Source organism: Drosophila novamexicana, unplaced genomic scaffold, assembly GCF_003285875.2.
Source record: "Drosophila novamexicana strain 15010-1031.04,08,12 unplaced genomic scaffold, DnovRS2.1 tig00000387-arrow-pilon, whole genome shotgun sequence".
Taxonomy (NCBI): domain Eukaryota; kingdom Metazoa; phylum Arthropoda; class Insecta; order Diptera; family Drosophilidae; genus Drosophila; species Drosophila novamexicana.
The window spans coordinates 4,577,499-4,865,856 of NW_020824800.1; the positions used below are offsets into that span (position 1 = coordinate 4,577,499).

Consider the following 288,358-nt stretch of genomic DNA (forward strand, 5'->3'; position numbering starts at 1 on the left):
CGGTGCAGGTAAAGTTAAAAATTTAAATAACACCAAATACATAAATGAAAGTTGTGCTCCATGTTGTTGTTGTTGTTGTTGTTGTTGTTGTTGCTGCTGTTGCTGCTGTTGCTGTGCACTGGAACGTGCCACAAAGCAGCAGCCAACATGGCGGATATCCGTGGCGACAATGCACACGATGAAAGCAGGCAGCAGAGATGTAACGAGAAATTGCAAGGGGGTAGCTTATAAGGGGGTGTGTGTGGGATGGGGGAGGGGGGTTGGGTTGTGTTTGCCATTGTACTTTTGAAAAATGGCTGGCGCAAATAAAGATTTTCGACATCGGCTTTTATGCCGGCCTCAGCCAGAAATTGTTCCAAACCGAGTTGGCAACCACTTTACAACAATCCGCATTTATCATTTGATTTAGTTGAGTTTCTTGAAATAAGCAACAGAAATTGAAATCGGCCAGTTTCCGGCTTAAGGGCTGCCTGTTCAGAGACCGGGGACAATAAACAATAAACTCGATTTGGCAACAGCTGCTCAAAGGTTGCGAATTATGTTCACGAAAATCTAATTTTCTTATTTATTTCATTTTATATACAACACAAGTAAATCCCACAAAATGGGAACTTAACTTTCGACGTGGCAAATAAAGCGTACTGTGCTTAACTGCCTCAATAGTAAGATATATATATATATATATATATATATATATATATATATATATATATATATATATATATATATATATAGCTGCTCAATTAATTTAATTTTGAAATATTAAAATATTAACTGACAAATTAAATTCTCAAGCATAATCTAAAAAAAGTAAGAGGTTCTACTCAGGAGCTCCCGACTAGGGGATACCCTGAACCCCTTTTCTTCCAACATCAAATGCATATATATATTCTATTTTAGCAGCTATATGTTAAGTTTGGTGACTCTAGCTCTTATTGTTTACCATAATTGCCCAAAAAACAGGATATCGATATCGATTTTTATCGATTGCTTGGAAACGGAGTTGGTTATCGATTATCGGAACCAAACTCGATCTGCGCGGGAACTAGGAGCACCTACATCTAAAGTCTCTGGCTCTTATAGGTTCTGAGATCCCTGCGTTCATACATACGGACAGACGGACAGACAGACAGACGGACATGGTTAGATCGACTCGGCTATTGATGCTGATCAAGAATGTATATACTTTATGGGGTCGGAGATGCTTCCTTCTGCCTGTTACATACATTTGGATTTTGCACAAATACAATATACCCTTATACCCATTTTTAATGGGTCCAGGGTATAAAAATATAAACTTAACTCTGTACAGCCAACTTGGATTAACTCCTGCTGCTACCCTTATTCCTTTCACAATTTTAAATAGAGTTGTTTTATGCAGAGATCCCAACTGATTTATGAAGGTCTATTAGCTGCCGTTTTGCATTTTTTTTGTAAATTGCTGTCGCACGCGCAACTATCGTCAGTTGGCTGCCGTACAGTCTATACTCGCTTTGGCGTCAGACGACATCACATTACGAGAGCATTAAGATAAATTTCTAAAACGTAGAGCATAAATAAATTTTGCTTACGCTGCACGCGTAACACGTAACACACAACTTTCAGTTGTCAATTTTGCTAACAAATTCAATTTTTATGCGCATCAATTTGAAGGCACACAGATTCCAAGGACCAAGGACCACCCAGGCGAGCTCAAGATACTTAGAAGGAGAGTTGCGTTGTGTGTTACCCGCACAGACGACTGTCTCATATATAGAGAGAGCTCTGTAGATATATGTGTGTGTGTGCGTGTGTGTGTGTGTGTGTGCGTGTGTGTGTATACGGAAAGTAAAAAACTTGAAGCTGTGCCATCCACTTGAAGCTTGGCAGACGCATGTGAGGCAAGTGTTGCGGCAAGTGTGAGTTGTCGTCAGTGCAGCCACCCTAAACGACAGCACGGACACAGTCTGTGGAGGACTTTAGCATCGACTGCTCTGCATCATCTTATGCTTCAGCACTTTGCCACACTCAGAGGCAGCAGCAGCAGCAGCAGCAGCACAAGTTGAAGCAGAAAGAGTCCAGAGTCCGCAGTCGCTGGTTTCAGCTAAATCCATTGAAACAATAAGCAGCTTTGTGCTGCTCCCACTCACGAGCTTGTCGCCGTGGCTTTAGGCTTTCTTTTGTTTCGGCAACCGCGTGTAACCCAATGCGGAGATCGACAAAAAACAAGCTAGAATGCCTATGCGGCGAGTGCAAGACTGCCAGATACCTCGCAGCAATGTATGAAGTGCTCCCACAAACTTTACATAGTTGACATATGTATCAAGAATAAAATACAATTGGATATCGATTGTTATCTATGGAAATGGAAAAGGATATTATAAAGTATTTCATTTAAATAGTCTTGTTGTCCAATAAGAGCATCTGCATGATGCAGTATTTTATTAAAAGAACAATTAATATAAATCCATTGCGAAAAAGCGGTCACAATTGATATTTATCGATTAGATAAACACATGAATACTTTACGCCTTAAGCAGCAAAATATGCAATAGATTTTCGATGCTTATCGCTTTAAGCCACTTACGTCTTTGTATAACCTATTCCAAACATGTGATAGCTACAGGGTATGTCTTAAAAAAGAAAACACTAACAGCACCAAAGGCAAATTTCCGTTGTTTTCAACACTGGCAGGTTTTAGCCTCGTGCCACGACTCTTTCTGGCTCTATCAGGGCTTTCAGTGTTTTTTTTTTCTTCTTTTGGTTTTTTTCATTGTTGTCTCAAACGTCGCTGAAGTGCAAAGCAAATGCCAGACAATGACTGGCGCCTTTCCGGGTTGCATTTTGGTGACTGCCGCTGCCGCTGCCGCTGCCGTCGCCGCTGCAGGTTCGTGTTGCTAACCCCAAAGCAGCAGCCACTGCAGCAGCATCCCCTCCTAACCTTTTCGGCTTATGGCTTATGATGACAATGGCTGAATGGCTCTAAAAGCCATCCCCTAGCAGTGATAAGCAGAGCATTAAAATTGCTGCCACTGCCACCGGTTTTGACTTCTTGAGAGTCTCCAGCAGCGCCTCGCGTGCAATTCTCACTTAATGCATGTGGTAATTTTGATAAGAAATGAGCTCTAGTTATTGTGTGCAAGTGCTGTGACATCAGTTGAATGTGCCAATGACACTAGCTGAAACAATAAATGACAGCTCATAAGAGTGCGAGCGCATTGAGCGTGGAAAGTGCAGTGCAAAGTTGTGGGCAATTAACTGCAAATCAAATTCAAATTAATTTCCCTTAAAGTTCTTGTGTGCTCTAGAAGCTCTTTTACTATTGAGTCACATTGCGAGTGCTAGGTAAATGTGTGCTTGCTTTTGAAGCTTCTTATTAAGATTCTTAAGGTGTGGAGCTATTTTTTTGCTTGATAGTTATATGTCTTCATTTTATTAATTTAATATCGCCTTATGCTTTGCCAATTCCTTTTTGGATTCATTTTATTATCCAAAAAAAAATTATTAAACGGTTAGTCGTTTCTTTAGGCATTTTATCATTGCTTTACTTGGTGTGTTCTGAGCTTTAATATATTTTTATTATTATTCTCAAGCTCTGAGTTCAATAAACTTTGGACAGAGCTTTTGCACTTAGCAAGCGTATCCCAATGAAATATGCTTTTCTTAAAGCTCTTCTAAGAGTTCCATAAGAAAGCTTTCAGATATTTTTCAATGCAAGCTCCCTTACGAGGTTCTCAAGCATTAAGGAAAGCTTAAGTACAGCTTGTGGCCATTTACATTTCAATAATTGTAATCAGCCATATTTTACGCAACTTCCAATTCACTGCACCACATTTTCCGTAACGTCCTGCAACAAATTGCAGAGACATAAAAAGCTGCTCGAGCATTTTAGACAAAACTCACTTTTACGCAACTTAACTTTTGGCCAGGCTATGTGCGGGCTACAGGTGATGCTTTGTTGCTGCAACTCAATTCGAGTCCGACGCAACCGCACCCCGGGTACAATATGACTTCATCAAAAAGGTGGCAGGACATAATATGGCGGATAACATAAATGCGGTTCGTTTTTTGCTCTCAGCTTGATTAAAATGCAGTCAAGTTGAAATTTTCTTGACTTTGGCATTCCGATTGCGTTTTTGGTCAGAGCCACAAATGAATTTGTGCTTCATTTTCCTTTCTTTTTTCCCTTGCTTGCGGCTACGTTTTATGCCCTCGATAAATACGTGCAGGAAACTGGAGACCAGGAACCAGAAGAAGAGCAGGAAGAAGCAGATAATACTATATAGGTAGCTGGCTTTGGCTTTTATGACTCGCGTAATATTTGCGTTATGGGGTTGATGGGCATATTTCCCCTTTATGCTATACATATATATATGTATATATATTTTTTGTGGGCGTGCATTTAATGAAGCTGCCAACAAAAGGCATTGTGTATGCCAAGAAGTAGCCAAGGCGAAAGTCAAATATTGGACTCATTGATGAAGTAAGGGGCGGGTGGGAGTAATGGGGAGGAAATTGCTAAAGCTACTTTGTAAAAGCAATTTCTAGAGCAGCGGCTAAAGTAAAATATTAAGTAAGTGGTAAACCTAAGAAAAATACAGAAAGAAAAAGGAATATGACATTTGCGACTCTATAAATAAGTTTCTAAGAAAGGGAAGGCATGTATATTAAAAAGGGGGAAGTCCATATATACAAGGCAGTCTCACAGCTTAACATATCACTCTGGCGGCCAAAGCTCCAGGTCTTTATCAAATACGGAATAAAAGAGCTAGTCCATATTGAATTTATTCATCTAAAGCTAGTCTAAAACTTTATACTTATAATATTTTCAAATATTTGGATATTCATCTACACAACAGCAAACTCAATACTTATATAAAAAACGATAAGATGCCACAATGAAAGTTCTCAGTTTGATATTTGTCAAGATCTGCCCAATGCATAACTACATAGACACCAAACCAACCTTTGCTTGTCCATCTTTAATGCTTAGTTAAGTTATTGCCAAACTATTTTCAGTAGTCAACATAATAGCTCTATAATTTACAACTAATTTACGCCAATTTTATGTAAATACTTTTGGCTCGTAAGTTTTGCAACCAGTTAAATAGCATTTGTCTAGACACAACGCTTATTGGCTTAAACGCCGGCAAACTGGTTTGCTGTGCAGCTGTCGAGCTAATGAAAACATTGGATAGCATTAAAAATTTGTCATTGCAAATCAGCAGCTGCCCCTCACCGCACCCCTCATTCGGTCACATTCGCCACTCAAACCGAATACACATATCCGGGAATTTGCTGTAACCCAACTCAGGCTCACATATGAGATTAATACCCATGCACATTTATAGCTGGATATATGACATATCTGTATGTATATATGTTAGCTAGGAATGTTCATACACTGAGAGAAAATACGAATAGTACGAGTTTATGAGCTTGATAGTTCCTAAGAACTTCTTTTTTATTTACAAAATTGCCAGAAATTTCTCGTATTTGTAAGCGAAAATAAATTGAAGCAATTTCGTACTTACTTTAAAAATGCATTAAGTTTTATTTTTAGAATACTTTTAAGACAGAAAGTACTTAATCGAAGTGTACTTCTTTTATTGTAAACATTTAAATCAATTCAAATCTAGCCTATTTAGAGTTTGTTCAAGAATGAAATGCATTTAAAATCTAACTAGAATTTAGTACATTGTTTTTCGCTAAGTGTATTATGTTGGAGTATCTGTGCTAACTTGCACACAGCGTGCAGTCCTCAATTTGAGTTGCCGTTTATTGAGTCACTTAAGAGCTACGCAAATGAGTTAACACCTGGCAAAGGTAGCAACGTGTTTTGTTGGGCAGCGTTTGGAAGCGCAGGAGAGAGAAACGGTTGGGGAGTTGGTTGTCTGGCGCTGCTTTTGAATGCAAAATTATGCGACAGCCGAGGCGCAAAAACTGTGTGCATCTAGACACCAGACAACCGAGATTGTGGGCATAGAGTTGTCGTCGTTTTGGCCTGGTTTGTGAGCTGCCACGCCTCGCCGCCTGTGACGGCAGCAAATTGGCAGTTTCAGATAAAGATAATGTTATGGCTTCTGTGGCTGTTGCGGATGTTGCTGCTGCTGCTGCTGTTTTTGCTACTCTTAAGACTTTTACTTTAGTAGGTGTCACATTTCTCTCTCTGTCTCTCCTTCGATGCTTCTGACAAATAAAGCTCGCAATTTAAGACGCAGCAGCAGCATTCGTTCGCTTTGGCCAGCTTTGCAGCTCTTTTGGCCACATTGATGGGCAGCCATAAAGCATAAGCTGGCCATCATTTTGGCCCCCGACTCGTAGACTGACTGTTTTTGCCGGCTAACGATGGTCTATTTAATTGGCAATTTCAGCGGAGCAGCGCGAAAAAAAAAAAAAATAAAAACAAATAATAATAAAAAATAACCAACATTAATAAATTAATTAGTGCAGCGCGCGTAAAGAAGTTGGAAAAACTCTTAGCAGCCCAGCCGAGCGAAGAGTCAATTAAAATTTACGCAGACAGCTCGGAAGACACCCAAATGGGGTCGAGCTGGGCGCCCATTTACGCTGCCAAGCAAATGCAGGACAGCACGAAAGCAAATAATAATAATTGCAATAGACTCTAAAAAAAAAAGGTCGCAAAAAATGCGCTTGAAAAGTGAGCTATAAACAAATAGAGGCAACTATTTACTATTTGAGGTTGTAATCGAAATTTTGAAAGTAGAATCCTATTCGGGGAGGAGCACATAGTTTGCTCTCAAATATATTGGAGAGTATAGATAAATTTGGTTTTAATTTAGGCATACAAAAATCCACGATCAATAAAGGATCGTTACATAAACATTTAAAATATTTGTAGTTTTAATAGACATTTGAAAGAATGAAGAATCTTAGCTTCCGTTCTACTGAAGAAGCGCAATATGTTCTAGAATAAAGATCAAATACATATGTATAATAAACACAGCTTCGGATCTCGAGATAAAACTTAATGTATTGGAAAATGCAGATCAATTGTGCTTAAAGGATCTTAGTTTTGTAAATAGTTTTAAATATATGTTAAAATAATGAATCGAATAGAGCCAGAGCAAAAGCTAATTTATTTTTCCTATTGAAATCTGCTTAATATACTCTTCAATTGAACGTTTGGCTGTAGCTACACCTCAGGCTTAGTTTGCATGCAACGGCAATAGCTGTCGGGCCTGCCCCCCCGCCTGCCGCCACGTGAAGTGAAATTGCGCACATGGCAGGCATTAAGCGAAAATTAATGAAATTTTCTTTACGCTAGCGGAAAGGTGGCTTAGCCCTGACTCGCAGCTACAGTGCTTTATCTGGCTGGGGCTACGGCTGTTATCCTGCCATCAGGCACGAAGCCTGATTGAGTTTGATGGCGATTGTGTGCGCTCTGACTCTGACTTGATTGCAATTTTCAGAGGCAGCAGCAGCAGGTACAAGCAGCAGCAGACAGGCACAGCCGGCGGCCACCTGCATACCAATCAGACCAATGGCAGCAGCAGTAGCAGCCGGTGAGTCTCTGGCCTCGTCAGTCATTAAGGCCTCCGGCACGGCATATTGCCGTGCTCACATTAGTTTCTCTAACTTTATTTTTTCCTGTTCTCCTCGCCCAGATTGATGAGTGAGCTGAGCCCTCTGTTCAGCTAAAGCTAGCAAAAATTACGTTTTAAGAGGCTGTGCTTGAAAGTGCTTTAAGTTGAATTGCTGTTCATAACTTTCCAATTTGATTTGCCAAGACAAATGTCATAGAAAGTGCAGTCAGCTGTAAGAGTCTCTGATAGAGCAAAGAGATTTGCAACATTTGCTGCATTGCAAATGTTGTTGTGAATTATGATTTGGGCCAGGTCGAATTGCATTTAATTAATGGTCAACAGCTAGTCAAGCGTATTGAGCTGTTTGCCAACTGTGAGTTAAGTGTCACCGCTAACAAAATGATTCTTGCAACCATATTTATAATTTATTCTATAATAATTTATTAATATATTGCTAAATTCCTTTAAGAACACGGTTTGCTAAAATGTTCTGCAGAAATTCAACAATTTTTGTTTATCTCAGAATATTGCCCTCTTGCCACTAGAATTAACTTAGTTCTGAATCTGACTTACTCATCATCATTTACTGCTTCGTGCCTGTGTCTTGTCTACAGCTTAAGCATTATATGATATATGCATCAACTACAATTTCAAGTTGTCTGGTCGCACAAATCAATCTTTGCACTTTGTGAGCTGCCCCTTGAGCAACACCCCAGAAAATCCTGCCCCCAAGCGGCAGAAAACTTATTATGGTTTTAGTGCGCATTTAATAATGCATTTCAATGCCAAACAGCAGCTTATAATGAGATCCAATAATATCCTTAATAAGTGCTCATAAGCTATATGAGCCAAGCCAGAGCTCCGCATTTTCTTCACCCTCCCCAAAGCAAAAGAGCAAAAGCAAGGCGCAGCAAAGTATGCTATGAAAATTGTTGAACGTGTTGCCGCAAGTATTTCAAGTGGCTGCCAGTTGATGCGGATGCGGATGCCGTTGCTGATTTGTGTTTCGCATGTGCTGCATAATAAAGAGATGGCATTATCAGAGTGCCACGCCCATTTGGCTAAGAGCCTGCCATTAACTAAATGTTTAAATGAGTGTGGGAAAATTGCTCAAATTCAAAGTAAATATTCCAAATTTAAATGTTTTTATGCTGGACAACAACAGCCATGTTAAACGAGGCCTGTTGTTGCTGCTGCTGCTGTTTGGACCATCTGACACGCACTTTCCATTCAATAAAGCTGAAACCGCACAATGGCGCAGCAATTTACACGCAATGCCCAGTTGGTATGTTGTCATTAAAGAGACCAGTCCCTGCCCCCCAAACACTATCAGATTTTTGCCGCTGCTCCTTTTATTGCTGCTGTTGTTGCTGTTGTTGTTGTTGTTGTTGTTGTAACCACCAAATGCACAGCAGCCAGCAGCAGCAGCAGCACCCATCAGCCCCAACGGTGGCACAGCGCGCGCGAGCATTTTGCATTTTAATGAGTAAACGTTCAAGGGGGGGCGCTGCCTGTCTGCTTTTGGTAGCCACTGTGTGCCCTTAGTGTGAGCACTGCATGTGCCGAGTGCGCCTGTTGTTCATGGCGAGCTGCAGGGGCTGAGAGGCTTTGGGGGGGCTGCGCAGCACAATTTCAGGTTGGCAAAAACAAATTTTACCTCGAAGTGCGCAGCATGCAATCCGGTTTTTTTTTATTTTGAAGATTCCAACAATGTGAAAGTTTTTCACCCCAATTTTTTTTTTAGCTCGAAACCCCTCGAACAATTTGTATTTGCAATGTGAACACAAAATGGCAACCGGCGAGCCGCGCTGCTCAAAGTCCACCTGCTGTTTGATTTGTGTCCTGTGTGCTCAGTGTTCGAAAGTGCGCAAAAAAACGAAAAGTTAAAAAAAAAGTACAAAACGAATTGGAATTGTCCGTTCTGCATTCACGCTTCGACGATAAATATCAACGCCCAATAGACAAAGCCATTAAAAAAGTGTGCTAAATATTATCTTTTCCGTTTTTCAACACTCTTTCTTTTATTTTTTTAGCTAGTTCAATAATCAAGCAGAAAAAACTGTTGCTGCAAATATTTGCAAAACGCAAATTAAATTCAATATTAGCCATAATATAATATAATATATATATATAAGCGCAAATGAGAGCCATTATTTGTAGTTAAACTCAATATTTGCATAGTTCAAATACCACAGAGAGATTTAGCTCTATATACCTTATGTGATGAAGGTGCACGGGGTTTCGGGATAGTCCACCCTCGGATCGCTTTAAAACTCATTTTCAAAGATCTTTGAATATCTTGATATTCTATATAGACATAGGTCACCCCATTACTTGGTCAAAACTCAACCGATTTTTATAAAGTTTGCCTTTTTGTTTATGGCTTAGCGTCTTGATCAATTTGACAGCTGCATCTGCCAAGATCCTTGAGAGCATTTATTTTACACGTATCACTGGCTAGGCCTGGGTATACCCGCCAGTGTTATATAACAATATACAGACATTATGCCGTCGACCTTTAACTAGTTCGTGACAAGATTATAATACTCTAGGGCTATTGTAACATTAAGCTCGGGCATTCAAATAATTATATGCTCAATTTAAATGCGCTGTCATTAATAGAATTTAATATTGATTTTTTTTCCAACCCGTCTATAGACGGTTTAAGTATTTATTTACGGCCATTAATCGCACATGAAATGCTATTGACACATCATAAAACTTAATTATAGATTTAAATTGAATTCTTTGCAGGCTTTGCGCATGCATTTTGTGGCCAACGGGAAATCTATTTAAATGTGAGTTCAAAATATTTATATATATATATATCTATGATAAGTCAATAAATTGAAAAATCAAAAATGGACCCGAAATTAGGGGCAAGCGCATCCGCTAACGATTTGCATGCCACTAATTTTATTAGCGTGCGGCATGTGGCAAAATCAAAATCAAAATCATTGACATGTAACAATTTCATGGATCAAGTGGCGCAAATGTCACGCACAAATTTCATTGGGCGTTGTGGGCGTGGCATGTCGTTCGTTATGCTGTTCGTGATTTGTGTCTGCTGCAGCGCCAATCACGTGTAAAGACGCTGCTGTGCGTTCACTTTTGGCCAGCACTGTGCTGGACTGTGGTAATATAACTTCATCTGGCTCGTTGTGGCGTGCCCTGCTAATTAGACCCTGACGTGTTGTGTGTTGTTATGTGGCTTGTTCGCTGGTTGTTGTTCCTTTTGTTCCTTTTGTTGTTGTTGTTGTTGTTGTGGTTGCTGCTGCCGTTGGCCAAACAAACGACGCGTCGCCCACACAAATCACGGGCATCGCAATTTTCAGTCGCAGCTAACTGTGATAAATAACTGCCGCCATGGAAGAAAAGTCTAGCTGAAATGGCCGCGGCACAACTACATACGCGCCCGCCCCCCCTGCCAGTTACAACCCTTTTTGCATTGCAAATCAACATGCCACAGGGTGCACAGGGAAACTGAGCCGAGCCTCTGGGCTTTGCGCGTTGCGGCCTCCGGCTTGGCCAGTTCGCCCGCCCGTCCGTCTATCCGTCCGGCCGTCTGTTTCTGTTTGTTTCACTGGCCGTTACGTTATATTGTAATAAACGCAATTTGTGCCATGAATTATTACTGCGGCGTTTGCCAAAACGGATGTGCGAACGCAGGCAATACAAATGGAAACACGGCGCAATGCAAACGCTCAAGGATTTTGCTCTCACTCCTCGCGACTGCAGCAGGCGAAAAGGCGTGGCCAGGTTTTGTTTCTTTTCAATTTTATTCATCTAAGCAACAACAATTCGAGTTGTATTGGCCGCTCAGGAAAACTTACCAAATATTTTCCACACACAATAAATTCGTGCTTTTTACGTTTAATTCTTTTGATTATTATTTGTGGTATTGATCAAAATAGACATGTAAGTCCGAGGTTTGCGGTCATAAAAAATGCAATTTAACAAAAGGCAAAGCAATTGGAAATAGAACGGAAATAGAGATTGACTGATTGATTGATTGATTCAGTCTGATTGGCAATAACAATTTTCATTTTAGCCATCAGCTAAAATTTTGTAAAATAATATATTGCTTATGCTTCAGATGTTAATAAATGAATGTTTGATAATTAAACTTATAATAAATCAAATATTTAATTGCTTTGAATAAAAGCAATTTGTCGATAAGAAATTGATAGTTAATTGAAGCATGTAGAAAATGTTTACGATTTGTACAAATTAACATGCAAAACCTGGCAAACTATATTTGCGTTTGAGCTGCAGAAAGACAATTAAAAATGCATTTTGCAATCGATCAGTTAACACACGACACTTGCCACATTCATAATTTAAGAGCAAAAATTGCCGCAAATCAAAATTTAAAGCAACAAAATTGTGTAACAAACAAATTGCGGCAAATGTTGCACTCAACTATTGCAACAGAACAAAGAGCAACAATCAGTAGCAGAAAACCAGCTGAGGTTTTCCCTCAAAAAAGAAAGCTGTCAGCGGCAGTTTTGCTACTGAAATGCCGCAAAGCGTGGTAGCAGCCGCAAAATAATCGGAAGAGACAAGCGACAGGGAAACGAAATAAATGGCTAAAAGCCAAGCAGAGAGACAGAGTTGCAGACAAGCTAAATGCCTAAAGGGCAGGCTATACAAAAGGCACAAAAACACACACACACACACTCACTGCACACACTGCAAACACATACATAGCTAAAATGGCAACAAAATGGCGCCCTTTAGATTTGAGTAGCCACGTTTCGTTGCCATGGCAGCAGACGCTGCCGCTGCCGCCGCCGGATGAAGCAGCTGCGCTGCCTCGGCCACAGAAAAATCTCTGGGAATGCGATTCTTGTTTTGTTGCCGCTGCCAAAATGGCGGGCCGTGCGAATGCAATGGCTATATAGCATAAAACATAATGGCGTCCAATGATAAATAATGGCGCACATTTGTGCAGTCAAAACAGGAAACGCTCGTACAAAACTAAACGACAAATGGAATAATAACACGAAGTCAACAGACAGACAAATAGAGAGGCGAACACTCAGACAAGCTGCCAAAATACGACAAAAAGTAAACACAGAATTGTAGCTGTACGGCTACAAGCCAAGCAGCGCAACCCTTGGCCAAAAGGAAAACTCCAGCCGAGCCAAGCAAAATGTGAAATGCGAAAAAAGTTATGTATAGTATAAATACTTTATTGAGGCAAAAACTTTACTCAGATTTGCCGGCGCTATGACGTTATGCGACACAGCGTAAAATTTTAGCTGAGCTTTGACTTTTTGGCTGTCAATAAAGTTGTTGTCGTTGTTGTTGTTGCTATTTTTATAATACTCCTGTTCGTTGTTGTTGACACTGCTGTTGCCAAAAGCCGTGTATCAGCTTATTATAATTCATAAAAGCTGAGAGTCTCTTAAACTTTATAAAACTCGGCGAAACTAGGCGATTTAAAGTCGACGCGGTTAAACTTATATAAGTTATATATAATATCTCGTTAAACAAGAAAATGACCAACATGACCAAGACCTAGTACAAACATATTCTCAATCCAATATAAATAAATAAAAATTATTAGAATAAAAGAAAATAATAACATAAATGTCACCCTTTTCACTATTTCTTACCATTTTCATATCATATTTTGCTTCTAAATGTTACGCATAATTGTTTAATCCAAATAATTGAATTGTCTACTTATTTTGCGCAATTTTATCCTACAAAATTAATATACGTTCCGTTTTTATTCACTTTTAATCCTTTAATTGATTTTAATGCAAAAAAATTTGTTTAACTGAGCGTACAAGCTCTTGTTGCATGCTTAAATAGTTATTTAAACCCTCTCTTCATGCTTAACTAGTTCTTTAAACTATTTCAAATTCAATTGAATTGAATTTTATGCACAAAATAAAATCTGTACACATCAACAAACTCTCGGGAAAAAAACCCGCTGCAAGCACTTCGAAAACCCTCAGCAAATGTCAGCTAAATTTTAACTATTGCATATTTGCAGCTTTTGTCAGGGTCGGTTATTTTTTTATTTATTTCGTTTTTGATTCGATTTCTTTCTCTACCTTGTTCAACGCACTTGGACTGCAAATCGTGTAATGGTGGATTCTTTATCGAGTGCGCGAAATGAATGCGAAAAATGTTCACCCAAAGCAAATTGAATTTTGATGGCTGAGCACAAGGTTCTTTTTTATGTTCGACCATTTTTAACGCTCGTAAGAGTGAGTAAGTGAATGCATCCGACTGCTAGATGCTCTGCTCTTAATAGCTAGAAAAGTTACTGAATTTACGGATATCAAAACTAGTCTGAAGACAGAACCTAATCAAGATAAATAAATAAGAATAACGCAATCAGATGCGTTTATAAACCGTCATATACAACAATGGGTAATAGATTAACGTTGAGTAATTTGTAACTATAAAAGTGGCCACATTTCTAGAGCAAATGCTCAATATGCTCAGAAAAAGAGTATAACTAGCTGCAAAAGTTGTTTGTGGCAGATTTTTTAGAGGCACTACAAAATAATAAAAAAAAACCCAATCATAAACACAACCGAAGCAAACTTGCCGCGCCACGTTATGAAATGTAATTCTATGGCTTGACCCAAAAGAAATTTGAATTTTCCATGGCATACTTTGAGGAGCCTTTGCAGCATATGCGACAGCAAATTGAAAGCTATTATTTGCGCTCGAACAAAGAAAAACATCTAACAAATTTGTAGATGTAGATGATGTTTGTTTTGCCATCAAATAAAAATGTGAGCTTTGTTTCTGTTACGCCCCCATTTGCTACGCCTGTTGCACAGAATAATCATTGAGTGCAAAAACAAAAATATATTGTTGAACGCACTTTACAAGCTCTCGCTTTGTAACGCTCGTAAATCATGTTATTGGCTCTCGAGTGTTGTTTGCCTTGGAAAATCACAAAATTTGAATTACAGTCGAAATGCACGTTAAAATCCAAGTCCAAATCCAAATCGAAATCGAAGTCTAAACCCTTGTACGCGTGCATGTAAGTAATAATTCTTGTTAAACTGTTTTTCGATCATACTTGATGCACTTTTCATGTATTTGCCCATTATTTTGATTGGCTTTAAGCAAATTTGCCCGTTGCTTGATATTTGTTGCTGTATTTCTTGTTGTGCCTTTGTGAATTTGATTCATGTTTAATTTGACCAAACAATTTACCTAAATTGCAAAATAATCAAAGCATAATAATTGCAACAGAACCACTTGTCCCAGAGCTGAAAACATTTCGGTTCTCTCTACAAGCTGGAAGTTAGCAGATTGTATATCAAAGTTTTCTTTGAGGAATCTTTAAATTAAATGACAATAAGCTTTACAAATTTTGAAAGGCATTCGCAAGAGGCGATTGCTTAAAAAGAACTTTACCATTGTCGTTTATTTTAGATATTATAATTTTTAATTATTATAATTTAAGTAGAATATGTGCTCTTTGTTAGCTTTATGATATCCTTTTAGAAGGCCTTTGCTGTCAGTATTAATATATATAATATATAAATAAAATAAAAATAAAGCAAGGCATCAATTGAGGCTCTTAATTAAAGAGACATTATTATAATTATTATTATGTAACGATTTTCTATTATATTTTTTTATATCTTATTTAAAAACTGTTTTGGCAGCTAGTCACATTTATTAGTCCAATTTATTTAATGCATTGAAATGTCTTTATTATCATTATATTCATTTAAATACATGTGAATTTATCAGTTGCTTAAACAGGCCACAGACAACTCAAGGGCGTGCTGTTAGCCAAACCGCATGACAAATGCAATTTAAATGCAATTCCAATTAGATTTATGACAGCCGGCTCTCTAAAGCCAACAAGAACAACAACAACTGCTGTAAAAACCACAAGCTACAACAACAACAGCAACGAAATTGGTAGCCATCAAATTGACTGTCAAAACTGTTGGCCGAAATAAAAAAAAAATGCGATTTGCATTTTTAATTTGGGTTAAGATTGCGCGCATTACGCATGGAAGGCAGGTTGTGTGCTATGTGTGTGTGTGTGTGTGTGTGTGTGTGTGTGTGTGTGTGTGTGTGTGACACAGGTTAGCCTGAGACCCAGCACGAAGTCCCTAACCACCCGCTCAGCCCACCACACAACCACACACACATATACACCCAGCTATGTGACACACTTGTTGTTCTTGTGCATTGTGTATTGTTTTTGTTAGCATTTGGCTGCCTTCGAAGGTTGCACAGCAACAACAACAATGCACACACACTCCCTCGCCCCACCCACACACACACACACTCACACAAATTTATAAGCGCACAATATATTTTATGTAGCGTAAACTAAAACTTGCTAAATATTCACCATGCTCAACTGTCACATTGAAAAACTCGCAGATGTACGACTCCCGTCCTTCCCTTGCCCTAACGCCCTTTCTTTCTCTACCCCTACGCCTCTTACAACCCCCTCAGCATATAGAAAATTTATGCCGCGAAACTTTTGCTACGCGATTTCCACAGCGTTTTCTCGCGCGGGGCGAGCAGCTCTTCAAAATTTAGGCCAAAACACTTTGGAGCCAGAAGAGCATCACGATGCGGCGGCAGCAGCGAGGTCGGGTTGGACGAATGGACGACTGGATGGCTGGCTGGATGGCTGGATGGATGGCAACTGCTGCAGAGTCGAGCAAAACATCAAAATGAAATATGCCATAAACGATATTTACTGGATGTTTTTGTTGAGTCTGTGCTCTGGACAAACATGTGCTTCAAAATAGCAAAGGGCAACTTTAGAAATTCAACAGAATATTAAATGCAAAAACGGGCGGAAAATAAAACATAAGGCATATACGAAATGCTAGCTTTTAGGAGAAATAACATTTTGCTAAGGACAAATTTAATTTGCACATATATGGACGAAACTGACTTTGCTCTTTAATTAAATATGCCTGAATAAGTCATGAAGAAGAACTAAATTAAGCTATGCCAAATGCGAAAGAGCTTAGAAATATATATATATATATATATATATATATATATATATGTATATGTATATATGTATATATATATGTATATATATATAAGATTCTTGATCTGTATATACTATTCTAGAAGCGATCGATACTTATCGATTGCTTGGAAACGGGACAACTTATCGATTAATGGAAGGATATAAAAGGTAGAAACATATATATATACTTTGTGGACATTTGCACAAAACCTTTGTACGCCATTTACTCAAAAGGTGAAATATAATTATTAAATTTGCTTGGGAATTAATGTTAGAGCTCAAGCTATATCCCAAAGATTGTCTAGAAGTGCTTTCCGCACACAAATTTCAACTTCTTTTTTTAAATGTTGTATACGTAAACTTTGACCTGAAAAATGGTTTTCTTAAACGATTGATATTTGCCCTAAGTATTTAAATAAATATAATAAATATGGGCATAGGGTTAAGCTCCTGTAAGGAGCAAACGAATAGTTCCAAGAACTGAAGAAGAAGTTTGTCTTGTCTTGACGAAATTTGGAGAGCGTTCGTTCTTGCATATAAAACACGAAATTAATGCTTAATTAAGTGGGTTGCTTTGTCTGCAAAGCGACAGCGGATAATTTACCCAGCCCCCCTTTGCACATGTGTGCACGTGCATGTGTGTGTGTGCATGTTTATGTGTGTGTGTGTGTGTGCCTGTTATGTAATTAGAAGTTTGTCAGTTGAGAAACTGTGCGAACAGCAGGCAATGAACAAAGCTTGTTAAGTGACAACGTAAATTTGTGACTCGATTTCACGACTTTGCCTTAACACGAAACTTAAATTTGTATTTTCATAATTTATGATACTGTGCTGCTGCTTCTTCTTCTTCGACTTGGTGTATGCTCAAACCCAAGTTATGCTACATTCCGTGTGGCAGCAATAAAAATTAGCAATGCTCTTGCACAGTTGCATGTTCCACAGCTGCAGTTTATGACGTTTTATCTGGTAGATGTCCCGATTCCCTCGCACTCCCACTGGTTGGGTCCCTGAAGGCTTTTAGCTGAACTTTTACGAGTCCCGTGTCTCTGATATTAGCTCGCCATTAGTTTTGCCGAGCTTTTTGTGCTGGCTTGTATTGTGGGTGTTGCAAGTTGGTAAAGTTTTTTATCGCAATATCCCGAAATAAAAACCGCAGCTGTGTCCTGTAAGAGCCGAGCTCAATAATACGCAAGGACATGCCCTAAAAGTTTTTCGGATTTTCCAATCTTTAAGCTTTGTCTAGGTAAAACAGCAGCCGTCAGCTGCCACAAAGGGGCGGAGGGCGGATGGCGGAGGATGGGTGCGTCGAGCTACTGTGCACATAAAGCTGCATAACTTTGCATTATCAACAGTGTTGTCTCTCACACCCTTCCCCGCACCCAGCTAGAACTTATGCAACTGTGGGCCGTGTGTTGTGCTCCTGTTTGTGCTTTGCATGCGTGCAGGTTTTCATTTTTCATGCACTGCATAAATTGCATGCCTTTTCCCTTTTTACATGGCATGAAAACAAAGGAGCACAAGAAAGCAAAGCTGCCAGTGTTGAGCATCGCACATTTAATACTCTTGCGGGCATGTGAGAGATTTCTGATAGTTCTTAAAGGGAGTGTTTAATAAAATACTCATATAATGATAGTATTATACTAGTAATTTGAAATTTGGAGTTTAAAGCTTTTAATTGCCAGCTGTTAACATATCTCCTCTAAAAAATATTACGAGGTAAAAAACGTAGTAATATATAGTGTTCCGTTCAGATATATATACTTTCTCCGTACTTCTACTAAATTTCATGATGATGGAGTTTACAAGCAATTAGATTATTTTAAACTCTTATATTCTTTACAAAAATAAGTGTATGAGCATGAACTTATAATTATTACTATTTTGTAAGCATCTGGCAACCTCGTCCGATGGCCATATGCAGCGAATCGATAATTATACGAATAAGTATTGCCGGAAGAATCACTAGAGCGGGGAGCAAAGGAGCCAATGCATAAGTGAAGAAGTGGAGAAGTGAAGAAGTGGAGTGAAGAAGAAGATACTTAAAGAAACAACAGACAACATTAAATTTTGCATTGCCAATGTTTGTATAAGTTAAGATCATTTAACCTGGCTCTGATAATTTTAGTCTAATTAAATGATTTGACATATCCCGAAATTCGAAGCAAAGAGCAACAACGAATTCAACATTGAATTTTAAGCGATAGTTTTTCATCTTCTGTTATATTGATATATCACAAACTATTTTCTCATTGCAGGGTTGCATTTGATATACGCGTATATTGTCGAATTAAGCTCGCCTGTTTATTTGAACTGATGATAAATTCGCTCAATTCTGTTTTGATTACCAAATACTAAAAATATATATGCTTTATGGGCTATTGCACTCTCCATGTCCAAATTGGAATAGACTCTGAAGTGTATTAAAACCCGCTAGTAGCTGGCCCTTTTTTTTTTTAGCGCTTTTTCCTTTTCTTTCGTCATGTGCGCTATGTTTTAGCATTAGTGACGGAATGCCAGAGCATAAAAAAAAATACAAGCCACCCTTGGGGCAGGCGCTGTTTGAGTATGTGTGTGTGCGTGCGTGTGTGCATAAATTTTTGGGCAAAACAATGCGCTGGAAAATTTCTAAAACAAACACGCGCCATTCAAGTGGGCGACTCAATCAGTCAGCTAACTCCAGCCCCCGCACAGTCGAGTGTGCCTCCCCAAATTTGCAATACTGCATCCAATCAGGCATTCATACTTAACAAAACCCCATTTCATGTGCTTGCTTTTTTTTTGTGTTTTTTCTATGTATGAGAGATTGGTGCGGTGGTTCTTCTAATTGTTACGAGCATTTTCCTGTTGGACTTGGCACGCGTTCGCCGTCTGTCACCCAACCCCCAGCTTCTCTCTCTCTCTCTCCCTCTCGCTTGAAACTCTCTCCAATCTCATTTCACTCTGCGCATGCTCAGCAGCTGCTCAGCCTTTCATTTGGTTTCATGTTCATTTCGTTTCATTTACCGCCTTTCTTGTGCTCTCATATCTCGCTCTTTCTCTCTCCACCCTCACTCTGCCTTTTCTCTCTTCCTCCCTGTCTCTCTGGTGTGTACTGGCGTAGCATTTTAAATGAATGAAAAATATTGTCGTAAATTTCTTGTACTTGCCTTCCCAGAAAAAAAAACCTAACAAAAAAACAAACAGAAACTAACCTCAAACTATGCCGACGCCTAAGCCAAGTGAAACGCATTGTCAAGTGTTTTTAGTTGGGTTTCTCTCCTGCTAAATGAATTATGTTTATCTGGCATTTATGTCCTGGCGCACACAAGTGGCCTCACAGGCACTACCAACCTATACATATATGTTTGTATATCTTTTACTATTTTTTTTTTTTGCCTGTGCGTGACACACACGTACTCGCGTTGCAAGAGGCAGCAACCGTAACAATCAGTTCTATGTGCAACGCATACGAGATTGTGTGGCAACCCCTCTCTCTTTGAGAAACAAGATATACTTGTAGCTTAGGACTATTGATTGGGTTTAGTATGCAAGTGCTTGGGATAAGGATAATGATTTTCGGGCATGCTCTCAAGTGGCTTGCTGAGTTTTACAAAATTGAGCCACTTAAGAAGCGGGCAGTGTTGGTGAATGTTCACAAGGAAACCATGAAATAAGATGCTTCCCAGTTCTGAGAACTCAGTAGTGCTGGTAAATGATGGACATTGCAAGCAGTGTTAAAAAATGTATCATTTTGACTTAACTTAAGCCTAAAGTCGTAATTTGCTGGGCTTCAATAATTAATGAGGTTAGCTTAATTTGTAGTTAACCTCTTGTTCAATAAAATCTAGAACATTCCACTATACCTACCTTTTGAAAGTGTTCGTAAACGAAAGTTACATAATACTTTGATGAATGTAGTTGTGATTCATATTCTACCCGTAGCTCATCAACTTTCAACTTTTAACTGCCTGCACTTAAGAGTCGCATGCATAATTAATAAGTTCGTTCTTCTCTCGCATGCGTTGAGGAAATCAATAAAATTTTAATGAAAATCATCAACTGAAAAGCATATAATGCGAGCAAATGAAACAGATGAAGTGCGACAGTTGATGCAGTTGCAACATGAATGCATTTATGAAAAATTGTTAATCAACTGAACAGCAGGCTGAACAACGCAAAGCCCCAGCCTAACCCCAAAGGCGGCGCAATCCCAGAGGCAGGGCCAGACCCAGCTCTGCTGCCTGTCACAATTAGCGAGTGCAACGCGGAAAAAATGCAGCAAATGAAAAACAAAAACATGTCAATTTGGTTTAGTTGAGAGTGCTCAACTAGGATATACCCAGGCCTGGAGTGGCACACTTGGACACTTACGCGAAAGTTAGACAGAAAAATTAAAAACAAAAGTGCTCTTGTCGGAAATACTCTACTCGAATACTCGAATATTAGTCTTCTGCAGCCATAAAGTGACAGATATCGTATCTGTTAAGAGAGATGAGTAAAAATGAGATTTCGATATAGATTTTAATCGATTGATTGGATGAACTCATGCGTTTTAGTAGAAGTTACGTTCAAGTCTCTTGCTTTTAAGGACCCTGAAATCCCCGAGATTTATAGATTGACTAATTTCAAGTAGAGTAGCTACTTTTACATACTTTATTCCTCTATTCCAAGTGAGTACGCCTCTTTTTACTTTGTTTTACAGGGTATTTAAAAAAAAAAAGTAAAACAACAACAGACGTTGTTTTAAACTGTAACATTGTTGATTGTGCTGGACTGTGGAGCGAGCGTATATTTTTCAACAATTCATGAGCTTGTCTGTCAGTTAGTTGAACTTTTTTGCGAGTCATGTCAAAGTGGCATCGATTCGAGACATGAAGAATTGCAATGGACATGAAATGTGCTACTGTTTGGTCATTTTGTGCCATTAACGAATCAGAACGAGAGACAGTAAGGAGAGTTCAACTGACAGACAGCCAGTCAGTCAGTCAGGTAGGCAGACATTTGATTGGCTGCTCAGTTTGAATCCTTGGCCATGTTTGAAAGGCTTCAATATTTGCTTATTGAGCTACGCTTGAAACGACTGCCCAACAGCAACAATGGCCAAATGTGTTGACCAGGCAACTGCCCCACCAGTTGTCTGTGTCTTCTCCCTGCACTGATTTCCTTTGTACAGCTCGCTTCATGCGTAATTACTTGTCATGACAACCAAATATTTGTATATACCCATTTGCCACACAGGATCGCTTCGGCATTTGCCTTTTAACTGCGAGTTTTCATCAAGTGTTGCAAAATCTCTGGCCTCCCAAGGGCGCACACAAAACGCTTTGTCCCACAACGCACACAAACTGCTGTCGACAGTCAAATTTGTCGAGCATGGAAATTTTATATTTTATGTGTTCTATGCCATTTAATTGATGTGGTCAGGCGCAAGCTTCATGTGGAAAACCAATAAAAGTTGCTCAGCAAAACAAAAAAAAAAGTTTCTTACAATTCAGCGTTGAGCATTTTCCATTTAAATGCTCCATTATTTTTGGCATTTGAAAATGTTATTTAATAGTTTTTCCCGCACAACTTCATATGGTTTTAGACTATTTCCTGCGCCCATAACCCCTATTTCATTAGCTGCAAATGAGCTCCCATTTCATTGCCCAACTCATTAAGTTCCATTAATTGCCCAACCTAAGTTTAGCTTCGTCTGTTGCGTCTATTAATGGATGGCTGTTCGTTCAATTTTCATAATGTGTTCACATTGACACATTTAAATATGTCAGCTCCTAATTATGAGAGTAAAGTAAGAAACCAGCGACAAAAACTGGCAGCGCAATTTTAAAGGCACTTTAGAGAAGTAGACAGACATATTCCACACCAATTCTTTGATTCTTAAATTGAACTATCGATAGAATTTTCGATATTATATTGAGCTGCCGATTTTATCAATCAATTCTTTTTATTGGGAAATCTATCGAATATGCCTGATAATGACAGTTTTGTGGGACTAGTTTGAAAAGGTTTCATATATTTAGCGAATATTTTAAAGATCGATTATCGATTAAGCTGCCTATCGACTATCGTAACCAACGTTTATTGTGCAACACAGGCGCAACGAAATCTTTTTTTTTTTGTATTTGATGCTCTCCACTCACCATTGTGTCCCATGTTCGTGATGATGACCCAGAAATCGATAGTCTTATCCGGTCCAAGCTCTTCAAAGTCCCACTTCTTTTTCACGCGCACCGCTCCATTTGTTTCGACCGTCACCCAGGGATTATCGTCGCGTATTTTGAACGTTTCCTTATCCGTTTCCTTCTCCAGCTGAAACACGGACTTGCCCTCGGTATCGCCATCGGCCTCGGTGAACTCGATACGTTTGGTGGGTCGGACAGCGCGCGTAACGCGTCGCTTCTCCCGATGATGCGAATGCTCGTTGACCGCATCGTGCTCCAGGTGCTGCATTATAAAGGACACCGGCTCAGGTGCCAGAAACTCCAACAGCACCTTGGCCGGCTGGGCGCTCAACAGACTGGGATAGCGTAGATCATGGGCAATTACCTCGAGCAGCAGCTCATTGGTGGTCGGCTCGCCGGCGAGCATTAGCTCGCCCGTCTGTGGCACAATGATGACCACATTGCTGGGCGATTTCAGGCGATAGGCAATCTTGTCGCCATCGGCATCGGTGGCCTCGACGCGGCCCAATATGGCGAAGCGCTGCCAGCTGACGCTGTTGTTGCTGTCACTATTTAGCGACTTCTTGCCGGCAATGGCAAACTTGTAGTCCTGCGACTTAAATACGGGCCTGTTGTCATTCTCATCGAGCACTGTGATTTGTATCTTGGACACCGTCTTGTCCAGGCCATCCACATCGGAGGCCTCCACGGAGAGATCATAGTGCGAGCGCTCTTCGCGATCCAATGGACGATTCGTGACCAGCCACACGCCCGACTCATCGTCACCCTCGATGACCAACGATTTGGCATTTAACTGGACATTCTGATTGGCGCGACGTTCCTGGAGCGCAAATGCATCATCCACATTGCCATCGATGATGGTGTAGCGCACCTTCTTCGGCTGTGCCAGCTCCTCATCCAATATGGAACCGCTGAATGCCTGCATGAGGGGCACGCCACGCACACGTGTGCCCGCCGGATGATTCTCGCGCACCTCGCCGCTGGCATCCAGCAGTGAGCCAGAGAAGCGCAACATATCCTTGCGATGCATGACAAATAGCTGCAGATTATGCGTATTGGTCGCATTCGGTGTCTGCTCGACAACCACCAGCTGTACAGGACGATTCACCAGAGGCGATATGTCCGCTGTGGTCATCACAACGCCATCGTCCAGCACGGTGAAGTACTTGGAATAGTCGCTGTCCAGCATGTGATAGGCAGCAGCTCCAGCTCCTCCTGCTCCTCTATGATGAGCTGCTGTGCCGTTGGGCTGCTGCAGCGGACGCGTCTTGAATTTCTTGATGCTAAAGCCCGGATAGGTATCATGGGGCAGCACCAGCGACATCTCGCTGTGCCCGTTGCCACCATGTTGAGCATTGGCCTCCGCCTCACCGGGACTGCCCGCCAGCATTCTGGCTGCATTTTCGGCACTCAGTCCAGCATAGCTGGCCGCCTGCTGTTCGCCAGTTGCTGTCGCCAAGCCAATATTGCTCAGGTGCAACAGCAACATGGACAGCAGCAGCATGTGAGTTATGCACCTGGTGGCGGGTAACGGGATGCTGGTCATACGTTGCCTTTGCGGTTGGAGTCCTCGCATTGGGGGCGCCAACGGGCAACGTCGTGCCGCCATTTTGGTTGGGGGCACGCGTTGAGCTGTTGTTGTTGCTGCTGTTGTTGTTGTTGCTGCTGCTGCTATTTTTGTTGTTGTTTGTTTGGAGTTAATTATTAAATTGAACGCCGCGTGGCCTCTGTCGGTTTTTGTCGTTTTAATTGCTGGTTTTACACGTTGCACCTGAATTATTCATTGAGTTTGTTTTTTTTTCGCTCTCGCATTCGTTTTGGCTTTTTATATGGGAACACCCTTAATGTTTATCGTTCGGCTATTCAATACATTGTTGTTGCTGTAGCTGTGACAGGCTGCAATGAGAGAAACATAAGAAGGAGATAATGTTAAATTCTTGTGATTTTTTTTTATTCGAGTTTTAACAGAAAATTAATGTGGTTTTAAAAACAAATTTTAATGCAAGTTAATTAAATTGCTTGGATGGAGATGGAAGGCAACAAATTAAGCCATTTTCGCTTGTAATTCTCAAGTAGTTTAAGCGTCTACTCAATTAACCATTTTCTCTGATAACAATCAAGCCTGCTTTTTAAGTCAAATATTTGTCTGAAGTTGACTTAAATCAATTATAAGACAAAAGAAACCTACAAATTAAGGCCAAAAAGTAGCTATCCATCACTCGGCATTTGGAAAAGTGCCCTTGAATAAGACTAGGAGTTACCCTAGCAAAAAAAATTTTAAAAATGCAATATTGCGTTTTTCTTGTAGAGTGTTCGTCATAATAATTTTGGCAAGACAAAATGCATACATATTATTTTAAATAGTTCTTGTTGATAGTCAAATAAATATGTCGACAACTAGGTAGCCTTTATGCTGACAGGCATTTGTCTGTTAATACTTTGCACAATTCTGTCATACCCTTTTTAAGTTTTATATAATAACAGAGTATACAAATTGTGAACTTTTTACTTTTTAAATTGGTTGTCAGTGCAACACGAAGCACAAAATGCACAAAGCGAAAACTTTTTAATGACATTAGCAGCAAAATATTAAATATTCAAGATATTTGGCACACGTGCTCAGGGAAAGAGAGAGAGAGAGAGGGAGAGGAGGGAAAGAGAGAGATGGAGAGCTTGGGAATGAAAGAGTGAAGTCTGTGTTTTTGCCTTTTCCCTGACAAGATGTCGCAGTCGAGACTTTTGCGCTGAATTTGAAATTTTTGCTTTCGAGATGTCGGCTGTCCTTTGATGCAGCGCTCTGACGCGCTCTACATACATAGGTCTCGACTCATGGCTTTTGTATTACGAGTTTTGGTTTTTTTTTTATTATTATATTTCCACCCCGTGCATGTACAAATGTGTGCCACACATGGCCGCCCTTGAAAATTTGCTCTGTGTGTGAACATTATTTTAATTACCCAACCCGGGATCAGAGCCGGCACGCACCCTGTCATTTAAGCCCTAACAAAGGTACACGTTACCCGGCGCCGGGCAGGAAGGCACATACGGAATTTACAGCAGCTGCGCAGGCGCCGCCACAGACGTCAAAAATATTTTGTATTTTTTTTTTCGATATTGGCCGTTTCACGTTTCCAGTTTTATGAGCTGCAATGTGTTGACAATAGTTTTATTTGCTTTTTACGCGTAATTATCGGGCGGATTTCGGGTTCAGCAAATGCACTTTACGCAGCCAACGAAAAATTAAGGTCTAGAGTTCGAGAAAGAGATGCACAGAGGGTTGCCTATCAGAGAGAGAGAAGACAGCTGACTGCACATGCTTGTCATTAATCTAACGATCCTATAACAAGGCTATGTTAATTATTGACTTTGTCGGGAACTGAAACAATGACAAATTGTGCAGTTGATTGGGAGAGTTGTTCGTAATGGGATGATATATGCTATAGAAGAGAGGAAAACTCCCCGAGCATCAACTAAGGGAATATGCAACATTTTGTGTAGCGTCCATTAAAAATGCTGCCATGAAAATCAGCTCTAAAAATAAATTGCATTTTTAAAAGATGTAGAAAAGTGAAAACAAAAAGAATCATTTGTATTTTAGGTTATGAATAAACTAATTGAGCTCCAAATTCTTAGGAATTTTAAATTTATTATTATTTCAATTTATTAAGAATAAAATAAAAACCATTTGAATCTTGAGCTATGAAAAACTTAGTGGGTTTTAAATAATTAGAAATTTTGAATAAAAAACAATTTTTTAAATGTATTAAAACTATATAAAAATATTAAATATCAGCTACAACCTGAATTGGCTTACAATTTTTAGAAAATTAGAAATGAATTAAATCTTGAATATAATTAAAAATTTAATATAAAATTTCAACCATTTCAAACTCTTCTTCAGCAGAACTTGAGATATAAAATGGGTATATTAGCTATCGTATATATTATACGCAAATCTGATTTAGTTTATAATAGCATACATTTTTCCCCATACAAACAAATTTATAATTATTTTAAAAAATTTTATTATAATCCAATAATCGACATAGAAATTATTTAGACAGTCCTTTGCCATTTGCCATGGCATCACATCGGCGATAGGCATGCAAATATTTTTCGCAAATACTTTTCGGCTAAAAGTTACATGAATCTAGTTTTAATTAAAAACGGCAAACCCAACATTTCATAACTTTGTAGAGCTTTTAAAGCAGGCACAAAAAAAAGACGGGCACATATATTTTGATGTTGTTGCTGTAAATTTTTTATTTAATATTAGGGATTTGTTATTAGGGCTCATAAATTGGCTATTTGGCAATCAAAGTGGTCAAAGCATATTGGAAATATTTTTGTGTGCGTATATGTGAATGCTGTCGAGTGGCATGATATTAAATGGGCACAACGATTTGTTCGTGTTGTGCGGGTGAGACTGAAGAGCTGTATATAGTAAATAAAATGCCATGAATTTTAATTGCATGCCATTGGCCAACACGACACAGACAACAATACAACAATAAAAAAATCAATAAAACTTGACAAAAGAAATAAATATTGGTAATATTGTCTCTATCAAAACGCGACAATTAAAGCTTCATTAGGCAAGTTTTCTTTTCTGTTATTTTGTAATGGGTTTTCCCTTTCCTTTTTGGCATTAAGCGCTTGCAGTTAATAAACGAAATATTTGAGCACCTTTGTGCTAAGCATTTTTAAATATTTATGACAGAACACAAAAAAGTGCTGGCAGGCACAACACAACCTTTTTTAATACAGAAATGTGCTCTGCATTGGACTTTGCTGCGTTTGTTTTTGTGTTTAGCTACTGAAACTTGTTAAAATGCCGCCTAAATTTTAAATTCTAACAAACAATCTACGACCAACGCCTTGGGTTATCAATCGGACGAAGTTAAAAAGTAAAATTATTGCCATAAACATAAAAAGTGGAACACAAAAGGCGGCCAAATCCAGCTCCAAAACAGATGCACAGCAGGTGGTCCCAGGCGTCGATATTTAATCGATTTTAAATTGCGGCCAACGTGTGGGGCTCTAGATAGGGCGGGGTAGGGGGTCTGGCTGCCAAAATATCCGCAGGCAAATGCTCAGCGCTGCTGCCCTTCGGGGCGTGGCAAAATAAAACAAAATATAAACCTTGCCCCCGGGCAACAACAGAGCTTTGCCTTTGCCCTAAAGCTTGGATTAAAACATATTAAAATATATACGAAAAACTAAAATTTGATACTAACTAGAGCTGTTTATTATTCATCATTTTAATGGAAAAAGAAAACGTATAAAATGTATAATCTAGAGATGGCATGCTTAAATCATATTTATATAATTGTGTATAAATCATATAAATATTATATTTACAAATAACAAAAACTCGCTATTTATTTATGGCATATAAAATATAATTTCCCAATAAATCTTGCAGTGTATTTCAGCTTTTATGCAAAGCGTACGTCATTTTTGCTCGCTTTTGTAATTCTCTGTATGGCTTTTGGCTGGCATTACGCATCAATCATTTGAATGGATGCATAAATACATATATAAACCAAATCAAATTCCAATATATAAATTTATTTATATATAATTTATGCAGATATGCCAAAGTGAAGCGCTGTGCATATTGCTGTGTAAAAGCATTTGAGCGTGCCGCGTTTTTCGTAAGACTTTTTCGAAAAACGACTTGAAACTTGTTTTCTTATTCGCATTATCTTTGCCTTTAATTAGGTGCCACTAAAAATTTGCGTTTATCTGGTACAAAAAAAAAGTAAATAAATGGTGGTAAAATATGTTACAGCTAAAATTGTGACTGCCAGATACCCTGTAGCTAAGCTCTAAAGGACTCGCAAGAAAAAATTCAGGTACAAAGGAAAGGGACAATGGAGTAGAATAACTTTCGTTTCAAACCAAAAACTTAAAAAGTAATGATGCACAAAGTTATGCTAATAAATATTTAAGGAGAGCAAATGGAGTTCTCTGAATTTATAAATAAATTGGAAATATTATGCGACTTACGTTCAAAATCTATTATATCTAGCTCTGAACTAAGATAACCCAGCTCTTGACAGACTTAATTCGTCTCATACCAGTTACACAACTATGCATTACTTTTGTAGAACATTTACAGGGTCAAGAAAAACTAATCTAAATGATAATATCTACCTTTGACAGACTTAATCCGTCTCATACCAGTTACACACCTTAGCATAGCATTTATTTAACGCTTACAGGGTATAGAAAAACCATACGAAATGTACTCTCTTGCAGCTGAACTGCAATGACTCAGCTCTTGCCAGACTAAACCCGTCTCATACCACTCACACAACTTTGCATAACCCTCATTAAACGTTTGCAGGGTATAACAAAACCACTTTTTGATTAATCAGCAGCGCTGCAAATTTCAAATGAATTTTTGACGCCAATCAAATTAGTGAAAACAATGAAATTATTTAGGTTTTTCGGCAATTCAAACCGAAACTGAAACCAAAAGAGTTTAACACAGGGGCCAAACAAATCGTATATGATTTATAAACATTGATCGCGATAGCTTGTTACAAGAGCAACGGGTTTATTAGTGGTAAGCAGCAGCCAGTTATGCAAATGACAAACACTGGATAATTTGTAGTAGTAGCTGCCTAGTAAGTAGGCAACTGATTAGCAGATCGCATAGATAGACCCGTTACAGATTGGTTTGCCGAAGAGTCTGGTACCGTTTTATGGTTACATTTTCATAGCTAATTGCAATTAAGATGCGGACCCATAGATAAACAAAGGAGGTGACAAATAAATAGATGTTGACAATAGCCAAAGTCGTTAAGCCAAACTCAAGCTCAAAGGCGTCGAAAGTGAATGGCGTTTTTGTGTGGGCGTCGAAAGCACAGCTCGTAAATAATCTATAGGAATGCGGCATAGAGTTGGGCATTTTATGTGTTTCTTGGGTGTCAAATTTCCCGATGCCAAATCGCTACTGGGGAATATTTGCTGTCATAATATCAAGGCAAGCAGTCTAAGAAAAATGGGCTATTTTGCTTTAAATTTATAACATTTTAACTAGTTTATTTTCTAAATTTAAATCTAGACTTGATTTAAAAATAAAAGAGTTCTTCTTGCTTAAATTATGAAGCATATAAAGATAGCCTGCGTCTGTTAGTTCTGCCTGGCTTTGTCTCTCAATCCCTCAGCTAACTCTATCACATCAACTGATTCAATCATAGACCAAAAACTGTCTGTATTCTCAGCTTGAATAAATGAGTCACATGCTCTCTCCTTTTCATTTCAATTTTTATCTGCATACATGCTAATCCGAATCTAAAATCTTTAAATATATTTGTGGGAACATATTGTAAGAAATTCCAAATAAGCGACATAAATATAACTAAGCTGCTTCACATTTTTTAAAAACATATACCAAAAAAAACTAAATGGTGCTGCACAAAAAAAAGCACAAGGAAGAAATATTATAAAAGCAAACTAATATTTGAGTACGCATCATAAATTTGAGGCGCATTCGAGGCCCAACTCTTAAATAGTTAAAAAAAAAAGAAAAGAAAGACAACAAGACAAGAAAGACTTTGAGCTAGACAGAGTTCAACAAACTGCATGCCCCAACGTGCATATCCTTTTCCGTGAAAGCCATTAACAGAAAAGAAAAAAATAAATGATTATTAAATTATACAAAATTCAATCTATTTTTTTATGTTTTAGCAGAAACTGCGGGCGCAACCCCTGCGAGAATATATTATGTAAATTGAAACTAAGCATTTAGCAGGCAATTTAAAGCATACAATAGAGCACACACACACACACACAAACACACAGAGTGTCTGTTCTGGTTGCCATAAAATATTCAAGAGCACTTTATCAAAGGCGACGACGCGCATACGAGTTCCTGTCAAAAGGAAGGATTTCTATTTTGTTGTTTTCTGTAGCGCGTGGCACTCACAAGCAGACGCACAATACGTGAGTGTAAGCCCCTACAGGGGCGGGCAAAAACACGCGCAAATCTGCTCACAAATCCCAAAGCACAACACACACACACACAGACCAGACACACGCACACACGCACACACAGGTAGTCGACCACAGCGGACATTTGAAAATAAATAGAAAGCAGTCAGCGGCGGGGAATATTTAGATTGAGCCGAGGGCCTCTATTCGGGAGCGGCGCCTATTTGAGCTAGGGGTGACTAAAACTGGGCCTGCACGAGGGGAACTGCGACTGAGGGTCGCCTATTATTTCCGCCCCGAGGTGCTTCATCAAACATGAATTGGACACAGGAAAACAGGAACGTGCACACAGCTCCTCTCGCTGCCTGTATTCAACTTGCCCAATTGTGGTCTGTGCAGCGAAAATGTCAAGCGTCGCCCTTTTTTTGAGAAATTGAACAGACAATGATTAATTGAGCTGTTGCTTAACTATTTAAATTCCAAGATGATATACGAGCCGACATATTTTTAATCTGTAAAATTCAGAGAAAACTCGTTAATGCAGCGCTTATTTATTGGCTGCAAGGCCTGTCAACACTTGCAAAAACAAAAAAAATGTACATATATTAAATAAAAATGAGAAAATATACACTGGAGACTTAAACTTAAACTTTTTCCTATTTATTGTATTTTCTTTATTAATATAGCAAATTAAGATTATTTTAATGCTACTTGAAAACACTTTTTTCCTACTTACAACCTTCTGCTTAGATGTAGGCTCTAATAGCGTCACTGACAAAATTAGCTGTGAAAAGGGGCACAGCTGGCCGGACTGGCAAATAAAACACCTCCATCGGTCGGTGATGCTATTTAGAAAATTGTATCCTTTAACTAGGCTTTTAGCATAAAATTCTATTGTATATTCTATTGAATAATGAGGAAGACACTCGTTTTGTCGACCATTAATAAATAAATAAATAAATGTAAAAAAATAAAATAAATGTAAATAGGCCAAGAGGTCTGCCAGCGGGCCTCCTTTATGCTGTCATGCAAATATTGGCTGAATTACGCCTCGGGAGCTATTGTCTCTGGCCAGGAATCGTATTCATAAATAAAGTCATTACGCACTTTTCTGCCTCAGCCCGAAAAGGCCTGGCCGGACAATGTAGCCGCAAATATTTGCATATCATGTGCGAAGGGCCCCAGCTGAAAAAAAAAGGAAAGAAATTCCCGTCGAAAGGGTAAACACAGTAGCACAGACAGCCCAAGAGTCCGTCCTACTTGCTGCCTCATCTTGCGGCACGCACAGGTAACGCGATACTTTTGACTCGTTTGTCGGCTCCTCGAGTCGTCGGTGCCAGGTAGCCTACAAATGATGTGTTAACAACATTTGGTGACACGCCCACTGCCCGCATATGCAGCTCAGCTCAGTTCGGTTTGACTCGGCTCGAGGAGTGAATCCAACTAATTGGGAATTCAGCGATAATGATAACTGAGCCCGACGAGCCGTAAGCCGCTTAAGATTGGCCCTCAAGAGCCTCGCTTGACTGTTGATAATGACAGCCTAAGGTAAGCGCCTACCTGAACTACCTGTCTTGTTTGTGCTCGTTTACACCTCATAATGCTGATATAGTAGAGCCAGCCTATTCATAACTCAACGATTTAGCCGCAGATTTGAATATGAAGTGCTCGCAATGAAGAAATTGTTAACAGAAGTTCGACACAAAAATAAATTTGGTGCTAAGACGGATTTTAAGAAGTGGTTATTATTAAAAGCATAACCAAGTGTCATACTACAGCTGTCAGGTTAGTTTATTGGGTGTGAAGAGATTTATAAATAAGATGTGATAAACATTTAATACAAACATATGAAGAACTACTGTAAGCAGCGAGGGAGTTCTTCAATCAATTTTTAAAGAAAGCTTTTTTATTGGGCTTAAATTTGCAACAATATCGAATGAATTTAATGAAAGCAAAGTTTTCTAGTAGTACATTTTATCGTTAATGCAATAAACTAAGATTAGTTAGTTTTGTTAGGCAATCGAAAGGCAAATGCTTTTCATATGCTGATTATTATTTTTCAATAATATATTTATATGTTGCTTATTGCCCAATAAGTGAGCTATAACAAAGGGGGAATTTCTTTAACATTAAATAAATCTGCCTTTAGAATAGTAAATTAAATATTTATTGAAACGAGCTTGTATTATTTTCCAGTTAAGCAGTGTAATCTATTCAGCATTATATTTGTAATTACAACCAAAACAAAGCTTATTACTAATAAGATTATTTATAATTTGAGAATATATTTGCCTGCATACCAAGCCGATTTTCATTATAAGCTCATTAACTAACGCCCCTCGAGGCACTGAATGTGTTCTCTCTCCCAGTCTCAGTCTCAGTCTCTCTCTCACTATCTCACTTATTGCTCGCGTTCTTTTTGCGTGTGCTGTAATCACAATTTGTTTGATCAAAACGAGACTTCAGCTACCATATCCGAACAGAGCAATTAAATTGGAATGAAAACTAAGGAACAGCAGCTCGTGAGCTCCGCCTCCGTTTAGCTTGTGCCGCCTTTTTGGTCTTGTGCCGCCTCTTAACTGCCTTCCTGGAAGCTGTTTTCTGGAAATTAACTTTTTTTCATCTGTTACAGTGGCTGACGCGAACGCCTGCAAGGTGTTGACTAGAGGTAATAACACCTTAATTAAATTTGCAGACAGCTCGCAATGGGCAATGCAAAAGAAAACGGGCGAACATTTTGCGTGTGTCTGGCAAATTCCTTCGAGTGCCATTAGGGCCAAGAGAGCTTCAACAGAACTTGGCCAATTGCTGATTACATTGTTTCAGCAATCGAATTAAGTAATTTTTCGTGTGTTGTATTTGTGTTGCGTTTTACATGCAATGCTTAAGGAACCGCAAACTACATGCATCGATTTGAAGGGTTTCGGAAGAAGCTATAGAAATTACAAATTTTTGCCAATGAGAAATGTTTGTTGCTTTGTTTTGTTTTCGTAGTCTCTTTGTTGTTGAGTGTTGTTGAATCAAGCATGAAATGTGCCCAAAAATAAAAAACAAAACAAGCATGCATATGACAGCTCGACTAAAAGATTCCCTGTAAATATAGTGGGTTATAACAAATATACGATTAGCGGTCCAAGCGGTGTTATGAAAAACTGATGCCATTTTAAGCGAAAGCCCAAAATATTCCCCATTTTGATATATATAACTCTTATACAGAACACCGCATAGTATCATCGATAGATTTTTTTTTTACAAAAGGCGAAACGTAAATGTTGTCTGATATAATTTTCTTCTGACTAAAGTATACCAATAAGCACATACCAAATTTTCTAAACTAGTCTCTGAGATCATAAAGACTATCAAAGAGAAGTCTTTAGATGCTGATCTTTATCGGCTGTTGCCATCTCACTGTAACACACAAAATACCCTTTCTAGACATTATTCATGAGTGCAGGGTAAAAAGATAATAGAGAACTTGGGGCTATCCCAAGTGCAGCAACCAATTGGAAGAGCTGCTGGCAGTGTGCCCAAACAATAACAATAACAAAAACAAAAACAACAAGAGCAACAGCTATGACTGCAACTGTCTGCCTGTTTGTCTGTCTGTCTGTCTGCCTGTCTGTGGCGCCCTTTCACATTGCCCCCGTTGCACGTTGCCACCTTCCGCCGCTGGCAGGCCGCACTTCCGGCGTGGCAACCGTCGTTGACGTCGCGTCGCGTCTCGTCGCATCGCAAAAAGTGCAATGCACTAAAATTGAATTTAAACAAAAAGAAAATGCACAAAGCAAGCAAAAGTAGAACGTTCTATCGATGCGGCAGGGGTGAGAGATGGGAGGCGTTTGCGAATTGAAAAAGAGACTTGCCTCGCCTCGAATCAATACGAATGCGAATGCATTTGCCACGCAACGAAGGGGCGACTGTTTCCATGCACAAGTTAAAAAGGCCATTCAACTTGTGCAACAGCACATTCACGTGTGTGTGTGTGTGTATATGGCTGCGGCATGCGGCATGCGGCATGCGGGGGTTGCATTCGATTCGGGTCGCATTGTAACTAGCATCAAGGTTAAATATTTGCATTTTTATAGAGCATTTTGTTTGCATTCCATTTAGCAGGGTGTTTTTATTTATTTTTTTTCCTGCTGCACTGCTGCTGCACTCTCAACATGCCGCACTCTTAATGCCCCCAAAAGCCCCGAACACTAATTTAATTGAAAATCGAATCCTGTGGCAATACGGCAACAATTAATTGGCTGGCATTGCAGCAACATATAAAAATAAACGATGTCACATCAAGCAAAATGCACCAATGGGAATTAATATGTTACCTAAATAAATATATAAATGTTTTACAGCTGTTGGAAAATGTTAAATAAAGCTGCATTTATTTAATTCCAGGAAATTGCTGAGCTGTCATCAATTCGGATTGTTTTCGGGTAAGCCGCTTAATATATGGCTAATATTTATATGGTTAATATTTAAGAATTTTAATTATTTTTATGGGCATCGTGTAAATTATTTATTACAAGTGGTTTGGTGCACAAAAATACTTTAAGAACTGCAGCAGAGTCCAAACTATATTGGCAAGGAAATACTTATTATAATATATCTCATATTGACACATTTCTGGCTTGTTGTCCCCGTTACAAATGGGTAAAAAGAATAGAAGGGTATTGTGCAAGGGTATGTATGATACAGAAGAAAGCATCTTTGAGCCCGTAAGATATATACATATATTCTTGATCAGCATCAACAGCCGAGTCGAATTAGCCATGCCTATCTGTCTGTCTATCTGTCCGCATGAGCACTTCGATATCAGAACCTATAAGGCTTGAGATCGTATGTAGGTCCTTCATGTACTCGCGCAGTACTAGCTTGTTTCCGATAATCCATGACTTACCCGTTTCCAAGCAGTCGATAAAAATGAATATCGATATTCTGTTTTTTGATCGAATCTCTCAGTTAGTATTGGTATAAAAAGGTTCAGGGTAACCCCTTGTCGGGAACCCCCAACTGGCGCACTCCCACTTTTTGTTTAGGTCCCAAGCTTGTGTTAGCTGCATTTCTAGTAAAAGTTCTTATTCTTTCTAATGCTTCTTTCTCTTGTAAATCACAACTTGTTTTATGTAGTACATTTATCTCAGGCTTATCACACGCTAAGAACTAACATTTTTCCGCTGTCCTCTCTGGCAATTCCAATGATTATCTGCAGTGCTGCTGCTCTTCGGCAGCTTCTTCCGCACTCCTCTAGCTTTTTTTTCACTCTCTCTCCTTTTGGCTTTCTCTCGCTGGCTCCCTTTCTCTCACAGCTTTGTTATTTGGCCACGTATTTATGCGCAGTCACGCTGTTGCTGTCATTTCTTCTTTATTCTTCTCCCTTTGTTGTTGTTGCGGCTGTTCTGAATGAATTTTACATTTTTATAGCACCCGAGTTCAGTTTATTTTTTGCATTGTTTCATCTGAGGGGTGCCTGAGGGGGCGGGCACCTGAGTGGTGCCTGAATTTGAGTGTATGTGTCGCAACCACTCATATATATATTTTTTTAATTTCTTTGTACAGATTTATCACAAGTATTGTCGCACTCAGGTTGCCATTTGTCGTCACCAGCCGTACACCCCAGCCCCCTCTTTCTCTCTTCCTCTCTCGTACTCTACGTTATTGCCACCCTGCTGTAGAGTACAATAAAAAGGATGCGACGCGCGAGCGCACATAAATATCACATGTGAATTGTGCCTGCCTGGCAAAAGGATGCTGGGCTAGACGCACACACACACACACACACATACTAATATATGTATTTGTATGTGTATTTCTATATAGGCAGCATATCCTCTAATACAACCGCAGAGCCGGCAAAGAGGGCAATCACCCGGCACAGAGACTTTGCCTTTGCCTTTGCCTTTGGCTCTGGTCACACTATGATTTTTGCTTGGGGTTGCGATTTCTATTGATTTTCATTTGTTTGCTATGATTTTTGCAGTTTCTTTCGTTCATGTAGCGCAGTGTTAATTTTGTGCCCATCCACGCTCTTGTCTTTGCCTTTGTCTTTGGGGCAAAACTTTAGCGACCCGCAGCTTTCATTTGCCTCAGCTGCAACTGCAGCTGCTGGCAATTTGTTGCAAGTGCCACTTGGCGAATAAATAAACTCTGAGTCGGACTGCGGCTGCTGCTGCATATTTTCCATTTGACACAATATGCAGATTAGCTGCTAATGCCGGCTGCCATCTCAAGCTGCCGCTGCTGCAGCCACTTAAGTGTGATTGATTGTCGAGTGGATGCGCCCTGGCCAGCCCGGGCTCCACACTCCACACTCCCCACTGCGTACTCCTCCACTCGCCATTCGGGGCAAACAAAGAGCCGCAGAGAAATGCTACCAAAAATGTGCGAACTGAGCGTAGTTTGAAATGCACAAAGGAAACAATAATTAATTACAATATGAGTTTTAAGAGCAAAGCTTAAATATTTGCTAAGCCTAAGCTCTGAAGCATTGTTGAGCTCGTTCGGTGAACCAATTCTAAGCTTGTTCATTGAATAACAAATCAAGAGATTGTTTAGTATGAAGCTTGAGATACCTAACAAAGCACTTCGCTTAGTTCTAGTTAATAAACCTAATCCATCTATTTGCATGGCTTATATTTTTGCTTAAAGATTTGTAGCTATATTTCATGTAAATGCACACTAAGGAATAGTGTTTAGATAGTTTATCTAATTATATATTATTTATTTTCACTCCATTTTGAGGAAGTTCTTGAACTGGAGCCGTAGCCTTGTTTAGCTAAACAAAAACTATATCCATTCAATTTTAAGCGTGTTTGTAAACCTTCAAGCTAAGCTTTATAATGGTTTATTTTATAAATAAATTAATTTATTAAACATTTAACAAGGAACCGGTTAAAGAACTTGCTAACGAGCCATTTTTAAGTCGTTCTCAAAATGATAATTTCAGATTGGGTGCAATTCTTCACTATTTATAAATGTTTAAAGTATTTCAGTATTTCATATAAATAATTCTCAGGCATTTGGAGAGAGTGTTTTGTTCGGGAACCAGTTAAAGAATGTTACGATCCACTTTGAAATATTAAAAGTATTTCACATCTCAATTAATAAAGTTATAGTTAAATGCTTTAAACTCCGATTCTCTTCCAATCGAATTATGATCTGGTTGCCTGCTTTGGAAACTAACAATAATTTACCAAACTTTTTTTTTATCAATTTCCATTGGAGAGTATAAAAAGTTAGTCAATTTACAAACTTCAAGTTTTTTATGCATTTTTGTTTGGAAATTATAAAATCTTCTTTTGCTCGGAGCGTTGCAAATTGCGTGCGGGTCTTGCGTTTAATTGCTGTTGCCAGCTAATAAATTTTAATTGTCGTCAATTAGCAGCGGAATGCAGCGGAAAATGTATTTACAAAAAAAAAAAATAAAAGAATGGAAGGCAATGCGAATTGGGGGTGTTCGTCTCTGTGTGAGGCCTTCGTTAGCATTTAAAGCGCTTCCAGAGCGGAAGTTGCCAATGCAAATATTATGAAATTCCATTAGAAAACCAAACAAAACTCAATCAAAATAAATATATTGCATGCTTCAAACTGAGACACATTTTTTAAATGCCGATCTTAAGAGTAACCCAGTCAAAGTGAGAAATGGGAATCGAGAACCGGGCATTGAGAACATGCGGCTCACATGTGTGGACAACGCAGCGGCCGAGACGAATGCATTAAGCGGAATTTTCATTCATAAAGATTCAATTTTATTTCGCCAGCCTCAAAGGCGACCACAAGGCTCACAGAAGGCGTGCAGGCCAAAAAAAAAAAATAAGAAAACAGCAAGACCAAAAGACAGGCAAACAAAGATTTATTGGCATTAAATATGGCCAGCCCTTGGAATATCCAAGCGAAATACCGAAACGGCCGTCTGTCAAACAGCACATAAAATTGAAACTTCAGACAAATAAATAAATGAATATGTATGCATCTGGCATCATGGGCATGTAATGAATGCAAACTATGCTAAAGAAAATCTTACGATATGCAATTTTTAATTCTAATATATCATATATCACATTATATTGCCACGCCTTTGAACACGACGTAAAAAGGGGGCAATGAGAGTTGATTTTTACTGTATATATAATAAAATAGTTTATTCTTATTATAATGAACTTTAGTTTTTTACAGTATTATTCTTATTTATTTATAGATTTGTCAGTATTATTATATAATTATAATTATACACTTCCTATATATCCTTGTGCAAAATTGATCAGAGGTTGTCTTTATTTTAAACATGAATACATTTAAACGATTAAAAAATTGACGAAAAAGTCACACTTTTATTTAAAAAAATAAACAAGGCAATAAACTTATTCAACGTTTGTAATAAACTTGAAAATTTCATCAATTTTCCCATCAATTATGCCGCGCCAGATTTTATAACTTCTTAAAAAGTCTAGTAATAAAAATTGTTTAAATATTTTGCACACACGAACTCGTCGCATGCAAATTTTTAACGTGCATCTCGAAATTCGCTTGGCGGTCACACAAATAAATTATATATTTTGCAAAATGTAAACAATAATAAAAAGAAAATTGCATTTTCTATATAAAATTTCCAGCAGAACGAATGCCTGAGACGTGCGTAGAGCGAAGCAGAAGAAGAAGCAGCACCGCAGAGCTTAACTTTGGGTTAGGGTTCAAACAAATTGCATTTGCGGCTTGACTTGTCGCTGTGAGTGGAAAATTGCGTATCATATAACTGAATTTGGTATAGACAATTAGAGGCAGACTGAGGCGGACTGAAGAGCAGCAAAAAAAATGAAAGAATTAACTGCGGCATGAATGATAATTATTTTATGGCGGAGGCTGCGGCACCCAGAAGGAAGTCGGCAATCTATGCAGATGGGCGTATTTTGCATAAACATAATTTTTTATTTGCCGTTTTTTTTTTTTGCTTCTCTATATTTTGCTTTCAATTTGACCGCAAAGGCGCAGACAAACCCAATCAATAGTTATGACCCAATATTTCACGTGTTTCTCTTCTTTCTTCTCTTTTTTTTTCGACCCGATCAATGAAATTCTTTTTGTGTAACGTCCAGTTCCGACCGCAATAAGTCAAATACACGAGGCCAGCGAGCTTTATTATGCTAGGTTGCCAACCGCAGCGAAAAGACCTCTTCACGAAGAGCCCTCTTCAAAAGAGCAGCAACAACAACTGCGATCGGCGACGGCGACGGCAACTTGGCGTCTTTGGCTCAGACCGTAGCAATGCAGCAGATAAGTCAATTATATTGACTTGGCCGAGAACTACAGCAGCGAGAGGAAATATCAAAGCTCTGAGGTGGCAAGAAGTTTTAGGCTTGTTTTTGTTGCTCTTGTTGTTGCTTTTGCTGTCTGAAATATTCCCACACCGTTGAGAGCCCTCAGCGCATTGGCAGTTGGTTGGTGGATGTGGACCAAGGCGATAACATCTACACAACTGCCAATGGCTGTCAATGGTCCAAAGCGGTGCACAGTGGCGCAAGCATGGATGAAAAGGGTTGATAGAAATGTGTGGCCATAAGCTCTTAATGTTTTTTAAATTATTTAAAGCATAAACCTAAAAATTGTCCCATTACTTAAGTTATTATTAATGCCAAACGTTGCCTAAAATCGAAGACACCTTTCTTCTAGCTGGAAACCTAATTCGCATAAAATATACAAATGCCTAAAACTCTTCTATTTTATTATGTTTATTTCATTTACATTTTTTTAATTTATCAGAAAAATTCCCAATTCTTTTAAAATTTACTTTAGTATTAAAATTTTAATGAAAAAAAAAATAATATCCACCTATCAAACTTTTCCCAAGGCTAAAAATAGAAAATTTTATTAAAACAAATACAATTTCCTTTTATAACCAATTTTCTTTAAATTAAAAATCGAAGTTTTTGCTTAAAATAAGTATCATCACCTCTTCTAACTAGTTTCCCTAACAATAACTGCTCTTAAAATAAAAGCGTTTGAATTTGCAAATTCTTTAAAACTTGATAATATATAAATAAATAAATAAATATGCGTATATTTATATATTTCTTATCGATGTCAGTTGAAAATAACAACTAATAGCAAAAATATTACAAAAATATTGCAAAAGGCTCCGCCTGGTACTCGAGCCTGCGACCCACGAGTTGCTTGTCTGCAAAGATTTAGACACTCGTCTGGCACTTTATTCATTAATTTTTAAGTGAACAATATTTCCTTAGGCTTTACAACCAATCTCGCACCACTGTGCACCAGAGTCTTGTGCCACACTTTGCCCGTGCTCCACTGTCTGTTGCTCAGACGCGGCTTTATTATTTTCTGACTGGCACGTAGATTTATGTATATATTATTTTCGTGTTTTTTATTTTTTCGTAAAGCATCTTCGTAACGCTTTGAGGCTTTGTCTTTTCTTTTTTATGGTTTATTTATTTTCTTATTTTCGCCCCAAAGTGTAGACGCAATTTACTGATTACATTATTGCTGGCAAATTGCTAGATTAAAGTTGTTGTTGTTGCTGTTATTATTGACTCTTGAATTATAGTTATTAGTTTCTCTTTTCTTTTTTTTTTATAAGTTTTTCAATCAAACGAAATTTTTGACAAACAATTTGCGCAGCGATTTATGGGCTTTATTTAAGTTCAAGCAGTTTATAAAATAAAACGAGTTATAGGATTTTTAGCAAGGTTCGAAAATTCGAAAATTCGAAATTTCCAAAACATTCCAGACACAAAAATTCGTTTGATTTCAATAATTTCGCCATTTGTTCTGACAGTTGAGGAGCGCTTGCTCTCTTGCTCTCTCTCCCTCTCCCTCTCTCTCTCCCTCTCCCTCTCTTTCAAGCCACTTATAAAGACAGCGACAAAAGCAAACAAGAAAGCAAATAACAAAAAACCGGCAAGAAAAGCTAAGCAAAAGCAAAATGCCAAGAACAAGTGCAGAGCACATGGCAGCAGCCGAGGCAGCACGAGGAAGCAGCAGCAGGGGCAGCAGCAGAAGCAGGGCGAAAGCGCCAGAGAGTGAAGGTAGAGAGCGCAGGACGTCAACTCTGCAAAGCATTCGCAACTCTCTGGAATGAGAAATGCGCAAAAAGCACCCCAACAAAAAAAGTACACACTCACACACACAAACACAAATGTGCATGTGCGTAGTACTCGTAAAAATTTTGCAGACAGTGCTGCCAATTCCTTTGCATAGTACGAATACTACAAATGGAGTATTCCGACTTGCTGATAAGCGCCGCAGCCGGGTCGTGGGGAGGGTCCTGGCTGGTTGGGGAGGTTGCCCCCGCGGCCATCCGGCCGCACATAATTGTAGCGTCAGACGCGGTGGCACATTTGGGTGGCGCAGGAGAGCAGAATCGATCGATTTTTCATGCCTGCCGCCAAGGGGGGAGGCACACAAAAAACTGCTGCATACGCACAGGAGCAGAGCCCAGAGCTGTGTGGGGCTGCCAAATAGAGAGAGAGAGAGTGAGAAAGCGAGAAAGAGAAAAGCGAGTCGAGAGCCCCAACGCGCGCTCTCTGTCTGTGTGTGTGTGTGTGTGTGTGCGACGTGTGTGTATATGTCTAAGGTGTGTTAACCTCAACTACGCGCACACACACACACACACACACAAACAAACACACACGCACTACATAAAACAGAGCATTAACAAATTTGATATCATTTTTTGGCACGCTTGCTACAGGTAATAAAAATATTTAAAATTTGAATAAATAAATTTATTTTAAGCGCCAACTAAAAAAAGGCTTGTACTCTAAATTTAAGCTGCTGCTGAATAATTTTATATTATTTAAACAAATTATTGCATTTTGCAGCATTGCTTTGCAGTTGGAGATTTTTGTACTTCACTTTCACTATGTGGCACTATTGAACAAAAGAAAAAAAAAAACATATTTGTACTTTGTTTTTATTGCTTACTTTGTTTTGAATCCTTTTTGCCGAAATGCCAACAACAGCTACTAATCCAAAAATTATTGATTTTCATGTGGTGCTTGGGATTTCTTACTTTTTTTTTGTTTGCTGCCTTGCCTCTTCTCAACTCTGTGCAGCTTTCTACGCGGCGAGTTTTTCTGTCGCTTTTCCGATTGCTTTGTTTAGTTTGCAATCACTGGAAATCGCACTGGCTGGCACATTTTTTCACAATAAACGACACTTGCTACATATACAAATACAAACACACACACATGTATATATATATGAATATAATTATTTATAATTGGGATTTGATTTTGCATTTGCAGTTAAAATATTGAATTTGTATTATATTTGCGGCACATGCAGAAACATGAATTATTTTTGCATTTTGTTTAACAATTTTTCACTGTGCCCATTTGCTGGCACACACAAGCACACGCACACACAGGCACACACACTCGCGCACACGCGACGCGACATACGCACACACACACAGGCACACACATAAGTTTCGCTTTGCGCCTATGTACTATGCATGTGGGGCGACGGGGCGGGCAGAGAGCAGCGGAACGGCGTGTGTCTGTATATCCTTTGCATTCAGTCGGTGCGCGCTAATGCTGAGCTCTAGAAGCCAAACTTTTGACTATCCGACACCGTTGTCCTGTCACGAGCAACTCAATCGACACAATAAGCGGCCAGCAGTCTGGAAAAGTCCTCAGAGCCGATGAAAATTGTGAAAATCTTCAACTGCCTAGGCCAAACTGAAAATTTCCCACCACCAAAATGTGCAGCGAGAGCGTATTGGAATATATTCGAAATGAGTGAGCTAAGCAAAGAGCGAGAGACCGGGTTAGCTAGACGACGAGAGAGAGAGAGATAGAAAGGGAGCGAGAGAGAGAGAGAGAGTGGGAGAGAGAGCGCGCACAGCCCATCATCTGTTTGCTGGTCTTTGGACAGCCTTAGAGGCGCACATCCTGCTGTTATTCACAGTTGGGTCTCATGCCAACCGCAGATGAAACTTCCTGACTTCCTACATTTCGTTTATACCACTTAGACTTAGACTCAGCTCAGCTTTAGTGTTGTTGTCGTTTATCTGTATTTGTGTAATATCCTGCATTTTCATGAGTTTCCGCTAGAACGTGAGGTTCCAGATTTTATTTATTTTTTTAGTTACTTTTATTTAAATTTGTTGGCCAGCTGCATTTGATAACTTTGAAGGGTTGCCAGTTAAATGCTTTGGTGTGAAAATTCTCCAACTTCGCCAATTAGTAAGTGTTGCTTAGGTAGGGCAGTTCGAAAAGTAAACAAACTTGATAAAGTAAATTGAATGGTGTTAAAATATCAAAACTTTTCGACTTTCCTAACGAGTTGTGAGTTCAAAGTTATGACAAATAAAACGAATTGCTACTGAGCACATGTTTTGTTTAATAACAAGAATAACAAATTCTTTGATTACTTTTTCTGTACAAATAATCAGCTCAGAAAACTGGCAAGATTTTTTATGAAAATTATGTAAAATAGGCATAAAAATAAATGAGAAACTAATTGCATTATATATATATATATATATAAGCTTAAAAAAATAGCTCAAAATAAAATGAAAATAATAAAAACAATATGCAATACATTATTGTTAAAATTATTTTTTAAAATTTATTTTATTTATTGTTATAAAAATTAAACACAATTTTATTTAATCTATAAATATAATTACAAAAATAAAATTACAAGAATTAAATTACTTAACTTTTTTTATTTAATTATTTTTATGAACCATTTATATTAATTTTTTATATTTTTTATCACTAAAATTTATTTATATAGGTTCATATTAATTATGTTTTAATTTATATAATTATTTTTATTAAGTATTGTTATTTTTTATCCTTTTTGGATTTTTTAAATCATTAATAATTTAAAACATATCCTCATAATACCCCAATATATGAAATTCTAAAATTGTTGTTGAATATGAAGAAGCATATCTTCATAAAAAATATATCAAATTTAATATCAATTTTCGTCAGCTAACTTGAATATACGTAATTCTTATACGATTATCCTGTGCGTATCCTTTACTAACTAGAATTGCTAACTGCTTTGACAAGGCACACACACACACGCACACACACACACAGACAGGCGCACGCACACACATTAAACCACACCCTGTTTGGTGTTAGACAGCATCAGGCAAAAGCGCAGTCCAAGTAATGCTCGTAAATACTGATTTGCATGAATGCAAAAACATAAAATGAAATTTGCATTTGACTGCACACCGAGTCGCCTGGCGGTTGGAGACGTGTAGGTGCAGCGAGGCGCAGCGCAGCGCAGCTAAAAATTATAATTCGCCACAATATGATATCAAGCATATAGAAAGTTGCATGTGCAGCTGTTTAAAGGAGCGCCCAGAAGCGACAGTTATGCACACAATAAACGCTCGCATAAAGTTGCTAAATTTAGCATGAAATCAACGTGTTGGCAAGAAGAAAGAAAAAAAAAAAAAACAAATAAAAAATGAAAATAAATAAAATAATAAAAAGGACGCGTCAGGAAGTTGGCCCTGCTACAAGGCAATGGCAGAGGCAAAGAGAAAGGGAAGCGAAGCACGCAAAATGCGCGCCATATGATGAAGTAAACACACACAGACACACACACGCACGCACGCACTCACACACTCACACACTTGCAGCGCGGCTCAAAGTTAGCCAAAGAAACGACAAAAAAAGGGCGAAAAAAGTGCAGGCAGCGAAATGGGAACACGCCAAGTGGGAAATGCACACAAACACAAGCAAACACACTCTCACACACACACACACACGTAGGCAGAGTTGTGCACAGATGTCCCGGAGTCTGCAGCCGCTACACACACACACACGCACACACATAGGCACAGCCGAAGTACCGTTACCGTCAAAGAAAACCGTCGCCCGGTTTCCAATCAGAAAAAAACACGCAACGCACCGCACGCGACGCCAGCAAACGGAATTCTGAGTGGAACTTGGCGTTTGCGGATGGCAAGGAGCGCAAGCGGAACGTTTTGGCAAATGGAACACACACATTCAAGAGAGACACGCTCTGCAAACAGGCAGGCCGCAATAGCACAGGGTGTCTGTGCATGTGTGTGCGTGTGTGTGTGTGTGTGTGTGAGTGTGAGTACCCCACGAATGCCTGTAATTAAGCGCCAGCAATGCGTAAGTTTTTGGCAATACTTGTAGGCCCAGGGCAAGGGAAAGGCAAGTGCCAAAAAATTGGATGGGGTTTGGGCTTACGGGTTAGGGTTTTGGTGTTGGTTTAGACTACGAGTCTCGGGTTAAGGTTGTTTTAATTTCAAATTTAAAAGGAACGCAATTAATTAACCCAAAGCTGTGGAATTAAAATGTGCAGCTAAAGAGCCAAATGTGAAGAAGAGTGGAAATGGGGAATGTGTGTTGCTTGAGGGGGCAGAAGCAATAATTGTTGACAGTTCAGCTTGCAAAAGTTTTGTAGCAAACGGACAGGTACACGAAATGTGAGTTAAATTTAGCGAGCTTCACAGAATTGCAATTAGCTTAAATGCAAATAAGTGTTGCACGAAGCGACACTGGAAAAGGTCATTTTAATCAAATATTTAGCAATAAATTTGGCCAAAAGATTTTCTGTCAAGCATTTAGTAGAAGAGTTAAAGTTAAACTTGAGAACAGCCTCTTAAAAGCCTATAAGAGAAAGAATTTTTTATATATTAACAGAAAATTTAAGAATAACGTAGCTCTTTCAAATCTGAACACATATTTTTTAGTCGAAATTCATGTCCAAATCTTACCCCAAGATTCGTATATAGACATAGGTCGAAATTTCCCATCCCCATAATTCGGTCAAAACTCAACCGATTTTTATTATGTTTTGATTTTTATCCATGGTTTTCCCTCTAGATTAATCTGGCATTCAAATCTGAACACATATTTTTTAGTCGAAATTCATGTCCAAATCTTACCTCAAGATTCGTATATAGACATAGGTCGAAATTTCCCATCCCCATAACTCGGTCAAAACTCAACCGATTTCTATGAGGTTTTGATTTTTATCCATAGTTTTCCCTCTAGATTAATCTGGCATTCAAATCTGAACACATATTTTTTAGTCGAAATTCATGTCCAAATCTTACCTCAAGATTCGTATACAGACATAGGTCGAAATTTCCCATCCCCATAACTCGATCAAAACTCAACCGATTTTTACGAGGTTTGGATATTTATCCAGGGTTTTCCCTCTAGATTAATCTGGCATTCAAATCTGAGCATATTTTTTTAAGTCGAAATTCATGTCCAAATCTTACCTCAAGATTCGTATATAGACATAGGTCGAAATTTCCCATCCCCATAACTCGGTCAAAACTCAACCGATTTTTATGAGGTTTGGATTTTTATCCATGGTTTTCCCTCTAAATTAATCTGGCATTCAAATCTGAACACATATTTTTTAGTCGAAATTCATGTCCAAATCTTACCTCAAGATTCGTATATAGACATAGGTCGAAATTTCCCATCCCCATAACTCGGTCAAAACTCAACCGATTTCTATGAGGTTTTGATTTTTATCCATAGTTTTCCCTCTAGATTAATCTGGCATTCAAATCTGAACACATATTTTTTAGTCGAAATTCATGTCCAAATCTTACCTCAAGATTCGTATACAGACATAGGTCGAAATTTCCCATCCCCATAACTCGATCAAAACTCAACCGATTTTTATGAGGTTTGGATATTTATCCAGGGTTTTCCCTCTAGATTAATCTGGCATTCAAATCTGAGCATATTTTTTTAAGTCGAAATTCATGTCCAAATCTTACCTCAAGATTCGTATATAGACATAGGTCGAAATTTCCCATCCCCATAACTCGGTCAAAACTCAACCGATTTTTATGAGGTTTGGATTTTTATCCATGGTTTTCCCTCTAAATTAATCTGGCATTCAAATCTGAACACATATTTTTTAGTCGAAATTCATGTCCAAATCTTACCTCAAGATTCGTATATAGACATAGGTCGAAATTTCCCATCCCCATAACTCAGTCAAAACTCAGCCGATTTGTAAGAGGTTTGGATTTTTATTCATGGTTTTCCCTCTAAATTAATCTGGCATTCAAATCTGAACACATATTTTTTAGTCGAAATTCATGTCCAAATCTTACCTCAAGATTCGTATATAGACAAAGGTCAAAATTTCCCATCCCCATAACTCGGTCAAAACTCAACCGATTTTTATGAGGTTTAGATTTTTATCCATAGTTTTCCCTCTAGATTAATCTGGCATTCAAATCTGAACACATATTTTTTAGTCGAAATTCATGTCCAAATCTTACCTCAAGATTCGTATATAGACATAGGTCGAAATTTCCCATCCCCATAACTCGGTCAAAACTCAACCGATTTCTATGAGGTTTGGATTTTTATCCATGGTTTTCCCTCTAGATTAATCTGGCATTTAAATCTGAACACCTATTTTTTAGTCGAAATTCATGTCCAAATCTTACCTCAAGATTCGTATATAGACATAGGCCGACATTTCCCATCCCCATAACTCGGTCAAAACTCAACCGATTTCTATGAGGTTTGGATTTTGATCCATGGTTTTCCCTCTAGATTAATCTGGCATTCAAATCTGAACACATATTTTTTAGTCGAAATTCATGTCCAAATCTTACCTCAAGATTCGTGTATAGACATAGGTCGAAATTTCCCATCCCCATAACTCAGTCAAAAATCAGCCGATTTGTAAGAGGTCTGGATTGTTATTCATGGTTTTCCCTCTAAATTAATCTGGCATTCAAATCTGAACACATATTTTTTAGTCGAAATTCATGTCCAAATCTTACCTCAAGATTCGTATATAGACATAGGTCGAAATTTCCCATCCCCATAACTCGGTCAAAACTCAACCGATTTTTATGAGGTTTTGATTTTTATCCATAGTTTTCCCTCTATATTAATCTGGCATTCAAATCTGAACACATATTTTTTAGTCGAAATTCATGTCCAAATCTTACCTCAAGATTCGTATATAGATATAGGTCGAAATTTCCCATCCCCACAACTCGGTCAAAACTCAACCGATTTCTATGAGGTTTGGATTTTTATCCATGGTTTTCCCTCTAGATTAATCTGGCATTCAAATCTGAACACATATTTTTTAGTCGAAATTCATGTCCAAATCTTACCCCAAGATTCGTATATAGACATAGGTCGAAATTTCCCATCCCCATAACTCGGTCAAAACTCAACCGATTTCTATGAGGTTTGGATTTTTATCCATGGTTTTCCCTCTAGATTAATCTGGCATTTAAATCTGAACACCTATTTTTTAGTCGAAATTCATGTCCAAATCTTACCTCAATATTCGTATATAGACATAGGTCGAAATGTCCCATCCCCATAACTCGGTCAAAACTCAACCGATTTTTATGAAGTTTGGATTTTTATTCATGGTTTTCCCTCTAGATTAATCTGGCATTCAAATCTGAACACATATTTTTTAGTCGAAATTCATGTCCAAATCTTACCTCAAGATTCGTATATAGATATAGGTCGAAATTTCCCATCCCCACAACTCGGTCAAAACTCAACCGATTTCTATGAGGTTTGGATTTTTATCCATGGTTTTCCCTCTAGATTAATCTGGCATTCAAATCTGAACACATATATTTTAGTCGAAATTCATGTCCAAATCTTACCTCAAGATTCGTATATAGACATAGGTCGAAATTTCCCATCCCCATAACTCGGTCAAAACTCAACCGATTTTTATGAGGTTTTGATTTTTATCCATAGTTTTCCCTCTATATTAATCTGGCATTCAAATCTGAACACATATTTTTTAGTCGAAATTCATGTCCAAATCTTACCTCAGGATTCGTGTATAGATATAGGTCGAAATTTCCCATCCCCACAACTCGGTCAAAACTCAACCGATTTCTATGAGGTTTGGATTTTTATCCATGGTTTTCCCTCTAGATTAATCTAGCATTCAAATCTGAACACATATTTTTTAGTCGAAATTCATGTCCAAATCTTACCCCAAGATTCGTATATAGACATAGGTCGAAATTTCCCATCCCCATAACTCGGTCAAAACTCAACCGATTTCTATGAGGTTTGGATTTTTATCCATGGTTTTCCCTCTAGATTAATCTGGCATTTAAATCTGAACACCTATTTTTTAGTCGAAATTCATGTCCAAATCTTACCTCAATATTCGTATATAGACATAGGTCGAAATTTCCCATCCCCATAACTCGGTCAAAACTCAACCGATTTTTATGAGGTTTGGATTTTTATTCATGGTTTTCCCTCTAGATTAATCTGGCATTCAAATCTGAACACATATTTTTTAGTCGAAATTCATGTCCAAATCTTACCTCAAGATTCGTATATAGATATAGGTCGACATTTCCCATCCCCACAACTCGGTCAAAACTCAACCGATTTCTATGAGGTTTGGATTTTTATCCATGGTTTTCCCTCTAGATTAATCTGGCATTCAAATCTGAACACATATTTTTTAGTCGAAATTCATGTCCAAATCTTACCCCAAGATTCGTATATAGACATAGGTCGAAATTTCCCATCCCCATAACTCGGTTAAAACTCAACCGATTTCTATGAGGTTTGGATTTTTATCCATGGTTTTCCCTCTAGATTAATCTGGCATTTAAATCTGAACACCTATTTTTTAGTCGAAATTCATGTCCAAATCTTACCTCAAGATTCGTATATAGACATAGGCCGACATTTCCCATCCCCATAACTCGGTCAAAACTCAACCGATTTCTATGAGGTTTGGATTTTGATCCATGGTTTTCCCTCTAGATTAATCTGGCATTCAAATCTGAACACATAGTTTTTAGTCGAAATTCATGTCCAAATCTTACCCCAAGATTCGTATATAGACATAGGTCGAAATTTCCCATCCCCATAACTCGGTCAAAACTCAACCGATTTCTATGAGGTTTGGATTTTTATCCATGGTTTTCCCTCTAGATTAATCTGGCATTCAAATCTGAACACATAGTTTTTAGTCGAAATTCATGTCCAAATCTTACCCCAAGATTCGTATATAGACATAGGTCGAAATTTCCCATCCCCATAACTCGGTCAAAACTCAACCGATTTTTATGAGGTTTGGATTTTTATTCATGGTTTTCCCTCTAGATTAATCTGGCATTCAAATCTGAACACATATTTTTTAGTCGAAATTCATGTCCAAATCTTACCTCAAGATTCGTATATAGATATAGGTCGAAATTTCCCATCCCCACAACTCGGTCAAAACTCAACCGATTTCTATGAGGTTTGGATTTTTATCCATGGTTTTCCCTCTAGATTAATCTGGCATTCAAATCTGAACACATATTTTTTAGTCGAAATTCATGTCCAAATCTTACCTCAAGATTCGTATATAGACATAGGTCGAAATTTCCCATCCCCACAACTCGGTCAAAACTCAACCGATTTCTATGAGGTTTGGATTTTTATCCATGGTTTTCCCTCTAGATTAATCTGGCATTCAAATCTGAACACCTATTTTTTAGTCGAAATTCATGTCCAAATCTTACCTCAAGATTCGTATATAGACATAGGTCGAAATTTCCCATCCCCATAACTCGGTCAAAACTCAACCGATTTTTATGAGGTTTGGATTTTTATCCATGGTTTTCCCTCTAGATTAATCTGGCATTCAAATCTGAACACATATTTTTTAGTCGAAATTCATGTCCAAATCTTACCTCCAGATTCGTATATAGACATAGGTCGAAATTTCTCATCCCCATAACTCGGTCAAAACTCAACCTATTTTTACGAGATTTGGATTTTTAACCATGATGATGCTAACAACTTGTTAAGTCGCATAAATTAAATCATATTGAATCTAGTTGGGATAAAATGCAACCCAAAGCCCGCTCAAAAAATTAGATGCCTAATCCAACTAATAGACACTTTAATACCCTACAAACAATAGTCGTTTGTAGTAGAATATTCTACTTTTTTTAGGAAGTGCCTGGTATTATTTTTTTCTCTTAAGCACAAACCCACCCTCAAGCACTGCTCATATTTAGAAAACTTCTCAACATTTCGGCACTTTGAAGTGCCGATCCCACGCTTGGCACAATAATTTCCCATAGGTGACATAAGGTGTCAATATGTGCACATAAATTAATGTCAATTCACATGCCTTAGCTATCACATATCATCGGCTATAGAAGTATCGCGCACAGCTCGCAAGTCCTGTGACAAATTGAAGCGCATGCGTTGACTAATGAACTGCTGACAAATGAAAATGTCACAACAGAGCGACAAATGAAGCGTATTAAATGGAAATGTTGCGCTCAAATTATTGTGACATCGAAATGCACTAAAAAATCAAGCACTTAGACACAAGCAACAACTAACTTATGTGGGGACTAACAAATACCCTGTAACTACTACACTATATAATATTTAAAATTAGGTAGAATGCTCTTATTGAGCATGTTTCACTGGGTAATACCCTGTATTTAAGTGTGAAATACTTAACATTGTTAATATTCAGAAAATATTTTACCATACTTACAATACATAAAAAACATATTTGATGGAAGGATAATTTTTCAAAAGATATTTGTGTATTTCCTTCGTGTCAAATATATATAATATATACTATACCCATTGTTGTTGTACAATAAGTGCAGGGTATTATAAAATTAAAAAGACAAAGAAGCGACAAGAACAACAAAATGTGGCAGACAGCACGCCACCGGAGCAGCTACTTGCAGCAGATGTTGCACGAAGGCGAAAGTCGTGGCAGAGAGCTGGACAGAGAAAAAGAGGGAGGCAGAGTGAGAGGTACAACAGTTGAAATGAGGAAGCGTATGGCAAATACGGATACCTACTCATCGAAAACCGTTGAAGCCCCTCTATAATTATGCGATCAAGGGCGCAGTCCGCAGTCAGCAGCAGATCACACGCCAAAGGCAAAGGCAAAGCCAAAGGCAAAGTCAGAGGCAAAGCCGCAACCCACAACCGCAAATGATGCTGGTGCGAGGCGCTCGGCTCATCCAATAATGTCATCATAATCAGACGAATGACCGACCCAGGCATGTTCCCACATTGTGGACGCAGCCGAAGATCATTGTGACAGCAGCAAGGGGCATGCGTCAGTTGCAAGGGGGAGTCGCATTAAGTGAGGGATAAGCATTTCAGATAAAGTCAAAATAATAAAAAATAATGTGAGTGTGTGCGCGTGCATGAATGTCGACATAGAGAAAGAGACAGAGTCAACGCGAGAGAAAGAGAGAGTCATAAAGATCCAGTGAGGGGCAGACTTAGAATAGAGTGAGATAGAGTTAGCGAAAAGGTCAACTATTTAATAAATCCAACGAATTTGAACCTTTCATGAGGGCAGACGCCCATATGCCATGTGCATTGTTTTAAAATATTTTCAGGGTATAAACAAAACATGTGCGTGCAATGTGTGCACAAATGCTGAAGCGAGAGAAGCAGAACTTTCAAGAGAGATGCGTAAAGAAGCAACTGCCCAGCATCAGTCCGATAGGGGATCAGCAGGATGTCCCATAAACAGACAGGGCCTGACACAATTTGTAAACCCTTGTAGAGGGCATTGTAATTTTATCATTAAATGTGTAACGCATAAAAGGCAACATTTTCGAAACCATAAAGTATATATATTCTAGATCAGCATTAAAAGTCGAGTAGATATAGCCATATCCATGTCTGTCCATCCATCCGTTCGTCTGTTTCTATGCGAACTAATCCCTCAGTTATCTCTCAGCTATCATCTGGAAACTTCGCATAGTTCTGTCTCTCTGTTGCAGACAGTATATATTTCGGAACCGGCCTGATCGGACCACAATGTAATATAGCTGAAATAGGAACGATCTGTCGAAAAGTAGCTTCTTGTATGGAAAGCTTATTACTTCATCAATATACAAACCTGGCATGTACAAGTTAAACTATGCTGCTTATATGTGAGCCAAATCATATCCTGATCGCAATAGAGTATTAATCTTAATATCTCTATAGAATATATCGGTCGAAGAATAAGTTATTGGTTGGGCAAAATATTATGTTTTACAAAATATGCTTCAATATTCTCACATAAATAACAATGTTGTAATCCAAATGTGTGCAAGGGTATTACATCTTCGGCGTGCCGAAGATATCCTCACTTGCTCGTTTAATTATGAGAAGAGACAGCCAAGCTGAGGCGTTGCGAATCTGAAGTTCTGCGAGGTGTTGAGACAACGCAATCAATTCTTATCGACACAAACATCGCATCGAGTCGGGTTTGGTGCCAGAAAAAAGCAATGAAATGTTAACATTTTTTGTGCCTGCGGCATTTATGGAATTTTAATGAGCCAAATTATGCTGAAATAATTTACATCAAACAAGTGGCGCAAAAAATAACCCAAAAAAAAAAAATAAATAAAAATAAACGAAAACAGAAGTTAACGAAAAGAGGCAGAAGTCAAGTTGAGCAAAGAAAAGAAATTCCATTCGCGCCAATGTAAATAAACATTTTTTCTTACTTTGTTGTTGTTGTTGTTTCTATTTTGTTGCTGTTGTTGTTGCGGTTTGCTTGGTTGCATCTTCTAATAAAAAATAACAAAAACGCGCCATGAATACAAAATATGGAAAACACATTCTCCGGAATGCCATGAAACCGAAGCTAGTCGTGGCAATTGGGCATGAAAATTTAGTGCCGAAATATTGCGAAAAACATAACAAAACAATAAAAAAAAAACAGTTGCAGCTTAAACAAACATAAAATTTGAAAATTTTTTTATTATTTTAGTTCTTGTTGTTAGGAAATATTAAAATAAGAAGATTGTTTAAAAAAACTGTTAAAATATGGTTTAAATAATTTTAAGTTTAAGTTATTTTATCTATATACAAAGTTGGTTCCATAATTCAAACATAAATAGTTTTCCAACTTTGTATTTATAATTAATTAAAATAAATAAAAATGTCTCGCCTGCTTACCTTATGTTTGGAGTCTACGGTCGAGAATATATTAAATGTATATGCATACATATTTCAATTTGTTATAAAAAATACGGTATGTATATATAAATGTTATCTGCAAAAAAAGAACCAAAAAAATATTAAGTAAATAAATAGGGTAATATCAAATTTATATTCTTTGGGATTTTCGACTAAGCTTATTTATTATTAAAAAGCAAGAATTCGTGCTGCCAATAAATTTTCAAATATTTTTAAAGAACTTTATGTTTAAGTATCTATAAAACACGTACACTATGTCGTGGCATCTAAGGTACTGAATCTAAAGGTCAAAGTGTTTCTTAGCACACGTCTTGTTTAGTTGAATGCTTGGCCATTTTGGCTAATTTAACGAATGTGTTGAACGTGACAGTAAGCCGTGTAAAACCATTTGGTTACATTATGTATTATCCACGTACTTAGCCCAGGCTTATGATATGCATATCTGCACTAATATAATGCCATAATTCCATTACAAAAACTTTCGTAGACCAATTCAGGCACACGTCAGGCACTCGTCGTCCTGTATTGTTGCTGAGTGTGTGTGCTTCTGTTGTCTGCCTTTCAACTTTACATTAAAACATTTATCTTCATTTCACAAGTAACCCACAAACACACACACAACAGCAACAGCAACAACAACAACAACAACAACATAAACAATCGGCCAAGCAATGGTCATGTCTGGGACCTGGCTGTTACCAGCTCAGACACATGCTCCTGGCAGTCGAGCGGGTTTGACCCAACGGCAGCGTGTGTATCTCATTGCTAAGGACATGCTCAATGCTGACACTTGGGCTGTGGCTAATACTGGCAACTGGCAACTGGCAACAGCAACAGCAACTTCATCATCATCAACTTCATCATCTGCACAATCATCATCAGGCAGCTACAGCTTCTGCTCCAGCTCCAGCTACAGCTCCAGCTCCATCTCGAGCTCGAGCTGAACAAACAAACACGCTGGCCACATCAGAGGGCGTTGTTGAGTGTCCTGCCTGGCATCCTGCTGGCTGCCAGCTGCCGGCTGCCTGCTGCTCTCTCTTCATCTCCCACTCGCATTGTCTGACAGTTCCTGTGGTTTCACACTCGAGTCGCGTCACGTACATGTCGTACTGTTCCCAGCTCCGGAGACTTGCCGTGGCCGGCTTTGGCCTCTGCTCCATTATTTTTGTTCGCGCTCAAGTGGCGCATTTTGTTAATGCGTTTTTGTTATTTATTTATATATTATGTCAAGTGCTCTCTAAAGCTAGAACTCAATGCTCATTAGCTTTCAAGGTGTCCTAAAAATTATCTAAGCAAACATAAAAGAAGGAAGGTAGTCAGACTATCAGAATATCATCATCCATTCACAAGTTTGGGGTTCCAAGTTGGTCGATCTGTTTATAATTTCGTATTCTGTATTTATATTCTAAATTGTCTGACAATAATTTTTTGTTTCCTTCTAAGCTTGTTTTTAGTTCATGACAATAACAATTTATTCTTCTAAAAAATATTTGCAGCATATATTTTTATTGGTCTTTGAATTGTTTTAACCTCTTGTGAAGTGTCAGCCCAGTTCAATTTGTTTTGCAAATTTTTACGGAAAAACTCTTCTTTTCCTCTTTCATATGCCCCTTCTCCTATACACAAAACAAAAAATGATCTTGTGGCGGGAGCCTGTTAAAAGCTACTAGAATTTAGCTTTTACGAGAATCCGATTTTTTTGATTTCTCGCATCTAGCGCAGCAATTCATGTTATGAAATCATTTTGAAGAAGTGAAAGCTGTCGCTTTTAACTAGCCCGCAAATTGTCTGTTTAATTTTGCGAATGGCAAACTTTACACGCCTCAATGCGAAAACGTTTTGCTCAACTTCAGAAAAATGTGAAAAAAAAAATTGGAAAAACTTAAAAAAAATAATGCAATAATAAAAGTTTTTGCCAGCCATTTTTTTTTTTTTTGTGAAATACGCAGTTGAAGTAATTTAACGGAAGCTGTTTCAAGTTCGACAGTTAAGAAATATATATATAGAACATTTCCGCAGACTTTTGGGAGCCACAATGCGAGTGAGTAAGTGTGTGTGTGTGTGCGCGCGTGTGTGTATAGATGCGTGTGCGCGCCGGGAAATAATGGCAAAGCTAACAAATAATGACAATTGATATGTCGTCTGGCATTGATGTGGCTTGTGTGCCGAGCGGGTCTAAAATATTTAAGCCCTAGCTGCAAACTTGGCTAACTGGCAGCGAGTGAGTTGTTTGGTGTTGCGGCTTTTGTTCATGTGAGCATTGAAATTGAATTAGAACTGCAAATGCTTTTGCGTTCATAACTTTCTTAATTAAAACTCAATGGGTGAATGCCTCGCGGCTGAGGTCGACAACAATTCCTTGGCATTTTCCCCAGGCAAAGCTGCTGCTGCAGTTGACTCGACTTGCCTACAATATAATGTCAACGCACAATGTAAAAACAAATTTTTGGCAACTTGAAAACTGTAAAGTGAAATGCTGTTGCCGGCAAAAGGTAAAACACAAGTGCGTACATTCCTATTATTTGGCAAAGCTTTTTAGGGGGACGGGCAGGGCGGCTATTTGAGGCTTCGTTTCAATAGCCTATCGCTAACACTTATCTAGGCAGCTTGCCAGAAAGAGCAACAACAACAACAACAACAACAACATGAGACAACTGCAAACTCATAAAGCCAAACACGAAGCCAACTGCAACTTTTTGCAGCTTCTTCGACTTGTTCTAGCCAGAAGAAACAAAAACCCAACTAAAACTGCTGCGTTGTGGCAAAACTTTCTTAATAGATTTTTGCCCAGCGATAAAGTTTTTCTCTTTTTATTATTATTATTTTTTTTTTTCATTCTTTTTTTCTATGTGTTCAACTATTATTGCAACACACAAACGACTGCTACTCAAAATCATATTGTACATTTCCCATACTTTCTTGCCTCTGCCTCTGCGTCTGCATACTTGGCAAATTCAGTCCAAGTTACAAAAATTGATTTTAATTTGTGCAGCATCTTGACTCTGCGCTCTCTGTGTGAGGTTTAGTTGCTTAGACAAAGTTTACTTAACGCTGGTGTGTATGCTGTGAGGGTGTGTGTGAGTTGAGTGTTGTAAACGGACAATAGAAAGAGAGAACCTTAATTGGCATGGGGAATAAGCGTCAGTTATTGTTGGCATATCATATTAGAAACTATGGCCATGTCTAAAAGTTGAGAAATGCCTAGTCTTATGCCAAGTTTTTTTGACAGCCTTCCAACACTGGTATAGGTATAGAATAACCTAAAAACTGTTTGCATATTTATTCACTCACTCCTGTTGAGTGGACAGCATTAGCTGTTCGCTTAAGAGAGATTTGACTAAATATGAAAATAAATATATTTTTCAAGACGCAATTAACAGGTAAAATCTAAAATTTATTCATTACAGGGCCATGGTAACCATCCCAATGGAAAATTGCAGGAAATTGTGCTATGCCAAACTTGTTTAACAGCCAGTGTTGGTAAGTTATTAAATTGATAAACTGTTAAAACTATCCCCAAGTGTTATCAACTGCATACGCTTCTATGAGCATCTAATTCACAATCAAACTCAACGTGAGTGTTGGTGAATGTGCTGGATTAAAACAATAACAAAACCTAAGCTCTGCTCTGGTTCCGGCTAGTGTTAGTAACCGTGTGGTTGAAGTAGGATAACCTTTAACTTAGCTGTGTCCTTTCATTGTTAACCAATTGCTGAGTCCGTGTTCTTTTCCCATTTTCAAACACTCCATCAATTTTGTCGGCCACCTCAACATATCTAGCAGTAGCTTTTTCTTCATTTTCCTGGAGGTTTCCTATTAAAGTGCCATGCATCAAACCGAGAACAGAACAGCTGCAGTTTTTTCTATCTGTATTTTTATTTCTACTATTTTTTTTTTTGCTGCTGTCTGCCTTGGTGTCTGTCACAACTCGCACGAAACTCAATTAGAAGGAACGAGCTAGGGCAAAGAACTGACTACAACTGCTCCACATGCACCCACATCTATACAAACAGACACTCAGGCACATGTGCAAAAGGATCCGGCTAATCCAGGCCGAGTTAATCAACAACAGTGAGAGCGAAAAAGCAACTCTCATAATTAGAGCTATGGGAACCAAAAAGTGGAAGCTAGCAAAACGGAAACTATAAAAAATAAACAAACAAAAAAATGGGAGTCCGCCACAAGAATTGTTTCCGAGTGCAACTTTTGATTAGGCAGCAGCAAAAGTTGTAAATGCGAAACAAGCCAATGTTTCTGCAGGCTCAAGTGCAAATAAAGCGGCTTTTTCTTGTGCTTCATTTAATAATTTAATGACAGCGAAAAATTCACAGCAGCTTTCGAGGGTTGCAGCAACCAACACGCCTCATGCCTCACGGGAAATGAGTTCTTGATGGCCTGCCGAGGACCACCCGGCAAATAGTTGTCTCCTCGCCAGAGACAATTGACCAAAAAGTTGTCGCTGTTGCAAGTTGTCAAGTGCCTGCGGCTAATTAAGACTTGCTCTGTTGCAGTTGCAGTGGCGTCCGGTGCCAAAATAAATTAGAGTTGCGACACTTGAACACGTCGGCATCGGCATGGCCCGTTCACATGCCCAACGCACAATCCAGCCCTCCCTCGACTGCTGCCTCCCCGCTGCACTCGTACCACTTTCAGCTGTTTTCAATGTCAAACGCCGCCGCCGCTTGTTGTCTGTTGCAAATTTATGTGTCTGCATTTTATTTTGGCGCAACGAATTTTCCCCCGTTGTTTTTTAACAATTAGCAAAAAAAAAGGAGGAAAAACCATTTAATAAATTTGCATGGGACATAAACAAAATGTTGTTGTTGTTGTTGCCACTCAATCGCAGCTATCCGGAGTCATGTATTTTGGTGCTGTGCGAATTTTAACTGCAAATTGATTATAAATTGAATGCCTCGCATAGCAGATGGCACAACAATTGCAATTTATGGCGCAGATATGCACAAAACAAATAAAAAAGTGATTATTAAAATTCATAAACATTAAAGTGAAAGCCAATTAATGTTGGTGCATTTGCTATTGGAAATGCGTTAAGTTAAGAATTTCAGCCCGTAAAGACAAAAAAGCGTAAGGATTAAGTTGAATATTGGTAATTATTGCGATTACAAATCAATGTTAAGTGTGATAAACCATTTCGTTATCTTAGAAGAACAATTTTAAAGATAAAATTAACTTTCTGTAAGAATATTTTCTTGCCGCCTTATTATATTCTCATAAATTGACCAAACATATCCAAGCATCAATTTAATTTTAATGAAAGCTTTCACGTGCTTTCAAACATTTCTTTTTGTAGCTGCTTAGATAATATTCGTCACATACAGTATCTACAAAACCATTAAAACTTATTAAAGCTCGCATAAAGTTTTTAAAGCTCACTTAAAGCTTATTTTGAATGTTTTAAAGGTTACTTTAAAATCTATTGATTGCTTGAAGTCACATTTAAGCCCAATAAATGTTTAAATCACATTAAAGCTCCATAATAAAACTTATATCGCATTTTTGTTTTAAAAGTTTTCTTTCCGAAGTCTTAAAATAAGTTATAACATCACAAAATCATATTCAAATTTACTTCTATACAGTAAAAATATAAATATTATTCTAGTCTCCAAGTACTGTCGCACACTTTTTGACACATAACCTCATTCTTATTTAATTACACTAAAAAGCTTTCATGAGTTATATGTGCTTCAATTAATGATGTTGCATATTTGAAACGATATAAATGTCAGATTTAAGACATTTGCTCATTTGCTGCCAGCGGACAGCGTAGCCATTTCTAAAAACTATGCAAAATGTAAATGCCAAGGACATGGCTGGGCCACAGGAGCAGTGCATAGCAAAAAGGAAAAACAAAATATGGCCAAAGCCAAACCGGTAAAAATGTCAAAGTTTAAAAAAGTCAATTGGCCTTCTCACAGCCATTTTCCTTAGTTTTTGCCAATACACACACACAACTTGAAACAAAAACAAAAAAAATAACAAGAATAAAATACAAGAGCACGAGAAACAATAAAACACATAAACGCGAATTGACTGGAGCGTGCAACAACAACTACAACAATAACAAAAAACAACAACCGACAACAACAACAACAAAAACAATGGCAAGCAATAGATCTTATTGCCATAACCACACACTCGAGCCAAAGGCGAACCACAGGACCGGACCCAAAGAGCCTGGGCCAATGTGATGGAAAAGGGCGACCAGTACGTTCAACAGCGAAAGTTAAAGCATTGCGAAAGCTTTTATGCAGTCAGCCAGACACGAGATATATAAATAAAACTTAATTAATTATTAACAAGTTTTGTACGGTTACAGCTGGCGATCTGTCAGCATCGAAGTTCCAACCGAGCTGCCAAGCTGCCCAGCTGCCCAAGTCCTGCCAAACAATAGCCATGAACACTTAAGCGTTTATTACTTTGCAAGCCGTGACCTCTCCGTCTCCCTCTCACTCAGTCTCTCTCCCTGAATCTCTGTCTCACTCTCGCCCTCTTTGTGCCTCGCTACCTGTCTCGCTTTGCGTGCCACGTCAAAAAGTTGCTCATTATTCGACCAGAACGAGCTTTGGGCATTAGCCAAAAGTTGGTTTTTTCGTCCTAAAAGAGAGCTGAGCTCGTGTCTAAAAACCTGCCTCCAGAACTTGTAGGCATTGAGCATAACCCATCTATAAATAGTTAGTATAATATTGTTGAATTTTATCATAAGTCAAATGTATAAACGTTTATCAAATAGAGTTAAATATCTATGTAAGTTCTGAAATCGATAATCTTTTAGATTTGTACTTTTTATATTTTCAACAATACTCAATCGCTAAATATAGCAAATCGAATGTTTTTAGACTTAGTACGTGATCTTAAAATCAAAATCGATAAGTATCGATTTACAATTTGATTTGTAGACTAAGATTATAGAGACATTATTGTGGTCTTGTAGTTTCTCGTCTATTATGGCCTTACCTAGCTTATTTAAGATTTTAAAAGCTTTCTAAGCTAAAGCTGCAAATCGATTTATATCTAAATCGATGCGATTCTTTTGCATAAAGCCGCAAACGTCTTAGAAATTGTAAATTGTGAACATTTTAAGTTCCTGTGAATTTTGTAAACATTACTACAAACATAATATAATATTTTATATATATGTATATATATATATACATATATATTTACATGATGTTTTTAGGCTTCCAAAACTATCGAAAACTATCAACACGCGCTCAACTCTAACCTGAATTTAGTTTAATTCCTGGCCCTTTGGAACGATTTTATTTTATTTTTGTTTTTCTTTTTAAGCTTAATTCGAGTGGTTTTAAGCGCTCTGAAAATAAGTCGCCAGAGCTGCACTTTGTCGATTTTGTTTGGCTGCGCATCAATTCGATGGCTCGGCTCAATGGCTAATGCGACCGGCTAATTGCCGAGTGGTTGACTGAATAGGTGCCGGATCCAAAGTGTGGAAATGAAAAACTGAACCTAAGCTCAGAAATTAGGCTAATGTTGGGTTCGTGCGCGTAAAGAAAATAGAAGCTAAACATAAAAAATGAATTGTGCATAATTGAGGCGCCGCGGCAAAGCTCGAACGGATGTTGCTGATTGCAATTTGATGTTAACAGCAAATTTAATAATTGAGGAAGGTTTAATTGATTTGGAGAGGGAAAATAATAATAAACAAACAAACTATCCGGTTACCTAATGAGCTACAACATTGAGTAACGTTTTCTAACCAACCTATTAAATCAAGTCGGGGGCTAACATAATTATGAGTCACATATATAAGGGTGTGGTTCGGCAAAATGTGCTGGAAATTAAGCAAAGGAAAGAAAATTTAAGAAATAGTCAGAGAAATACTTAAATAATAAAATAAGAAATATATATAAATATATATAATATATATTTTGTTTTATATAATCTTTAGAATTTTTGTATGTTTAATCTTTGATTAAACGAATTTCTTCTAGTTTTCATCCTTGTTTGCTTATAACTTGTATTTTTCACATGCTTTGAACTATGTTCTACGATCTAAACACATTTAATTGAAATCCAATTTATAAACCAACGAGAATATATTATTTGAAAGGACTCCCGAATTATAAGAAACCAAAATGAAAGAGAACTCTGGCGCTTGAATGTGTAAAAATGTTGCCCTTATCGAGCGCTCAGCGCAAGTGTTAATGGTTAACTTTTAATGCAGCAGCAGAATGTGGGCGTGGCATTTTGGTTAATTTACTTAACATCAAAACTCATTTGATTATCTAAATTGTAGCAATTAAAATTAATTTCCATGCCCGGGTGCGAACGACTTTTTACAGCACATCAGCCATTAAATGCAGTGCAGAGGGCGAGAAAAACGCCTACAGATACACACGCACACACACACACACACTTACATTTTAGAAAAAAGAAGAAAAATGAAAAGCGGCCGCCGCTAAATTGAAAGTGAAATTAATTGCAGAAGCTTTGTGGGTGCTTCTTGAGTGTTGATTGCTGCTCTGCAACTGCTGCTTCTTCTTCTTATTTTGCTTAAGTTCAAGTTGAATAACGAAAGAAAAAACAAGCTGACACAGTTATCTTTTGAATGCCGAAGCTTAAATGACCTTGCCTATGCTATGTCATATATGTACAAGCCAAGTCTTATCAAGATAGTTTCAGAATATATTTATATATATATACTAATATTGTATCTAATCAAATTGCAGCTACTTCTTATGCCTTTTCCAGTGTGCGTTAAATTTTGAATACCCTTTGCAAGTGTAATCAAAGTTCCTGACTTTGCAATGCCAGCATAAGAAATAAACAAGCGACCAAGTTGAGTAAATTGCATTCGTTTGCCTGCAAAAACTTATTTAATGATTGCATTATTTATGGAACTATAGAGCGCTGGCAGGGGTTTCTCTGGCAGTCTCACGTATTCTCTATTCTCGTATCTCTTGAATAGAACTATGCCAACGCCGGGCCCTAGAAAACTTTTGCTTCATTTATCAAATTCATTTGCAATGCCCAGTATGCTGTTAAGCATCTGGCATCATATCATTTTTCTTGCCACATTTTACAAACTGAAAGCTGAAGTTGGTCAAGTCGCCGTCCATTGTTGTTGGTAGCGCACAGATTTCGCAGAGCCGTTCAAAAGTGCTCAGCGTCAGTTAGTCAGTCGGTTAGTCAGTTAGTCAGTCAGTCTTTCAGTTAGTCACTCAGTCAAGCTGCCTGCTTTTGGATTTCCGCGCCACTGACAACGACACTTGACACGACCCAAACTAACTGCGGCTACGTGAGAGCCAAGTCGCAAGTGCCTTTCCATTCTATACCCTGCGCAACGTTTCCCCCTATATCCTCTTACTGCCATTCCATTCATTCATTCATTCATTCGCACATTCTGCGCGAACAAAGGCGCCTCTGGTCAGCCAACTGTTGACATTGCTAAATGAATGAACCTTAGTTGAGTTACAAAATATCAAAAACAAAACACTCAATTCGAGATAAAGCAAAAAAAAAACTAAAGGAAATGCGGTTAACAATATAGATATGTACGTAAAGCTGAACTTTGAATACACTTACTGTGGATTTATAGGGAACATGCATTCATATAATCATATAAAGACTTATATCATTGTCAATGATATCAGCAATTTGTTATATAATCATGATTGAAATTATTTCATTGTATGACTCTATACATTTTGGGTTCCTTTTTAAATTACGACCACAATCAGACAAACTGCCTACAGATACGTTAAGGTACTAGTTTTAGTTTTACTAGTTTAGATAGCAATTTTTAAAATTTATAATATACTTATAAGGCGTTTGAGTTATTTGATTTGATTATTATAAATGTTAATAATTTTATGCAACATTAAAGCTGTGCCATCTAAATTTGATTAGAAGTTAAACTAAATGCCGGAAAAGCTCACTTTACTTATGCTAACTTACTAAAAAATAAATCAGAAATTTATATATATTTCGGATTAATTTAAATTGAACAAGTCCCTCTATGTTCTTCACCAAATAGTTCAAAATACATTCTTTGACCTTTATACTAAATTCATTATTAGCTTTTAAATGAAGAAATTTGTATATATACATAATAATCTTCATAATCTTCTTCATATACTTTAAAATATCATACCATAGCCTATAATTTTCTAATATTAATATCTAATGACTATTGATTAACAATAAAACCAATGCTAATTGGTTGGTTAGTTTAGGTTAGGTTTAGGTTAGGTTTCTCGAAGCAACATATAACTTATGGATAACTATGGGTTCCTGATGTCTTTTTCATGTCATAATATCCATAATACCCTCTCGCTAGCGACATCCTAGCGCAGAAATTAATTGTATTTATAGTCTGATAGCGCATAGGAAGAGAAAGATAAAGAAGCAGAGAGCTGATGACACAACGAGTGCAATCAAATGCATTAAGCGTAACGGTAACTGAGAACACCAGGATACACTTATCCACCTATTCCATACCCAACCCCCAATCCAACCCCAAGCCCAAGCCCATGCCCCAAACCATTTATCCATTTAACGGTGGCTGGCAAAACTTTTACTGCACTTTGCACGTAGCCGCAGTCGATTTTGTGTGCATGTGTGTGTGTGTGTGTGTTTGTGGAGTGGGTAAGGGCTTAGGATCGGTGGGGAAATAGTTGCAACAAAGCGTGGCGCAACGCAAATCCCATAAAAATGAAACTGGCTAAAGCAAGTTTGAAATTGCAATTTAATTTCGACCGCAAACACAGTCATGGACCAAAACCTGAACCCGAACCCGAAAACTAATGGCATCGACCCTAACAGTGAGAACGTGCAAGAAGTTTTCCCCGATACCGGAATGGGTTTACTAAAGTCTAGAATATGGGCCAGGACAGGGCGTGCGGCCGCCATATTGATGGCCCGGCATGCATTATGCGTGGGGCGCGTGACGGGCACAAATGACCCCATTGCTAACCTTGCCAAGAGTCTTGGGTGTGCCCTGGACTACCCCTCGGTTTGTTCTGTGTATTTCGTTTGTTTGTTTGCCCCAAACTTCCCGCCCTAGCCCCTTGTTCGTGGCATGTGTGTCGCATTTATCACTGAATCGCATTTTAACCACAGGATATTTGATCTGCTGCCATTTGACATAAGTCTTTAAGGGCTTTCAAAGAGGGGAATTCTGAATTGTGCGGCATGTGGATACATTTGGCAGATGGTGTGTGTGTAGCATGCTGCAATCAAGCAAATCCATGGGGCAAACATGTTTGTTTTCAATGCTGAAAATCAATATACTGATAAACATATTGCATTGCCACCCCACGCTCCTTACAAGGGAATTGAATTCTATATTCCGAATGGCGCTGGCTCAAGAAAATCCACATCAAATTTACTTTTTCAATTTATAGCCCAAGTTTTGTGCATGCGACGTGGCCAATATGCGGCAGGTGGGCAGCTAAATTGTGTCCTATTTGTGGGATTTTTTTCAATAGAAAATCAATGTCCGCCGCATATAAATTTATTTGCTATTTTTTATTTATTTATTTTTTTTATTATTGTAGTAATTCTTATTATAATTATCATTGTCATTGCCATTGCCATTGTCATTGTCATTCAACAAAGTCAATATTAAATATTATAAAAATTATTATTCGACATCAATCAATCTATCTAAAACGTTTTGACACACAAAAAATATTTGAGGATCAGTGACCTTTCCAATAATACTCGGAAATCAATATCTACATATATATAAAATATGAAGATAGTAATAGCGCTGGTAGTATTCAGTTATATAGGTCGCGTAGTTGGTCAAGACGGAAGCGATCATGATGAAGATGATTTGGACAATCCGTATTATTTCAATTTTGGTAGCGAGACGACAATTTGTCCGCAATCCGCCAGCTGCTTAGATGGCAAACCTAATTTCCTCTGCGCCAAGGATCCGATGAAAGCGTCACCAAATTGCAAACGCTTTGTGCTCGTGCCCATTACCCGAAAGTCCCGCTCGAATATGGTGCATGTGCACAACGGATTACGCAACAAAGTGGCCTACGACAAGAAGCTCGCTAATATGAATCTGGTCTATTGGAATATGCACTTGCAGCACATGGCCGAGCAGTATTTGCATCTGTGCCGGCCGTACCGGGACACCTGCTTGATTATCGGCCTTAACGGCTATCGTGTGGGTCAAAACACGGTGTTTGTGCCCCGCCAGCATTTCGCGCTGCTCAATGAATGGGAGGGAAGAACGGTACGACAATGGTTTTTGGAATTGGGCAGAATAAAAATCACATCGCATGATTTAGTCACGGAGCAGCTTAAAGGCAAAATGGGTAACTTAACCCAGTTAATCTGGCCGAGCTTAGAATTTATTGGCTGCAGTGCAGCGATCATGTTTAAGGGCCTCTTCATCGTCTGCTATTATTATCCGGCCGTCAATGAAAGCCTCAAAGCGCAGTTTACTTATTTGAAGGCAGACGAGAGCTGCGTCTGTCCCAAAAATCGATACGCGTGCTCCCTGCTTTTCACCAGCCTCTGCGGTATTGATATTGAGGTGGGTGGCGCCTTGATAACTGACTTCAATGCATGGAACATGTTCTTGTTATTGTTTATATTACTTATTTTGTATAATTTCCGCTTTTCTCGTGTATAACAAATTGAATCACTTTGACATAGAATGGGATTACTTTTGCTTCTGTCAAAGTTTGTTTAAGAGGTCCGCAGATCAAACAGAGGATCTCAATATCTTCCATATTCTCTAGAGATTTTGAAATGAAAGCTTGCCAATGTAGTTCTGTGTTTATTCTCAATAATCTTGCCATTGGCATATCTTTAAACTTTTCTAAATTACTTAATATTATAATTCTCAACCAGTTTGAACAAAAACTTACCCAATCTCCAATTGAAACTAACTGAGCATGGCTTCTGCTAACAATTCAAATACACAGAACACTCTAAAAATGTAATTAATTTAATAAAATTAAAACGTAAGAGGAAATGACCAAAAGAGCTTGTGCACAAGAAACCAATTGACAGTCAGTCAGACAGACAACTTGAAAGACACCGAACAGCACCCGGCAAGGGTGGAAGAGACGCATTCGATTTCAAAAGGAAACACAAAACCCGAACAAAAAAATAAAGAAGATGTATACGTATAAAGGGGGGCGCCCGTTTTGGCTTGTCTAAATGCCCGAGAAAACACACCCATGGAATTAGCAAATCAAGAAGCGACGGGTAACCAAAGCGAAAACACGCCGAAAGCGTCGACTTTTCCAAGCCCCTTACCGCCAGCTCTCTGCTACCCACACTCTCCACCTTTCACGCCTCCTCCCCCCTTGGGAGCCTCCTACTGTCTGGCCCTGGGCAAAATGCTGTTTTGTTATTGGAGCATTTTCGGTTGATAAAACAAACGACGATTGAGGCGTGCAACTTCTTGTTGTAACCCCCAACTTTTGGGGCAAATTCGGATGGTAGATGAAAATTTGCTAAAGTTGATTTCGTGTGGGGTTCGCTCTCGTGTTAATATATATAATAAAATATAATGATTATTATGTGGTCTCTGGGCTCAGATGTGTTGGCAAAATACGTTCTGCATAATCGAGATTGGGCCCGAACATCACCCTCGAAAACTCTCCACGGAGCAGCATAATCAAAGGCAATAGAAGCCGTCGCTTGTTTATCAATGATTCAATTCAAGTGTGTGCTTAACTCAGTATCGTTGCTGTTGTTGTTGTGGTTGTTTTTGTTGTTGCCAGTCTAATTTGTTGCTTGTTTTGACATCATCAGCTCACGCGCTCCCAACCATGGTCATCATCATTGAGTCTGCCGCTTGAATTTTTATGAGAAAAGTGGCCCCATAATCATTACATACGAGTGCCATTACCCACCCAAGTAAAAAGCCAAGGAACAACAAAATGTTTATCATTATCCGACAGTCATATATATACATATTTCCTCGCCTTAACCCTCACTCCCTCACGACTCGCACACATTATGAGCAAAAGCATGCGAAAAAAAAAAAGAAATATAAACTATTTTTATTGTTTTGGTCTGTTAGATGCTCGCTTTTTGATAGAGTAATTTGTCAATAAAAATAAACATCTATCTCTTTATATTATATATTAAGTAGAAGCAGTTTTTGTGCGCGCTTAGCAAAGTATCGCCATATTAATGTGAGAAGCAGAAGATTATGATATAGCTTAGAATACAGCTTGAGTAGTTAGACTGGATTAACTTATGTAAAGAGTCAGCTATAATCTAGATTTTTTAATAATAACAGAAATAAGCAAACGATTCAGGCTTAGAGAGTGTTAATGGGTTTTGTTTTCTATAGAACACAATTTATTTAACCCCAACATGTGTTATAAACTTTTTATGAACCAAACAAAACTATTCAATTATAAAGTAAAATATTAAGAATTTATTCAGAATATAAAATGTTAAAAATGTATAAATGCATTCAGTTATTCGAACGATTTAAATTAACTGAATCGGATAAAAAATTATTATTTAATATTTGCCAATAAAATGCTAGAGTGAACATATTTGTATTTATGTTCAACAAATCACATTCCTCACAAATATTTTGTTCTTATTATTATATTAAGCTGCAAATTTTGTTTGTTTCGTATCAAACACAACACACACGCATAGCGCGCGTGCGTGTGTATTTGTGTGTATTCGTGTGTGTGTAAATCAGTGGTAAATGCAAATATTTGTTTAACAAGCAGCCGAGTTATACCTCAGCGCGTGTTTGTTTTTATTTATGTGGCCATTAACAATTATTTACAAGGCAGCAAACATTCATTTGTTCGTTTGCTGATAGAGCGCATACGCCCCGTGTACCGTGCCCCGTGTACCGTGCCCCGTGCTGCACGCCCCAGGGCTGACGGCTAATAAAATTAAAATATTGATTTATTTGCATAGGGTTGCGTCTCAGTTTTATGTAAGCTCCTTGCGGGCAAGTTTATGGGCCTAGTTTGTGCCCGTACCGGCCATTCCAAATTGAGTCATTAGCGTGGATTTTAGCGTCCCATTAAAACAGTTAACGACTGCAACTGCAGGCAATATCTAACTCTGCTTTGAACTCAAGGCTTAAGCTTTGGCCAGATCAAAAGCTGGCCTAGTCGAGCATTTTGGCTGGGAAGTGCAGCCATCAATTACAAAGCTGCACTCATAAACAAATTTGCGTATAACATCATTTATCATCTGATATATATGAGAAGATATATATTTGTATGCTCGCATAAACTTCGACGCTTTGCAGCTATATGCTCCAGCTGTGACCACTGTGTGCTCCATTTAGGCAGAGAATACCATAAACAACATTGCGTAAAAGGAAACAAAACTTACGACCATGAAGATGCTCTGTTTGCCTATTGCATTTTTTATTATTTTTTTTATAAATGATTTTGATTAAATATATATTATTTTTATATGTTTATATATAAATATTCAAAACCTATTTTGTTGAATATTAATTGTATTAAACTACATTTCATATTGTATTTTTCAAGCCATGGTACTATATAATTCAGTCTGAGGCACAAATGCCTATACGGATTGTTGAGATATAAAAACTTCCCAAGAGTATTGTATAACGAATACAATATATCACAGTATATGCCCACTTTGACCCTTTCGCAGAGTATAGATAATAAACTGCAAACGTTTAGGCAACCGAAGTACGTTTTCCCAAGAATTGGAGCATTCTTAAAGTCCCGCTGCGCTTAGTGATAAGTGTTGCGGTTAATTCATGCGCTCCCATTGAGCCAACGCAGACTCATAACTTCCACAACAACAAAAAAAAGCCCTCTCACAGTTTCGACACACACACACACACACAGCATTTCCCAGAAACGAAATCATAAATTTGGTTTATTTCTTTTTTTTTTCTTTTCTTTTTTTGGCAAGCAAAAGTTTTGAGTTGGTTTAGTTATCCTTGTTTGGAGTGTGGCGACTTTTGCAACATGATTATTATAAAACCAAAGATGTTGATAATGATGATGATGATGATGATGTGCACTTTTGCAGTGTTTGAAGACGACTTCCGCTAACTAAAAGAATGAACTCAAATCGGGGCGTAAAAAATAGATGCCTGGACATGTGCATCATTTATCATGCCGTCGACTAAATGATGTTGATGAGTCTTAAAAGATTTGACATGAAAAGTTGAAAGTCGCTGCGCGCCACGTGAACGCGCCACTTGGGGCATCGATCTGGCAGCATTACGCGGCAATTTCATGACCTCTTTGACTGGCATCAATTCAATTTGGGCGTGGCTGTTAACACGGCCCCAACTGCTGTTCTCCCTGCTGTAGCAGCTCTGCCCTGCTCTCTGCCTCAACTGACAATTTTTTAATTTAATTGGTTTGCATTTTTTTGTTGTGGATTTCTGTGCTTGCAGGTGCTTACGTTTGATAAATGAATGCGAGTAAGCTAAACAGAATGTTATTGAGAAAGGCGTAAGTAAATAGTAAAGGTTTATTGGGTTATTAGGTTTATCTATTTTGAAACTGAATAACAATTTTGTATTTGAAATTTGCAATTTTATCTTTTTATATTTTAATATATATTTTTGTATACATTGTACATCTTCTTCTTTATCTTCTGCTTTTCATATATTTAATTACATATTTCTTTTATTTTATATAATATAATATAAATATATATATTTTTTTAATATTTTTAACTCTGTCAAACCTAAACAAATTTTTGTTCACCTCGACTTTTCAATCCCTTTATTATTCATGTATGTCATATATATTCATTTATGAACAATTTATTCATAATAATTTTGGATATGAAACGATATGTTCAAGTTGAATTTTCATAAGATTTAGTTATATTCACATAATATATATACATATATATATAAAATAATATTTCATATATATATATAATGTAAAAATCGCCTAAATGTTGGTTTAGTTAGGATTTCTTTTATTAACCTTTCGCAAACACAATCGAATTCCGTTTTAGTTTTCTTTTATATTCAATCCTCAATTAACTATAGTTTCTTTATAATAATAAATAATTATTTATAGATTTGTTTAATACATTTCCTTGCTTACGAAATATTTCAAAGCTATTATTAACTAAATATTTAGTATTTCATTTGCCATATTGAATAGTTGATGATTTTATCAATGATTAATTTGATTATTTTATTTCTAAATTTGCATTAAGTATAATTAATTCAGTTCGTATCAAGTGATGAATTAATCATTGTGCAAATGCTTAAGGCTTGGCAAATATCCAGGATTTGTGCAAACACATGATACGCACACACACACACACACACACACACACACATACAGGCACACACACAGTCACGCACAGCACATAATATTAATTAACTGCCACAAGTTTCGATTGCCAGTGTCATAAAACTGCGCAGACATGCGAGCAATTTGTGTTACACCCACACACGCACACCCAGCCGCACACACACACACGCATACACACACACACCCGCCCTGTTACCAGCTAAGAGCAAAGATGCCTCACCCAAATAATTTTATAGCCTGGACGCGACTTGTTTTTAACCCTTTTTCGAAAGTTCACTTTCGGCCGGAAGTCGTTCTGCTGGCCATGCCTGGGCTTGGCAAGCATTCTAATTTGATTCATTTTTAGTTGTTGGCGACGACACGAACCAGACGCGTTGCCCCATTCTAAGGCATAACCTACAAATTGCCACAGACACCCGCCTCAAACCTCCGCCAGCCAGTCAGCCACCCTTTTGGCTTGGCTTTCAGCTTGTTCTTCTTGTGCTTTTTGTGCGCCTAGGTGCTAAGGCGTTGGCTTGTGTTTGTTGTCCGCGATTTGGGCCAGAGATTAGAAGATTTATACGCAGATTTTGCACTTGTTAAATGGCGCGCGCGCTGCGAGCTGCTGCTGCTGCTTCTGAGCTCTCCAAAGCTGAAGGTGTGTTAGATACGAGCTGCTTGTTAAGCACTCACAACTGGCATTCTCTGTGTGTATGTAATTTGGACTTTTAATTGAATTTGTGTGTGGCTAAGCAATTGGTATGCGAGTGCTTAAAGTTGTTGGCTGGTCAGAAGAAGCACAGCTAATTAAATTGCTCGCTTGGTTTCTTTTTGGTTATAGATTTGGGGCTTTCTAGATATTCAGCTTTCTTAAAAATTGTTAACTTTTTTTCTTGGCTGATTTTATTTATTTTTTGTTTTGTTTTATGTGATTTGTCTTATAGATTTGTTGTCATTACAACTTGGTAGATTATATGGTATTTACAATGATGGGATTACAATGAATTGGACATACCAATGATAAAAGTACTGAGGACATAGCATGATGATTCATGTGATTCGCCTAGTAGATAAGTCGCAGGGGTGTGACCTTTGGGGGCATCCCCCTAACTCCCTGTGATGCCACGGCCCTGGCAGCCGTGTTCGGGTGCCGCAGCATTTTCCTGGCTGCTAAGAAAATTATTTGGTTTTCGATCTGTACTTTTCAATTTGAATTCACAAATATTTTAATATTCTCTTCAATTGTACAATTTTTTAAATTTATATTACTTTTACAAGCAACGCATTTTTAATAAAAGCCACCCGAAAGATGGCTCTTTTTTTTTAGATTTGTATTCAAGCTTTCAAGCATATGTTCATTTTTTGTAGATCTGTTACAATATATTACAAATTTATATATATTTATTCATAGACTCGGTATCAGTTTTTTCTGCTTCCATCAAATTGAAGCATTTTCTGCTTTCTCAAAAATCTTTTAATGATTTTCTTCATGCATACGGATAAAATTCATTAGATACTTTATCAAATTTTTGTTAAATGGATTTTTGTAAATATTCTTTTTGCCGCGCCTCAATTTCCTGCACACAACATCAGAGGCTGGTCGAAAATGTCCGAAACAAATTTCTCACACCAAAAAAAAATATATGTTTAACTTATCGAAAAACTATACATCATGGGCTTAACCGATATCGTGCACAACACAAATTGTAAAAAAAAACTAAATAGAAAAAAAACGTAAATCTTAAAAAAAAAAGCCAAAAAATAGATAAAATAAGAAATCGAAAATATTTATCATGCTGTATTAATCAATTTCATATGCTTCAGTTGTTGTTGTGGCTAGGGTTGTTGTTGTTGTTGTTGCTGTTGTTGTTGTTGTTGTTGTTGTTGTTGTTGCTGGGGCAAGCAAAGGAGTCAACGAATAAAAAAGCTAATAAAAAGCTGTCCCGCATTTGATATACGCGCTGATAACGACAACAACAACAACCACACGACAGACTCCAGACTGAAGTGGACTGTTTTTTTTTTGTTTCTTTTTTTGGGGTTGGGTATTTTGTTGGCTATGCGTTTGGAGCACGCATGCACCCGCACGAAGCTGCAGACGGCAGCTTGAAAGCGGCTGCTCTGCTTGGCTCCAAACAATTTTGTTTAGGCACGCCAACCGTGGCCAGAGACAAAGGCAAAGGCAAAGACAAAGAGCCAGAGCCAGAGCCAGAGCTGGCCCAGAGCCCTACTGTCCGCTTTGAAACGAGGCCAAACCCAAATCCAAAACTCATCATTAACCATTAGCGACGTCATCGATGAAGTAGCTGGCGTTGTTGCTGTTGTTGTTGTTGCTGTTTCGCTTAATTAATTGTTAATTAATTAACATAGATACAATGCGTGCGTGTGTGTATGTGCCTGGCCAAAAGGTCGCAACAGCAACATTTTCACGGCTGCCGTTTGTTCTTCTTCTTCTTGCTGTCGTTGTTATTAGTTTTGGTATCTTTTTGTTGCCGCCATAAATATTGTATCATAATTTTGTCCGTTTTGTTCGATTTGAAATTTTGGTTTTCAACCACAAACGGCTGCACGCACCGGCGCCAATTTTCAAGTTTTTCCATTTATTTGTATTTGCTTTTTTTGTTGTTGCGTTTTTCAAATACCGCAAAGCAAACAAAACACAACAACAACCATAATAACAACAAATTTAAAAATGCATTTGCGTGTCGCTCTTTGTTTTCGCAGGTGCCGGGGTCAACATCAAAATGCGAAGCCCTCAACAATGGGGCAACGTTGCGCGAACGGGGGCAACACGCAGACGTCGGCGCGCTCTGCACGCGACACACAAAGCAACACGAGTTAACACACTCACACACACACACACACAGCACACACGCTGCGCGGTCAAGAGTCAACAGACACAGGTAAGCGAGTCCCATAATAAAAATATATAAAAAAAAATTTGTATTTTGGCATTTTTTTGTTGTGGTCAAGTGACGAACAAATTAGCTGAAATCGAGCATAGAAATTAAAAAATATTTGACGAGGGGCAGACAGCTGGAATTCGAGCTAATAAGCTCATGTGCCAGTTCCTAAACATAATCATTAAGGTGCAAAAGAAATATGTAAAAAAGGCAGGTAGAGCTAGAAACACACAGAGAGTGACAATAAGCAAATATCAACTTAGATTAAATGCTTTTGTTTTTTGAATAAAAATAAATAAAAAGTTAATTTTTGACAGGAACTTACGTTCTATTAAACCCCCTGTTAGCTAATTGTTAACAAGCAACAAAACTCGGAAGAGTAAAAAGATAAATTTGACATAAACTAACGTTCTATTAAACCTCCTGTTAGGTAATTGTTAAGATGTGACAGGGCTCTGCCGATAAGTTGACAACACCTTATTAGTTACGTAAATAGTTATCTACAATTATGACAAGATGCTAAAGTTCCTTGTAACGTTAACAGCAGGAAAGATTGAAGAAGAGTTCCAGATGGGATAGAGTCTTCTTTACTCATTTAAATAAACTGAGCTTGTAAATAATGTAAAAGTTGCCTTACATACTCATGCAAAATGCTTTAGTGTGAGATACAGATATTGCCCAATCAAGCGATTACATTTAGAAGTACTATGGGGAATACAAGTCACAATTCACACACATATTCATTAAGCCAACATGAACTACACAGCGACTTAATCGGGCTTAATGAAAAGTAAAGAAACGAGACAGAAAAAACTGCAATGCGCACTAATTTTGAAAGCATTTACCGCACGCAAAATTCAAATCAGCATTTGGCTATGGTCGCTGTGGCCAAAAAACGAGTTATATTTCTACAACAACAACTACATTTGGCTCTAACTGTAACCAACATGCAACAGAAATGCGCCCAAAAGCTTGCGGCGCAGAGCAGCCATCAAGAGCAGCAAATAAAACCGCAGCCAGTCGCAGACAAGATGAGATACAAAATTGTATCTATGTATCTTTTGAATGCCTGCTGTGTGTGTGCCGGCCACATATCGAGTTATTATTGAAATTAAATTACCCCTAATTGAATCTGAAATGGTCAATAAAATCGCATGCCGACAACTATTTTGTATTTGGCTTTGATAGTGCCCCGTGCCGCCTTGTTCGCCCAGTTGTATTTGTTGTATCCACAATTTGTTGGGGCTCGCCATTTGCATATATAGATATAATAGATATATATATGTATAGTTTATATATGCATGGCAAAAATTTCGGCTTTTTCTTGTTGTATTTTTAACAAATGCAAATTGAATTAATTGTTGTTATTTCCCTTAGATCGGCTATCGCTTAATGCGGCAATTTGTCTTTGTCTGTCGATTGACTCTTCGGATAGCAGATCTTTTATGATATGTGGAAATTCGTGAATAATATAAAGGGTTTGTCTTACGCAGTTCGTTTTATGTGAAGCTAGCTGAATTTAACCGGCTTTGCCCAGCCCTGTCATATTTTCTTTTAGTTTTCCACAGAGGGATTTATATATAGTTAATAGCAAGGAAATGCATGGAAGGATACTCTTTTCTCTCCCTCTCTTTTCGTCATCAAGTATCTATAAAGATTCTTAAAAATGAGTTTAAAGCTGATCGTGTAAGAGATAAAAATGTTAGATCTTGACTCTTTCCACCTATTTTCTACCCTTGCAGAAGGAATTCCGCAATTCCAATTAAATGGTCAGTCAGTACAAAGCTAAAAAAAATATTTACAGCCAATAAAAGTGCTTTAAAAACTGATGCTTGAACGTTTCTCGATCAATTCTCAAAGTGATCGCTAAACGAATGATCGCTAATGTCTGTTGGTCTATAATTGTCCGCTTGTTAGACGGCTAATTCCACTTGAATTTCCATTTAAGCACTTAAGGAAAAAGCACGTTTTATTTCTCATGAACAATTGACGCGAAGATCGCTTGGACGTGTAGACAAAGCCAAAGAAGATCACTCAGATCGACAACATGAAATCAGAGACAGTGACAGCGACAGCGACAAGAAGTCAAAAAGCTAATTAGGTTTAAAGAACAGGCAACAGAGACACGATGAGAGCGAGAGAGAGCGCGAGAGATCAGCACAGATCACTGATCGACGGGCAAAAGTAAATTACATGCGAACATGAAAGATGCAGATAAACATGCCAAACAAAATAAAGCTCATGACGATCATTAGCCAGGCAGCAACAGCAGCAAGCAACAACAACAACAACAACAACAAGAACAACATTGTCAGACAGTCAGCGAATTGATGATCAGTCAGTGATCTATCGACTTGCCCCTTGTCGTTGTTATTATGTATGCCAAACAAAGTCACAACATGTGGACAACATGAATAAAAAATAAATAAAAAAAAAAAGGAAAGAAAGAGCAGAAGGCTACAAATAAATTGATGTAGCTATAGAACATGCAACTGATCAAACGATCATCGTCATGATCATGCTCATTATTATTGCACAAGTGCAACCTGATTTGGCATTGGGAACGCGATTCCTTCGACAATCTGTACATAGTTCGGTGTGCCTTCAATCACAGCGCATTCCATGAAGCTGTTTAGCTGCGTTTAAAGCGCCCGTGATCTGTGGCCAGCCCAGAGACAATACAGAAAATTGGCCAAGAATGGGCTAGGACATGCGGGGTCCTTGGGACACTTGTGCTGCGGCTGCCTTGGCGCAATTGTGGCCAAGATTTATTTGCACGCCCGCGCTTAAAGGGCAAAAATGTTGCCTTAGCTCTGACCATATTTTGTTGCCAACAACAGCGTTCGACAGTCGCAGCAATTGCAACAAATGCTGAAAACTGAAAACTGAAACTGAACCTGAACGTACGACCTGCGCTTCGGGGCCAAAAATCTTGAGCGTGACTTTGCATTTCTTTTGGCCTCGTCTTTATACCCTCTACGCATGAAAAGCCCGTGAGAATGGGTATAGTAGCTTAATGCGTGTGTTTGTAGCAGTTAGAAGAAGGCAACTTCTATTACATGAGGTAGATATATTCTGCTGTCAATGCTTCGATCCAAAAAACAATTAAAGCTACAGGCTTGAAGTCAGGTCTATGGTAAGGTTCAGTTATATCTTAGAGAAGTTGACTTTAATCGATTACTTTTCTTACTGCTGCACATCGATAAAAATCGATGTTTAATCCCAATTTCTTAAGCATTAAGAGAGTTATCTGAGCCGCATATGTGCCAAAGACAAGCATGTTACCTGTTCGTTAACTCCTCGTAGTTTCTCATCGATAAATATCGTTGTTTGCTCTTTATTATTTTGAGCATTGAGAGAACTTAAAACAGCAAGGCAAGCATATTTGCTTTTCGATGTTTCCTCTTAGTTTCTCAAATCGGTAAACATCGATTATTGGTCTTAATTTTTTTAAGTTCTCAAATCTCTTAGTTTCTCAAATCGGTAAATATCGATATTTAGTCTGCAGCTATTGACCATATCTTTTATATTATGCGAGCTATCAACAACAAATTTGCCAACATTATTTTAATGTACTTACGCAATGATTATTATTATAAGAATTCTTTCCTTTTTGATATATGCTGACAATTGAATACAATCGATAAGCAACAAACACAAAGGTCAGCTAGAAGCCGGGTAACTAGGGTAGCTCCTAGTCGAGCACTCTCAGCTGGATGACTCTTATTTGATATTTTATCCGTTCTTCGTTTTCATTTTGGCTGTTTCCTCTTTTGTGGCAAAAAGATTCTCACGCGACTTTGCCCAGAGGCCTTTCAAATTGGTTGACAAACTAGCAGCATCAGCACCTACTACCTCCCGCTGCACTTCCCGCCTCTCCGGCCCCCCTGCGTTCGCTGCTTGAGTTAAGTAATTGTATTTCGTAGTGCTTCTAATATGTTTATCGGAATTGCGATTTTGGGTCTGGGTCTGGGTCTGTCTGTGGCTGCTTCAAAGCGTGCAGCGCCTGCAGCTTTCGCTTCACTATTTGCAAATTAAGTGGTAGCCAAATGTGTTTTAGCCCGGATATGGGTGCTCATTGAGCGAGTGAGTCGACCGAGTCAATGAGTGAGTCGTGGCTTGGGCCAAGTGCAGTTCGTTAAATGAAACAATTAGTTGCGGCGCTTCCAGCATTGTTAATCGTGGGAGTATTTCAAGACTCACCATGCTCAGAGAAGAACGAAAGTTTCTCAGGTTCTATAAATTATTTATAGAAATGTGATGGAATTTCTGTCGAAGACTAGAGTTTAGCAGATGATTTTATAGTACAAATAGAACCCGAAGAACGTAAAACGGAAACTCCAATCTAACTTTCCCGTTTAGGCCTGCAGCTGGAATTTTCGTATGAAAGATTCGTTTTGTATTCCCCCTTTGTGGGGAACCTTTGCTGAAAACAATTTTGCGGCACATTCAAATGAAAGCTGCTTAATGAACTCGAAACTAGCATCACAGAGAGAAACACTGAATATGGCATAAATATGGTAAATGCAAACATCCTCTTTAAGGGCAGCTCCGCAGAACTCCAATCGTGCACATGTTTTAATGCGCTTCAAGTGGCCTCGGGATTAGCCTGAGGCGGCTGTCGGGACTTGAATTCTGCGCCATTCGGTGCGTCCGCTCCAACCCTTGGGCGAAACTTCATTAAACGCGGAACGTTTGCAGAAAAAAAAGTTATGACTCGCAGTTGATTTATAAGTACTTAGTGGGGGCCAGAGGCGTTCAGCTAGAGGGGACTCGGAAAGTTGCAACAACTGACAATCGGCGACAATTTCTCATTTTTGAGTGGCAAGAGAATCAGAGCGAGCAGCAGCGAGAGGTGGCCCAATGTGATGAGCAATTGTGCAAGACTTTACATGACAGCAGATGCGAGGCTGGGCAAAGGGCAGGGGCATGTAGGCAGGACGGGCGACGGGCAGCTAAGCCAGGGAACAGGCGACAGACGACAGACATTGACGTCGACTGGCAGCTAATCGACGGGGGCACCAAAAGCAACGTAAAGGCACTGCCAGCTGCAGGGCGTAGTGTTGTGGGAGGGGTTCGCTAACGTGGAACGTGTGGGTCAACTGCTTTTTGTGGCACACAGTGCCTGTTGTAAGTAGACTGACAAGGCGACCCATTTGCTGTTTTCACTTGTGCAACATTTTCACAGAAGACACTTCAGCGAGAAGATACACGGGCTTACTTTTTTGTATACCCTGTGCCCATTGCTCGAAGGGGTATATTGGTTATGTGCGCAGGTATGTTACAGGTGCGAGTGCAGCTGCAGCTGCGTGCTACGTTTTTCTATTGTATATGCATACGGAAAGGGAGTAATGGGTATCTTAGAGTCGGGCAAGCTCTACCCGTTTTTACGCTCGTCTTCTGCTTTTTGTGCGCCGCCTCTAAGAACATTAAACGTGCTTGTATGGCAGTAACTACTATTACTATTAGGATTGACGACGACGGCGACGACGACTTCTATATGTTGTTGTTGTTATTGCTGCAGTTGTTGTCTAGTTCAACTTTTTGCGGCAGCTTCCTGCAAGTTTTTTTTTTTCTTCTCCTCGCGCAGTTCAAGTAGAGCTGAAGCCGAAGCCGAAGCTGGAGCAGTACCAGTGCCCGAGACTAACGACGTATTTATGCCAAGCGACAAACTGTGGGAACAAATAAAAATTTAGCAAAATGCCAGCGCGACTGTGCGGTGGGGCAGCGAGGCAGCGAGGCAGCGAGGCAGCTTGGCAGCTTGAAAGCGGGGGCAGAGTGCCAGCGTGCCAGCGAGTGGGAGAGTTGCACACAAGACACAACAAATGTGTAGCTAGGCACTTTTAGTAGAGATGAGCGCGTGACACGATAAAACGGTAATCATTTTATGTATTCGTTTCCATCGTAGAGTATGAATTGAATATAGAAATTATTTTGGTTATTCAACTTGTTTTTAATATATAATAAAAGACGGTAGATATTAGTATTTTATGATTTCGTATCATTTTGACAGTGAAGCATAAAGTGCAGAGGGGCATTATATGAAATATTTAAATTAATTTCAAAATTTTCATTTCTTAAAAGAGAACTCTAAAGTTTAAACCTTTTGCAATATAACAAAGCCACAGAATCTTTAAAATTATAATAGACCTGCTCAATTAGAAATCTTATGACAAAATTATAAGAAATTGTTTGACAAAACTACACAAATCGTGTCACGCACCCATCGCCAGCTTGTAGGTCGCGGCGCTGAATGTTGTCAAAGTTTTCAAGGAATTTCTTTTGACGGGACTATCATTAATGTCAAAACTAGCGAACTGACAATATTGTAAACCCATCGATAATACAATATTTTCGCTGTCGCCCTCAATTTGCTGCAGTTTGACATTTCGGATTGCATTCCACTTGCAGGCAAGAGGCAGAGCCCCCAACAGTTGCTTTTATCGAAGGCAAATTTCTCACTGTCATTTGATGCAGTTGCAGTTGTTCTGTTTTGTATTCCTTTTTTTTTTTGAGTTTATGCGAAAACTGGGGAAACAATACAAAACAAAGCAACTGCAAATCGCAAAATGCCTTCAAACTGGCCCTGGGTACGTCACGTTTTTCGCGCGCATCTTCATCATCATCTTTCACCCAGACCCCCAAGGGGGGACGGGGTTGGGTTAGGTTTGGGATCAGCGGGCAAATCTTCCACTCTGCAGCGTGCCTCGCCTGACTCTTCGGCTGGGCTCTTGTTTTTGTATTTGCTTATTTTTTTTTTTTTGGCAATTTTTTCTCGTATTATTTTGCTGTCAATTTCAGCTAAGCCAGCGACAGGGCAACAACAAAAACAACAACAACAACAACAACAAAAACAAAGGCATCGCCAGTGCTGAGCACTGCAATTGAGAGTTGACTCGAATTGTGGGGATGCCCCCAATGCCAAATGGTCGATAACTGCGAGTTAAGATTGTTTAAAGCCACAATAATTCTGGGTTTCAAGCGCTTAAACAGATCATTTATTTAAGACGTAAGCATTTTCGGTATTTTATGCAATTTTTGTTCTTAAGGTGTAAAAATGCATGAATATTATGAACTTCAGCTTAATGCAGTGAAAACTCTTTTTAATGGACACACTCGCTGAGAGTTAAGATTTGCTAAAGCCACAATAGTTTTGGATTTCAAGAAGTAGTGAGAAAAATTGTCCGGCTTAAAGAACTGCTCGAACTGTTGCTTTTATTGTATAAATACTCTATTAATTTTGTTTTTTTTTTTTGGAGAAATAGTAGCTCGACTTGTCCGTTGTGCTTTTATTGTATTAATACGGTTGTCTTTATTTTCCTTAAATATATAGTTAGATTCTACAAGTCGCAAATATGCTAATATGCCAAATAGCCCAAGCCTAGGGCATTATGCTTTTTTTATAAACGCATTTCTTGGTATTATTATTTATTTTTAAAAAAGGATATTTTATTTCTCAATAAATGTCTCATATAATGTCTCATATTATAAATAATCGTATATATTTTTTATATAACATTTACATTATTATAATAATTTCTGAAGTCTGAAATCTTTTCCAACTTAGCAATTAAGTTGTTGTATACTCTCTAGCTTAGGGTATATGCAAATAAAACACGAATAAAACACGATTTTGTGAATTTGCAATCCTAAAACACACACACCCGCACACACGCTGATAAACACACACACACACATATATATATACACACTCAAGACAGTGTAAAATAGGTTTTTCATTTTACGAGCTCAGCTTGGCAACACCCCCAACTTGGCCGCCCCTCGCTCTGCCGCGCGTGGAGCATAGCATCATTTGGCCTTTTGCATTGCCAGACCCCCGGTCCCCTCTACAGTTTGCCCCCTTCCCTGGCATCATAATAGTAAAAACAAATTGCGGCAATTGCATTCATCATTAGGCGCTGCTTTTGGTGGCTGCTAAGGGAACTTCTTTGCATTTTCTCGTCGTGTTGTTTTTGTCTTGGGGCTCATAAATGATTTTTATGAACGAGTTTACATTCTTCAGTTAAGGTTACGTCGGCCGACAAGTGGCCCATTCGGTAGGTTGTGCGAGTGTGTGTGTGTGTGTGTGTGTGTGTGTTTGTGATTTGTTGCAGTTATCAGCATTTTTCATTTCGAAAGCCTTTTGACATTTGGCACACTCTCTCTCGCTCGCTCTCTCTTCCTATTCCAAGACAACACATCATCAACATGAAAAGCAGGAATCAGGAACCAGGAACCAGGCAACGCTGACCCTGCCCCCGGCGGCCTCTTGAGTGGGCGTCATAAGTCAGATTTATGCGTGCAAATAGTTTGTGAGCTCTGCATAGCTGGACGGGGGGTGGTGGGCGTGGTTGACGCCTCGTTTTGCTATGCTTGGAAGCTGTGGCATGTGATTTGTGAGTTGTTGTTTAAAAAGTTTTGCCTGAAGGCGGCTTTTGGCCCTGTTGCAACACCAACTGCCAAGAAGTTGACATTCCCTAATAACAAAAAGATAAATTACCAGAAAAATACACAAAATAGCTCACGCAGGTTATTTCAGGAAGGAAACAAATGAGTTCTCAGAGATATATCTACTTGTAAAGCTGTTAGGAAGCCTAAGACTGGGTATTTTAGGAAAGAAATCTGAATAAATACAAATTTTACTATTATTTATTGATAATAATACCTACTTTTCAAATATCATTATAATAATACAAAGTACCCGGAAAATTCGGGATATTCTCGCAACAAGAAGTTGTCTAATATAAGTCCCATTACAATTTCTATATATTCTGAATTCATATCATATATCTGTACCCATATCTTAATACCCTATATCTATATATACTCGAATGATATTCTCTAAATCAGCTTTAGTTTTTTTACTAAAGCTAAAAATATGAGTCTCAAATAGTAACAAGATGCTTAAGAAAATTCTTGGATTATTTCTGAATGGAAGAAGTCTAGAAAAATCCTTCAAGCTTTTTGAAACTTGAACAAATCTTTCCGTTTGATCTCATTTCCTGAATTCCAGTTTCAAGTTATACGAAAGACCAAAAACCTCTTGAATCCAGTTAGTATTTTGTAAATCGTGCGTTGAGGTTATGTAGGGAACGTGCTTAAAATAATTCGCCAAAATGAACTGTTAATTTAGCGGCATTAACAATAAAACATAAAACATGATTACTTAAACTGTGTAAAAGAAGGCGCAGAAGTCCGCAGCTGCGGACTGCTGGAAGCAGTCCCTATCTCAATGAGGCAATCGCACAAATTATAGTACATGTAGTTCTACAGCAGCCATTAAATTGCCCATTTTTCACACCAACACGCCCGCCCGCAAGAGAAATATGCGGCGAGTGTCCGAAAGGAAGCTCCGGAATAAGAGTGGAATATGTGCAGTATGCGAGTGCATAAATCACAATTGTGGGATACAGATAAAGTTCAATATTGGATAAGATATGTGCAGAAATTGTTTATGCAGATACAGTGAAAGTTCTCAAGCGCAGACATCCAAGCTAAGGAGTTTAAGCTAAAAGGAATTGTCGGGGAAGTGTGGGAAAAAGTAATAGGAAACTTACAATAAATTTAAAAACCAATACTCGAATTTATCTAAATAATATGAATTTAAACTAAATCTGAATACCAATTTTTAAATTTATCTATTTATATATTATTAAATTGTTTTATTCATGACAAATTTAAAAACAATTTGTAAGTCCTTTTACGTGATTATTTAAACATTATACAAATTCGACTTGGGAACAATTTTTTATTTTTGTTAAAATTAGTCGCAGTTTTTACCCTATTTAATATATAATTTTCTTATATTTTAATTTTAACACTATTATTATAGAATTTTTTGCGAGTGCATTAAAAAACAGCTCGTCTGCACAAAAGATATAGAATTCTTATTGGGACTACAAAATGGCTGGCCTAGCGGTTATTTAAGCGCAATAGCAGCTGTCCGTTAGTAGAGTTTCCACCGTTTCGAAATATGGCGTGCAGTTATGCTTACCCCAAAATGTGGCCACACGCATCCGCCAGCGCAAAGATAATCCGCTGTTGCACTTGGCGAATAAAATAAAATCGAGCATTTATTCTCGCAGGAAAAAACAATTCACTTGAGCGCCTAAAATAAACACTTCATTATTAGAAACACATGTTGGGGGGCGGGCGGCGGCGGGCATCGCGAAAGGGTTGCGGCCAAAAATAAATACGCATGCATATGCAAGTATATGCCTCTCTCTCTCGCTCTCTCTCTCTCTCTCTCTTTATCTGCCTCTCACTTATGCTAGTTGCGCATCATTGCTGCACTTACAGCGGAAATGGATGCAAAAAATATTGTAAATGCGCGCGCCTCATGGGCCAAGGGCGGGTTGCGGCAGCATCAAATGCAAATGTACCGTTAACGCTAACACTCCGGCACGGCGTACGAGAAAACGAGAACTCCAAAAATAACTTTAGCCAGCGACTAATGTAAGCAAAAGGGCGCGCGTATTCCATATAAATTGTAATTTATGCGTTATTCTTGCACACCTCCTCCCGCTTTGGCCAACGACTATTGCAATTGCTTCTTTTCACACACACACACACACACACACCTTTTCACTTTTGTGGCAAACGCGCAGAGCCGCATAAAATTCCATATGAAATGGTCGATAAAATCCGATTGAAAATCTTTCGCTCCGTGTGTCCCGCGCGCTTCGTGTGTTCAAATCGAACTGAAAGGCAAATGTGACGATCGCTTCTTCCAATTGGATGCTTTGCGCGGTGCAGAGATGAGATCGTGAGCACGAATCGGCACGAAGTGGAGTTATTGTTGCTATTTACACGCGCCGCATATTCGTGCTGCGACAATAGTCACGAGACGCGCTCATTTCTAGCTGCCTAGCTGTCTTCTTCAGCAGGCGAGAGAGCGAAAAGAGAGCGTGCACTCACTTTGACCCCCACACAGTTGTTGCTGTTTCTGTTGTTGAACGATTCCGTTGCACGTGCTGCTGGCTAAACATATGATCTGCCGACCGAAAGAGCGGAACAGAGAGAGAGAGAGAGAGAGAGAGCGAGAGACTGCGTTCATTTTGCGGCGTTGAAAAGCCGGTAAAATGAACAGCGTTTTGTTTATGTTTTCAGTGAACGCGCGCACGCGGCTAAAATGTTGTGCTCAAATTGTTGGTTAGAAAGAAAACAAACCGAGATGCACAGTTAATTAAAGTGATGCAATTTATTTGAGATTAAAATTTACGTATTACGCGAATAATCTACTGGCGGCAAAGTTCACTTTGTGAATTCTGCGCACTGGACTTCCCACAATCTCAGTTCTGACACCGTTATTCTAAGCAACCTTGAAGCATTCCAGTTGCGCTCATTAGCCGCATGATAAAGCAAATGCATGTATGCTGCGATTAGGAAAATAATTATAAATCAAAAGAGATGTCACTGCGATATGTGCAAGTGTGGAGCCAAACAAAAGGCGGCGAAAGAGTGAGAAAAGACGCGGCTGCACTAAAATGCGCTAATGATAGAAAAATCGTTGGTCACACAGAAACCGACCGACTTGACCCACTGAAAATGTGCTGCCACAGAACCAGTTTTTCAGTGAATCCCGCGAGGGTCGTTGGCAGAGGGGGGACGGGGCGGACGGGGGCTACATTGCATTATTGGAAATGTGTGACAATTATGAAAGGCGATCGGCGGCGCGATATTAATGCCTGGCGGGACAATAACAAAAGCCGCTACGAACTTGTGTAGCAGGGCGGGGCAAGGGGAAGGGTAGGGGGGAGGGGGAGCAGACAGTGGCACAAAGCGAGCGCTCTTAGAGATAGGCATCTCGGAAAGCTTTGAATAATACAAAAGCGTCGACAAAACAAATGAACGCAAAAAATTCTTTTCAAGCTTAACGGAAGTCGTTGAGCGCTAAATGGTCAACGGGCCAACCAAACGGATTGACGCATTGCGCGATTGACGAATGGTAGCTGGAATGGTAGCTACCCACCGGATGTAAAGCTGGTTGTTAACACTTCAAAAATAAAACCTTTGAAATGAAAAGATCTATTCCAAATGCCGTGTTAGGGCAGATGTTGGTAAGTTCATTGTAATTTAATCAAATCAGCTAACAACTGTATTAACTGTAGTCAAGCATATATTAGATTATATATTTTTATTGAGTGTGAAACAGACATATATATATATATTCTCGATCAGCATCAAAAGTCGAGTCGATTTAACCAAGACCTTCTCTCTTGGACGATAGCCGGCACTTAATACTTTTGATAAGCTCCTTAAATATGGTCAAAATGCAACGGTTGACTTTATGTTGTATCTCTATTAAATAAAAATCCCAACCTTGTAAAAATCGGTTGAGTTTTGACCGAGTTATGGAGATGGGAAATTTCAACCTATGTCTGTATACGAATCTTGGGGTAAGATTTGGACATGAATTTCGACTAAAAAATATGTGTCCAGATTTAAATGCCAGATTAATATAGAGGGAAAACCATGGAAAAAAATGCCAACCTCGTAAAAATCGGTTGAGTTTTGACCGAGTTATGGGAATGGGAAATTTCGACCTATGTCTATATACGAATCTTGAGGTAAGATTTGGACATAAATTTCGACTAAAAAATATGTGTCCAGATTTAAATGCCAGATTAATCTAGAGGGAAAACCATGGATAAAAATGCCAACCTCGTAAAAATCGGTTGAGTTTTGACCGAGTTATGGGGATGGGAAATTTCTACCTATGTCTGTATACGAATCTTGGGGTAAGATTTGGACATGAATTTCGACTAAAAAATATGTGTCCAGATTTAAATGCCAGATTAATATAGAGGGAAAACCATGGATAAAAATGCCAACCTCGTAAAAATCGGTTGAGTTTTGACCGAGTTATGGGGATGGGAAATTTCTACCTATGTCTGTATACGAATCTTGGGGTAAGATTTGGACATGAATTTCGACTAAAAAATATGTGTTCAGATTTAAATGCCAGATTAATCTAGAGGGAAAACCATGGATAAAAATGCCAACCTCGTAAAAATCGGTTGAGTTTTGACCGAGTTATGGGGATGGGAAATTTCTACCTATGTCTGTATACGAATCTTGGGGTAAGATTTGGACATGAATTTCGACTAAAAAATATGTGTTCTGATTTAAATGCAAGATTAATCTGGAGGGAAAACCATGGATAAAAATGCCAACCTCGTAAAAATCGGTTGAGTTTTGACCGAGTTATGGGGATGGGAAATTTCTACCTATGTCTGTTTACGAATCTTGGGGTAAGATTTGGACATGAATTTCGACTAAAAAATATGTGTTCAGATTTAAATGCAAGATTAATCTGGAGGGAAAACCATGGATAAAAATGCCAACCTCGTAAAAATCGGTTGAGTTTTGACCGAGTTATGGGGATGGGAAATTTCTACCTATGTCTGTATACGAATCTTGGGGTAAGATTTGGACATGAATTTCGACTAAAAAATATGTGTCCAGATTTAAATGCCAGATTAATATAGAGGGAAAACCATGGATAAAAATGCCAACCTCGTAAAAATCGGTTGAGTTTTGACCGAGTTATGGGGATGGGAAATTTCTACCTATGTCTGTATACGAATCTTGGGGTAAGATTTGGACATGAATTTCGACTAAAAAATATGTGTTCAGATTTAAATGCCAGATTAATCTAGAGGGAAAACCATGGATAAAAATGCCAACCTCGTAAAAATCGGTTGAGTTTTGACCGAGTTATGGGGATGGGAAATTTCTACCTATGTCTGTATACGAATCTTGGGGTAAGATTTGGACATGAATTTCGACTAAAAAATATGTGTTCTGATTTAAATGCAAGATTAATCTGGAGGGAAAACCATGGATAAAAATGCCAACCTCGTAAAAATCGGTTGAGTTTTGACCGAGTTATGGGGATGGGAAATTTCTACCTATGTCTGTTTACGAATCTTGGGGTAAGATTTGGACATGAATTTCGACTAAAAAATATGTGTTCAGATTTAAATGCAAGATTAATCTGGAGGGAAAACCATGGATAAAAATGCCAACCTCGTAAAAATCGGTTGAGTTTTGACCGAGTTATGGGGATGGGAAATTTCTACCTATGTCTGTGTACGAATCTTGGGGTAAGATTTGGACATGAATTTCGACTAAAAAATATGTGTTCAGATTTAAATGCCAGATTAATCTAGAGGGAAAACCATGGATAAAAATGCCAACCTCGTAAAAACCGGTTGAGTTTTGACCGAGTTATGGGGATGGGAAATTTCTACCTATGTCTGTATACGAATCTTGGGGTAAGATTTGGACATGAATTTCGACTAAAAAATATGTGTTCAGATTTAAATGCCAAATTAATCTAGAGGGAAAACCATGGATAAAAATGCCAACCTCGTAAAAATCGGTTGAGTTTTGACCGAGTTATGGGGATGGGAAATTTCTGCCTATGTCTGTATACGAATCTTGGGGTAAGATTTGGACATGAATTTCGACTAAAAAATATGTGTTCAGATTTAAATGTCAGATTAATATAGAGGGAAAACCATGGATAAAAATGCCAACCTCGTAAAAATCGGTTGAGTTTTGACCGAGTTATGGGGATGGGAAATTTCTACCTATGTCTGTGTACGAATCTTGGGGTAAGATTTGGACATGAATTTCGACTAAAAAATATGTGTTCAGATTTAAATGCCAGATTAATCTAGAGGGAAAACCATGGATAAAAATGCCAACCTCGTAAAAATCGGTTGAGTTTTGACCGAGTTATGGGGATGGGAAATTTCTACCTATGTCTGTGTACGAATCTTGGGGTAAGATTTGGACATGAATTTCGACTAAAAAATATGTGTTCAGATTTAAATGCAAGATTAATCTGGAGGGAAAACCATGGATAAAAATGCCAACCTCGTAAAAATCGGTTGAGTTTTGACCGAGTTATGGGGATGGGAAATTTCTACCTATGTCTGTGTACGAATCTTGGGGTAAGATTTGGACATGAATTTCGACTAAAAAATATGTGTTCAGATTTAAATGCCAGATTAATATAGAGGGAAAACCATGGATAAAAATGCCAACCTCGTAAAAATCGGTTGAGTTTTGACCGAGTTATGGGGATGGGAAATTTCTACCTATGTCTGTATACGAATCTTGGGGTAAGATTTGGACATGAATTTCGACTAAAAAATATGTGTTCATATTTAAATGCCAGATTAATATAGAGGGAAAACCATGGATAAAAATGCCAACCTCGTAAAAATCGGTTGAGTTTTGACCGAGTTATGGGGATGGGAAATTTCTACCTATGTCTGTATACGAATCTTGGGGTAAGATTTGGACATGAATTTCGACTAAAAAATATGTGTTCAGATTTAAATGCCAGATTAATCTAAAGGGAAAACCATGGATAAAAATGCCAACCTCGTAAAAATCGGTTGAGTTTTGACCGAGTTATGGGGATGGGAAATTTCTACCTATGTCTGTATACGAATCTTGGGGTAAGATTTGGACATGAATTTCGACTAAAAAATATGTGTTCAGATTTAAATGCAAGATTAATCTAGAGGGAAAACCATGGATAAAAATGCCAACCTCGTAAAAATCGGTTGAGTTTTGACCGAGTTATGGGGATGGGAAATTTCTACCTATGTCTGTATACGAATCTTGGGGTAAGATTTGGACATGAATTTCGACTAAAAAATATGTGTCCAGATTTAAATGCCAGATTAATCTAGAGGGAAAACCATGGATAAAAATCACAACCTCGTAAAAGTCGGTTGAGTTTTGACCGAGTTATGGGGATGGGAAATTTCTACCTATGTCTGTATACGAATCTTGGGGTAAGATTTGGACATGAATTTCGACTAAAAAATATGTGTTCAGATTTAAATGCCAGATTAATATAGAGGGAAAACCATGGATAAAAATGCCAACCTCGTAAAAATCGGTTGAGTTTTGACCGAGTTATGGGGATGGGAAATTTCTACCTATGTCTGTATACGAATCTTGGGGTAAGATTTGGACATGAATTTCGACTAAAAAATATGTGTTCTGATTTAAATGCAAGATTAATCTGGAGGGAAAACCATGGATAAAAATGCCAACCTCGTAAAAATCGGTTGAGTTTTGACCGAGTTATGGGGATGGGAAATTTCTACCTATGTCTGTTTACGAATCTTGGGGTAAGATTTGGACATGAATTTCGACTAAAAAATATGTGTTCAGATTTAAATGCAAGATTAATCTGGAGGGAAAACCATGGATAAAAATGCCAACCTCGTAAAAATCGGTTGAGTTTTGACCGAGTTATGGGGATGGGAAATTTCTACCTATGTCTGTGTACGAATCTTGGGGTAAGATTTGGACATGAATTTCGACTAAAAAATATGTGTTCAGATTTAAATGCCAGATTAATCTAGAGGGAAAACCATGGATAAAAATGCCAACCTCGTAAAAATCGGTTGAGTTTTGACCGAGTTATGGGGATGGGAAATTTCTACCTATGTCTGTTTACGAATCTTGGGGTAAGATTTGGACATGAATTTCGACTAAAAAATATGTGTTCAGATTTAAATGCAAGATTAATCTGGAGGGAAAACCATGGATAAAAATGCCAACCTCGTAAAAATCGGTTGAGTTTTGACCGAGTTATGGGGATGGGAAATTTCTACCTATGTCTGTGTACGAATCTTGGGGTAAGATTTGGACATGAATTTCGACTAAAAAATATGTGTTCAGATTTAAATGCCAGATTAATCTAGAGGGAAAACCATGGATAAAAATGCCAACCTCGTAAAAACCGGTTGAGTTTTGACCGAGTTATGGGGATGGGAAATTTCTACCTATGTCTGTATACGAATCTTGGGGTAAGATTTGGACATGAATTTCGACTAAAAAATATGTGTTCAGATTTAAATGCCAAATTAATCTAGAGGGAAAACCATGGATAAAAATGCCAACCTCGTAAAAATCGGTTGAGTTTTGACCGTGTTATGGGGATGGGAAATTTCTGCCTATGTCTGTATACGAATCTTGGGGTAAGATTTGGACATGAATTTCGACTAAAAAATATGTGTTCAGATTTAAATGTCAGATTAATATAGAGGGAAAACCATGGATAAAAATGCCAACCTCGTAAAAATCGGTTGAGTTTTGACCGAGTTATGGGGATGGGAAATTTCTACCTATGTCTGTGTACGAATCTTGGGGTAAGATTTGGACATGAATTTCGACTAAAAAATATGTGTTCAGATTTAAATGCCAGATTAATCTAGAGGGAAAACCATGGATAAAAATGCCAACCTCGTAAAAATCGGTTGAGTTTTGACCGAGTTATGGGGATGGGAAATTTCTACCTATGTCTGTGTACGAATCTTGGGGTAAGATTTGGACATGAATTTCGACTAAAAAATATGTGTTCAGATTTGAATGCAAGATTAATCTGGAGGGAAAACCATGGATAAAAATGCCAACCTCGTAAAAATCGGTTGAGTTTTGACCGAGTTATGGGGATGGGAAATTTCTACCTATGTCTGTGTACGAATCTTGGGGTAAGATTTGGACATGAATTTCGACTAAAAAATATGTGTTCAGATTTAAATGCCAGATTAATATAGAGGGAAAACCATGGATAAAAATGCCAACCTCGTAAAAATCGGTTGAGTTTTGACCGAGTTATGGGGATGGGAAATTTCTACCTATGTCTGTATACGAATCTTGGGGTAAGATTTGGACATGAATTTCGACTAAAAAATATGTGTTCATATTTAAATGCCAGATTAATATAGAGGGAAAACCATGGATAAAAATGCCAACCTCGTAAAAATCGGTTGAGTTTTGACCGAGTTATGGGGATGGGAAATTTCTACCTATGTCTGTATACGAATCTTGGGGTAAGATTTGGACATGAATTTCGACTAAAAAATATGTGTTCAGATTTAAATGCCAGATTAATCTAAAGGGAAAACCATGGATAAAAATGCCAACCTCGTAAAAATCGGTTGAGTTTTGACCGAGTTATGGGGATGGGAAATTTCTACCTATGTCTGTATACGAATCTTGGGGTAAGATTTGGACATGAATTTCGACTAAAAAATATGTGTTCAGATTTAAATGCAAGATTAATCTAGAGGGAAAACCATGGATAAAAATGCCAACCTCGTAAAAATCGGTTGAGTTTTGACCGAGTTATGGGGATGGGAAATTTCTACCTATGTCTGTATACGAATCTTGGGGTAAGATTTGGACATGAATTTCGACTAAAAAATATGTGTCCAGATTTAAATGCCAGATTAATCTAGAGGGAAAACCATGGATAAAAATCACAACCTCGTAAAAGTCGGTTGAGTTTTGACCGAGTTATGGGGATGGGAAATTTCTACCCATGTCTGTATACGAATCTTGGGGTAAGATTTGGACATGAATTTCGACTAAAAAATATGTGTTCAGATTTAAATGCCAGATTAATATAGAGGGAAAACCATGGATAAAAATGCCAACCTCGTAAAAATCGGTTGAGTTTTGACCGAGTTATGGGGATGGGAAATTTCTACCTATGTCTGTATACGAATCTTGGGGTAAGATTTGGACATGAATTTCGACTAAAAAATATGTGTTCTGATTTAAATGCAAGATTAATCTGGAGGGAAAACCATGGATAAAAATGCCAACCTCGTAAAAATCGGTTGAGTTTTGACCGAGTTATGGGGATGGGAAATTTCTACCTATGTCTGTTTACGAATCTTGGGGTAAGATTTGGACATGAATTTCGACTAAAAAATATGTGTTCAGATTTAAATGCAAGATTAATCTGGAGGGAAAACCATGGATAAAAATGCCAACCTCGTAAAAATCGGTTGAGTTTTGACCGAGTTATGGGGATGGGAAATTTCTACCTATGTCTGTGTACGAATCTTGGGGTAAGATTTGGACATGAATTTCGACTAAAAAATATGTGTTCAGATTTAAATGCCAGATTAATCTAGAGGGAAAACCATGGATAAAAATGCCAACCTCGTAAAAACCGGTTGAGTTTTGACCGAGTTATGGGGATGGGAAATTTCTACCTATGTCTGTATACGAATCTTGGGGTAAGATTTGGACATGAATTTCGACTAAAAAATATGTGTTCAGATTTAAATGCCAAATTAATCTAGAGGGAAAACCATGGATAAAAATGCCAACCTCGTAAAAATCGGTTGAGTTTTGACCGAGTTATGGGGATGGGAAATTTCTACCTATGTCTGTATACGAATCTTGGGGTAAGATTTGGACATGAATTTCGACTAAAAAATATGTGTTCAGATTTAAATGCCAGATTAATATAGAGGGAAAACCATGGATAAAAATGCCAACCTCGTATAAATCGGTTGAGTTTTGACCGAGTTATGGGGATGGGAAATTTCTACCTAAGTCTGTATACGAATCTTGGGGTAAGATTTGGACATGAATTTCGACTAAAAAATATGTGTTCTGATTTAAATGCAAGATTAATCTGGAGGGAAAACCATGGATAAAAATGCCAACCTCGTAAAAATCGGTTGAGTTTTGACCGAGTTATGGGGATGGGAAATTTCTACCTATGTCTGTTTACGAATCTTGGGGTAAGATTTGGACATGAATTTCGACTAAAAAATATGTGTTCAGATTTAAATGCAAGATTAATCTGGAGGGAAAACCATGGATAAAAATGCCAACCTCGTAAAAATCGGTTGAGTTTTGACCGAGTTATGGGGATGGGAAATTTCTACCTATGTCTGTGTACGAATCTTGGGGTAAGATTTGGACATTAATTTCGACTAAAAAATATGTGTTCAGATTTAAATGCCAGATTAATCTAGAGGGAAAACCATGGATAAAAATGCCAACCTCGTAAAAACCGGTTGAGTTTTGACCGAGTTATGGGGATGGGAAATTTCTACCTATGTCTGTATACGAATCTTGGGGTAAGATTTGGACATGAATTTCGACTAAAAAATATGTGTTCAGATTTAAATACCAAATTAATCTAGAGGGAAAACCATGGATAAAAATGCCAACCTCGTAAAAATCGGTTGAGTTTTGACCGAGTTATGGGGATGGGAAATTTCTGCCTATGTCTGTATACGAATCTTGGGGTAAGATTTGGACATGAATTTCGACTAAAAAATATGTGTTCAGATTTAAATGTCAGATTAATATAGAGGGAAAACCATGGATAAAAATGCCAACCTCGTAAAAATCGGTTGAGTTTTGACCGAGTTATGGGGATGGGAAATTTCTACCTATGTCTGTGTACGAATCTTGGGGTAAGATTTGGACATGAATTTCGACTAAAAAATATGTGTTCAGATTTAAATGCCAGATTAATCTAGAGGGAAAACCATGGATAAAAATGCCAACCTCGTAAAAATCGGTTGAGTTTTGACCGAGTTATGGGGATGGGAAATTTCTACCTATGTCTGTGTACGAATCTTGGGGTAAGATTTGGACATGAATTTCGACTAAAAAATATGTGTTCAGATTTAAATGCAAGATTAATCTGGAGGGAAAACCATGGATAAAAATGCCAACCTCGTAAAAATCGGTTGAGTTTTGACCGAGTTATGGGGATGGGAAATTTCTACCTATGTCTGTGTACGAATCTTGGGGTAAGATTTGGACATGAATTTCGACTAAAAAAGATGTGTTCAGATTTAAATGCCAGATTAATATAGAGGGAAAACCATGGATAAAAATGCCAACCTCGTAAAAATCGGTTGAGTTTTGACCGAGTTATGGGGATGGGAAATTTCTACCTATGTCTGTATACGAATCTTGGGGTAAGATTTGGACATGAATTTCGACTAAAAAATATGTGTTCAGATTTAAATGCCAGATTAATCTAAAGGGAAAACCATGGATAAAAATGCCAACCTCGTAAAAATCGGTTGAGTTTTGACCGAGTTATGGGGATGGGAAATTTCTGCCTATGTCTGTATACGAATCTTGGGGTAAGATTTGGACATGAATTTCGACTAAAAAATATGTGTTCAGATTTAAATGTCAGATTAATATAGAGGGAAAACCATGGATAAAAATGCCAACCTCGTAAAAATCGGTTGAGTTTTGACCGAGTTATGGGGATGGGAAATTTCTACCTATGTCTGTGTACGAATCTTGGGGTAAGATTTGGACATGAATTTCGACTAAAAAATATGTGTTCAGATTTAAATGCCAGATTAATCTAGAGGGAAAACCATGGATAAAAATGCCAACCTCGTAAAAACCGGTTGAGTTTTGACCGAGTTATGGGGATGGGAAATTTCTACCTATGTCTGTATACGAATCTTGGGGTAAGATTTGGACATGAATTTCGACTAAAAAATATGTGTTCAGATTTAAATGCCAGATTAATATAGAGGGAAAACCATGGATAAAAATGCCAACCTCGTAAAAATCGGTTGAGTTTTGACCGAGTTATGGGGATGGGAAATTTCTACCTATGTCTGTATACGAATCTTGGGGTAAGATTTGGACATGAATTTCGACTAAAAAATATGTGTTCATATTTAAATGCCAGATTAATATAGAGGGAAAACCATGGATAAAAATGCCAACCTCGTAAAAATCGGTTGAGTTTTGACCGAGTTATGGGGATGGGAAATTTCTACCTATGTCTGTATACGAATCTTGGGGTAAGATTTGGACATGAATTTCGACTAAAAAATATGTGTTCAGATTTAAATGCCAGATTAATCTAAAGGGAAAACCATGGATAAAAATGCCAACCTCGTAAAAATCGGTTGAGTTTTGACCGAGTTATGGGGATGGGAAATTTCTACCTATGTCTGTATACGAATCTTGGGGTAAGATTTGGACATGAATTTCGACTAAAAAATATGTGTTCAGATTTAAATGCAAGATTAATCTAGAGGGAAAACCATGGATAAAAATGCCAACCTCGTAAAAATCGGTTGAGTTTTGACCGAGTTATGGGGATGCGAAATTTCTACCTATGTCTGTATACGAATCTTGGGGTAAGATTTGGACATGAATTTCGACTAAAAAATATGTGTCCAGATTTAAATGCCAGATTAATATAGAGGGAAAACCATGGATAAAAATGCCAACCTCGTAAAAATCGGTTGAGTTTTGACCGAGTTATGGGGATGGGGAATTTCTGCCTATGTCTGTATACGAATCTTGGGGTAAGATTTGGACATGAATTTCGACTAAAAAATATGTGTTCAGATTTAAATGCTAGATTTATCTAGAGGGAAAACCATGGATAAAAATGCCAACCTCGTAAAAATCGGTTGAGTTTTGACCGAGTTATGGGGATGGGAAATTTCTACCTATGTCTGTATACGAATCTTGGGGTAAGATTTGGACATGAATTTCGACTAAAAAATATGTGTCCAGATTTAAATGCCAGATTAATCTAGAGGGAAAACCATGGATAAAAATCACAACCTCGTAAAAGTCGGTTGAGTTTTGACCGAGTTATGGGGATGGGAAATTTCTACCCATGTCTGTATACGAATCTTGGGGTAAGATTTGGACATGAATTTCGACTAAAAAATATGTGTTCAGATTTAAATGCCAGATAATATAGAGGGAAAACCATGGATAAAAATGCCAACCTCGTAAAAATCGGTTGAGTTTTGACCGAGTTATGGGGATGGGAAATTTCTGCCTATGTCTGTATACGAATCTTGGGGTAAGATTTGGACATGAATTTCGACTAAAAAATATGTGTTCTGATTTAAATGCAAGATTAATCTGGAGGGAAAACCATGGATAAAAATGCCAACCTCGTAAAAATCGGTTGAGTTTTGACCGAGTTATGGGGATGGGAAATTTCTACCTATGTCTGTTTACGAATCTTGGGGTAAGATTTGGACATGAATTTCGACTAAAAAATATGTGTTCAGATTTAAATGCAAGATTAATCTGGAGGGAAAGCCATGGATAAAAATGCCAACCTCGTAAAAATCGGTTGAGTTTTGACCGAGTTATGGGGATGGGAAATTTCTACCTATGTCTGTGTACGAATCTTGGGGTAAGATTTGGACATGAATTTCGACTAAAAAATATGTGTTCAGATTTAAATGCCAGATTAATCTAGAGGGAAAACCATGGATAAAAATGCCAACCTCGTAAAAACCGGTTGAGTTTTGACCGAGTTATGGGGATGGGAAATTTCTACCTATGTCTGTATACGAATCTTGCGGTAAGATTTGGACATGAATTTCGACTAAAAAATATGTGTTCAGATTTAAATGCCAAATTAATCTAGAGGGAAAACCATGGATAAAAATGCCAACCTCGTAAAAATCGGTTGAGTTTTGACCGAGTTATGGGGATGGGAAATTTCTGCCTATGTCTGTATACGAATCTTGGGGTAAGATTTGGACATGAATTTCGACTAAAAAATATGTGTTCAGATTTAAATGTCAGATTATTATAGAGGGAAAACCATGGATAAAAATGCCAACCTCGTAAAAATCGGTTGAGTTTTGACCGAGTTATGGGGATGGGAAATTTCTACCTATGTCTGTGTACGAATCTTGGGGTAAGATTTGGACATGAATTTCGACTAAAAAATATGTGTTCAGATTTAAATGCCAGATTAATCTAGAGGGAAAACCATGGATAAAAATGCCAACCTCGTAAAAATCGGTTGAGTTTTGACCGAGTTATGGGGATGGGAAATTTCTACCTATGTCTGTGTACGAATCTTGGGGTAAGATTTGGACATGAATTTCGACTAAAAAATATGTGTTCAGATTTAAATGCAAGATTAATCTGGAGGGAAAACCATGGATAAAAATGCCAACCTCGTAAAAATCGGTTGAGTTTTGACCGAGTTATGGGGATGGGAAATTTCTACCTATGTCTGTGTACGAATCTTGGGGTAAGATTTGGACATGAATTTCGACTAAAAAATATGTGTTCAGATTTAAATGCCAGATTAATATAGAGGGAAAACCATGGATAAAAATGCCAACCTCGTAATAATCGGTTGAGTTTTGGCCGAGTTATGGGGATGGGAAATTTCTACCTATGTCTGTATAAGAATCTTGGGGTAAGATTTGGACATGAATTTCGACTAAAAAATATGTGTTCATATTTAAATGCCAGATTAATATAGAGGGAAAACCATGGATAAAAATGCCAACCTCGTAAAAATCGGTTGAGTTTTGACCGAGTTATGGGGATGGGAAATTTCTACCTATGTCTGTATACGAATCTTGGGGTAAGATTTGGACATGAATTTCGACTAAAAAATATGTGTTCAGATTTAAATGCCAGATTAATCTAGAGGGAAAACCATGGATAAAAATGCCAACCTCGTAAAAATCGGTTGAGTTTTGACCGAGGTATGGGGATGGGAAATTTCTACCTATGTCTGTATACGAATCTTGGGGTAAGATTTGGACATGAATTTCGACTAAAAAATATGTGTCCAGATTTAAATGCCAGATTAATATAGAGGGAAAACCATGGATAAAAATGCCAACCTCGTAAAAATCGGTTGAGTTTTGACCGAGTTATGGGGATGGGAAATTTCTGCCTATGTCTGTATACGAATCTTGGGGTAAGATTTGGACATGAATTTCGACTAAAAAATATGTGTTCAGATTTAAATGCTAGATTTATCTAGAGGGAAAACCATGGATAAAAATGCCAACCTCGTAAAAATCGGTTGAGTTTTGACCGAGTTATGGGGATGGGAAATTTCTACCTATGTCTGTATACGAATCTTGGGGTAAGATTTGGACATGAATTTCGACTAAAAAATATGTGATGTGGATGTGATTTAGTTTGTCGTTTTTCTAAAGCACTTTAGCATGACTATTAAGTTAACATGTACATTATTTTGAAAACCTGAATTGAATTGAATTTATTACCCAAGGCACTTTAACATGCATGTTAATTGGGCATGCACGTTATTTTACACCCACAGCAAAATGGTACACCATATACTTGATTCAGTTGCAAACAAAGAAAGAAGTTTGACATTTGCCCTTTTCTTGAATCACTTTGAAGTGCATGTTAAATTGACATGCAGATTATATTGAAGACCCCAGCAAAATCCACACAAGTATTCCCTCTCAAACGCACTAAATTTTTAGTTTTTAGGATCGTCAGTTTTTATAGCACCAAGACAAGACGTTTTTCTGGTGTTCAATCAGTTGGTAATCTCACATAATAAAGTCATAAATTGTGGACTGGCTTAGCGCGGTTTGCAACAATGGGCGAATCCGAAAACGCGAATGATTAATGGCCGAATCTGAGTCGGAGTCTGAGCGGCTCGTCAGTGCGAAGAAATAGTTACCAATCCGCATAAATTTTACAATTGTTCAATAGACTTATTTTTGTTGTTGTTGTTGTTCACTTCTCTGCGCTCTGCTTCTTGAAATGGTCGATAAACATTTGCACATAATCCGTCATAAAGTGGAAAATCAAGTAACTAAGTGATTAAAGCAGAAAATACAAAAAAATAATCGAACAAAATAAAAACGATGTAGTTTGGATGCGGCACGCCGAAGATTTAATACCCTTTTAAATATATGTGAGAATAGTAGAGCTGGTAAATGCTGAAGTTTGATGAAGAACTCTTGGAAAATCGATTTCATTTCATTTTCGATCCATTCTTCCTATAGAGCTATATAGTATAGTAGTGTGATCTTGAGAAGATTTGCCTCAGGCTGGCTTTAGTTAAGATGCCTTGATGCAGAAAAGGTTTTCCATGCAAGATCCCATACGGGGTCCCATACGGCCTGGTAATGGGTTCGGAGATGTCTCCTGCTATGTGTCACACATTTCATGACAAAATTAAATTACCCTCTAGAAGGGTATACAAAAGGAAGGCAACGAAATCAAATCAAAGTTATTCAATAGGCTTTGGCTTTGGCTCCGGCTCTGGCACCGGCTCTGGCTCTGGCTCTGGCTCTGGCGTCTTGTCGAGTGGTCGATTGGATTTGGTTTAGCTTGATTTGGGATTGGGGCGGGCTTGGAGCGCACTTGGAGCCACAAATGCATTTTGGTTGTTTGTCAGCGTTCGTTGTGGACGCTTTCGAGATTTACATAAATAAGTGCGCACCAAAAATGGGGATAAGAAATCGTCATCAAGGTTTTATATATGCATACAGCTCTCGTTTTTTTTTCTACTTCTTTCTTCTTCTATTTGACTATTTGAATTTTTTTTTTTTTGTTTTTTATATTTTTTCAATTTGGTGGAATTTTCTTCGCTTTGATTACCTTTTCTGGGGCCGTTTAGACAAACCGCAACGAATTTCTCAGCCTTTATCGGGTTTTAATTAAAAGCTGCCGAAGTTTTGATTCGGTTTCAGCTTTGTTGCTTTGTTGTTGTTACGCCTAATGAGAAAAACACAAAAAAACACAAAACTCGACTCGCAATCATATCTTCCAAATTTATGAACACATAAATATGTCTAATTATTTAGATAGGCGCGGCCGTGCTCCGCAATAAAATTGTTAAATATATAATTCAATGAATTTATTTTTAAATTATTTCTATTTTAGAAACCGGTAATTGTTAATTCATACCAGAGCCTATAAATTAAACTCGTTATGCGAGTATAACTATTTTACACTTGGCCAACTTTTTGACTGCGAAATGGATTTATTAAAGAATTTAAACAAAATAAAATTATTATTTAAAACTGGGCATAGAGCATTATAGCTTGGTCATGAAGTGTGTGACGTGAAGTGAAGACATCTATATATATTCTAGATCAGCATCAACATCCGAGCTGATATACCCCAGCCCATCTGTCCATCCATTCGTCCGTCTGAGACGTCTCCCTCCAGGCGTTACACATTTTGAGACAAAATTATAAAACCCTCTGCCAGGCTATAAAGAGAGAGACGCATATACACTTCTTAGTTGAATAGTTTATCTGAACTGATATATTGTTTGAATATATTTCTAATTTAGGAGTCAGCATTTCATTTTATGTGCAACCCAGCTCTTCACTTAGTTCTGTTTCAATTGTGAAACATTTCTGGGAACATCTGTTATCAAATTCTCTGAGTATATAGTTCTATGATATATCTCATTCACGTATTTTTGTAATCTTTTCAGCACAAGATCAATTGCGGCGTTAATTTATGGCGCTCCGTGACAAGATTATGCCTTGGTGCGCATACTTTTTGCATGCACTGTGTATATACATATGAGAAGCATAAGGAAGCACAAGTCTTTTGTTTTTGAAATTTCCAATTGGGTAAGTCGATCTCATTTATGTTTTTAGATCTGCAATTTCATATAATTATGGTTCATTTTTGTGGCCCAAAAAAAACTGAAATTTTAATTAAAATACGTCACGTTTCTGATGGCATTCATCAAAAGTTATTGACTCTGACGCCTAAAAAGTGGGCATGCCCACTTGAAAAATAAGAAGAAGAAAAAGTGACAGAGAAAAGCTCATAAAAAAAAAAGAAAAGAAAAGAAGAAAACGAAACGAAATGCCGAAACAGCACGTGATAAACGCACTTAACAGGTAACACCCATTTAAGCGAATGATGAATTAACGCACAGACACACGCACGCACACACACACACACACAGATACACAGCACAGATACACACACACACAGTTAGCTCAGACTCCTAAAGAATCCAAACGAACCGCAGCTCTACATGAGAGACTTCTCTCGAAAAAGCTGCCACTGCTCCACAGTCTCGGCTCAGGTGCGCGCCTCTCGACCCCTGCACCTGCCCCTGCCCCTGCCCCTGCCCCTGCCGCCGCCCTCTCACCTGTCTATTGACGTGAATGAGTGCCGTTTAGAATTGACGCTCGCTTTCGGAGGCCTGCCCCCTTGCCGGGCACTTGGTAATAAACTTCTGGCAGCAGCCAAAACCAACTGTCTGTCTGTCTGTCTGTCAGTCTGTCTCCCCCCCCCCCCCCCCCCCCCCCCCTCTCTCCACCCTCTTTCACTCAACTTGAGCAGCGCAGAAATTAGCTAGAAAGACGTGCGTTTGGGTTTGTTTTGGACAGTTGCCCGCAGTGCGGCACCTCCAAAGACTGCGACTCGGCCTGGACTTCTCGCGGGGATGCGTTACGTTGGCCTTTCAGCTGCTCAGTTGGTCCGTTTGTCAGTCATTAAAAAACGCAGCTTAGCTTCAAAAAAGGGAGAGAAAAAATAAATATAAATAAAAAACAAAAGTTTTGAACAAATTTGCCTGCACGCCTGACCACAAGCGCGATAAAAGTGTCAGTTTGCAGAAAGTTTCACTTGCAACGAAACCACAAAAAAATAGAAAAAAAAACTGATAATGAGCATAGAATATAACTCGGGGCAGCAAGCCAACATTTGTTAACTGGGCTGCTTGCAAATCATTTTAAAGAGTGTTTCCAATTTTTAGTAAACTTTCGTTTTGCCTTATAGCGAGTGCTCCAGCCGGGAGAGTTCTAAGGGGTCTATTGTATATGTTATATATATTTTGAGTGAGTTGGTATTTAAAAGAGTTTTTGAAAAATAGAGCAAACATTTTCAATTGATCTATGAAAATGAATTAAATATATATATTAAAAAAAAAAAGTTGCTGAATGAAGCGAGTCTTTCAAAAATATTCAAGAAATATATCTATTCAAATAAAATATAACAGATTTCTTTTGATAAAAAACAAATAAAGTTTATGCAAATTGTCCAGTTGCTATTTTAAAGGATTTTCTTAAAAAACATTTCCCTTATTCTATTTATTCACTTTCTTTTGCAAATAAAAAGGTTCTTTACAAAATGTTGTTTTGCAAATATTTTCCATAAATAAAGCAAACATTTTGAAAAAAAAAACATAAATCCACTCAAACATAACATTTTCCACTTCATGAGCTCTGCAATTTATTTAATTTTCCTTGAATAAAATTGTGCAATGGTAATTTTAATGAAAATTGCTCAATTAAAGCAAATGTCAGATACATTGTTTCTATCTGCAATTCCTTTCTTTCCTTTGTATTAATTTTCAAATAATTTTTGATTAAAGAAAACTAAAAAATCCTATTTTCAAATACCTGTTGTATTTGAATGTATCTCTGTCCGTATACAGGTCTACAGTGAATACCCTCTGGGACGGCACGTCGGACACTTAACGTCCGCTCAGGTGGCGTGTCCGGCTAAGAGAGGTGCGCTGAGTATGGCCCGATTCAAATTGGGTTTCGAGAGCAAATGCTTGCCCAGGCGGCGTTCTGTTTGCCTAATAGGAGTGTTCGTTAGGAGAGTTTTCACTGTAGGTTTTTTGCTAACTGAAACTCGCTTTTGCTATCTTTTAACGACAATTAACTTTCGACTGTTGCCCCAGCAAAGTCATTAACGAGTTTTTGTTGTTTTGCCTGTTGCGAATCCACTTAAAATACTTCCAAAGGCAGCTTCAAACAAATGGAATAGCAACTGCGGTCAATTCGAAAGGTCAACGTGGATGCCACAAGGCAGCAGCAGCAGCAGCAGCAACAGCCTGCAATAATGAGCCTTATTGATTATTTCAGTTAACAAGTATTAACAAAATGCAAAAGAAAGAGGAAGAGCAACAAAAATAATTAGTTGAATTATTTCAACAGTTTGTTGTTCAACAAATTGCGTGTTGATTAAATGCATCATTAATTAATTATGTTTAATTATGTTTTATCTCGTATTTTGTTTATGTTTTTATTCATTTATCATTTACAAATGCATTAAAAAAAAAACAACAATTTTTTGCTGCGATTTCCTTTAGACATCAAATTAAAATTGATTTATTTAAATGCGTGCATGCAAAACAAAAAAGAAAAGAAAAGCAGAAATATTTGTAAAAGCTGGCTGTTAATTAAAATTAATATTCTATTGATTAAATGTATTTAATTTCATGTTAGCAACTTTTCTGGTAGCTCGGACAGTGCCTGAATATTCTATGCTCTTTCGGCTATTTTTCCTACCTCAGATGTTTGTTAATAATTAATAATTGAATGATTGATTGTTTCGCACAACGTGTGCTCCACTCATTGTCTCCCCTCTCCTTCTTCTTCTTCTGCTACGTCTTGGCCATGTTTTGCGGCAGCAGCGCTGCGGGATGCTAACAAGTCCAAGTCCGCAGCTGTGCGCGGCGTGAGAAATTTTGCGTAAACGCTTTTTGAATGATCTACGCTGATTAGTTGGCTCATTTCCAGCTGCCGTGGGTGTCAATACAATAATATTTCTATTTTTGAAGTCGAAATTCGAAGGTGTGAAGCGATTTGTAGCTTTTTTTCAGTTAACATGCATCAAATTAGGTTATTGTTCTTCATCTATTGGATTTGTTAAGCTAAAAACCCTTAAAAATAGTAAATCAATCTTAATATATTTTATCTCGGTTTATCTCACTGCGAGAGCTGCTTTTAAAGCCATTTGAATTTTAACTTTCACTAAAACAGTGCTGCATAATATTTCATTTTATAAACAATCCCGAACTGCTTAGCTCGCAACGAACTGCTTGGCTGACAAACCAAGCAGTTCGTTTATTCGTCAACCGCCTACTTGCTGTTATACTGGGGGCATGTCTTCACTAAAATGCACTGCTTTATTATATTATTGCTTAAGAAGGCTTAGCATGTGCAACAAACCGTGGGAGCTTCAATATTTCTAATTATATTGCTTTTATACTTGGGGCATGTCTTCACTAAAATGCATTGCTTAATTATTGGCTTTGATTTACCAAAGTAGCTCAACAGGGCTTAGCATGTACAACAACCCTAGGGAGCATCAATTTTTATTCAGATTAAATTAAAAAGTGGCTACCCAAAGTCATGGAAATAATTGATTATAAATGTATATATAAATAAATAAAAAGCAATGTATAGGTATATGTAAATATGCATATATCAACATATATATAAATATATATATATATATTAATAAATGATTATAATATTATACCTATATAAATATTGAGGCTCACGAGGGTTGTTGTACCCACTAAGAACTGCTAATATATATTAATATTAGTCATTAGTATTAGTTATATGTTTAAATACAACTTATCCTCCCAAATTTAGGTGCGAATCTTAAAGGTATTTAATAAGGTGCGCTAGAAAAATATTAGTTTTAACAAAAAAAGCAAATTATTTGTTCTACAAAAGAAAGGTAAATGACTTCTGTTATTCACTTATTTGAATACATTTCAAATAACATAAATATCCTGGTCAGCAGGCGCAAGGTGCAAGGTAAATCGAGAAACAATAACAAAATCAACATTAGCCTGAGGCACTTGAAGTAACCAATTCAATTTGATGCTAATGCGCGAATTTATATGCATTTAAATTTAATAATCCGAGCCGGCTAATGCTCGATATTAGACCCCGCCCCGCCCCGCCCCGCCCCTTCGCCAACAAATTGGCCCGTCGAGTCGGCCAAAAGGCAATTAGAAATAATAACAACGGCCAAATGTTGTATCCAATTTCAGCTAACTAATGTTCATCGCATTGAGCTGCAAATATAACTGCCGCTTAAATGGCAAATTAAGAGACCAGAGAGAGAGAGAGAGAGAGAAAGAGAGAGGGAAAGAGAGAGATAGACACAGTTTTCCATTTGTTCAAAATAATGCATAAATATTTGAGGCCAAATACTGCATGCAAAATAAAAAATACAAAAGAAGGCAACTTTTATAATTAAATAAAGTGCATGATATTCAATAATGCAATTGCAGTGGGGCACAAAATTGCAAGTCATGGTCCCAGCCAAATCAGCCGTAAATCTATATAATTTGCATGCATCTGCGCATCGGGGCGCATTTCCTTAATTAAGTCAATGATATTTCAAAATATGTTTAGCAATTTGTTTTACACAAAACCTAATAATTCATTGAGCGTGCTAAGGAATTTAATGTCTATTCAAATATATTAAACAAGAAAAATTCAAATATTTCAAACCCAGAAATATAGTATAACAAATAAATATATATATAAAAAAAGTAAGAGGTTCTAGTCGGGAGCTTCCGACTATGGGATACCGTGAACCCTCTTCCTTCAACATGAATTCGGGAGCTTCCGACTAGGGAATACCCTGAACCCTCTTCTTCCAACATCAAATGCATATATATATTCTATTTTAGAAGCTATATGTCAAGTTTGGTGACTAGCTCTTATTATTTACCAAAATTGCCCAAAAAAACAGGATATCGATATCGATTTTTATCGATTGCTTAGAAACAGAGTAAGTTATCGATTATCGGAAACAACTTCGATCTGCGCGGGCACTAGGAGCACCTACATCTAGTCTCTAGCTCTTATAGGTTCTGAGATCCTTGCGTTCATACATACGGACAGACGGACAGACAGACAGACGGACATGGTTAGATCGACTCGGCTATTGATGCTGATCAAGAATATATATACTTTATGGGGTTGGAGAAGCTTCCTTCTGCCTGTTACATACATTTAGATTTTGCACAAATACAATATACCCTTATACCCATTTTTAATGGGTTCAGGGTATGAAAAGTGTGCACACACTCATATGGATATGGACTAGCGATAACTTTTGTAACTGTGAATTGCAAGCACCAACTAGCTGTTGAAAACTATCGAAAATTTATCTGATAATAGTGCAGACACTTGACTTTGAAGACTGCAGCTAATTAATCGGTTACTTTGTAAAGTATATGCAGGGAAAGAGTTTACTACAACATCCAATGCAACAAAAGCAATAATATAAGTGTGTACACATTGTTTAAATGTGATAATTTAGGGACTGCCAGCCACTTGGCATGTGGCTTGGCTTGATTGTGGTTGCTCTTCCTATTGTCAATTGCTGTTGTTGCCTTTGTGGGCTCAGCTGCCGTTGGTAGCTCTGGTTGCAGGCGTACATCAATTAGCCGCTTTTCCAAGCAGAACCCTAGAATTATTCAACTTAAGTGTAATTTCCTGCTCGAGTCTTACAGTTGCTATCGCTACGAGTTCCAAGCAGCTATTGTTAAACATAAGCATACCCTGTACTTAAACAGGTGCACCAAAAGGGGTGTGCACACTTGAAGAAGCTGAATGAACATTTGGAAGTCTGCTTGATATCAGAAAATGCAGAAGTAAGAAATTGAGAAACTATATTATATTTATGTATTCGTTTCTAGTCTAGTTAGGAATTTTTCGCAATTCTTAATATCAAGTAAGTACTTTTGCAATCGCTCTTAAATTAGAACTGTCAGATAGAAGCAGCTAGTTCAAACTCGGGAGCGCGAATAGTCAGGGCCTGCTTTGAGAGAAAGTGAGAGATTGCCTTTGAGTTTTTGCCGTATTAAAAAACAGAATATTTCAAATCCTTGCCTGAATATTTCATTTGTAGGATAGGATATGCCAAATGCTGTTTGAGTATATCACAATCTTTTACAGGGTATATATGTTCGAGCACTTTTGAAGAATAGGTTTTGTTGTTATGATTTGTAGTTTATATAACATATGCATATTGAGTACAACTGCCAATATGCACAAGGTGTGTGTGTGTGTGCGTTTGAATCTGAGCGTGTGTGTGTGTGTTTAGTTGCCCCAAGCTGATGCTGGAGTCTGTGTTTAATATCATTAAAGGAAGCTACTCTAAGTCGACTATATTGAAATTTCAATTTATGCTAAAACAATAGAATTGTTCAATGCTTCATAAATTATTTGGATTATTTTAAGCAAACAGGTTAACGACGTCTAAGCGCTGAACTAAGCTCTCGAGGAGAGTGAAATTATATTTTTAAATATGTAAGGAAATCTGTATTGTAGCCGACTGCGCGATGCTCTGTTTAATGCATGTTAAACATTTGCCATATGCACATATGTGAGAAATTTTGAAAAATGATGAAAATTACTTGGAAAACAAATTATTTGTAACCATGCAAGAACCTAGTTTCGAACGATTCTTCTGCTGTTGATGCTGATCTAGAATATATGCTATATACTTTATGAATGAAGAGGTCTCCCTCTATATATGTATATAGTATGTATTATATATTTCAAGACAAAACTATAATATCTTCCATACCTAAGTAGAAACTATAGACATATATACGGATTAAGGTACAGATTTTCGGCCTGTTTCATACTCTAACTGCTGCGAGTATATGCAATAGCTTATGAGCATTGCACAAAAACCCATATAGTCTTCTTCAGCCTGTGAACAGAGTATTAATATTTGTCAATTTCATATATAAGCTTATAAAAGAAGCCTTTTCTTTTCACATATGCTTAAGCCGGGCCAACAAATTGTAAAATGATGTTTCCAGTAAAACCCACACACATCCCCCCACAGACACACACAGACACACACACAAGCACATGCATTTTATCTCGTTACCTAATTGTGGCTATCAATTTGATTAACAAATTTTCGTCCACTCAATTCACGTACTTCATATCGATAGCATAAAGCTGTCTCATTTATTATGCGCCAAAAAATGTTATCGAACCAAATCGGATTTGCGTGCCCCGTGGGTCGGGAGTAAAGACAAGGACACGGCCTGCAATATTGCCAGACGGCCGCAAAACCTTTAAGTTCAGGTTAGCCTTTTTTTATGGCTATAAGCTGTTGCCCCTTCCCTCCCTCCCGCTCATCCACTGTGGCCCCCTCGCTTTTGGTGATATTTCTGTGTGTGTGTTTGTGTGTGTGTGTGTGTGTGTGTGTGTGTGCTTCGGGTATAAAACGCATTGCATGTTGTCCTGTCGCCTGTCGCATGCTCCGTTGGGTTTTTCAAGCTTCGCAGACGCTGAAAGTTTTCTATTCTATTTTCCAATGCTCAGCTTCGGCAGTTTGATGGGGTAGATTGTTTGTAAAGTTTTTAAGCGAGTTTCCGCACGAATTGTGCGCTTTGAGTAAATGTTTGAAAATAAATGCTTACCTCGTTTTTGATTAATAATTCTAATGATGCACAATGCCGTCAAGCTATTAAAGCCAAAGCGGTTTCAACCAGAAAATCTTATTTCAGTTGCTCCAAAAAAAAAACCGAGAAAAACATTTGTTAACAATTGCATTGACTTTTTTTTTGACGAGATGTGAATCTTATATAATAATGTTATTAACCAAAGCAACGACAACTCTTGCAGACATAATGGAAATCACAGGCATTTGTAAGAATACCCATTAAAAATAGGTATAAGGGTATATTGTATTTGTGCAAAATCCAAATGTATGTAACAGGCAGAAGGAAGCATCTTCGACCCCATAAAGTATATATATTATTGATCAGCATCAATAGCCGAGTCGATCTAGCCATGTCCGTCTGTCTGTCGATCCGTCTGTCTCTCAGAACCTATAAGAGCTAGAGACTTAGATGTGGATGCTCCTAGTTCCCGCGCAGATCGAGTTTGTTTCCGATAATCGATAACTTACTCCGTTTCCAAGCAATCGATAAAAATCGATATCGATATCCTGTTTTTTGGGAAATTTTGGTAAATAATAAGAGCTAGAGTCACCAAACTTGACATATAGCTTCTGAAAATATATGCATTTGAAGTTGGAAGAAGAGGGTTCAGTGTATCCCCTAGTCGGGAGCTCCCGACTAGAACCTCTTACTTGTTTTAAATAAGTTAAGTCTGAGCTTCTTTAAGCTTAACCCATTTTCTGCATTGAATCGTATCAGATAGAAAGCGAAGTTATCTTCAGACAGTTTCATCGGAGTCCATTAAAACCAGTTGCCTATGAGCAATGATTGTTGTTCTTTTCCCCTTTTATACCCTTGTATAAGGCTTTATAAGTTTGTCATGAAATGTGTAACGCATAGAAGAAGACATCTCTTAGTCCGTCTATGCGTCCGTCCTTTTGTTCCTTCCTTTATATTCACCGAAATGCAGACAAACGCAAGAAACTGAAGAGGGAAACGAAATTCTTTCTTCAATTAAACTTACAGGGTATTTAAAGCTCAAACAATTTCTGACACTGCCCTTAAATGTAGCACACTTACAGGGTATTTGTAAGTCGTTCAGTTACCGGCATTATGTTCACCAAAATTCAAACCCTTTTGACACCTTTAAATTTACCGCCTTATTAAGGATGGGGCCGGAAATGTTAGCCAGATTCTCTTGCTTCAAGGATCGTTAGGCACGGACATGGGTCGAGGGTTCGACGAGGGGTCGGGGTCGAGAGGTCGAGGGGAAAAGTTTTGGAATAATAATAAAGCATGTTGAGCAATGAAAGTGAACGCTTTGCATATTCCGTTTTTTATTGTTTTCATTTTTTTAAGGGGTTTATTGATTTTTAAAAAAGTTGCTTAAATGCTAGCTACTAACAAATTGTCCATTAACTAATGTAAATTTAATTAACATTTTGTATACGCATTATTTGTGTGTGTTGTTTTTTTTTTTGTTTTTGCTATAATCGTAATTTAATTTAATGCATGTTACAATATTTTGTATCATAATATTTTCTTCGGTCTGTTGTTTGTTTGTTGTTTTTTTTATTAATATTTAATTTAATTTTATTTAATTTTTTATTTTTTTTATTTCGTTTTTTCCACGTGTATTTGCTAGTAAATGCAGAAATATGAAATTGTTTTTTGTTTGTCAATCAACTGGTTCGCGTTAATTAATATTAATATTAAATTTAAATTTAAATTTAAATCTACATTTAAATTTAATTGTAGTCAATTAGTCTAGTAGTTGTTTGTGTTATGCTTGCTTTTCCAATATTCGCTTATGTTTGGTTTAACTGCCATTTTATTTGGCCCATAGTTTAATATTAAAGTTACACAATATTTAATATTTACAAAATTATGTTACAGTACTTTTCAGTTGGTAGCTTTTGCTATTTCCTTTTCATTTTGTTCTATTATTATTTGCCTTTTTTAGTTAGTTTTAAATTTCACCAAAAGTTTCGCTGCCAACTTTTAACTTTTCTGGCCACGTGATCAGCCAACTGTGTGGGGGCCGTGTGTGGAGAGGGGGAATGCGAGGGGGGGGGGGGGGGGGGGGGTGGAGTACAGCAGCCAGCTTCAGGTGCGAAATCGGTTCGCAATTGGACACGTGCCGCTGTCCGGACTCGGAACTCCGCCGCAGCCAGAGTCCAAGAGTCGTTTTGTGTTCCATCCGAACGCTTGTTATGGGAGCAGGAAGCAGGGAGTGGGTAGCGGGGAGCGGGTAGCGGGGCTTGGGGGCAAGGGCTGCTGCTTACGTGCTAAATTTAATGCCGTCTATTATACAGGGTGTTTAACTAGCTGTGTCAAGTTTCATAAACTCTTTTACTTAGTATCATAGTTTGCTTAATTTAAGTTCCGATGCATTTTGGTTAAAGATTTTCTTTTTGATTTTTAGAGTTGGTTCACTTGAAAATGTTTGAGAAAACGGACAGAAATCTGTGAGACAAGATTTCGCAAATGTCTTCTCAAAAAATCAAAACAAATAGAAAGCAACATTTTCCGTTAAAAAGCAAACTCGCACAGAAAAGTCAATACGTACCAAAATTCGTGAGACACGAAAAACATAACAAAAATGGCAAATTTTCAATTTTTTAAATATTTATTGAAATAAAAGAACTCTGCTTTCTATTAAAAGTCTGGTCAATTGCCTGAGAAATGGGAAATGGGAAATGAGCAAAAGAATTTTGAAAAAATCTACAAAAAATTCTTTATTATTCTAGGAAATAGATTTAAAATGTGGAAATAGATTTTAAATTGTCAAAGTTTTATCAGTTTCTTAATTAATTTTATTTAAATATTTAACTAATTACAACAAACAATTTTACAAAGGGAAAAAATCGTTGCTCCAAAGACTTTCGAAAATTTAAAACAACTAAATAAAAGTGTATTAAAATGTTGAAATCCTTAAGGTCTTCAGAAAGCTTTAAGTTTTTTCTTCTGTTAGATATAGTATTTGGTATTTGTCAATATCTGTAGACAAGTAACAGTACACGTAAAGGCTCTGCTTTAGTTTAATCCGTATTTGTTGCTTACAAACTAACCCTCAGCTAACACATACACACACACACACGCACACACTCACATTCAGTCGTAGAACAGGCACACACACAGAGACATACACACACATATTGAATACTTAAGTTTTGTAGTCGAGCTGAAATTGCTGCACAATCCACATCCACATCCGTTTCCATATCCTGGCATTACGCTTACAGCTGAAACATCATTTTTAACTACAACTTAACTATTTATTTTTATAATACAACTTTGTCGGCTTCCGTCGTGGTGGGCGTGGCGCCCGCCCCGCCGCCTGGACCAGCACCGCTGCCGGTTGCAACCACGGCCAGCGCATTGTCCACGCCCACTTGAGGAGGCGGCTGCTGCTGCTGCTGCTGTTGGGACTGCTTGGTTTTCGCCTTATCATGCACGTACATCGCGGCCAGGGCATTGAAACGTGGACCCCAATTTTGTAAATAGTTAAAGTCTTGATTCTCATCGTCGGTGCCTGCAATTGTAGTGGATGAGCGGATGGCTTTTAGCGTTCTGCTGTCGCCTCACCTGATGCCAACGAGCTGAGCGATTCGGCAATGCTGCCGCTGCCCTCGAAGGTGAAATTGCGCAGGTCATCAAAGGGCGGCGCATTGGGATCCTTATCGATGCGCTGCTTGCGCTCCTCCATCAGATAGGCCACATTCAGCTCCTGGCCGGGCGGCAGCAGTGTCATCACAGGATCTAAAGAGACGAGCACACACACACACACACAAAACACAGAACACAGCGGGTCACTTCAGATTCTGGACAGGCACACACAGGCTGTGTTTACTCACATATAATGGGCATCTTGCAGGCGGCTATGTCCGGTGGCATTGTGCCGCTCTGTGCGCTGATTGGTATTTGCAGTGGGGTTATGTCGAATGCCGTCATATCGTCCTCGCCGCCGCCCTCGTCCTCATAGCTAATAACCGTTTCGCGCACATCCTTTTCCGCTCCGGAGCGTTTCTTCTTCTTGGTGGTCTTACGCTTGCGATTGTACAGCACGAATATCAATGCGAGAACTGCAATCAAAAGGAAGCGTATCAGAAATGTGCTCGAATTTATTTCTCAATATATCATGTGAGTACTTAAAGCTTTCCTTGAAATTTCATTAACTCTCTTTAATGTTCGATCGTGATACCAAAACGTTTGATTTTGAATTGATATACTATTTTAGACTCAAACGAATGACAATTATTGATTGGCATTCAAAAAATTACTTAAATGTTGTCTGATTTTGAAATGTTATACCCTTTTGTCCTTTGGCCAGACATAAAAATCTTCCTTATGGTTTGCGAGATATGGGTATTGTCTGTTTAAAGGACACTGAACTGACCACATCAAAATCGTCCTTGCCGTTACAGAGATATGGCCAATTTTCTAAAAGGGACATTTTTCAATGAGCCATAACTTGGCCAAATCCTTAATGATATACCTTGTTGAACTCGTGGGGAGCAGGACTATCGATTGGCATTCAAGGCTTTCCAAGATTCGATAACAAATTTCATTTTCGATTTGATCATTATAGAAGTCGGCGACCTATTTAAATAATTGCAAGAATTACACCCAAAAAGCAGTGCATACTTTTGTGCGACTCGCAAAAAATACTTCTAGAAAATCGCACAGCATACTTTTAGGCATGTGACATTTCTGCAACACTTGAGTTTTAATAATATTAAACTTTGAATAACTTCTGATGTCCTTTGGACAAAATGTAGCCCGTGTAGTCCTGCCAACTTAGAACATATAATAAAAGGGACGAAAATGCATCAAGGAGCTGAGGGAAAGTGATTTTTGTCGGTAGAGATAAAAGGGTGCAGCTCGGCCGTATCCTTGCCGATCATGATGTCCTTTGGCCAATCGTTAGTCCTCCCCCTCCCAATTCAGAATATATAATAAAAAGGACGATAGTCCTTTAGACAGCATATATATGAGTACAAATCTATCGTAAATTAACAAAGCCATAACTCGGTCGTATCCTTGCAGATCCTTGCGAGTCCTGTATCAAACGAACCATATCAACAAGGACATCAAACTGTCCAAAGGACATCAAAATCGTCCTTACCGTTTCAGAGATATGCCTTATTTACTAAAAAGGACATTTTTCAATTAGCCATAACTCGGCCAAATCCTTAAGGATATCGGAAGGATATACCTTTTTGAACTCGTGGAGAACAGGACTATCGATTGGCATTCAAGGATTTCCATGATTCGACAAAAAATTTCACCAAAATTTTTCATAGGGGGTAAGTCGCAAAAGTGGCAAAAATCGAAAAAATCAGGACTAACTTGGCCATTTGAAGGACTATCGGGATGTCCTTTGAACTGTAGATAGTGCTCGTCGTCCAGTTTAAGAAAATATAACAAAAAGGACGAAAGTCCTTCAAATGGCGAAGTTTTAAGGATAATTTTTGCAATAGAAAATAGGCCATAGCTCGGCTGTATCCTGGCGTATCCTTGCAAGTCCTGCGGCAAATAAATTGTATTAACCAGGACTACCAACTGGCCAAAATTCATTAAGATCGTCCTGCTAGTTTTGGAGATATTCAAGGATTTGTGTTTTCGGGCCATTTCCGGGCGCTCCGGGATGAAAATTTCACAAGTAAAAATACAAGTCCTGGGGTTCTTAGATGACCCCATATTTTTTTGATGCAGATCGATGCAGGGGGTCGATGCGATCCTAACGCACCATGTCCTTCGAAAATCTGCAAGGATATGACCGAGTTATGTCCTTTTTTCCCTGCAAAAAATGCCTTTATATATGTTTTGTCTTTCTTAATTTTAATGTGTTTTTATCTTTTCAGACTGAAAAATTAAGGACTACAAGGACCTCCAAGGACCTCCACGACTGTCAACCCAGATTTTTCCAGGATCGGACTTTAATTAAGCCAGATATCGTTATTTTAAGTTTAAATGAGCTAAAATTATAATTTATGGTCTTTTTTTATAATTTTGAGAGAAATATTTAAGAAAATTAGCATAAAAAACAACAAATTTATAAATTTGAACATAAATAAATCATTTATTTAAAATAAAAGAAGAAAATCCTTATTTTTTATTAAAAAATTCAAAAATCAACGGTCTTTAGAAAAATTTCATTGCATACCCAAAAGGGGCGTCTGTTGGCAACCTTTTTTTTTTGACCTTGTTCTCCAGCGCGGGGAGTTATGTCGTTTTGGAACGTCATATCTCCAGGAGAAGTTATGTCGTTTTGGAACGTCATATCTCCAGGCGGAGCTATGTCGTTTTGGCTGGCTGCCGAGATTTTTCTTAAAATCTGCCAAAATACCAGGCGAACAGAAATCCCAGAAGGTCGACAAAAAATATTTTTAGCTGCCGAAAAAATTTTATTGCATACCCAAAAGGTCGCACAAAACATTTTTGTCTGTAGAAATAAAAGGCTGTAGATCCGCCGTTTCCTCGCCGATCGTGATGTCCTTTGGCCAATCGTTAGTCCTCACCCTCCCAATTCAGAATATATAATAAAAAGGACGAAAGTCCTTTAGACAGCATAGATATGAGTGTGAATCTACCGTAAATTAACAAAGCCATAACTCGGTCGTATCCTTGCGGATCCTTACAAGTCCTGTGTCAAACGAATCGTATCAACAAGGACATCAAACTGTCCAAAGGACATCAAAATCGTCCTTGCCGTTTCAGAGATATGGCCAATTTTCTAAAAAGGACATTTTTCAATTAGCCATAACTCGGCCAAATCCTTAAGGATATCGGAAGGATATACCTTGTTGAACTCGTGGAGGGCAGGACTATCGATTGGCATCCAAGGATTTCCATGATTCGACAAAAAATTTTATCAAAATATTTCATAGGGGGTAAGTCGCAAAAGTGGCAAAAATCGAAAAAATCAGGACTAACTTGGCCATTTGAAGGACTATCGGGATGTCCTTTGAACTGTAGATAGTGCTCGTCGTCCAGTTTAAGAAAATATATCAAAAAGGACGAAAATCCTTCAAGTGGCGAAGTTTTTATGTCAATTTTTGCAAGAGAAAATAGGCCATAGCTCGGCTGTATCCTGGCGTATCCTGGCAAGTCCTGCGGCAAATAAATTGTATTAACCAGGACTACCAACCGGCCAAAATTCATTAAGATCGTCCTGCTAGTTTTGGAGATATTCAAGGATTTGTGTTTTCGGGCCATTTCCGGGCGCTCCGGGATGAAAATTTCACAAGTAAAAATACAAGTCCTGGGGTTCTTAGATGACCCCATATTTTTTTGATGCAGATCGATGCAGAGGGTCGATGCGATCCTAACGCACCATGTCCTTTGAAAATCTGCAAGGATATGACCGAGTTATGTCCTTTTTTCCCTGCAAAAAATGCCTTTGCATATTTTTTGCCCTACTTAATTTTAATGTGTTTTTATCTTTTCAGACTGAAAAATTAAGGACTACAAGGAGCTCCAAGGACCTCGTGAACAGTCGTGGTGTCAAAGCAGATTTTTCCAGGATCGGACTTTAATTAAGCCAGATATAGTTATATTTAGTTCCAATAACCTAAAATAATTAAGAAAATTAGCATGAAAAACGACAAATTTATAATTTGAACATAAATAAATCAATTATTTGAAATAAAAGAAGAAAATCCAGTTTTTTTTATTAAAAAATGCAAAAATCAACGGTCTCTAGAAAAATTTCATTGCATACCCAAAAGGGGCGTCTGTTGGCAACCGTTGGCTGCCAAAGTTATTCTTAAAATCTGCCAAAATACCAGGCGAACAGAAATGCTCAGAAGGTCGACGAGTGATTTGAATAAAAATTTTCATTGCATAACATTAAGGGGCAAAAATGTAACTCAATTAATATGAGTACTGTTAAGTAGCAGTTTATGTGTAAGGAGTGCTGTAAGACTGTTAAACAACAGCTGCAGCTGCAGCTAATGTAAAAGGACTCCTGAAAGAAAAAGCATACATATTTGTGGACCATTTCAATGCAAATTTTGCAGGGATCTGATCCTTTAGGTTCCCAAGGACTATATCGATGGTATGGTATAACCAAGGCTATGCTAGTCAACTAGAAACCATCCAAGGGGCGAGACTCTTGCTGGGGACGGCTGTAAAAGTAAATCATACATATTTTTGAGCCATGTTCTTGCGCGTTTTACGAGAACTCGGTCCTGTAGGTACGCTAGGACTACATCCATGATATGGAATAACCAAGGTTATATAGGTCAACTAGGTACACATTAAAAATCGATGGATTTAAAAGAGTTTTTGACCAAAATCTGATTAGTTTGTAAAGTCAAACTTTTTGGATGATTTTTTTTAGAATATCTCGGCCAAATAATATCCGATTTTTATATGTTATAATATGATTTTGAAAAATATACAATGAAGATCTAAATTTTGACAAAATCGACCAAAAAGCAAGGGCTCGCATCACGTTTTTTTGCAAAAAAGACTTATTTGTGAAACCAAAAACTTTTATGCCAATCTATTTTATTGTCCTCCACAAGTTCAACGCTACAAATCTTCCCGGGATCGGACTTTATTTGGCCTTTATTTCATTCTGATTCATTTTTATTTTTCCAAATTGCAGAATTCTACCACGATGCTTCTAAGGCATATTTTGTGAGCGAACCTTCAATTATGCGGGCTAAGGTCATTTAAGGATTAAGCTTGAATAAAATACTGACTTGTATGTGTATAATTTGAAGAGAAGAAAGAGTTAAAATATACTTGAATATAAATAACCAACAATTATATATGTTCTTATATATATTCTGTTTTCATCGTTGGCTAAAATGCACGGCAGACAATTCTGTCTTCTTTGTGGCGGCACTGCTCTCGAGATGTTTATATAAATTCAGAAAAATAAGCCATAATATGTCGAAATGTGTCGATTTCCTTACGAAGATAAAAAACTTGCAAAATTAAACTAAACTTGGAAACACGCGCGACTCTTTTCGACTGTTAAGCAGTTTTGTGAAAGCAAAATCTTTTGCCCATTAATACTTAAACTTACTGGTTAAATAAATTAAAAGTTTTAATATGTTCTAAAGACTGTATCTAGATACTTTGCTGTTTGCCAGAAAAGAGATAATGAACAATTTTTGGTGGCACAACGCGGAGTGCCTGATAATTGAGAGGCTAAACTTTTGCGCAACCGAAAAGTAGAGAGAGGGTGGGAGGGAGAGGGCAATAAAGTAGCCAAACACATGCGACAATTGTCATGTAGTCCGCGGCTGGCGACATTGGGTGCTCTACATTTGTTAGAGCGGGCCTCTGCTCTGCTGCTGCGAGTTAAGCGGATTACCAGATGAAAAACAAGAGCATTTCGAATGCAGAAAAACTTGTTAAGTTGCTTCCATTTGCCGCCTTTTGGCTTTAGTTCAGTTTGTTTAAGTAGCATATAGTTATTAATAAGTTTTATGCTCCTCCTCAGTGTAAACAACGAACTGCATTGAGTAGGGCCTGTAGGGTGGCGCGTGAGGCAGCCGTTGCAAGTGCATTTTATCATTTGTGCTTCAGTTGACAGCAATATTAACTTGGGTAGTCCGGGGCTCAGCAAACATGACAGTCAAGTAAAAATAATTAAAACTCAGCTCTTGGCTCTCAAATGAGTAGCAGGCACAAGGCAGCAGGCATCTTGCTCATCTTCAGCTGCTGCTTTGGCGACTTTCTCATTTTTGGTTAAGCGGATTCATTAGTTGGGCTGCAATAACTGGCAGCTGGTCTACAAGACAGAGCCAAGCCGAAACTTGGCCAAAAGTTCATTAATAATAGCCAAGAGTTTAAACTGTTCAGCACTTAAAAATCAAGCGGCCATCAGCGCTGCGAATGTTACTTATCATTACAGTTATTATCTGCAGAATACAATTAGAAACAGGAATATTCTATTATATTCTCAACATTCATTACTATAATGCATTGTATCAGTCTTTGGCATTCAGATGTTGATTATACCCCGTACTCATTGCTTATAGAAAAGTTAACATTAAAAGGTAGAGCTAATCAATATAGAAGGCCCAAGTATGCATGTAGCATATCGAATAACAGGCTAATTTAAAACAAAATTAAAGTGAATATTTTGGTAATTGCAATTTTGTCGAATGTCGAATATATATACTAACTTATATAAATATATATATTAGACAGGTCAGTAGACTAACTAGGGGACAGGGTATTTTCTAGTATGGCACATTTGACTATTCAATTTTGAGTCGCTTTCTCCTCTTGTTTCTTTTTAATTGGCCTCCTGTCGTGGTGCAAACGCCGAAGAATAACATTTTTCTATAGATTTAATTAGGCTCATTAAACGTAAATGGAGTTGTTGTTAAGGCATCGCCGCCAGCCGACTCTTACCTTTTCGGTATTTATTTCACATTCTTGCCCCACTGGGGTTAAGACAAAAGCAGACAGGCACGCGAAAATACTAAGAACTCCGCGTGCAGCAGTCCATTCAGAGCTGGGCACTTGGGACAAGATGTGCATGGCACTGGTTAATGGCTTGGCTGAAGGGTAATCAATGCTAAATAATACCGAGAATATAACTTAAGAAGGATGCTTAAGTCACGAGTGCCTGTATTGAAATATTAATGCTAAGGCAAGAACTTCTCTATGCTTACTCGTAACACAAAGCAACAGTAGCTTGGGTAAGTGTATAAGTCTTGAATGCTTACAATCTTGTGCCATTTTTTGATGCCTTATGAATACTCTCAGACATTTTTAGCTAGTTAAAAATACTAAAAAAAAACATGGTAAATATAGCTATTGTAAAAATATACAGAATATATAATAAACATAACATATATATTCATAATATAAATATACATAATTTAATTTAAAAATATATGTAATATGAAACTTTCCTTTACGTTGTCAGAGAAGAGATTGGTCAAATATTAATTTCGAGAATAAGAATATTTTTTTTTCGAGATATCTCGACAAAAATAATTTACTTTAGAGTCTCAACTTGTTTCTCAGATAAAAGCAGAACCTTATTAATATTGGACTGTGTGAAAAATCGTCACAAAAAGTAGTTTTTTTTCTGTACATAACACTTTTTGTTTTTCAAGATTTTTTGAGCAAATACGAACTTTCACTAACGAAATATGTGAGATTGAATCATATGCATAGTTTATCTGAATAGTAAAGTATATCTGAAAGGGTATTTAAATTCGGCGTTGTTTACTTTCGCTTAATTTTCGCAAGTCTTTGTAGTCAGAATTCGTAGCTCGCCTTGGCCATTACCGAGAGTTCGACTTTGCTTTTTCCAAGAATTTATGAATGTTTTCTATTTATGTTAAATGTTCCCAAAACTCGTAGCTTTTTTTTGCTTTTCGTTTTTCTGTTTTAGCTAGCATTACATTGAGGCCAATGTCAGGTGAAATGTGCAGAAATGTACACACTCACCCGCAACTACAATGGGCCCATCGAGCAAGTGACTATATCCGAAAAATAAACAATAATTGCAACAACAATAAGTATGACAAGAAAAAATGAAAAGGAAAGAAAGAAAGTGGAAAACTAGTACACTTGTAAAACAACAAAGCGTGTCCTGTTCTTTGGGCTTCTTTGTTTACACTTAGCTACACTGCACACACATAAAACGGGGGTTTTCCTTTCTTCTTTTTTTTGCCTTTCGCCTGTTTTTTGCTGGCAGCCAAAACTTCATGACCAGGTCGGGTCAGTTGCGCTGTGTTACAAAAGCTCATCAGGGCGAGCCCAGCTTTTTTTCTCCATTTTTTTTTTTGGAGCAGCTTTTCTTTTTGGTTGTTTCTTTTATGCTTGGACCCGGGTCCACTTGAAATTTTATGCCAAAATACAGTTCAGCGATTCTGAGATTACAGAGGACAGAACACGAGCAGGGTTGCGGGAGGAGTGCGGCACAGCGAGAAAGCAGGGGGGCGCACAAAAAGCGTTGACTGTAAATAAATAATGTTAGATAATTATTTAGTTTGTTTTTGTCTTGACGCTACTTTAATGCAGCAACAACAATAACAACAACAGCAGCACGCAACATAGGAAAATGGCCGCTAGTAAACGAACTTGTTGTCAGTTTCTTGAAATTTTCACTTCATAAACGCCAAAAGCTGTGTTTGAGTGTGCGGGTGTGTGTGGCAGCTCCTGCTGTGCCAGGACATTCGTTTGCGTTTATTTATTGCGCCTATTTTGCGGTTTAGCGGTTTTATGGCCAACGCGGCGTATACGTGTTGTGCGTCCAGCCGCCACACAAAACGACAACTGTGTAATTAGCTGGCCCGAAGCGACTAATTAGCTTAAGGTTTACGCTGTTATTGTTGCCGCCGCTGCTGCTGCTGTTGTTGTTTTTGTTTTTGTTATTGTTGCCGCTGTTGCAACTTTAAACCGCACGCCTTTCGCTCATTAAAACTAGCTCCGATTATGTGCGTTCGCCTGGTTCAGCTTTACTTTTAAACAAAACTGCCAAATAAATTGCTTACATGGGGCAGAGCTGATGGTTAAGAGAGCGAGAGGAAGAGCAGTAAATAGAGCTCGTCAGGTTGTGGCGAAAAAAAGCTGAGCTAATTGAAAAGCCTTTTTGAAATCCCAAAACGAATCGAACTGCCTGCAAACGAATATAAATTGTCGTGTATTGCGTATACGCCAGCGCGTACCATTCGCATTTGTCTATCTCACTCACACTCTCCTCTCTTTTTCTATCCCTCTATTCCGCCAGCAAGCTCTCCCTCTCTCTCTCTGTCTCTCTCTTTTGAAAATGACCAAATCCACTTTACGCCCGCTGCAAAGTCCATTAAGTGCCAGTCCGTTGGCAAAAGCACATAGTACGAGTCAAATTGAAATCACATGAAATCTTGGCAAAAGTAAAATCAAAATCCGGCCAAATGGCGAAATGCCGTTTAGAATGGCGGCAGCAAAGGGGCAACAAAGGCAGCAGCTACTTTAGACCGTCGGGAGGGGATTTCTAAAATGCGCCTGTACTTCCAGCTGAATTTTTTATAAAATATAATATTTGAAGCCTGGCTTTGAGTTTTCTAGTTTCCTATTTTATTTAATTTACGTCAGCTTTTTAGACTTGCAAGTTAAATTCTGTTGAAGAAAACCATTTTTAGATGCTTTTTAGTCGAAATGCCAATAAAAAATAGATTAGATATATAAAAGAATTCCAATTGGATGTACACAAAATATGGACAAGACATTTTCGTTCGGTTTGTCAAAATAATTAAAATATTTTTTTTTGGAATAGAAAAGAGCAAAAAGTTAAAATCTGTACCAGGCAAAATTTGGAGCATAGTGAGTAGACTATCGGAATAAGTCAGACTCGTCTAAGCGAAACGCGGACTAGGCTGAAAATCGGGTGGAAAGTTAATGCATAAAACATTTGCTTTTCTGTACTTTTTAACAAATGCAAAATTCATTGAAAACCTTTGTTAGCTGACTAAAAAGTGCTATTGTTTCATTCGATTTTTTGTAATCTAATTCTAAAGCTGCAAAATGGACCAGAGTGAGCCAAAGCCATGGTCCAAACGGCTTTATGTTCACTTTTAAATTCAAATGTTTTTCAAAATTCACACCCAGAAGTGGAAACAGAATTGAAATCTTGCTGGTTAATGCCTGCTGTTATTTAAAAATAAAAAAAGGGCCGCCAATTACGTGTTTAAAAAAATGGATCAAATAATTTTAAAACAAAGTTTTTTTCACTTCAATGTTGACCACATGTTTTGTGAGAAAATTAAATGTAATTGGTTTTTTTTTTTGTTTTGTGCACTTCTTAATTAGCCGCCAGATATTTCCATTTGGCTAACACAACAAATTGTGCTTGTGTATGGCGTTAAAAAGTAAGCAAGAAATGTGGCAGTTTACGAGTGGGGCTTCCACTCTCAGTCTCGCAGCTCTATGCAAACATATGCGAATGTCGTTGATTTGGATGTGTGTGCGGGGAGGGGGGGCGTTTTTTTCTCGCTGGGATTTGAGTGCAGCGCGTCCAACCTACTGAAAATTGCATTTACATGTAAAAACAGGCAAACTGAAAACAAGGGCGGCTGTGTGAGGCACAATGCGGATGCGGCTTAAGCCGCTTAAACTGACACACATGCATGCCAAATTGCAGCAGCTTAGCGAGGAGACCAAACGGGCTCCTGCCAACTGCCAACTGGCAACTGGCAACTGGCAGGGTAGGGCTGTTCGAGCTCTTGTCGTTACAGTACTTACTCAATATGATAATCAGGCAAACGAATATGGCGCCCAAGGCGCCCATGCTAAGCTTTAGACGCTGTCCCTCCTGCACCAGTTCACAGTTCTCGCCCCAATAGCCCTCGGGGCAAATGCAGCGATATCGCAGACGGGGCTCCAAATTGATGCACGTGCCCCCGTTGAGGCAGGGCATGTCCAGGCATTCGTTGCGATCGACACAGCCCTTGGTATCCGCTGACATGATGCGTCCCTCGCTGCAGCTGTAATGACAGAGCGAAATGGTTAGACAGAGACAGAAACAGAGATAGAGAGAGAAGGAGAGGGAGCGCGTGGGGCAGAGTTGAGTTTTAGAGTGGCGCTTGTTAAATTCATGTTGTGCATAACTTTTTAAAAGCGCCCAACTTTTTATTTCAAAACCAAAACTAAAAAAAAACTTGGTCAGTTGTTTGGCCGCTGCGGGTGACTAGTGGCGGGTGGTTCCCAGCGCGGGGTGGGAGGGCGCGGGGCACAGGGGGGGTGGGGGGTGGGCGGCGGCTGCTGGTCCCCAATGCCCGCACTACGCTTTGTGTCTTTTGTGTGCAGCTTTGCAGCGCATTAAGCGTGTTAGTTCCGTTTGGGGTAAGGTTAGCTGGCACTCTGAGGGATTAGTTTATAGTTTCTCGGGGTAATCAGAATTTCACGAGCTAATGTTGAAACATTAAAGCATTCGCAAATCTTAAGGCTGACAGCTACAATTAGCTGTAGTTTTTGAAAATATATTTCGAAAAATATATCTTTAATCTTTTTAGCTCTAGACTCACACGCTTAGCTCAGCTCACTCACATAATTAAATTTAAATTGGATTGTCATGTTTCTTGTTGTAACTACCCTGTTTTCCTTTATTGTTTCATTCCACTTACTCATTTTTCCACCCTTTTCAGCTGTCACATTCGGCTGTCTCAATCCACTCTTCCATTTCACTTTTACATTCCCCAAGTCATTTTACTTTATTTTTCTTCTTTCCTATTGCACTCTTTCATGCCACGCTTGCCCATTCCATTCCTAAATTCCGTTTGTTCATTCCACCTGTTCATTCCCTTTGCTTATTTGACCTGCTCATTCCCGTTGCTCATTTCACTTTTTTTAAACTCTCCGCGTAAGCATGGTTTTGAAACGATTCACCATTTTGAATTGAACAAAATTAAATTGGGAATTTAAAAAAAAAAAAGTCTAATAATATTATATTGAAAAGCATAGCAAAAGTTGCGCGTTAATGCAGACAATCTATTTACAGAACCAACATAGACCTCAAGCCGGCCAGCTTAAACGTAGTTAAATATTTTAAATATCTCAACTTATAATATTTAATATTGCTTTCGCTTTTTATACACACCCGCAATTTGGGTCGATTCGAAATATAACAAAGTGAGTGTTCGAGCTGGGAATCCCAACATTATTTCAGCAGCTGACGATGCCAGCAGCGAATGCACAATGAAATTCGAATTGAGGCTAAAAAGCAGGCATAATTTATGGCACAACGCCGGCCACCTGGACAGGTAGGTGCTGGTGCATAAGGCCCGGCTCGGTGAGTGTTATTTAAATTTACTTAAAGAGCCAACTCTTCAATTCGTCTTACAAATGGGAGCAAAGCAGCTTTCACAGCAGTCGCTGTCTCCCCTTTATCCCTGCGCCAGCACGCACACCCCGTTGATATAATGGCAAGACTAAATGGAGCACGAAGCTGCTGGGGATAGTTGCCTGGAGGGCGGGCAGGCTGGCTGGCGGTCGGGTGGAAGGTGTCGGGGAAAAAATCATGATGCAGCGCTGCATAGATAGGGAGCCAGCGACCAGGCGTTGGGCCTGGGCCTGGGCCTGGGGGTTGGGCGGCGTCTGGCGTCTGTTTGTTCTCAGTGTGTCTCAAATGGAGTCACTCGGCAAAACTAATGATGTGGAAAATGTGCTCGCTTCTCCGTCCGGAGTAGGTGTTGCAAATGGCAGCTGCCAGTTGCTGCTGTGGAAAGGCACAGAACAGAAGCCCCATCGAAAGTCATCTGCGCGCATGCAAATACATTTTCACATCCAAACACACGCACATATATAGATATGTATGTATATATATATTCAACGATATATATTCCGCGGTGTCGTTGGCTGCCATTTCATGTGGGCAGGGCTTGGGGGTAAATTTGTGTCAGAACATGCTGATGACAATTGATATTATTTTTTGTGCGTTTGCCTTTCGATATGTTTGCCCAGCCATCAGGTGTGCAGTTGTGCCTGCTTACAGGTTGTGGTTGGGCGCAAATGGAGAAATGATGTGTCTCACATGCATTGCGCTTGGCTGAGTTTCCCTTTTACTGGGCTCTAGCTCAGGGAGCAATCAAAAGTAATGCCCCGCTTAGGCAGTGTGCTGCATTTGGAATTTTGATACAAAGGATTTGACATTAATACGATATTTGCAGTCCGGGCTTGGAACCCAGGCTAGTGTAAGGACTAAGTATTATCTTAGCCGAGAACAAGCTGCTTATCTCCCCGGCAAAGTGCGCGGACGTGTTAAACGGCTGCGGAACACGAACTTAAATTTGCTATAAAATTGAGTTATGTTGCATTAATTATTAATTAATGAATTTTAGTTCTCAGTTCAGTTGAAATTGTACAAGGCTATTGAATGGGTTAATTAAAATCGTTCTGGCGCTGATAAAACGTAAGAATCCTCAAGGAGAGGCATGGAAAACTAGTTAAAGAGGCAAGAGAAGCCTGCACATTAACGTCCTAACTATTGGCACCTGCCAATTAAAAGCAAAGATATGTGCAACATTTGTTGATCAAAGAAAGTAGAGCTCATGCTGTGATTGTGTGCGTTGAGAGCTGCCAAAAACTGGACTGAGCAATTAGTGTAGTTAAAGTACAGAACATTTGGCCAAACCAGGCAGCTAGTTTTTAAGACACACACAAAATGTGTTGTTAAAACCAACAAATGTCGGGCACACACACTTTATGGTTGTGGCCAGTTGGGCTTAATGTGAGCTGTGTTCCTCTGTACTTACGTGCACTCGTATTCATTCCACAAATCAACACAATCAAAGGGATCCGGGCAGATAACATTCGAGCAGGGCCGATTCGAGGGGCAGTTACGTTCCACGTTACGCGCCATTGTCGCCTGGCCCCACTGTGTGCCGTTCATGGCCGGTGGCAAAGGCAGATGTTTGCCATCGAGTCTTTTGTGTGGGAACATGTAACCAAAAAGAAATGGAAATGCGCATAATTAGCAAACAGTTTTGCATGTGCTAAGCTGGCAGCTGGCAGCTAGCAGCGGCAGCTGGCACTGATTGTTACCTGATATCGTCGAGGCAGCTTCTTTGGAAGTCTGACTGCACTTCAAACGTTTTGACGCCCGTATACTCCGCCTTGCCGCCCGCATAGACGCCCTCCTGCTTGTCAATGCTGAGCCACTGATGGCCCTGATAGTGAAAGGACTCATTGTAGCGCCGTGACTCGCCGCCATCCAGCTCCATGAGGGCCGCCGAGCCATACCGACTGATACGCACCACATGCCACTGGCCATCGTTCACGGCAATTGCAGTTAGTGCCAACAGCTGTTCCTCATTTCGCAGCGAGTTGAGATTGTAGCGAAACTGCAGTTGACCACGGCGCAGCTCCAGTATGGCATATTCGCGTTGATGCTGATCGCTGACACGGAACAGCTCGCCGGCCAGTTCGCGAGTGCGAAATCTCAGCTGGAGCTGTGTGCTAAAGCGATCCGGCTCGAAGCTGAGTGCAAACTTAACATAGCTCTGCGGCTTGAAGGTGGTCGGCACGGTGGGCACATTACAGCCGGGTCCCATCCAGCCGGGCTGGCAGTGACATTTGGCCTGCACCAGGCTGGCCACACAATTGCCATGCTCCCAGCAGCGCGCCGTGTGCTCTGTCTTCAGGCAAACCTCGTCCGTTTGCGGGCAGGCGGGAAAACTGTTGCGCGCCAGTGCCGGAAAGGCGAGATCATAGTGCTCCGAATTGTGGATCACGTTGCGTATGCAGCCATCGAATCCCTTCGAGCTAAAAGCATACTGCCAATTGTAGAGCGTCTGATCGAAATGCTGCCTGTACAGGCCGCCCAGCTGCAGCGGCTGATTCAGATTCAATGTCTCCGCAAATGGTGGTATTTGTCCGCGAGCCTGGCACGCATTGTCATCGAACTCGGGCGCGCTACCATCCTCCAGTTCGGAGATCAGAGCTGTGCGACAAAAGTCGACCACCATGCGAACATTTTCCGCATCCCAAAAGATGTCCAGACGATGCCAGATGCCGTCGTCCAGCGTTTTTTTGGTCTTAACGCGCAGCTCGAGCGTGCCAGACCCAAAGTCAATCAGCAGTCGCGGATAGCCCTGTTCCAGTTCAATGGCTATGAAGTCACTGATTACGGGCTCAGCTTGCTTGGGCGGCACAATGGGCCCATTGTAGAGTATGAGGCCATCCGGCTCACGTGTTATGAACTCAAGGCTCAAATGCGATTCGCCGCACAGCTGCAAAGGTGGATACCAGGCCCAGCCGTTGCCGCGAAAACTGCGCGTCGACTGCTGGCAACGCGGACCGCCATAGCCGACGGGGCAGGCTACGCAGCGCGGACCATTGCGTGTCTCCACGCAGCGTCCGCCATTGAAGCAATGATGCGAGCGACAATTGTGATCCTGGCCGGTGAAGTTTCTGGCACGGCACACGCACTGCGCACTCAACTCCAGCCGTACACCGACCAGGGCCGTGCGGTTCACGCTGACCGTGTAGGGCCGTTTGCCCAGCTCGGTGCGGGAGCTGCAGGAGCCACTCGGACATTTGCCGCGACCCTCATGCAGGCACTCGTCAATGTGCACCATGGTTATATTGAGGCCCACCTCCTGCTCGATCTCCTCGCGATGCATCTGCACGACCCCGTTGAGACGGACCGCCTTAAAGTACGGCTGCTGTGTGGCAGATCTGGCGGCAAAGTGCACATCGGTCAGCGGATGTGGAGACTGTAAGCGCAGCTGCACGCTGAATACGTCGACATTGTCGCGATCCGTGTAGAGCAGCTCGGCCAGCTTGTTGCGAAAGCGTTCCAGCTTCGATGGCTCCACCTGTTGCTTCAGCGGATTCCAGGTGCGCACGAAGTCCTCGTCGGTTATGTGTGCCAATCGCATGGAGCCCGCCTGCTGCACTGCCTCCGCTGTGATATCCCTAACCGTAACGCTCAAATTTGCTGGTATATCCTCCTGGCCATGCTCGCGATCGTACACCTGCAATAATAAGGGGAGATATATATACATAGGTGATAAATAGACTATTGTTGGCTAATAGAATAGTGATAGATGGTTTATATATAGAAGATTGATAGGAGATGGAAGGGCGATAGATAGGCGATAAGGAGGTGATGGGTATATAAGCTTTAGATATTCGATAGTTAGAGAGAGCTGGGATATGCTTAGGCAACAGATCAGATATTGTAGTACGATAGATATGCACAGATAATAAATGGACGAGAAATAATCAATATAAAGCCGATAGATGGGCGATAAATAAGCGATGAGGTGACAAGTGGGCGATTATTGTCAAGCCATAATTAACTAGACCAGAAGTAAGCAATAGATAGGCGATAAGAATTGAAAATGGAAGAGTCCGCAATAATTCAAACAGATAAAGTGACAAATTTGTGTAGCTATGCCATAAAAGGGCGATAATTAGGCTAAGATTATTTGCAGCGCTTACCTTAAAGCGCAGTTGGTAGCGACCACGGCGCGTGCCCGCCCGCATGGTCAATATGCCCGTGTCGGTGTCGAGCTTGAAGCGCTGATGCTCCTGCGCCTCCCAATAGTACTTCTTGTCGGGCACATCCCAGTCGTCGGGATCGTTGACGTACACCCGTCCGATGGGCGTGTCATGCGACTGTCCCTGGTAGTTGTAGACCAGGACCGATTTGCTGCCCGGCTGCATTTTGTTGTCGTTCACATCGCCAATGGTCACAGTCAACGTGCTGGTGCCCGTCATTGCCGGCGCTCCGTTGTCCTTTATCTCGATGGGTATGTCATAGGATTTCTGCACCTCGCGGTCGAAGGGACGCAGCGACGAGATGATGGCCACCCCGTTGCCATTGTCGCCCCCTGATTGTGTGCGTCAAGACGATGGGTTTTGTGTTGAAATTTTAGTCGATTGTGGACCAAGCATTCAAATGAATTTCATTTGATGTTCATTTGTTGTTGTTGTTGTTGTTGTTGTTGTTGATGATGTTGATGACGGTTGGGCACATGAAGGCATGGAAAGAAGAAGAGCAGAGAAACATGTTTTTTAAGCAAGGGAAATTTGACACTGGGTTTTAGCTTTATTAAAGCCGGCAAATGAAATTTAAATTGAAGGATATTTTCAATTTAAATAAACTTCAATTCGAGATTGTTAGGAACTAGTCTTCTTTTTGAATATATATAATATAGCCCGCAACTATATAGGCTACTTTATTGCAGGAATTAAACAAAAATCATCGTAAATAAAAAGTCTTTGACTTGAGCCAAATATTCGCTTGAATGGAATTTGTGTAAATTAAAATATTTATAAATTAACTTGAAATAGCTCATGAATCACTGTAAATACTTTGATTCACTCGAATATTTGTTGAACAATATTTCTTTTCTGGCATTTTCAGTTTGAAAAATGCAAAAAATGTACATTAAATTTACAATTTATTTGTAATATAAAACGAAAGCGAAAAGATGCATTTCCATAAAATAAAATAAAAAACACAGATGAATTGTAAATTATGTTTCTATAATACATTTCTTGCAATATTGATGATATTTTAATTTGTTTGTCCAATTTTCATGCGGCTATCAATATGTGAATGCAATCAATATGGGCATTAAAACGCAAATACATTTAGCAAAATGTGCAATATTTGGTTTATGCCTGCCTATTTTATGTTCTTGTATTTGGGCATAATTAATGGCACATTTCGGATGCATTTTATGGAAACACATTTTCGAATTATGATATAAAATGCATTAGCTTGATTAACAATTTATGGTCTTAATGATAGCTGCTACCTGCTGTTTGTCTGTTTTTATACTAATTACACAACTCATTTAGTTAATTAGGCATGCAAATTAATATCGTTTTGGGATAGCCGCAATGATTCCATTACAATTCTTTGGAATCTATTTGTTTATGGCAATGAATTTAATCGGCTTGGCGAATCAATTATATATTCTGTCCCAAACGCTCGAAATCCAAGCACGCGTCGACCCATAAAAAGGAACAAGAAACAAAAGCAACAACAGACGAATAAAATTAAGATTCAAAGGAAAACGCTTTCGTTAGCCATCCCGTAAAAAAAAACTGTGTTCTGTAAGTGAAACACACAGTCAAAGTGCGGCCGAGGGCAAATGGCCCAAAACCGTAAAATTCGAAACGTACGACTTGTCAACATCAGGTTCGCATTCAACTGACACCTCAAATTTCTTTATTCCTCTCAATAGTCCGATCTTATTCATTTTTTTTGGGGGTATTCATTTTGTTTCTAGGTTCTTTGATTTTTTTTTTTGTAATGTTTTTTTTTTTTTTTACCGAGCCAAATAAACTGCCAGGAATGGCTACAAAAGTGAAGACCAATTCGAAATTCGCCCAAGAGAAAACAAATGAAATCGCAATGGAAACCAAAGGCAGTTCAACCATTTGACTGTCTGCACCAGAAACTAGCCCGGAGGCTCGGACATCTCCCAATTTAAATACCCTATAAACAGTGCGAATGGGGTGTATTCAAGTTGAGCAAGTAACTGACTAAAGTTAACTTGAAGTTGTCCTTATAGTTATTTGGTATTTATACATTTTTTAGATATTCATGGATCTTGTCTTGGCTATCAATCTATCGGTTCCACTTGAACTCAGACGCTATCAGAGCTAGCAGTAAGAAATTTCTTATAACTTTCGCTTTTTATAATAAATTTATAAAATAAATAAATTACGCCGAATTGCTAAAGTGAAAGCTTCGATGTTGTTATAAATTTCATTGTGCTTGAATATTTTTTATGCAAGAAGACTTTCGCTGAATTTCAGCCCACTTCTGTTTACAGGGTACTCACTTCCTATTCTTCTCACTATCGTCTATTGCGTTCCAGCTTGTTTTTTTACTGGCTCTGTGGCTTTTTGGTAACTAACTCTGGGCACAAACAATGCTGATGATGCTGATTGTCTGTGGCATAATTCAATCACCATTACTATGCAAACACACTTTGGTTTAGCGTTTGATTTTGATTGTGAATGGAGTTAACTCAACTCAACCCAACTCAACTCAACTCAACTCAACTGAACGGAGCGCAACTCAAGTGCTTGCTACAAATGGTTGCAACTTCTTGTTGCCAGTTGCCCTTCGATAGTTTGTGCTGTTGCACCTTCATAGATTAGTGCTAAGCCAGTCTCGGCCTTACAGCAAAGACTTGGGATTGATTATAAAGGCAAATTGACTTTTGGTTAAACAAGCATTTTTCTATGTCCTTCAGAGCCTGAAAGTTGAATTTGCGTTTTGTGTAGTCAAGAAGTTACTCAAGTTCAGACTTTGCTGTAGCTTATATTGTAGATATTGTTTAAGCCATAATCTTAAATGGTGGGATAGTCTTTGAATATATCATATCAGGCTTTAACTACATATTTTTATTAATTTGATGAGCATAGTTATCAATTTTTTGAATTTTTAAGATTATATTAACCGGTAAAAGATTTTGGTTTCCCTTTATGCTTGTTCTGCTTAGTTTTTTCGTTCGTTTTAATTTAATAAACTGAACTTTTAATTAATTTGAAACGAAAACCTTGCAAATTACCATATGATTATATGAAAAGAAATGTGTAAGCACTTACTGCGATCATATTCCACTTTAAAGCCGGCGCGTATCTCATCGCTGGCTAACGGATCCAGTCGAAAACTGAAGGGACCACCATTGCCGCGCTGTCGATCATCCGCGTCAATGGCAGCCACCTCGATGATCTTGCGCGGCGACACATTCTCCGGCAGCGTTGGCCTGTAGTCCTGGGCCAGCGTTGGCGCATTATCATTCACATCCTTGACAATCACCGTCAGCGTGGCTGTTGCCGTACGCGAGGGATTTCCATCATCGCTGGCCAGCACCTGGATATGATGACGATCTGCAGTCTCGCGATCGAGCGGCCTCTGTATGCTGACGGCGCCCTTCTCGCTAATGGCGAACTGTCGCCGGCGATTGCTGGCTCGCACGATCTTATAGCTGACGCGCGAATGGCCGCTCTGGTCCGCATCGCTGGCCCGGAACTGTTCGAGTATGGTGCCCACTTTGGTGTCCTCATAGATGGAGACCTCGATGTGATCGCGCTCAAATCGCGGCACATTGTCATTGATGTCGCGCAACTTGACGACCACCCAGGAATAGGCCACGTGATATTTGTCGGCGCCGTCCTCGCCCTTATCGTTCACCTGTATGCGAAAGCGAAAGCCGCTGCTTTGCAACGGATCCTCATAGTCCAGCGGCTGTATAATCTTCAGTGAGCCAGTCCCATCCGCATTCCGTACCATCGCGAATTTGTCCGCACCAAAGCCACTATTGGGCACCACTTTATACTGGAAGCTGTTAGTCTCATCCTCGTCCTGCACGGTGACTGTCAAAATGGGCGTTTCGGGTATATGGGTGCCGTTCGTTTCGTCCACCTCCGTGAACCACTCATCCTTCGTAAACTGCGGCGGCATATCGTTTAGATCCTTGACACGAATGGAGGCGGTGCCAGTGCCTGTGCAACGGGACGAGCGAAATGATTGTGTGTTAACGACTGTGCAATACTCTGTTAACAGTGTGGAAATAGCTTTATACTCTGCTTACAGAGTGGCTTAAGGCAGGTTGTAGGCAGTTTTTTAAAGTGCAACATAAAACCTGTCCAAAAGGAGTTTAAACGAAGTCCGAACCCAACTCAATATTTTACAGAAATAAACATTTGAGGCAGTGTTATAGTATGCGGAATATTGAAAGCCTCCTCGGGCAGATAGACAGACAGATTGACAAGTGAAGCATAGTTCAAAAGCAATATACTCCTTAAGACTTTACGAACAGAGTTTAGCCAGAGTTGAGCTATGTCAATGGCAGTCGCCGTGTTCCGAAGCATACTCACCCTTCAGACCGCCACCGTCCATGGCCACCACCTGAATGGAGTAGTCCGGTGTGCGTTCACGGTCGAGACAACATACGGCGGTCTTGATGAGGCCCGTTTCGGGCTCAATTTCAAATATGGGCGCGCCCGTTTCCTCCTCGATGACATTCTTCTCAATTGAGTAGATTAGCTTGGCATTGGTGCTCTCGTTGGGATCGTCATAGTCAATGGCAGACATTGTCATCACTGGGCTGCCGGCGGTGCCGTTCTCGGTGACATTGCCAAAGTAGATGCCCTGCGGAAACTGCGGCGCATTGTCATTGATGTCCTTCAGATTAACTTGGATGTCCGCATAGCCAACCAGGCCCTCGCCGCCTTCATCCTGCGCAAACACGGTGAAACGCCATTGGGGTCGCCCATTGGGCTGATCCCGGTCCAGGGGCTGTGTCAAATATAGATAGAACATAAGCTGAACTGAGTATCGTTTGATTTGCCAGCTGTTTGGCTTGTTTGTTTGCAAATTATTTTATGCCAACGGCAGGAAGCTGCAGCTGAGACAATCCCGCCGCCGGGGCCCATAACTGACAAGTCTCATTGTCAGCTACAGGTCCTTGAAAGCCCCATCGACTCGCCTGCCGTCTGCTGTGCGTGTGTTAGTCTGTGTGTGTGTTTGTGTGTGTGCGTTGTTGTTGTATTGTGTACATCTTTGCGGTTGTCTTTAGCCAGAGCTTAATGTATTTGCCTCGGCTCATACTAGATTTCTCTCATTAAATGAGTTATCCCCAAGAAATCGCCTCAATATCTGCCTCCCCCCAGGCGAACGCCTGTCATTTGGCCTGGCGAGAGGGCTAAATAAAAGCCATCGAATCAAATGAAATGCGATCAATTTCAATAGATATTGTACCAGCTTTTGCTGTGTATTTTCGGGCTGTGATTCTATTTGAATTATACTTAAATATTGCTTACTCGACTCAAATGCAATTCGCTTTGGCCAGGTGGATTTGGGCTCGTTTCAATTACATTTTGCCATGGATTGTGGTTTTGGATGCAAATTAAAATCGACTTTCTCTTTAATGAGTAGGGCATATTAACGTTTTTTGCTACTAATACAAATGGAACTACCAAGACCACACTTTCTAATTTGGGAATATCCTACTATCCAACTACTGCTTGAATCATTTTATACTATATGTTCCAAGTAAATGCCCGTATTGTAATTTTGGGCATGTGTGTAGGTAAATGCACATGTATGAGTGCACGTGTGCCAGAAGAGCTTACAGAGATTTGTATTTGTACCCTGTGCTGGGCTTTCAGCTTGTCAAGTGCGTGTCTGTGTGCTGCGCACGTGAGTTTGAATTGAAAGGAAGAACCTAACAAATATTAAAGCATGCCGTCAACTGAAGTGTTATAAGCGTATTTACGTATTTTATTTGTCTGTCGATGGCTCTCTAAAATAAAATCAAATGTACGAATAAAGAATTTAAATTCCTGTAAATGGCATTCGCTCAATTAAAGCTAGCGAAAAACATTTCACATTTTCAGTGGCATGTGACACGCATTGCAATAGCAATTACAAATTAAATACCGCGTTGCAGCTGTCGAATGGTGTTCGCTAAACTCAACGATACAGCCCCGACCCACCCCAAACGGCAACCACCCACAATTTAAAACACAATTTTATGCGAGGCAACCACGCACCAATAACGAACGACGAATGTCATTTACATGTGGTTGCTTGTAGAGCGTCAAAACCACAAATGCCACATGCTGTCGCTGCCAACCAAACGTTCCAAAAACCCTTTAGCTCCACACCACCAATCCACTCGCCACCCCCCAACACACACACACACACACACTCACACTTACACTCAGCTCCTAAAACAATAAAACAAATAAAGCATGCCGCCAGCAACAGCAGCAGCAACATTTGAACATTTGATGCAGCAAATGGGCGGGTTCAGTGAGGGGTGGGTGTAGGGGGTAGCGGGGGAGGCTTTGGTTGGGCCATGCTGCTCGTTGGCACTGCCATTTGACTGGTTGTTTTTATGGACTTTGTCTGAAATTAATTGGAGTTCATGTAGTTGGCATCAAACGGTTGCAGTTTTTATAGTCACAAATGTCACTTTTTTTGGTGTGTGCGACTGTGATGTGTGTGTGTGTGTGTGTGTGCGTGAGATTGTGCGGTTTGACACAGTTTTAAATTAATCATACGCCACCGAGCTGCGTCGAAAGCTTTACAATTCACAGGCGACCGTTGTTAACAATCAAACCCAGCCAACTATTTTAAGTATTGAATATATTTCGAGCGACTACCAAAATGTTGTATTTGTTTTACGTGTGTGTGCGTGTGTGTGTGTGTGCGTGTGTGTGAGGCAGATGTTTGCCTGTGTATGAAAATATTTAAAGGCTGCATCAGCTGTCAAATTGTGTAATTGTGTAGTGTGTACAAAGTCAATATGCTTGTTTAATCATTTATTTTGTACAGGCAGAGCAGTCCTTGCAGTCGGTCGATTGCACTGCGCTGAATTGTTCTCTGAAAATGCAAGCTACTGCAATGTTTTTTGAGAGCCAAATATTCAAGTAGTTTTTTTGTTCTCTTCTTGTTTTTCCGATTTTAAATTTGTTTTTTGAAATTTAGTGTTTAAATTTAAATTTAATTTAAAATAACAACCATTAATAATTTGTAAAACTCATCTAAGGAGAGCTAAAATAATAAACTATTTGCTCTTATAAATATAATCTTCTTTCCAACTCTACTCTTCTTTCTGAGTCTTTCGCTTAGTAGAAAGCAGAAGGTACTGATCGATTTCGCATAATAAACAAATTGAATTTAAAATTATTTATGTATTTTGTGCTGATTTTGTTTCATAGGTGAATTTATCTCTAAATAAATTTTGTATTTGAATTTACTTCATTTTCATATTTTTTTATGGTAGGCCTGGGACTCAACTACGATTTCTTTAATTTTCAGTTGTCTGAACTACCGATGCAATTAAATTTATCTACACTCTTATTCCTTCTATTTTTATATATTTTAAACTAATGTAGTTGGCTGTATTTTCTTTGAATTTACTTGTTTTTCTTATATACAATGATTTTACAGTGTACTTCATCCCACTGAACTGGTGTTTTTTATATTTTTTGCTTATATTTTTAACAGTTAGCTCGTCACACACAATATAAGCTGCGCATTGTGTATATAAACTGTTGGCCCAATTGTAAACTGCCAACAGCTGTCTCCCATACCCCCACCCACCTACCGGCCCGTTACCCACCTGGCAATCATAGCCACTGCAGGTGGAAAAACAAAAGTTATGGCGCGCCATTTGCACGCTTAGCAGTGCGAGGGAAGGAAGTGATGGAGGGGGGCTTGTCTGAGGGGCTGGCTTTGTGGTAGCTTTCATCGTCCGTTGGGGATTTTTACAGGCATTCATTACGATTGAGTTTTATGGAGTCGATGGGCATGGTTACTGGAAAATCAGCTTAAACATTGTGAGTGCCACTTACCTTGAGTACAAAAATATCGCCCGTTGTTCGATTTATATCAAATTTACTATTTGCCGTATTATCCGGGTCGATGCCCTGGCCGGTAAGGAAATATACAATATTTATTGGTCTATCTACATCGCCATCGGTAGCCGTAACCTGTGAGAGAAATAGAAATGGAAAAAGAGAGAGAGAGGGAGATTGTGTGAGGTATACTGGTATAAAAAAACTGCATTACAATGAGTTGCTGGCAGCGGGGGCCGGGGATATACTTTTAAGCCGTTGGTGGTCCATTCTGGACCTTACTTACAATATTCAGTCTATAAATCAAATATGCAAATGTGCAAAAAACCTTTAAATGTCCAATAAAGAGCAAGAGCAAAGGGAAAACTCGCGCTTACTTATTCGCATGGGGCTTACAATCTTGCCAAGGGGCGGTGGAGCGGAAACTGTAAGGGGCGTGCCAGCTTGTGGTTTTTCTGGATGCCCAGATTGCTTGTAAATTTATGCTTCGACTTTGTATTGGTTTTTTATTTTTTTGTATTTTATATTCCATTTCTTTGGCTACAAAATATTGTCAGTTTGTGTCAGAGTGAAAAATGCTAATATTACCGAGATTTATGTAATTATTCAATCGGCTTTACGTATTTTTGTTGATTTTCTATTTTGTATTTTTGCTCTGTTATATTTTTATTTTTTACCAATTCCTTTTGCGGTTACTAAACGAAATCTGGGTTTAGGACTACTTTGTTGTGTGCGCCTAGAATATTTTACTGCTCATTATTATACCTTTTTTCATATATAAACTGCATGTTAACAAATTTTTTGGTATTTTTATAAATAAGATAAACATCTGTGAGTTGCTAGCTGAAATAATTTACAGGTAGGTCAACACATAGGAAAGTGACACTTAAATGTTTGACATTTCTTTTGAGAGATAAAACTAAAAAATAAAAAATTTAAGATACGAGTTGAAGCAGACAGAGAGTAGACAGAGTTAAAGAGAGCCAAAATGTCATAATGTAATGGATAATTGACGGATTTGCTATTTTTATGGACCAAAAGACAGTGTCATCTTTTTAACTTCAAAATTAACTAATGAAAATATTCAGGAGTTCCACTAAATAATTGAATGGATGAGTATGTTAAGTACTTTGATGAAGTTATTATTCAGATAAGCATCTGTAAGCTGTTAGCAAAAATATTATACAAGTGGTCTGATACATTGATGTAAATGTCTTAGGAACGATAATAAAGGCCAATTAATGGGATTGCTTTAATAAGCGTTTAAAGATTTCGCTGCATAATTTAATATAATTTACAATGCGGAAAGCTTGTATACAAATTAATGTAAGCCTATACAAGGATGCGAATGTGCTATTATTTTTCAACAATTTTTCGTACTTGGGAGCGGACGTTTTGGCAACTTCTCTATAAGACTCAGCTGTGCTTGTTGTTGAGCACCAATCAGCCCGTAAGTAAAGAGTACTTTCTATTGACAGTAAGAGAGATATAGATAGAATATACCATATGAAAGGGAATAAACATTTTCAGGCATTTTGAATAAAACATTTGCTTGTATAGGTCTTAAACTTAATTTTACGCGCTTTGTAAATTGTTTATCTTTGCGCCTATAATGCACGAAATATATACATTTCAATACATAATTTAAATACAAATTCGTATTTGGAACTTAATTTATGGCATTGTCTTGGCATGCAACTAAGCTTTTATACTAGCCTGCGTGCAGTTGCAATCTTTATTGCATTGTCTAGCCATGCCTGATTGCATTAATGCATAAATACAAACTCAAAGTTACATTTACACTTGTCTGGAAATGCAAATAAAGTATGCCCATTGTACTTCTGGTTGAGATATATATTGTAACTTAATCTGTTAGAGCTATTGTTTCAGCTCTGGCCCTTTCCCGCTTTCTCTTGTGACTATCAGACCACACTTGTATTGAAAGATTTGCCAGCTCTCAAACACTTGGTAAGCCAATTAGAGCAATTACAATGCTGGTGCTGCAGCGACAGCTGCCAATTGTAAAGCTGTTAACAACGTAGCTATCACATCCAACCAATGGAAAGGAAAACCATTTAGGCCAAACAATGGCTTTGCATATGAATATCTTCATATTCTATTGCCATTTATATAAGGGGAGTAGGCTCTTAATGGAGCCTGATGAGGCGCTGGCAAAAAAAAAAAAAAAAAAAACAGCGCTTGCTGCCACGTGTACAATATGCTGGCAGCCACGCCCATTTCCTGCTTGACAATGCGACAATTTATGTTAAATGTTCCGCACAATTTGATATGACAAAAGAGTTGTCTACGTGCCATTATTATAGCTCGCGTGACGCGCTGTGAGCCCTGCATGCCATTGTCCTTACAACAGGACACACACACACACACACACTGCCAATGCATCCAAGCCCTCAGCATTGGCATGCATAATTTAAAGCCCCATTTTCATCATTGGAGGCGTGGCAGCGGCAAATGACTCGCGTGCAAAGGCAAAACAAATATTTGCATTTCATTTCGCGGGCCACCCACAAAAATCAATTTGTCCAAAAGGTGTCGAAGACAGCAGACAACGCCTTTAGCTCGCTTTTGTCTATATGTGCACATTATATAATGCATATATATATATATATATATATATATATATATATATATACGTTCACATATATTTTCGATGTCGATTATCGCGGGCATTCAATGGCCAACGGATCGACTTGGCGCCACTTCAATTTTTTACTTGAGCATAAATGTGTAATTAAAAATGCGCGTGGCCATTGTTGTTGCTGTTGTTGTTGTTGTTGTTGCTGTTGTCGTTGTTTTCGTTGGTGTTTTTGCTGGTGTTGTTGGCGTTGACGCCATTACAGTCGCCGTCGGGCCGTGGATTTTTAATTTATAGCTTACAAGCAAGAACAATTAGTGAATGGACGCATTTTCAATACCCTTTCTGGCACTTAAGAGTCAACATGATTTAAGAATATCTTAAGATATTAAATCTTTAGTAAAAAAAAGGCTTCTAAGCAACAATTAGCTAGCCTTATTATTATAGCTACGCTTTTGACGTTCAGTAGCAAATAGTTAACCATGATAAGTTTCTACTAAAAGATTTATAAGATGTTGTGTGTAATTATTTGAAAATTGTTAAGAAACGGTAAAATCTGGCAATATTTTATAGAATCGCCCTCAAATAAAACGAGCTTTTACCAAATAATTAACTCAAAAATTAATATAAATGTATCTTTATAGAATGCAACTTTTTCTGCTTATAATGATATTATAATTAATATTGATAAACATTAATGAATATTGCAGAAATTTTCGTTGGCCCTTTAAAAGGGTAGGACAATAGAAGCGAGACTTTGTACAAACGAGAATCTTATAGGGACTTGCTGAGTCATAAAAAACTTGTAGATTGAGCACGAAAAATTATTGATTGCCTCAAAATAAAATGCACATAAGAAGGCAATAAAATGAATGAATGGACGTTTTCAACTTTTACTCAATTTATTATCATTATCAATGTTATCTAGCTTCCATTTACCAAATTACTATAACTATTTGATATGTATTTTTTTATTTTATTTTATGTATCTGGTTTCATTGCGCAAATTGCAATTTCTACTAGTCTTCTCGTATTGAATTGTTCTTTGCTTGATTTATTTCAATTATTATTACTATTCAACAATTGGATTTAGTGCCTGTTATAAATATGCAAAGCAACATTAAGAGCCACATAAATTTTCAAAATTTTTTATGAAATTTTTTAATTGACTATTCGTGATTGTCTTACAAATATTTTTGATAACTTTTTCATGTGTCAAATTTGCTGGGCTTGATTTTATAATTACGCAGTCAATTCTATAGCTTAGTTTAATTTCTTTATTCCTGCTTTACATGCATTTACGGACAGACCTTTTGCTTATTTAAGCCTCATTCATTCATTCATTATTCGTGTTGAGCCTTAAAAAGTTAAAAATAGAGCATTTAACCTTTTTCCATGCAGACAGATTGTTATTTCTCTCTCTCATGTTGTTGATTGTTGTGAATTATGGCTTAAATAAAAGTCGCTGCCACAGACTTACACACTTGGCACACGCACATGAATGTGGATACATATACATGCCCATATATATATATGTATATTTCATGTAAGACCATTCGGCCAACTATCACGTTATTATTAATGAATGAGTATTTATTTTGTATTTACGGCCGAATTGTGCGGCTCGCTGAATCGCCTGGCACTTTACATGCCAGCAACTCAGAGCAGTGGCCTGATCTGAGGCTTCAGTTGGTTTGGTATGGTTGGGGTCCGGTCCGGTCTGGTCGGGTCTGCTCTGGACTGCTCTGGTTTGCTTGTTTTTCGCCCCTGTAATTTTTCGAGCATTGGATTTTTATGCAAATTGCATGCATTGTGCTTGGCTGTTGTTGTTGTTTCAGTTGTCAATATTTAAATTGCGTAAAAGCAAACAGGCGATAATAAATGTGGAATGCGAAAATAATGATAGGAGCCTTAACTGGCAAAAGTAGCTGTTCTCATATTGCTGCAATATATAAAAATATTGTTGTAAGCCCCAAGGAGGACAAAAAGATTTACTACATAAATTATGCAGCCGATTTACACACAGGTTACCTTAATTAATTAAACGCAACGTATTTGGGTCTAGTTTGTAGTCGAAAGCTAATTTACTGAATATGCGCATAAAAGTAGGCTACAGTTTTCTTTCAGGTCGGAGATATGGGAAAGAGTATGCGTTATGTGAGAGATTTGTATGGCCTAGGAATCAATATTAATAGCTTAAGTGAAGTCGAGAGAGGCATATCGCCAAAAGAAAACAATTCGTATTGTTTGCCCAGTTACTCACCTGTAAAATGCGTTTGGGCAAATTGCGATCATCCTCTTCAGTGATTTGTGTGCGATATGTTTGACGATCAAAGACAGGTGGATTATCGTTAACATCGCGTACATTGATGACAACGGTGGTATAGTTGTTTTTACGATTGCGTGTTGCCTCCAAACGCAGCTCATACTAAAAGGGAACAACGAGAGAAATGCATAGTAAGTTTAATGCAAGTGTTGATAAGCTGCATTTAAGCTGCAGCAAGACAAAAAGATTAATTTGCCTATTTCGACTATATATTTTCAAAGTTATTGCCGAGTGGCAGCAAGCCAAATGCCACAACGAAAAAAAACAAAGGAAACAAAAAAAGAAATCGTTGTCAAACTTTTGCAAACAAGCGAAAACAAAACAACATTTTTGTTGAGAGGGCAACACATGTTTTGCGGTATTGTTGCCGCCTCAGCCGCTTGTTGCATGACAATGCATTGACAGCTACACGGGCGCCCAGCGCAGGTTGAGGGGTAAGCTGTGTTATGGGGTGGGGTGGGGGTTGTTCTCTACATATCAACATTTGTGTGCGTGCAATCACGTTAAAAATTCGCAATGGGAAATGTGCCAACAGCTGTTGATCTACAAGTCGAGTTGAGTCGAGTTGAGTCGTGTTGAGTTTGTTGCTTTTTGCCGTACTCGTAATTTTGGCCCACACTCACGTCAGCTGTATTTGCATATTTTCTCTGATTAATTTTTTTTTATTTTTGTCACAGCACGCAGAACCTCACAAAGTTGTTCGCCTGAAAGTTTTGCATAGTTTTGCATATTTTTTTCTTCCATTTTTTGTCTCGTGGCAGGCAACAAAAATAAATAAATTATGCATGCACAACCAAAAGTTGAGCAAAAAAAATAGTACATGCTGCAACAAAAATAAAAACAACTGGAAGTTTAGACTAGACTTCTGAGTAGGCTCTGCTGTCACAGCCGAGCGTGTGATAAGGGTTAAGGGTGGAGTGGGAGGTGACGTGACAGGTGTATATAGACAGCAACTACTTACCCTTGGCCGCGTTTCATAGTCTAGCGGACTGGCCACGTAGATGACACCGGTCGTATTCTGCACGGCAAAGGCATTGCCTATGTTACCGCCTGTGATCTGGTATCGAATATTCGTCGCTGCAAAAGTACAGAAAATACAAAATGAAAATATTTATATATATATTTTTTTTAAATAAATAGTCTACCATATATTGTCAATTACTCCGGAGTTTCTGATGTCATTAAAACTTAAACAGATTTCAACACGCCACACACGGCGTATACATAATACAAGTCCGGGCCACTGTATTGCTTCTGGCATGTGCATAATTAAGGCAACATGGGGGGCCACTTCTTTTATGCTCTCAGAGAATTTAATTTATTTTGTGTGTGCGTACCTGCTGGCACTCGCCCATCAAGCTCTCATTTCTCAATTTAATGAAGATGGCAAAGTAGTTAAGTGAATTGGCAAACACACACACACACACATACAGAGAAACCCACATATGCATACAGAGAATGGGCTTAAGGCCAGTTGCATTCATAGAAAATCTCTTTCTGTACTGAACCAATTTTCATGCGGAATATCCTTTTGCATATGGCTTGTACCTTAAACATGATTCAGTATTTCGTTTATGAACATTTTAGAAAAGAGAATTTACTGTTTATTAAAAGGAAGGCATCGGATTAAATTTCGATATTTTAAAAGCAATTAAGATTTCGATACAGCTGCGGTTCGATTTACTTGGTAAATTAATATTAATTAGGAATTTTCGAATCCATTAAATCTACCAGAGTCGAATTTGGTTTAAATTTCCTCTGCAGATACGAAGGATCAATGTTGGAGAACTGGCGACGTGCAAAGTCAGCAACGGGTTAATTAAGTTCATTAAAAACATTTTCGCTAAGCTCTTTTCGACTAACATTTGTAAGGTGGGCGTGGCAGCGAGTACAACGTTGCGTATAATTTACTTATTAAATAATTAAACAGCTCGTGAAAGTGTTGCCAGAAGTGGGAAAACGCGTCGCCGGGGCAGACATGAAAACTTCACACATGTGCACCAAAAGCACGCCAGGGAGCGTGCCAAGATGCTGAAGACGTCGGAGGACGCAGTTGCCAGCTCATTTATGCAAAAATATAAAATGACAAACATTAGCGGAAATTAGCGACGCGTAAATCGCTTAACCCAAAGTCGAGAAACGTGTCGGCGTTGCAGAGAAAAGAATATGGGAGGCAGCCTCGACCCGATGCCGAGCACATTAGACGTGTGCTAACTTTACAGCTTTCTGCTCAATTAAAGCCTGTTAGCGTGCAAGGATATGAGCGTGCAAGTGGGTTGCTTGGCATTAACATAAGCACTCAAAATGGAGACTAGGAAAAGTCTTTAAACACTTGATAAGGCACATTTTAAACCTTCTGAGCAGAGCATATAATGTGTTGCAGTAGCTGGCATTCAAGACCTATTCCTAATAGAATAAACCTTTTTAAGCCAATTGCACAAGCCCAGGCTGATTCAGCATTTTCTTTTAGAGATAAGTTGATTTCTTTTAAATATATCTAAAAAATATTGAAAAACATTTACAAACTGCTTGATGTCTTAGGTCGAGCCACGGATCCATTTACTCCTTAGCTCCAGAACTAAGAGTGTATGCACTTGGTTTAAATACTTTTGAGCCTTAGTTCAAGCCACAGATTGGTTCACGATGGATTTTACTCTGTAGATATGTTTTAAAAGTATTCCTCAAGCAACCCACGCAATCTAATTAAAGCTTTTAACGAACTGTTCGTCGCGTGTTTGACAGAACATAAAATTTATGCACATGCTACACTTTAAGCAGCGCGCACATGTCGCCCTTTTTTAATGCCACAAATTACACACAACAACAAGAAAATGAACAGCAGCCCCACCCCTGCCCTCCCCTGGAGCAGGGGCAACTGTATCTTGGCAAGGCGTTAAGTAGTCCCCAGTCTTAGCTCGGTCTTAGACAACGCCATTTATAATTTACGATGTCACGACGCCATTTTAAAATCACTGATAATGATAATAAATTAATATACACAGACACCATGGCAAATGCTGCTCGGCTTGTCTCGCAGCGAGACTCGCACACGCACACACACACACACACGCATATGCGACAGGCAACCACAGCTGGTGCCTGAGCATCCTGTCGCTTTGTCTGCATGTCCTTGTACAACATGTTATTGCTGTTTTTATGCCATACTTATTTAGCATGAAAAGTCAGTTTAAAATGTTAAATAATAATAATAAAAAGAAAATAGAAGCGATATTTGTGCCTCTGAAATTCGTATTGTTCCTTGGTTCCTTTCTCCATTTCTATGGCCTTACTTTGTTTGAGTGCTTGGTCCATGCTGGGGTCGTGGCAAAGTGTTTTTATGACTGCTGCTCCCGGCTAAGTAGAACGCTTTCAATCCTGACCCGGTCTATTGTTAAATTGTATTTTGGCGGTAAAATGCTTTATGACGGCAAGAACTTGAGATGATAATGGAAAGCCATTTAATGGCCCAGCTAGCCAATGTAAGTACAACAAAATGCCAAGAAAGGATTACTTAATGCACTCAAGGCAAGGACCTTGGCTACTAAATTAAATTTAAAATAAATTTACAATTGGATGGTTAACTTAGGCAACTTATGAGTACTGCAAGCATTTCAAGAAGAATTTCGTGCACTTGCAAATTAAGAAACAAAAACTAAGCTAATAAGCTTTCTAAATAAAAATCTAAAGCCACGATAAGACGTCATTTATTCGTAAAAATTTGGATTCAAAACAAAATATGCTTTTAAGGGGAACGAAAGAAATTGCTTTGAACTGGATATTAAAATTATGTGGCTTAATTTAAACTGAAATATACCCAAAATGCATTACCGCAATTTTCATATCAAAAAAAAGGAAATGTTTTCGGCATTGCTAACACATTCGTTTAAATATTTAAGGACCTCATCGCGCACAGACGCTGTCTAACACAAGTTGCCAGCATGTTGAAAACAGTTTCAAAGTCTCACATACTTGAATAATAAATAATTTTTGCGCTCATAAATTTCGAATGTTGTATTTGCACAGGCACCGAGCAGGGATTGCGGGGGGAGGCTAGGGCGGATGTGGGTATGGAATTGTCGAAGTTTTTACAGCTTCATTTTTGTGCATACCATTCCATGCCATTTGCAATAGGAAAATAGGCAAAAGAAATCACATAAAAGATTGTCATGGCCCCCAATTCCACCTATATCTATCTGTATGTATGTATGTATATGTAAGGGCCATTCATATATTATTTGATAGGAGCTGCTTGCTACGATATGCGTTATGGATTTCCCTATGTATACAACATTTGGCTGGCTAACAAATTGCATACCCAGTACTTCATGCTAACGGGCTAAATGGGTTAATAGAGACCTCTAAATAAAAGCTATGTCTACATAGATATCTGTCGATATTAAGAAAGGCTTCTGATTGTGATTAGCTTAACAAGTATTTGAAATATAGGATATATAGGATACATAAATATATAATAAAGTTAATTATTGATCTTCGATAGGCGACGCAGCAACAAATCTCGAAATTTGCTGCACATCTTGGCGCACCCTTATTTTTTCTGAATTCTGGGTAATATAATTTGGACACGTTCATCTTAGCTACAGGGTAACTGCTAATCGTAAACTTAAGGCTTGTTTTGCTCATCTTCTGTTGCTCAACTTTGGCAAATGCTCGTATACGTATTATTGTTTTGTGTGCCACTCACACACACTCACTTACACACAAACACACACAAAGCTCAATTTGTAGCTGCTGTTGTTGCTGTTTTATTTTTTTTCCCTCTACTTCTATGTTACTTGGTCTTCTTATATTTTTTTGTTTGCCAATTTTTTTTTCAATTCGGGTTAATGCTTTTTTCGCAGTCGTCACGACGGCGCGACGTTGACGAGCTCGAAGGGAGCTGCAGGCATCAGGCAGCAGGACAAGGATTTGGCTCCACAGCTCGTCGTTGGGGCTGTTGCCTGTTCGCAATCCGACATGTGTGTCCCACAGGGTGTGCTTACGTGTGCGAATGTATGTATCTTGTGGTTCACTCCTGTTTTTACTCCCCTATCAAAGTTGTTAAACGTTCTCAATGAGATTTTGAATGTTGCGATGCTGCAAATCTTTTTTCACTTGCCTGCTCCCACTTTCGCCCCTCCCCCATGTGTGTAGTTCTATTGGCCATAATATTTACAATGATAGTTTTCGCATGGGTATCAATACACAAATAGAAGCATGCGCCTTGTCTGTTACCATGTTTGTCTTTCTATTTTATGGATTTATTCATGGCGGGCGAAAGTTCAGTATCTCATGTTGTGTATCTTTGTCTTCAATGAGCCTTTATTTGTTAATATTTGGTAAATATTTGGCGTACATGGCGTATGGGCAATAATATTTTCACAATGGTTACACAAACACACACACACGGATTTGCAGGGTCTGGCGGCATATTAAAATAAACAAATGTTTATTACGATCGAACGCCAAATATTTTGCGTGCTCGAATGTGAAAAATATTCAAAGCCATCTTTTAATATGTATGCATCAGCAAGAGCCCCATATAGAGGAAATCGTCAAATTGGTATTTTGGTAATGTTTATATCATCATTTATTTATGTACATACATATATATTCATTTTATGTACGCGTCGTAGGAGCAAGGCATTAAAGTGATATGAGTCGAAAAGTTAATGCGCGAAGGCCTCGCAATGATTTGCAAAAATTACGCACATAAGCTTTCCAACAGATGACATTATGATTATTGTTGTGTTTAAACGTAACCAAAGTTACGTCTAATTCTCTGTACTTGATGCATGTCATCTGTTTGGGCTTTGTTTTGGCTAAAAATAAAATATATTCTTCAAGTGATATAATCTTATATAAATAATCACATGACATTTTTTATTTGAAGATATTATCCGGAGTTACGCTTAAGCCATGCTCTTGTTCCGGAAGCAACTGCTGATTGCGTGATTGACATAAAAAAACTATTGCCCGATAAACAACACGTTTTAGAAAATGACCACATTGCAGCCAAGCAATCTGTTTCTTGTTTGTTTTTGCCTAAATGTTGGGTAATTTTGCTGTCTGTCCACTTGTGTTTCTTTTAGTTTTGTTAAGCTAACAAGCTGCTAAATGTATTCAGTGGCGAAAAGAAATAACGATTCGTTAACCAACACTATTTATAAAAACAACCACATTACAGTCTGGTCATTCCTCTTTTGTTCATATCTATGTAAAAAGGGCGTAATTTTCCCTGGCTGTTAGGATAACCAACTACTTAATGTGTGAAAAGCAAAAGACAGCTAATCGTATACCAACACTGGTTTTACAAACAACCACATGGCAGCTTGAGCTGCTATGACTCTTTTGTTGATACTTTGTAAAACGGGAGTAATTTTTCGTGGCTGTCTAAATTAGGATAACCCATTACTTAATGTGTGAATGGCAAAAGACAGTGAATCGTTTTCCAACACTGTTTCTTTTAATGCCATATGCTTTTGTTTCAGCACAGCTAAGCCCCTCAACAAGCTTCGCAACGATTCCCTTTCAGTTGATTTCGCCTAACAGGATTTCGCATTCAAGTTGTTATTGTTATTTCACACCCTTCTGAGATGCTTGCATGGCAGATTAGTTGTCAGCGCTTCGCCACTTACAATTAAAAGCAAAGCTGATTAAATCAATGTCTAATTTATTCAACAAAATTTTGTCTGTTAAAGCGCAATGAAATGAAATTTATTTACTCTTGGCTTAACTGGCATTGAAGAGGAGTTAAACAAGGCGCATCCAAGGCGGCAATGATAAATCGCCTTAAATCATTAAAGGGATATTTATAAGCGTATATATATGTATGTATATATATTTAGGCGTGTTGTGTTTTGTGTATATTTATTTAATTGAATTCTACTCACACTCATTGTGATCCTTGGCGTTGACAGTGAGTACTGTGCTCTGCAAATCGGCATTTTCATCGATTTCAGTCTCGTACAGAAATCTATCGAAATATGGCGGCGAGTCGTTCTTGTCGGCAATACCAATGCGTACAAATTTTGTAACTGCAAATAAAGCAAGAAAGTAAAAATAAAATAAACATAGAGAAAAATCAAGCGAAGGCCAAGACAAACAGCACACACAGCTCACAAAAGATACAATTCGTTAGATACATAAATACTTGTGTATTGATTGGACTGTGTCAAGTATATGAAATGCCAATAAGCCGCATTAATTATGGCCAAAATTTATCGATTGACAAATTGCGCGCGTGCCTTGGTGGCCATACAAAGTCGTAAATTGTTCGGTTTATGCGTGAAACGTGGCATGCATTAAATTGTGGCACGCATCTGAGGCAGCCAGTTCGGCTCTAATGAGCATAATTAAATTGTCGAATGAGCTGACTGAGTGTTGAGGCGCCCCGCAACGAATTAATAATAAAACCCCAACAGCTCTACGGAATGTCACTTAACTCGAGTTTCGCTCTGTTCAAGTTGGTGTACGTGTTTCTGTGTGTGTAAGAAATTAGAAAACATTTTGCTCAAAGGAAAAAGTTTTGTTGTTTACAACACACCAAGCCCACCCCCTCAATTCGAGGCCATCCTAAAAACCTTGGCACAAACTGCACACGAAAAACTGCAAGTGAAGCCAGCAGCATTGGACTATGCTATTCACTTTGTACAGTCTGTTGTTTAATTTTATTTGCTTATTTCCTACTAATTTCTTGCTTAACCCAAGTTTGTTGAAGAGTTTTCCCCCTATTTTCGATGTATGTACATGCCGCCTTAAGAAATCAGCGTTAATGAGTTTCCCCATTCGAACAACTATACGAAAATACAATTCCCGAGCTCGAATTTCAAACAAATAAGCAAAATGTGTGTTAAAAGTTCTTTTAAAACTTTTTTATGGTCTTCACATAGTTTGTTTAGTTTTGCCAAGAAAATGTATATAATATATTAGATTCGGTTCTGCAGCGGTTTTTCGGGCAACTTCAAAGAATTGGCTTGTAGCTAACGTGTTCTTAAGTTCTGATTCTGTTCTATTCCGTTGCGGTCTTTCTTATAACTTCAATAGAATTTTATGCCAATTAGAATAACTTCTGGGGCCGCAATTCTTATTCAAAGCAACTTTGTGATCAAATAAATTCCAAGAAAATAGTCGTTTGAATTGGCATGTGCTCTTAGATAGGGGCAAACATAATTAAATGTTTAAACTTTAGCTCTTCGTGCTGAAAAGTTGTGTACATAAACGAATTCTCCTTAAATGGACATTGAATCACGAAGATATTCCTCTGCTCAACATTTTGTTTTTATTTTCACTGAATATTTGTTTTATGAAATGCAAATTTTGTTCAGATTTTCTTTGATTTGACACAAATATTGTTTTAATTGGATTGAAGAAGAAAATTTGTCCCAGTGTAAGTTTTAGCTAGTTTATTTGCTAGCTCTTTGAATATTGTTTGTTTGCCGTGGCATGCAAGATTAAATAAATTTGAATATTTTATATACTTTATATTTCACAAAGGTGTTTAGTGTAGTTAGATCTGCCCATAATTGGTTTACTACTTTATGCCCTGCTAAGCTCTGGCAAACAGATTTCTTTAAGTGCACTTTTGCCTGCCAAGCGGTCATCAAAGGATTCGCCTGAGGGGCGGTCGGGTAGGCGGTAGAGCAAAGTTTGTTTCTCTTGTAAAAATTTTCCACATGCGGAAGCAATAATCTGCTTTTCCTGTTAGTATTTTATTTTATAGCAACTGCAACTTGTGTAAACACAAAAGGTTCTGGCTCTGAAAAACTTGTTTAAATAAATAGTAAAAATATATATCTACATATATATAATTTGAAAAATAAATGCTGTAAGTGAACGGAAAATAGCAAGAGAGAAAGAGAGAACACACACTCACACACGCACACACACAAAGTGTTGGTCACACATCATAAAGTTGCTAGGAAAATTAATATTGCCAGCAGGCAGTCGACAGGCTGCTGATGCCAGGCACTCGTTGCGTATACGTAATATTGAACAGACGACAGTTGCTTGGGCGCTTTTCCTTCCGAGAATGCATCAAGAATTTTATTAAACGCATTTCCCCAATGCATTTTAATCTCTTACATGACAAATTTAAAGGCCTAATACTATATGCACATATTTCGAGTGGAAATATGTGTATTGAATTTTCCATGCATTATGAAAGCACTTTCAAAAGCAACTAAAGGTTGTAGTTTAAGAGCACTTTATAAACTAATTTGATATATTTGTATTGAGCTCTATTGATTTTATCCATGTGTGTGTCTGCTTGTGTGTATTTCCGAAATATTAGATATTTGGCTCGCTATAAAGGCAAAGTTTGGCATGTGTAAACTGTGCGTAGTTTTTGGAAAATAATGTGAAATGCTTGTTGTATGCATATTATAAGTGTTATTTGATATGTATGTGTATATTTCACAGGTGTTGTTTGATATTATTTCTGTATGAAATTAAGCATTTTAAAGAAATATTTTCATTTAAATTTGATGTATTTTAAACCAATTGCGCATGCTAAAGTTTTTTTTTATATATAAATATATTTTTCTTTAAGATATGTGAGTAATATACATTTTGGCAGACCTAACTGTGGCTTTTACAAATTTTTAAGTACTAGTATTTATTTGTTCTTTATATAAATATACAATTCAGTGTCATACAGCTAAATAAGAGCTGAAATTCATTTTTCGCAGATCTTTTCTCATTGCAATAATACACAACAAATGTTGAGGTCCTTTTCTACTCATTTAGTTAACTAAATTAAAAGTAATCAGGTCGTAGAAATTCTTTCTTTCTTTCATTTTTTGATAGCATAACAAACGAAAGTTAATTTAGAATTTAGCTGAGCCCTATTTAGCTTAGTGGATGGAGGCACGTAATGCTCGAAACCGGAAAGCGAAAGAAAATGAGAAATGAGCAAGAGTAAATACACGCAAGCAACTCTTTTTGGAGGCAATAGCTCAAGCATTCAACTTGTGTAAATAGGGCGAAAATAATAATAGGAAAAAAAGGAGGTGAAGGTAAAAAGGAGCTGCAAGTACACAAGTGTGTGTGTAGCTACAATATACTAAATAAATACACACGCTGAGCAAACACAGCGCAAGTTGAAATTGAATTTTGGGTTTTTTTGTTGTTGTTGTTGTTGTTGTTGCCGGACCGCTTGTCGCTATCTTGACTTAATTTTTGGCACTCGGCGCAAAAAGCATAAAAAACGAAAACAAAACCAAATACAAACACAAAAAAAAGCTGGCTGCATATTTAGATGGCCTTTTTGTTGCTGTTAAATTGAGCAGCAAGGTGAGCAGCACAGGACGAGCAGGCAGGCAGTCAAAAGGACTCACTAAAGGACTCACTTCTAAACTATTAACGTGCCACTGATGTCAGGTGGGCCGCCCCCGTCAACTATTTATGGCCGCATAACTGGCACAGTAACAGCCCCGCCTCCAGCACCCAGCAACCACGCAGTCATATGTCAGCCTGTCCATGAATGGCTGCCAGCAGCAGCAGAAGCAGCTTCTGTAAACGTCAACAAACACAAACCCACACACACACAAAACACACACACACAGAGACATTCCATCATTTTGTTAGACTCAACCCCCTGTAGCTCTTTATTTATTTTTTTCTTTATAATTTAAAACATAGCAGCCCTGCCAAAGTGGCGTCAAATGTCAGAGCTGTTGAAATCAGCCCTGGTGAAAAAATATAATAATAAAAAGAAGTATATTTAGCTTGTGCATGAGCGAATGCGAGGAGCCGGAGGCATGTGGAGTAGTTTATAGAGCCGGAAGTTACGGTTTTTTGTTATCCCAGAGGCAACAAAGCGCATCACATTTAAAGTGACAGCAGGTTGGGGCTAAACAACACAGAATTGGGGACTCGGTTTGGCGTTTGGTAGGGTGCTGAATTTGCTAGTTGACTGGTTATGTTCGGTTTTTGATGTTCGTGTGGCTGCTGTTCACGACGTCGACGGTGATGATGATGGTGATGTGTAGTCATGCAATGTCAGTCAAAAGAAGGTTAAACATCATAATGTAGCATACTTTGGGGCGCTAACAGCTTCAATTATAAGCACTAGCTAGGGGGGATATGTTCATATATTGCCCGTATTATACATTCCGCTTTTGCAGATACGCTCGAAATAAGGGTTCGCAGCAGCAGCTTTAGTAAGCGCACGACCTTTTGCACTTTGGCTTATAAATAATTCTATAAAAATCAATTTATTTAATTTGCTAAAACTTAATCGAATGTTTCCTGTAGCTACAGAATTATTGCCCCATTTCTTATGCATTTATATAAACGAAAGAATATTTCCCCATCACACTTATGTTAATTTACTTATCAAGAAGGAAAAACTTAATATTTATTTAATATTTTTTTTATACTATTTATTTAACTAGCTTTTTCTCTTTGCTTAAGTTTCATTTGGCTGTTATATCCAATTAGACCCTTGCGAAATATGCTCAGGTAATTATTAAGCCATATTGCATGATTAATGTATACACAGAAACGCGCACACTCACACGAATACAAATTTTTGGATTTTGGTGAATCAGCAACAAAGCCACAAAACGCAAAAACCTCGCTACACGAAGCGAAACCTCAATTTGCTCACAAAGTAAAAACACAATTAAATCCATTTAATAAACTCGTTGAACCCTAACGAAATCCAAAAAACCGCCCTTGGGCCACAACAAGCTCGACGCCCGCCCGCCGCGGTGCAGCTCATTAACTTTGATGCCCACCAAAGGTGGCTGGGTTGGGGGGCTAGAAGGGATATGGATGGGGCAGATTTTATGTTACCTTAGCGGCTGCTGAGCAAATTTCAATTAGGCTGCGAATCCAGGCGCGTCGAGAGACTCGCGAATATGCTATATATACATACATATATACATAAAAAATATATTATTTTACTTTATATTAATATTCATTAGTGAGTAGATGGTTGCCCAACGGACAACGACCAATGCCGGAAATGACCTGCACTTCAACTCAACTGCAATCTACTGATGTTTAGCTGCTAAAATTTTAATTTAATTTATGAAAAATATTCATTGGCCTCGCGAATGCTATATAATCATTAAATGATGTGCTGGCACGTCTTGGACGCTGGCATGACTCAATATAGAGAACGTAATCAAAAAGTAAGGAACGAAACGAAAGGATCGAAGCTACATTAAATCACTCTGGCAGACACCCTGTTCTTAATATTAAATTTCTCGAAATTATTTTCAGGAAATTAATACTCATTAAGGAATTAGTTTTAAAGTTTTTATGTAAGGTAACCCTAAATCGAAAATATACGAGATTATAATATGGTTCTCTGGCATAATTGATTATTATTATATATATACTGAAATATCATCTATAGACCAGTCTAAACAGTTTTACAACACTGTAACATAACACTGTACATTTTCTTCAAGTTAAATTCTAGTTGAAGACTTGAGTTAAAGTTTGTTCTATGCGTATAAATATATCGTCTATCAAACTCACTCAAAAGTTACGCAACACGACAGCCTATAAAGCAGACTTTTTCTGAAGGTCTTCTGTGTAAAAACGGATATGAAAATATGCACTCTTTTGCATGACGAATATTTTCTACTGCGTGTAACATCCTAATTTTTTTTTTTTGCTGAAGACAGGGTATGGAAATGAGAAATGCGACCCATAACAAACAGTAAACAAAACGCACAAAAGACAAAGCCCAGAGCAACAACAAAAAAATACTAAAAAATATGTACAAAAAAACAAGATGGCGCACACTGAGATACGTTTACATTAAAAAACAAAAACACAAAAACAAATCGAGAAAAAAATATGGCACACGGCTCTGGCGATAACGGCAGCGCCTGATGAGTTGACAAATATTTTGTCAGCCATAATGAGTTGGCGTTCCCGCTGCCTTTCGCCGTTGTCGAGGCGCTGTCAAGGTCTTGTTTCGCGTTTTTTTTTTTTTGTGTCGTATGTCGCGACTCGCTGTTCATTAACAGAACGCAGCAGCAGGAAATGGAAGGGGCTGTGGGGCTGTGGGCTTTTGGTTTAAGGGAAACTTGGACATTCGAGTCTGTGTTAATTAAGGCCTATGTCCGCAGAGGGTCAGCCGCAATTAAAAACTTTTTGCCCTTGCTGATTTCAATATGCGTCTCAAAAAGCCAAATTTGCATTTTTTGATATGTTCAACAGCTCCCTGATTCATTTTAATGCGAAAGTCGCGCTCTTCAATAAAGCGTCCAGCATGACCATTTCAACTTTAAGATTCCACGATTTTGTGACACCCATGCGTGCTTTTCAATTGGTTTGAATAACGCCAGTAATTCAGGTGAAAACTAATTAAAATTAGCACACACAACATTTGTGTAGACCGCGGGCGAAATTAGTTACATTTATTAGAAACCTTTGACTTCTAAATAGATCAACATTTCATGGTTGAAACTGTCAAAGCCTTTACAAATTAACCCGTCAGCCTCTCTTCGCTCCGTTTGCCACATTGCATATTAGATTAATAATAGTTATAAAAGGCCCGCACACACACAAGCAGAATCAAATAAATGTAAATATAATACGAGCACAAACACTCGATATTTGCTTTATGGGCGCATCTCTTTCGCATAGTAGCTAGTTAACACGACTTAGCACGACTCAGAAATACCCTGTACTTCTGTAATTATGGAACATTTTTAGTTTACTTACTATTTAATCTTGAGGATGGCTTTTCGTTGAATCGTATCAAATTTTTTATTAAGTTAAGTAGCTTGCAAGCCGATGGAATTAAGTTATAAGCCGGTGAAACATAACCCAAGTGAACTTTCCACACCCCATTATATTTTCAATGCCCACTTTCGCGGTCTTGTGGGTCTTAAGCTTAAGAACCTAGACAAATAATTGGCAAAAGGCTCACTTTCTTCACCTTTATCAAAAGTACGATGTTTCAACCTTTCGGGTTCTTCTTTTAGACAACAGTGTATGTCAAGTTTGGAAGAACTTATAAAATAAAAAATAAATTTGAAAATAACGTCAGCTGCCCTTAACATACACTAGATCAGCGGGCATATACCCCATTTGACACGCCTTTTGTGTGCAGGGTATGAAAAGAAGCGTCGTCAAACTAAATCCGAAATACATGTGTAAACACAATGTGCAGATTATCATAAACTTGGCTAATTTATTACACAATGTGTGTCGCTTTATGCATGGGCATGGGCGTGGTTGGCGCAATGTTAACTGCCTTGAGGATTAAAATTTACGCTGACAACAAAAAGCAATACAAAACTTGTGTGCGAGTGTGCGTGTAATTGTTGTATATTAATGCCCTTATTTATTTATTTGTTTTTATGTCACCAAAACTAATTAGTAAATTGAAAGCGTTCACAAAAGTTATTTACTTGCGTTCTTTTAACCAAACCCATAGTCTGACATTGATGCAAATAGATATTTGTTTTGCCCAAAGGCAGGCGTAGTTGAAACCATAATAATTTTTTTAATTATTTTCATTTAATTATAATATTTCTTTGCTTTGATTTGGATTTGCCCCACTTTACGCTCTTTTTGTTGTATTTGTCAGAATCGTTTTGATAAATTAAATTTAAGTGGCCAACAGTGGCTTTATTAACTAGTCAGTCGATTAGCTAAAACAGATGCTTTAATATATAAAATAAAGTAGTGAAAAACGGCCCAAGTACATAAATCGGACATGAGAGAACGGAGCTTAAGCAAAAACTGATTAGTGATTCATACTAAGAGAGAGCTCTTAAAAGCACCTTTTCGTAACTAGGAAACATATTAAACTCGTCAGAGATAGGGTCTGTGATGTATGTGCATCCATTAAAATAAAAAAGTTAAGTAAAACCCATCCAGACTTGGATTTAAGCACTCAAAAAGCCACTTGCAAAAATAAGAATGCATATTTTAAAAGCCTGCCAGAGCAGCATGACACAAGGGTGTCATTAGTTGAGCATATTCCTCCGGCAACACACCCTATACACCCTACACACACACACACACACACACACAAGACTTCTTTAAATAACATATCATGAAATTTTAATAGACATCAGTTGCTTGCAGGTGTAAATAATCACATACACACGGCTTGCTACTTAGCTTGATTTGCACAAGAGCAACACACACACACACACACGCACGCACATACACGCACACACAAATTGCTTTACACACTTACCCAAATAGGTGCTATTTGTCAAAACCCAAAAGATTTTTAATGGATCGACCATAACTACGCAGGCAAACGGCAACAACAACAGCAAACGATGACTTAAAGTTGCTGCTGCTGCTGCTGCTGTTGTTGTTGCTGTTGCAGTTGTTGCTGTTGTTGTTGTCGTGCTATGATTGTTGCAGTTGCTGCACGCCAGCAACACCTTGGTAAACAGCAAATTGCCGCGTTACCAGTTACCAGTTACCAGCTACCAGTTGTTTACTGCCAAGCTTTGTAGAGCAGCCAGCAATTAATTTGTAGTTGCTGTTGTGTGTGGTTGTTGCTGCTGCGGGCGTTGTTGCTGCGGTTCCTGTTGTTTGGAGGCGTAAGGCTTTGTAATTTCACTTTGTTGCTGTTGCTGTGAATGATTAAATGATAAATGCGACTTCGCCTTCTTAGTTGCTGTTGTTGTTGTTGTTGTTGTTGTTGTAGTTGCTGCTGCTGCTGTTTCTGCTCTTGGTTAGCTTGCCTTTCCGTTTGTTGATTCCCACTATATTTAATGAGCAAAGCGCGAAGGCTGCATCTGCGGTTGCTGTTGCTGCTGCTGTTGCTGCTGCTGTTGTTGCTGCTGCTGCCTTTGAGGTATTTTTGCAATTTGCGTTGTGCACTTTTATGGCGTTTGCATAAATCGAAAAGTTGCGCATTTTTCATAGTACTAAGCGTTAATTTATATTTATTGCATTACTCAAATTCACATTTTAATTAACTGCAAATAGTTGGAAATAATTGAACGTTTCACATTTGTCGGTTATTAACAACAACTGCTGTTGGTATTTATGCTGTTGTTGTCGTTTATACACTATTTAACATTATCTGGCTATGCTGTAATTACATTTTTGCGGTTTATGTGGCATGATACAGCAACAATGTCATAGCCATTGCCCGGTCTGCTATTTTATAATACTTTGCGAGCAACATCATCAGGTCTTTTCAGTCGATTATCTTCAGCTATTAAAAACTTATGACATTGTCATAAACTTTTAACCACTTCCTTTTTTTGTTTTTTTTTTTTTGTTTTTGTGTGTCAATTTGCACTGCACAGAGTAGAATTATTTTAATTTTAGTTATCGTTTGTTATGATGGCATAAAGTGAATTTAAACTGTTATTTTTAAATGGAACTCGAGCTTAGTGTTGATAACGCACAAAAGTAGGCAATATTTTTGTGGGCTATCAATGCAATGGAAGATTTTTAACTTTATATTTGATTGTGGGTAATAAATATAGCTAGTAAAATGACAGCAAGTGATAGAGAGTGTGAGAGTGGGGCGCCTAGCAGAAAGATTAAGATAACCAACGCCAGCTTAAAGGTGTGAAACTGGGAGAGTTATCGCATGGCAGCATTTGCCCTATATTCATACGAATATCTATAGTATAGTCACATAATTGCTATATTCACATAAATATTTGATATAATATGAATTATTTGGGCAATATTTATCTTGCTTAAATATATTTGTTGAACTATCAATCAACTGGAATTGCTAACCAGATTTGTGTAAGTCTGCTCATGCCTTGGCAACTGGGTCATATTTATACAAAGTTCAAATAGTTGTCAAGGTTCGGTTACACTATAATTTAGATGGCCGGCAGCAAGGTGTTTACCTTGCCAGGGCTTGCAATCACTCGTGCCAGCTGGAGCCTTGGTTCTTTGGCGCCTTGAAGCGCTGTTGCTCAGAAATTCTCAATCGCACTTCAAACACTTGCTGCCCCGGTTGGTTGTAACAACAGTTTATGGCCATTAGCGAACTTGGGGCTCAAACAAAGGGCGCCAATTAACGCAGCTAAGGCTTAGGCAAATGAGCCCAAGGGCCACAACGGGGTCGGGTATGCGAGCCCGCTTTACTAATCTATTCCTTGCCTCACAGCCTTGACCTTTATCTGCAGGCGATTGAATGGGAGAGCGGTATGCTGGGACAGAAGGGGGCGGCAGTGGGAGCGGAAGCAGCTGCTGCTGTCCCTAAATATTTAATTGTTTATGCCAACGCGTAAGCGTACTTCAGCCATTTGGCCCGCTTTAGAGGCACTTTTAATGGACGGCTAAGAGAGAGAATTGGATGAAAGCTGGGTAAGCACTGGCTTAGCCCAGCAGCTAGGTTCCTTCCATGGGGAGGCGAGGCGATTAAAGCTAACGCAAAGTAATTAGTAACTCAATTGCTTTTCCGCTACAGCGTTGAGTGCTGCATACAAATGGCTTCCGTTATTGGCGGTTTACTTGGCCACTTTTTCTGTATGTGTGATGGAGTGAACCACGTTGGGCGCCAGCTTGTCATAGGGCGGCTTCATAAATTATGCATAGCGTAATTATGCGAGAAAAGAAAGCATTTTGGTCAAATCAATTGGCAATATGACAGCTAAGCGACGCGCAATGATTATCAAATGTGAATAATGCGAATAAAACGCACTGCAATTGAGGTCAACAATATTAGCGTCAATTTTAGCTGGCTTACGCCAGCTGTGCTCCCATTCTTGCCCAACTTATGCAAATTTATGTGCGCTCAGCTGCTGCTGCTGCTGCTGCTCCCCATCTTCACAGCATTTTGCAGTCGGCAGCTTAAAGATTCTTAAGCCAGCTTCGTGTCCGTCTGCGTTAGCTGCCAAAAAGTTGAACTTGTTCATTTTTTAACATTGCTTTGTTAGGGACTCAGCATAAAAGACTCGGCAGCCGCCACCTCCGACGCTGCACAAATTTTGAAATTGCACTTTTCCGCCCCAAGAAAAATAGTGGAAGCAGCAGCAGCAAAAGAAGAACAAGAAGAAGAAGCTGAGCAAGTACGGCGAGCAAGTACGCTAGCTAGCCGGAAATACAAAAGCATAAACTTTCCGGCCAACCGCAGCGACAGTCCAGAGCTCACAGAATTGAAAGCGCCCAAAACTAAAGCAGAAAATCACAAAATGTGGCGGAAGTTTAATGGACATAAACTTGCAAGCTGATCCCGCTAAAAAAAAAAAAAACACCAAAAAAAAAAGCTAAAGGAAATACGCCAAGTAAATTAGTTGAGAACCTTTCTGTTGGCCATTTCGCCGACAAAATGTGGAAAAGAGCAAAATGCAATTTTTCGAATGGAAATGTAATATTATTTTACTTCACTGATTTCCTTCAGAAATATTAATTACAACTTTGCCACCCGCGAAAAAAAAAGGAAAATGGAAATGCACTTTGAAAGCCAAACTTAATACAACAAGTTTTTGTTTACTTTACATCATAAGAAATATTTTACACAAGTTTGCGTCCAACATTTCATGTGGCCCTTTTGAACAAAGTGGCCTTTTTTTTCATTTATGGTAGCAAAGGTCATTGCGCAACGAGCATAAATAGGCCCTGGGCTAGCCTGATATATGTATATATAAACAAGACATTAAATAAAATAAAACGGTGAAGACAAAGCAGCTTTACTTAATGGACGTCGCACGGGCAACGTATTCCTTCGATGTCTTGTTAAAAACTATGCAGATAGTGTAGGGAAATATCGGAAAATGCGTAATTTAAGTGCCTCTCACACATCGGAATGACACAATCGTTCTCCCTTCAGGGATCGTATTATAACATATTCTATTTGTATGAAATATAGTAAACCCCAAATATATTTCATGAGAAAATACTATGGAAATAACTGATTTCAAGCGTAAATAACAACAACAATTTGTAAGCGGCTTTAAGCGACAAAGTTCCACAAAGAGCCAGGTCCTAAGAGCACTCGTCTCCCGAGTTCTTGTTTGCTTGATGCTGCTGCTGCTGCTGTTGTTGTTGTCGTTGAGCAAATGACAAAAGTTTTTGGCTTTGTTTTTCGAATTGTTGACGTGCAATTCAAATGCGTTAACAGCGCAAGAAGTGACCCACATAGGATATGCAGCAGCAACAGCAACAGGACAACAACAACACTAAAAACGTGCGTAAAACATGAATACCCGGCGTCGTTCGGAGCCCAAAAGTCTCTTTAACATATGTTGCAATTGTTGTTTTTCTTTCTGGCTGTTGCTGCTGTTCGCTTGGTTAAATAGTGGCAAAAACTACGACAGTGTTGCTGCCACTGCTGCTAAAGCAATTATAGGGCGACATGTTCGCAAAATTAGCAGATAGAACGATTGCCCCAGACAAAGGGAGTCTAAGTGGGAAATTGTCGCTGCAGCTGCTGCGTGGCACGCTTGCAAATGTAGCTCAAGCTCAGCTACAAATTTCATGAAATGCGCTTAACTATACGCTGACGAGGCAAACGTATGCCTCGGGCAACATCAAGTTACAGCTTTGGCAACTGCCAACAACAAACTAGACAAATAAAGCACGCGAAATAATCAATCGGAGCTGCAACAAAATTCACAACTTGCATAAAACTTAATTAATTTGTTTTGCCAATGGGCGGCAACTACTACACGACGAGCCGCTGGTAGCTTGTTTTAGACAAGTTAACAGGCAACGCAGCTGCTCGGCTATTGCCGTCTTGCATTCATTTTGGCTGTAGGCATACACACACACACACACAGAGAGACTCAAGCACAGCAACTGTGGCAGACACAAAACTTGCAGCCGACGAGTTGTCGGAAATTGTGTTTCAGCATTTCACATAAGCAGCAGCAGCAGCAGCAACAATCGCATCAGCTTAAAAGATTTGTCTGTGGCCACGTGCGAGACGTTACGTGGTGGGGCGTGACAGACATTTGGCAAATGAAGATTTTACAGCGTAGTTGAGAAGTTTCAGAGTGCAGAATATACAAAGTGAAATACTCTTGCGCTGAAATGTTCGTTTGTCCGCAAGCATTTGCCAAAAATATTGTTAGAATAGAAAACAGACAAGTTAAGCAGATGTATTCAACGATTTCCAGTGTTCTGCAACAGCTTTGTATTCATGTCTCACAATTGTTATTCGATTTTCAGTACGCATTAATTACATTTATACATGCGAAGCTTTGGGCAAGCAGTCAATGTGTTCTCTTGCCAAATGCGGGCACAGCTCAGCTCAGAAAAACTTTCCAGGTGAATGTTATGGGAACATGTTCATAATAAACTTGGTGTATAGTTATATGCCTATAATATTCAAAATCGAGGTTTCAAAATGCAAAAGTAATAATGAACAACAAAATAATAAAAATGATTAAATAAATAAATACATCAATTTAAAAACATAAATTAAATTAATGTTGTCCAACGCAAAAACAATAAAAATTAAAAAAAAAAAACAATATTAATGATAGAACAGTAAAAATTAATTTAAATAAAATTAGAAAATTAAAAAAAATAAATTATGTAACATCTGAAAACATTTATGCAAAATAATAAAGAATTTAAAATACTTATTAATAAATATGATAATTATGATAATTATGATGCAATTGTTTTAAAAGCCAACCTCAAAAAGTTGCTAAATAATTTGAACTATTATATAGCCGGAAAATCGTTTCCCTTAATTCCCTTATTTCTTTGATGAAAAACTATTTTCATCTAACGAGAAACCACAAAAGACCTATCTGATAAACAAACTAAGTTTAACTAGATGTTGATATGGCAACCACCACAAAATCGCATTACTTTAGACGTGCTATAAATACCAAGCGCTGAATGCCAATAGGCGTAGCCACGCCCCCTTCTCCATCGCCACAATCTTAATAAAAGAAATCTAAAATAATATAATGGAATGCTTTGACAAAATGAAACAAAGCGCATGAAGGCAGCGAAATTGTCGCCATTCGTCAAACACTTGAGCGAAGATCAGGCACGCAACCAAATAACTAACCACAAGTGCCAAGCAAACACACACACCCCCACACACACACACACACACACACACACAAAGACGAATATTTCGGCTTTGGCCCGCACCCCACTTGAAGGGCAACCGAAATGTCCTGACTGTCCCGTTTTGTTGTCACTCAGTGTCTGTTGCGCGTGTCCTGCTTTCGATTTGGTTTATTTTATTTTTTTTGCTGGAGAGGCGCAAAAGGTCCTTATGCAACGTGTCGAGTCGTCATGTCGCCTTTGGTTTGTTTTGTTGTTCTTGCTGCTGCTTGCCATTTGTGGTATTTATCGTGCTTTTATTGTGTCTGCCCATATGAAAATAAATTCAAATGATTTATTTACGAGCATTTGATATATTTGATTTTCAGCGTTTACGTTTGTACTTTAGCCACGCCTGTTTTTATTTTATTTATATAAATTTATATTTGGTATTCGTGCTTTTTTGTCGTGCACAGTCTCGACATTTTTATTTTTTTATATTTTATTTTGTGCTACAACACAATATTTTGTTGGCTGCTCTTCGAGCAATTTGTCGGATGCATAGAGTGCATTGAATGACAGCTGCAGGACATTTGCCGCAGCATAATAAAAAAAAATATAAATAAATAAATAAAAATAATAGCAAAATTGTCATGATAAATTAAAAATCATATATTGCATTCAGTTTTGGCATTTAACAAAAATCAGAACAATTCCCCTTAAGCGCTTGGGCATAAATATTTGAAAATATTCAAGTTGATTAGAAAAATAAATAAATTGACAACATTTTTCACATTGCCAAGCAAATGCATATTTTATAAACAGGCAAGCCTCTTCCGGACGCGGCCCACACGAAAATCAGTGTACAATTTTTAAAAGAATACTTTGAGCTGTGGAAAATGAACAGATGTCTTAAACAACAAACAACATTAGATACATTTTCGACAGATTTCTATTATGAGATTTGTAAATTGACGTTGACAGGCGTTTGGGGTAAACTAAGCTCGTAATTGCTAAATTTGGGCATGATTTATAGGCTGCGTGCCGAATGGCACTTGCTTTGCATTTAAGTGAGCTATCTTTAAAACTGACAAAGCTCATTTGGAATGGACAGAGACATGTTACAGCTATAAAGAATATGTTTAAAGTATGATTCGGCAAAGTCTTCATAATTACAGACACGAGTGAAAACTGTATACCCGATATATATAGGTTCATAAATAAGGACTTAAATTTTATAATACCCTACAGTGGCAGGTAAGCATGTCTAGACACAAGGGTATTAAGAATCGGCACTTCAAAGGGCAGCTTAAGAGCTCAACGACAAATTCTCAAAAAATGTGAAAACGCATCAATTTTCCAGCCATTATTGGCTTTATTTATTTGTTTGTTGATTCACCGCTGACGCTTGTCGAAAAGAAAAAAACAAATCTCCTCAGTTTACACACGAAAATAAAGCTTAAAAAAAAAAACGAGAAATTGTAGCAAACTTTTTGGCGTCGCGCAAACAAAAATCAAAGAAATGTATCGAAAAAGGAATAGAGAGAGTGTGGAAACTTTATTTTGCTATTATTTATCTAATGACTGCGCCATTGGGCATCAAAATATATATCTCGACCGGCACACGCCCAGACACGACGACAGCTCAGACTTAAGTCTATTTCAGTCAAGTGTTTATGATATTTTGATTTCATATTATTTGAGTCGCAAGCGTAGCAAAGTTAAGTGCGAAAAGGGCAAAAGTTTTGGAGCCCACATGCATTGATAATAATGTCATGGGCAGAGGGACCTACATATATAAATATATATACTCATACAATATACTTATGTGCCATACCATTTTGTCATATGACACACACGCGCTTTGTTAGCACTAGTTTAGTTGCCCTTCTGCCCCAAACACGAGCCCATTTAGCTTAGGCTGGAGCAATAAAAACGCCTTGACTGGCATTTTTGGCCAAAAACTTTTCTCTTATTAAGATTAAAAATGGGCAAAACGCAGCTTGCTCTCTGCTTGGGCCGTGGCCCGCAGCTCTTGAAGCACTTTTGGCGGCCTGCTGATAAGCACAACAGCAGCAGAACACACACACGCACAGAACACACACATAAATACATACACATGCTAGCAAGCAGTCGTATTCAAGTGGGTGTCACGCATAAATTTCATAAATATAAGCGTCATTATTTCTGCTCGCAATTTTGCGGCCAACATCGCGACTTAGCGCCACAGTCGCCTCCCCCAGACTCTGAGCTACCCACAACACTTACAGGCTTTTGTCACGTGCCAAACTTTTGCCATCACAGACTAACACACACGCACACATGCACACACACACGCGCAGAGTGCTACGCTCAATCTCATCTAAATGGCGCAATTGCGTTTCGCACACATGAAATTACACTCTAGCTGGCAGCGTGCCAGAAAGACGAGACACAACAGTCCCGACAGATCCTAAAATATACCACTCTAGTCAATAGTTCATAAACAAACGCTTCAGACATCAACAGAAATTCAAAAATATTTGTTTGGCACCAAAGGATATAAAAGTCACAGTACATATTATATATTAAATAGTCTCGACAGATCCTAAAATATAGCTCTTTTATAGTAAATAAATAAACTGTTCAGACGTCAAAAAAAAAAAATTAATGATACATATTGCGCACTAAGGGACATAGATGTTATTATTAGATCAAGATATATTTATAATTTTATAATATTGTAAAAGTAAAACTATTCTTTTATCAGTAAGATATGAGAATTATTGTCCACACCAAGGCTAATAGTTCCCTGAAACTGATTGACATGATGAGAAGTGGAAACCGTTTTCAAAAAGGTTTTAATCGAAAAGTTGATAAATGCTCAAATACTTAGTTACAAGATAAATTACTTGAAGTGCGCTTTTCGAGATCTTGCCATATTACTTCATATACTTATAACAGAGGTGAAACCCTGCGGCAACTTAGGTGGCAACGCTTGATGAGCAAGTTGTCAGAATGATATGAAAAATGGTATGTATCATATATAAATATTATTTGTGCAAAAAATAAATCTACATAAATAAAATGAATTTAATAAAATGCTGTACATCAATTAAACGATCTTTCCTCTTGTTATTTTATCAAAACGGGGCATTTTAATAAAAAAATATGCTTTCAATTTTAAGCTACGTTTAACATAAAATATTGCACGCTCTCCTTGGTAATCCTTTAGCGCCACGGAGCAAAGTTGATTGCCCCCCGATGGGGCACAGTGGCTGTCAATGGCATTGCCGCTGACAAAGTGACATCAATCAATGTGCGTTTGCCACGCCCCGTCGCAACCAGAGACGCCTCCAAATGTTATCAGCACTCGAGCATAAAGTGAATGGCGTGAGTTGCCAGCGTGTGAGCAGCTCGTTATGTCGACTTAGTCGTTCGGTCGTTGGGCGCACGTGGCGTATGAGTGTCGGCAATGGCAATCGCAATTGATTGACGACAATGAGCAGAAAGTAAATCAATTATCGTGAGCTGAACTCAGTGACACATAGAATAGAATAGAATATATTTATATATATATCTCATATATTTTTGGGCTGACAAATTGCTGTTGTTGTTTGGCAGTTGGCGCATTAAAAAGTTGCAGACACAAAGGAGTTTGATTTTGTTATGTTGTCAATTGTGTGTCTAGTCAAAAAAAAAAAAAAAAAAACACAATAAATTCGCAGTAATCTTGAGCGAGTATCTTAGCTTTACATCAAATTGCTGACTCTGTGTAAACATATTCCTTTTCTTTGAAAAAAAAAAAACCGAATTGGTGGAAAATAATAAGAATTCACTAAGGAGAGATCAATATGCCAGATAAGCAACAACTCATTTTGGCTCAGCTTGCAGCTGCGGGCTGCTTTTTATGGCTACCGCTGTTTACATTATGGCCCTTTACAGTTTTTGCAGATTTATTTGCCTCGAACTGTGCAATAAATATGCAAATTTGTTGGCCAGCAAAAAGGGCCAAGAAGGAAAAACAAATAAAAACGGTTCGAGTACTTGGCTCGCAGTCAGTCGAAAAGCAGCTCATAAAAATGCATTAAACGACAAAGCGAACAAGAGATAAAGATCCTAACAAGTGGTCATTTTGCTGCAACCAACGTGCAACTTGCAACTGGCAACTGGCCGCAAATCACTTAAACTTGAAACAAGTGCAAATCTTTTGCGGAAACTCATTAGTTTTGTGTGCTTGCCAGCAAAGCGCGTTGCCTGCCACTTTTTGTTGCAGCTGGCAAATGGCAGCTGCGGTCTGCTTGCGGCAAATCCAATGCGTACGCAATAAGACGCCAAGCACCGAAAACTTCGTCACAGGCAAACTTGTCTACAATGAACTTTCCCCTAATGAACTTTTATGTGACGAACAACCTTATTAGGAAGTTCCCTTCATACCCCCCACACGCCAACAACACTTCAGCTGCTCTGTTGTAAGTTCACCTACTCAGCAGAAAACTTTGTAATAACTCAGTGGAATGTGTTTTTGGTAAATAAATATAAATGAAAAACTTGTCAAGTTATGAGGCCTATCTTTAAGAACTCTACTATAACAAAAGTCGCAACGACGAACTTTTAAACAATGCAATTATTATTATTTTTATTTGTGTTTGTTTGTTGGATATTCTGATACTTCTGCAAATATTTTTCTTATAATTTGGCTTTAAAGTTTCTAACAAAAGATTTTGTGGCATTTAATTTAAGGAGATTTTGTGGCATTTAATTTAAGGAGGTTTCCTAGCTAACTATAATGTTCATGTATGATATAGATTTTTTTTTTAGCAATAAACCTTTTAATCAAGTTTTTCTTTAAATAAATTGTCGTCTTTAATGAAAGAATGTTGAGAAAGATTATTAAACATTTTTAATAAACATTTACTTTTACTCTTAGGATCTTTAATGAACATTTACTTTTACTTTTAGGGTCTTGAATCCAAGAATATTTAAAAACAATGTGAGTTATGAAAGTATGTTCATATTCAATACATAAAAACCAAACTCATCTTGAAGTTAAATGCATTCTTCTGTTATATTCTTTCCAAAGCATATTCAATTTATTGATCATTCTCAAATAGTTATCTAAGAGTCTTCACTGTAGTTAAGCAGAGAGCACACTAATGGAACGGGCCCTTAGGACGTAATACGAATACCCATTGTGCTGCGTCGCTTACAGGATAAGGAAAATGATGCGAGGTGTTGTCATTTTATTGCCTTTAACTAAACGAACTTTTATTATTTTATTAGATTTCTTTTTATGTCGAGGGGGGAAGGACTACGTGCCATGGCATGCTATGCGGTATGCCAGGCAGATACTATAACAAAGAATTTGTCTTGAGGACATGCCATCATTGGGCCAATGATTACATTATGCGATAATGTTGCCCATAAAGGCAACAGTAGCATAAAGGATAAACTAAAGCGCGAGTCGGCAGAGCAGAGGTCGGAGTCGGGTTGGGGGTCCCTGCTCGTTGGTGGGGGGAGGGGGAAGGGTACGGCAGCATGGTTATCCTGCGCTTGCCATAATAAGCTATAAAAGTGACACATACATTTGACCTGATTTTACCAACACATTCTTTACGCGTCCTTCGCAACGCACCACGCCTGCCCCGCCCCGTCCCGCCCCCCTTGAAGGCAACCTCGAAACAAGCCGCCTGCTGCCTGCCGCCCGCTCCACTTGCTTGGCACGTCGTTGCTTGCTGGCTTAATCCAAGTTTAAAATTATAAACTAACGATCCACCGAAGCACGCACACACACTCACACACACAGAAGTGGGGCGTGGCGTGTGGAGGCGCCACAGAGCAAGGATTAAGTTTGGCGCACTGAACCGTGCGTGAACTAATGCGGGATCCTGTGCATTCGTCCTTGCATTCGCTACAATCACATCCTGCGCTTGCCAAGTGGCAAATGGGGAAAATGCTCAGCTATACTTGGCAAGGGTGTGTGCGTGTGTGTGTGTTGTTGTTGTTGCTTTGTTGTGTGCTTTTTTGTTGTGCCTGTGCATGTGTGTGCGTGTGTGTGTGTGTGTGTGGAGGGGATTCAGCAAGGTCCATTCAGTTGTCGCGCCTTAGTTAGCTGATGGGAAAACAAAACAAGTAACTGACGCGCACGTAGAATTGTGCAACAGCATCGCAATTAAGGCGAGTGGAGCGGGCTGAGGTTGGAATAATAGCATGGGGCATGACTAATGGTAGAGAGCTTAAGAGCAGAAGAAGTAGAATCTCACTAAGCTTATTGTCATGTTGCAGCAGTAACTCAGAAATGGAAGCGACAAATGCGCCGACAACGAGCTGAGCCGCGGGGGTCGGGGACTTCGTCAACTGCAAGCCACAACTGTATCCAATTAATTTAAGCTACTGCCAGCTAGTTTTCACTCAATGCCACATCTAGATGCTTAATCTATAATCTACATTATTGCACTCTTTTGGCATCCTGATTTCTGATTGAATTTGGAAGCGAAAACTTTGTGTTACTCGATTAGGAAAAGCAATTAATGTCCTTTTGTCTTTGGGAACATTTAACTTTAGTGCTATTTATATCTATTAGTATAATTATATTCATAATCAATGTGTTCACCTTATCACATACTCAAAGCGAAAAGTATCCGCATTCATGCCCCTCCTCCATATCACTAGATTTGCGAGAATTTGATTAACTTTATTTGGTATATTTATTAAAAAAGGTACATGTGTGTCTGTTAGTATTCTTTCTTAGTCTCGCTGTTCTTTCTATGTTGAACGCGCGTCACAGACTGACTTTTCTTAACATCAATGCTTAACATAATCTCCAACATACATGTGACCTGTTGCCAGAGTGACCATGTTTACTTATGGCAATGCAAGCGCTTGATAATGTGACGTCGCTTTCCTACTACATATTTTAACTGACCTCTCCTATAGCTATATTTCGATCACATATTGATGATTTCTTCTTCCCACACTATTTCACGATTTCTATATTTAAATAAAGAATTTTACCTAATCTATTCAATTTTTATCTTTATTCCTATGCGTCAGTATCAATACAAATAAAGATAAATTTTTGAAATATTTTTATAAAATAATTATTATTATTTAAAAAAAAATACTTAAATTTGTAATTTAAATCGCAAAAATTTCGAGATTTACCAAAATTAAGAAAACTCTCAATTCAAAGGTGAAAATATTTTAGTTTATCTTTATCTACATGCTCACTGTTCATATTAATAAAGAAAAAAACCCCTTACTAACTCTTGATATTCATATCTAGAGTACACAAGGCTGGAGATCATTAGCAAAGCATGCACTTTTTAATCAAAAAGAAAATTTCTTTCAGTGTCACATAGCAGAAAACGTTGAAACAGCCATTGTCTGTCAGCTCGTTTGTCTGCGACTTTGTAAAATGGCCGCCAGCTCTGTTGATAATATGCAACGCTAATTAAATTTATAAAAATTAATTCGCCAGGCGCGCCGAGACAATTTGCAAGATTCTGTAGCCAACGGCAACAGCAAACAAAAATGAAGAGCAGAAAAAAAAAAACGAAATAAAATATATAGCATAAAATTAAAAAAGAAAAACATGACGCCAGTAATAAAATAGAAACTGAAACTCTGAACTGACTTAATTAGCAGGCGCTGCTGCTTTTGGGTATCTGTAAAACAGACAAATTAAAACGCTGCCCCGTGAGCGTTCAAGTTATAATAAATACACCTCCCCAGCCCGCCCAGCAACCGAAAAAAGTTGCCCCAAAGTCATGAAAAAGTTTCGTGCAATAGAAATTGCAGTTTTAAGGCGCCAGCTCGGCAAAAATGTTTAACTTGTTGGACGCAGCGCAGCTGCTTAACAATAATTTGAACATGTCTCAAGTTGATCATTAGCATATTTCATAGGCAAACAGCAAAGGGAAAACGGGCCAGGGGCATGGGCCGGGGCAGGGTAACGTAGGGTAGGTGAGGCTTTGGCGCAGTGACATATTTTTCCCATTGCCTGCCAAGTTAGTAGACGACGCATTGCTATAATCTGCCAGCATTTGAAAGGTACTGCCAGGGGGGGTATATATGCCGACGGGGGTAGGGTTGAGGGTCTCTGTCGCCTTGCAGCCAGCTGCTGTTTACACATCGACGTCTTTGACGCGCCCAAAAATGCGCTCAGCCGTGTGACCCATTTAGGCAAGTCTCCAACCGACTGAGTGAAAAAATGAGCTGCAACTGTTTGTTGCATATACATGAGGCATGAAGCGGATGCTGCAGCTGCCTCCCGTTTTCCTTCTCAACTTCCTGTGCCACTTGCAACCCAATCTGTTGGCATGCAGTTGCCATAAACTCATTTGATGAGTTGTGCGCATTTTAGCGCAATTTTATGCCTTCTAAGCTCCAATAACGTGGCAGGTGGCAAGGCTGCCAGCGAGCGTTGCCAGACAGACAGTTGCCAGGGACACGGCACAAAGTTATCAACGCTCATAAGCTGCGAAATTTAATTCGCTTCACGGCTTTAAAGTAAGTACCAAGTGTGCTCGAGTGAAGTGTGCTAGCAGTAAGATATCCTGTAATTATTATTATGGTTCTTTGAGTTTTCAAAAAAATTTTTTGTCTTTATTTAGGAACTGGAGCTGACAGTGCTGTTTTTTTTTATGTTAATAAGACGGTAAGAAATATGTCTAAAATAATTTTTGTGAATGAAGCAATATAAATGGTATTTTTTGGGCGTCAAGTAAACAAAAATGATTCTCGCAATTCTTGAGATTGAGCATTGATGATCTTTATTTATTGCAAAAATGTCCTAGATGCAACTGGTCGATGTCGATCAACTCGTGATGCTGATAGTTAAAGCAGATTCCTGCTTCTTGCTGCTTGAAACATGTTCCTAACTAAACTTTAAATTATTCCTCCAGTCGCTGACACACACGGCGGCCCCCATAAGTAGGCAACATTTTCTTTTAAGTCAAGCAAAAAGCAGGTGCTAGTGTAGTAGTAATAAAATACAGGCTGTAATCTCGGAAATCATAATACATTCAGTGCTCCATAAAGATGGTTTAGTTTACAAGATTAACTCTAACGTTGAACTAACTTGGCTTTTTCATTTCAATCCTTTCCAACGATAAAACCAATAAATATTTTATTTACTTTAAATTATTTAAAATAAAGTTGAATGACATTCTAAAGTTCAAGGGTTTTCCGTATTAATTTCTCATTAATTGTATTTAAGTTAATTATATATACACTGTACTTCATTAGCTTCAAAGCGAGCAGCCAAATCGGTTTCGTTAATCCTGTTTTGATGGCTATTTGGCATGCTGAGTATGCCACGCCCAGGGCTAACCTAGCAGTAGACGCCCACTCACACGCGCACCCTCACACAAGCACACACACACCCTTACTTCAAAGTTAATTTATGCGGAAATCTAGCAAATAACAAATAGATGCTGTGGCATTCAAACAATTTAATCAAATCTACAAGAACAACGTGCAACAACAACAGCAACAGCGACAACAACAAAAACAATGGCGACTTAATTAAATTTCCGCATGCCACGCCCCAACACACTTCGAAGCGTCGCCAACAACTTGCAACTTGTTTGAATTATTTTCTGCTCTCTTTTTTTTCGTTTTTTTTTTTTTAAGCCACTTGAAGGCATCGTACCTTCTTGCCACCCCCCCCCCCCCCCCCCCCCCCCCCCCCCCCCCCAAAACAACGAGAAAAAATGGAAAGTGGAAAGGAAAAGCACGCGCACAGCGCCCCCAGCATTCGAGGGGGCGTGCCAGTCATTCACAAGAATTTCGCCTGTTGATGTGCCCAATCGGGGCTGCGTATATGCTCTGGCACTGCCTGCTAATCAGTGGGTTTAAGCTGCCTAATTTCCATCAGTTTGGGTCGCTCTCACCCACTCCACCTCTCCCTCTCTCACCCTGTCTCAGTCGCTCTGCGAAACGCTTAAATCAGAGTAATTAACTTTCAAGTCAATTTGCAAGCGGTAAAATGTGAAAGTACCCCTCACCGACGCTTGGACTCATGTCTATCAGGCTTGTCAGCTGCCACCTAGTTTTTTGGGGAAATCGCATTGTTCCAGAGTTTCCATTAAATGAACTTTTAACGCATGCTCGGGTTCTAATTGGCGTACCATCCACATTTTGCCCGCCTAATGTGGTCTAATTAAAAAAGCCATTTAACTTCATGATTCGAAAATACATATATACCAAATTTCTGCTATCACAGCAGAGTATGTCGCTGCTCTGTATTCGAGCTATGACCAGACGAACAGGACGAAACTTTTGCTCGTGTTGTTGTAAATGTTGTTATTGCTGTTGTTGTTGTTGTTGTTGTGACAACGCAACTTTGTGTATGCATACAAATATTACAAGTTGAAAGTTGCACAGTGCATATTTTTACCATAGTCCAAAAAATTTGGTTACTTTGTTTTCCGGTTTAAGGCATAAAGAAAAAAGTAACACAAAAAAATGGTAAAAATGTTGCAACAAGCAGCCGAAGGCCAAATACCCTGCTTACGGAATTGCAAGGTGTGTAATTGGCTTTATTTATTATTAAGAATTTTTATATTTACCGAGTTCTTTCACGATTCATGCTTTAAATATATAAATGTGTATATATTAAACCTAGTTTGAAAGTATCGAATTCCTTATAAGGAATATTGGATATTCAAAAATATTCGGTGTGGGGTGGCCAGACGAAATTTATTAAGTTTGAACTTGCAACAAACGAATGCACCCATCTTAAACCTAGTGGAAACTGGGTATAAAAAAAAACTGAATTTTAACATTTTCATCTTTGTTGCAAAACTGGGTCAATAAATTTGCAAGTAATGCATAAATTTTGGTTGCTGCAAAACGACTCTGAAACGAAAACGAGAAACGGAAAGGGGAAGGGGAACAGTAAGAGTAACTCGGAACTGGAACTGGAACCGGAGAGCCCGCCCGTGCAAGACGCGGAATTAAAATAAATAAAAATTAATTGGCTTGCTGCAAATGAAAAGTAAATAAGGCAACACTCAAGTGGCTCTGTGGCAACAACAACAACAAGCAGCGCGAGCGGCACAGCTGACCAAATTGTACACATACACATGCACGAGTGTGGAGCTCGGGAGGGGCAACTTTATTAAAAAACAAATAAAAATGCATCAAGTAAAACATGAAGTTAGCTCAAGTTGTCTGAGCGCTTGCCAATTGAAATATTTGTTTGCCAACTGCGACCTGAGGGGGACGTGGGAGAGAGTGAGAGGGGGGGCACACTTGCTGTCACATAAGGCAAATAAAGTGCTGCATCAACAACTTGACAGCGTTTGTGCGGCAAACACAAAATGAAATTGACCAAAAGTTTGCCGACAGCAAAATGAAGTCAAAGATTTGTGGAACAACAATTTAAATGTTAATGTGCCTAATAATATAGGTATATATATTAATGAAAGCTGCTCCTGATTCCACACACTGATAAAGAGTGTAAATATATATATACATATTTTTTTTTTTATATTTCCTTGTTACCAAAAATAAGGGGCTCACAATTTATATTCCAGATTTCGAATTTCTATGTACAAGTTTTTGTTAACAAAAGTTTTGTTTTGTTTGGCTTGAACTTCACATAAACTTTACGTTCTGTGTACACGCTGGACATCTCCACTCAGCCCCTGACACCTGTCGCAAAACTTAACTTATCTGGCACTTCCCCCCGCGCCACGTACTCTTGGCCAGCCACACATGCGAATCGTATATGCCAACCGGCCGAGTTGCACTTGTATTCGGTTTCGAGCAAATGCATTTTGAGAGCTTTTCTTGCTTCTCTCGTTTGGTGAGCTGTCACCCCGCCCACAGCCTCGACGTCTCCGCTTTGATTGCTGCATGCATACAATTTAAGTATTTCTCTTCGTTTTTTAAGGCCTTTGCTGTGCGTGTGTGTGTGGCTGATTTTGAAAGTATCTCTTAACTTGGACAGAAGGCAGTTGTGTGCCAGCGCATTTATTTTATATTTTTTTATGACATTCAATTACGTTTTATTTGTATAATTTACAGATTTTCTTATGCTTGGGATAAACAATATATATGTCTGTATCTAACTGTTTGTCCTGACTGACTGACTGATTGGTGATCAAGGCACAACCATCCGTAAGAGTTAGAGCTTGTTCTGCGGAGACTGCGTTCCAAAGATTTTTTTGGAGAAGTTTTTATGAATACGTGTTTCAGCGACTTGAGTAATTTCATCCACAACAGTGGTAATTTGGCGGAAAACGGTATTACGTAGGTATACCCGCTATTAACCTATATGGACTTAAGTCGAAATTTTCCACCCCCATAACTCGGGCAAAACTCATAAGATTATCAAAAATTTTGGCTTTTCGTTCATGGCTTGTCCTTTAGATCAATTCTGCATCCAAATCTGGCAACATTATTTTTTGTCAAAACTCATGTCAGTATGGGACCCTCAAATATCCGATATAGACATAGGTCAAAACTTCCCACACCCATGACTCGGTCAAATCTCATCCGATTTTCATAAGGTTTGGCTTTTTGTTCATGGTTTGGCCTCATTATCAATCCTGCATTAAAATCTGGCAACATAATTTTTGGTCGAAATTTATGCCAAAATGGGACCCTCAAATATCCGATATAGACATAGGTCAAAACTTCCCACACCCATAACTCGGTCAAATCTCATCCGATTTTTACGAGGTTTGGGGTTTTGTTCATGGTTTGGCGTCATTATCAATCCTGCATCAAAATATGGCAACATCATTTTTGGTCAAAATTCATGTCAAAATGGGACCCTCAAATATCCGATGTAGACATAGGTCAAAACTTCCCACCCCCATAAGTCAGTCAAATCTCATCCGATTTTTACGAGGTTTGGGGTTTTGTTCATGGTTTGGCATCATTATCAATCCTGCATCAAAATCTGGCAACATCATTTTTGGTCGAAATTCATGTCAAAATGGTACCCTCAAATATCCTATAACCACGTAGTCAAAACTTCCCACCCCCATAAGTCAGTCAAATCTCAACCGATTTTCATAATGTTTGGCTTTTTGTTCATGGTTTGGCGTCATTATCAATCCTGCATTAAAATATGGCAACATCATTTTTGGTCGAAATTCATGTCAAAATGGTACCCTCAAATATCCTATATAGACGTAGTCAAAACTTCCCACACCCATAACTCGGTCAAATCTCATCAGATTTTCATAAGGTTTGGTTTTTTGTTCATGGTTTGGCGTCATTATCAATCCTGCATCAAAATCTGGCAACATCATTTTTGGTCGAAATTCATGTCAAAATGGTACCCTCAAATATTCGATATAGACATAGGTCAAAACTTCCCACCCCCATAAGTCAGTCAAATCTCAACCGATTTTTATAATGTTTGGCTTTTTGTTCATGGTTTGGCCTCATTATCAATCCTGCATCAAAATATGGCAACATCATTTTTGGTCGAAATTCATGTCAAAATGGTACCCTCAAATATCCTATATAGACGTAGTCAAAACTTCCCACACCCATAACTCGGTCAAATCTCATCCGATTTTTACGAGGTTTGGGTTTTTGTTCATGGTTTGGCCTCATTATCAATCCTGCATCAAAATCTGGCAACATCATTTTTGGTCGAAATTCATGTCAAAATGGTACCCTCAAATATCCTATATAGACGTAGTCAAAACTTCCCACCCCCATAAGTCAGTCAAATCTCAACCGATTTTCATAATGTTTGGCTTTTTGTTAATGGTTTGGCGTCATTATCAATCCTGCATCAAAATATGGCAACATCATTTTTGGTCGAAATTCATGTCAAAATGGTACCCTCAAATATCCTATATAGACGTAGTCAAAACTTCCCACACCCATAACTCGGTCAAATCTCATCCGATTTTTACGAGGTTTGGGTTTTTGTTCATGGTTTGGCCTCATTATCAATCCTGCATCAAAATATGGCAACATCATTTTTGGTCAAAATTCATGTCAAAATGGGACCCTCAAATATCCGATATAGACATAGGTCAAAACTTCCCACCCCCATAAGTCAGTCAAATCTCATCCGATTTTTACGAGGTTTGGGGTTTTGTTCATGGTTTGGCCTCATTATCAATCCTGCATCAAAATCTGGCAACATCATTTTTGGTCAAAATTCATGTCAAAATGGGACCCTCAAATATCCGATATAGACATAGGTCAAAACTTCCCACCCCCATAAGTCAGTCAAATCTCATCCGATTTTTACGAGGTTTGGGGTTTTGTTCATGGTTTGGCATCATTATCAATCCTGCATCAAAATCTGGCAACATCATTTTTGGTCGAAATTCATGTCAAAATGGTACCCTCAAATATACTATATAGACGTAGTCAAAACTTCCCACCCCCATAAGTCAGTCAAATCTCATCCGATTTTTACGAGGTTTGGGATTAGTTCATGGTTTGGCATCATTATCAATCCTGCATCAAAATATGGCAACATAATTTTTGGTCGAAATTCATGTCAAAATGGTACCCTCAAATATTCGATATAGACATAGGTCAAAACTTCCCACCCCCATAAGTCAGTCAAATCTCAACCGATTTTCATAATGTTTGGCTTTTTGTTTATGGTTTGGCCTCATTATCAATCCTGCATCAAAATATGGCAACATCATTTTTGGTCGAAATTCATGTCAAAATGGTACCCTCAAATATCCTATATAGACGTAGTCAAAACTTCCCACACCCATAACTCGGTCAAATCTCATCCGATTTTTACGAGGTTTGGGTTTTTGTTCATGGTTTGGCCTCATTATCAATCCTGCATCAAAATCTGGCAACATCATTTTTGGTCGAAATTCATGTCAAAATGGTACCCTCAAATATCCTATATAGACGTAGTCAAAACTTCCCACCCCCATAAGTCAGTCAAATCTCAACCGATTTTCATAATGTTTGGCTTTTTGTTCATGGTTTGGCGTCATTATCAATCCTGCATCAAAATATGGCAACATTATTTTTAGTCGAAATTCATGTCAAAATGGTACCCTCAAATATCCTATATAGACGTAGTCAAAACTTCCCACACCCATAACTCGGTCAAATCTCAACCGATTTTTATAATGTTTGGCTTTTTGTTAATGGTTTGGCGTCATTATCAATCCTGCATCAAAATATGGCAACATCATTTTTGGTCGAAATTCATGTCAAAATGGTACCCTCAAATATCCTATATAGACGTAGTCAAAACTTCCCACACCCATAACTCGGTCAAATCTCATCCGATTTTTACGAGGTTTGGGTTTTTGTTCATGGTTTGGCCTCATTATCAATCCTGCATCAAAATATGGCAACATCATTTTTGGTCAAAATTCATGTCAAAATGGGACCCTCAAATATCCGATATAGACATAGGTCAAAACTTCCCACCCCCATAAGTCAGTCAAATCTCATCCGATTTTTACGAGGTTTGGGGTTTTGTTCATGGTTTGGCCTCATTATCAATCCTGCATCAAAATCTGGCAACATCATTTTTGGTCAAAATTCATGTCAAAATGGGACCCTCAAATATCCGATATAGACATAGGTCAAAACTTCCCACCCCCATAAGTCAGTCAAATCTCATCCGATTTTTACGAGGTTTGGGGTTTTGTTCATGGTTTGGCATCATTATCAATCCTGCATCAAAATCTGGCAACATCATTTTTGGTCGAAATTCATGTCAAAATGGTACCCTCAAATATACTATATAGACGTAGTCAAAACTTCCCACCCCCATAAGTCAGTCAAATCTCATCCGATTTTTACGAGGTTTGGGATTTGTTCATGGTTTGGCATCATTATCAATCCTGCATCAAAATATGGCAACATAATTTTTGGTCGAAATTCATGTCAAAATGGTACCCTCAAATATTCGATATAGACATAGGTCAAAACTTCCCACCCCCATAAGTCAGTCAAATCTCAACCGATTTTCATAATGTTTGGCTTTTTGTTTATGGTTTGGCCTCATTATCAATCCTGCATCAAAATATGGCAACATCATTTTTGGTCGAAATTCATGTCAAAATGGTACCCTCAAATATCCTATATAGACGTAGTCAAAACTTCCCACACCCATAACTCGGTCAAATCTCATCCGATTTTTACGAGGTTTGGGTTTTTGTTCATGGTTTGGCCTCATTATCAATCCTGCATCAAAATCTGGCAACATCATTTTTGGTCGAAATTCATGTCAAAATGGTACCCTCAAATATCCTATATAGACGTAGTCAAAACTTCCCACCCCCATAAGTCAGTCAAATCTCAACCGATTTTCATAATGTTTGGCTTTTTGTTCATGGTTTGGCGTCATTATCAATCCTGCATTAAAATATGGCAACATCATTTTTGGTCGAAATTCATGTCAAAATGGGACCCTCAAATATCCGATATGGACATAGGTCAAAACTTCCCACACCCATAACTCGGCCAAATCTTATCCGATTTTTACGAGGTTTGGGGTTTTGTTCATGGTTTGGCGTCATTATCAATCCTGCATCAAAATATGGCAACATCATTTTTGGCCAAAATTCATGTCAAAATGGTACCCTCAAATATCCTATATAGACGTAGTCAAAACTTCCCACACCCATAACTCGGTCAAATCTCATCCGATTTTTACGAGGTTTGGGTTTTTGTTCATGGTTTGGCCTCATTATCAATCCTGCATCAAAATATGGCAACATAATTTTTGGTCGAAATTCATGTCAAAATGGGACCCTCAAATATCCGATATGGACATAGGTCAAAACTTCCCACACCCATAACTCGGCCAAATCTCATCCGATTTTTACGAGGTTTGGGGTTTTGTTCATGGTTTGGCGTCATTATCAATCCTGTATCAAAATATGGCAACATCATTTTTGGCCAAAATTCATGTCAAAATGGGACCCTCAAATATCCTATATAGAAGTAGTCAAAACTTCCCACCCCCAAAAGTCAGTCAAATCTCATCCGATTTTTACGAGGTTTGGGGTTTTGTTCATGGTTTGGCATCATTATCAATCCTGCATCAAAATCTGGCAACATCATTTTTGGTCGAAATTCATGTCAAAATGGTACCCTCAAATATCCTATATAGACGTAGTCAAAACTTCCCACCCCCATAAGTCAGTCAAATCTCAACCGATTTTCATAATGTTTGGCTTTTTGTTCATGGTTTGGCGTCATTATCAATCCTGCATCAAAATATGGCAACATCATTTTTGGTCGAAATTCATGTCAAAATGGTACCCTCAAATATCCTATATAGACGTAATCAAAACTTCCCACACCCATAACTCGGTCAAATCTCAACCGATTTTCATAATGTTTGGCTTTTTGTTCATGGTTTGGCCTCATTATCAACCCTGCATCAAAATCTGGCAACATAATTTTTGGTCGAAATTCATGTCAAAATGGGACCCTCAAATATCCTATATAGACGTAGTCAAAACTTCCCAAGCCCATAACTGGGTCAAATCTCATCCGATTTTTACGAGGTTTGGGTTTTTGTTAATGGTTTGGCGTCATTATCAATCCTGCATCAAAATATTGCAACATAATTTTTGGTCGAAATTCATGTCAAAATGGTACCATCAAATATCCTATATAGACGTAGTCAAAACTTCCCACACCCATAACTCGGTCAAATCTCATCAGATTTTCATAAGGTTTGGCTTTTTGTTAATGGTTTGGCGTCATTATCAATCCTGCATCAAAATATGGCAACATCATTTTTGGTCGAAATTCATGTCAAAATGGTACCCTCAAATATTCGATATAGACATAGGTCAAAACTTCCCACACCCATAACTCGGTCAAATCTCAACCGATTTTTATAATGTTTGGCTTTTTGTTCATGGTTTGGCGTCATTATCAATCCTGCATCAAAATATGGCAACATCATTTTTAGTCGAAATTCATGTCAAAATGGTACCCTCAAATATCCTATATATACGTAGTCAAAACTTCCCACCCCCATAAGTCAGTCAAATCTCAACCGATTTTCATAATGTTTGGCTTTTTGTTCATGGTTTGGCGTCATTATCAATCCTGCATCAAAATATGGCAACATCATTTTTGGTCGAAATTCATGTCAAAATGGTACCATCAAATATCCGATATAGACATAGGTCAAAACTTCCCACACCCATAACTCGGTCAAATCTCATCCGATTTTTACGAGGTTTGGGTTTTTGTTAATGGTTTGGCGTCATTATCAATCCTGCATCAAAATATTGCAACATAATTTTTGGTCGAAATTCATGTCAAAATGGTACCCTCAAATATTCGATATAGACATAGGTCAAAACTTCCCACACCCATAACTCGGTCAAATCTCATCCGATTTTTACGAGGTTTGGCTTTTTGTTAATGGTTTGGCGTCATTATCAATCCTGCATCAAAATATGGCAACATCATTTTTGGTCGAAATTCATGTCAAAATGGTACCCTCAAATATTCGATATAGACATAGGTCAAAACTTCCCACACCCATAACTCGGTCAAATCTCAACCGATTTTTATAATGTTTGGCTTTTTGTTCATGGTTTGGCGTCATTATCAATCCTGCATCAAAATATGGCAACATCATTTTTAGTCGAAATTCATGTCAAAATGGTACCCTCAAATATCCTATATATACGTAGTCAAAACTTCCCACCCCCATAAGTCAGTCAAATCTCAACCGATTTTCATAATGTTTGGCTTTTTGTTCATGGTTTGGCGTCATTATCAATCCTGCATTAAAATATGGCAACATCATTTTTGGTCGAAATTCATGTCAAAATGGTACCATCAAATATCCTATATAGACGTAGTCAAAACTTCCCACACCCATAACTCGGTCAAATCTCATCAGATTTTCATAAGGTTTGGCTTTTTGTTCATGGTTTGGCGTCATTATCAATCCTGCATCAAAATATGGCAACATCATTTTTGGTCGAAATTCATGTCAAAATGGTACCATCAAATATCCGATATAGACATAGGTCAAAACTACCCACACCCATAACTCGGGGTCAAATCTCATCCGATTTTTACGAGGTTTGGCTTTTTGTTAATGGTTTGGCCTCTAGCTCAATTTGGCATATTAATCCAGATACATGTTTCTAGGTATTAGCTTTTGTCCTACTTTCTTAAAACTTATATCCAAAGTTTTACATAAGAACTTGGGAAATTTCGCCCGCAAAAGTGGTTAAATGGCTTACCGTCCGATCGGTTTCAAAGTCATTTTCAAAGTTCTTTTAGAGAAGTTATTTTTTACGTACCACGGGCAAGGCCGTATTTTAGTATTTTTGTTTTTATATGTATGTTTATATTTTATTAATTTATAAGTATATTCAAGCATCTCAATTTATATATTAAATACTTTCAATATTGTTTATACTTCATGGCATTTTTAAAATTATAATTAATATTTATATATAGTAAATACTCTTACTTAGATTCTAAAATTATTAATTAGGTTTTGGCATTTATTTTGCTATAATAAATCATTGCAAAATTTAGTTTTTCTAATGAAAATTTATAGCATTTTCCACATATATTGAATATCAAAATAGTTTTTGTGGTCCATAAATTATGCACACATAATTGCTTAGTTCAGCTGGCCGAAAGTGCTGGCAGCGCCACCTGCCGCCGCAGTTTGACAAATACACACACACACAAACACACACATAGGCTGGGCATGTCGTGAATTGAAATTGGTTTTAATGAAGCGTCCGTTACGCTCGGTCTGGTCAGGGCGTAAATTGATTGGCTGCCACTGTAAACCGCAAATGTTCGCTTGGCCGTCGTCAATATCTGCGGTGTTTTGGCCAACTCAGAGCCCCGCGAAATTGCGGCGGTTTGTTGGCCCATTTACAGCGCTCGCGAAATCTGCTGAGGTGTGAAAGCCAAAAGTTATTGGAGCACGTGCTCGAGGTCCCGCCCCCTTACACAGCAATTAGACGCAATAAATCACAGACGTTTATCTATTCTCTGTCTGTGTGTGTCTCTGAGTGCGTGTGTGTGGTTGTCTGTGCGGGTCGGCCACAGGCTGGCTAAGATAGCCAGGATTACGCGCATTGCTGCTGGCTATAGGCTCAAATATTGCTCACATGGCTGGCCTCGGTCTTTGTGCGGCCAGTCAAGCGTAAGCCTGTCTGTACAAATAGTTAGCTGCCACATAAATATGTTATTGTATATGTGCCCAGCACATATATGCTTGGGCCTACATATAGTAAGAACAGGTTTTGGCGGTTTTATTGACACGCCTGAAATTTTGGCACAGCGCCCGCGGCATTTTGGCCAACTTCGCGTAATTGGCAACAGATTTTGGTGCTTTGTTTGCCGATTGATTGCAATTGTTGGAACATGATATGACACTAAGCCCAATGACAAGAAAGCTGCGAGACTTTGGATTGCTAAAATGTGCCTTTTTTGTAGCATACTTTTTAGCGCACGCTCATGTTTTAAGGCTAGAGCATTATAAATTGTTATGAAAATTGTTATATGATAAAAGTATTATTAAATTATTTTTTCGATTGAATTATGTTATATTATAATATTTGTAATATATTGCCAAAGTCAATTAAATTATTTCATCAATAAAGCATTTCAGCAATATTTACGCTTTGTTTTGAATTCCTTATTTAAATTATATGGAATATTAAAAGTCATGAACCCAGAATGAAGGAACCTGCAACCCATGTATGGGTTGTCATGTGAATGTCTGCGATGAAGGGTATTAATTGGTCTAACCGAAAATGCTTAAGGCGCGTACTTTCAATCGGAAATAAAATTGTTTGATGTTTGTCGCCCAATCAAAACTCAAGTTCAGAAGCTCTCCAGACAGTCGATGTCAAAATATAACCCCGACACACATAACCCATAATCGTAATCATAATGTTGCATGCCTTTAATGGTGGCACACGTGAAGTTTATGTACCCAACCAAAGGGCCACAAAGTGTAATAGCCACACACACACAACCACACACACACACACACATACAAAAATCCACAAAAATGAAACGGCAATAATAAATGATGCGAGCGAAGAAGTGACTCACTTGCAGTTAGGCTCAGAGATGAAAGCCAAAAAGTCGTGAGGTGCAAAAGTAAACGAGACTTTTTAGGGCCAAAAAGAGGTGTGGGGGGGGGGGCACACTTTTATGTGGCATGCGTAAGTCGTTTTAATTATGCAGCAGGCTGGCTGAAACATAAATGCAAAACTCATGTCTGTTATCTCAGGCTTAATATCAATTTGCGGCACAGGAAAACATTTGAAACCAATTAAGAGAGAGACAGTGAGACAGTGCGAGGGAGAGAGAAAGAGGGAGAGAGAGAGAGAGGTAAAAGCTGCATGTCCATCCGGTTTTATAGCCTGATTTATGCAACTAATTAGCAGAGCATCATAATTAGCTGCAGGTAACTCGCCTGCTCCAGAACAGGGCTAACATTATTATTATTATTATGATGATGCTGATGATGATTATTATTATTATTTTATTAGGGCCCTGTGATTCGAGCGTTTGGGCCATTGACGAGCGGCTGGTTAAATTGATAGCTGCTTTAGATGGTTTGCCATATACACATGCTAATTGGCGCTTCTGCATAAATCATAAACTGTGCATAGCTAGTGACTGGGATGTAATTAAGTCCAACATAAATGCGCCCAATTATGCTCAAATCGAGCGAAACAAAATAAATAGTACAGCAAAAGCAAATCGAATAAGTAAGGGCCGGGCCGTGAGTTTGGCCCCGAGCTGGTTTGCTTTTTCATAATTTTTCCCAGTTGGTTTGGCAAGTGCAGAGAGTGCTGATTGATAAATTGATAAATTGATTGATTGATTGATTGATGGCTTGATCGTTAGCGTGGCCAGATGACACCAAGGGGCCGGCGGCAACAATGTGCAGCCAAAAACTCTTGACCAAGTTGAGGGGAATTTATCTTTTTGGTATTTTGTTGTTGTTGTTGTTGTTTTTATTATTATTGCTGGCGTTGTCATAAATTGAGATTAATCATGTTTCTGATGGCCTTTTTTTTCGGGATTGACGTTGTATACAACATGATAGCACTTAAGCGGCTTAGCAACCGTTGCCCTTTTATGTGCCAAGCACGCAACCCCTCAGACACACACACACACCCACACACACGCGCACAATAGCAGCGTATGTGTGTGTAAATCGTGGGATTTTTAAAACCTTAAACGTTGCCCTTTGTTTCATATGTCATTTTTGCTGCTGTTGCTGCTCTTATTTTTTATGAAAAGTTAATGCGCACAATTAATTAATTATTTTAAAACTATTAAGGTTACTTTTAGTAGTTAAGCCATTTTGTATATTAATTAGTATGCTTTTCAAAAACAGTTTGATGCAAACAAATTTTTTTAATACTTATTAAGCAATATTTAAATATATTTTGCGAGCAATTAAGTTAACCAGCAACTTATTTCCTTGATTAATTAATTTGTTTATTATAGCTTATAAGAGTAGGAAATTATTAATTTTTTTGTTGATATTTAATTTTTTATAAATTTTATTTTTTTTTTGTTGTTTCCAGCTTATATATTGCTCATATAACACATTTTGAATTTCGTTTAATATAAATGTGTTAAATACATTTTTATTTACAGTCATACAAATATTAATTATTTATATTTGCGAAGTTGACATTAACTTGAAGTCAAAGCAAAGTCTTTCACAAATTAAATTCATTTCATCTATATATTTATATTTTTTTTATTTTCTTCAAACTTCAATATTATTATAATTTATTTTTAGGTCAGGTTTTATTTTTAATTTATTTAAATAAGAGTGTATTAAAGGCGTATGTTACATTTTTCTTATTGAAGGTTATTAAAAAGGTGAAAAAATGAAAGTTATTTTTTCCAAAATTTCATTTGTGTTTTCAATTTTTTTTTTTTTTTTTTTCATTTATATCATTTCTAATTTGATGTAATATATATATAACAAATCAGTTATTATTTCGAAGCTTTCAAGTTTAAGTTACAGCAAAAAACATTTAGTCTTTTATTAATTTGATTTATTTTATATTTTATATTTCGTATTATTTTTTTTTTTTTGTATTTAAAGTTTTAATTAAGTATGATTTTTTTTGAAATATTTGTAAAGCCTCTTAATTTTTTCGAGGTTTTCGCACTTTCTTTTTTAATTGCCTTTTAATGAACAGCTTTACACATGCTTCGCTTAATGGAGCGCATTCCTGATTGTCATGTCATTAATGCATTTTAATCATAATTATTATCATTATCAAATACGGCGCAGATTAATTAAACTATTTACACGAACGGTTTGATTATGATTAACTGGCATTTTAATGGCAACAGCTTCACACACCATTCATCACACACACACACACATACAGACACGCACACACACAGCCTCACACAAACAGCATAATATATTGCAGCATTTATTTTATTTTTTTAATTTAATTCATTTCATTATTCATGTTGGCATTGATTCGACTGAACAATTTTCTTATCAGCTCACATCAAATGCGAGTGCCCATAAATTTCGGCTATCATATCACATTAATATAATTTATCCTGGTCGTGTACTCGCATTTCGCTGCACTCCAACCACGCGGCACCACTCAAGTGGCATCCCGCATAAACACTCATTTATTGCCTCTTACGAATTTTGGCATTCAATTTTACATTCGGACGTAATCTTTCACGGCACGAGCTTTGATCACATCAAATACTGTTAAGCTTGTCGTCGTTGTCTCCACAACTGTCGAGAGAACGCGCGCACCGCCGTCAACAACTGAAAATGTACTAACTGGAGGCTAAGCAGCAGCAGTCGCAGCAGCAGCAGCAGCAGCCGCAGCCGAGGCTAGGATGCTGTAAGGAAGATGCGACCAGTAACAGTAACAGCAGCTGTAACAGTAGCAGTCGCTGTTATCCCTACCATGTTCATACAGCCGCTACATTGGCTAATGTGATAAGCGGACAGAAAGCGGACAAGAAAATGGACGAAATTGCTGCTCTTAATTTGTGCACATTTGAGACGCTGTTAAATTCGTGCAGTAGGTTAGTAGGTTGCCCCAGTGACTGCACTTAACATTTATGCCGGCCTTAACAGCGGGAAATTTGCTCTTTTGACTCAACCAGCCGGCTGCTGTTAAGCGCATGTTGGTTGATGTTAAGCGCAAGTTGGCTGCTCTGCTCAACAAGTAAATCACTTAATTGGCTTCAAACGATTATTATTGCTCATTTAAATACATTTTTTAGCTATTTTATATTAAGTTCATATATTTAAGACATTAACAACATTCAGTCTCTTGTATTTTGTGCCTTAAAAGAGGCAAACAAATATTTTTTTTATATTTGCAATGAAACTAGCTAAGCTTAATTCAAGCCCAAATGACTAAGTAGCTCACTAGTTAATCTATGTTTTATTTAGCTTAGATTCCATTTTAGCTTCACTGCTCGACTTAACATTTGCTGTTTTGTGCTCTTTGCTAGCGCACATTAACCAACAGCCAGTTGCTATTCTGTTCTCTCTGAAGCTAACACTCTGTTAAGCTGTTGCCTGCATCTGCTCTCTTAGTTATGCGCTCTTTGACTGTTAGCTACTTCTGTTAGTCAGTCAGCTTAGGCGCAGTGCAAGAAACCCAAACGCTGTCAAGTTTTATGGTATTATTTGTCATAAATTTAAAAAAGGCCACAAATCATCGATTTGTGCCATGATTTGTATCTGGATTTCAATTAATGCAGCAGTGCTCATTATTCAATAGGATTAAACTAAGTTTTTTAAGGCTTAGGAATAAGATCACTGCTTGGAATGTTAGTGGGTATGTTTGTGTGTGTTTAGGAGATTATGTGTACTTAGTACAAATGTCGTTAACTAATTAGCTAAATACTCTAAAGTGGCTAAGAAAGTTCAGATAAAGCATCTTTTTGTGGATTGTTAAATACATTTTTATGATTAAGATGCTATATTATAATCTATTTATTGTTTTTAAGCTATTTTATAATGTCTATATCTTTCGTGACCTTTCTTCGACTCAGACCCAGTACTATATTCTTTTATAAGGTCGAATATCTACCGTATGGAAATTGGATTTCGCATGAAAACCTCGTTGGGTGAGCTTTTAAGGTAACATATTGGAAATCTGCTGCAAGGGCATTCAATATTCGGCACATCGAAACACTTCACTTTTTTCTTGTTAATCCATTTGAAAAGTTGTCAAATGATTTAAGCCATTCACTTGATGCCCGGTCTTACTCACATGTGAGTGTTGTCCTTATTATTTTGTATTTAATAAAACCATGTTGTCAACGCCCACATGCCCCACCCACCCGAAATGCTGCGTTGTCAAAGGTATGCATATATGTGCGTGGCATATCCTGGCAAAGGATCTGCTGCAAAAGGGCAGCAAGCAACACACAGAAAGAATATTCTGCATGCCTTCGCTGGCTTGTTGAGAGTTGAAAGCTTTTACACACACCTACACACGCACAGATATACACCTACACACTCACACACACACCTACACACCCACACACACACATTTTAAATGTAATTTTTAATGCTTTTTCACGCACTCAAGTGAAGACCAAGCGAAATTTTCGCATCAATTGAATTGACAGCGCTTTAAAGTAGATTTTCTTTTTTTGTTATGTTTTTTATGTTTTTATATTAATTTCTTTGTTGACTCGGCTAAATATATAATTTTTTTTTACACTTTTTATCTTGTATTTATGTAACTAAAATTGTTTGAACTGTTTAAATCAGTTTGGTTTATTTATTTATTTAGTTTTGTTAAATGCCACAAGAAAAAAACTGCATAAAATGCGACTATTTGCATTGGGGGGGCATTTAGCATTATTGACATTTGGGCAGATTGTGCAAACAAATGTTGAATAAATGTTTTACTTACAGAGCAAAGGCAACAAGTTGACGGCACTTACCTGCAAAAAGAGAGAGAAGAGAATCAGAGAATTAGAGAATGAGTGCGACAGAGATAAACAGTCTAAAAAAAGTTGCTAATTCTACGAATAATATTATTGTCAAATGCAGACTCACGAACCGAAAGAATTACTCGGGCATTAAATTTGAATTTTTTGCTGTTTTTCCTTTTCATAAAACATTTTTTTCGCTAAGCTTAGCTTATTTCAATGTGGAATATACATTTAGTAGTGGTTGAATCTATAAATTTATACTGCAATATAGTAAGTATAATATTTAATAGTATAGAAAAGTTTAAAAAGAACAGAATAATATGTTTCTTTATAATATTTTTACTTTTTAAGCTTTTCTCTCTGTTTGGACTTTAAAGAAAATAGTATTCTATGGAGAATTTTAATACATTATAGTAAGAAAATCGAATATGGATTTTCATTCAATTTAAATGAAATCGATTCGTAATGTTAATTTCAGTCAAATTATTTGGCGATTTGGTAATTGAAGGCACTTCCGAATTTTCGGCTTATGGCATAAGCAATGCCATTTGGTGCAAGCCTGAGTAGTCTTGGCCTGAGATATGCCATAAGCGCTGCCATTAGATGCGAGTGCACAAATCATTTGGCCTGCCGCTTAACCTTATCAGTAGCAGCAAGTGCAGCCGAGTAGACCCCCGAAAAATATTAGAGGAGGCATGCAACGAGCAAAGCTGCCACACAGCTGCGCCAGCTGTTGCTGTTGCTGATGCGATACATTTGCTGGCTGAATTTATGAGCAGTGCCACAAATATGCAAAATATGAAAGGCAGCGCCAGCTGTGGCAGGCAATGTCGATGGCCACAACACCCGCTCCGTGCCGCAACATCAGGCAACAAAGAAAAGGCTGGCAACGCCAGTCGCACAGTCTCACAGTCTCACAGTCTGGCAGTCTCGGTGTCTCGGAGTCTCGTCTTGTCTCGACTCGACTCGACTCGGTTGTTGCCTGCTGGCAACAACCGCAGAAATGCATTACGTACCGAAAATGCGGAGCTGTTCAAGTTTTGCGCCATGTTTGTAGCTGTTGACTAAACGCATCTAAGTGCGGGGCTAATATCAAACGGAAGTGCCACAGCACGCACACACGTACACACACACACACACACACACATGCGCCTGTTTATGCTGCTCGCTATGCTGCAGGTCACAGACTAATGCAATACATCTTAAGATGGGGCAACGTCGCTTGTTGATGTTGCCAGAGTTTTGCCTGCTTTTGGCGTGGTTTCCGCTGCCTTTTGAGAAATGCATGTGGAAAATGCCAAACCAACTGCATTTGTAACTGTACAGGCAGCTACAACTGACTTTTCCAACAGTTATATATATATATATAAATGTGTGTATGTGTTTGTGTGTTTGGCTAAGCGGCGCATTTCCTGGCCCGAGCCATCAACTAAATAGCATTCATTTGCCTTGATTTATGCAGCCAAAGAGCCAGCAGATGAAAACAAACTCTGAATAAAATGTTGAAAATGCCCACTTGACTAAAAGATACTACGTAATGTAGGAAAAGAATAATGATAAATAAAAAATATATCGATATCTATATCTATATCTATATCTATATCTATATCTATATCTATATCTATATCTATATCTATATCTATATCTATATCTATATCTATATCTATATCTATATCTATATCTATATCTATATCTATATCTATATCTATATCTATATCTATATCTATATCTATATCTATATCTATATCTATATCTATATCTATATCTATATCTATATCTATATCTATATCTATATCTATATCTATATCTATATCTATATCTATATCTATATCTATATCTATATCTATATCTATATCTATATCTATATCTATATCTATATCTATATCTATATCTATATCTATATCTATATCTATATCTATATCTATATCTATATCTATATCTATATCTATATCTATATCTATATCTATATCTATATCTATATCTATATCTATATCTATATCTATATCTATATCTATATCTATATCTATATCTATATCTATATCTATATCTATATCTATTTCTATATCTATATCTATATCTATATCTATATCTATATCTATATCTATATCTATATCTATATCTATATCTATATCTATATCTATATCTATATCTATATCTATATCTATATCTATATCTATATCTATATCTATATCTATATCTATATCTATATCTATATCTATATCTATATCTATATCTATATCTATATCTATATCTATATCTATATCTATATCTATATCTATATCTATATCTATATCTATATCTACATATATATACCCTGTAGCCAGTTGTTGTGTACAGGGTATTGTAAGCGGCAAAAGCATTGCACTGTGCCCCTGAATTTATGCCCCAAATGACACTTTAAAGTTGCAATAAAATTCAAGTCAAGTTATTTATAGGGCCAGTCAACGTTGTAATTACTTTTTCAACACGCACATGACGAGGCTCCCACTGGAAGAAGAAGCAAAAGAAGTGCCAGGTCAAATAGCAATGGCTGCATTAGCAGCGGTCTCCATTGGGCCAATGCAGCGCTGCAATTGATAAATTGGCAATAGCCCGCTTGCCCCGCCATCGCCAGCTTGTCGACTGTCGACTGTCGCCTGCCATTGACAGTTCAATGTGCGCACTGATGCGCAAATATCAACTCCAATACACTGAATCGGCCCCTCCCCCTCTATCCTTGCAATCACCCCTTACACACACAGCAACTCTTCACACTCGTCCACATTCGCTTTCATTTTTCTTTTTTTTTTTTGCCTTGATTCTTCTTTGCGCTTTTTATGGCAGTTCGTGACCGAGTTGCAGTCACTTTAAGTTCCTTTTCCCTTTTCCTTTTTCTTTTTTCCTGTTTTTCTCGTATTTTATTTTATTTTCTTTTTTTTGGGTCTTTTGCGCGGTCTGCGAAATTGAATTAGTGACATTGGCAGTTGCTTTACCAATCTGTGAGTGGATCTGTGCCACCTTCCGTATGAGCACGATAATTTCAAAGGTATTTTTTTTTTGCAACGCTTCTTTAATCGCTAAATAATCCAATTTTTTATCAGTTTACTTCATTTGCGCTTTTGAGCACTAATTATTTTTCATAATGATTGCAGGGATTTAATGGCGAAAGAAAAAAAAGTTTTTAAAGTTTCACTTATCGTTAAAATAATTTTATTATAAGTACTTAAATAAAATAATATGTGAGAAAGATTGCTAAAGAGATTATTGATATATTTGAACTTAATCATATGCCAAACATTAGCTTAACATGTTTATGTTTACGTTAACGCACTGTTGTCAATAACATTCAATGTTAAAATTTGTTATTTAAATCAATAACATATTGAAATTTATGTTATTTTTTGAAATTGAAAACTCAGCTGTGCATATTTTCTGGCTTTTATAAGTTATAAGAAAATTGTAAGAAAAGTGAAATGAAATAAACCTCGTTTACAAAGCAATATACAAAACACACACACACACACACACACCTACAGCCACAAGCCACAAAAGTGCGCATAGAAAAATCTCATAAATTGAAATAAATAAGAAAAATAACAATTTCAATAGCACACAAACACACACACACACACACACAGAGAGCTCGTCCTTCCGTGCGGACTTTGCTGCTGCAATATTCATAACTCTTTTTAAATGTGGTCAAGTGCTGTTCCCCAGCCTCCCCTCTTCCATCGCTCAGTCCAGCTCAACCCAACCTCAGCTCTCAGACACTGTTTTGTCCGCATTGTTGTTGTTGCCAGTTGCTGTTATTGGCATGTGGCAGACTCTGTCCGGTCTATACAATATTCTGCCACGCCCACCTTGGCAATGCAGCTGAGTGGGCTTAGCTCAGGACTTGCGGACTTGACTTGAGTCGCTGCCGCAATTTTATTAAAAACCGAGATGAATGGACACTGCACAACACAGCACTCGAAAAATGTTCGACGTACGGTCGAGAAGTGTCCGTGGGCTTGGCGAGCGGTAAGTGTATAATTCTCTCCTGTCACTCCCCAACTGCCAATTGCACTCTTCACGCTTCACAAGTTCAACTGCAACAATAGTGGCTTAACGTGGCTTCCTCTTCGCTTTTTTTTGAGTTTGAGTAAGAGATGAGCGCGTGACACGCTGACAAATATGTGTTAACAAATTTAATTAATATAGTGAAATTTTGGTCGTCTTCCAAATTTAATAGCACTAATTTTCCAGTATCTTGTATTTTATATACATTTGTTCACACAAATAACTATTTTTGTTTTTAAAATCATATCAAAATAAATATCAAAAACATGATGGCGTTCTAGGAGATTTCTTTCTACAAAATGCGTCGAGTGGAGTTACCTGAAGCGTACATTGAAAAGATAATGAATAGACTAGCTCGATATATTGAACCCTAGTATTTTAGATTCAGGATCTCGAATCAACTTTTTGTTAAAGTCAATGCGAACTTTTACATCGACAATAACAAACTTAATCGCTTAATGCTTTTATGCTTATTTCCTTAAATCAACGGAAAAATTAAAATATAAATCAAAAACTAATAAAATTTATTTTTAATTTACATTTTAATCAAGCTGCTGTTGTCTAGCATCTTTTAGCGTAAAAATCACACAGAATACGTTAAATGAGTTACTGTATTTGGGAGCATGACTATTTGGAATATTTTTCGATACGCGCTCATCTCTATTTGATAGTTAAGTCCTGTCGGGGGTGGGGTTCAAGGATACAGGATCAGCAGTGTGGCCATTTCGTTTTCGACATGCAATTGCCATTGCACTGACTTGTATTTATATTATATTTCACACACACACACACACACACACCATCTGGCATTGCTAGATGCGTGTGTGCGTGAGAGTGGCTGTGTGTGTGTGTTTTGCGGTGCATTGTCTGTCGATTTATGGGTTTTATTTGGCCACTTTTACAATTCATATATGAGAACATGGTGCTACGTGGAACATGGTCGAGTCGTGCTCTTCTTCTTCTTCTTCTTCTGCAACTGCTGCTGCTACTTCTGCTGCTTCCTTTCGCTTGGCATTTGTCGCCTTTTGTATATTGTTAGCTTATTGCACACATTTATTGCACTCTGCAGCAATGCAACATGGCTTTTCTTGTTGTTCTTGTTGTTGTACTATATGTTCTTCTTCTTCCCTTACTTTTTGTGGATTAGAATGTGGACATTGCAATGCTTTACACTTGCTCGTTATTATGTTGACTTTTATTGGGTTTTTGCGAACTTGTTACTTCTAGAGTGCCTCATAATTCATTGTGACAATTGTTGGCAATGGCTTGGCAAACTTTGTAAGTGAAGGACTCAAAGGGGGCGGGTTGGGGCAGTTTATTGAGCAATGAGAAATTATTGGAATGTTATTTTTTGCTTGCTAAATTGTCGATAGAGATCTTTGTCTATTTATTTTGTCTCTATTTTGTATTTATTTCTATATGGAAACCCATTAAATGGGCAGAGTCCATTTTAATTAACATACATTTTGTGCTAAATAATTGTGGAACTACAAGATATCCTGTAGTCAAAATAAATGTAAGCAAAGAAACAAGACTTGAAATAGATGTAGATGTTGAAAATAGTCCAAAATTCCGACGAGAATCGACTTACTGCATTTTCTGTCTAACTAAAATTATGCTTCTCTTACTCATTTGCTAGTCGAAGGGTATTACAGAAACATGACTTTTTGGCAATTTGTGCATATTTAAGCTTATATAGAAAGCCAATCCATTTATTTGCGAATGCTTTTAGGTAACAAGCTATTTCATATACTGGATGAAAATTTAAAAATAATACTTGATTTGAACTGTTTTTAGATTCGAAGGGCGTTTAAAGTAGAGAAGAACTGAGACAGAGTTTGCTCTTGGCAACCGCAACCTGAATGTGGCTGCCACAAATTCTCATCAGTTAAATTGCAATTAAATTCACACTCGGGCTGGTGTGGCAAATCCTTTGTCCTGTCTGGGGCACATATTGGTCGCCAACAAACCGGCTCAACATATGTTCTTTTGTGGGTCAACCGACCCAAGTGTTTGGGTGTGTGCCTAACCACAGAGCAGGCCCTTTTGTATCATCCGAATTGTTCACATAGTTGAGTTGAAACGCAAAGGCAATTAAAGAAGGCGTTCGCCAAGCACAACTACAACACATAAAGCGGGATATAACAATGATAAGATCCTTAAAAGTGTAATTACAACACATATTAAGTATTTATGAAACAATAAAACGTTTAGAAACAGACGCGAGGGGCAGGGCCCAGGAAAGCACACAAGTTTGTAAAGCAGACAGACAGGGTCGAAAGGCAGTCAGCAGGCAGCAAGCAGCAGGGCAACTTCCAGATAAGAAACTGAGCCAAGAAACAATAACTTTCAAGTGCAAAATGGCACAAAGAAGAGACACGGGAGCAGCTGAGGCTAACTCTGCGATTTAGGCTCTGCGGGGCGGTACATAAAAAACTTTAAAACGGAAATAAAATGTAACAAAATAATAAAATGTTGCTTTGGCGTTTTGGCTCGTAAAAAGCCATGACATAAACATCAACTGGCGGAAAGGGCAGACAACTTGGCCAAAAAGCCACAGGAGCAGTGAGCCCAAGAGAAGGGTTCAAACTGGCGGCTGTCTCAAGGCTGGCGCCAAAAACAAAAAGGGGCCGGCAAAAAAAAAGCAACAAACAAATTATGTTGGCCACAAGAACACACATTTTTTGTGTTAGGTGTCAGCTTTTTACTCGCGCGTTACTCAACACCTAAAAAGTTCACTCTGGTCACACTGTGAGGCTCTATGTGCGCTGTCCAACGATTAGTGCAGGAACTTTGCAAAGTTTTTGCGGTCTTTAGTTTCTGCACTTAACGTTGTCGCGTCGAACAAGTTTGTGCAAATAGTTTATGGTTATTGCATTTGCACACTCACACACACACACACATACAGATACGCACACACACACACACAGACACACCCCCATTGACATTTATTCGTGAGTGTAGTGAGCCGCAAGTTGCCTAGAAACGGCTTAAATGATTTTAATTGTTATTGTGCGCTTTAATTGCACTTTAGTGCGGCCTCCTCGACCAAAACTTTTGGCCATTTCACATTGTTAACGAGTGCCAGCTGGCCATTGTTGTGTGGATAATTGATATAAGATTTAGTTTCAGTCAAACTGTTAAGAGTGCTTGCTGGCTGGCATTGTCTAGTTTCACTTTTGTGTCCGGAATGCAATTCAATGTGCCTAATTATAACATTGCAGCTTTTGTTAACTTAGATTCAAATTTAATTGTGTGCGTTCTCAAACACATGCATTAGAGAGATTAAGGTGAAATATAAATAAATTATGCTTTAATAAAGTAACAGTCTTCAAGTAACAGAAATAATTTACACACATATTATAACTGAGATCTCTCAGCTCAATAAAAGCACTTCCCCTTACAAGAATGCTTGTTGAAATGTTTACCTAAAGCCAAATCTGACTTGAAGTTGAAAAGGTTAACGAAGAGCCAGAGCTAATTTGGAATTGAATATGGGTTATATCAAGGGTTATCACTGGGCGATTTATCCTATTTTTTGTAAGAACTTACATTTTGTTATATGAACTGAAAAGGAGCATGAAAAGCCTCCGGCTCGACATTACTTTTTCGCTCAACCCTGGCTGTTTTTTCGCCCTGCCCAAAAATTACTCGAGTTAATGCACTCTTCATATTAACTATTTCAATTTAAACATACATTACGAATGAGTTCGACATATACCTTGATTTTCTTTGCTTCAAATTTCTTTTCAAACCATCTTCTTACCATTTTTTTTACCATTCTTAACATTTGGCATGCATCAAAAATTGGGCTTTATAAACTTTTGTCATTAACGTATTTGCTGAAAAAGCCAACATCTATTTTGTATATCCGCATGCATCCGTTAATCTATTCAAAACCATTGGGCACACTCATGCGAAACATTCAAATTAGCCTCGGTGCTTGGATGGGTCCTTCATAAAAACGAACTACACACACACAGACACACACACAAAGAAAAGTATGAAACATGCCGAAATTAATAAAAATCCATTTCATTTAATGTTGCCAATGTTGCCAGAAAAACCCCCCGAGTACAAAAAATAAACGAAAAGACGCAGCCGTAAAAGGCAGACAATTCGGCATAATGAGACATGCTACAGCGAGGCTGAACTCCAAAATATGTCAAATAAAATACGATAATTATGCGACATTTAGCAGTTTAGCAGGCAGTCAACATCGGCAGCAGCCGCAGCAGTCAACATCGGCAACAGCAGAGGCAAAAGGGTTTAATAGCTGGACTGGGATTCAAATGAAAAGGGAAAACATTAAAAAGGGTTTCGGTACAACAAAAAACGACACACAAAAAGACAAAAACATTCACAGCGGATATTACAAGTGCCGCCAATGGGTGACAAAAAAAAAAGAAGAAAAACGAGAAAGTCAGGATATCATCGGCACGACGAAGACTTAATACCCTTGCACACATTTCTAAATTCGCAGCTTCGCTGAAAACAGAATATTTTGCCTCATAAGATCCTACAATTCCACCGATCCTTCCTATAGCACCTATATTTTATATATACTCATATATATATTCATATATACTTATACATGAGGAATAGGAATACTATTAAGTCCCTAGTTTGGTCAAGTTATCATAATATAAAACCAACTTTTCATTGTTATGGCAGCTAAAATTAAATAAGTAGGGAGCATAGTGAAGCCTATTAAAGCCGAGTAAATGCTAATCTAGAATATATATGTATACTTTACGGGGTCGCAAATCTCTCCAGCTATGCGTTACACATTCCACGACAAAATTATAATACCCTCTACAAGTGTATAAGAACACGACGAACACCAGAAACGAGTTCTGAAAAATGCAAAATGAAATCGAAAGCGTTGGGAAAATGTGTCACGGGCTGGTTTTTTTACATTAATGTGTGAGCACAAGAGGTGCCAAAGCCGCAGAGTGAAAGTGTGTTTGCGAGAGAGAGAGAGAGAGAGAGAGAGAGAGAGAGAGAGAGAGAGAGAGAACTAGCTGGGTTAAAGATTTTTTAACTCGTTAGTATGCGCAACGAGACGAAAAATCAACAATTTCTATTTTGATGATTTTTTCAGCACTATGCCAGGCGGCTTTTTGCCTGCATCAAGCATTTAATGGGTATATTGGGATTTTTTATAGCTATCTGTGCGCCTAATCGACTGAATTTAAAGAACCAAGACGCACAATGGATGCCGAACTAATTAAACAAGATTATATAAAAGAATATTGGCATATAAATGCAAATATTACTTGGATATTTGATACCAAATTGAAGCAGTGCAAACGGGGCGCTAAAATGTTATAAATAAAATTAAGAGAAATTCAAAAATAATGCTAAGGGTAAGCAGTTAAAGGATAAGTGACTGTTGATCCTGCATTGCCCGCACTTTGACTAGCTGCCCTTTTGGCAGCCACAGCCCTAAGGCATTTTCTGTGAGCAACCAGGCATATATATTTAATAAGCATATAAATGAGCAAAGTTTTCAATGCCGAAATGTGTGTTTTACTGCGTTTAGCATGGCGAATACGTGATTTTTGTAAGGCGCGCACACTAACATAGTTGGGCATCGCGCACAAACAACTTTCAGTTTGAAATTCTTCAAGTGGCACACGTGGCGTATGCGCAATATCATAAACATTTTGTGTGCGCTGTTCCTAGCCTCATGACACACATGCTGAATGATTTTATATTCCCTTTTTCTTTTTTTAATGGCTCGCCCATAAAATGGATTTAAAGCAATTTCTTTGCGGTCTACTCAAAAAAGAAAATCTGCTGACCAAGCAGCTCTGGCCAAAATCTAAATTAATGACAAAGCTTAAGCGACCGCAAGCCTCGCCTCCAATTGCACAATATTTTTAAGCTGCGAATTAATGACAACACAACCGAACGGAAAATGTAAATTCAATAAATAATATGGCAAAAGCCACAAAAAAAAATTTATATATAATAATAAAGACGAGCATCAAAAAATATTTTAGTTTTATGCTTTGCTCGTGAATGTTTAATGTATGCAGTGAATTATTAAAATTCGCCCTTTCTACCTTTTTTCTTTTCTTTTTTTTTTGGTAGGCTTACAAACAACATTTCGCATGCATGTAGGTCAAATTGCGCGCCGGTCTGCATATCAAGTATACGCCCGCTTGGTTTTGTCGTTTCTTTGTCTTGGGAGTGCGCCTCGGCCATGTTTCGGTTAGTTCAAATTTCAACTATTTTGCAAGCCCCCCCCCCCCCCCCCCCCCCCCCCCCCCCCCCCCACACCCTTCTCGCTACCACCACATCAACCACTCAGACATGAGCGTGGCTTTTACTTTTATAGCTAAACTGCGTGTTATGAGCTCAGAGCATCCTGTCATTCTAAGCATCCTGTTGTGGCTTGACTTTCTGTGCCACCCAACCGCAAGAATAATTGCCAGGGTTACCATCATCCTTAACTTTGTCTCTTCTCTCGTTCAGTTAATTTGCCTTTCAGGTCAGACCTCCAATTGCCATTGTCCCGTTGGCCAGCCTTGGATTAGTTTCAGCTCAAAAGCCGGAAAGCGTAGTAACATTATTATTCACTACGAATTAAATCGTTCGAGTAGATACTTTATTGGTACAAAAAAAAAATATTATATAGCTTAAAAAAATTCAAAGCTGATATATAATTGTTTTCCTTGCTTCCCAGCTTGATTTTTGCAAAGCAAAATTTCACAAAAATCAATTAAATAACACAATCGAATGCTGCATTTATTTTGCACATTAAACTTTAATAAATTATTGCAGAAAGGCCAACAAATTTATATTGCTGATGGTGTGGACTTTCATTCCTCTTGATTAATTTAATTTTTTAAATGTGGGCAACCACGAGCTAACTACGAAGCGATGCGCATTTGTGCGATTCGTCAATTTATATTTTTGATTTTCATCTGACTCGCTGCAACCGACCAAACTCAGCAGCCGAAAGTCAAATGTCAATTGCAGCTTTACCACAATTATGCATATTGCACATTGGCAACGAGACAGCAAGAGAACTGAGAGTCAAAGTTGTGGACAGGCATTCCCCAATCGCTGTCAGCAAAATGGACTCAAAGTTTTTCAAATATTAATAGATTGCTGTCACCGACAGCAAAGTTGGAAAATGTGCAAAATCAAGCAGAAACTAATCCATAACAAGGCAAGCGGTGAGCGATGCAAATGACCAGGATCATCAATTATTCCCGCATGCAGCGAAGCTCAGGCTGCATAATCAGCTGGGGAATTGCAGCGGGATTGAGGGATTTTAGTCACTTGGCCTGCGTCTAATAAATCAATTAGTAAAAATTAGCAATGCATGGGCGAAATGTGCGAATTGGGCGCAATGTCTCGGCAAAAGTCAAGACCCAGCTATAATACGCTTAGCGCGCATTAGGGTAAGCCCGAATGCCCTAAGCCCTATGCATAAGGGGGGATTGCGCATACGCAACGTGTGACAGCAGCAGCAGCTGTGACTATAACTGTGACTGTGACTGCGACTGCGACTTTGCCCTGGCTGCTGCCACTCAAATGCTGCTCACTTATGCATATGCATGAGGGACAGCGGCAAGCCAAAGCCACTCACTGCCCGGAGGTTGGGTGCGTGGGGTGGCATCCAGGCGGCAGGCAGCCAAAAGCAACTGCCACAACGAACCACAACACAGAGCCTAATGCAAGTGACAGCAAAGAAATTCGTGGAGCGCTTTTTGGCTTAGCTGCTCCTGCTTCTGCTGCTGCTGTTTGCTGCCACCAGAATCTGAGGTAAACTTAAAGGTAAAGTCGTAACGGGGTCGTGAAATAATAATAATATGCTCAAAGGAATTGCGCTAGTTTAGGATCTCCTGTGTGTTTCAGTATGTGTGTGTGCGAGTGTGTATTCGGTTGTGTAGGATGCTTTAAAAATCTCTTTCGAGTTTATTTCGTTTTTAGCCAAAGCCAGAGTCAAGATTTTGCTAAAATTTATGGTTGTATTGTGAAATTGATAAATCGAAATATATAAAATTATTAAATAAACTGTAAAAATATGACATTAAAAAAATATAAGCAAAAACTAAATGTAAATGAAAGTCTTCAAAATATATTAATATATATTATAAAAATTATATAAAAAGAAGACAAAATATTAAAACTAAAAATGCGTATAAAAAATGTAGTTAAATAATTAACTAAATATTGTATTTTGTCAACAGAATATTAATATGAAAAGCATCAGAAAAAAGGAAAATAAAATATAACAGATAATAAAAAATATATCAAACAAAAATTTGTTTATACAAAATGTGCTTAAATTTCTTGCATACACTCAAAAAAAAAAAAAAAAAAATCATTCGAAAAATCTTTACTAAATATAGAAAAATATATAAAAAATACCAAAAACATAAACGCAAAATATTTTCATAAAAAATGTTGTTAAGTAACTTGCATTAAGTCAGAAAAAATATATAAAACAAACTAAAATATAACATTTTTATAATATATCGATATTTGTGTACAGAATATAAAATTAAAACAAAAAACTTTATTTTACGACTATAAAATAAATAAAACAATTATATATTAAGAAATTTTAATAAATATACGATAAAAATATAGTATCAAAATATATAAAACTAATTTTTTGATTTTGTTTTAGTTTGTCTACACTTAAAAAACAAATAGATATAAGAAAATTAACCTAAATAAAAACTATTACGAACTTTCAAATTTCTTATTTTGTGTACAGAATATGTCATATGGAATGTCATCGATGTACCATGCATATACATGTGGCCATTACTCAGAGCTACGGGCTAAGTGGCTTATGCAAATGTTTGAATCGCAACGTGTGGCAAAGTTGAGCTTAAACATTATGCAGGACCAAATATTTGAAGTTTTACAGGCAAAGGCAAAGGCCAACAAAAAAAAAATAAAAAATAAAAACGAAACCGAAAGCCAAGAAATTGCATTCACGCGGTTCGTTAGCCCAACCAACATAACGAGCGAGGGGGTGAAGGCGAACGCCAGGGCAGACAAAGGGCAAGAGCGAGCGAGCGAGAGAGAGAGAGAAAGAGTTTGCTGGGGCCAAACGCTCAAAGGCCAAACGAGCTGGCACAGACAACTTAGTCGCTCCCATTGGGGAGGGATGTTGGGCTGGGATTGGTGGGTGGGAAGGGATGGTTGGCCAAAAAGCAAAATTGCAGCCAAACATTTTCAAGTGGCGGCGGCTGCAGCATCGTCGTCAGAATTATGCTACAAATTTATGAGACGACATAAATTTTGCAATGTTTGTTTTGGCTACACACACACGCCAGCGCGCGCACACACACTCACTCACACACACAGCACCAGCACATGGCACAGCTCTTATGCTGTGAGTGGAAAAACAAACCCAAATATCTAAAGCAAACAAAAACCAGTGACACCCACAATCATTCCCGCCCAGCTGCCAGCTTGGGGGTCCACTTTTAGGTTTGCTGTGATGAATGTCATGCGGTGAAATTTTGTGCAGCAAAGGGCTGCCACAGCGAGGCGTGGCAGCAACGCGTTTCTTCTGCACCAAAAATTGAAAAATGCATGCAACTGTTTTGAAGGTTGTGCTGCCTGCCACGTACCCGTCCCGCACAGCCCGTCTCTGCCTGCCATAAAAGTTTTCTATGCATTTTAACATGCGAAACTGCAAAATTTTTTTGAAATGACAGCCCAACGACCTCCACTAGCTGCCAGCCATGTAAATTACACACATAAGCACACGCACACACATACACATACATTCACGGAAATATTATCCCAGTGACCCCACATATATGCTCAATATAAGTTCAGATGAGGCATCAAGTGGCGAAGAAGTCAGCTGCAGGGTAGGATTAGTAGTTGGGCACAGACAGCACAGTTCACAAATGTAGAGCAAGAGCGTACGCATTTGAAATTTACCAGCAAGTGTGATAAAGCTCACAAGAAAGGGTAGCTGGGAAGTATCCAAAAATACTTTAAGGTAGTTCAATAATAACTCAAATTTCTTAGTAGATTTACGACTTTATTTTTTGTAGATATTTCATCTGAAAACCCCAAAAGATATAAGTTAAACCGACTAATAAATAATTAACATGAAGTTAAATCCAACAAATCATTAGCAATTCTTTCTTTTCATTTGAATCAGGCTGATAAATTGATGTGAACATCACATCACAACATCACATGAAGTTAAACTACTTCAAGAAGCTCATTACCCAACTTATCCTTTTATTCGATTTTTTAAGCTTGACACACTTGAAATAACTTCAAGAACTGAGCTACCGATCAAATTATTTTATTCGCATCGACTGATAAATAATAGTCATGAAGTTAAATACTTCCAAAAAGTTATTTACCCAACAAATCCGTTTCTTACATTCAATATCACTTGACACACTTAAAACCGACTGATAAATAATTGAAGTTAAGTTAAATATCTTGAAGAAAAGAAAAGATGTATTTGTTCGGTTCGAATGATAAATAATAGACGTAAAGTTAAATAACTACAAAAAGTTAAACACCCAACAAAACCGTTTCTTACTTTCTAAATAGTTGACACACTTAAAACCGTCTGATAAACAATTGGCATGGAGTTAAAAAACTCAAAGAAGTTAATTACCCAACAAATCCTTCTCTTAGATTTTTTACAATTGCACTCCAAGAAGTTAACAACACATCAAATTTTTTTCATACTTTATCTACCTATTTCTCTCTCTCTCCCTTCTTCCCTTCTATTGCATTGTGTTAATTTACCCATGCACAATATCTAGCTGGTATTATCTTCTGAGCCAACTTCGTAGCCATCTTCATTGCCAGCTGCTTCTAGTGGTCGCCTGGATGGGAGTTTATGGCATGTTTAATGTGTTTTATGTTGCCAGTAATCGTTGCTGTGGTGGTTGTTGTTGTCGCTCTTGCTGCACTAAGTGATCTGGCCTGGCCAGAAAGCTGTAGTACGTCCAAGAGTGTCCAGTTTGGCCGAGGGGGCGGACAACATGTTGACAACAACAAGAACGACAACAAACATGTGCAAACACATGCCCAGCACAGGCTGCTGAAATTATACGACTACACAACAAAGTGCTGCTGTTGTTAAGGTTGTTGTTGTTGCTGTCCGTGTATACATGAAGCTAAAATATCGTTCTGCTCGGCAAGAACTGACATGACAGTAACTTCAGCTGCAGTGCCAACATCAGCAACAGCAGCAGTAACAACATCAACAACAACAACAACAGCATTCACAATGATGCATTCATGTGCGCGGCAAAAGTTGCATTTATGCATGCGACGAGTTGGTCGCTGGACACGCTTACATTTCCCTAGAGAGACGCAACTAAAGAGATAGGCAGAGCTAAAGAGAGAGAGAGAGCGCGAGAGTGAGAGAGAGATAGAGAGAGAGAGAGAGACAGAAAGCTACAGCGAAAGGGCACATTTGCGGTTTAATGCGGTTCTATTCAGCGCGAAATTTTGACTGGGTTTCAAATGCTCTCAGCGTTGGGGCAAGAATAATGAAGTTGAATCAAAAGTGTTGCATACCACAGGGAGCTGACTCTATAAGTGTTGTTGTGTGTGTTACAATTGTAAAATAAACAAAGCAAAATAATATAATAAGAATGATATTTATATAGAAATAAAAATATCTGTAGATTAATCATATTTTCACAGATGTGTTATGAAAATAGCTAATCATTTATTTTGCTCAATTATTTTTGCCCTGGCCAAATACCTAGCACTGATAATCAAATTCCACTGAAATTGATCTGTTTTCTTTATTTTATTATATTTCTCTTGATTTATTTCAACGTTTTCTAATAACAACGGACACAACAATTTTGCAGTATCTGAAAGATTAAAAGTTTACATTTGCAGCGAACTATAATTGGCTGCAGCGGGTGGCAAAAATAACAGCGTAGCATTTTTGTTAGCTAGCTAATTAAATCGGACTAACGGTAATACGTATATATTTACCTGGCCGAAAAGTGAAATTTGGTAAACAGCAACAGTTACAACAAAAATAATAGAATAAATTTCTACTGTTACAATTTTTGGCTGCCAGAAAATTAGCATAAATATTTTGTAAATGCATTATGATATGCATGAGCGCGAACACACACACACATGCATACAGATACACACACACACACACACACACACAGTCAACCACACACACACACTTGCATTGTTTGCTGCAACATTGGCATTTTGCTCGCACCCATCAGATATTTACATGACGCTCGTCCGGTTTATGTAAAACTTTTCAAAATTATTTGGAAAAATACCAAACAGCCGAAATCCAAGAGATTGCATTTGCATAAATGTCTGTGTGTGTGCGCGTATGTGTGTATTTGTGTATGTGTTTGCGTATTTGGGCCGCTTTGATGCCTCACTAGATCATTATACCCTGTAATAGTAGAAAATAATAAACAGGGTAGACTAAGCATGCACTACATTAAAAGGTGGGTCTGGAATTTTTAAATATTCACGGATATCGATCCTTTAAAGTATATATATATATATATATATATATATATTTCAGATCAGCATCAACAGGCGAGTTGATATAACCAGGTCTATGCAAATTAGTCTCCCAGTTTTAAGGCTTTTGTATTGAAGCTTTGCATAAGTCCGACTTTCCGCTACAGGCAACATATAATTCAGAGCGGATTAGTTTATTATAATCGATCGGTCGAAAAGAAGGTTCTTGTTTGAAAAACCGTTTTGTCCATTAAGATATACCGACACATCTCAGCAATAACATGCTACACTATGCTACTCACAAATCTGCAAGCTCATAAGCCCTAGTTATTTAAAAGTATTTAATATTCATCTTGATATTACGAAAGCTCAATTGGATTTGCTTTGATATGTCGTGTCAAGGCAGCCAGTCTCTTGAGTTGTAGTTAATATGTACCTGCGACCCATGTTGGGCCAAAGGGTATACTCTAGTCAGGCACACCCGACTGCTGAATTTGAACTTGTTTAAATTGATATTCGCCGCATTTTTAAAGGCTTATTCGCTGAGCTTTGGTATTTGGCCTTTTGCAATTTATGTCAGTCTTTTTTATTATTTTTTTTTTTACTGTGCCTCATTATGCAGGAAATCGCATAAATTTCGCTATTGTCACGTACTAGCGCCGCTTCGATTTGCCGTCAGTGGGGCCTGTGAGGGCCCCGCCGAGTGTCTAAGACCTGCCTTGACACTGGGCTCCTGCTGGGAGTCTGGCTGTGCGCTGTGAAGTGGGGCTTTTAGATTTTTCATGGCACTTGGCAATTGTGAAATGTGGTTGTTAATTAATTGCTGTTAACTTGTGCAATTTGAGTGTTAATCAACGTGACAATTATGCAGGACAAATGTGTGCAAGGTTCAATGCTCCGCCACGCTCCACATGCATTTCGTGTCGCACAGCGAGTCCTTTATTTCAATTTAGTGTTGCATAAAACGCGGCGGCAGTTAAATGGCTTGAAATATAATGTCAGCTATTTTTCAACATGTGTGTGTGTGTGTGGTGTGGATGTGTGTGTGTGTGCGGCAGACAAAACGAGACAAATAAACAACAATTCATTTGATGTCACGCACAATAACTTGGCTAGCATTGGCAGCAAAACTGGGCAAAAGGACAGAGACAAGTCGAGTCAGCCAGCCTGTCAGTGAGTCAGTCAGGCATTCATGCAATGCACTCACTCATGCAGTTAGTGTGTCACATAGCTGAGATGTGCTGCCACTAGCTACTTCAAGAGTGCCCCCGCTGCCACAAGCACACACTCTAACACACACACACACACGCACACACGCACACAATTTGTGGCAGCCTGTATATCATGCATATACGCATATATGAGTGTGTGGGAAAGGGTGAGGCATGCATCTATCTTCATTTCAAGTCCCATTGTCGTGAGTTATTTGTGTGGCCGCCTTTTGTTATTTGCAATTTTGTATTGGCCATTGTTTGGTGTACTGACCTCTACACCCACAACCACGCACACACAACACACACACACACACGCGCACACACCCTTGCAACATGCAGCTGCAATGCTTCGAATGCAATTTTAGAAAGAGATGCCGAGTGGGAACATGCATTAATGCATTTTCCAGTTACCTGCTACTGTTGTTCATCGATTCTTTTTAGCAGTTGGCCATGTTATGGCAATAGTTGCCACAACATGCCGCCCCCTCCCTTCCCAACCCAATAACAACCATATTAGCATACGATACAGTGGCAATCCTTGTCGCATTCATAAGAGCTTAATGCCATGTAAATGTACTTGTAACGAACACACAGATTTTTAAAGAGCATAACGACTTTGATGTCAACCACATTAATTAACATAACGCCAAGCCACAGAACTGTGCGACAACAGGCCGCAACAAAGCACAATTAATAAAATAGTTGACATTACGCATACGCCGTGGGTGGCCCAAAGGTAACAATTTCGCCAGCTCATTTGTGTCAAGCGCTGTTCAGCCAACCAAAACGCAAAAAAGAAATCCACACACTTTTATGCGGCAATTTGCAGCTGGCTGTGGGCGGCGGTTGAGCACATAAAGTGGCAAAGACACAAAGGCACCACCCAAATGGCACCACAATCTGCAGCTGTGAAGCGATGCGGAAGCAAAAAGAGAAAAAAAGCCAGTATTAATCTGTGAGTCAATAATGCTGTCCAAGCAGATGCCCTGTAGAAAAGTCGTAAATGTGCAGCCAAGACGGCAAATTGCTTTTGTACTTGTTTAGCATATAAGAGGAACCTAAAACCAAACCAGTTGCCAAAAAAAAAAAAAAACCCGAACCGAAAGAAAAATTCTCAGCAAAACAGAAATAAGTTTCGACCTAAGATGTGAATAGCCGTACGTCAATATTGGGTAAACATGATATATAGATCGCATTCTCAATTTAAATAGACAATAAATATAATAAGAAGAATGCGCTAGCTTGGTATACCCCTTTAGAGCAATTTGAAGTGGGTATCAGCAGCTGGCTGATGCTGAGTGAAAATCAAGTTGTTGTCTCGAACGAAACGGAATCGGAATCGGAATTGGGTTAGAGATTGAGTTAGAGCTCTTCTATAGATATTGGTTCGAGTAATGATTGTACGACTTTTAAAGGAGTTGTTTGGCAAATGATAAATGTGCGACAGGCGACACTGGAATTTGTCAGAGTTTGCTTTTATCGGACAGATTGCGGGCTGAGTTATTGAAAAGATTTTGATAGGGGCCGATGGATGGGGTCAGCTCCATGCAGAACGTGCAAATGCATGTCGAACGCTGATTAACTGCCATTTGGACAGCATTTGGCTTTGTTGTCAAAGTAAATAGGCATATAATACGGCTGTGTACGTGTGTGTGTGTGTGTGTGTGGGCGAGTGTTTGTATTGAACGTTGAAATTAAATAAATATTTTTGCAACAAGCCAGACCCAAATCAAAATGCAGAGCAGCTGTCACAACAACAATAACAATAATAAAAACAACAACAACAACAACTGTCAGCTGGCAACTGTTTAAATCAAAAGTTTTGAATAGCATAAATTCTTCTGGCCATTTAGATAAGCTGCCAACTGTTAAGGACTGACAACAATGCACGTGCCTGGCAAAGGACCACACCTGGCACACATACACACGCACACACGTGTACATGTCCTGCTGTGCCTTCTTATGATGTGCTTCAAGTTGTCACTGTACTAACCCCGCCTCCTGGGCTGCACGGACTTCGCACCTCTGCTGACCTGTTGTGCCATGCTGTCTTTTCCCTAGCTGGCCCCTACTTATTCCAGCTTTCTTTTTGCTTTTTATAAACTGCGTCTCTTTTCATTCAAGCAAGCTGCCCTGCAAGTTATTTAAGCTGCTACTTATTTAATTTTCATGTTAAGTTGCCGCTCCCTCCTGCTAAAAGAAAATGTGCAAAAAGGTGAAAGAAAAAAGTCACTGGCTTGACTTTTGTCTCGTACCCCATCCGGCTAAAGTCGAGCCGAACTGAAGCAAGTTTTCTTACTGCTAGATATACCAGCTACATAATTTGCTGCTCCTGTTGCTGTGGGGAAGCAATTGTTGCTGCTGCTGTTGCTGCTGCTGGCGGCTTCCTTTGACACAACTCGTGGCTTTTGTGAGCTGCGTTCAATTTACTTGTTTGGCCATCCTTGGGGCCAAGTTCGTACTCATTTCGTTTGCATAATTGAATACAATTCTGGGACCAAACAGCTTGTTGATTAGCCAGAAAGTAGCTACCCATACCATTTGCGGCTTGTCACAATTAACACCACCTCAAAGTATGGATTATTATGTAGGTGTTTGATAAAAATCAGGTTTGTATTAGTTGAGATTTGAGTAGAAGGAATTTTATATTTAAAGAAACAATCTGATATTGTTTGGAGATACGAAAAGTGAAGAGGAAACATTTTGCGTATTAAGAATATATCTTTCCTGAATCCTGAATCCAGCTTAAATTCTCTGCAGTTCCACATGATAATTCGCTTTGATTTAGTAAGTGAAAAGAAGATATTTTATAATCACAGTATTCCCTAGTCATAGCCCAACTAAAAAAAGCTTAGCAAACCTTTTTATATATAGAAATTGAGTCTTGCCCCCTTCAAATGAATATGCTCACAATGCAACGCTTATCATTTGAGCAGATGCTAGGCGGTTAATCCCAAAGCTAAGATCTCTTAAAAGTCGCGACAAGTCAACAAACTGCAAATACACTATGAGCTGCTGTGATTGCTAAGCCCCACCATAACACATGGAGGAGATGGGGTGTGTACAGGTAAGCAGGTTATAAAGCACTTTAATTAACTTGCAGACGCGCAGCATTCAGCAAAAGTTTCAGGCATCAACTTTGAACCGCAAAGTAGTTTATATTGCAAGGATTGCGGCTGGCTGCCAGGCAAAGGAATGCAGCAGCAGCAGCAGCAGTTGCCGAGGCGCATTATATGGCCAATAAGGATACACAGGTATGTAACAAGCGCCCATATCTTTGGCCTGCTGTTGTGGTGGCCATAAAACACACGCACACACACACAACGGAGCCGGGTTACTGCGGTTGGGAGCAAATCATGATGCGCCCGCTTCGGCTCACCTCGTTCGTTCTGTGTAATTAATTTCTTGGAAAATATTTTTGGGAGCAACGCGCAAAAGTTGTTAGGCGCTGCGCACATTTGCGGTTTGGCATTATCCTCGCATTGTCCTGGCAGCAATTTGAGTTATGCACGCGGTTAATTTGGCTTTCGGTTTTGCCATTTGCTGTTGCCATTTTTGTCGATTTAAAACGTAGTTTAATTAACTTGCCTCACCAAATGCCATTGACAGTAAATGCCACTGACTCCCCCCTGCCCTGACTATCCAGCGCAGCCGCAGCTGTGAAAATCTTTTTGCCTGCGAGCAGTTTGGACTTAGTTTGTGAACCCGAAAAACACATCAATGTAGCACGTGGCACTTAAGCACATGCAAACAGTTCTCTTTTCTCTTATTTTTTATTTGACAAAACAAGCAGCAGCAAAACTTAAATAAAGCAAACAAATTTATGTGCCTGCCGTCGAGCAGGCAAGATACAGAACAAACCACTGAGACAGAGAGAGAGAGAGAGAGAGAGAGAGAGAGAGAGTGAGAGGGATGGATATGTTCTGGGCCAAGTTTGCTTTTCTTTCTTGGTTTATCAGCGCCCAAAGCATAATTTATTGGCCACCGACATTCATCAGCCGGACGAACTCATCAGACTGTAATAATTTGCTATCAGAGTGTCACGAACGACCGACAGCCCAAGGGAGGCGCTGCCCTAAAACCAAAGCCAAAAGAAAAAGAAAAAGAAAACGAACTAACCCAAATCTGGGACTCGTGCCCCAAACTACTTACATGGTGTTTGGAGTCAACGTGAAATTGAATAAAGGCACAAAACTGGCAGCAGCCACGCCCCCGCATAGCTGGCCGCAAACAAATAAAGCACAACAACAAGCAAAATGAGCCGGTCCCATGTTGGGAATAAGAGAGGAAATGCAATGGCAACGTAATGTCAAGTGTGCGGAAGCATAAAACAAACTCCAAACGGGTTAGCTGCCAAGACTTCCATTTCTTTTTCCCCTCGCTCCGTTCCACACTCTATATATATCTTCCTGTCTCGCTCCCTCTCTCTCTCTCTTTCTCTCTATTTGTCTATGTCAAGTGTCAACATTTACTTGCTGGTAACACAAATTGTATCTGTGGCCGTTTTGGCACCCACACGCGTACACTGCCGGCAAATAAAGGCCACAATAAAAATAAATTCGAACAAACTGCTTGCCAGAAATTGTGCTTGACTCACACTGGCTGCAAACAGAGATTAACTTTCGGATTAATCCGGTTTGAGCAGCCTTTTGCTTGTGTAAGACCTTCACGCAGCTGCTTAAGGTGACAGCCATCTCTAAAGTGTTTTAAAGCTTGTCATATCTAGCTTGCCTGAAGCTTTAATGTGCTTTCAAAATATTTAAGCTTTCATGTTCTTTTAAAGCTTCTACTGGATTAATCTTTGGGATATTTATGTAATGCTAGGTTAGTTTTTTGGCTGTTTAAACAGCTTTGTGAACTAAAAGCTGCTTAAAATTAGATTTGCACCTGTTTTTTAATACATTCAGCAGCTTCTAAAGCTGTTAATGGACATGTATTCAAACTAAAGAATACATAATTATTTTTTATTTTTCTATTCACACTATATAGTGTAACACATTTTATTCGCAAAAGAATTTGTCTATATTTAATTTTTTTCGATGTATTTTTAAAATGCGTGTGACCCCAAAGCCACAAGTGTTGTCCACACTTTCGAGCAATACGCATCCGGTTTTTTGTTATTTTCTGCTAATATTCTGCAGGTCGTCTATATGTAACTGTGTATGCAATGTAAGTATAAAAGTATGTATGTGCATATATCAGGCGAAGGGCTGGAGATTTTTCATTTTAGATGCTGCCGCTAAGTTGCCTACTCTCTCGCCCTCTCTTACTCCCTCTTACTCACTCACTCAATTGTCTTTTTCGCTCGTTCACTTTTGGTCGCTTTGTACATGGCAAATGAAGCCACAATAATAAAACTAGACTCCTGCATGTGTGTGTCTGTGTGTGTTTGTCGGCTGGGTCTGCCCCCTGCAACTACACACAAATTATAGTTTTTAGCTTTGCGCCCCCGGCGCTCTTGTCTGTGGCCTGCGGCGTTTTGTTCTGCTGTTGCTTCTGTTATCGTTGTCCTGTTAACATTTTGTGGCCTGTTTGCTAGTGTTTAGTTGGTCAGTGAATCACATGGGGTTGAGGGGGGAGAGGGCGGGAGGGATTCTCTCGGGTTGGTTGTCACTGTCGTAATTTCTGATTTGGTTATGTTATTGCACCACGATAGTGGAATATGTCTTTATTATGGATGACATTTGCAGTTGACAAAGTGAATTATTATTTTGGTCGCAATCGCGAAAATATAAATTTGCAACGGGTTGTAAACAGAAATTGGTTTTCAAATCTATATAAACGGGTAAGATACTGATGCAGAGAGAAATTATATTTAAAGGCCATTAACTTTTATAAAATATTATTTTAAATTTGAATTTACTTTTAACTTTTCAGCATTTTTAAGAGTTTGCTTTCTCTTAAATGCTCATATAACAGTTTGTTTGGCTTTATTTATAACATTTATATTTATAGGAGAACTGGAAAGCCCTAACTTGAAAATGGGAAATGAAATTTTGACTGTAGAGTCAATTCTAAGCTTTGGGACATGAATTAATAAAGGGTTAAAAAATTCGGAGTATTTCTTATAAAGCTTTTCGATTATGTTATCTTCTAAAATTAAGTATAATACCTCAATAAAGTTTATGTATAAGTAAGTAGTGATAAGAAAACTTAATGCAGACGTTTCTTTGTAAAAACCTGATAAGTGCATATAATAGTAAATATGTTAAAATGAATTAATCGTTAAATTATGTTAAATTGTGGGTGTTTGTTTCGCGGAAATAATCCTTATTATATTTTCTACTTTATTTATATTTCTATATTCTAAACGTACCGCGAATTTCCTTTTATCCTGTTATTTGTCTTATAAACTGTATAAATGCATGTATCTCTTGCTGGCAATCTTATATCTTATATGTTGCATAAAAGTCCCTGTTCTCTCAGTCTTATATTTCGCAGATATGCATGAATTGCTAATAGTCTTATATGTATATTTCAAAATGTCCTTTTGTTAGCTTATTTACTTATATTTTATACGTTCTTTAAAAAGCTCGGTAACTCTGCATAAATTGCTGCTGGTCTTATATTTAGTACATTTCGCAAAATACCTTAAATACTGCGTAGATACTTATATTTTATACATTATTTCTGCTTAAACTCTTATATTTTATACGTTCATGAGAAGCTCGCTAGCTTTGATACTATATACTGTAGTATAAAAAGCTTTTAAACTACTAAGAACTATTTTTATAGCAAAAGCTATTCAAAGGAGTCTAACACAGAAGTGCTTTTTATAGCAAAAAGCTGTTCGTTGTTATAGCAAAGTTGGGTTCGTTAAGTTTGAATAGGTCACGACTAAACTTTTAACGGAGAGTTGGCTGTTGGTGAATTGTTGAAGATTCTTATAAGACAATCTTTTATTTTGAGAACAAGCATAAGACCAAATGTAGTTAATTATTTAAATGGACTATTAAAACTTTTGCCACATACATAGCTTGTTTAAAAAGTTTTTTTTTTACTATTGGCTAGATGAAAATTGGAAAAACTTGGGAACTATTTTGAGCAACATTTTCGTAGTTGGTTAAACAAGTTAACCACAAGAGGCGAACTTTAAACATTGCCAAAAAAGCAAAAGCAAATCATTCGCATTACTGCCGAAAAGTGTGAAACGCACTTCAATTTGTTTTATATATAAATACACACACACACACACACACACACATACACATACAGTGGGCCACTTGCAGCTATTTTGTTTAGCATATCTGAGCAGGTCAACAAAGTACACTATAAAAAATAGTTTTTGGTCTGCCAGTTGCGAAACTCAGTCAAAGTTTAATTGTTTGAGTTTTGTTTTTAATTTTATTTGTTTGCGTCTGACTTTTGCTTTGGCTTTGGCTTTGGCTTTTGTTAAGCCCAACATAGTCGCTTATAAGCAGAAGTACAGTTATGTACAGCACTTAAATGCAACTGCTGTGCGGGGCACTCATTAAGCGCCAGAGCAGTTCAACAGACTGCAAAACTCCACAACTCAAGCCATGCCCTTTAAGGCGGCTAGCCGCTAAGCCCAAGTCTCAAGTGCAGTTGGATTTTTTCGTTGTTGCTGTGAGCATAGGAAGCAAGAATAATTATCCAGTGTTGTCTAATGCCACTAGAAAGATCAAAAAACAGTGCAAAGAAACTGCTTGGGCTGTGCCTGAGCTATGATGTGGTCATGAAATGCAAATTTGTGCGTAATTTACTGCAACTGCAAAATCACAGTCGCTGCTCAGGTTTATCTCGCAGGACATGACAGGACATGTGTGCAATTTATAAGAACTTATCGATGTCATCAATCAACTGCGTGCGTGCGTGTGTGTGTGTGCGCCGGACTTGACCTCAGGTCCCGTTGCCGTCTCGGCACTAAAACGCTTCAGTTACTTATATAACTTTATTAAGTGCACAGGATTCCCTGCCAGGATGTCTTTTCAAAAGTTTGCGCCATTGAAAAGCTAAACAAGATAAAAATAAAGGAAGCACGCACATGCACACTCTCGCATTCTTATCCAACTGCAACTAAACTAGGACAAGAAATCGTAATTGAAACTGAGCTTAACTCCAATCGAATTGAAAACGTTTTTATTACCTGTTATCAATATGTTACAAATTGCCTTTGTTAATGCCGAAGTAGCAATTTTAAAGTTTTTCCGAGAGGCAGTTTAATTTGTAATTGCATGGACAATAAATTGAAATTTGCTAAGCAAGTCCGTTATTAAACAATTTTTATCATTCTCAATTGCCTAATGTTAGAGACAGAAAGTGAAGTGCATCAATAAGTTGCGATACCTAAACTAAAACCTAATTGTTAGGCAATGCACAAATGCATATTAATGCAAAGCATTCGTCATGGACTTGCATATAAATATATGCCTCAAATTGATAAGAGCTACTGTTTCAGCTTGTTGGTGGACTTTTAAATTGTAGAGTTGTAAAGTACTCGAACAGCGGTGTTGCAAAGCATGGTATGGAAGTCACAGTGTTGTATGACAGTGTAATAGACGCTGATTTCAAGAGCTTTAAAATACTTAATATTATATCAATAAAATATAAATATATTCAAATTTATTGTAAGCTTACAAATTTCCGTTAATCCAACCCTTTAGGCAATTAAAAGCAAAACATGTTTAACAATGTTGGAAAATGATTTAAGAAAATATTTTTAAGAGTCGCAATGGGCAATTCAAAATGTACGATATTCGGTAATAGCTTACGACAAAAGCAACTCAATAAAGATGTAGACTTAAATCGCATTATGTCTCGAAATATCGTCAGCATATGCTGGCAATTTGTAATTTGTATGCAATTAATTTACCCCGGCAAAGGCGGAAAATTGGGTTTCAACTAAAGTTTCACCATATAAAGTCAGCATTAAAACTTTAAAACAAATTAACTAAGCGGCCACAAGTTGCAGCTTGTGCGTGGCTTCATAATTAAACACCTCAAAGAGGTCAGGAGGAGTCGCTCTCTGCCGCTTCAGGCGCACTCAACACTTTACACTCGACGAAAGGAACGCAACTGAAACTTGCTCAAGTTGAGGCTGGAAACAAGTAGGCAAACATACAAGTACTATTTAAATCAGCATAGCAACAAAAAAAACAGCTAAAAAAAATGGAGGAATATTTAAGAAAAAACATGCAAGACTCTCCAGGCAATAGCAACAGCAGCAGTAGCAACAGCAGCGGAAGTCAGCTGCCAGGAGGCCAAGTTAAATATGAAGAGCGAGAAGGACGAAGCAGCAAGAGATACGTGGCCTGCAACTTGGAACCCTTTTTTTTCTTCTTTAAGTTGTCCTTGCCTTTTGCTCCTATTTTATACACTGACAGAAGGTATTCGCGACTTTTTTAGTCGGCTGTTCCCGCCTAAATATCAGGCTGTCTAGCTGAATTAAGCCAGAAGAAGCTTAGCTTGACTTTGTCAGAAGAAATGAGAGTCTTGAATGAAGTGGATTGACTGGGAAATCAAATACAGAAGAAAGGTTTCACTTGCTGGCAAGTGTATTTAATCTTTGACATTCCGCAACTCGCAATTTCCGCGTATTTTCTTTTCGGTTTTTCATTTTTTGTTTAGTTTAACGAATGCAGCGTGTGGAAAGTTGAGAATTAGCATTCTTATTTGATGCCTGGTACGTTGTTTACAAGCTGTGCTAACCGTGGGCTGGCTTGCTTGTAGACAGCGAGGGGCGGGGCTGGGTCAAGTTTTCGCTTTCATTGGACCGTACAAAATATAAGGAAAAAAAACAAAATTTGTCACTTACCAATTAACAAAAGTTTCCAAATATGCATTTGTATGTCGAATGCTGTTGAGTCCATTCAAATTAGAAGCAGACAATTTCGCTCCTTTTCCTCCTGCCACGGCACACTTCTTCTGCTGCGCCTTCGATATCTTCTTCTTCAGTTATTCTTTGGATATTTTGGAGATTGTTTTTTTTTTTTTTTTTGGCTTTTTTATGCCCTGCACAAATGTTGTTGTTGTCGATGGAACTGTTCAGCTAGTTGGCGCCCGGGCGTAGGCAGCAGCATTTTGTCCGAAACTTTTTGGCTTTAATTGTTGCATGCGCTTCAGACAACAGCAACAACAACAACAACAACAAGAACAAGAACGGGAGGCACCGCAACTGCAACAAGAACAACAACAACGATAGCTGAGGCAATTAAACTTCCAGTTCGTTGGGTTGTTGGCTCGTCTGGCAATCGTGCAGCAAATTACTGACCCCGTTTAGATACGACTATCTTCGTCTTTTTTATCTGACTTTTCTTGGTTATCTTGCCTCTCGCTCGCTCTCTCTCTCTCTTTCTCTCTCTTGTTGCCCGGCTTTTTGCTGCAATTTTATGCAATTTTCTGTGGCAATTTTGTGTTGCAATCAAAGTGCCTTCTTTTATCTGTATTTGCTTTAATTTTTGGGGTCCTTTTTTTTGTTTTATTTTATTATATCTCTGTATGTCACTAATGTCTGCTTTTAATGGGATTGTATTGCCAGATCGTGTTGAGGTCCTGCGGCATTCAATTTAAATTATTGCAGCACTGTAAGAAGACAAATAAGAACATTTTTAAGTAATTGTCTTAATATTGAAGAATTATAACTAACTTGTGATTCAATATGGTTTGTATATAGTGATAAATACAGATTTGTAGATGAAAACAGTCGATAGCACCAGTCACTGGCATTAATCGATAACAACAACAATCGGTCGCAACAGTCGATAACAGAAATCAACAGCAATCGATGACAACTAAAATTTCTTTAAATTTCCTTTAAACTACACATAATTGAAGTGTTTGTTATTCGACACAAGTGAGACACTTGAGACTGCACTTAAAGAAACGACCCGCTGACAACTTCATACTGAAGTTTAATTAAAATTACGCCCTTCTTTAGAGCTTTTAAAGGATATTGCACAATTTAATTCCTGTTATTGCATCGTTTTTTTTTTTACACGATAAAAAGTTGACTTTTTATTCAGAAAAAAAAAACAAAGGGAGTGGTTTAATATATGGTACTTTGTTGTTATTTATACGAGTCTATTGGTTAATTACGCGTGCATATACAAAGGCTTTGATGACGCACTGTGTGAATCCCGCTGATCCAGAATGTCCCATCAAATATTGTCATAATAAATATTGCAAGAGCAAAAATAATAAATGCAAATTTTTTATGCACACCGACCAGCAAGCGGCGGCAAACTGTAATATTAAGTTCGATTTAATATGTGATAAATGCCAAAGAAATATTTATGAAAAATATTGGAAAAAACTTGCTGCCTCTTTATGTTGCAAATATTTTTGCAACTGACATTGGAGTAAATAACAATTGCAGCAGACGCTTAAAAAAAATTATATTTAATAACAATGCATAAATAAATCATTAATTAAAAAAGGCGCACATGCGTGGCATGTTAAAGTTTACTTTTGGTAATAAATGTTATTCTCTCTCTCTCTCAATATTATGCACCAAGGTGTTGGCAGGGTTAACGTATTCCCTTAGCAAATTTGTAAATGTAATAAGGCAAGGTTATGCCCATGAACTTGCCAATAACGCAATTCTAAGAATGCGAAATGGAAATATCAGAGGAAAAAATTCCACGAACTGGAATTAAAATGTCAAAAAGTTGGCTAGCATTAAAGCTTAAACAGAACAGCTGTCGATTTCGATCGAGTTTTCTATTACTGGGCACTGAAAGGGGGAAATCCTTATGTAGGCATTTGCTTTTGTCAAATCCGGAACATTATAATGTTAAATTTCGTCTCGTCCCGTCCGTCTCGTCTCGTCTCGCCCTGTCGCGTCTCATTTCATCTTGTACCAACTGGCGTCTCGTCGCTTTTGTGCACTGAATTACTTGTCTTGACGTTTTGTTTGCTAACAACCACAAAAGACAATGGCATTCTGTGTATGTCTGTGTATAGAAAATTACGCAATTCACACACACACACACACAGACACAGACATACACGCACACACATGCAGCTTTACAGCATATACACAGACAGACCCATGTCACTCGGCTGCTATTTAATTTATGAAGTAGAGCGCGTAAAAATTGTGCATTGTGGCAAAAGTTGCAGCGTTGCCTAACACTAAAAACTGGGAGAGTGGTAAGGCGGTTTGCTAAAGGGGGCGAATAGTTATCATATACCTAATGCGTTTTTGTTTTTGCACAACAAAAGACAGTTTAGAAATCAGTCAGACGAGGACCGGCTCGCCCATTGTATGTGGCTGCATTCGGCAAATGTAAGCTGCATAAGCTAAGTACTTATATGGTAAGTGTTGGAAATGCTAGAAATGTTAGCAGCGATTATGCTTAAGCCGAAGGTAATACTTTAATATTATGATAAAGCCAGGTAAGCGTTGGCAAATGTTTCAAGCCAACAAGTTTTCTATGTGGTCAACTAAAATGTGGGTAGACCAAGATTTAATCGATTCGAATTTTATTTGACAGATGTGTGTAGATAACATTTTAAGAGCAACAGCAGCAGTTTTGCACAAAATTTGCATTAAATGTTATTTATCCATTTGCGTTTAAGTTGGTTGCAGTCATTCTAGAGGTAAGATCATAATCTATTTTCTTCAGTCAAATCGGTTAAGTTTTTGGCAAAGTTATGGAAGTTTAAAGTTCAACTATTTACTAGACTCGACCAAAGATCGCTAGCATTATATGCAAATCTTTAAATTAGTCTCGCTTTAAATATATAAATATATAATATTTAAATTTCTTTCTATGTACGCTTATCTATGCACCTGCATAAACCCACTCGCAATGACCCCACACATTTCAGATATTAAATTCCTCTGGCACATAAAACCAATTATGCAAAAAGTTTTTGGCACACACACACACACTCGTACACACACACACACATGCACACAGAGAGACACCAAAGTTTTGTCTAACTGCCCGTAATTTGACGTCATTTTTTTTGCAGCAGATGTGTGCATGACAAAAAAGGGGCGTGCCGGGTTAAACCTCCACTATAAATCAAAAGTTATTAACGCTCAACGTGTTTCCTGTTCTGCTTGATTTAACTCTGAAAGCTAAGCTAGATCATCATCATCGTCATTATAAGCATTTCGTCTGGAAACTTATATCCGCGAGCTGCTCGTCCTCTGATTGTCGCCAGCAAATTAGTTTGACCGAAATTTACGCTCCGTTTCAGCACATTAAACGCTTTCTCATTTATCGAGAGAAGAAATTAGCATCGACCAGAAGAGTGGGTCAGAGAGAGAGAAAGAGAGAGAGTGAAGAGAGAGGAGTAAAATTAAATGCAGAAATTATTAACTGGCGCCATCTAGCGCTCGCTTTCATTATCATCTAATGCCAGGCCACGCACATGTCGCGAGTCGAGGATGAGTTCGCGATGGGTCGACAACTTTTTGATTATGATTATGTGGGCTGGCTTTAATCAGCATGTGGCTTACGATAATTAAGCTGATGATATGCTGATACGATTATGTTAATCACGACGATGCTGATTGTCGTGTGACCCGGACAATATTATATGTGCAGAACGTGAGGGGTCCGCTATTAGTGGTAATAGTTCGTGCAAATTAATTCTGTGGTTTAACTGGCTTTGCCACAGTTTGTTTGTCTAATCGAGTATATATAGGGTATATATACATATATATGTTTGTGTATATCGATATGAACGCTTGATTTATTTGGGACACGCGCTGCGCTCAGCTGTCACAGTTCAGCACTGAGCCAACTTACCAGTTAGTCAATCTTCACATTAAAAGCCAACTCATTCAGACAATTGACATGGCCACTGACACATGTAATCCAGCAATATACGTATACATTATATACACCAGTTGCCAGATTGCAAAAAAAGGAAGAAAAAAACTTGACTAGACGCTGCTGATGCTATTTTGGCCATTTTTGGCATTGTCATGCTCAACCAGGCAGGAGTCTTGCCGCATCACGTCGCGTCAACGAAACGAATGCTCAAACTCAAATATGTGGATAACTCGTACGACCAGAGACTATGAAGCACGAACCCAGTACGGATAGATGACTGTGGAGCCAGCGGACAAACCATGAAATATGACTGCCTGTGACGACAGCGGACTTTGATGTCGAATAAAACGCTATGACCGTACACGAGCGCGTGCATCGAGTTCCTCATGAGCTGCAGTTGGGAGTCAGTGAAGTAAAATAGTTGCACATGTCAAATCATTTTAACTGTGCGCTACACTTGACAAGTCGGTGCAATTGATGACCAGCTCAAGAACAAATGGTACAAATTAGTTTTTTTGCAGGATAATCCAAATTAAAGAAATTGGCGCCCAATGTGGCTGACTATTAAGGTAACATTTTCTGCGGATTTCAGTGCACAATGCATATAATATATAAATTCACCGAAAGAATCTTAGCTAAGAAAAGTTATAATAAATCATGAACTTCTATTTTGGCGCCCAACGCGCTCTACAAGGCCCCTCAAAATGCACGAACAAGTCTAGAAGTAGCTTTAAACTTTTTTTTATTGCAGGCAGGTCCTAATTAAATGTTTGGCGTTCAACGCAGGCTACTGTAGAGGTAAAATTTTCAGTAGATGATGATAATAAAATATACAAAAACTAAACTTTTAAATATACAACCAAGGAAATAATCATTGTAATAAATTCTGAACTCCTTCTTTGGGGCCCAAGGTGGCATTTGCTAGAAATGCAAATCCAGAGAATAAACAAAGTTCACAGCTCTGGTTAATGCTGTAAAGAAACTTTCAACTTATTTACAACTATAGCTCAGCGAGCAGTCGTATCAACTGAAACTCGCCATTTTACAGGCAGCTGTCATTGGTTTCCTCGCTGCATGATGGCTTAATCCAATTTTCAATGCAATTGTCGCTGCTGAGATATGTGCACCACTGTCAGATTTGGGTAGATTGGGCGGAGCGTACAGGGTTTTTGGGTAACAATGCCACGAGCAATAGTCATAGCCAACTCAAAGCCACCACGCGCATGAGAGTGATCCACGAATGGACCAAGTGACTGCATTGTGGTTTGACAGCGTCCATTTCTTTTTCAATTCATTTTTTGTTTTCGCTTTTGTTGTAGTGCTGCCGTTGACAACTCCCCAGCTATTTTAGCATGCGAATGCGTGTGCCATTCGTTGTGCGAGTGTGAATACCCTGCGGTTGGCTCTGAAATTGTCAAAAACTTCTAGCTGACACACTCTACACAGCTGTCCGGGGAGTCAATTACTATGAAGCTAGACAGCGTCACGTGGAGTTTATAAGTATAGCAATGACCAGACTATATGAAAATTTTGTTCTGGCTATTATCACAAAAGTATGTGGTTGACTGGACGAATGATTCGAATCACATAGCAAAAATTGAGCGCCGGTCGAAATCTACCGAGATATGTCTTCAACACAAATCTGAGCGACTGATAAATTCAGCTGAGAATAACTCGTCGTAACACTCAGGGTATTCTTTGAAAAAAAAAAAAAAAAACATTTACAAATATCTAAAGAAATCTGTGCTCGAGCAATATTAATGAAATGCCAAAGTTCAATTCACAGCACTTAATTTGCGTATTTTCAATGCAAATAACAGAACTGAACGAATTGAATGCCAATGATCATCATCCAAGCACTCACAAACACCCTACCCCCTAATCTCGACTCATTGTCAGCGGCTTAGTGTGGCACATGAACATGCGGCACCGCGTCAGAGGAGGGAGTGAGGGTGGTAGGGCCAAAGAGCACGGACAACCACGTGGCAATGTACAGAAATTGTTGGTTACTTCCACGCCCGTGGGCCGATGGCGCTTGCTGCTTGATGGTTGATGAGATTGCTAGTGAAATAGGGTTGGGGCTGGTGTGGGTGGGGGTGGCGGTGTGGTGGCCCATTGAGAATGGCTAACAAATTGAAAGCTCAATCATGTTACAGCAGCTGTTCGTGCGAGTGGCCAATGCCAATGTGTGTTCCGGTTGTTGTTTTGTTGGTTTTATGCGACGATGGAGGCAACACCTACCGCACCCACACAGATAGCCAGCCGAATGGGTGCCACAGTACGTTGGCACATGAGCAAATTATGTAAATGTCATTAATCCTTATGGTACACAATAGTTTAACGGTTCAGCGCTTTATTGTCACGTCGACAGTCGCTCAGTGCGTGCCATCAACGGGTAACAGCAAACTCTGCACTACCCAAATGACATCCGTCCCGCACTCGGGTCTGGTCTGGTCCGGCCCGTTCCGTTGGCAAAGTTTTGTGCAGGACCCACATGGTCGTTCGGCTTGGCTCTCTAGGTTCAAGTCCCTTTCGCCTGCGCCTGATGCGTGTCAGTGCTTTTTATGCTTACGTGCTGGCAGGCATTGTGTGTGCATGTGTAGCCCTACAGAGTCGAGCATTTGACCCCTACGGCAACCCTACCAGCCCGAACGAACCACTCCAAACGTTTTGTGTTAATTACGAAATCACTCAGCGCACGGTTCTCGCTGCGCCAATTGAGAAAAACTGAAGCAAGTGGCGATGCCAACTCAACACATTTCACAATCAATTGCCCAGACGCTACGTGACACAATGTTTTTGACATATTTTTTTTTGCACAGAACGATGTGAAAAAATGTATACACATATATATTTATCTGTCTACCAGTATTTAAAGTAATTAACAACACTGTAATTTTTATTTGAGTTAAATTGAACATGAAGCTAAAAACTGCAGTTCATATACATTTTCCAAATGAGCATTGTACTATTCTCTGGGTCGGCACAAAGTTAAGGGTTCCAGCCGCCGAGAAGACAGAAGATACAATTATTTTTCATTAAAATTTATTTGTTATCTCCAATTCAAGTAAATTTTCTACAATTTAAGTAAAGAATAGGAGAACAAAATTAAGGCCCCAACACAAAGATCTTTTGATTATTACCTAGGATATGTAATATAGATGCTTTATCCCTTTTCCCTTACTTTTCTAAGTACCTTCTTCTAAACCTTCTAGCTATAATTGTTTCTTCTCCTTTCATGGTAATATAAAACCTTATATTTTCCTCTCAATCACAAGCTAAATTACTGTTTACCGACACTGTTCACTGCTGCAAGGTGACAACATTCATGTTAAATATTAACTAGCACGATTATTTATTGGCTAAAATCGTAACAAAATTTGAGAGAGCTACTTTCCAGTTTCTTCTATAAATAAACTAAAAAAAGCCAAAGAAAACTTAAAGCTATTTAATCAATTCAATCAATATATTGCGGCCATTCGATATACGCCATCGAAATGTAATTATTTGACATCATTTAACAATTGTTTCGAAACCTATCAGATTGATTGCATGTTGACTCGAGTGAATGACATGTGAATGAAGTGAAAATTGAACGGCCACGCCTGGCAGCCATTTATACACACTCACAACTTTCTTAATTTTATTTTTATTTTTAAAAGCGTGTTATTAAAAATTAAGTGCCTTTTTCACACCATTATTGTATTTGTTGCAACAACAGGAATCGAGTGTAAAGTGCGCCATAAGCGGCAATGACTACGGCCAATAATCAGAATGGCAACACTGGTTCACAAAGAGTTCACGCCGGGCCATTACCTATGCATAGCCGTATACTTATGTGTGCAACTGTGCGAATGGCTGGCTATTTGTGCTAACAGCCGAGTACTCGCCGTGTTAATGTCTGCACATTTTTCGAATATTTTTCTTTGGCACTCGACCTTTTTCATTGGGCTAACGCGCACAGTTCATTTGCGTTTATCGCATTTGCGAGTGACTTATACGATTAATTGTTTTGCTGCTCATTATTATAACACACATACACACGCACGCATACTCACGAATAATATAACCAGATCTGGGCACCTCCAAACTCCACCTCGCACACGTGCATAATTAACAAAAAGTTCTTTGCTCTCGCTACACTCCAAAGGCACACGAATACCCGCAGAGAAGTGGACGTGGTCATATCATTAACGTGCAAGCCGCATGAATTCATCGTAGAAGACCACAAAAAATGGGGGGAATATATATACCAAGGCGAGTGTGTTTGACTACAAGATACCCTGTCTTTTCAATAATGAGTCGAGAAAGTGAGTAGAGAATGTTTTTATATAAAAGAGTTTGTCTCAACTGCCTGATGGAATGAATCGACGATGATTTACGAAAATCCATATATTACAGCGCTTCGAGATAAGCTTAATTGATTGAACGTCGGACTAACAACGGAGAAGTCGCCGCCTTAAATTTATAAGCGATTGTCAATTTTTATAGTTGCTTATTATAGGAAGCCAATATATTTTAGTATTTTATATAAAAGACGAGTCAGAAAACAGCGTTGCTTACTTAAAGATAAGCTAAACTGCCCGATGATACCTCAACTTCAATATACCCACTCTCTCCACTCACTGCGTACAGGGTAGACAAATCACAGTTTGTTTTTATGCGCGCAACGGAAAGCAGCAGAAGGTGGACGCGTGTGGTCCCGAAATGGGGAATAGTCCATGCTGAGTGCTGCTCGGTGCCGTTTCTGGTTTATTAATTCGACAGGGACATGCGACGAGGCGCACGTTAAGTAGAAACGTAAGGAAGCCGTACACTTAGCTGGCTAAAATCATGATGCACGAGGCATCATAAAGGAGCTGCTCTCCAACTTTTCATTAGGGCTCGTATAAAGCAGAGCTTATGTCATGTTGCCAAGTAATTATGCTCTAGTTAGCCTTTAATTTGCGAAAATAATTCAAGAGCAAACATTTACACAGCATCCGAGCTGAATCAATCAATGCAAAGGCGACAGAAAAAATGTGAGGTACACTCAATTTGAAATGAGTGCATCTTGAGAGGACACTTTGGCAACGTAAATTCCTCGCTGGTAGACGACGATGTTTTTATTGTTGGTCAAGCTGGATTTGATTAAAACGGAAAAACTGCCGTATAAGCTGGAGCAAAAGTGTGCATGTGTGTGTAATAAACTTTTGCCCGGAGAAAGGCCACGGCAGAAGAGAAAGAGAGAAAGCGAGAAATAGCGAAAGCGAGTGAGAGAATTGCAATGAAATTCATTGAGAAGAGGAGGTAAAGTACGTAATTGTTAAGTGCTCATTAGAAATGCTCGAGTCGAGACGAGCGCCAGCAAAGCGAGAGGAGTGAGCGCCAAGAGCTGAGAGCTCAAGTGCATTTTCAATTAAGTACGGCAAAATATTTGGCTGCACTTTTGCACCCAATCGTAAATTCTGGGCAATGGCAACTGAGGTGGTAAGCAGCCAATAAACTGTTGAACTTACGACAAGTCCTAATAGCTTTTCGTTCATTTATTGTACAAGCAACAACAGCAAGAACAAGAACAACAACAGTAACAACAACAACTCAACACTTGAAACGTATTGACCGAGTTCTAAGAACACATTTGGAATTCATTGAAAACAACTTCAAACAACAGTCCGCACACATATCTCACTTTCTTGTTGTTGTAGTTGTTGTTGTTTTTGTGGTCTGCTGTTATTTTTGTTGTTATTTATATAAAACTGAACTCTACTTTGATATTGATGAACTTTGACTTTCATTTGCGAGTTGCCTAAAATATGTATCTTTTCACTTCAACTGATTTCGATGCATATTAAGCCTACGCCAGGTGGTTCAAGCCAAAATCGATTTATTTATCGAGCCATGAACAACTGTTCTTAATAAATGGCAAGAATCTATATAATTACAGCAGGTCCCATAACTTGGGGGATTTATATTTATTGGCTGGCAGCGTCATGTCGTTGGGTCTGTCTAAATAGATCCCAACATTTGGGGTGGACTCAGTTTGCAATTAGCCTAATGAATCGATCACTAACGAGCAAGCTACTTTTTCCTTTGCCTTTGACAGAGTTCTACGTACGAGATTAGCTAGCAAAAGGTTCCCAATGGGATGGCAAAAATAGCACATTCATATTATGTAATTGAAGTTACAACTTCATTCATATTCTGATTGCAGTGCACATATGTCAGACTCACTGCTGAGTTGTTGTAATAACCTCTGTTTTGTTGCCATTTCCCCACAATACCTTGAACTTAAGCCCACTTTTGAACTTTTTAGACAGTTAGAGCAGAAATGTAATTCCACTCAGTGAGAAATTCACCTAACGAAAACCACATTTTGGAATCAGAAACTGAATCTGTTTGCATTTCCAGTTGGCTGCCTGAACTTTTGCCACTTGAGTACATTGCTTTTTGCAGCCGATTAACAACAAAAGAGGAAACCAGAAGCGAGGCTAGCAGAAAACTAAGATGTTGCAAAAATCGAAAGCTAAAAACCAACTTTTTATACCCTGTGACCATTGAAAATGGGCAACAAATAAAGCTTTATGCACAAACTAGTGCAAAGATTGTTCTGTAGGCTTTTCGAAGCAGATAAAATAATAATTTGAAGCATATATCGGTAACAGCCCGAGATATATAAATTGAAAAAGATATGAAGGCACATCTTTGCTTTTCGGCATTTTAAAACCTTTTGAAATTCAAAGAGACATTATTTAAAAGTGGGTTTTTCAAAAAGTGCAGTTGGGTTAAGAAGAAGCACATGTTTGCCATGTAGCTCAAAGCCATACAGGGCATCTGTCAGTCGGGCATTTTTGGCAAGAGCACTCGTACTTGTTTTGTTATGCCCGTTGCCCCGAACAACTGCAACCAGCGAGGAGTCTGCGGCAAGTGCAAGTGCTTGCCAATTGCCAGTTGCCCGTTTGCCCATTTGCCATTTTCATGCACAGCTCCAGAACATTACCTACTTGAGTAATGCAGCTGTGTGGCATATTGACTTTTTACAGCTGCCTGCTGCATGTGGCATGCCGGTTTTCTCTAATGCCATACTGCTTTGCATCTCTCGGTTGTATGCCACGTTGTCATGGCTGGCCCTTCAATAACATTTGATTTTTATTATCACATCGCAATTGTTGCTACAGTCAAATGCAAAGCACTCAGTGCGGGCAATAAGCATCAGCATTATTTGTGTGTGCGTCTGTGTGTGTGTGTGGGGGTGCGTGTGTATTTTAAAATTGAATTGGTTTTGATTTTCATGCAACATTTTGTATAATGTGGCATTAAATTCAGCATTGACTTGCCGTGCACAGTCTGCACAGAGTTTTGGCCAACAAAACTTAACAACAGGAAGCAGCTGATAACAGACAGACACACACACACACACTCATACACACACACGCACAGACAAACACAGTCACACGCACACATCATTATCAAACTGCCAACAAACTGTTTTGAATTACAGCGGAAGGTGGCAGGTTCAAAGCACACATGCAATAGATAACTGCGGGCAAAACTCCATGCTAAAAACTTGCAACTTATGCCTGCACTTTTCGCAATTTTCATTATAAACAAGTGTGCATAAAACACGTGAGTGTGGCTGTGACTGCAGCTGTATGTGTGCATGTGTGCATGTGTGTGTGTGTGTGTATGTGTATATACACATAAATGACAGCCCTTTTGTTGCTACCTTCTTGCTGGCGGCCGGAAATTGTGCGGCGGAATTTACTAAACACAGCTGGTCGTAAAAAAAAATATGTAACAAAATTGGAAAAATAAAAACAAAAACTACCACAATGCAAAATACTTTCTAACAAAGCGTAAAACTATGTACTTTTAGCATTTTGCAACACTATTTGTAGTTAAAAATTCACAATTTATATAACCTGCTACGAGCGAACTCCTCATACTCATGCGGACAAAAGAGTCATGATAAGAAGTAAATATTCATAGGCAAAGTTTTGCTAGGTCCGGCATAGAGTATAACAATGTCTTACAAAATCTGAAGAGGTTTCATGTTTAGAAGTATGTAAAGCATATAACAATACCAAAAAATACTCGATAGAGCATATGCTACATATGATATACTCATCTCTACATATGAAGGTGTTTGTCCTGACTGTCTGATTGACTGACTGACTGACTGACTGACTGACGGACTGACAGACTGACTCAAAGACAGAATGACTGACTGACTACTGCCCAACACACAGTCCAACCGTAAAAGCTAGGAAGCTGGGATTTTGACAGTAGCCAACCCTCTGTGATGGAGATGCACGTTTAAACGGGGGATTTTGTAGTTTTCTACACGCATGTGTTGTACAATAATTTTTTGCTTTACCATTCGAAATGGCTCAAAACTCGTTTTCAAATATCTTTGTTCAAATTCAGTTGTGGGGTACCTCCCACTTTATGAAAAATCCATCCCTACTTGTCAGTGAAGCGCGATGTCTGCAAAAATCTAGAGAATTTTCCTGAGTCTTCTTAATGATAAACAATAAAGAATACATATATTACAAAGAATGTTCCTGAAAATGTGACTGCTTAATAATTGATTATACACACAGCGCAGTAATATAAAACAAGTAAGAGGTTCTAGTCGGGAGCACCCGACTAGGGGATACCCTGAACCCTCTTCTTCCAACATCAAATGCATATATATATTCTATTTTAGAAGCTATATGTCAAGTTTGGTGACTCTAGCTCTTATTGTTTACCAAAATTGCCAAAAAAAAAACAGGATATCGGTATCGATTTTTATCGATTGCTTGGAAACGGAGTAAGTTATCGATTATCGGAAACAAACTCGATCTGCGCGGGAACTGGGAACATCTACATATAAAATTTCAACTGTCTAGCTATTATAGGTTCTGAGATCCCTGCGTTCATACATACGGACGGACATGGCTAGATCGACTCGGCTATTGATGCTGATCAAGAATATGTATACTTTGTGGTGTCGGAGATGCTTCCTTCTGCCTGTTACATACATTTGGCTTTCGCGCAAATACAATATACCCTTATACCCATTTTAAATGGGTTCAGGGTATAAAAATATATAAAATGTATGTGCAAATAATTAATTTATCTATATTGTCAAGCTTAGCTAGTTTATTTTTAGAATTCAATTAAAAATCTGAACACAGACGTGCAAAGGGAACTGCGTTTGGTATTTATTTATACAAAGCATTCGAAAAATATTACCATGCAGCATAAAAAGTGCTGCTAATGACAGCAAATCGATAGAATAGAGTGTTTCTCTTTTGCTGGCCCAAAAAGTGTATACACCTGTTACATGCTGGGCTCAGCCCGAAAAAACAAAAATAAATGTGTAATGAAAGGCAGACAGGATACAGCAATAACAGCCTGATAGAAGTCAGTCAGAGGTGCCTTGAAAATTATGTAGCACACACATGAGCATGCAGCTGCAAGTGTAAGTGTGTCTGTGTATTTGTGTGTATGTGCTTCGGGCAAATAAAAGTTTGTAAACTTTTGGGCCAAAAAGTACGTCGTCACGTTGTCGTTTTTTATCGCTCAAGTCATTTTCTGTAGATGACAAGTTATACCACGCATGAAACAAGCCCGGCAACCAAGTTTTTGTACTTGTTGATGTTGTTGTTGTTGTTGTGTAAGTGTGTGCGTGTGTGTGTGTGTATTTTAATATTTTGTGTTGAAAAGTTGTTGCATGTCTACGAAATGAACTTTTTTTGAATGAAATATTTACCAGTTTTTTTATTTTTTTTTTGGTTTGGTTCTAATAACTTTTTAAATACTTTAATACGCATTAAATACTTTGTGTAATTACTTTCAAAAGCATTTTTTAAGCTTGAAATGATTAATTATTTCAAATTTAATTTAATTTTTGTTTTTCTAGCCAGAGGCAAGTTCTTTTTTTATATGTATTTATCTACTAATATACTATAAAATATAATTGAATTATTTAAATAGTTGAACGCGCTTGATCTTAGCTGGGAGATACCCTATAAAATTTCTAAAGTACCCAACTATAGTTCTTACTTTTTCGCACTTATTATTTAAAATAATTATAAATTATTATAATAACCATAATTTTATATGTTTGCAACTCTACAGCTAAGAAGGAGAAGCAGAGATGAACAGAGATGATAAAAAGAACTACAGGGCATAAAACCACGCATACAGATTTTATTCATATTAAACAGAACTAAAATGAAAAGATGAAAATTGAAGTAGACTAAATAAACATAAAATATAATTGAGTGTTTGCTGAAAAAGAAATATTCACAATATATATGCAACTAAAACGACAATGCGAAATAATAAACTTAATAATTGGTTAGTGCAAAAATAGTTATAAATTTAATAAATTGTAAAAACAAGTTGGTCACACACGCAAACACATACACACACACATGCTAGCCACATGTGAAATAAATTCTTTGCTGGCGCGCTGGTAAAAACTTCAAGTCAAATGTTGCAATGTTACATAAATTGAAATAGTTTTGTCGACAAGTCTCAAAATGCATGCAAAACTTGCCACAAGAAGATGATGATAAGGAAGAAGCAGACAACGCAGCGGCAGTAGCAGCAGCAGCAGCAGAGTTGACATTTTTTTTAATTAAACTAAACTTGAGGCTGTCAAAAGTTGTTGTTTTTGTTGCATTGCTCCCATATAGGAGAACAGCACGAATAATAGTCAAGTGCAAATAGAAATGTCTGCATAGCAGTAGGCAAAAGTCATTCCAAAGTTTTAGTTTTAGTACGCTTGGTCAGCCAGAACTTAACATGCATGCGAGTATCCTATACAATTCTTATAAAACTAATCTTAAACCCTTCTCAGCCCGAAATGAATCCCCAACTTCCAATGGGTTCAACAAGCAACAAAGTAAAAACTCGTGTACAGCAGCAGTGTAAAACTTTTTCGATATTTCAAATGGGAAAATGTGTAAAAAACCTTAGACAATAACTTTCAAATCCAATTACGTAGCCACATGCCTTATGACATGCGTACAACTGCTTGAATTCATGGGGTTTTTGCAGCTTGCATATTAAATTAGCCAGCAAATTGGGTGTGTGTCAGGGCCCTGAGCTGAACATTTCAGACCTGCCAATTTAAAATCAAATTTTGTTTTTGCTACGTCACAAGGGTCAACAGCAGCACAGACCAAAAACAAGCATTTCTAGCCGTTTGTGCTCGAAGCACAGATGCCCAGTGGCATATAGGTAAATCAAAATAACAATGGGATTAAAAATCAATTCCCATCAACATTCTCCTAAGATTTTTATGGAATGCAGCTAAGAAAAACTGTCTGTTTCTTCGAGAATACTAGCTCCTTACCTCAATAAATAAAATTTGATATTGATCTTCAGCCTTATAAGGGAAGAAGTTTAATGTATTTAAATGGAATGTATATAAATAAACTGTCCGTTCCTTCCAGATATAAGTTATTCCCCTAATGAAGAGAATTTAATATTGATAGTCATCTTTTTAAGGGAATAGGTTTGATGTTTATAAAAGTGACATCATTTCAGTTAAGCAAGTTAATTTCTCTTGTGTGGATTATGCAAGCACCTTAGACCAAAATAAACCGATTTGCACTGATGATGATAAAGAATATACATATAAATATTCCTTAAGCCCAAGACATAAGCTACCTTTTGCTTTTTTGCGATAATATAATACCTTTACCTACACAACATTAATGGGTATTTAGAATGTATCAGTTGCACGCTGTGTATACGTAACCTTTCACATTGCGTATACGCAATGTTTTACGTGCTAAAGTTGCAATTTGTTTCTCTTTTTTGTTTGGGTCAATCGCTCCCTGGCACCAAATTTGACTTGTCAATGGGAAAACGCAAATAATTTACCTAAGTGTAAACTCCTTTTCCACTCAACAACAGAAGATGCAGCAACATGCAATTCATTGTAATTCTTGCCTGCCTCTCACTCTCTCTCTCTCTCTCTTTTACCCCTGTAAATCTCTCTCTCTCTCTCTCTCTCTCTATCTATCTTTCTCAGGAGTGTTACAGAGCCCACAATGCTTTTCACCTTAACAACATAATGACAATCAACTAATAGAATTGACACAGCCGCAACCTTAGCCTTGCCCTTAGACCCCGGCTCAGTCTCAAGTTTCAAAATCTCAGTGCTTGCCTCGCCACATTGTGCGGCCTGGTTGAATAGTGCACGGAAATCGGGGAGCGTACGGAATCTACAACCAGACCGAGAGCGTTTGCCATTATTCATTTAAACCTGGGATTGAGCAAAGTGTTGCATTGCACAGCCGACAAATAGCCGCAGGCAGGAAGCATCCCGTATATTTCTTACTTATTTTTTGCAGTTACCCCCCGGCTTACCCCATAGCCAACCATGTTCCTGGCATTGTTGTGGGCCACAGGTCAAGGGGCGGGGCCAAAATGGATTTCGATTTGTTTGTGATTCAGTATACAAATTGTGTGTGTGTGTGTGAGTTGAAATGTTGTTTTTCAAAATGTATAAGCCAAACCAAAATTGGTTTCCGTAGGACATGCAAGTAGATGATTGGTTTGAGCGTTTGTGTGCGCATATATATTCGGAGGTGTTTTTAGACTTTATTAAATTGCCTGGATTTTAAATGTGGCAATATTAAGCCATTACTTATCCTACGACTACCTGAATTGCGTTCAATTGGAATTGAATGCTAGCGGCGCAAGAGTATATTTTTAAAAATGCTATACAGTATTTAAATTGTTGATTTCTATTGAGATACACAGATAAACCTATATTTGAAAATGCACTTCATTTTAATTATAGCCACATATCCACATCTAGGATTAAGCCAAAGACATGTCAAATTTACAAAAAGCTTTAAATGTTTCTTTACTTGAATTGAAAATCATAATTATAAACATAGCTTAACTGTGCCAGATTGATAGTCTGCGCCACTCAAGGACTGAATAAAATATATTCGGCATATTTCTATAACTATTCAAGCAACAAAATATTTTAGGGAATCAGCTTTCGCTTCTTTCGGACGATTGTCTTCTATGTACTGCCCATAACAAGCTCGTATGTATTTACAGATCAGGAATTTATATAGCTTATAAGGTCCGTCAAATCAAATTAAATTCTTGTGGAAATAAATATTTATTGATTTATTTTATAGAACTTACCGTAGCATCTCCAAGTTAGAGCCAGGCCTGCAACAATAAGAAAATTTCAAATCAAACATATATTTAATGCATCTTCGTAATAAGGTAGCCTAGCATTAAGTGAATTTCATCAATGTTGCCACATATAAGTATATTTAAGGCCGTTGGCAATTCCGGCCAATGCTTCCTTCAAATCTTAAAGTTTAATCACACAAAACATTTTGTATGGCATGTTGAGGATGCCAGAGCAGCAAACATGATTGTCAGACTTTATTGTGATGATTGTTGTTGTTGTTGCTGCTGCTGCTGCTACTTGCCATTTCAGATTACGGCTGTAGTTTAGTTGGCATGTACCAGGCGGCGGAGACATGCCTACAAGCTTATTTATAATAAAAAATCATACATGGCCGCACAGACAATGAGACAATAGACGACTCTGACGACGACGCAGCGGCAGTGGCCACAACAACAACAACAACAACAGCGGGAACAATGTGGCACGAACAGAAAAACAAACGACAGCCAGCGTTAAGCCACTGGCAGAAGGCAGGCCTAACCCAATGTCGGGATGAGAGCCACGCCCAGAAGTTGACTAGTGAATGCCAGCCAGACTGAGGCTGAGCCATCATTAACTGCGTGGCTAACGTGTGTGCGGAGTTATGTAAGTCACATATACACACACATACACACACAAAGAGCACACCTCATCTAGCCATTCATTGACAACATTCAGCATTGTAGATAACATTCAGGAAAATGCTCTGAGGATTATCCACCTTGGGCAACCAAACCAAACAGTGTAATGAAATTTTCGAAATATCTATGATGATTTGCGGTTGCCATGATTGTCGGCCCATATATACGTGTGTGTGTTCATGTGCGTGTGTGCGTGTGTATGTGTGTCTGTTCGACACTTCCGCAACGCTCTCAATACAATAGAGCTATACGAACTACGTATATTGTGAGGCAGAGCTTTGGCCTCTGGTTTCCGGCAATTTCAAGTGACTAAAGTCACACTTGGAGCCTTTTGGCCAATTCATTGTTTGCCCTTTTTGGCCAGCCAATCTGTGCGTTGCCATGTGCCAGCTGTGGTTTTAACTTCAGCACCCTGGGATTTTCCAACTACATGATGCTTACAACAACATTGTTATTAATTTTCCTAAATTGAAATTTTGTGCTTTAAGAAGGGATTTGCTTGGGCCTGGTCTTTAATTGCACATTTTATGCAACATATTTGTAAAAAGCTGAATATTCAATGAGTCCAGAAAAGATAGATAGAATAAGTGTGTTTGGAATGCCGAAAATTGCATTCCCTTCCATCCAGATGTATAGTACTTAGACAAGGTACTACAGCTGAAAATTAAGTGCATTCTAATGAAAGAATAGGATATTTAAGAGGCGGTAGTCGGGATGCTTTTTGTACCCCTGTAGAGAAATTCAAATTTTATCATGAAAAATGTAACGCATAGAAGAAGACATCTCCGAGTCAATAAAGTATATATATTCTAGATCAGCATCAAGACCTGAGTTCATATAGCTATGTCCGTCAGTCCATCTGTCTGTTTCTATGCGAATTTGTCTCTCTATTGTAAAGCTGTTATCTTAAACCGGCCTGATCGGACCACTATATATAACTGCCATGGGAACGATCAGTCGAGAAGTAGGTTCTTGTATGGCGAAAGGCAAGGGTATGAAATCTTCGGCGTGCCTAAGGCATACGCACTTTCTCGTTTTGTGTCTATATATAATATATAGCTTTAATAAGTTGTTGAATACAATATCGAAATGAATCAATCACCTGAAGGACTACTTGTTGGTGTCAGGCACACTTGACCATCACATTTATATTTTTAGCTTGAGGACAACCACAAATGCTCTCTTCGGTGTCTCACAGTTGTGTGCAATTGTCAACGATTGCGTTCACTCTTCGGCAACGGGCAATGCAATCTGAAACGAGGTTTTAATGGCACTTTTTATGCATTGCATTTTTCAATATTTGCTTGACATTGGGCGTGACAGTGGGCGTAAATTCAAACTGACAGCAAAATAATTTTATTATTTATGGTGATGGCGACGACGACGACGACGGCGACGGCGACATAAAATGGGTTACGCTAGAGTGTGAATCTGTGTGTGTGGGGGCGGAGGCGGCTAAAAAGTTGGTAAAGGAATTATTGTAAAATTTGTGGAAAAATATAACGTATAGAGTACGAATGCTGGGAGTCTGCTTTGCCTGGCAGTTGACTGAAAACTGGGCGTATGCAACCTGCCCCTGCCGTTGCCTCTGTTCCGCATGCAATCATAAATTTTTGTGTGTGGCATGCAAAATAACGTAATAACATTAAATATGCAAATGCCTTTTGTCAGCCATGCATTTACACATGGCAAACACACACACAGACACACACATATAAGCGCATATATGTATACAGAAATGGGCACATTTAGTGCAAATTCGCATGTGTATTCATTCATATAGAACTCACTGTTAGGGGCTGCTCATTGCAAGTCTCTAGCCTCGTCTGAGTCTTCAGAGTCGACTTCATCACAAATTTTGCAATTTGCATAAAGTGAAAATGATGCACATTTCTGTTTTCCTACGACAATTTGCCTTTATTGATTTTCTTTGATTTTCTTTACACACACACACGCACACACACCCTCAGCTGTACAGTGGGTACAGTGGCTCCGCTCAAGCAGCTCACTTCGTGCTGCTTTACATGTGTTTTGAATGACGTTGAGTGCTGCTATGCAAACATTTTCTAACGAACACTTAGTGCAAATAGATTGTGCACAAGCACACAAGTGCATAACACAGTGTGTGTGTGCGCGCGTGTGTGTGTGACACTTACAGTTGGTGCTGCAAACTTCTTTCCTTTTTAGCAGTTTTTTTTATTGTATGCCAATTACTTCTTATTTTTGTATTCGCGTGTGTCTTGAATTTCATTAGATTTTCCAGTTGTTGAATCAAAGTTGACATTATGCACTGCATTACATTTTATTGAGCGGGGCCTGTAGCTATATCTGCGCAATTGTTATTACTCTAGCTAGCAAATATTGCAGCGTTCTATCATGGCATAAAATCAAATCTTGCTGAGCCAGGGTTTTCAGCTCCCAATTTAATAAACATAGTGCATTTTTATTGAATATAGTTTTTCATAGTTGTGGCGCGTTGTTATTTACATATGTGTGGAGTGTTAAAGGGCAAAAATATTAACGTTAAAGGGCTAAAGCTTTATATTTACGGATGCGGCGCAATGCCTTAAACAGGCAGCACACCTTATAAAAACAATTAACAATTGTGGTAAATTCTAATGAAAACTAGCAAGTTTGTTATGGCCAACGGTTTAAAGTCTAGCATTTAACAGTTTTGTTAAACTCTAATTAACATTTGCAAGTATGTTATGTTAAGCTTTTAGAAGTCTATCACAACAACACAACATTAACATTTCTTTAATGCTGTTGCTTTTTTTCTCAACAACGCTTATAGTTCATTAAACAAAAATCGCTTGAAGTCAAGATAAAATCATCATAAAACTATTACTTTAAATAGTTTAATTAAATGCATGTTTATTACCCATAAATTCTGTTAAGTGGAATAACCTAACGAAATCAATTTATAATCAAGAATCTGCTTATAAAATTTCCCAAATTCCAATATATTATTAAACTTACAGCACACTTTTTATGCCCTCTGTTGCTCGCTATTTACTTTATACAACACAATTTTTACTGTCCAGTTTATATACATATTTCCTTTTTTTGTGCACTGGCAGTCATGTGCACCGGAACTTTATATTGCAAGTAAAGTTTGGAATGTCGACAACGAGTGCAACAGACGTTGCCATCTTCGCCAATTGGCAAATAAAGCGTGCTCAACATATCTGGCACAAGTTGCGGACATTACCTATCATATAAAGTTGACAAGAAATCACGCACAACCGCACACAACAAATTCGCGCAACTGTTCATAGCTTTCTAACAAATTAAATGTGCATTTAGTCAGTGCTAAGGAGATACTGCAAAATTAAAGGGAGAAGTATATTAAAGATAAGCCTAGATAACAATAGGCAAAACTGGGCTGACTCATACAAAATGTTCTATGTTTCGAAATCGGACTCCTGTATTAGGAAAATTATCAAGAAGATGTAAGGTATATTTGTGTATGTCGCTTTTGCTCTCTTCTTTACTCTATTAAACCTTAATTTTTTATAAAGCAGTCAAGCAATCTACCACATTCCTTCTTAAATAACATGCCCTTGCCTTTTTGGGGCGTTGACTTTATCAAGTTTTAATCGATTCAATCGCCTGTGCATATTGCAGTCCATGTAAGCCAACACTTGCTAAATACCCAACAGTCACTGTCAACTTTACCGATTGGAGCTTACACGCACAAGCACACGAACACACACAAAAGCACACACACATATACAGGCAAGTGTGGCTAGCTGGGATTCGTGCGTGCGACTCTCGTTGCGCTTGGTGAAATTAGTTTGGGGATTTAATATGTAGTATAATGGGATTGATCATTAGTTGGTATTTTAGAGTCCAATTCGGAATGCCGGTAGATGCCGGGATTTGCAGCCATCACACAAACGTCCAAATATTTGCACGGGAACTGGGCTCGAGGAATGGGGCTCATTAGCATTCAAATCTGTTGGCTTGGGCAGGCAGGAAAGTGGCTGGCCAGAAGCGAACTAAATTTAATTAAATTAAATTGTGCAAAAATAGTTGCTGAGCATTATATTTGGCAACGCAATTAATTTAATTGGTAACTCAAACTAGCGTCGTCGTAAACAAAGGCCAAATATGGATTAAAGAAGTAAATACAATGTATTTTGGACTCATTCATTACACAGAAATCACTTTGTGGTTAACCTAACTTGCCATTAATACTATGAGCTGCTTTGCAATACTGACAAGTCAGCACTGCACAGAATTGATGCAGAAATACGCACGCATAATCGCTGACAAAACGAAGCGAAACTATTTCCAAACATACCCACGCCACAAATAATTTATTATGATCTCAGCAGGTGACGCCACAAGTTTGCCAGTGTTGCAAGACAAAGTGAGAGTGTGAGTAAATGTTGTCAGCGCATATTATAACTATGCCCATTTACGTAATAATAATTAAATAAAGATACGGCAAACGGAATGGTACACACAAACTGTATATGCTTCTTAAACCATTTCAACTGTCGTCAGTTCTTATTACACTTAAATCAACTGCTAATTATCATCTTTGTGTTTTCGTAGCACGACCGACAAAATCTCTAGCTGTGCTAATTTATGCCGCCGTTCTACATTTGCTCAGCATTCAATTGCCATTTGGCTGAACATTCCACTTCTGCCGCTCATAAGCATTACGGCGTGACCACATTCGCATTCGCATTCACATTCACAATTCAGCGGCAGTCGTTGCCCATTGGCATTCACAATCAACCACTTGGCAGGCCATAAATTTAACACACACCTAACCACATAGTGCCATGTGCACACACACACACTCACACACAACCTCTGGCGGAAACCAAATCATTAGCCAGAAAAATTGACCAAGCCGCCGCCCTAGCAGGATATACGTGCACGCGCTGGCTACAGGACACCATACGCACACACACACACACCTAAACCCATTCACACACTCACACATTCTTCGCGTTTATTGAATTTTCGACAGTGAGGAATAATTTTTGAAGCCAACCAAAGCAACGCAGTTTGGCAACCGCATCCGGCAGCCGCTGGCCAGCCCATAATTATCTAACCAAAAATATGCGACTGCAGTTTTCAGCAATAGAACCTCCTACATGCCCACACCCATATGGTCAAAGGACACATGGCCACAAAAAGGTCACGCAGCTGTAAACAGTCGCAAAAATTTTACATTAATTATTTTTGATTTTTCCGCCGCCTGCCTGCCGCATCTGATGTGATTTGTTTATTGTGGCTTGCGATTTGTTTAAATAAAATATCGCATGTTAATTAATAACTCATTTTTGCAGCAAATACCTAACTGGTATACTGTAGATGGAAATATCAAATATTTATGGCTACAAAACATTTCAAAATAAAACAAAGTTATAATTATGTATCAGATTTGCGTGTGAAAAGTTAAGCAATTCTGTGAATAGATGCAGTGTTGTAAAATTATTTAATAGATTTAAGAACCGTAAGCTGGATGAAGGATCCATTTTGCCCCGTTCTGATATTGAAGTTGTAGTGTTGTAAAAGTATTCTTTATGCTAAAAGTTAAATAATACAGTTTGCAGCACTGTTAAAGGAGATTTTCTTAATGCTGCTTACATTTAAAACAATTTCACTGAAACACTTGAATATGAAGCTTGCCAAATATCTGATTCCTTCCAGCAAGAATGCAGTTTGGAGCAAACATTTTCCCACTACAATTTTATTTTAGAGAGAGAAAAAATCTTGATCCCCCCTTTTCTCTTACAAAATAAAAATATGTATTTCAAAAATAGTTGCTAAAACGAGTTCACAATAAAAAAGATTGTTAACCAAGTGTTGAGCGAAAAAAAATCTGAACAATTTTTAATAAAACGTGCAAAATTGAGCGAGGTCCCGTTGAGTTTAGGTTATTAATATTTTCGTGTTCATGTCCGTTTGCTGCAGTTGCTTTGGTTAGTTTCACGAAGGCAAAACTGAGAAGTATTGGGTGAAAATGTCAATTTGATTTATTGTCTGCGCTTTATATCATCATACACTCATTATCTTTGCCGAGCTGTAATTGTTTTCAGTTCAGCAAATATATACTCGTCTTTTAATTTGAATTGAGTTAAGTGCTGGGTAATTTTTTTTTATTGTAACATTATAGTAGGTATTAATATTAATTTAATGTTTTTCAACTATCTTATGTTACCATAATGCTTAAATACAAAAATATTCCACTTAATTTAAGTTAAAGCTGTGACGCTCAATTTCAGTTGCGTTAAGTGCTGAGTAATTGTTTACTATAACTTTATACTATATATTAATATTAATGTTATGCTTATTATTTTTACTTTCCCTCATTTCCTAACTAGCTTATGGTTCCATTCTGTTTAAGTACAAATAATTTTCACATTATTTGAGTTATAGCTGCGACATTTAATTTCAGTTAAGTGCTGAGTAATACCCCACTGAAACTCTTAGTACAGAGGTTGGCTGCTAAAAAGTTACGTTATTAGCGTTTAATAAACACGAAATTGGTATTAAACGTTGGAGACCTGTATACGAGCCATATAACCGTTGGCTGACGTTATATCTCAGCGATAATCAAGTTCAACACACAATCAGTTTCGGAGGAGACAGCATGACAACAGAGACTCAACGATTTCACGCTGATTAAAATCACACCATTTTACTGTTCGAGGCAACTGAGTGGAAATTAAACGGAGCTACAGAAAGCAATAATAACACACGAATGCCACAGGACACGTATGGCATGTGGGGGCAAAGATCCTGGACTAAGATAACACTCACAAAGTCATGAGCATATCATCGATGTGCCACACACAAAACAATTGCAATACTTGCGCGTGGCGCAAAACGACTTTTAAGGACAATAGAGCACAGCGCTCGGACAATGTGGGCAGCAGCAGTAATAGCAGCAGCAGCAGCAGCAGCAGCGGCAGTGTGCCGTGCAGCAGTAACAGGACCAAATTAATGCATTGTCCTGCAGGCTGGCACAACCGGCTGGCAAACGCGTCGCATTTATCAGACACAATACCGCACATAAGTAACGCACAAAAGGCCAGAGCCAGTCGAGCAGCACGACACAAAACACACACAGGCTGCACTAAGCACACACTCACATACAAGCACACTAGTTCACACACACACACACACACACAAGTATCAGTACACACACACTCAAAAGGGTCAGTTTTTGCCGCCTCGCTTACAATTGCCAGCAATTGAAACCTGCCCCAAGCTTTGTGCGCTCGGGGCAAGCAAAGTGTTCCCCTAACAAATTTCAAACAAATTGTATCCCATTTCTACTGGAAACCCAAGGGCTTCAATTTAAAGACCTCGAAGCGCGCACTAATGGCAAAAATGCTGAGCTTAACCAGCTTAACATTTTTGCAGCTGATCTGTTAAGTGAAATTTAATATAGTTTGAAAGATTTTCCATCAATAAAATGATTTTTTCTTTTGCCGTATTTCATTTAAATGTTCGAAAAATTATATGTGGCTTTTCTTGTATATTTATACATTTGCTTTTTATTTGAAGATATAAATGTAACTCTGCAAAACAATATAAATAAATAAAACTTTGGCAAAATTGTGCAGAAAGTGAATTGAGAAACTTATTTTGTTCTAGAAACTAAAATGCGAAACTAATCAGAAATAAGTCTAGTCAAGTAAAACAATAATAAAACATAAAGCCTTTCGCATGTGTCTTAGTCTTAAATAAAATATTTTTCAAATGTGCGCAGTAAGTGTAAAGGAAACAGATGGCTTACCAATATATAAGAGTCCTTAAATGCGACGAAGCTGACATTTTTACTAAAACTTTAATTTGGGTCGGAGAGAGCACTTAGAAATGGGCTTGAATCAAAATGGGGCAAAATGAGGCTAAACGTTGGCCAAAGTTATGATGTAAAACATCCAAAAAGAAGCCCATATAAGTATGCTTTCTTTTCATGTCCGAGCATCGAACCAACAAATAGCTGGTCGTTGATGCAACTCCAATGGCAATTTTAGTCACATAGGCCTGAGCCCAGAGGTTAATTCTCTAGAGAGAGTCTAAACAATTATGTATAAAAAACTGCAAAGAAATGCTGAAAAATTTTTAACGAAATTGTTTCGAGAGCGATTAATGGAACATCCCCACTTGCTGCCATTCTTTATGTGCCAGCAGCAAAACCTGCAGCTGGCAACATTTGAAGTTTGCCTTTTGCTTTGCAGCAAAACCAATTATGATGGCACAGAACTCATTAAAGGGGTTAACCCACCCAAGACCCCCGTCCAATTGCAGCGTACACTTAACTATCTCCCTCTGCCTATCTGCAACTAGTTCGTTTCCATTCTTCTTGCTTGCTTTTACGCTGTATGAGTTATGTGTTGCGCAATTAACATTTGCATTGCTGGCACAAAATACTTTTGCATACTGTTTTCTATTTTGTTTTTGGCAAGCACTTAAAATTAAAAATTACAATTACATTTAACTTGGCACGGCCCGAAGCCGGAAATTTTACACTGCGACAGTCGACGGGTTTTTGTTTACCATCGTTCCTTTACTTTTTTTTGTATTTTACAACACCAACTACGCAAAAAGTTGCAGAAACTAAGAAGTTGCGCGGCATTACTTTATTTGCCACTTGCGCAAAGTTGCCAAGTTGGCAGCCCCAGCTAGCAGTTTGGCTGAGTAAACAGAACACAGGTTTGCCATTTGCCTGTCACACCCCTAGTTATGGCCAACTTATGGCCAGCTATTGGAAAATTCATTAAGTGGCAAATAGACGCATTATGTTAACGTCTCTTGCAGGCGGCCAAGAACTTACATGGCAGATATATTGTATGCCAAAAATAATTCAGCTAACAATTCATAACTAGCAGACAGTATTCCGGCTTCTCCCGGATATAGCATCGTTAAACTTTTTTTTGAAGTGCCTTTGAAATCATCTTCAAACTGATCGGATAAAACTTACCTGTTTCGTTGCTCAAATGCCCCTATTTCCCACTTATATAAGTGGATTTGCCATACTAGATTAGTGAAATACTTCTTCGATTGTTAGCATAAAACATAAGTTTGAAGCCAATCGCATACAAAATGGAAAGTTTCAAGCGACGGTTTTCAGCAAGTTTTCTGCCCTTTGGGTGGCATTCCCAAAAACTTTGCTTTGGAGTTTACATTGAATTTACTTTCGATTTGGGTTCAGCAACAATCAGCCAATCAGTCAGTGAGGGTGAACTGTTTATATATATACAGCTAGATAGATTGCGGAAATTTTCCGACTGGTGCGTTTAGAAAAATTAATGTGCTGCCAATTAGCCGCAACATGGCTTACACACGTCGCTGACCAGACAAAATAAAATAAAAATACAAACTTTTAATTGCATAAATTTGCGTTAATTTACAGCGACACAACATTTTTGGGGGTAAATTTTGGAAAATTGTACGAGCTGAGCTAAATGAAAACTCGCGGCGAGCAGCAATTACAAAAACTATGCAAAAGCAGCAGCAAAATTGCAACTAATTAAGCATTAGTTTAACAGAGTGCGAGCAGTGCACAGATAATATATTTCCACTAAATGTTGATATTAAGCGGAAAATTGTGCGTGTGGTAAAATCACATGAAAATTGCCGGCACTTGAAATAAACCATACGAATAAAGTATACACTAACATTTAGATAGATGACCTTGTGCTCGCCCCACTAAGCATTGTTTGCCTGGCTAAATAAACCTTGAATGAGTTGTGGATGGGTGCGTTCTACCACCTTATGTTCATCATGATGTTCATAAAAATGAGCCAAAGTCGTTGCACAAGTGGGTTTATTATGAATGTGAAGAAGTATTCGAGTATTATATTATATGGCAGACGACGTCTTTGACGGCACATTTAGCACACATTAATAAAACCGCAGGAACGTGAGCCAAACAAAGGAAAGAAGAAAGCGAAGGCGAAGGAATATTGCTTTGGAAAGAAGAGAAAAGTGAATCTAAGCCACACACAGATATACACACATAGATATACACCCACTGACAACAATAATCAGTCATCATAATGATGCCGGGACAAGGTCGAAGTCCTGGAATGAGCATAAAAAGCATGCGTCGAGTGTTCGGCAAGAGTAAATTAATTGAATTCATTATGTCTGATATATGCATGCTGTATATATACATATATATATATATAAGCATGTGCTTCAAATGGGCATTTAATCAAATGCTTCATATTCGCCATATTAAATATCATGCTGAGTGCCACGAATTTCAGTTGCTAAATTAAGCGAGTCATGTGCCACAGATATTTATTATCTTTATGGCATCTTCAGTTACTCAACAAAATAGAAATGAGGGAATTGGCGACAGTTTCATAGAATATCCTAGTTCCTTATAGTTCCATCTGTTCAGTAAAAGTTGCGTTTTACGATATAGTAATAATATTTTAAGCATTCAATATATGCTTTGATTGTTTTCCTTAGAGTTCATTCACCCGCATAATCGTATTTAATATATATTCTTCGAGTTTCTTTAAGTAAGCTTTAACTTTGTATTCAATCATTCAGCTTAATTTAAATATATGCTGTGCTCAAATTACATATGAATTATCTTGTCACAGCTGTGAAAATCACAATTTATCCCATTTAACGCACCAAAAAGAAAAGAAAATACTCATGTATATGAAGTGTCGTCCTGTTTTTTTGTCCCTTGCTGCTCAGCATTGTTTTGTTCGAATCACATTACATCAGGAATTAAGTTGATCCCGCCTTAACCAACACTTTCACGTTCGGCAACCTTTTGCCCTTTCCGACGTGTTTGCCATTTCGAATTGTTTGCATTTGATGCGAGGGCAGTTTGATAAGTTAGTGGGCACATTTTTTAAGCCTAAGCAATATTCATTTGTGCTGGGACAGATGTTAATATAGTTTGGCTATAAATAAGTTTCCCATTACCTAGACGATTTCAAGCCGTAACTATAGTATCTAAACTATTTGAAAGAGCTGAAAGTAGATTTTATATTTTTTATATTTTTTTTTTTTAATTTTTTGCCCGGCGCGCAAACTTATTGGACAGCCCTCGTTTGACATATCCGCAAATATGCATGAATATTTTTATATTTCCTTTAAATATACGTGGCTGCCGTTGTTGTTGTTGTTATTGTCTATACACAAGCCGCATGATTATTGTTGTTACAAAATACATTTTCAATGAATATTAAATGCGGACACACACTTTTAGGCACTTTTTTTCCTGGGTATTTTTTTCTTCTTGGTTTTTCATGCAATTTATTTTTATTAAAACGCGCCTGCAGGCAAATTACAATAAATATTGTTTTTGAGGGTCCCGTATTTGATTGTATCTGATTGCTCATTTGCTTACACATGTATTCAAATTGAGATTTCTCTGGTTCAATAAAAATTAATAAGAGCAAAAGAATAATAAATTTCTTTCGAAAATAAATATGGAAATGAGTGTAAAGTAGCCTGACAGCTACAATTCGTCTGATGTCATTAAGTTTTCTTCTCTTATGATTTCAGTCTTTCTTATTCGAATTAAATATTGGTCCTTCAAGCAGGATGAAAACGAGAGTAGTTGACAGAATAATATCCTGTAGCCTGGTTCATCTTTTGATTGGTTTACAGAGGAGATTTATAAAACGAAACATTCAAAACTTAAGCTGGAAAACGGTTTTACCGATATTCCATGAACCGAAGCAGAGATTTTAATTATATAAAATATATTCGATTATTTTGGTATATGGAAGGACCCATCATTTCCTTAACAAAAATAGGATCTCATAAAGAGTTTGATATTTATTTTAAATCAACTAATGCTGATTTCGGCTTATATTACACATGTGGCACAATTGATATTCGAAAACTCTGACTTCTTACGAGACATTTTCTGAGCTCCTCATCTCAGGAGTATATAATATTTATGGATACGAAGATGCCTTCTTCTGTCAGTTGTATACCCGAAGGGTATGGAAAATTAAAAATTAATTCATTGTAATATTTACGAAGTAGCCTTCCGTTCTTTATATTCATGGCAAGATATACATGTATGCATGACGTACGTTTCTTAATTAACCGTATTGACTACAATAATTGGGCGCTTGTAAGGTAATGAATATGCCAATTATTCGTATACGTTTGGTTGAATGGAACAGAAAATTTGTAAAGGAAATGTATAATTTGCAAAAGGAGAGTCAAGGATGCGCATGCAACGAGTGCATGCTGCATGCCCCAGTGTTAATGGGAGTCGTGCAACTCTAATAGCTGCCACAACGTAAGGCCACATCAATAAGGCAGCTGAGTGGATTTTGCCAGACAGACATTGAGACATTGAGACACCGTCAAGAGACACGTGACACCCATTTGAAATCGGAGTTGCGGTGGCGCAATTGTGCTGTTGCTGCTATTGCTGCTGCTGCTGCCATTAATGGTGTGGCATGCAACGTGGCAGTGAGGCGCTTAAGTACTTCAATTAATTAATTGCAATTTGCAAGGCGAAGTGTGCCGATGGCTCATTGCCAGCTGCGAAGAGCGCAACGTGAGCCATAAAGTTGCGTTTAGTGTACAGCTGCTGAGCCAGACGGCCAGACGGCCAGCAGGTTGGCAGCAGCCGACTAACCCCTTGACTCCAGGACTTACCGTTCAAATTGCAGGTAACATTGTGTAACATGCCTTGCGTACACAACATGGCGTATGCTTGATATGCTCTGCTGTTGACGTGTTATTAACACGGCAACCACACAAATGCATCAGCAACAGCAAAAGCAGAGTCTTGCCAGGTGTTGTCGTCCGCTGTCAGATTGTTGCCAGTTCTGCTGCTCATCCTGCCCAGGCGTGGCAGCTATACGAGGGAGCATAAATAAATGATGATGCCTCGGTTAAGATTCAGGAACACTCACGGACAGATTGCGAGGTAGCGCAAGTTTATGAAGATGAACGACAAACCAAAACTGAGATAAGTGTCTACGTCTGAATTGAGGTTTCAGTTATGCTAGATAAATGTACATAAAACACTTGAGGTTGCTTTTGACATCGATTAGCTTACTGTGATATATCTATAAATATGCTCATCTTTATTGCATTAGAGTATTAGAACACACTTTGGGCGCCATTTAGGGAAATTTAAGATAGTTTAATAGATGGAGTTGAAAACAGTTCAAATACGTGAGGTTAAAATACGTCGCTTCCATTTTCTTCAGACTTTCCCACTCATTATCAGCAACCAATTGAGCTGAACTGTTAGCAGTAAATCAAAGAACCTCAGAAAATGAAAACTGCTTTTGGTGGTCGACAAATGTCTTGTCATCTTGCATAATTGTATCAATAACATAAATTCGTTGCACATATTCTGACTATGGCCCATCTGTGCGGATATGCACGATGCAAGCAAATTGCTTGAAATTAATATTTATGCGCCATGGCAGAAACTTATAAAATATGCAGAGAGTCGAGAGCAGACGGCGTCTGAAACGGCAGCCACTACAAGTTCAAAGGGCCATAAAATTTCACTCTAATTACCGCAAATCGCCCGCAACTAATTTAATAATAGTAACAAACAACTTGACCATCTTCGTAGACACAAACTCACACACACACAGTTATAAGGAGCTGCAGCTGCATAAACTGCCTGAAATGGCCATTAAAAACCTCAAGCTACCCCGCACCATTACCGCCGCCCACAGTACATACATATATTTTGGGGGGGAAATTGACAGGGCAGGACTCACAAAAGTTTCACGGCACTCAAAATGGCTCAGGCAAAAGCAACAGCAGCAATCAGCAAGGACATCATAAAGCGGGCTGAAGAGCCGGTGGGTTTATGCCCTTTGTGGGAGGCACTTGAGCGAGTACCTCGAAGCACCACAGTTGGCATAAAACAATTGAACGTGCGGTGTTTGACGCGTTGCTTCTGGTCCTGGCCATAAAAGCTAAGTGACACTCAAACTGAGACGCCAGACTGGAGACTGTGATTAATTGCCCCCCTCTCCTGGTCGTTCGTGGCCGTAGCGAACCTTAACAGTATCATTAAAAGTTTCTCAGCCGGCGATGTCAACGGCATCTTCATTTGGGCTTATGGTAATAATTGGCCATACCGACTTCTGGTATCCCCATAGCTGTCAATACGGCCTGGACCTGTCAAATTTGAACAGCAGGCTCAACTCATAGGGCGTGTCAGAAGTCAGTTTGACCCAATGCCCGTCATTTTCACAGCTCGAGCTTGTATAAAATTGATGGTGTTTGCAACTCATGAATACGTCAGAAACAAATACGCATGAAATGGGACTTGATTATATCAGATGGTTACGTTGAGATGTCCAATGATGAGGGGCACAAGAAAAAAAATGTATACACCGGTCAAAAGTTTAATGAAAATTTAACATAAAACTGACAGGCATGATGGATGTTTGTGTGATTGGGGAAAAGCTGCATATTTCTATTTTTGGGTTAACCTGCAACACGTGCACAAAATTAAGTTGTGCATGAAATCGAGTGAAGCATGAAGGCTTTAAGAGAAATGTATAAATGGGAACTGCCACCAAAAAAAAAAGTATTGGACACCTGCACCTGGCGGCAGCATATTTCATGGAACAAAGATTTTCATGCACAGGTAGCTTTAAAGTTTTTAATGTAATTACTTAATATAATTATCTACAATAAATTAACTTTATATACTATTGACTTTTGATTCATAGCCCACGTTTGGCTCCAATTTAGTATGTATTTATGCACTACCATGCAGTATTTATTTATTTATTATTTATACACAATAACTTATCTTATCATTGCATATCTCTACTATAATTTAAAAGTTAGCGTTTACGTTGCATGCTTAAAATTTATGGGCCAATAGCCGGTTACACATAAATATATCTGGCACTATATATTCAAACAAATAAAAAAAATAAACCCAACCTTTTTTCACGTACAAATATGTACAGCAATTCATTACACTCGATGCCCGGCACTCTTCTCCCAGCTGAATAGAATACAGAAACAATACTGAATAAATGCATGTCAAAAATCGCGTAATAAATCACGATGGCCTTAGAATAATGGCATCGCTCTTCACCATAGCATAATTTATTTTCTAAGCCCCAACGCACTTTTGTTTTCGTAGTTTTTCCCGCCCACCACGACAGCATATTGTACAAATTTGAAGCTTATTATAAGTTTGCCATTTTTTACGATTGTTTCGATCTGTTTTCGCGCTTGATTAAATTTCTGCTCGAGTTTTCAAAGCTTCATTAATCATTTTGTTTTGAATTGGCGTCGGCGTCGGCGGTGGCGGTTCGCAGCGCCGAAGTTTGCATAGTTAGTTTGCAAAGTGCAGGAAAAATACCCCCTAACAAAAAATGCTTATACTATATATATAGTGAAAATCTTTGGCTGATATTATTGCTGTTGTTGTCGCTGCAATTGGCATTGCCAATAATAAAATTTACGCTGTTCACAGCGTGGCAGCAGCCAAAACAAACAAAAAAAAGTCTGAGATTTTTCAGCTTTATATTCAGTTGAATAAATTTTGCAGTGAATGGCAGCTGGCTGAATCAGTACTAAATAAATTAGGGAATTATAAAAGAAATAGTTGTGTGAGCCAAAGCCCAAAAATGTTAACGACAACTTTGGCGCTTAAAGATTTGTGGAATAGTTTAGCAGAGAGCGTGGGAGAGAGAGAGCGCGAGAGCGAGAGACTGGCATGAGAGTTATTTTAATTATTCCATTCTCAAGTAGTGCTCTGAGTAATGTGAGCAAAACCTCGTGCCGACTGAATGAAAGTGGTAAATTTTGCGTTGGCCAAGCTTACCAGCACAAAAGACCTTCATTTATTCATCATCAAAATGGCGTTGGCAAAGGCGCTCTGGCTAAGACAAAGCCCCCACCGTATTTTCGAGCCAGAGTTATTTGTATCTCAGATGCAAGGACTGCCAACAACCGACCGCACCAACCAACAGCTCTGGCGACCACAATGCTACAGCAGCTACTGGCTGAAGGCGCTGCTTCAACGGGGCCAACGGGGCGGATGAGTTTGCCTTGTTCATTTAGCAGTCAAACGGAGTTGCGGACAACGACAACGACGACGACGACGACGACGACGTCGCTGTCTCCGTTGGCTTTCCGTTTCCTGCCTTGTGTAAATTTCATGGCAATATATTTTTGCTGGCCAACCAACTCAGCCATCATCAGTCATTTTGTCTAAAAGAATATATTGCAATTAAAAGCAGAAAATATGCTTTTACACTGGCCAAGAGCGTTGCATAGTTTACTGCAACAGCTACTCCCAACTTCCCCCTACTCCATTCCATCGTGCTACCCCATTACAATCCTGCTCAATCCTCGCACAGTTCCCTTTCTTTTATTTATGAGACGCAACACTTGGCTGTGCACCGCCCACTGCATTTTGGCTTGAAAAACTTTCGTTTTGGTTCCTCGACTATTTTGCTTGTTGCTGTTGATGTTTTACTACCCCCAGCAAATTAAAATTGCTTCATTCTGTTCGGCACTGTGTGCAAGTCATGCCTTGTTATAGACCCCGCCCCAGGCGGCACTCAATGAGCAAGTGCGGGGAGGATCCGTTTGTAACGCTCGACACTTAATAAATTGTCTGAGCCTGGATAGGCTTTAATGGAATTGCAGTCCAGGCCAAACTCTATGCAGGCCAGAAAGATTGAAGATGTTACGTAGACAAAATAATAAACTCACATAAATAAATCAACGAGTGAATCGCATTCAAAATGAAACTATAAATGCTTGCGTTCTTTTTCTGACTGATTGACTGAGTAGCTGACTGACTGTAGGAAATTGCAAGTTCAAATTTCTTAGTCTGCTTAACTTTTCCTCATTTCCGAAATATTAATTTCTCTGTCTGCCATTACAGATTACTTTCGCATCAGCTTTGATTCCCATTCCAAAGTTTCGCAAGTAAGTTATTCAATTTTTATCCCATAAAAAAAACATTTTAATTATTTGTAAAACTGTCAACAAAAATATCGAATCTTTTTTAACTCTATTAATATTAAACACAACAAAAGGCTTTGCATTCAACAAATATAATCCATAATATTCGCTCATATGCTAATTATCTAGCTAAGATAATGTGAAGACGCGCTTTTTAGAGCTTAGCTTTCGTTTAGTTAATGTGTTTATATACCTTGCCAGAAACTGCTTGGGAGAAAACCAGAAACGCAAAGTTCTTAAGGTTTTGCATTGTAAGTGAAACTGAAAACAACATCAAATACATATATATATACTTTTTTGTCCACTCACAACTTGAATCTTATGCAGCTGCATAATTTAAAATAAAACTCAATTGAAATATGACAGCAGCTGAATTTTTCATTTGAAAACTTTTGCGCATAGATGCAGCAACACCTGCTTAACAAGCGGCAAATGTGAACTTGGAAAGTGACTTGCTGCTTGGTGGAAATGTCTGAAAAATCTGAAAAACGACGAACAAAGATTCTATACAAATGGCAGCGGGTAAAACCAAAAGCATTCTGAATGCCTCTAAAATTTCATATACATGTATATATATATATATATATATTATATGTACTTGCGTGTACTTGGCGAGTTATGCCTGAAATTTTAGTGCCCCCGAGTTGCTTACATGTGGCTGAGAAAAGAGTTCCTTGAAGGCCCCGCTACCCGCCACCCCGCAGCCAACCTACGCGCACTTTTTATACAAAACAATGAATGTCATCAGGCTGGCATTGAGTTTTCATAAGATTCGCCCACGCACGCTGAATATCAGATGAGTTCCTAAGGCGCTGACGTTACTTAAATACAAGTATATAGATGATGAGCAAGAAGAACGACAGCCCTTTCGGGCGTTTTTCTTATTTCTGCCGCCGACTGCTGTCATTGAGTTTGGTCACGGCCCGCTTTGCAGCGGCTTTATGAAGCGTGCAAAGTTTGTGCGTCTTTAATAGAAAAATTTATGCGCTCAGCCGGCAAAAAAAAACACACACAAAGTTTTTAATGAGCCCAACGAGAATGTTTTCTTGATAGTTCAAAACTAAACTTTTGCTCGCCATATATTTATGTTTTTAGCGATAAAACAATAAAATGTTGGCACTAAAATTACTGATCAGATGCGAAAGTTTTTATCTGTTTTATGGCTAAGCTTTGGAGTGTTATTTAAGCTGTTTGTTTGTAAAGTGCTTTAAACGTTGACCAAATTTTTAGTCACATTTGCCCCAAAGCGCAAATATCAATCATACGCCGCGTGCACGGCGTATCAACAGCTGTTACGCATCAATGTGCTGTTTACTTTAAGTCCCCAAAAACAATTTCACAGAAACAACATTACTTTTAAAGCCCCTAGAAACACATGTAGCACTTACAACCCCAAACACACACACACACACGCGCACAAAGCAAGGGCAAGTTGACTGACAAGTAAAAAAAAGAAGGAAAATAAACCTTTCACACTCGAATTTAAAGACAAACTGACATATGCGTAAATCGTTGTATTAATATATGTATGTTATTTTGAGGATAGGGAAGTAGCGACTGCTAAACAAATCACATCTGGGGCAAATAAAATCCCAGCTAAAGTCAGCACAAAAGATCTAGCGAACCGCCAACAAATAGACACACACACACACACACACACACTCATACAGTGACAGGTTCAGTTAAGTAATTCCATATTTTATTTGGCTCTGGCCAAGTTGAAATACAGCGCATTGTATGCCATATGCCAAGGCCAAGAAAATGGTTTTGCAAGAAAGGGACTGCGACTCGGACTAGTTGAGCTAAGAGTCGTAAGCGAAAGCAAAGTATTCACATTTGTTTGCGCATTTGCACGTAGATCTGGCTGGTGGCAAGTCCAGGTAGCAAATAATAAAAAACTTATTTAAAGGGATTGCAATAAAGTGCCTGGCACATTGGGATTTGTCCCTAGCGCTATGCCATTTTTACCTGTAAATATTTGGAGCACACACACACACACACACACACATGCACACATGCCAGTGTACGGTCCCAAATGAAAGGATTCTTTTTTCGCCACATGCCAATGATGGGCCTCTATGATGTGGACCGCCCACATTAGGCCCAGGCCAAACAGTGCCCAGCCTCCGCCGTATGGCATTCGTTTTATGTGCAATTCCCTCAAGTGCTTTATTTGGCAAACATTTCAGTTGGCCGCCTCGTTGTTAACTCTTTGGTTTGTCTCTGCTTTGGTTTCTTCTTGTTATTTTTTATTTTGCTCTCTTTTTTTTCAAATATTTTCCTTTTTTTTAACTGTTGCATATAATTTATTGTAACTAAAAGTTTTTCTGTTTGGCCTGGTCTGCCTTTTTTGTTGCTCTCTTGTGTACAATTTTATAGAGCGTTGCTGTCCAAGTCTGTGAGTGTGTGTATGGGTGTGCGCCAGTTCGACATTTTACTTTGGCAAAGTTTCAACTGTCAACGTGGACTTTGCCCGGGGATTAAAATTGACGTTAAGCTCAAGATTAGTAGTTGACTTCCTTTTGACTTTTGTGCACAACCCTTTCCCACGTACACGAATGTTTCGATCCCTTTTTTGCCTTTTTACAAATCTGTGGTTAAGTCCTTTGAGTAGCCACTTGTATTTAATAATATTAACAGTAAATCATATGCTGTCAATAGCTGTGTTTGAGGTTTATGAAATATTTAAAAGAACTTCAACGAATAAGACAAAACAAAAATTACTCTTATTTATTATTTATGTATTGTTCATAAAATGCACCAAGCAGGTCTAAAGGATATGCCAGGGTATATATTTGCCAGAGTTAGGTCTGCGAAAAGCACAAGACACTTGACCTTTTTTTTAAGCCGGGAAAAACAACCCTTCAATCAATTTTAATGATATTAAGGCATAAAAAACACAACCGAATTGCTTAATTAAATAATCATATTAGGGTAAACGAACTCCAAATTTTTGCTTGACACAAGAAAATTGAAATGAGACAAGGACAAACCAGACAAGTCCGCCGCACAACCAACTCCATACACTTCATAAGCAGATGAGAAAGTTGCCGCAATAACAAAATGTTGACATTAATTAAAATGTCATTTAAATGAAATATAACAGCTCGGCAACACAACACTGAAAAATGTGCGCCTCTTATGGCTGACACCCATAAAAAGGGACACATTAAACAGGAGCCAAGGCGAGCCGACTGCTGCTCGAGAGGCAAACTTTTGAGTGGGCAGCGAGCAGAGGACCCAACATAAAGCAGACAGCACTCGACTCAGCCCTTACAATGAATGGCAAATGGGATTGAAGTGGCGACGAACCCGACGTCTCGAAGCCGCGTCCATGGACCCAAGGCTCTGCCCCACGCACAATGCATGGCACAAACGCTCCATTAGGGTAATGAACAAGTTAACAGGCGCATATTTCTCATTTTTTATTGCTACGGCCCTGGGGCCCACGGTTGAGGGTTCATGTTGTGTTTAAATTTTTTAATTTCAATTGTATGACGCAAATTGACTGCCATGCCCCACTCTTATGTCTCAGACGGCTCAAGGGCTGCCCAATGCGAAAGTTGTCAGCAAACCGGCCAAATAATTATAAATAAATTGAACCCAATTGAACGAGCTGCGCAAATATATTGCGAATAAATAAACAGCCAAATAGACATTTGCTGCCAACAACAATTTTTGCGTTAATGAAGCAAGCAAAATGCTCACCCAATTTGTAGTAAATATACCCTGCACCGAGGGTGAAAATTGTTTACAAAATCTAAAGCAAGTCAAATAATCTACGAAACTTTGTTTCAAAGTAAAAACATCTGACAAAGTTCGAATATTTAAGGTTTTTGGTAAAAGAATTTTCAATGAAGACTTTCATTATGAAACGCAGATAACTTGAAACACTTTCCTAGAAAGTAAGAATATTAAAGATTTTCCATTTCGAAGATTTAGTTGGAGACTTGCAGATGACTGGAAATATTTGATTAGCATATAAAAAACATTTTCTTGTAAGGACTTGGTATTAAAGCTTTCACATTTTTTTGCAACTAACTGAAAAGCATTTTTAAAAATTTAGAATATAATTTAGAATATATGGAAGTATTTTATATATATGTAAAAGACATTTTGCTTAAAAGATTTGGTGTTAAAGTTTTATATATTTTTCTAAGTTTTTACAAATATTTTGTTTAGTGCATGAAAGCTGAAGAAATCAATTTGGAACTTTCTTCAAAGGAAATATTTGCAAAGAGAAACAAGTATATTTGAAGGCAAATGCGATTGTATAAGAACTTCTGCATAAATATAAGGACTTCTGCTGAAGAGTATCTCAAAGTAAGGCAATGCCTTAAGTCTACCATTTTTGTTATTATTCCAACCGGCTGGCCAAATAGCTTCGTAGCCATTAAGTCGTGTTTGTAGCTTGCGTCGCCAACTCATTTGCAAATGGCGAACAATGTGAGTCTCAGTGAGTGTCTCAGACAGTGACTAGGCAAATTTTGGTTTGGGTTGTCTTGCTTTGAGGCAGCTCGGCAGCTGATTCAGCAGAATAAGATTAATGATTTCGCATTGGATTGTCGCCGCGGCGTTAAAAACATTTTGTTGGGTCACGAAAAACTAAGCGGCATTCGCTTGTTTTTCTCGGCTGTCTTTGACTGTGGCCAATAAAATGAAATTAAATAAATTTTTGAGCCAAATCTTATTTGTTTATTTGTCAGCCGACGTTGGCCTTGTCATCCTTGTTGTCGTCATTGTGCTGGCATTGGCGCTGCTGCTCGATAATTCTTTTATTTTGTTTCATATTGGCTTTGCCATCGACTTATTTATGTCAATTTGTTAGCGAACATTTTCTAAGCCATTTGTTCTTGAACTTTATGTTTATTTTCCTTTTTCTTTGTAATATTCGAAAGTGTGCAAGTTTGCCCTGAATCAAATGTGCGAGTAAATACAACTTAAGCTTGTGTTAAGAGCTGATCGACTTTAAGTATGAAAAGCGTGAAAAACTTTGTTTTATGTGCGTATAATAAATATTGATTATTTCATAAAAGTAAATGGAATTTAATATGTATTCAATTATTAAAGAGATTTAGTGTATAGTCTGCCACACTAAAATACCAAATTTATTGTTTTGGATTTTAGCACCAGCACAATATCTATCTGGCTTTGAACGTGTCAAATCCCCAGGTGAAGGAATATTCCATTAGCACGCATAAAGCACTCGAAACTTCGCAGAGCGAACATAAATCCTTTGGCATATTTTATGACCATGTCCAAAGGCAGCAGCAACGCCATTCTAGCAATTATAACGCAAAAACAAACTTTTTTAACAAACCAAAAAAAAAAAAAAAAATAGAAGCAAAATAAATAAATAAAAACAATAAACAATACTTGACGCTTTATGCACTTCAAAACGGAGCGTACATTTATTTTTGCTGTTCCAAAAAAATATCTATATATACATGCACCTATATCGATTGCACAAAGCAAAGATAGTTGAAAAGCGTACAAAAAATATAACAATACCAATTGGCAGTATGTATGAAGGGTAGCGAAATCGAGCATACGCAGTGTGGTGCACACGGACCAGACGCATCGCGATGCCAGTTCCTGACGACGAATGGAGAGAGCCAAAGGGCAATGGCGACATGAGTTGTCATGCAAATTTCTGATGGCCTTTCAGCCGAAGTAAGCAAATATTTAAGCAGCTCCGTGTGACAATAACAACAACAGCATCGAGCGGCGAAGGGGAATTCTTGTGGTGAACCCAAATGTTAAGCCCGTTTGTGTTACTCAAATTGCATGCAAATGTATGCACATAACACAACAGGGGCAACAGCAACAACAACCACAATAACAACAACATTAACACCCAACGGTTGGGACAACAGCTGGCAACGAGTTTCATTTACAAAGCCTCTTATCGTTGACCTTAAAGCCAATGATAATATGCGCAGGGCATCAAAAAGATGCGGACTGACAAAAATAGAAATAACAATAATAATATTAATAAAAAATAGAAATTATAAAAATAATAATAATCAAATATAGAAATTCTAAAAATAATAATAAAATTTGATGCAATAAAAGCTTAAATAATAGTTACAAAATTTTCGAAAGGAACATTAAAATCTTCTTTTGGCTTTATATTGAATATAGGAAAAATAAAGCTTTCTGAACAAATACGAAATAAAAATAAAATTAAAAAAAAAAGAATGATACAAAGAAATATATATATATGGGAATTATATATATATTATTGTTATTGTATATATTATATAAAATTAATAATAAATATAATATTATATATAAAAATACTATTTATAATATAATCGCAGTAAAGCTGGCTCGAGGCGGTTTATAAATCTGAATTTGTCTGGCTCAAGGAACACTTCAATTAGATTTAGAGCATTAAATATATATAAACATATACATAATTATATAGACTCTTTGTTTTTAAATGATAATATAACATATTAATAAAGTCAATTAAAATGCTGGCATCATAAATTATTAGTTTTGTTAATAATGCATACACAACATTTATAAAACTTAATGAACCAATTAACGTTTATGACTTAAATGTCTTAAATGTTAACTATTAATAAACCCTAGATAATATAAATTTTTTACATAAATGCGGCTGCCTTAACATTTTTTAAATGAGCAGGGAAATTGATGCCAACACGTTTTTAATTTGCAAACTGTGTGGGCTATAAATCTGTCAAGTCAAATGCATGCAGTTTTTTTTATGGACTTTTCGCTGTCTTCGGCGCTCACATTTGGCAACAGGCTGACTGAATGCGGGGGGAGTGGGGGGCGCTGCTGCTATGTTGCCAATGCAGGCCACGTTCTGGGCAGGAAAACCGCAAACCCAACGCTTAACTTCGTCGGTGGTAATACAAACGACAATTACAGCTTGCCTTCAAATGAACGTACAAACAGACGGACCGCAATTTGATGGCCAACAGACTGTAACAGCCATATGGCAGACGAAAGAGAGAGCCAGAGTCAGAGAGAGGGAGACAGAGATAGAGGAGAGAGAGAGGGAAAGGGAGAGACTGGGAAATGGCAATGGCCAGAGCAAATCTGTGCGGTTAAACGCAAGTGTCAGCTGTCATTTTAGTGCGGAGAATGCAAAAAATACAAAACGATCTCTGGTATATGCAAAGGCAATAATTCTTTGAGCAAGTGTAACAAGAAAATAAGGGCAATGGCAGCCAGACGTAATGAAAAACGCATAAAAAACTCACCAGAGAATGAGAGAGAGAGGGAGAGAGAAAAGAACTGTCACATTGATGGGGGGAAAAACTGGGCAAGATATGTCAGCACATGTACGTACTGCACCGAATGAGTGCCCCATAGTTTAGGAACCCAAAAAAAGCAAGAAATAGAGAGTTGCCTGATATGCGTGTGTCTGAAAGCAGTTGCAAAAGAAACGGATTTTCATAAGGCAGCAAGATAGATGATAGTTTTTCCATGTGTTCAGCAGTGGAAGCTACCTTAGATTAGAGACAAGCACAAAAAAGAAACACAGTATAAAGAGGAATATCTCTGTGCGGTTAAGAACAAAGCAGCGCTGAAGTGCGAAGTTTATGTCAAAGAGAGAGAGAGGGAGAGATAGCGAGAGTTGAGAGTCCTTTAACTAGATTAGGTATAGCATTCCAGTTTCAATAAGCAGCTAAACGAAACTGTGTCCATAAAATACAGACAGAAATTGGCGTATGCATTATAAAGACTTTAGTATACCCTTATTTCAATCAAAAAAATATATAAATAATAAGAAGCTTAAGTAGCATGAAACCGATGAAAGCAGCAAAATGAGAAAAAAATTAACTATAAATATATACTCTTTACAAAATCTGTATAATTTTAAATCGTTTATATTTATGTAAATATTCTTACAGCAAATTCCTTTCTCTGGCCTGCTCCAGCCAAGAAATAAAGCTATTAAGCACCTTACAAAAAATATAATAAATTGAATCTGCTTTCAAGCAACGCTCAAGCAGCAAAAGCAGCAGCGGCAAATGACGATGCATGGACATCAGCTTACTGACTGCTCTTCTGAAGGACATCTGCACAGCCATCCAGCTGACCGGTCATAATGCCTGCAAATCGCCTGATTATGTGCTTAAAGCCATAGCTACTGGCCGGGCCATATATCGCTGGGAGAACAGCAAGGACTGGAACGGGACGAGACAGCACAGGACAGGACACTGGGTAGCTGAGGCATGTTGATGACGGTCCAAGCAAGTGCTTTCATCACCAAGCCGATGTCGTGTTGAGAGCTTCATGTTGCTGCTCTGCAGGATTTGCATAGCATTGCAGTTTTCTCTCTTGTTTAGCTATTGTTTTTTTAGCAAGTAGCGCCAGAACCTGCTGTGAGTTGGCGCCGGTCTTGACTGGATCTGTGCGTGTGTACGCTAAAATCATAGTCATGTCCATGAATATCCTTAACTGATTACATGCACCGAAGCTTATAAAAACAAGGACAACAGCACCGACAATGACAACATCTGTGCCCGATGCTCGGCTAATATTCCAGCTGTTGGCCTGGCTAAGAGTTGTGTCCAACTGCTTTGGTAAGTTGCTGCTGCCAGATACATTAAGAAGTTTTTCCCGAGAATAAACTTAAGTAGGCGTACAGCTTGCAGCTTAACAATTAGCTGTAAATTCATATTGCAACTGTGCACTGTTAGTCCTGACAGGGTTAAGTAAAGCTTAAACTTTTAAATTTCTTTTGCTAAAAAACCCATACTGTAAGTTGTAATAATATTAACTGATATTAGCCTATATTAATGTAAATTTATCAACATTAAGAGAAAGAAATCTGAAAACTTTTGCAATTTAAATTCGGTTTGATGTAATTGTATTGATTGCACCCTAGATAAGAAGAACCTGATCTAACAGTTAGATAACCCAAAATTGGATTTTAAGTTCATATATGCGTATCACATTGAGAAAAAAGTTTCGTTTCTGAACATTTGATGCACATTTCACGCACGAATTGATTTTCTGTGCAATATTTTACAGATGAGCAAATTGAATTTGAAAAGCATAAGAACTGAGGAGAATAAATGGTGCACAGCTTCTTGTTGTTTATCTAACAAAAAATTAAATCTGCTTGAAACACTTTTATTGTTTCTGTTTCGAAGTTTATGTCTACCAAAGGCACATCATATTTTCTTCAAATATTTATGATAGCCATTGAATACCAATTTAAAAACTCATTCTTTACGAAAATGACCTCTTTTTTCTTTACTGTTCTTTTTAAACGACATCTCTGTACATCGCAATAGTATATGGCTAGAAGTCCATTCAAACAAATATAAATTGGATTTTTAATTGAGTATTAAAAAAAAAAAAGTACATGTGCTGTGTGTGAATGGCAACTTGCTGATACGTCGTTCCGCTGATAGGCATCACGCGGCGGCCACTCCAAAAACCACTTGGCCGCAATTACCCGCTGTTAATGAACGTCAATTGGGCGACCACAACAAGTTGAAAATTATGCGACCCATAATGGAGCAGAGTGGAGCTCCGAAATTGGAAGCTGAAAGCCGGGAGCTGGGAGCTGGGACTGCGGCTTAAACTGCTACTGACAGACGGTGGCACTTAAAATGTTTACCCAGAAGACCTGGCATATCAAACTGTCTCGCTGCGACTGGCCGTGTTGCAGGGTCCATAATGCAGCCAATTAATTATTTGCCGTAACGCAAGCCGCGGGTGTGCTGACTGACAGCTGGGCATGTTATTATTGTTCCCATACACACACATACATACAGAGAGAGAGAGATTCAGGCACACACAGCTGGCAGATATGCTGTCAGAAGGACACTGTCCGCATGGCGTGATTTATATTTTAATATGGATTGCTTTCATTATGCATTTTTCGCCCATTTTGCGCCATTGGGTGCCAAGTAATTGTAATTTCTGTTATTTAAAAATTTATGACCATCGATGCGCCGGAAGCGTACGACATCGTCCTGCAGCAGGATGCGCTTGCAGCTTGCGTTCGTGTAAGTGGAAGAGCAGAAAATAATTGCATTTTCCTTATTTCTGCTTTGGCCGAAGCAAATTGAAATTCCATATGGGTGAGAGGCGCATAAAAAAGTCGAAGGTAGGTATTAATTAAGCACTGGATAAGACTATAGTTAAGCAGCAAAAATGCGGATAAGATTTTAAATTTTATCGAAGCTTAAGCCCTGACCCCGAACAGTATACTACCGCCAGCTCAAAACTAGGCCATGCAAGCCAGGACTCTGGCTGAGGCAAGTTATTAGATCGTAAGCTTATTTACTTAATGGCTAAGCCCTTTGCTGTTAACATCATTAGACGTTGCCGCCTATAATGGCCATGACGTTGGCTCACGGTAAACTTTCTCTGGGGTAAAATCAAAATAAATAAAATCGCATAATAAAAATTGAAGTGAAGAAAGTTTTGCGACGTGCTAACTGCGTGTCCCGATAACTTCTAACCAACAACAAAAAAAGTAGGGAACATGGTAGACGAAGGAAAAGAACATGAATATACCCTGTAATAACAGCAAATGTATTCTTTACTCTCCCTTCCTAATGTTTGTTGCTCAGCGAAGCAAGCTCTTCAATTGGGCAATCGATATTTACCGCATTTGAGAAAAGTATGGAAGATAGCGAAATACATTTACTTGATCTGGGCTAATTTTATAAAAGTCCACACTGTGAAGCACCCTTTTTTGTGCGACTTCAAGGAGTATAGGGTATAAATATCTTGTTTGCTGCTGTCCAAGAAATCTGAGAAAAGTCGAAATTCAATGGTAATGGAAATAATAACGGCAAACGACACTCCGAATTAACTGCGACAGGTGCGACTGGTGTATAAAGATGTACAAGTCAATAAATTGACAGTCAGCGCCAAAGCAGACAATTACTTGGGGATTAGCGTGAATTTTCTGAACGTTGCCCTGGGAACAGTGCTTACTTATTGTGCAAGTCCGTGACTGCGTAAAGTTTGAGCTGATAAAAGTCAAGTCTCAACTGCGTGAAAAACTCTGCGCTTCTTAACTTCTAATTATGATTCTGAAGTTTTCTAAACATAGCGTATGTAATGTTTAAGCTGATTGTTAAGCTGTCGTTATAGAATTTAGAGCGAAAGATATTTCCAAACAATATTTTATTGACAAGACTTGTCTTTAAATTTAACCGAAATTTACAACTTTATTACATCCTTTATTTTACATCTTTGACAGATTGAGCTGTGCATAGAAATTATATGAACCCAGTATTTAAATGCGCAAATAATTGATTATTTATCATTCAAAAGTTCACAGCGCTTAACTATATATATTTATATTTAATGCCAGACAGCTTACGGACGCCCACACACAGCGAAATACTACAAAAGGTAATTCAATTATATTTATTTTTGCATTCAGCCTTTTTAAAAGTAAGCTGACTAAATCAAACAATGTCCCCTCGCTGGCATCTCTGGCACAGCCATGAACTCGTTTCTCAGCATTTGCAGTCTCAGTTGCCGTTGCAGTTCAAGTGGAAGTCTGAATTTCTGTTGGGTTCTGCTTCTTCTACCTTTTCCTGGCTATTTGCACTCTTTATCTTGGCTATGACATGATTTATATGCAGCTGTTTTATCTGCACAACGCACACATAGAACAGACCAGAGTGCACCATATTTTGGTTTAGGTTTGAGCTTCGCCAGTCCACAGCCCAAACACAAAGCTGGCAGCGTTTTACTTACACACACACACACACACACACATTGTTCGCATAAAGTTTTGTGCATGCCCTAAAGTCCACATTATTTAAAATATGCATAAAGTGGACTTTAAATTTTACATTTACAGCCGCAGGTTATTTTAGTTTCTTTTTTTTTTTTTGTATTTTTAATTTATTTTAACTTGTGTTCTGCACATTCTACTCGCATTATAATCAAAGTTGTGATATATTTGAATTTCCTTACAATAGAAATGCCCAAAAATAAACGCTATGGATAACCTTTAGAGACTTATGTACGAGAAAATGTATACATAGGGTTGAATACGGTTTTTAAATAAGTCCACTATTCCAATACTTTATATATTTTTATCATAGAAATTAACGAATGTGAAGAGGAATATACTACACAAATTTCTTCGAACCGTCATTCTATAGAAATAAAAAATTCTTTAACAAATTCTAATTCAAGGCAAAACTTAAAAGTCTGCGTGTTTTTTTTTCTCCAACAGTCAATTTTCGCATTCATATGCAAAGTTCGTATCTATATAACATAACATATATTTATATATTTATATTAAAATTTATATTTTTTTAATTAAGCCTTAAACAAGTGTATTAAATCTTCGGCACGTCGTTGACACTTGTTCAATCTCATTTAACTACAACATACAATTCATTTACTTTCATGTACATTCTACTAATGTAGCCTCTTGTCACCACCCACACAAAAAACTAGAAAAATCTCAAATCAAGTGAACTTTTGGGTCATTTGTGCAATTTAAACAGGAAAAAGTTTCAATAATTTTGCAAAACGAAGCATGACATTAAGGTCGGGCATAAACGACTGTGCATTACACTGCAGGAAAATTAAAAACAGCTTAAGACTTTTGTCTTGTTAATAGGAAGTGTTTCGATCTGTAACAATATACAGTGTATGTATAATTACAGTGAAAACTGTCTTGAGCGAACCTTTAAGTGGCTTCCAAGCAAGAGGACTATCCGCCTCATAGACGTATCAGTGAGAAGAGTTTTCAGTGTATATATAATCCGATTTACGACATTGCATGCAACCAATATGCTCCTGCTCACGTCTTGAACAGAGTATAACAAGCTGGCATCAATTTTGGACAGGGCAACTTTTGCCATACACGTAACTGGGACGACATGGGCGTCAAAATAAAAAAAACTTGCATACATTTCAGCGTCTACAATGGGTATATAAGCCATAACTCTGGCAGCGGCATGTCAGGCAGCAGCAACAAAAACCAGTTGCAAAGCGGCTCGAAGCGCGTGCACAGCTCGCGGAGTTTGGCGGACTACACACACACGCACACACACTTTGGAGATTTGGCATGTGGCATGTGGCATATGGATAAACTTTATGACCAGAAGCAGCTTAAGCTGCTAAAATATAAGGAAAGGAGAGCTGTGGGGTAAGTGCGGCCAGGTTGCGCTATGCTACACTAATCCATTTGCTTGCCCCTCACGCATTAAACGCATTAAGTTTTCGCACTGAGTTTGCTTTTTAATTGAATTGTATGGGCGGCTGCTGGGATGTGCTGGTTGTGGGTGTGGCTGTGTATGTGGGTGTGGGTATGGTTGTGAGCAGGGCCGCGGGCGTGGTAAGCCAGCTCTTTGTTTACACTTGAAACTATTTGTACGCTTGGCGTTATATACTCTGTGCCTTTGCCTTCATGTGGAAAAATCTAATTACTTGGCTGCTGTTTAACTAACTAGTAAAAGCAGGCAGCATCATCAACAACAACAACAACAATAACAACAACAACAGCAGACAGCATTAGCAGCTGGTAGTATCTGCGCTTCTATTTGATTTTACGACAGACCGACTGTTACGTGGCGTATGCGTAATATTTGCGCGTTGCGTATACGTTGTTGTATTTGGAACCTCTCTTTCCCTAGCCAGCTGCGTTCCTGTTGGGACATTAAGTGCTTATAATTTGAACAGAAAATGCGCGTAACTTATGATGTTTACACATGACTTACAAATTGTTTACGTCGTTTGGTTTCAGCTTACGCCGAGGCAATGCACACAGCGAAGCGCTACACCCTAGCAGATGCACACACACAGAGAGAGAGTTAACCACAGATAGCTGTGGTGCCTCGTAATGGCTAAGGGTATGGCTGCTGGAGCAGCTGCCAGCCGACCGTAGCCTGCCAGCTGTGGGATTTACTTTTGCATGGTTTACCTCCGCCTCGCTATGCAACGCCTCATCATATTTGTCAAGCACTTGAGCACGTTGGCATTTGCTTTGCGGCCAGTGTTCGGCTAAGCTGGGCACAGAATTTATTTATCTGGGCTAAAACAAGTGCGTACTGTTGCCATATGCACTGAATACGGCGCCTGGCAACCTGGCAATAATCATAATCTATTTTATCATTTATCAACTTGAGCGTATTTTCTATAAAAAAAGCGAATGCTGCTCAGAAAGTTTTATGGAATTTATGTGAGCTTAAAAAGGTCAGATGTATTTACTTGTACGTTTTTCCAGCAACAGCAACTAGCTGGGTTAAAAAAAAAAATAATAAATAAGAAAAAAGCTAGACACACGCATGCCAATCATAAAATATTATAATTCTCCTGCATAAAATGGTCATAAATCAATGTCAATCAGTGCGACAAGCGCGCTGGTCTACTCTGGCAATCGAATAGAAATCGATACATATATATAAATATAAATATATATGTATGCATAAATGTTGAAGCAAAAGCATTTAATTTACATTATGCAAATAATTTGCAAGTCCATCAAATCGAAATTCAGTTGCAGCTGTAACTCAAATCCAATCCAATAGCATTCCCAAGGCTATCTATCAACTGCTTCAGTTACAGATGCACAAAGAAAATGGAAAAACTCAATAACATTGACTGTTACTTTGCAAATAGCTGAGCAGAGAAGTTGGCGAAAATTCGTTTGAATTTCATTTTGAAAATATAATATTCTTTACGCAACAAACTCATGACAGCAATTAATGTAAATGAGCTTTTGCTTGGGGCCTGGCTCAGGCAATTACACATTACGCATACGCAGCGTGGTGTCGACCAGAAAAAAAAGAAGCAGAAGAAAACAGCCGCTAGATATTTAGCATTAGCGTGGCCTTTTGGGGCGGGCGCGTGTGTCATCTTACATTATATATCAAAACAATTTAAGCTTAATTTAAATTAATTATAGCCCAGTTTAGACCAAGTTCTATCTCGTTGCCCAGACGACTTTGGCCAGCAAAATTAATTACATGCAATAACAACAAAGTCGACCAGCTGACATTGTCTCAAAATCAACACTAGTCAGCCAAGTTGGGGCGAAAAAAAATATGCAGAAAATATAAGCAAGCTGGTAGAGGACAAAAGGACCCCCCGCCCACAAAAGTTGCCAAGCGTGTTGCTCTTTACTTTTTGTACACGTCGCTTCGGTGGGTTTCTTTAATTTTTTTTTTGTTCAAAATCAATTAATTTCAAGGCAGAAGCATTGAAAACGCTTTTATATGCCAGCCACAATATGCGCTGGCATACGCCGACGTAATTAGGAAAACAATGAATAATTTATATTGCCAAGTTCTTTACATGAACATAAGGCTGTTAATTAGGTTTTTAGAAGTGGCAACAATTAACATCTGTACAATTGAAGAAAATGGTCCCAGTTCTGTGAATTATTTCACTATTATTACATTTTTGTTTGAAAAAATGTTCTACTGAATAATTTAATATGAGTTTCATTGAAAACTCATGCGCAATTAACTTGATCTATTGTTAAGCAAAATTAAACAATTCTTGTTTTGGTTAACGAAGGGTGTTCTGATTTGGTCAGATTCAGCCAAGATAACAACAAATGAGATATTATAGTTCCGCCTTTTCATGAAATCTTTTGACTCCTGACTATAGCTAACCTCTACGATTTGAGTTTTTGTTCGAAAACCTTATCGAATAGTCAATATACCGCACAGCTGCGATTATCAAGGGTATTAACCATTTAGCGCTCCACACAGCATGTGAATTTAAAATTTTTGAGAAATTTGTAAATAATATTTGCAGACAATAACTTACCCGACTTTACAGCTAAAGTTTTCCACCGAGCGTTTTTCCACTGATAATCCAAACTATGGGTGTTGTTTATGCCGGGCTTTTAATTAAAGCATTTAACGAGCATACGACGTTTTTTTAAACACAAGCACACTCACAGACACTAGCACACAGGCATAAACTTTTGCACTAACCTGATATGACACTCTATTTGTTGTATTATTATTATTTTTTTTTTTTGAACGTGCCGAGGCTTTAAATGTTTTATAAGCCTAAATTATGCACGCCAGCCTTTTATTTTATGGACGTTATTAATTTATTTATATGTATATTTGACATGTATTTTAATGCATGCTCAATTATTGCCAAACACATGCACAGACACACATTCACTAACACACACACGAGCCCATTAGATGGGGGCCGATGGCAACACTTGAACACATTTTAACTTAATGCTGTTTGCCATTTGCAAATTTTGATCAAATTTATATAATTTCAATGTAAAACTTGTTAAAATTTGCTGCATTTACATATTTATTTTATTGGATATATTTTGTTTGGATGGCATTTAGGTCAGAATGTCAAATGATTTGATTAAATTTCGATTGTTATTGGCATATTTTATGAGACACTTAGTGCAGCCCTCGACGGATATTTATTTATGCTGCAAATATGTGTGCAACATGTGTGGCACAGCGTTTGGTATTTGATTAATTGGCGTCACTTGTTTGGCATAACATTAGATACATTTTGTATTTGTAGCTTTAGACGGCAATTCAAATATATATTTCGATTTTTTTTTATTGTTATTAGAGGCTATTTTTTACGTTTTTTTTTAATTGTGTTTAGTATTGGATAAATATTTTAGTTATATATTTTTGAAGCTCTTTTTAGTAAATTGTTGCATTGATTTGATTTGTTTAAGACTTTCATTTGAATGTAGATTCAGAACAAATATTATTTGATTTCACTGCGTTTTGATTAAAATGTATTTTATTTAAATTTTAGGTAAATTGTTTATTTTTTGATTTCGCTTTATTTGATTTTTCTAAATTTTTTAAGGTATAAGATATATATTATTTTGATTACGTTTTGATTTAATTTTGTTTTTCCACTAGCTGTACATAATATTGGTTTGTTTTTTCTGAGCCACAATCCAATGCTAATTAGCGGTCGCGGTCTATGCACAACTTTGGCAACAAGTTCAACAAGCAAATTGTTAACCTGGCCAAAAAAATATGCACTTCAGCAGCTGGCAAATTAAATGTCGTTAACGATCGCGATCTGATTGAGCATTTCAATAATATTTTAATTTTTTATATATTTTTTTAAAATTTGATTTTCACAAGAAAAACTGCAGCCGGTGCGAGAGAAATACACGCGTTTGTGTTTTGACGTGTGTGGCACGCACAGGACGAAAGCGCCTGCCTGTGGCAAATAGGATGTGTGTTGTCTACGCTAGCAGCAACGCCGTTTGACTGAAGTTGGGATGCTGCTGCTTTTGCTGCTGCTGCTGGTTGTCGCTTTGCTGTGTGGCATGTGGCATGTTGTTTTTTCTTGGTCAATGTTAGACATTTCGAATTGTTTGTGGATGCTATTTGGCAGTGCGCATGCCCCACAGTACGCTCTCAATGGCGTTTCGGCATTCGCACTGACACAGTTTGAATTTTTTTTATTATTATTATTATTAAGGCGCCTTGTTGTAGTAGGTTAGTGCCTCGTCCTTAAAGTCGCGGCTGGATTTTGGAGCGCGATGCGTATTACTTAATATGCTTGGCACCTTCATAGCCGTCGCTGCTGCTGCTGCTGCTGCTGCTGGTATTTGGATTTAGCATAGCATAAATGATTCATGTGACGTTATTAAAGCCACATGTTTACAGCTCCAGGGCTTTCCATTTATCTTTAACTCAGGCTGGCAGTCGACACACGCCCACTATTCTCAACTACGGGGTCAGTGTGATTTGTTCTTGGCCACATTTGTCTGGCACGGTGTAATAACTTTACGAGCGACAGCTGCAAATTCATTTATGTTAATTTGCTCGGTTAGACGTGGCTCGGCCGCAAAAACCAGTCACTGGAGGAGCTGCTTACGACCAGACGCATTTACAGTCAACTACATTTATCAGTCCATGTGCACATTTGTCAGCAACTCTTCTGCTTCTTCTTTGACTACGCATTGTTGTTGTTGTTGTTGTTGTTGTTATGCTGTTGCTGTTGGCTGGCTTGTTGACAGCGGCCAACGAGGCGTATGCGTTATTTTAATGAGCTTTTTTCATGTAGATTAGTTTTATGATTGGGCATATTAGTCTTGCCGGCCGCCCCTTGTCCAACAATCATATGTTTAATTATGCCATCCGATGTGTGACTGTGTGCGTGTGTGTACGCCTGTGTGTATGTCGGGCAGCAACTAATTCATGCTTTATTAGCCAAATTTTGTTGCTGGTCTAACATTCAATTTGCGGGGTCAAATAAGCCGTTAAGATCAAGCATTCAACTTGTTCCATCACTTTATTCGGTTTAAAGAGCTGTAAATGAAATGAATCTTTAATTGCAAAAGTAAATGCTGTCAATTAAATAATAGCTGACAGTTTACAAAGCTTCTGTTGATTAATTGAATAAATTTAAACTGCTTTCAAAAATACAAAAAACTAATTTCACATAAATAAAATTTATTTTTGGGCAACACTTTTTTCACCATTATATTTTTGCATGTTTAATTACACATTAAATGCTGTTAAATATTTCTTCATTTGTCAAATTAAAATATGATATTATTCATAATATTGCCGCTAGTTTTCCGAATTTAATTTGAATGTAGCGCCATATTTTCATAATATTCAGGGCTTTAATTAGGAAGGTAAAAAAATATATATATATTTTTTCATTTAATAGTTACTGGGCTCGTAATAACGTGGTGTAATTTTAATATTTATTCTAATGAGCAGCTCTTGATATCAAATTTAAAGCCGCATTGCTACGCAGTGCAGACGCATGCAATACTACATAGGAGTCTATACCTGCATGGTCTATATACATCTTTATACATCCCCTTTCATATTGTAGTCTCGCATTCGTAATCCCTGACTAAAAGCTTTTGCTTGATTGCCTTTAAAAGGCTTCTCCGTAATATTTGTTTTTCCAATTTTAATGTGTTATGCATGATATATTAAATAAGGCAATGCAACTGCCAAAGATTACATTCGCATGCCGCATCCATCAAAATGCAGCACTTGCACAGCCTCTAAGTAGCTTACTGTGTTCATGCGGCCATATACCCTAACTAACATGCGATTTTGATAAATAAATCCGTTGCACACGCGCATATTTCAGCATATTGCCAGCAGCTCTTCTGGCCAGGCCAATCAGCAACATTCTAAGTTTGTCAGCGTTAAGAGCTAGCTGCTCATAAGTAATACCCAGCCAAGTTTTAATCCATTGTGATCCAGTGCACACTGCAGCAGGCACCCACACACAGACACGCACACAGACACAGACACACCGAGACACACATACGCACCCACATAAAGTAGACCGTTGAAATGCGCATTCATAACTCAAAATGGCAAACTAATTTACGCGAGACTTATTATCTCCCTGCCGTGGCAACACGTTGCCCTACACCACGCCCAGGCTACCGAAAATGCAAGAGGCAGACAACAGTTGACAACGGCGTTGGGAGCTGGCGCCATGGTGTGAACGCTAGACAAAAACAAGTAGCAGCATGGCTCCCATTGGGAGTGTTTTACAAGACAATACCCTGTAATCAGTTAAGAGATGTCATTCGTCACAGCAGTTACTCTATTGAACGTAGATTTTTTAATCAGATTTCATTAAACACGCTCCTATCCTGTTGCTTAGTTTGGGCCTGGGCCATTGTTTTGCATGCTCGGACCGGGGCCAAAACAGCGACACGCGCATTTTGCGGCATCGCCAGGGATACACCTATATGTATCGCGATGCGTTCTAAAATAGAAATATTAATGCCACGATTTGTTCACAGAACAGAAGCAAAAAATTGACATTTGTCGACTTCTTTATAACAATAAAAAGTATCGATAGCTAGAAAACTTAAAGCTTGTCAATATCTTACTAACAGTGGGAGCTATCGATATCAGGGAAAATTGAAACCTTAAAAGCGTTTGGCATTCAAAAATGTATGTTCCATATAATCTCCGAGACGGCACTATTCATATAGACAGACAGAATGGTATGATTGGATAGACTCAGATTATCTCATACTATTTATCTCTATACAATGATGAGGTATATATTACATACTTCACTTATATACACCCCTTGTATTAACCGATTTCAATGTTTACAGGGTATATAAAGTCAGGAGCACAGCGTGCCCTGGGCGTTGCCACGGCGCTGCCTGTCGCGCCGCTGCAGCCACTTGGGCAACGGGCAAATATATTAACACCGGCTACGGTTAGAGCACGTGCGCGACAAACATACACAAAGACAATGCATCTGTGTGATTGGTGGTGTTGCAGGGCTGGGGGGACAGCGTGACGCGCCAGCTGCCACTTGCTATAAAAAAAAAATGACAAAAGATAACCCGCTGCACACCGCCAAGCCCCGCGCCACACGCTGCCGTCCGCGTCCAGGTGCAGATGTTTTGTCATTTTAACGCCACAGACGCCGCAGTCGTTGTCTCCATCGCAATCTACCAGACTTGATTTCAGACTCGGCTCTATGCTTTATTTACACTTGAACGAATTGTTGCGCATTTGCGACATCGCCAGCCGCAGCTGAGGACCGAGAACGGGTTGGTGGGTGGTTGGGGAGGGTACAAATGAGTGTTTTGGGCCTTGGCGAGAGACAAGACAACAGCAACAGGAACAATGATGGGCACATACGGATGAGGATGAGGATGAGCACAAGGACCGGAGCATCAGTTGATGCAGCAAATGAGATGCTGCTTGATTTTCAATGGTACTCCAAGAACTACAACAACAACAACGACGACGAAAACAACAGCTACATCAAATGTGACATGTCACATGATTTGAATTGAAGATGTTGTCGCAAATGTGCATTAATTTGTCAGGGCCTTGCCAAAATGTCCTTATAGACTAATGCAATTTGTTCTGTGGCGCAGGCGAAATGCGTAAATAATGAGCAGCTGAGACGCCATCATAAGCCCCTTTCGATTATGACTTGATAGGGAAAAGTGAGCTATATGATGATATCCAATCGACTACATATAGCTCGCGACCCTCATGTGTTCGCCGAACTATCTTATCGGATAACTTCATCGGATAAATATAATCCATAATCTAATGCAATCTTCTGCAGAAACCACAAAACTTTCAATATTATATTTTTCAGGTAATGAAAATATTTTTGTTTATCATCCCTGATCGAACTCTAACTCCTTAATTATTCTATTAAGATATAGGTCAAAATTCCCACTCCATAACACGGTCAAAACTCAACCGATTTTCACGATGATTGTTTTCTTATACATAATTTTCTCTCTAGATTAATTTGGCCTTCAAATATGACTACATAATTTTTAGTCAATATTCATGTCAAAATCTTACCCCTAAGAATCGTGTATAGACATAGGTCGAAATTTCCCATCCCCTTAACTCGGTCAAAACTCAACCGATTTCTATGAGGTTGGAATTTTTATCCATGGTTTTCCCTCTAGATTAATCTGACATTCAAATCTGAACAAATATTTTTTAGTCGAAATTCATGTCCAAATCTTACCCCAAGATTCGTATACAGACATAGGTCGAAATTTCCCATCCCCATAACTCGGTCAAAACTCAACCGATTTTTACGAGGCTTTGATTTTTATCCATGGGTTTCCCTCTAGATTAATCTGACATTCAAATCTGAACACATATTTTTTAGTCGAAATTCATGTCCAAATCGTAGCTCGAGATTCGTATATAGACATAGGTCGAACTTTCCCATCCCCATAACTCGGCCAAAACTCAACCGATTTCTATGAGGTTGGAATTTTTATCCATTGTTTTCCCTCTAGATTAATCTGGCATTCAAATCTGAACACATATTTTTAGTCGAAATTCATGTCCAATTCTTACCTCAAAATTCGTATATAGACTTCGGTCGCAATTTCCCATCCCCATAACTCGGTCAAAACTCAACTGATTTTTACGAGGCTTTGATTTTTATCCATGGCTTTCCCTCTAGATTAATCTGGCATTCAAATCTGAACACATATTTTTTAGTCGAAATTCATGTCCAAATCGTACCTTAACATTCGTCTGTAGACATTGGTCGAAATTTCCCATCCCCATAACTCCGTTAAAACTCAACCGATTTTTACGAGGCTTTGATTTTTATCAATGGTTTTCCCTCTAAATTAATCTGGCATTCAAATCTGAACACATATTTTTTAGTCGAAATTCATGTCCAAATCGTAGCTCAAGATTCGTATATAGACATAGGCCGAACTTTCCCATCCCCATAACTCGGCCAAAACTCAACCGATTTTTACGAGGTTGGCATTTTTATCCATGGTTTTCCCTCTAGATTAATCTGGCATTCAAATCTGAACACATATTTTTTAGTCGAAATTCATGTCCAAATCCTAGCTCAAGATTCGTATATAGACATAGGTCGAAATTTCCCATCCCCATAACTCGGTCAAAACTCAACCGATTTTTACGAGGCTTTGATTTTTATCCATGGTTTTCCCTCTAGATTAATCTGGCATTCAAATCTGAACACATATTTTTTAGTCGAAATTCATGTCCAAATCCTAGCTCAAGATTCGTATATAGACATAGGTCGAAATTTCCCATCCCCATAACTCGGTCAAAACTCAACCGATTTTTACGAGGCTTTGATTTTTATCCATGGTTTTCCCTCTAGATTAATCTGGCATTCAAATCTGAACACATATTTTTAGTCGAAATTCATGTCCAATTCTTACCTCAAAATTCGTATATAGACTTCGGTCGCAATTTCCCATCCCCATAACTCGGTCAAAACTCAACTGATTTTTACGAGGCTTTGATTTTTATCCATGGCTTTCCCTCTAGATTAATCTGGCATTCAAATCTGAACACATATTTTTTAGTCGAAATTCATGTCCAAATCGTAGCTCAAGATTCGTATATAGACATAGGTCGAACTTTCCCATCCCCATAACTCGGCCAAAACTCAACCGATTTTTAAGAGGTTGGAATTTTTATCCATTGTTTTCCCTCTAGATTAATCTGGCATTCAAATCTGAACACATATTTTTAGTCGAAATTCATGTCCAATTCTTACCTCTAAATTCGTATATAGACTTCGGTCGCAATTTCCCATCCCCATAACTCGGTCAAAACTCAACTGATTTTTACGAGGCTTTGATTTTTATCCATGGCTTTCCCTCTAGATTAATCTGGCATTCAAATCTGAACACATATTTTTTAGTCGAAATTCATGTCCAAATCGTAGCTCAAGATTCGTATATAGACATAGGTCGAACTTTCCCATCCCCATAACTCGGCCAAAACTCAACCGATTTTTACGAGGTTTCGATTTTTATCCATGGTTTTCCCTCTAGATTAATCTGACATTCAAATCTGAACACATATTTTTTAGTCGAAATTCATGTCCAAATCTTACCCCAAGATTCGTATATACCCATAGGTCGACATTTCCCATCCCCATAACTCGGTCAAAACTCAACCGATTTTAACGAGGCTTTGATTTTTATCCATGGTTTTCCCTCTAGATTAATCTGGCATTCAAATCTGAACACATATTTTTTAGTCGAAATTCATGTCCAAATCCTAGCTCAAGATTCGTATATAGACATAGGTCGAAATTTCCCATCCCCATAACTCGGTCAAAACTCAACCGATTTTTACGAGGCTTTGATTTTTATCCATGGTTTTCCCTCTAGATTAATCTGGCATTCAAATCTGAACACATATTTTTTAGTCGAAATTCATGTCCAAATCCTAGCTCAAGATTCGTATATAGACATAGGTCGAAATTTCCCATCCCCATAACTCGGTCAAAACTCAACCGATTTTTACGAGGCTTTGATTTTTATCCATGGTTTTCCCTCTAGATTAATCTGGCATTCAAATCTGAACACATATTTTTTAGTCGAAATTCATGTCCAAATCGTAGCTCAAGATTCGTATATAGACATAGGCCGAGCTTTCCCATCCCCATAACTCGGCCAAAACTCAACCGATTTTTACGAGGTTGGCATTTTTATCCATGGTTTTTCCTCTAGATTAATCTGACATTGAAATCTGAACACATATTTTTTAGTCGAAATTCATGTCCAAATCGTACCTTAACATTCGTCTATAGACATTGGTCGAAATTTCCCATCCCCATAACTCGGTCAAAACTCAACCGATTTTTACGAGGCGTTGATTTTTATCTATGGTTTTCCCTCTAGATTAATCTGGCATTCAAATCTGTACACATATTTTTTAGTCGAAATTCATGTCCAAATCTTACCCCAAGATTCGTATATACCCATAGGTCGACATTTCCCATCCCCATAACTCGGTCAAAACTCAACCGATTTTAACGAGGCTTTGATTTTTATCCATGGTTTTCCCTCTAGATTAATCTGGCATTCAAATCTGAACACATATTTTTTAGTCGAAATTCATGTCCAAATCCTAGCTCAAGATTCGTATATAGACATAGGTCGAAATTTCCCATCCCCATAACTCGGTCAAAACTCAACCGATTTTTACGAGGCTTTGATTTTTATCCATGGTTTTCCCTCTAGATTAATCTGGCATTCAAATCTGAGCACATATTTTTTAGTCGAAATTCATGTCCAAATCGTAGCTCAAGATTCGTATATAGACATAGGTCGAACTTTCCCATCCCCATAACTCGGCCAAAACTCAACCGATTTTTACGAGGTTGGCATTTTTATCCATGGTTTTCCCTCTAGATTAATCTGACATTCAAATCTGAACACATATTTTTTAGTCGAAATTCATGTCCAAATCGTAGCTCAAGATTCGTATATAGACATAGGCCGAGCTTTCCCATCCCCATAACTCGGCCAAAACTCAACCGATTTTTACGAGGTTGGCATTTTTATCCATGGTTTTCCCTCTAGATTAATCTGACATTCAAATCTGAACACATATTTTTTAGTCGAAATTCATGTCCAAATCGTACCTTAACATTCGTCTATAGACATTGGTCGAAATTTCCCATCCCCATAACTCGGTCAAAACTCAACCGATTTTTACGAGGCGTTGATTTTTATCTATGGTTTTCCCTCTAGATTAATCTGGCATTCAAATCTGAACACATATTTTTTAGTCGAAATTCATGTCCAAATCTTACCCCAAGATTCGTATATACCCATAGGTCGACATTTCCCATCCCCATAACTCGGTCAAAACTCAACCGATTTTAACGAGGCTTTGATTTTTATCCATGGTTTTCCCTCTAGATTAATCTGGCATTCAAATCTGAACACATATTTTTTAGTCGAAATTCATGTCCAAATCGTACCTTAACATTCGTCTATAGACATTGGTCGAAATTTCCCATCCCCATAACTCGGTCAAAACTCAACCGATTTTTACGAGGTTTCGATTTTTATCCATGGTTTTCCCTCTAGATTAATCTGACATTCAAATCAACACATATTTTTTAGTCGAAATTCATGTCCAAATCTTACCCCAAGATTCGTATATACCCATAGGTCGACATTTCCCATCCCCATAACTCGGTCAAAACTCAACCGATTTTAACGAGGCTTTGATTTTTATCCATGGTTTTCCCTCTAGATTAATCTGGCATTCAAATCTGAACACATATTTTTTTGTCGAAATTCATGTCCAAATCCTAGCTCAAGATTCGTATATAGACATAGGTCGAAATTTCCCATCCCCATAACTCGGTCAAAACTCAACCGATTTTTACGAGGCTTTGATTTTTATCCATGGTTTTCCCTCTAGATTAATCTGGCATTCAAATCTGAACACATATTTTTTAGTCGAAATTCATGTCCAAATCGTAGCTCAAGATTCGTATCTAGACATAGGTCGAACTTTCCCATCCCCATAACTCGGTCAAAACTCAACCGATTTTTACGAGGCTTTGATTTTTATCCATGGTTTTCCCTCTAGATTAATCTGACATTCAAATCTGAACACATATTTTTTAGTCGAAATTCATGTCCAAATCGTAGCTTAAGATTCGTATATAGACATAGGCCGAACTTTCCCATCCCCATAACTCGGCCAAAACTCAACCGATTTTTACGAGGTTGGCATTTTTATCCATGGTTTTCCCTCTAGATTAATCTGACATTCAAATCTGAACACATATTTTTTAGTCGAAATTCATGTCCAAATCGTACCTTAACATTCGTATATAGACATTGATCGAAATTTCCCATCCCCATAACTCGGTCAAAACTCAACCGATTTTTACGAGGTTTCGATTTTTATCCATGGTTTTCCCTCTAGATTAATCTGACATTCAAATCTGAACACATATTTTTTAGTCGAAATTCATGTCCAAATCTTACCCCAAGATTCGTATATACCCATAGGTCGACATTTCCCATCCCCATAACTCGGTCAAAACTCAACCGATTTTAACGAGGCTTTGATTTTTATCCATGGTTTTCCCTCTAGATTAATCTGGCATTCAAATCTGAACACATATTTTTTAGTCGAAATTCATTCGTATAGACATATGTCGAAATTTCATATCCCCATAACTCGGTCAAAACTCAACCGATTTTTACGAGGCTTTGATTTTTATCCATGGTTTTCCCTCTAGATTAATCTGGCATTCAAATCTGAACACATATTTTTTAGTCGAAATTCATGTCCAAATCGTAGCTCAAGATTCGTATATAGACATAGGTCGAACTTTCCCATCCCCATAACTCGGCCAAAACTCAACCGATTTTTAAGAGGTTGGCATTTTTATCCATGGTTTTCCCTCTAGATTAATCTGACATTCAAATCTGAACACATATTTTTTAGTCGAAATTCATGTCCAAATCGTAGCTCAAGATTCGTATATAGACATAGGTCGAAATTTCCCATCCCCATAACTCGGTCAAAACTCAACCGATTTTAACGAGGCTTTGATTTTTATCCATGGTTTTCCCTCTAGATTAATCTGACACTCAAATCTGAGCACATATTTTTTAGTCGAAATTCATGTCCAAATCGTAGCTCAAGATCCGTATATAGACATAAGTCGAACTTTCCCATCCCCATAACTCGGTCAAAACTCAACCGATTTTTACGAGGCTTTGATTTTTATCCATGGTTTTCCCTCTAAATTAATCTGGCATTCAAATCTGAACACATATTTTTTAGTCGAAATTCATGTCCAAATCGTACCTTAACATTCGTCTATAGACATTGGTCGAAATTTCCCATCCCCATAACTCGGTCAAAACTCAACCGATTTTTACGAGGCGTTGATTTTTATCTATGGTTTTCCCTCTAGATTAATCTGGCATTCAAATCTGTACACATATTTTTTAGTCGAAATTCATGTCCAAATCGTAGCTCAAGATTCGTATATAGACATTGATCGAAATTTCCCATCCCCATAACTCGGTCAAAACTCAACCGATTTTTACGAGGTTTCGATTTTTATCCATGGTTTTCCCTCTAGATTAATCTGACATTCAAATCTGAACACATATTTTTTAGTCGAAATTCATGTCCAAATCTTACCCCAAGATTCGTATATACCCATAGGTCGACATTTCCCATCCCCATAACTCGGTCAAAACTCAACCGATTTTAACGAGGCTTTGATTTTTATCCATGGTTTTCCCTCTAGATTAATCTGGCATTCAAATCTGAACACATATTTTTTAGTCGAAATTCATTCGTATATAGACATAGGTCGAAATTTCATATCCCCATAACTCGGTCAAAACTCAACCGATTTTTACGAGGCTTTGATTTTTATCCATGGTTTTCCCTCTAGATTAATCTGGCATTCAAATCTGAACACATATTTTTTAGTCGAAATTCATGTCCAAATCGTAGCTCAAGATTCGTATATAGACATAGGTCGAACTTTCCCATCCCCATAACTCGGCCAAAACTCAACCGATTTTTAAGAGGTTGGCATTTTTATCCATGGTTTTCCCTCTAGATTAATCTGACATTCAAATCTGAACACATATTTTTTAGTCGAAATTCATGTCCAAATCGTAGCTCAAGATTCGTATATAGACATAGGTCGAAATTTCCCATCCCCATAACTCGGTCAAAACTCAACCGATTTTAACGAGGCTTTGATTTTTATCCATGGTTTTCCCTCTAGATTAATCTGACACTCAAATCTGAGCACATATTTTTTAGTCGAAATTCATGTCCAAATCGTAGCTCAAGATCCGTATATAGACATAAGTCGAACTTTCCCATCCCCATAACTCGGTCAAAACTCAACCGATTTTTACGAGGCTTTGATTTTTATCCATGGTTTTCCCTCTAAATTAATCTGGCATTCAAATCTGAACACATATTTTTTAGTCGAAATTCATGTCCAAATCGTACCTTAAGATTCGTATATAATACACATAGGTCGAAATTTCCCATCCCCATAACTCGGTTAAAACTCAACCGATTTTTACGAGGCTTTGATTTTTATCCATGGTTTTCCCTCTAGATTAATCTGACACTCAAATCTGAGCACATATTTTTTAGTCGAAATTCATGTCCAAATCGTAGCTCAAGATTCGTATATAGACATAGGTCGAACTTTTCCATCCCCTTAACTCGGCCAAAACTCAACCGATTTTTACGAGGCTTTGATTTTTATCCATGGTTTTCCCTCTAGATTAATCTGGCATTCAAATCTGAACACATATTTTTTAGTCGAAATTCATGTCCAAATCGTAGCTCAAGATTCGTATATAGACATAGGTCGAAATTTCCCATCCCCATAACTCGGCCAAAACTCAACCGATTTTTACGAGGTTGGCGTTTTTATCCATGGTTTTCCCTCTAGATTAATCTGACATTCAAATCTGACCACATATTTTTTAGTCGAAATTCATGTCCAAATCTTACCCCAAGATTCGTATATACCCATAGGTCGACATTTCCCATCCCCATAACTCGGGCAAAACTCAACCGATTTTTACGAGGTTGGCATTTTTATCCATGGTTTTCCCTCTAGATTAATCTGACATTCAAATCTGAACACATATTTTTTAGTCGAAATTCATGTCCAAATCGTACCTTAACATTCGTATATAGACATTGATCGAAATTTCCCATCCCCATAACTCGGTCAAAACTCAACCGATTTTTACGAGGTTTCGATTTTTATCCATGGTTTTCCCTCTAGATTAATCTGACATTCAAATCTGAACACATATTTTTTAGTCGAAATTCATGTCCAAATCTTACCCCAAGATTCGTATATACCCATAGGTCGACATTTCCCATCCCCATAACTCGGTCAAAACTCAACCGATTTTAACGAGGCTTTGATTTTTATCCATGGTTTTCCCTCTAGATTAATCTGGCATTCAAATCTGAACACATATTTTTTAGTCGAAATTCATTCGTATATAGACATAGGTCGAAATTTCATATCCCCATAACTCGGTCAAAACTCAACCGATTTTTACGAGGCTTTGATTTTTATCCATGGTTTTCCCTCTAGATTAATCTGGCATTCAAATCTGAACACATATTTTTTAGTCGAAATTCATGTCCAAATCGTAGCTCAAGATTCGTATATAGACATAGGTCGAACTTTCCCATCCCCATAACTCGGCCAAAACTCAACCGATTTTTAAGAGGTTGGCATTTTTATCCATGGTTTTCCCTCTAGATTAATCTGACATTCAAATCTGAACACATATTTTTTAGTCGAAATTCATGTCCAAATCGTAGCTCAAGATTCGTATATAGACATAGGTCGAAATTTCCCATCCCCATAACTCGGTCAAAACTCAACCGATTTTAACGAGGCTTTGATTTTTATCCATGGTTTTCCCTCTAGATTAATCTGACACTCAAATCTGAGCACATATTTTTTAGTCGAAATTCATGTCCAAATCGTAGCTCAAGATCCGTATATAGACATAAGTCGAACTTTCCCATCCCCATAACTCGGTCAAAACTCAACCGATTTTTACGAGGCTTTGATTTTTATCCATGGTTTTCCCTCTAAATTAATCTGGCATTCAAATCTGAACACATATTTTTTAGTCGAAATTCATGTCCAAATCGTACCTTAAGATTCGTATATAATAGACATAGGTCGAAATTTCCCATCCCCATAACTCGGTTAAAACTCAACCGATTTTTACGAGGCTTTGATTTTTATCCATGGTTTTCCCTCTAGATTAATCTGACACTCAAATCTGAGCACATATTTTTTAGTCGAAATTCATGTCCAAATCGTAGCTCAAGATTCGTATATAGACATAGGTCGAACTTTTCCATCCCCTTAACTCGGCCAAAACTCAACCGATTTTTACGAGGCTTTGATTTTTATCCATGGTTTTCCCTCTAGATTAATCTGGCATTCAAATCTGAACACATATTTTTTAGTCGAAATTCATGTCCAAATCGTAGCTCAAGATTCGTATATAGACATAGGTCGAACTTTCCCATCCCCATAACTCGGCCAAAACTCAATTGATTTGTACGAGGTTGGCATTTTTATCCATGGTTTTCCCTCTAGATTAATCTGATATCAAATCTGAACACATATTTTTTAGTCGAAATTCATGTCCAAATCGTAGCTCAAGATTCGTATATAGACATAGGTCGAAATTTCCCATCCCCATAACTCGGCCAAAACTCAACCGATTTTTACGAGGTTGGCGTTTTTATCCATGGTTTTCCCTCTAGATTAATCTGACATTCAAATCTGACCACATATTTTTTAGTCGAAATTCATGTCCAAATCTTACCCCAAGATTCGTATATACCCATAGGTCGACATTTCCCATCCCCATAACTCGGGCAAAACTCAACCGATTTTTACGAGGCTTTGATTTTTATCCATGGTTTTCCCTCTAGATTAATCTGGCATTCAAATCTGAACACATATTTTTTAGTCGAAATTCATGTCCAAATCGTAGCTCAAGATTCGTATATAGACATAGGTCGAAATTTCCCATCCCCGTAACTCGGTCAAAACTCAACCGATTTTTACGAGGCTTTGATTTTTATCCATGGTTTTCCCTCTAGATTAATCTGGCATTCAAATCTGAACACATATTTTTTAGTCGAAATTCATGTCCAAATCCTAGCTCAAGATTCGTATATAGACATAGGTCAAAATTTCCCATCCCCATAATCGGTCAAAACTCAACCGATTTTAACGAGGCTTTGATTTTTATCCATGGTTTTCCCTCTAGATTAATCTGACATTCAAATCTGAAAACATATTTTTTAGTCGAAATTCATGTCCAAATCGTAGCTCAAGATTCGTATATAGACATAGGTCGAAATTTCCCATCCCCATAACTCGGTCAAAACTCAACCGATTTTAACGAGGCTTTGATTTTTATCCATGGTTTTCCCTCTAGATTAATCTGGCATTCAAATCTGAACACATATTTTTTAGTCGAAATTCATGTCCAAATCGTAGCTCAAGATTCGTATATAGACATAGGTCGAAATTTCCCATCCCCGTAACTCGGTCAAAACTCAACCGATTTTTACGAGGCTTTGATTTTTATCCATGGTTTTCCCTCTAGATTAATCTGACATTCAAATCTGAAAACATATTTTTTAGTCGAAATTCATGTCCAAATCGTAGCTCAAGATTCGTATATAGACATAGGTCGAAATTTCCCATCCCCATAACTCGGTCAAAACTCAACCGATTTTTACGAGGCTTTGATTTTTATCCATGGTTTTCCCTCTAAATTAATCTGGCATTCAAATCTGAACACATATTTTTTAGTCGAAATTCATGTCCAAATCGTACCTTAAGATTCGTATATAGACATAGGTCGAAATTTCCCATCCCCATAACTCGGTTAAAACTCAACCGATTTTTACGAGGCTTTGATTTTTATCCATGGTTTTCCCTCTAGATTAATCTGGCATTCAAATCTGAACACATATTTTTTAGTCGAAATTCATGTCCAAATCGTAGCTCAAGATTCGTATATAGACATAGGTCGAACTTTTCCATCCCCTTAACTCGGCCAAAACTCAACCGATTTTTACGAGGCTTTGGTTTTTATCCATGGTTTTCCCTCTAGATTAATCTGGCATTCAAATCTGAACACATATTTTTTAGTCGAAATTCATGTCCAAATCGTAGCTCAAGATTCGTATATAGACATAGGTCGAACTTTTCCATCCCCTTAACTCGGCCAAAACTCAACCGATTTTTACGAGGCTTTGATTTTTATCCATGGTTTTCCCTCTAGATTAATCTGGCATTCAAATCTGAACACATATTTTTTAGTCGAAATTCATGTCCAAATCGTACCTTAAGATTCGTATATAGACATAGGTCGAACTTTCCCATCCCCATAACTCGGCCAAAACTTAACCGATTTTTACGAGGTTTGCGTTTTTATCCATGGTTTTCCCGTCTAGATTAATCTGACATTCAAATCTGACCACATATTTTTTAGTCGAAATTCATGTCCAAATCTTACCCCAAGATTCGTATATACCCATAGGTCGACATTTCCCATCCCCATAACTCGGTCAAAACTCAACCGATTTTTACGAGGCTTTGATTTTTATCCATGGTTTTCCCTCTAGATTAATCTGACATTCAAATCTGAACACATATTTTTTAGTCGAAATTCATGTCCAAATCGTAGGTCAAGATTCGTATATAGACATAGGTCGAAATTTCCCATCCCCGTAACTCGGTCAAAACTCAACCGATTTTTACGAGGCTTTGATTTTTATCCATGGTTTTCCCTCTAGATTAATCTGACACTCAAATCTGAGCACATATTTTTTAGTCGAAATTCATGTCCAAATCGTAGCTCAAGATTCGTATATAGACATAGGTCGAACTTTTCCATCCCCTTAACTCGGCCAAAACTCAACCGATTTTTACGAGGCTTTGATTTTTATCCATGGTTTTCCCTCTAGATTAATCTGGCATTCAAATCTGAACACATATTTTTTAGTCGAAATTCATGTCCAAATCGTACCTTAAGATTCGTATATAGACATAGGTCGAACTTTCCCATCCCCATAACTCGGTCAAAACTCAACCGATTTTAACGAGGCTTTGATTTTTATCCATGGTTTTCCCTCTAGATTAATCTGACACTCAAATCTGAGCACATATTTTTTAGTCGAAATTCATGTCCAAATCGTAGCTCAAGATCCGTATATAGACATAAGTCGAACTTTCCCATCCCCATAACTCGGTCAAAACTCAACCGATTTTTACGAGGCTTTGATTTTTATCCATGGTTTTCCCTCTAAATTAATCTGGCATTCAAATCTGAACACATATTTTTTAGTCGAAATTCATGTCCAAATCGTACCTTAAGATTCGTATATAATAGACATAGGTCGAAATTTCCCATCCCCATAACTCGGTTAAAACTCAACCGATTTTTACGAGGCTTTGATTTTTATCCATGGTTTTCCCTCTAGATTAATCTGACACTCAAATCTGAGCACATATTTTTTAGTCGAAATTCATGTCCAAATCGTAGCTCAAGATTCGTATATAGACATAGGTCGAACTTTTCCATCCCCTTAACTCGGCCAAAACTCAACCGATTTTTACGAGGCTTTGATTTTTATCCATGGTTTTCCCTCTAGATTAATCTGGCATTCAAATCTGAACACATATTTTTTAGTCGAAATTCATGTCCAAATCGTAGCTCAAGATTCGTATATAGACATAGGTCGAACTTTCCCATCCCCATAACTCGGCCAAAACTCAATTGATTTGTACGAGGTTGGCATTTTTATCCATGGTTTTCCCTCTAGATTAATCTGATATCAAATCTGAACACATATTTTTTAGTCGAAATTCATGTCCAAATCGTAGCTCAAGATTCGTATATAGACATAGGTCGAAATTTCCCATCCCCATAACTCGGCCAAAACTCAACCGATTTTTACGAGGTTGGCGTTTTTATCCATGGTTTTCCCTCTAGATTAATCTGACATTCAAATCTGACCACATATTTTTTAGTCGAAATTCATGTCCAAATCTTACCCCAAGATTCGTATATACCCATAGGTCGACATTTCCCATCCCCATAACTCGGGCAAAACTCAACCGATTTTTACGAGGCTTTGATTTTTATCCATGGTTTTCCCTCTAGATTAATCTGGCATTCAAATCTGAACACATATTTTTTAGTCGAAATTCATGTCCAAATCGTAGCTCAAGATTCGTATATAGACATAGGTCGAAATTTCCCATCCCCGTAACTCGGTCAAAACTCAACCGATTTTTACGAGGCTTTGATTTTTATCCATGGTTTTCCCTCTAGATTAATCTGGCATTCAAATCTGAACACATATTTTTTAGTCGAAATTCATGTCCAAATCCTAGCTCAAGATTCGTATATAGACATAGGTCAAAATTTCCCATCCCCATAATCGGTCAAAACTCAACCGATTTTAACGAGGCTTTGATTTTTATCCATGGTTTTCCCTCTAGATTAATCTGACATTCAAATCTGAAAACATATTTTTTAGTCGAAATTCATGTCCAAATCGTAGCTCAAGATTCGTATATAGACATAGGTCGAAATTTCCCATCCCCATAACTCGGTCAAAACTCAACCGATTTTAACGAGGCTTTGATTTTTATCCATGGTTTTCCCTCTAGATTAATCTGGCATTCAAATCTGAACACATATTTTTTAGTCGAAATTCATGTCCAAATCGTAGCTCAAGATTCGTATATAGACATAGGTCGAAATTTCCCATCCCCGTAACTCGGTCAAAACTCAACCGATTTTTACGAGGCTTTGATTTTTATCCATGGTTTTCCCTCTAGATTAATCTGACATTCAAATCTGAAAACATATTTTTTAGTCGAAATTCATGTCCAAATCGTAGCTCAAGATTCGTATATAGACATAGGTCGAAATTTCCCATCCCCATAACTCGGTCAAAACTCAACCGATTTTAACGAGGCTTTGATTTTTATCCATGGTTTTCCCTCTAGATTAATCTGACACTCAAATCTGAACACATATTTTTTAGTCGAAATTCATGTCCAAATCGTAGCTTAAGATTCGTATATAGACATAGGCCGAACTTTCCCATCCCCATAACTCGGTCAAAACTCAACCGATTTTTACGAGGCTTTGATTTTTATCCATGGTTTTCCCTCTAAATTAATCTGGCATTCAAATCTGAACACATATTTTTTAGTCGAAATTCATGTCCAAATCGTACCTTAAGATTCGTATATAGACATAGGTCGAAATTTCCCATCCCCATAACTCGGTTAAAACTCAACCGATTTTTACGAGGCTTTGATTTTTATCCATGGTTTTCCCTCTAGATTAATCTGGCATTCAAATCTGAACACATATTTTTTAGTCGAAATTCATGTCCAAATCGTAGCTCAAGATTCGTATATAGACATAGGTCGAACTTTTCCATCCCCTTAACTCGGCCAAAACTCAACCGATTTTTACGAGGCTTTGGTTTTTATCCATGGTTTTCCCTCTAGATTAATCTGGCATTCAAATCTGAACACATATTTTTTAGTCGAAATTCATGTCCAAATCGTAGCTCAAGATTCGTATATAGACATAGGTCGAACTTTTCCATCCCCTTAACTCGGCCAAAACTCAACCGATTTTTACGAGGCTTTGATTTTTATCCATGGTTTTCCCTCTAGATTAATCTGGCATTCAAATCTGAACACATATTTTTTAGTCGAAATTCATGTCCAAATCGTACCTTAAGATTCGTATATAGACATAGGTCGAACTTTCCCATCCCCATAACTCGGCCAAAACTTAACCGATTTTTACGAGGTTTGCGTTTTTATCCATGGTTTTCCCGTCTAGATTAATCTGACATTCAAATCTGACCACATATTTTTTAGTCGAAATTCATGTCCAAATCTTACCCCAAGATTCGTATATACCCATAGGTCGACATTTCCCATCCCCATAACTCGGTCAAAACTCAACCGATTTTTACGAGGCTTTGATTTTTATCCATGGTTTTCCCTCTAGATTAATCTGACATTCAAATCTGAACACATATTTTTTAGTCGAAATTCATGTCCAAATCGTAGGTCAAGATTCGTATATAGACATAGGTCGAAATTTCCCATCCCCGTAACTCGGTCAAAACTCAACCGATTTTTACGAGGCTTTGATTTTTATCCATGGTTTTCCCTCTAGATTAATCTGACACTCAAATCTGAGCACATATTTTTTAGTCGAAATTCATGTCCAAATCGTAGCTCAAGATTCGTATATAGACATAGGTCGAACTTTTCCATCCCCTTAACTCGGCCAAAACTCAACCGATTTTTACGAGGCTTTGATTTTTATCCATGGTTTTCCCTCTAGATTAATCTGGCATTCAAATCTGAACACATATTTTTTAGTCGAAATTCATGTCCAAATCGTACCTTAAGATTCGTATATAGACATAGGTCGAACTTTCCCATCCCCATAACTCGGCCAAAACTCAACCGATTTTTACGAGGTTGGCGTTTTTATCCATGGTTTTCCCTCTAGATTAATCTGACATTCAAATCTGACCACATATTTTTTAGTCGAAATTCATGTCCAAATCTTACCCCAAGATTCGTATATACCCATAGGTCGACATTTCCCATCCCCATAACTCGGTCAAAACTCAACCGATTTTTACGAGGCTTTGATTTTTATCCATGGTTTTCCCTCTAGATTAATCTGACACTCAAATCTGAGCACATATTTTTTAGTCGAAATTCATGTCCAAATCGTAGCTCAAGATCCGTATATAGACATAGGTCGAAATTTCCCATCCCCATAACTCGGTCAAAACTCAAACGATTTTTACGAGGCTTTGATTTTTATCCATGGTTTTCCCTCTAAATTAATCTGGCATTCAAATCTGAACACATATTTTTTAGTCGAAATTCATGTCCAAATCTTACCCCAAGATTCGTATATACCCATAGGTCGACATTTCCCATCCCCATAACTCGGTCAAAACTCAACCGATTTTTACGAGGCTTTGATTTTTATCCATGGTTTTCCCTCTAGATTAATCTGGCATTCAAATCTGAACACATATTTTTTAGTCGAAATTCATGTCCAAATCGTAGCTCAAGATTCGTATATAGACATAGGTCGAAATTTCCCATCCCCATAACTCGGTTAAAACTCAACCGATTTTTACGAGGCTTTGATTTTTATCCATGGTTTTCCCTC

At 38.2% G+C, this 288,358-nt stretch overlaps 3 protein-coding genes and 1 long non-coding RNA gene across 7 annotated transcripts in view; 2 read left to right on the top strand and 2 right to left on the bottom strand.

Moving 5' to 3' along the window:
• The window catches only part of LOC115760238 (neural-cadherin), a 120,460-nt gene extending 96,153 nt beyond the window's left edge, over nucleotides 1-24,307 (bottom strand). For all 4 annotated transcript variants that reach the window (XM_030701492.1, XM_030701491.1, XM_030701494.1 and 1 more), the window contains exon 1: nucleotides 22,644-24,307. In XM_030701492.1, coding sequence (XP_030557352.1) covers nucleotides 22,644-24,294 — 1,651 coding nt within the window. In that variant the 5' untranslated portion in view covers nucleotides 24,295-24,307. The remainder of the gene's footprint in view (nucleotides 1-22,643) is intronic.
• Nucleotides 24,308-35,024: 10,717 nt separating this feature from the next.
• Nucleotides 35,025-101,932, top strand: LOC115760240. The gene is made up of 4 exons (XR_004017584.1): nucleotides 35,025-35,062; nucleotides 58,003-58,075; nucleotides 74,566-74,744; nucleotides 101,797-101,932. It is a non-coding gene; the product is annotated as an uncharacterized LOC115760240 (long non-coding RNA).
• LOC115760235 (cysteine-rich venom protein 1-like) lies at nucleotides 66,277-67,511 on the top strand. The gene has a single exon (XM_030701489.1). It carries the CDS (start codon nucleotides 66,330-66,332, stop codon nucleotides 67,224-67,226), a length of 897 nt encoding a protein of 298 aa, XP_030557349.1. The 5' UTR covers nucleotides 66,277-66,329; the 3' UTR covers nucleotides 67,227-67,511.
• Nucleotides 101,933-112,375: 10,443 nt separating the features above from the next.
• On the bottom strand, nucleotides 112,376-157,471 carry LOC115760239 (putative neural-cadherin 2). Its single transcript, XM_030701496.1, has 14 exons — nucleotides 157,420-157,471; nucleotides 149,135-149,278; nucleotides 143,206-143,321; nucleotides 142,182-142,346; nucleotides 137,320-137,457; nucleotides 133,834-134,254; nucleotides 132,559-133,458; nucleotides 129,427-129,818; nucleotides 127,024-128,957; nucleotides 126,735-126,905; nucleotides 123,727-123,968; nucleotides 113,373-113,600; nucleotides 113,104-113,277; nucleotides 112,376-113,050 (listed from the first exon to the last, which is right to left on the bottom strand). Exons 1-14 carry the CDS (start codon nucleotides 157,469-157,471, stop codon nucleotides 112,800-112,802), a joined length of 5,328 nt encoding a protein of 1,775 aa, XP_030557356.1. The 3' UTR covers nucleotides 112,376-112,799.
• Between the last annotated feature and the right edge of the window lie 130,887 nt (nucleotides 157,472-288,358).

Excerpts from the sequence above, each read along its gene's own strand:
- LOC115760239 (XM_030701496.1), bottom strand. The coding sequence starts at position 157,471 with ATGGTCGATCCATTAAAAATCTTTTGGGTTTTGACAAATAGCACCTAT. Across the intron at positions 143,322-149,134 it reads CGCCAAGGATCACAATGAGT|CGACGAATATTCGATACCAG; the intron begins GTGAGTAGAATT and ends GTACTTTTGCAG. Across the intron at positions 128,958-129,426 it reads GCTACCAACTGCGCTTTAAG|GTGTACGATCGCGAGCATGG; the intron begins GTAAGCGCTGCA and ends TTATTATTGCAG.
- LOC115760235 (XM_030701489.1), top strand. The coding sequence starts at position 66,330 with ATGAAGATAGTAATAGCGCTGGTAGTATTCAGTTATATAGGTCGCGTA.